Source organism: Ambystoma mexicanum, chromosome 1q (assembly GCF_040938575.1).
Source record: "Ambystoma mexicanum isolate Mex_15411 chromosome 1q, UKY_AmexF1_1, whole genome shotgun sequence".
Classification (NCBI taxonomy): Eukaryota; Metazoa; Chordata; class Amphibia; order Caudata; family Ambystomatidae; genus Ambystoma; species Ambystoma mexicanum.
The window spans coordinates 438,644,529-438,897,827 of record NC_090922.1 but is presented as its reverse complement, the minus strand read 5'-3'; the positions used below and the strand labels follow the sequence as shown (position 1 = coordinate 438,897,827).

Sequence of the window (253,299 nt, the reverse complement as noted above, 5' to 3'; positions counted from 1 at the left end):
ACCCTGAGGAGTAATCTCATGCCCCAAGAAATAGACACGGGTTCTGCACCACTGTGCCTTTTGAAAGGAGAGTTTTGCTCTGGCTGCTCTCACCTGTGTCAGAACATAATGGACATCTGCTATGTGTTCCTCCACAGTTGAGCTTTTGACTAAAACATCATCTACCTAGGCCAGGTAACCACTTTCACCCAGGTCGGGCATGGCCTTATGTAGAAAAATGTTAAATTCATTGCCGGAGTTGATGTATCCGAAGCGAGTAATGGGTCCAAGTGTATTGCTGCCCCCCCCGAAGGTAAAGGCCAGCTTGTATTGGTCCTCCCTACTGACAGGTACAGTCCAGTACCCATTGGTCAGGTCAATGGCAGTGAAGAGGCCATCGGGAAGTATGGACCCATTTGGTAAGCTCCCTAAGGTCAGCACAGAGTCTCCACTGGCCGTTTGGTTTCAAAATCCCCAGCACCGGATTATTGAAAGTGCTGTGGACTGGACGGATTATCCTACGGGATTCAAGGTTCTTAATTATTTCAGTAAGGGACTCCATTGAGGCGAGAGGCAAGCGATATTGCTTCACAAACACGGGAGTCATGCCAGGGTCCGTGGGAATTGTTGTGTGGATGTCGGTGCGACCACAGTCATATGAGTCCACGGCAAAGAGATCTTGAAAATCTAAGAAAACTTGTTTCAATTTTTTCCTTTGCTCCAGAGTCTCACAGGCATCAGCTAGGTTGACTCTCTCTTCAACCATCTGCCTGAAACCTGGAAAGACTTCTGGTTTTGCTATCTCAGCGGCCTCCTCCAGCTGGGTGGAGAAGTCCCTGGTCAAAGTGCTGATTAGGACTCGTGGCTTCAGGTGGGGAAGGCAGTCCTCGTGGACTTGGAAGATCACCTCATCCCTCCTGAAGTCACAGGTCACATCTACCTTGCCATAAGGGCAGGAAGTTTACACCAGGACATTCCCCCCATGCTGGGTGAAGATCCTGTCTGGTGTTGCATCATCGTCGCTATTACTGTCAAAACAGTCCTTGGGGATTGGTCCTAACAGTTCATTACCTAAATCTATGGAAAAATGTCGGTCATCAACCGCCATTTCAATAATGTTGCCTGCGGCCAGAGTGATACTCTTTAAGTCACTGTTATCCACCTCTATTGGAATGGTGTCATGTTCTATTTTGACTAGTGGTGTTGGGTTTAACCCCAACGCCTGCTGTTGGAAATGAGCATTCAGATGGACATAGGCGTCAGGGTTTTTCAGTATCTGTCCTCTTTCAACTTTCACTTCCAGTGGGAATTGTCGGGTCCATTCTGGGATGGTGACTTCCTCTCCAATCTGAATTTCAACTGCATAAGGCAGCAATTGAGCTGACCTAAATGCTTTCTCTGGGTCATCAAAGTCCATGGGATTACCCGCTAATCAGGACCAAGCTTTGAAGCTTCCTCCAAGGCTTTACACCCCCTTCCCCTTGTGCCTCCCCCCTGGAAACCGGTGGGTTGTCGGGGTTCTTCCCCCGTCATTGCTCTGGAGCACCAGATCCTGAATTTGAGGCATTCTGAGCTGTCATGCTCATCTGAGGGTGCTGTTGAGCCCTCAGCATGCGACCCAGACCCTGTGCCATGTTCTGGACCTCGCGCTCTAGTTGTGACACCCACTCTGGCTGGTACGGGGTCCTCACGTCTCCCCTGGGTTGATCCCAGGAAGGGTAGTTATCCCTTCTCACAAAATACCCAGGGTTAGGGAAGTTTGGGTACCCCTCCACCCTTGGCCTCCCCTCTCCCCGATTGGGCTGTCTGGGCTTAGGAAAGTGGGAAAAGAGGGATGGGTTGTTTTGGGGGTTGAGATTTTGCGGGTACCTAGGAAAGAAATTGTGTCCGGTATTTGGGGGATTATTGCCCTCCTGGGGAATGTGAGGAGGGAGGTTCCCTGGGTTTCCTGCTGTGTGGTTGGACCCCGCCTATTGGGTTGGAGGAGTCCACACATAACCCAGGATGGGTCTATTACCCTTATAGCGTGGGCTGATGTAGTCAGGGGAGTTAGGGTTCCCATTTGTGGGGTTGCCCCCCTGGCTCCCTGTTTGTGATTGGCCCGAGGGCCTTCTGGGTTTGGGATTGTTTGGATTCTGTGCGGGAAGGTTTTTAGGCCCCCCATCTCTAAATCTAAAATGGGGGCAACGTTCACCTCCGCCACTTTAGCAGCAGCAGGGGTGTTGGTTGTTTTGGGGCTTTTGTGACTATTTTTGTTTTCCAACAGCTTCTGCACCTCATAGATGCGCATTGCTTGTTCAATGACCCAGTCTAGTGATCTTTTCTCGTGAAAGTTCCTCACTAGCTGGGTCATAATATACTTAGGGAGAGCATGAAAGAAAGTGTTTACAAATTCTTTGCTGTCAGTGCGCACCCTTCTAGTGGTCTGCGCAAAGGCACGTTTTAACTCTTGAACAAATTCTTGTGGGGCCTGGTCTTCCCCACATTGTAAGTAATAGGCTGCCTTGCGAGCCTCCTGAGGATTCCTGTGAATAGAAAAATGTTTCAGGATGGCCGCCCTATAGGTAGACCATCTGGAATGATTATGATCCTCCAGCCCTGCAAAGAACCTGTAATACTCGGGAGCAAATGTCCACTTTACATATTGAACACAGCTTTGGCTGTCCTTCAAATGGAAAGTTTCCATCATTTTTTCAAATAGCTCAAGGTGCTCCCAAATCGAATATTTTGCATTCTTGTGATGGGGCGTGATAACGCTCCTAATGGCTTTTATTTGTTTCAGGGGATCCTTGAGCAAGGCCCTCTTGACCTTGTTGGCTTTCTTAGTTCGGGTCACCCTGGTCCACTCATCCTCTGACTCTGAGGCATTGCTACTAGAGGTGGCTGTCTGGTCTTCTAGGCTCTCCCAGATTCTGCGAGCTTGGGAATAGCTGGCAGATTAGTGGTACATCATTTTAATTCTTCAATGGAAGAGATGTCATTTGACCCCACCCCAAAGTGACATCCCGGGAAGCGATGAAACACGACCTTTCACCCCTTGACAAAACAGGAAGTGTCATCAAATAGCATTGTTCCTAAGTACACTAAACTACTGTGAATCCAAGCAGACGTCCAAGGCCAAATGATAATATGTTATTGCATAGCACTTACACTTGCGCTCTTTTTTATAGAACAAATATGCATACAATATCACCCAACCTGTGTTGGTACGCATTTATCGACCTAAGAAGGCTTTTTGAAAAAAAAGAAAAATATTTTATTTTCAATTTGTTTTTTTTACCAAACTGACCCAGGCATGGCCAGAAACCGGCCCCCACTCCCCAGGGTCGATTTCGGCCTGGCCACGGGCCGAAAGGCCGAGAGGCCAATCCGACCCTGGCTCAAGGATGCAGGCAAACCCAACACCAGGCACGGTTATTTCAACAAATGGAAATGATTTATGATATGGTGCTGATCAAAAGATCTAAATCCAATTGAATTTACCCCATCAAATATTCTTCACTACATGCTCTACTTAGTAGACTCTGGTCTAGTATTTAACTCCATCAAGGTTCACCTAGCAGTTCCTTCCACGTACAGCACTCCACAGAACAAGGTGTCCTGGTGGAAGGTTCCAGTTATTAAGGCTTTCATGGAGGGAGTAAAGAGACTTTACCCTCCAATTACCAACCATCCTCCAGGTTGGGATCTTAATGTGGTTATCTACAAGCTCATGGGTCCCTCTTTTGAGCCTATGCACTAATACAGCCTCAAACACCTAACTTACAAGACAGCTTTCTTAGTAGCCATGGCCTCTATAAAATGGCTCGGTAAGCTACAAGCACTGTCAGTGCAAGACCTGTTCTTTGTCATCCACAAAGACAAAGTGGTACTTAGAGCACACCCTAGGCTTTTACCTAAATTCATATCCAAGTTCCATGTAACCAGTCCATTGAACTACCCACTTTTTTACAAAATCCATCAAAGTCAGCTGAGAGAAGCCTCCATACACTGGATGTAAGGAAGGCAGTTTTGTACCATGTACACAAGTCAAAACTGCTAACGAAAACAGATCAACTATTTGTCTCCATAGCACCTGGCAGAGAGGGTGATCACATTTCAAAGAACGCCATCTCAAAATGGATAGTTAAGTGCATAGAGCTCTGCTATTTCCTATCAAAGAAAACCGTGCCTTTCACACCAAGAGCTCACTCTACCAGAGGTACAGGAGCTACTTTGGCATATATTGCAAATGTCCCTCTAGACGCCACTTGCAAAGCAGCTACTTGGAGTTCCATACATACCTTTACTCAGCATTACTGCATTAACACACATTCTAAAGCGGATTCACAGGTGGGACAAACTATACCTTCTCACAGCCCATCTCCTCCAGATACTGCTCGTTAGTCTATGAATAGCATGTGATCTAAGCAAATCCACAAGCCTCAGAAGGGATACATTACTCACCGTAATCGCATTTCTGATGCTTGTATCTGCTTAGATTCACATTCGCCCAGCCTTCCTCCCCTCTTGGAGTAGAAGGTGCATAGGTGTATTTCTGGCTATATTGCTTCTTATCTGCTTTATTACATCTGTACTCATGCTACACTTCATGCTACATCGTGTCAGAAACATATCAATCTGAGGGACCTAGATGCAAGAAGGATCATGTGTACAGTGGACGTCACAGTAGGGATAGTATTACTGACACGCCCAATCAATTCCCTTTTCTCGGCCTATGCATAGCATGTGAATCTAAGCAGATACAAGCATCAGAAATACGATTACGGTGTGTAATATATCATATATATATATATATATAAAGATGCCTGCCATTGAGGAATCGCATTAGCATTTAACTTCCATGGAGACACGCCATCCGGAGTACAGGGGATAGAGATGTATGAGCCTTTTTAAAGTCACCTTGTCTATGTTTGCACTTTTCTACGTGACCAAGCGGTTTGTGTACCGCGAAACGCATCATTTTCTGTTCGTTTTTCCTTGCCATGCTGTCTTTAAAATAAAGGATTGTTAGTCTGGACGAACTTTGGTGTTTTTGCCTCAGTGTAGAGAGTCACCTTGGCTTTCTCTATTGTTCTTGGGAGTGCATCCCGTCAACTTCTTCCCGTTTCTATCACGGATCGGGCAATTCGTTTTTTGAATATTTTCACGCCGCGGGAAAAATATCGTTGGAGTTTGCACCCGCCTTGTATTGGAAGCGCGGCATGGTGTACATCCTTTTTTTCTTTTTGTGTCACCGTGCACAGCGCCCTGGAGTTTCCTTGACCACATGGTGTGGTGAAGCAACAGACGGGCGTGGGGTGAGACATTGCAGTGTGAGTTTGTCCACTCCTGCCATTATCTGATTTCTATTTTGAAGCTACACGACATTTGGGAACTCCGCCTCAGGCAGCTGCATGTACCTGTGAGATCCAAGGTCTACAGCGACAAGAACGGAAACTGTTTTCCAGGAGAGGCATATACCGTAGCCAGACTACCCTTATAAGAAATCAATATGATGTCACAGATGGACAAGGAAACTGCCAGAAGGGAACAAGCAGCTTCCCTGTTTTGCAAGAAGCAAGCAACCACCAGTGTGGGGAAACCGAAAGGACCACAGGCAGAGGCACTGCCTAACACAGAAGTGAAACTGTTAAGAGAACTGGAAAAATTGCAGCGACGGGAAATTTTGAAGTGGTGGGAGGAGTCTTCATTGCAAAACTATATAGATGTAGGGCGAGTCCCTAGAGGTCTGCGCATCCTCACCACACCAAGTTTTGACGAGCAAGACCCCGAAATGCTGCATGAGTGGGGAGAGGTGTCTGTTCTGTTACTTTCCTGAAGATTCTCATCAGGTATGCAGGAATTGGCAGAAAGAAGATCCTGTCAAAAATACAGGAAGTGGAGGACCAGCTAAAATCTATTGATCCCAGTGGGGAGGGTAAAGCCATAAGAATCAGTATGGAAAAGGTTACAAAATATTTGAGGACTACATCAAGTTGCACAAACAACGTAAATTCATACGCGACAACGATGACTATGAAAAAGGAAGAGTATTTACCTTCGCCAAACGTTTTGATACCCTGAGGCTTAAATTACCCACTGGTCCACAACCAGCAGTGACGGAACTTCCTGCTGCCTGCTCATCCTCTGAAGTAGACACTACAGAAAGTGAAAGTGAGCAACCCACACGTAAACTGAATTTCTTTAGAAGAAATGCAGTTGCTGGGTATGGACGTGCGGAGCAGCAACAAAAAACCAAGAGGCAGAGGCCATGGAAAATCAACGGCACAAAGAGGAGGAAGAAAACAAGGAGGGGCAACAGGCTCGGAATCCGGAGACAAGGATCAGACAGCACGGAAGACCCGCTTTGGAACCAAGAATTTGTAGAGACCAATATGGAACAACAAGACATGTCCATAATTAACCAATCCCCTTATCCTCTTTCCACAGACCATCAAAAAGTATTACAACTTGGCCTTAATTTCTGCCCTACAAGCCATTACAACTATGCTGAAACGTGCATACACTTTGATAAATACATGAGAAAGGTCTGGTTTAAAAAGTTTTTTGCCATGAATCCGTCCATGCAACCTGCTCAAGAAACGCCAGAGGGGTACACCCCAGTTACCATTGAGGATATGGCAACATTTGGTAATCTCATAAGCCTGGGATCAGATTGTGCAGCATCTGATGACAACAGTGATATAGACTGGAATTCCATGAATATATACACAGATTGGCCAGGGACCAGTCAACTCAGGTGCAAATCCAGATTTAATCCAATGTTTAATCCGGGAGGACACATTGAAGCATTCCAGGATTTAGTGATAAACCTTACCCGTCATGAACAAAGTGTTCTGAAAGATCTCAGTACTTTATCTGACTGTATCATCAAACCCTCAGACAAGGGTACAAATATTGTTGTGATGAATCGTGTGGATTACATCAATGAGGCCGTAAAACAACTTAATGATCATTCCTGCTATGCCAAATTGGAAGAAGATCCTACAGCAGGTATGACTATGAAACTTTTTGACTTGCTCAACACATACAAAGACAAGGGGCTACTAGAGGATGACATGTGCAAGTATCTACACCCGAGATTCCCTGTTGTGCCTATCATCTACTTTTTGGCCAAAGTGCACAAGAGCGTGAGGAAACCCCCAGGACGTCCCATTGTGACACTCTGTGGGGCATTGTATGAGAACACCTCTAAATTTGTAGATGATACTTTGGTGTCCTTTGTGACCACACTCCCATCTTATTTGAGAGACACCAAATACTTTCTGAATAAAATTGACGGCATTACTTGGGAACCCACATACTTGCTCACCACCCTAGATGTGGTATCCCTGTATACCTCCATAAGGCATAATGATGTCCTGCGGGTGTGTGAATATTTTCTTCACACAAGGTATATGAACTTTTTATCACACAGTCGAATGATATTGGACATGATTCATCTTTGTCTGACAAACAATTGCTTCTTATTCAACAGAGAATTTTATGTGCAGCTTCAGGGCACAGCCATGGGGACCATATTTGATCCTGCTTACGCCAACTTGTTCATGGGATGGTGGGAAAAGTTTGTTGTTTGGGGTACAGAGAACAATTTCTATACAGCCAAAATAATACTCTGGTTGCGGTATATAGGCGATTTATTCATTATCTGGGAGGGCACAAGCTCAGAGTGGTTAGGATTTGTTAAGAAACTGAATACCAATGAATTAAATCTCCAGTTTACAGAGAGCCACAACAAGACTGCTATCGTGTACCTGGATATTCTTGTTAAGGTGGCTCAGGAAGAACTTGTCACAGAAGTTTATAGAAAACCGACAAGCTCAAATATACCGTTACACGCCAAAAGTAATCATCCCACCACCCTAAAATGGTCCATAACGTATGGCGAATTTATTCGTATTAGAAGGAACTGTTCTAAGCTGGTGACATTTGATGCAGAATGTGCAAATATGGCCCTTAAATTTAAACAGCATGGATACCCAAAAAGAATACTTGAACGAGCCTACCATAAAGCTAGGGATCAGGATCGCTCCTCACTTTTAACAACTAAAGTGTTTTTACCATCAAATGAGTGCAATAGTGAGACTCGACTCATTCTCACTTATGGCACTAATTCCCAGCATATACGACAGATCATGCAGAAACATCGGCATGTTCTACAGCTGGATGAGCATTTGGGGACGATTTTGGGAGACAAGATGAACATTACATTTCGACGCTCTGTCTCCCTCAAGGATAATCTTGTCTCCAGCTTCATGAGTCCATCTACTCCATCTACAGGCTCAACTTGGCTCCACACACCGACTGCAGGCTTCCACAAGTGCAGGAAATGCAAAGCCTGTCAGTATGCCAGAGATGTCTCCAGCTATGAACATCCTATTTTGGCCAAGAGTATTTCCATCGCATCACGAATCACCTGTGACACTGAGCGCGTGGTTTACGTGCTCACGTGTCCCTGTGACAAGTGGTATGTTGGCAGTACCATAGGAAGACTCAAGCTGCGTATGCTCCAGAACATTCGGGCCATTAAGAATGTGGATGCAACCTACCCTATGGCTGTGCATTTTAAAGAAGTACACAATGGAAAACTGGATGGCTTTACATTTTTCGGAATTTACACCATAGCCAAACACCTAAGGGGTGGAAACAGAGAATTGGCATTGAGACAATTGGAAACGAAATGCATCCTAGATCTAGAAACGAAAAAACCAAGAGGTCCCAACTTAGATGAAGAACTCTATACCTTTTTAGTAACTTAATTACGATGAACTTTTTTAGTGATAAGATCATTTTTTAATAATATAGATGTTCTTCCTTCCATGAGATGCAATTTTGTCTATGCCTTTTCTCCTGTGATATTATGAATTTATTTCTTTTCCCCCCTTCTTGCTTTTTTCAGGTGTTTTTTCAGGTGTTTTTCCAGCCTGCTAGATTTAGTATTTAGTTTGATGTTTAGCTGAACATATTAACTCTGGCTGAAGCGTTTGTTCAGAGGTTTTGAGGTCATGTCATTAGTTACATTTACAGCTTGTATTTTTTCACTTACACTTTCTCTTCCACTTACTTTCTCTTCTTCCAATTTGTTTCCTTTTTCTATGGCCGAGTCTCTAATTGCCTTGGGTCATATAGGTTTCTTCTGGTTTGTGGGTTTGCTTACGATCGCACTTTTTATGAATAGGGCTTACCTTTTTGATTCATATTTAGGTTGGTTTATAGTGATCATTTGACACTGACATCTCTGTTATACCCCGTCATATCAGAGGAAAGTATCATGCTTAGCTTTTAGAATTTGGGCATATTGTTTAGTGTCTGATTTTATTTTCTATTTTTGTTCCTTTGGAATTATAAAGGCTCGAAACATACTGGGACATTTACAACAGGTTTCGCCTTTCTCCTTTGATTTTTAACAACTACTCTTTTAGATTCCATAACATTGATTGATTGGCTTTCTTTGCACATATCAGTGATTAACTCTGTGTAATGATGCTGCTCTTTTTAACATGCTGCTCTATGTTAAAAAAAAAATGTAAGGACTGGAATTCATGTGCAATAGGGAGACAGGCATCACCTTTTTGTTGTTTTGCACAAGTCTATTGTTTACTACCAGCTAGATGTTTACATGCACTAAGCACTTTATAGCTCAGATGCACTAAGCACTTTATAGGCTACTATAAACTCGGAGTATTATATACAGGTAAATGCTGCTTTGAATATTTGCACAAGGTAGTTTGTTTACAGTGCATTCCAGCACCGCACTATGCACTTTATCCTTCGATGCCAGTAAAGAGTCAGTTTTTACCTTGATATGTGAATGGTCAGCAACATTGCGGTGAGGATAAATATCATGGCTACTAAAGCCCATACCATTCACATATTGCAGCAGTTTTATGGGCAGCATTGCATTACGTGCTTAACTGCTTAGATGGCATTTTTCCATCTTTCCCTTTAGCAGTAATTCTGGACAGCAGATTAAAGTGTTCCACTGCCCAGATAATTTTAGGGTAACAATTGTAGACACGCAATCACGTTGATATTAAAGGCATGCACAGACTATTAAAGCATGGTAAATGCATAGCAGTTACTAATTTTGTGAAATGTTTTGCATTATGTATTAACTTTTTCTGGTAATCACATTTCTCATACAAGCTTTTTATCTAGCCTGTGAAAATGCAAACTGTAATGCAATTAAGTTGTGTGATCACAATATAATTTACATGCTTTCACTAGCTTGTAGCAACTGTGCTGTCTTTTGCATGTGTAAGGATGTCTGCCATTGAGCTATCGCATTAGCATTTAACTTCCATGGAGACACTCCATCCGGAGTGCAGAGGATAAAGATGTATGAGCCTTTTTAAAGTCATCTTGTTTATGTTTGCACTTTTCTACGTGACCAAGTGGTTTGTGTACCGCGAAACGCGTCGTTTTCTGTTCCTTTTTCCTTGCCATGCTGACTTTAAAATAAAGGATTGTTAGTCTGGACGAACTTTGGTGTTTTTGCCTCAGTGTAGAGCGTCACCTTGGCTTTTTCTATTGTTCTTGGGAGTGTATCCCCTCAACTTCTTCCCGTTTCTATCACGGATCGGGCAATTCGTTTTTTGAATATTTTCACGCAGCGGGAAAAATATCGTTGGAGTTTGCACCCGCCTAGTATTGGAAGCGCGGCATGGTGTACATCCTTTTTTTCTTTTTGTGTCACCGTGCACAGCGCTCCGGAGTTTCCTTGACCACATGGTGTGGTGAAGCAACAGACGGGCGTGGGGTGAGACATTGCAGTGTGAGTTTGTCCACTCCTGCCATTATCTGATTTCTATTTTGAAGCTACACGACATTTGGGAACACCGCTTGGTCACTTAGAAAAGTGCAAGCATAGACAAGGTGACTTTAAAAAGGCTCATATATATATATATATATATATATATATTTCTGAGGCTTGTGGAATCTGCTTAGATCACATGCTGTGCATAGGCCGACATCTAGTGGAAGCTGCGGAGTATTACAGTTTGTTTTTCGAAACTCGAAAATGGGCGTCGACACAGGCGTGCCAGTAATACTATCCCTAGTGTGACGTCCACTGTACCCAAGATCCCTCACGCGTCTAGGATCCTCAGATTGTTTTTTTCCGCCATACTGGTCGGAAGCATCTTGCGGAGTCCCCTGGCCTTAGCCATACTTTTGCTAATAATTGAAAAATATAATTCTTTATTGACATCCTTCCCCACCCCAACGTCGACCCTCGACACTCGACGACGGCTGGAGAAGACATCGACCGTCGGCTGCCGCACGACGGATCTGGGCCTCGGAAGGCCGCTGGCCTCGGCCCTGGTAGGCCGCTGGCCTCGGCCCTGCAAGTAGGGAGAGTGGGGGGTGGTACATACTCTTCACTCTTGGTATATAAGTACACCTTATCTTATATATTTCATAAACTTACCAGCCCGCTGCCTTTAGGTGCGTATGGAGGGTACCCCTTTCCAATTCTGCCCCAAGTGCAACCGCAAATACCCTTGGGTCGACAGGCACGCCACGTGCAATCTCTGCTTGCCGAGGGACCACCCCGAAGCGAACTGCAGAGCGTGTAGTAGGTTTAAACCTAAGACACTTAAGGACCGTTCGACCAAGCGTTGGGCCCACCACGCCAGGCAGGCGGCCATGGCAGCGGAGGGCGCCTTCAGCGATGGCAGCGACGCCGTACTTTCGGACGGCGAGGGCATTACGTCGTCGAAAGACAGCCGAGCGCAGGTCCCCGACCTCGGAAGGTCGTCCGGCAGGGCGGCTATGGGGAAGACCCCCGGCGACGCAAGCGCTACACACCCTACACACACTAAGCACACTAAGTCCAACCGAACCTCGACGACGTCGACTTCTCGGAAAGAGGCACAGATAGAACGGTCCGACTCGGTGTCCTCTGGGCGCTCTCGATCGAGATCGCCTCATGACGCAAGGCAATCATCCACTCTTGCTAAGAGTGCCTCGCTCCCTAGACTAACGGAAGTTCGATCGTCGGAGGACGAAGACGACTTCCACCCCCAGGCCGCGCTCCAAGAGACGGAGCCCGTAGTTAACACCAGCGAGGCCCCACGCTCGAAAAACACAGATACCTCTCCCGATCCTCGACGCCAGGCGTCGAAAGTCTCCGGGGCCTCCAAGGGACAGGGAAAACATTTTTCCACGCACGGGGAGGGGGGGAAACAGCGGAAAGCACATTCTTCCACTCCTGTTCGACCATCCTTCCCCCCTAAGCAAACAGATAGATACAAGTCTACTGAGAGATCAACATCCAGCAAGGGTACCCTTGATAAGTCCCCTAAATTGCCTACTAAAGTCATACCCTGTTCCAAAGAATGGTCCAGTGAAGACATAGACAAGGTCATGTCAAGGATGTCTTCCTTGGCTGATTTCTACGACAAGAATCCAGAGCATTTCCTCTCGTATGACCCTCACGGGGCCACACCCTCAGGTTCCACTGATCCTATCCCCCTAAGTAAAAAGGCCCGGTTCGAAAGACCTGAACCCTTCGAGGTGCAGCCTTACTCTACTCCATTCCCTGAGGGGGACCAGGAGTTTGAAATTATGGAAGAACAAGCCGGGACGGAATACTATGCGGATGATGAGGATCAGGAGGAGGGAGAAGATGAGCAGGAAATTTACAGAGTAGATTCCCCGGTAGAGAACGAAGCCCCAGTTACCGACTCGCCAGTCGATAACCAGCCCCTCCTTAATGAGGTTCTCGCTCGCGCGGCAGAACATTTTCACATCGACACCCACGGTGTACAGGAGGAAAGGGACTTCGCAGAAGAGTTGGTGGGAGAGAGGAGGCCGGTCGCTCAGACCATCCCTATCCTTAAATCCATCCAACGAAGAATAGATCCGTCCCTGGTGAACCCAAACCTCACCAGAGCAGTCAACCCCAGGGTCGAAAAGCTTTTCCGGGCAGCCCAGTCTGACCCTCTCTATATAAGAGGACATCTTAAACCAGACTCCCTAGTTGTTACCAACACTCGGAAGAGGGCTGGAACACCCTTATCTTCATCAGAAGCTCCTCCCGACAAGGAGAGCAAGAAACTTTACGGGTTTGGCAGGAAGGTAGCCTCAACGTCCGCCTACCAAGCAAGGATTGCTAACTCCACCACCCTGTTGGCCAGCTACAACTGCCATCAATGGGAAGAGGTTGCGGCGCTCATAGCCTCTGCTCCTGATCCGTTAAAGGGCCAATTGGCTCGGATCTCGGCAGAAGGGAGAGCCGTGTCTGGTTGCATATTAAAAGCAACTTTCGACGCCGCGGACAACGCAGGAAGATTGATAGCAGAAGGTACTGTTATCAAAAGACATGCGTGGTTACGGCAGTCGGGGTTCAAGACAGAAACTCAGGCTTCATTAATAGACAAGCCGGTGGAACCCGATCTATTGTTTGGGAAAGCGGTCGAAGACGCACTTAAAAACGCCAAGGACGAATACGAGACACTGAAATCCCTTGGCCAACTAACCAACAAACCCCCTAACCAGAGGGGGAATAGTAATTTTCGTCGCCCACGCTGCCAAAATTCACAAAGAGGCAACTATGCCCAGGTACAAGGTACACAGTGGAACAACAGCCAGCAGTCTACCCAAAGTTACGGCAGGGGTAACAAGAGAGGGCGTGGAAGAGGCAGAGGCAGCCCCAACAAGGGAGGTGGCACGCCTCCACCAAAGCAGTGACGCTCAATTCAGGGTCCCTTCTCACGCAACCCCAGTAGGGGGACGCATTTCCAACTTCACCCAGGCTTGGGAAGGGATCACCTCAGACAGATGGGTGCTGTCAACAGTGTGCACAGGATATTGTATAGAATTACTGCAGCGTCCCCGGAACCATCCTCCACGACAAAGAGTACACTCCTTAGAACATCAGAAGATCCTTCTCGAGGAGATTGCCATTCTGCTAGAAAAGGACGCGATAGAACTCGTCCCAGGACACCAGGTAAACAAGGGTATCTATTCAACTTACTTCCTTGTGCCAAAGAAAGATTTGACAATGTGCCCAGTACTGGACTTACGGCCTGCCAACAAGTATGTCAAGCCCCAAAAATTCCGTATGACCACGCTACAAGAGGTAATCCCCCTCCTAAAAAAGGGGGATTACATGGCAACCTTGGATATGAAAGATGCTTATTTTCATATTTCCATGCTCCCGGCGCACAGAAAGTACTTGCGCTTCAAGGTGGACAGTCGCCACTACCAATTCAAGGTACTGCCCTTCGGGATAGCTTCAGCACCCAGGGTATTCACCAAGGTACTGGCGGTGGCAGCTGCACACCTAGGCAGGGAGGCAATCCCAGTGGACCCTTATCTGGACGACTGGCTCATAACGGGGGAAACCCCAGGAATTTGCAGGACAAACATTCAAAGGACTATCGACCTCCTCCACGAATTAGGCTTCTCAATCAACGAGAAGAAGTCAAGCCTAGTGCCAAGCACCTCAAAACAGTTCCTAGGAGCAATCCTAGATACTCAGAAAGGGTTGACCTTCCCTTCGGAAGAGAGAATTCGGAATATATTACTGCAGATTCCACATTATCAGTCCGGTCAACAATTAAACGGTACGCAAAGCAATGCGGTTACTGGGCATGATGGCGTCATGCATTTACCTGGTCCCCCACGCGCGACTGCGCATGCGTCCTATGCAGGAATGGTTGGCGAAACAGTGGTCTCAGGCAAGTGGTCAGTGGGACGATCTAGTGGTCGTTTCGCCAACACTTGTACAGAGCCTACACTGGTGGACAAGAGAGAATCTCGCAAGGGGAAAACCCTTTTACGATCCCGAAGTACAGGCAGTGGTGACTACAGATGCATGCCTGACTGGGTGGGGAGCTCACCATCTCCACCACACAGCTCAGGGTCTCTGGTCTCACTCAGTAGCCAAGAACCACATCAACCTGCTAGAGCTTCTGGCAGTATTCAGAGCGCTTCGGGCGTTCGAGCCCCATCTAATAAACTTGGTGCAGATCCGGACGGACAGCACGACAGCCATGTTCTATCTGAACAAGCAAGGAGGGACTCGTTCGCCAAATCTGTCCAAGCTTGCCCAGAAAATCTGGATATGGGCACTCAGACGGAACATCTTCCTGTCAACGCAACATGTTCCAGGGGAGCTCAATTCCCTAGCGGATGCTCTAAGCAGAGACTCCCTCCCAAAAGAACACGAATGGGTCCTTCACAGAGAGATCGTAGAAGATCTCTTCTCTCAGTGGGGTTTCCCCACTATAGACTTATTCGCCACAAGCGAAAACAAACAATGCCCAGGATTTGCATCCAGGTTCCCCCAGCCAGACTCCCAAGGGAACGCCCTGTGGATGAACTGGTCAGGGATGTTTGCGTACGCTTTTCCACCAACTCCTCTCATCAGGAAGGTAGTGTACAAGATGAACAAGGAATCAATGACGCTCATCCTAGTTGCTCCCATGTGGGCGAGACAACCATGGTTTCCACACCTACGCAGGATGGCGGTGTGCAAGCCCATCAAACTCCCAGCCTGGTACAACCTACTGTCCCAGCAACAAGGTCAGACAGTGCACCAGCAACCCAATTCAATGAACCTGGCAGCATGGCTCCTGAGGTCATAGAGTTTGGACATCTCAATTTACCACAGAGGTGTATGGACATCCTAAAAGAATCCAGGAAACCAAACACAAGGCACTGTTACTTTTACAAGTGGAAGAGATTTGTTATTTGGTGCCAGAATAAACAAATCAACCCGGTTGTTTGCACTCCTTCCAACATTGTGACATACATGCTCCACCTGCTGGATGCAGGATTGGTTTTTAACTCTCTGAAAGTACACCTGGCTGCCCTCTCGGCTTACACCACATCCCAAAACAAGGGGTCGTGGTGGAAAGTACCAGTAGTTAAAGCCTTCATGGAAGGAGTAAAGAGACTTCACCCTCCTATTTCTAACCCACCGCCAGGATGGGACCTTAATGTGGTGCTAGCTAAGCTCATGGGCCCCCCTTTCGAACCCATGCATAAAAGTAGTCTCAAACACCTGACTTATAAAACTGCCTTCTTAGTAGCCATTACCTCTATAAGAAGGGTCAGTGAAATTCAGGCTCTGTCAGTGCAGGATCCTTTCTTTACTATCCACAAAGACAAACTGGTTTTACGCACACACCCTAGGTTCTCACCTAAATTTATATCTAAATTCCATGTAAACCAGTCCATCGAGCTTCCGGCTTTCTTCCAGAACCCGCAAAGCTCGGCTGAGGTAAAACTACACACCCTAGATGTGCGTAGGGCGGTCCTCTACTATGTAAACAAAACCAGACCGCTAAGGAAAACAGATCAACTGTTTGTCTCCGTAGCTACAGGCAGAGAGGGAGATCGCGTCTCTAAAGGCGCGATCTCGAAGTGGATTATCAACTGTATACAGCTGTGTTACTCTCTTTCTGAAAAAACTCTGCCTTTTACGCCAAGAGCCCACTCTACTAGAGGCATTGGGGCCACTCTGGCTTTCATTGCAAATGTTCCCCTCGACACCATTTGCAAAGCAGCTACTTGGAGCTCTATTCACACTTTTACTCAGCATTACTGCATTGACACTCATTCCAAGACAGATACACAAGTGGGACAAGCGGTTCTGAGACACCTGTTTGCTCATGACTCTTCTCACATCCCACCTCCTTCTTCTGGTACTGCTCGCTAATCTATGCACAGCATGTGATCTAAGCAGATTCCACAAGCCTCAGAAGGGATACATTACTCACCGTAATCGTATTTCTGATGCTTGTATCTGCTTAGATTCACATGCGACCCACCCTTCCTCCCCTCTGAGAGAAGGCGCATGATTGCTGGTAGTCTTACCTTTCTGTCTATCTGCTTGGATTATCTGTACTCACGCTACTCCTCATGCTTCCTCATGTCAGAAAAAAAAAAAAAAATACAATCTGAGGATCCTAGACGCGTGAGGGATCTTGGGTACAGTGGACGTCACACTAGGGATAGTATTACTGGCACGCCTGTGTCGACGCCCATTTTCGAGTTTCGAAAAACAAACTGTAATACTCCGCAGCTTCCACTAGATGTCGGCCTATGCACAGCATGTGAATCTAAGCAGATACAAGCATCAGAAATACGATTACGGTGAGTAATGTATCCCATATATATATATGCAAACACAATGATTTGCCATCAACAGATCTGTTCAACTTATAACCATCTTTTTAATATCATTGCTTTTAGTGCCTAGGACAAACGGCTCCTCTATCCACCTGCTTGACTGTTGGTTCCTACTCTTGATGAGGTTCAGACCGCAAAACCATTTATGCATTATCTTTTAGCTCTCTCATCACAGTTGTAGTTTATCCTTATGCCCAAGGAAGGTACATTTCTGAGTGTGGAATGTGAAATTCTGTCCGAAGGCTACTCCTAAGGAAGGGATACTCTTTTCTAGATGAGATCTGGCACTGTAAGAACTGCCATGACATATTTAGAAATTACACTACAGAATTGGAAGAGTAATCCCAATGTTCTTTCTATCTTGATCCTTTAACTACCAATGCACATGTGTGAAGGAGAATGGTTCCACCAATCAAAATGCTCTGTTGTGCCAAAAAGATCTACACATTTCCTGGGTAAGCGTTAAAATGTATCATCAAAACTAGACATATCAAGCATGAGAAAAAGCAATTGGCTGTAGACTTCTTCCATTGCAATGTTCCACACGGAAGCGTGAAGGCTTCTGCGCCCTTCCATTAATCTGTTTGTGTAAATTCTCTCTGTACAGAAATGTGAGTTTGAAATGAAGAAATGGGCAGTACATATAAATTAATGAAAGGAATGTATTAAATGAATCTTTATTTTTTAATAGATTTCGACCAGTCAATGCAATCCTAAAAGTCGGCGTATAGAAAGCACAGGATTTCTTTTAGATCTTGGTACTTCCAGCTCTAACTTGATTATCAGGAGGAAATGCTTTCCCCAGATGCTGCCCTACTGACAGGCCGTACTCCTGGTGAGCGCTGGCTTTTTTTGCCTCCTCTTTGAGTGCAAATCCCCCAGCAAACGACATGTCAAAGTCCGCTGCTGGCGCAAAGCTGATACACTTGTCCTCCCAGATGTTCTCCAGACGGGTCTTCCATGCTTGCAGGATCTGAGTGCGCTCCTGATGGGAGGTGTGCGAAACAGCGTAGGAAAGCTGAGGCTCCAGGACTTGGAAACCACAAAAGTTCAGTATTCCATTCTAGTGAGTAAAACCGGAAACATGTTAGCAATGAGCCCAACACCTCAACTGGAAGCTCTAACGCACAGATCACAATGCTACCCCACAGAAAGTGGGCTATTTGCCCTTCTTCAATGGCTGAGGAACATGGTGCATGTACTTGTCATTTATTTTCAATTGCGTAGAGTGTGAACTATGCTCATCAGGACACTGAGAAACAAAGCATCACCAATACAAAGACTATATAGAACGCAGTTTGAAAATACAAGAATGATGTAATAACGCAATTACAGACGCTCCCTCCTCTTAACTTGAACACAAATCTCACATAGTCAACTGTTATCAGAACATTTTCTTGTTTTTTCAGACATAGGGCCAGATTGTATGTGTTAGTGCAAAGCCAGGTTAGAGCCAAGATGAAGGGCATTCGTAAACTTGTTTGAGGTTCAAAAATGTTTATTACAAATCACTCCTTCACGCTTCCCCAATGACATCCCATTAATTAACAAAGCACTTGCCCAAGTGAAATGGGATTGAGTCAGTCATCACACACAATGGCAAACACTCCTGCTGAAACAAAATAATTGTGGCATCGGTGCGTGCCTGCTCGAACCTCTGTGAGCCTTTTCCTGCAGGATATAGGAGATTGCCTTTCACTAACAAGGGGACACATCCTGCAACTTGGTAGCGTGGGCATATCTGTCCTCCTATGTGCAGAGGGCACAGAACACCTGCCCTTCACTGAGAATATCTTGGATGGAAGAGATTTTCTAAGTTTACTGCTGTCTCAAGGGCCTTGTGACAAACTTGCCAAAACCAAAGGTAATTACCACGGGGCTCCAAAATCATCCAGCGAAATATCAGCGTACATGGGTTTTATGTTTGCCATGGACACCACTATGTTTTTCTTGGAGTACGCTTTGCAGCCAGTGGCACTTGCTTCCCACAAGTTGGAAAAAACTTGTCATCACTTAATCAACTGGCAGGTGCGATACATTGATTTAGTAAGCAATGTGGCCTCCAGTCAATCAAATGTTTGCACATCCTCCCCCCTCCGCCCCCTAGATGCACATAGAGTTAAGGTTCTGGCAGAAGCACTATAAAGAGGGGATCTATCGGAGGACTACTCAAATGTTTGAGGTTTGAGTACTGCAGAGGACCAATTCGACACATTTCCCCTGAGATTGTCTAGCAGTGTGCCCACCATCCCGATTCATGGAGATCTGCAACTCAAGGGCATTGGTCATGTGGCATGTGAGTGAGTATCTGCTGTTTAAGGGTACATGCAGCCACAGTACAAACTGTTGTAACGGAGGGAGATTTCAGCAAATGATGAACTCAGGTCCACAATGATAAACTCCTCTGGTTTAATCACATCCGAATTTGGATCTAAAGATAGATCTCTGCTTCAAACAGCGAATAGCCAGGAAGACACACCCGGCTTAGTACCAACTTTCCCTCCTGTGGAAAATGAAGCCCTTCATATCTGCTGTCTAAGCCTTGGTCCTCTCCCACCTGCATGGTGGCTAAGCCCTCTTGGAAGGCCTTCCAGCGACTACCCTGGCTCCCCGGTGATGTGTCCACTATAGTGCAGTACGAATCATCAATGGACTCCGTAAATTCGACCACTTCATTCTGACCTCATCCAACTGCACTTGCTCCCGGTGCAAGCCTGTATCATCTTCAAATCCTGCTTCCTCATCTACAAGGCTGTCACCCTGAAGTCCCTAAGCTACCTCACTGAGAAACTCTCTGGAGGTCTATGATCTACCAGAAGGTAGGACATGTGCAGACTTGAACTCTGCTGTTGCAGGGAGGAAAGAACCAGAAGACAGGCCTTCTCTGTCTATGTCCCAAGCCCATGGAACCTCCTCCCCATCAACATCTGACTCACCCCCTGGCTTCTTCAGTTCATGAAGGAGCTCAAGACTGTCCTCTTCAAGCAATGGCTCCTTTCTAACACCTAGGCCCATACACCATCCGCTCCCACCATACTTGTGAGTGGGTGGCCCCACTGTTTTCCCCCATGGTTACTTGTAGACCCATTGCTGATAATTGCCCTCCCTTCCCTGTTTCTGTGCTCCCTAACCTTTTTCTTCCTCCTATGATTGTAAAGCGCTCTATTGCTTGTCAAAGCTAGGTCCGTGCTCAATAAATACCCTAATAATAATAATAATAATAATAATAAAGCTTCCATTGGAACTAGACCTTACTGTACGTCCCCACATAGCCAAGGCCTTGAATTTGTTCTGGGGAGTGCAATGCTTCTAAAGGCAGTGGATAACCCAAGGGAATCTTTATACTTCTCCATCAAATACACAAATGCCATTCAGAGCTATCTGGCGGGCAAATACGACATCACCATAAGAGGCCTATACACACATTTCCTTCTCAATCTCTTGCCCATAAACGTGTTTTCCGGACATCAGCAATGGATACTGCCAATATGATAACACCTTGCTGAAAACCATCAACAGCCTTTTATTTCTGCCCCCAATGTACTAATATGTGGAGAACTCATTTGTTTGTGGTTGGCTGGTATACAGTACTTGGTGTGCATTGAGTGCTAATATGGGCAAAGGACACCAGCACTCTAAAAGGTGCCTTTTGGGGTAGCGACCTTTATAGCTAAGGGTTGAAGACTTAGAAGTAAATTCAGCTGAGAAGATATGGTACATGTTTGACCTGTGGGTTAACAAGGCCATCCCAGACAAGAGTACATTAAGATAGTGTTAATAATGTTAACATATCACCTTTGGAGACCAGCCTTAGGTTCACTGCTCTTGTGAATAACTACTGTCTGTGTGGACATTGTTTAAACTTATCAGATGTATTATTAATCAAGCCCTACTTTTAAATGTCTTTAATTTGAGAAATCATGCAATGTTCTTTCTTATGTGCATTATTCAGCACACCTTTCTGCTGAACAAACTAATAATTTGGACCTTTGTGACGAAGCAGCCTTGTTTACAACATTATGAACTGAAGCACCTTCCATGTCTGTGAGCATGTGAGCCTGCTAGTTGAGATGAGGGGAAAAGAAAGGAAGAAGGTCAGATTAGAGGACTAGTTGGGCAGCAGATCAGAAGTATGTGGTGGAGCCACTTGAAGCTGAGACATGGAGCAAGCAGAGCAGAGCCAAGAGGAGGGTAGAAAGGGACACTGTAGACAATGGAAATAGTAATGACAAGGCAGATGGGCTCGCAAACTACCTTTGCAAAAGCTAATTGCAGAAGGAGGATTTCAGAGAGACTGTCCAGTATCCCGGTATTAGCGGCGCCTGTAATACCAGCGTTTTTTGCTGTTGAGGTCCTGTTATGTTATGTTAATAGATCTTATTGAGCACACGTACGCCCAAAGGCATCTTGGCGCTAGTGGCTTGAACAGGTGGTTTGATGGAAAAAAAAAGAATTCTAGAATAATGCAGTTTTGAGTAGCCGACGGAAGACACGATGATCAGCAATCCCCCCGTAGATCAAGGGGAAGGTCATGTCAAGCTTTAGCAGCTGCCACCGAAAAGGCACGCCCTCCTGATCGAGCTAGCCTGAACTGAGGGGCCGCTCCCATAAGAGCCGACTGGGAGCGCAGATGACGGTTGGGTACATAGCGCAGAAATAAAAGAAATCTGATCTGCAACGGGAAGCCAGTGCAGTTGCCTTAACAGTGGAGACATGTGGGCTCCAAAAGGGGGGTGAAGAATGGATCTGGCCCCATCATTCTGGAGAAGTTGTAACCGCGTGTTCAAATAACCAGGCTGAGCCAGATAAAGCTAGTTACAGTAATCCAGTACACTCAGGACCAAGGCTTCGACCACCGGAGCCGGACATGCTGCAGAAATAAAAGGGAGAACCTTTCAGAAAATACAGATTTTGAAGTGGCCGGTCATGCATACAGCTGCAACCTGCTCATCCATGGAGAGGGATGCAGAGATTTTTACCCCCAAGTTTCTAACCGACCGTACTGGCGTGGGAAGTGGGCCAAGAAAGGAGTGCCAAAAGTCTGCAGTTTAGAACAGGTGGGGGGATGTAGTACCCACAACTAAGACCTCAGTCTTACTACCATTGAGCTTTAGCCAATTTGTCCTCATCCATGTCCCCAAATTCTCAAGACACTTGTTAAGGCGGACAGCTGTCTCAGATTGAGTGAGGTCCAGCCGGACCAGATTTTGGGTATCACCACATAAGAATAATACCAGAACCCATGAGACTGAATGAGAAGCGGGAGAGGTCTAATATAGACGTTTAACAGGATCGGAGACAATGGTGATCCCTAAGGGAGCCCGCAAAAAAGGGGGACCTGGCCCGAATGAAAAGGAGGCAAAGAGACCGATTGAGATCGATCCGCCAAAAAGGCTGTGAACCAGTCTAGAATTTGGCCAGACAAGCTGGCCGCATAAAGACTGGAGATCAGGGTAGAATGGTCAACCAGGTCGAAAGCAGCTGAAAGACCTAGCAGAAAAACTGCTCCGAAACCCCCGCGATTAACCAGGCAAGCCAAATCATCTAGCGCAGAATTCAATACAGATTCGGTACCTCTCCCAGGTCTGAACCCGGACTAAAACAAATCAAAGTAGTGGGAAGACTCCAGGAAGTTAGACAAAAGGGGTGAAACAAGTGCTTCCAAAACCTTCATCAAGAACGGTAGAAGGGAAATAGGACGAAAATGTGCTAAAACCTCAGGTTCCAGAGAGGGCTTCTTTAGCAGGGGGATAACCAAAGCATGCTTCAGTGAAGGCGGAATCACTCCACTAGCCAAAGAGGCATTCACTGCGGTAGTAATATGAGTAATCAGATCACCGGATGAGGTGGCGGAATTACCTCCAGCTAAGAGCTCGCGGTAATTCCGCCACCTCATCGGCAAACTCAGAGTTGGCCGGTGGAGCAACATGCCAGTATATGTTAATACTGCACCGGCCAACTCGGAATGAATTCCTTAGTACTTAGTTTAGTCAGTATCCTGACACAATGGGGTCATTTTTGAAGGAGTAGTGCACAAAATGAAAGCGTAAAAGTGCGTTTACACTTTTGTTTTGTGCTCCATCTAATTTTTCTGTGTCTTCCCAAGGCATAGGAGGGCAGCAAAGCCGAGATTGCATCTCTGCTTTCCTTTCCACCTTCATCTTGAGAGAGCACCCAGTTTTACACCTGCTTGAGATTTTCATGCAGGCATAAAACCAAAGGATTTCAATGGGCATTGCAACAAGTTGCCCGATTCACCTGTGGGTGCATGGAGGCTGTCCTGCTGCCTTGCTTCAGTTGGCAAATGGAACCCATTCACTCCTGGAATCCTGGAAATCTGCTTCGTAGTATCATGTCTTCTGGGAGATTTGGAATTATTAAGCATCTGGTGATCAGCAAGTGGACAGGGACCCTCACAGTTGGGTAGGCCGCCCAATCTCCTTGAATACAGAATAACAGCTGCACGCTCCTCTTCCTGGGAATATTTCGGGGGCATATACATTCTGGCAGGATGGCGATAGTAATGCTGCTGGAGTCCAACAGGGCCCAAACGACCTTCCTGTAGACTTGAACTGGTATCTGGAGAGCCACCTCTAATATACCTTCTTGGGCGTGTAGTTGTAGTGCAGCTTTTAACCTTCTTCTGTTGAGTTCTTGATGGATTTTGGGTCACCTTCCACATATCCAGAGACTGGGCAACAATGGTCAACTGGGCCCCTTTACTTCCTCGACCTGACACATCCCTCCTATTTTGGTTTCACTTCCCTATAATAGGTGGTCCAGGTCCTCTAGCTCCAGCCACTGCAGCAATCTGATGCCCCGCAATTGTCTTGTCTTATTTCTTCCAGGAAGTGACCTTCTTCCTCCTCGGAGGAATTTCCAACAGGTACAGTGTTCCTACCTCCTCCTTCCTATCTTCCTGGGTGTGTTCCCAGGTTGAGGTCCCTTCTACCTTTTGATGTTTCATTTGGTAAGGATCTTTTGGCTCACAGTACTCTTTACAATTCAATCATGTCAACCCTCAGATCCTGGGTGTCAGGATTCTGCAGGTATAGCTACTGGTATTTTCTTGCTTGTGGTATGGTTTGAAGGCCCCCTCCCCTTTGTAGGGAGCAGATTAGCTCCCTCACACCAGGTTCTTCTGCTGTCTCAACCAAGATGGTGAGCATGCCCTCCGCTTCTCTCAATTTGTTTCCACTGTGTTTTGGCTGGCATCAAGCTACCTGGGTATACCTTTAGGCTTTCATGTCCTGGACCGGTCATGGCTTTCAAATTGGGATTGGATTCCCTTGATGGTGGCCATCAGTCTCCAAACCCATCTCCTCTCTCCGGGTTTGCTTCAGCATCCCACACTACTTCCCAGCCGAATTGGCTAAACACCTCTCACTTCTGTAGTCCAATAGGCCAGGAGATTAGTTGACCAAGAGTGCCCTGGTATTATTGGGGTGGTTGGTGTGCTTAACCACAGTGAATAGCTTGTATGGTGTACTCATCTGGTTTCTGCGGTCTGAGAGAAAGTACCCAATATAATCCCTGGGAATGTTCACTCTTCCTCCACCATAACTTTCTCCTCTGCTGGTACCCAGTTAGTAGATGCACTCTGAACATCATAACTGATCAGGAATACATACATTTATAAATATCTCCAGTGGAAAGCCATTGGAGATATTTATAAGGGTCAGTCAGGGTGTGGAAGACTGGCCCTGTGACTTTGGTGCTAGGTCCGGGTTGGTGTAACCCCCTAAATCCATCTAGTGCTCTGATGCACTCATGATGTTTTCTAGGCTATGGTCGACCTATGTATCAGGGATGATGATCCCACTACTGACACCATTTGTTGCGAATAGCCCAAAGAACACCTCAAGACACAAAGACGATTAAAGGGTTTTTATTTTAGAATTTTTAGCTGGGCGCTAAGGTCATTGCTCTCTCTCTCTCTCCACCAATACAACCCTAACTGAGGTGTCCCTATGTTCCAGGTTAGTAAATAGTAAATGGTTCCACCCTACAGTCTAAGATCTTCCTAGCCCTAGTGTGAAAGGACCCAAAGGCCAATGCCCTTCCTAACTAGCCCCCCTCTGTGACTTTCTAACTAACCCTAGACTGGCAATGGTTAGTGGTTGGCCCAATGTTGTCTGTTCCCTATCACACCCATGTATACCTCTCCCATGTACTACCACCCATGTTCCCTTCTCCCTCGCTCTTCTCTCCTAATGCCAACTCCTTCCACTGTCACTTCATCTACTCTCTGTGTTTCCCTCTGCTGTCCCTCCAATGTCACTCCCGTTCAATCTTACTTCAGATTTCCTCTTCACTTCTACTCCCTCCTCTAAACTGCCACCCTCTACTTCTTAACTACACTTCCCTGCTCTACTCTCCACTATCAATCCCCTCTGTGCACAACTCCCCTCTCAGCACTACTCCTCCCCTCTCTGCACTACTACCCAACTCTCCTCAATGCTACTCCCTCCTCCACAATACTCCCTCCTCCACACTACTACTCCCTACTCCATTCTACTGATCCCTCCTCTATTCTACTGCTCCCTCCTCCAGTCTATTACAACTCCACGCACCTCCTACTCGGACACACTCCTTTCACTCAGTCTCAAACACTTCACATTCACCCCTTATATTACTTACCCCTGCTGGTCTCTGGTCCTTCCCCAACACCTCCTCTAACCTCACCCAAACAACCCACACTTTCTATTTCCTGGCCCTCTTTGTGCCATTGCCACCTTTGGATTAGGATAGAATGGGGCTCTTCCCAAAAGGGTCACCACCCCTCAGCTGAAAAGGGTCTGTATGCCCCCCTGATAAGGTTTATAAATATATATATTGTATACCAACCATTTCTCAAATGGGTAAATAATCGGCCTGCCATCTGTGCACAGTTCAAGGTGCCACATACGTTCAGCAGACTCCACTTACCTATTTATATCCCACTCAGATTGCATAGTAATGCCACCATTTCCAGATTTCCAGGATTATGTACTACCTTTTGTATAGTGCAGGGATGGATGGAGGAAAGAGCAACACGCCTCAGGTGTGCTGTAGAACACATTTTGGAAAAGAAGAGTGTTACAATTGATGGATTCTTCAGGAAAGACACTAGAGCCACAGATGGGATGAGTAACCTATCTACTAAGGTTTCTAGTTACAAGTCTTCAGGTTCCAAGTTACAGGTAAGAAAATTAGGTTAAGGGACACAGAAACATCCACCGGCACCCACTCAATCAGGCAGCTAACTCTCAACTGACATATATAGAACGCTCACAGGGAAACACACCAAAAGTCAACATCGCACATTCCACATGCATTAAGGCAGCTCACATGCTCACAGCATAAGATAAGGGAAAGTAGCATATTACAACATATCTGCCTCCTTTATAAAACAGCCAAAGAGAGAGATGGATTTCAGAAATATTCAACTAGCACAGATGACATATCTGACAATAACTCCATTCCCAAACAAACCAGGAGAAAACACTCCCACCACACCAACCCTTCACCTTCCTACAGGATGAAAGAACCACAGGACCAAACCACCTGAAACCACACCAGAGTTCACGCGTGCCTGCTGGACAGCAGAGCAACTCACACAAAAGGGACCAGCCCCAAACAATCCAGGCAACTCACAAATGCCAACTACCCAGCAACACAACACAGCCATCTCTGTCACACCACCAACCAACACGACTGTGCACTACACAGCACACCAAGTGACCACCCTCTTAGCTGTCCAAGATACATCTAAAAAGATAAATGGTTTAACAACTGCCCACATAAACCAAAGTGTGGGATGGACTACGCCCTCGCAAGGTACCGACGTTACGCTACCACGTAACTCCCGGCTCCTCCGAGGACCAAGAGCCTGGCGGTTGTATCCCTGCTGATGCCTGTCACGACAGCACACCCGCGATTGTGCCAGTTACCTTGGTCGCTGTGGTCCTGCCCCGTCTGCCCACAGTGGTCTCCTCCTGCTCCTTGCCAGTGCGGCAGGATACCCTGTTCCGGGGGGGAGTGAGGCTGCTGGATGTGGCCATATTTGCCTGGAAATCCCCGACACGTCTTTGCTGGATCAGGCATACGTGTGCGTACGTTCAGCATAGCATTGCCTAGCAACTATCAAACAACCTCATTCCCGTGGGCATAAAAGCAGCTCTGTGCATCTCAACAGCCTTATTTTCTCGCTCTTGTTTCTCTGTGCAACCACCCTGAGTGTTTCCTTGCCTTCTCTCTGCTCTATTGTCCTAGTTTCTCTGCCTTGCCTTTCCGTCCTTGCCTTTATTGTGCCCTGCATGGTCTTCCTTGTTGCTTGCCTCTCTTCAATGACCTGGCTAGCGCTTTTTTTGGAGCTTCCATCTGGATTTCCCTGATCAGTGCCTTGCATTGTTTTTGTGCCACGTTACACTTGGGGAATCCTTTCGGTGGTGCAAGAAGACTTACCCTGCGTCCTGCCACCTAGGTATTGTGTCTGGGTAGGCGGGTACAGGGTGGTGCTTCTACACTGCTCTTGCACAGTTCCAGTACAGAAGAGCATCATGGCAGATCCTGTTTAAAGGACCTTGAGATCAAGTACGTGCCAGTGTTCCATTCAACTTGACAACCGGGTGTCCAACCCCAAAACAAATGGCGTAACACCAAACCGGTGCAAAATGTCCAACAACAACAGTGCAAGGTGTCAAACAACCCACTAAACTAATGTAATATATTCCAACACTAACAACTGCACTCACTGGTGTCCAGCACCACCCAACAAAACACTGCCACAACTCAACTACAACTAGGCATCCACACCTAACTCCCTATGAAGTGTCCAACAGTCCACTAACACAAATGGCACGGTTTCACTGAACCCCCACAAAAATGTTGGGTGTCCTACACCCATGAGGCACCTCGTAGGTAGGCCAGAGTCCCCTCAATGACAGTCACTACTCTACCACACACAATTGCTGGCTGCCTCAAACTTAATTGATGGTTCGCTACGCTACCAATACGTTTACAGAGCAAGACACACAACACATACCCTCACCCACACAGCACGCAGCAAATAAAACATTTCAAGAGACACCGTCAATGAAGAAAATTGGCCTTGACAAGTCTATGCCCTAGTTGTAAGTCCACTAGAGCTGTCGGTTCCTGTTGAGGGTAAGAAATTAACATAATACACACAAAATCACCATTGCTTTTGTAGATTCCTAAACTGCACAAAGGCCAGGACATGCACACACCACCTACTCACATGCCGTCACGCACTCCACAAGCAACCATTTGCACTTGCCCTCACTCCACTAGCAATGGTTTCCCCAACGAATCATGTTAAACATCACAACAGGCCTTGCATTACAACGCTAACCTGCTATGGTTGCTACATAATAAATTAGAGGTTGAAAGATGAATAGGCAGTTAAGAGATCACAGGCCACACCCCACTGCATCCAGTAATTTTAAGCCAACGCTTCCTTAGGCCGTACCACACAAAAACAAACTGGCCCATTATAAGGCAAAACCAAAACACATGACCGTTCAGATGCAAAAGATTCTCGAGGTAGAAACTCCTCCTCCAGAAAAAAACAACTGTGCAGCGTCTCTTCAAACAATGCCAGACGACATAGTAAAGTTCAAACAGAACCTGCCCCAACTGAAACAATGCCTCCTGGTTGGACAGCACTACCAGGAGGATAAAACCTCCCATTCATCACGACAGATCCTGTTAGCGTCAACCCCATGCAGCGTGAATATTCCTCCTTCCCCTACTAGCAACGAATGAAACGGCACCCAAATAAACAGGGAAGGACCTTCTTCCAGCAGCTCTTCCAACGCTCCCATGTCGCTTCTGCATGTATGCCTGTCATCACGCTCCCAAGTTCTCTTTTCTAAACCGGCAACGGGAAAGTTCCAATATGTCACCATTTGAGCTCTGGGGCTCCTTGTGAATGGAGCTTCACAACCAATGCGCAGCCAGGAGCCCAGAGCCCGGCGCCACTCACTTCTCGGGCCCTGCAGCCATGCCCCATACAGCTGCCACCTCAGTCAATACACAAAAGAGACCACAACTGCTCAGAGTACGCACGCTCTGCCGCCAGAGGATATGGACATCGCAGGGCCCAAGTAATTTATCTAGGCGGAGCCTCCAGCAGTCACCCATAGCTCCAAGTATTTTGCCTTCACTGCCTCCTGCAGCCACGGCCCTTCTGCCCCTTGCAGTAATGGTTCTTCAGCCCCTTGCTGAAGCGGGAATAACGTCATCTTCACCTGCCCCTCGCAGACCCAAGCAGGCATCGAAACCCCAACTACCACTGGCTGGCCTGGCAACATCTTCTCTCTTTCTTAACACTCGGCCCTTAACAGCCACTTGCAGCACAGCAGAGGCTGACACCTCAGCTCCTCACAGCAGCCCCTGCCTGACCTCTTAGCTTCAGGTGAACAGGGTCTTCTCTTTTTGGGGTGGGGGTGTGGTGGATGTCTCACTGATGATACTGGTTCTGCTGCTGCACCCTTTCTGTCGCTGTCCCCCTGGAACAGCCATTACAGAGTTGTTCTTGTGAACAGGCCAGTTACTGCTTCCTCTCCTTACCTCACCTCTCTGCGCTTCCTTCCAGGTACCACAGGGTCTTCCAGCCAGCTCGTTGCCAATGGTAAAATGAATGGAATCTTCAGGAAAGACACTGGACCCACAGATGGGGTGAGCAACTTCTTTACTAAAGTTTCCAGTTACAAGTATTCGGGTTATAAGTTACAGGTAAGAACATTAGGTAAAGGGACACAGAGACATCCAACAGCACCCTCTCACTCAGGCAGCTAAGTCTCAACATATAGAACACTCACAGGGAAACACACATCAACATTCCACAACTCACATTCCACAGGCATTGAGGCAGCTCACATGCTCACAGCATAACATAAGGGAACGAAGCACATTACAAAAAAAGGGCATGATGCTTTAATCATGATTGCAAGCATTTCTAAAGAGGTTGCTCGTGTTTAAATCATTAACCTGAAACTCCCTTGCCTGCTGCAGATGCTTTAGGAACACTTCCTCCATTTCCCTCTTCTGGTTAAAATGTGATTCTTATTGTGAGCACCGGTGAAGGGGTGGGGAGTAGCGAAGATACGGGGTCGGACAGGAATTGGAGGTACAGAGGAGAATCGTGAAGGGAGGGGGGAAATAGGCAGAGATGCACATTGAAAATAAACCACTGCACTCAAATAGATAGGGAGACCATAAAGGCATGGGACACAGACATCCCATAACCCACAGTGGACATAAGGTGTGACATGGAGGCAGTGGCAGAGCCAGGTGGCTCCAAAGAAGACAGTAGGGGATTGGCTCTAGAGAAAACAGTAAGGTGAGAGTAAAGAAAAAGGGGCCAGGATGAGGAGAGAGGATGTGTGGGAGATGTGTGTGGAAGTAAATATTGGGAAAGAGATGCTGAAATAGGGGCTGGGCTAGGTATAGAGTGGCAGCCAGATAGATGGGTACAGAGGGATGGCATCCCGTGATATTATCAGAGGTAAAAACATTGGCGGGAGGACGATGGTTTGTTTCTCTCTCTACCCAGAACTTTCCACACATATTATAGGACTGGAGTTGTTTATATTATAAGGCCAGTCATTGATTATGTTGGGGTGGCTGTTTAGTAGAGAGAAAAAGAACAGAGAGCAAGATGGGTAACAGACAGTTGTGTTCAGTGACAGGGTGCGCAGTGGTACATTGTGCAGCGGAAGCAATACATGGGCACAGGGAGATGGGGCCCAGAAACTGATGGCTAGGATTAATAACATATTATTTTGTGTTCTCAGCAATGGGTTCCTCAATTTTCTGGGTACAGTAATGTGCTCCTTGAAGCATCTCATGTGCTTGATGGAATTACCAATAATGATCTCGGACCCAAATAACCGGACAGACTAAAAGAATATGGAAAAGTACTACTTTATTATTAGCATACAAATAAAGTAGGGCAATCTGTCGAACAACATATAGTATTTCAGGTACTCACACCCAAATGTGATTATACAAAGGTTTTATAACTCGATATGCATCATCTATAACATCATCCTATGTGACAGACTGTAAAACCTATTGAGGGAGGGATTTGTTAAGGGAATATGGATACCGATAGTATGTATAAGTGTTAATAACTTCATTGGATGCCCCTTATCTGGTGGGCATGCCTTGAACCACCTCTAAATACATATAATACTGATTATAACAGAAAAATGGCAGCGGGTTGGTGTTTGCAACATTGTATAGCATGTTGCTACATAGACCCCCTGATTGGTTGGCATTCTCTCCCAACCTTGGACTTTCAGCTTGTTAGCAGCATTTAAGCAAAACGAAAGTCATGTGCCGAGAGTAACGTCAGACTACTCCCCCAATTTCCCAATTAGTCCATAATCTCTCATCAGTCAGCGCTCAAGCCAAGGCTTCTCCTTTGTAGTTGACCTCAAAGCCTGTTCTCTGTTCTGGGACATTCAAGGGAGTGTAGGCACACCATTATCTCTGTTTGGGCTTAATGAATAGCCCTTGTTTTCAACTTCCCAATCACGTGTGAGGAGACCACAAATGTGTCCATCTCAACCTTCTATTTGCTGCTATTTGATTTAATTGAGCTGGGTGTCATTATCCTCGTTGGCCTCTGGAGACTTGCTCACTTCATCTTGCATAGCTTTTCCGCATCTTTAATGCAGAAATTAAACCTAAGGCCATCCTGCTGCACCTATACAAATCAAAAGGCGTTATGAATGCCGTTAGATCCATAGAAAAGGGATGCAACTTCACCTGATGGTAAGCTGCATTCAAGTGTAGCATTGAAAACACCTTTCCTCCATCAATTTCCAACAGCAAATTGTCAATCTATGGCAATGGAAACCTATCATGTAACACACTCTTATTTAAACCCCTCAGGTCAATACATAGTCTGACACTCCCATTTGGCTTGCGCACTGCCACTATGGAGCTTATCCACGCCGCCACCTCTGCTTCTTCAATGATCCCTTTGCTCAACATTCGTTCCAGTTCCTTTTCAAAATCCTCACACAGGGCCAATGGTATAGTACGCACCTTGAATCTCACCGCCATGGCACCTGGTCTTAATTTTATTAAGTGTACAAACCGTTTTAAACAACCAGTTTTCTTCTCAAACACTTTGGGGAACCATCTTGTGATGTCATTCTTCTCCTCCACCGACTCCCCCTTTCCTGAATTTTTTCATATGACCGAGTTGGATGGTCCGGATCCGGTCTAAGACCCAAGTCAGCCTGTGGATCCCATGAAAGCAGGTTCCACCCTTTCGCAGTGACCCTCACCATTCCCTGAGCGTAACTTTTGCCATACTTGAATTGCACCCAGAATACACCCACATGTCTATCGGTACACCTCCATAGGCCTGAGCTCTCACCGTGGCTTGCCACAGTGCACATAAATTAAACTTTTCCCTCCATGTATCTAAATTCACAAGTGTATAGTCTGTTCCGCTATCAATTAGTAGGTTTACGGGAACATCATTCACATTGATCTCGCCATGTGGTTTCGCTCTTCTTGGCCTTGCATCAATTGCATTCGCCACGCAAGTTTCATCTTCATCACTGGTACCACCATGTTGCCAGTAGCACGTACCACCCTGCATTGTCTTATTGCCTCCAGGCCTGCTCCAATGCATTCAGCAGTAAGCAATGTGGCCCTTCCAGCCACATTATCTGCAAACTATATGATGCATAAAGCATTGCTTATCACTTGCTATATGGCCTGGTTTGCCGCATCTTTAGCACCTTTTGTTGAAAGTCTTCCCATCGTACTTCTGTTTCACTTCTAACTTCTTCTTTGATGCTTATTTGTTAGCGGTTTTCTTTGTAGCGTTTTTTCTAGTAGATTAGTTGATGTGATCCCTGCTATTCCAGCTTCAGCATCCAAAGCCTTAATGGATCTTTCTGTGTGTTCTACCATTTTCGCTACTTCGATTGTTCTCTCTAGGGTTGTGTTCGTGGCGCATCCTCCTTCCCGCCATAATGCCTCCCTGACCTTCTGGTCACTGCATCTTATCATTAGCTGATCCCTAATGTGTTCATCTCTGCAATGTTCATAGTTGCGTTTTATTGCTAGTCCACAAAGTACTGTTACAAACTCCTCCATGAATTCATCACTCTTTTGTTCCCGCATAGCAAAATGGTACCTCGCTAGAAACATATTTTCTTTTACAGTAAAATGTTTATCCAATTTGGCTAAACTCTGATCATAACTCAGCAAACCCTCTGATTCACTTGCAGAGAGTTCTGGTAATTTCTTAAAAATTGCCTGTACTTCTTGCCCCAAGCAATGATACAACAAGGAGTCCTTCCTGTCGCTGGCGAAGTTGCTGTCATATACTCTGTGTATATACCTAATGAACCCTTCCTTCCAGTCATCCCACTTCATACTCGGTTCTCCTGTGTGGGACAAAAACAACACTGGCCCTGGAATGTTCATTTTTCTCTGTATTAAGCTTTGCCTGACCTTACAATGGCCCCCCATGCTCTCTTTTCACGGATGTCCCAAAGGTCGCCTGATCTTAACATGGATGCTGCGCCTCCTTACGTTGCTGTATGCCTAGCAACGTTGTCCAAGATTTACAAGTAAAATTATCTTGTTTCCTTCATGACCGCTGTGCGCGCACTTCGCTGTCCCTCTTTACTGGGATTCCTATTCTGCACACCGTTACCAGGCCCCACGGCGCACCATACCTTGTGATGCTGTATAAACAGGTGCCTTCCAGCTGGTTGCCGGCCGGGAGGTCGCGCAGTCAATTGGATCTGTTTCACTGGCCCTGCTGTCAATGGCCCGGGTGGTTTTCTCTCTAGGCAGCGGCCGGATCCATCTGTGTGCGTGCAGCGGCTCAATCTGTCTCACCCTGAAGCTTTCGGGTCTCACGGCAGGGCTCGCATGAAACTGCTTCAGGTGGCAGGCTGGGGCTGCTGCTTTTTAGATCTTTGTCGCCAGTATTACAATTCACCCCAGACACCGGAGAGCAAGGTAGCACTTTTACTGCTTAAGTTGCTTAGATGCAATCATGAACAGGCGTTATGGTGTAAGCAGCCCCAACCTGCTTCTCCATCAATCACTGCTTTCTCTATTCATAACATAACCTTCCAATCAGTATCATGTCGTTTCTAGAACATTGATGGACTATGCTGTCCAATCCATGAACCTGACAGCATGTGCAATGTACAATGAATATGCCTCTATTTATATACAAGGAATGAACAATAATCTACACCTATGTGCATATGCCTAATGATATACAATATATGCCTAATGATATACAACATGAGTCCCTAGAGGGAAAGGGTGTTAGCTTGAAGAGGGAAGAAAATGATACCACCTGGGAAGTAGGAGAGAATACAAAACAGACGTGTTTAAAGGAAAGGGTTGTTTGGGTAGAGAGCAGGAGGAATACCAGCTTGGAGATGGAAAAAATGGTTACTACCTGGCAAGTAAGAGAGAGTGAAGGATAAGTATTCATAGAGAGTGGAAGGCATTGTCTGGAAGAGAGTGAGAAAGGTGCTGGCTTGGAAGCATGGGTACCAGCAGGGAAGTAAGAGACAGTGGGCCTCATTACGACCCTGGCGGAGTGGGTTTACGCCAGCGGTATTCGTGGCGGACCCTTCCGCCCTACTACGAGTTCCCGTAGCGCCATGGAGCCTTTTTCCGCCTGGTTTTTCCGGGCGGAGAAATCCATGGCGCTACGGGACCTTGTTGTTAATTACGCCACCGTAATTTACGGTGGCGTAATTAACGCCTTCCCCACTCCCATTATACCCTATGGGGCAAAAATGGGAATGGGGAAGGGTAAAATGGGGATTGGGGATTTACCGCCCCGCCAAGGTCGGAATGGGGCGGAAAATCCGCCAACCCCCATGGCGGTATCGGCAGCTTTCCGCCGTGCTCCATGGTGCATATTGCACCACGATCTCCGCCAGGGTCGTAATGAGGGCCAGTGAAGTAAGTGAGACTACATCAGACAGACAAAGGGGATAGTATGAGGTCGGAGGGAGAATAGAAAGAAGCATTTGAGGAGGAAGTGGGCAGCTAGGAGAAGTGTTGCATCTCCATTAATGCCACTAGAGATAACAAGATAACAAGACCTCCCAGTGAGCAAAACCCTGAGTGAGGACAAAAGACAAATGACCAAGGAGGCAAATGTATGGCAGACCCCAAAACTAAGGCAACTAAAACAGCTGTCTACCAGAAAGCCATGAAACGGGGGCTGAGGAATTCGAGTAGAAGAGGGAGAGAGCCCGATGAGAAAGCCACCATTCTTATGGGTTTCAGAGGAGACAGGAGTCGGCCTGCGAGAGACTTGTTGTCACGACTCGCTCCCTTCGCTCCCGTTCCCGCCACTTGGGGGCATGTTTTGGGGCTTATTCCTTGCTGGACATTTCCTCCGAACCTAATGCCACAGTGCTGTAATGAATTGGGAGCGCTAAACCCCTATTTTCCAAACTACTTCCCTTCCGGATCCATTCCAGGTTTTTGGCAGCCAGCATGCTTCTTTAACCAAATGACTGTGCTTCCCAGAATGCCTGGCCCACTGCTCCACCTCCACCCTTGCAGGACAAGGTTGGGTGGAGGATAGGCAACACCTGTGGCTGCAGGTGCAGCAGTCAGCACACCTGAGGCGTGTGCTCGTTAAACAGCTTTAAAAGCCTCAGTCTCACTTCAGTCCAGCGCTGGTCATCGTTTGCAGTGTTCCTGTTTTTGACTAGTCCCTGGTTCCTGGTTCTTTGCCTTTGTACCTACTTCCCTGTTCCTGTTTTCTTGTTTCCTCCGCCCTGAATTTCGGATTCATGCGCTAATTGATTTCTGCTCCCTTGATTTCCCTTTTTGTCTTCCTCTGTTTGCAGGCAGCAATTCTCAGTGCTTTCCCCTTTTAGATGCAGCCCAGTTTGTCTGTGTTCTATATTTCTTTGACTCTGTCCTTTGCTGCTGTTACCCATTTGCCTTAGCCTTCCTCTTAGTTTAGTTTCCTGTCTTTTCCTTGGAGGGGTAGGGAGAAGTTTGCATAGGTTATTTCGTTTTTTCCCTGCTCCTGATCCTTACTTTCTAGAGGATCCATTCCATGTTTTCCACTGCACTTCTGCATTTATTTTCCCTTTGATTATTAGGTGTGGTGTGCGGTAGTAGCTAGCTCCTGTGTGAATGCTTATGTTTTCCTCACTATTTTGTAAACACTATTCCCACTCAGGTATTTAGTTTTCCTTCCATTGCTGTTCTAGCCTTTCGGGTCCCAGTTTCTTCAACAGGATTCGTGGGCTAGCTGACATTCAAGAGGTTTATCTCGTCCTCGTGAGTACAGTTCTTAAGTTCCCTTATGTAATACCATCAAGAGTGTTAGTACACAGATCCTGTCATTGCTTGCCCTCCACGTGGGTTTAGCGCTGTCAGTACCTGTAACAGCAATTGGGGGTAAGGCGCTTGCCGACTTTCCTCGCGGTCAGGTGCTTACCCCACATCCCTTTTCATATATTGGTTTTGATGTCACACTCTATTTGCACTCCTGGGTTCTAGCATAACTGAGTCGTAGTTCCTGGGTGCACATTTCCCTTGCCATATTCGCTGCCTTTGTACTCGCCTGATTAATCTTGACAGTATGACAGTATGACCAGCCCAAAATTCCCATTGAATATGGCAAGTTTAAGAAAGAAAGGCAGCAAGGCCTCTAACAAGCTTGTACAGAAAGCTTCCCCTACATTTACCTGTGACAATCAAATCACTAGTCTTGGCTTAAATGAACTCCTTGTCACGAATGGGCATTTACGAGCAAAGTATTTTTCCCATAGGATGGCACATCCTACATTGCCTGATCCTAGTTCGATCTTTTGTTCTGATCCCGATTCTATGTCAGCGCAAGCCTTAGCCGCAGAAAACAACACACTGTTAGACTTATTATACAAGAGTACCTCTGTTGTTGAACCCCATGATTCCAGTTGTGCTTCACCTCAGATAGAACAGTTTCATGGTACAAACATAACGAATGGAGGGGTTCCTTGCATAACTTCAGTTTTCTACCCTCAGTCCAAATACTTCTTTGCACAAGTACATACGGTAGTCCCTAATGTCAAGAGGTCTAAGGTCAATAGATTGCTTAAGGGTAACACAGACCAAGTTAGTATGAGAAAGTATAAATCTCAGAACCTGAAAGCAGTTGAGGATAATGCACAATCGGTGCACATCCAGATTGCTAGTGCAGGATCCAGCCCTGATGCCACTATGCCTCCCCCTGTGCCTACTGATAGTGATGTACAGTTAATGCAGGGCATGCTAAGAGCTAAGCTTGAGGAGTTAACACAAGAATTCATTTCTTTACAAGAGGAGAATAAGATCTTGCACGCATTCCTGAATACACCTCAGACTTTATCCATTGATGTTGATGAAGTGAACACAGTTCAGCCCCTGAGTGCAGAGACTTTGGTAAACCATGATAATTGCCAATATGTTAGATCTATTGGAAGTGAAAGTCTTTCTTCTAGCACAGCGCTCAATCTGGGCACAGTTTCTAACAATTGTTCTGCTGATTGTCAGGGATTGCAGTTAGCTGAAGATTTACAAGCCACTCCTTTACCTAAAGTTTCCTGTGTAGCCGTCTGTCATAATTCTGAGCTAGCACACATACAAGCTTCTGATCTCCAAACACAATACACAAAGGTGGCATACACAGATTCAGTCACTACAGTAGGCTTAGGTCCTGCTCTTGATACAGCTGCTGAGACTGAAGTAGATGTTAAAGCTGAGGTGGAAGACGATCTTACCTCTGGGTTCACTCTTCCTTCTGCCAATTCTGATCAATACGAACAGTCAGAGACAGTACAGATTTCATGTTCTGATGAACTCATTCCACAGTATACAGAACCAAAAGACCAGCAGGCGATTCCTGAACTGTTGATTGTTAATCTGCCTCTTTCAGAAGCTAAGACAGAGGAATGGACAATTGACGAAATCCTGATTAACAGAGACTTTACTATGGTGATTCCACTGGTTGATTTTGACTTCCACAAAGAAAGAGACTCTGTGTCACCCACTAAAGAAAAGGACTGCAAGGGTACAGTTCAGTCCTTGGTTACTGGAGCCAAGGAGTCTAATGCCCTAAAGGTGCCCTCCATTCCTGAGCCACTAATGTGTCTATCAACTTCTGAGACTTCTGTGTGTCCTCCTACAACCATTGACTCTTCTATGATCCAATCCACAGCCCTGCAGTCATCTTTGGTACACGTGTCTTCAATCAATGAACCGCTGCCATGTCTGCCATTTAATCAAGAGCCTCCACCATGCACGGGGTTAGTCCCAAAGACCCTGACATGTTTGGATTCAGCTACCGAGATGGCTCCAACTCGCATGCCTTCAGCTTCAAAGTTTCCTCTGGCCTGCCTGTCTTCAGCTACAGTGACTCATCCAGAAGATCATCCTTCAGCCAGAGAGCCTCCGGTAGTCCATCATATGTGCATGTCTTCAGTTCCAGAGTTTATTGCTTGTTTGCCTTCAGTTCATGATACACCGGTATCCTGCTTAGCTTCGCTTCCAACATCAGAGGTATACCTGTCTACACCATCAGATCCTGCTATATTTTCTACTGCTCCAGACAGTCCTCCTGAATCCCAAACATTTACTGTCGATGAACGTTTAGATTGCCTTTCTTTTGCTTCAGGAGGAGCACCAGAATGCCTGCCTTTTCCACAAGACGATTCTCCCAACTGCTTCACTTTAGCATCAGAGCCTCCTAAAAATGCAGCATCAGAGTTTGAGACTTTTGCCAGCTCCCGCTTCAGAGTCATCAAGCTGGACCAAGTGGTGAGTCAGAACCACTCACCTGGGTGTGCACAGGGGGTGGTGCAGACCGGCGTATTACCTACAGAACTTGTGCAACAGAATTCCGCCAAGAAGCACCAGTTGGGTGCTAGTAGCCAAAGGAAGGGAATGACTGCTGCAGTTCAAGATGTGTCTGTTATTGCTCCTTCTGCGAGTGTGCCTGAAATACCAAGTACTGTGTCTATCACTCCTATCAGTATGCCAAACGTCCCTGCTGTTGTATCCAACGTGCAACAAAGTGGCTACACGACTGTCACCAGGAGTACCAGCCTCGTACAACCCATGGGACTTCCAGGCATCCAAGGCGTAGAATATGTGCAGTCAAACCTTAATCATTTTCAACCACAAGCCTTTTCCCAGATGGATGACAGAAAAAGATCTGAACCTCTACCTCAGCCGCCACCTTCTCTAATGGCTGAACATGAACCTTTCCTGAAGCCAGCAACTTCCTCACCTCCCGCATGTCCGCTCTCGGCGGAAAGGCTAACAGAACTTCTACCATCGTCTAAGGCAAGTTGCACCAGCCTGCCTCCCTCCTCAAAGACTTACAAGGGTCCACTCCCAGTGACTGAGCTTCCTGGACCTTCCAACTCTGCTCCAGGTCCTGCAAGTTCTTCATGCCTTTCTTCGAACCATGAGTCTCTTCCTCACCAGAAGTCACCGTTTCCATCAGTATCACCTCCAAAGACAACACACTCCTATCATGGAAGCCCATCTGCCTTTGCCCACAAGCCACCATTTCCATCAGTGCCACCTCCAAAGAAAAAGCACTCCCATCATGGAAAGAAGAAGTCTCGTACGGGTGGCGGGCACCCGAAGAGGGCCGTAGGAGGGGGTATACTGTCACGACTCGCTCCCTTCGCTCCCGTTCCCGCCACTTGGGGGCATGTTTTGGGGCTTATTCCTTGCTGGACATTTCCTCCGAACCTAATGCCACAGTGCTGTAATGAATTGGGAGCGCTAAATCCCTATTTTCCAAACTACTTCCCTTCCGGATCCATTCCAGGTTTTTGGCAGCCAGCATGCTTCTTTAACCAAATGACTGTGCTTCCCAGAATGCCTGGCCCACTGCTCCACCTCCACCCTTGCAGGACAAGGTTGGGTGGAGGATAGGCAACACCTGTGGCTGCAGGTGCAGCAGTCAGCACACCTGAGGCGTGTGCTCGTTAAACAGCTTTAAAAGCCTCAGTCTCACTTCAGTCCAGCGCTGGTCATCGTTTGCAGTGTTCCTGTTTTTGACTAGTCCCTGGTTCCTGGTTCTTTGCCTTTGTACCTACTTCCCTGTTCCTGTTTTCTTGTTTCCTCCGCCCTGAATTTCGGATTCATGCGCTAATTGATTTCTGCTCCCTTGATTTCCCTTTTTGTCTTCCTCTGTTTGCAGGCAGCAATTCTCAGTGCTTTCCCCTTTTAGATGCAGCCCAGTTTGTCTGTGTTCTATATTTCTTTGACTCTGTCCTTTGCTGCTGTTACCCATTTGCCTTAGCCTTCCTCTTAGTTTAGTTTCCTGTCTTTTCCTTGGAGGGGTAGGGAGAAGTTTGCATAGGTTATTTCGTTTTTTCCCTGCTCCTGATCCTTACTTTCTAGAGGATCCATTCCATGTTTTCCACTGCACTTCTGCATTTATTTTCCCTTTGATTATTAGGTGTGGTGTGCGGTAGTAGCTAGCTCCTGTGTGAATGCTTATGTTTTCCTCACTATTTTGTAAACACTATTCCCACTCAGGTATTTAGTTTTCCTTCCATTGCTGTTCTAGCCTTTCGGGGTCCCAGTTTCTTCAACAGGATTCGTGGGCTAGCTGACATTCAAGAGGTTTATCTCGTCCTCGTGAGTACAGTTCTTAAGTTCCCTTATGTAATACCATCAAGAGTGTTAGTACACAGATCCTGTCATTGCTTGCCCTCCACGTGGGTTTAGCGCTGTCAGTACCTGTAACAGCAATTGGGGGTAAGGCGCTTGCCGACTTTCCTCGCGGTCAGGTGCTTACCCCACATCCCTTTTCATATATTGGTTTTGATGTCACACTCTATTTGCACTCCTGGGTTCTAGCATAACTGAGTCGTAGTTCCTGGGTGCACATTTCCCTTGCCATATTCGCTGCCTTTGTACTCGCCTGATTAATCTTGACAGTATGACACTTGTTTAATATACCATTGTTCGTACACCAAAGAAACCCAGTTGAGTTTTGGGGACTTTTTGTTGGACTTTCTGAAACCTGGAAACTGCAGAGGCGCAACCCTCACTCAGGAGGGAAGCCCTTGGATTCTTTGCTACAGAATGCCTTGCCCCAAATCTTAACATTAGGGACAGACTTTTGGAATCATTATTCAACCCGTTTCTTTAAATCACATTATCACACTAACACTCCTAGTACTTAGTTTTGTCAATATCCTCACACAATAGGCCTCATTATGTGTTTGGCAGTAAATTCACCAGAATACCGCCAATCAGATTTACCATTACTGCCACTTGGTCTGGCGGAATGACTTCCGGATCACAAGTGGCGGTAGGGCGGTGTTAGTCCCCATTTATGGAAATCATGGGGAGTTTGGCTTTTTGCTAGAGGTTCTTCCTTCAAACTCGCAGTACGGTGGTGTGGTAATGCGGCGGTAACGGAATTACCGCTGCATTACTGCCGATTTTTACCACACCGCCAAACTCGTAGAAGCCCAATGTTTTGTTGAGCACTATTGTACATACACATTTAAAAACGTATCTTTCTGTCCATCTCCATCCCTAATTCTAGAAGCACAAGTGGTGAGCTGGCAAGACCCTGTGGCCTCCTTACAGTGCACAGAGCCAAGAATCGTGCGCACACAGAGTAAAATAATTAGAGGGAGCATTGCTTTGGAGTTGTGATGCTAACCCTCGCAAAGCCGAGCGCAGGTTGAGAAGCAAAAGAGAAGCAAGAAATATTGCATATTGTGAGTTGTGGTTCTCACACTCCCAAAGACCAGCGCAAGATCACCGAGATGCGCAGGAGGACCAAAAGCACATTACATGTGTTGTTTTAACACTCCAAAAGCTGAGAGCAGGTTGCCCTGAGAAATGGACGAGAACCAAGTTACACTGAATGGTGGGAGTTGTGGTTCTAACACTCCAGAAGATAAAGCCAGATGGTGTTGGAAAGAGAAACAAGAAGCAACACATCCTGGAGGTTTGGTGGCAACACTCCGGTGGTGGAGAGCAGATGGTACAGACAAGCAAAAGAGCACAAAGAGAAACTGCACTGAAGGAGTCCTAGCAACGTGAAAGAACAACCCTGACAGCATTAATTACCAGAACTGACCATTATTTACCAGTAACAAAATATGGTAACGCATACTACAGGAACAGAAAGAAGAAGAGTTGCGCAATGAAGTTGTGCATCTAACTGCTCCTAAGCCCAGCACAGGGTGACTTTACTGGTAAATGAAAGAGTATCATTAAAACGGAACGACCAAATAATTAAGAACTGAAAGTTAGGAATCTTGGTTCCAGAACTCAGTAAAAGGGAACACAAGTGGCACTGACTATCCTTAAAGAAACCAGGAGAACTGAATCAGGCAATTTCGATTACAACCCTTAGAGACACTGGGAACACCAAAAGAGACTTTGCACAATACCACCATCAAGACTTAAAGAGAAACCCGATGCCAATTTCTCAAAATCCTATCGCCTAAAATGAATGCCAAAGCAATCTGAAGAGTCGTGTGCATGTATTTGGTTAGAAATAAAGTATTTGATCATGTTTCAGCGGCCATCATCGCTGTTTAGTAAATCTTTCACGTTTAGCAGAGCGCCATATTTAGCAGAAAGTCATCAAACTCCATGACTAAAAATGTGGAAATCATTCTATTTTTGGGATGTCAAAATGCTTCCAGTTTAAAATGTTAACAAGCGTTCACTGACAAGACTAAACAACATCAACAATGCCAACAGTTTGGGCATGTGTGTAGGAATGGGTAAGGTGCTTGCCTGGCACTGTCGTCGTGGTATTAACTGGCCATTGATGGTGCCAGTGCAAACCGGTGCGAGTTTCTGGGAATCTTATAGCAGTGCCTGGCAACTGCCTAATACTTACATACAACCCAAAACTGTTGGCTTTACCAATGCTTGTTTTTAACAGAACTTCATTGAAGGACGCGCATAGTGTTTATAAATCTAGTGGCTGAGGACAGACCGGTTAAGACGTTTTTCATTTCACCAGTAGCACATTTACAGCACTAATTAAGTCATTAAGTCATTAATTTCCACTGCTTTGGAAAAACACTGGCATACATATCAAGTGAAGGCTTCATTACAGCAAGCTCAAATAATTCCCACGAGGAGGTGTTTTGGGGTGGGGAGGGGCAGGAGCTTGGTCGGAATGGTCCTGGGCAGTCAATAAATCAAACAACCCCTACAAGCTCTGTGTCCCTCCTCATATGCCATTCCATTTCTCACTATCTGTACTCTAATGCAGTAGTTTCGGGTGATAGCCCAAACTAAAAGGGGTGTCAATAGCTAGGTGTGATATTGTATGTAATCCTAGAGCCTTCTGCTTTGCAATGTAAACACGCATTGACAAAGCCAACAGTTTAGGGAAGGGATAGGCGTTTTCAAGCCATGCCATAATGGTACAACCCAATGGTACAACCCCTCAACATGATGCAAACAGCTGGAAAATGGTGCGAGTTCCTGGACACATAATAGCAGTGCCTGGAAATGGCTATCTATGCAATATATCTATACACAAGCCAAAATTGTTGGCTTTGACAATGCTTGTTTTTAACAGGACTTCGGTGCAATAACAAATGCAAGGGCACACATATTGCTTAGATCTCAAGTGGCTGAAGGCACACAGTGTTAAGGCAGTGTTATTACACCAGTAGTTCATCTACAACTGCAGTTAAGCCATTAACTCTCAGAAGATTGATTAAAAAGAAAACTGGCAGGCCTTGTACAGTACGTTTCATATTAGAGTAAAAAAGCTGATTACACTCAGCTGACGGCGGCGCCCCTCCTATAATTCCAGGAATCACTCGAACACAAAGGATCCCAGTCAACTTCCTTTATTAAGCATGCCGTGGACAGAGTACAGCAGAGAAAAAGCAAGAAAGTGCTTCACCCTTACGGGCTTCATCAAATTCATTTTATTGCATGATAAAGTTAGCTCAAAGAGATCCCAGGAGGGTGTGCTTTGGAAGGGGCAGGTAGTGGGTGGAAGTAGGCATAGGGATTATCATGGCCATGGCTGATCAATTGGTCAGTAAGTAACTAAGTTGTAATTATTTATTATCGGGCTGCAGTTCGTGTGTGGTATGAATGTTATCGCTAGAATCCTATGTATGCAGCGGCTTGGTATTGTTTATTCGTACCCCTGATCCATGTGACATCAAGACCCCCTATAACTTGAACCCAGAGGCAAGGCTGGTTGTAGATGTGAGGTGGCCTATTTTAACATGATGGTAGGGGTATTACCCAAATTGGTCATTTACAATTGTTCGAATGGACAATTGACCGAATTTAAAGGGTCACAATTGACCTTTTCACAATTGACCGAATATATATGAGATACATTACTCACCGTAATCGTATTTCTGATGCTTGTATCTGCTTAGATTCACATGCTGTGCATAGGCCGACATCTAGTGGAAGCTGCGGAGTATTACAGTTTGTTTTTTCGAAACTCGAAAATGGGCGTCGACACAGGCGTGCCAGTAATACTATCCTTAGTGTGACGTCCACTGTACCCAAGATCCCTCACGCGTCTAGGATCCTCAGATTGTATTTTTTCTGACATGAGGAAGCATGAGGAGTAGCGTGAGTACTGATAATCCAAGCAGATAGACAGAAGGTAAGACTACAAGCAATCATGCGCCTTCTCTCGGAGGGGAGGAAGGGTGGGTCGCATGTGAATCTAAGCAGATACAAGCATCAGAAATACGATTACGGTGAGTAATGTATCCCTTCTGAGGCTTGTGGAATCTGCTTAGATCACATGCTGTGCATAGATTAGCGAGCAGTACCAGAAGAAGGAGGTGGGATGTGAGAAGAGTCATGAGCAAACAGGTGTCTCAGAACCGCTTGTCCCACTTGTGTATCTGTCTTGGAATGAGTGTCAATGCAGTAATGCTGAGTAAAAGTGTGAATAGAGCTCCAAGTAGCTGCTTTGCAAATGGTGTCGAGGGGAACATTTGCAATGAAAGCCAGAGTGGCCCCAATGCCTCTAGTAGAGTGGGCTCTTGGCGTAAAAGGCAGAGTTTTTTCAGAAAGAGAGTAACACAGCTGTATACAGTTGATAATCCACTTCGAGATAGCGCCTTTAGAGACGCGATCTCCCTCTCTGCCTGTAGCTACGGAGACAAACAGTTGATCTGTTTTCCTTAGCGGTCTGGTTTTGTTTACATAGTAGAGGACCGCCCTATGCACATCTAGGGTGTGTAGTTTCACCTCAGCCGAGCTTTGCGGGTTCTGGAAGAAAGCCGGAAGCTCGATGGACTGGTTTACATGGAATTTAGATATAAATTTAGGTGAGAACCTAGGGTGTGTGCGTAAAACCAGTTTGTCTTTGTGGATAGTAAAGAAAGGATCCTGCACTGACAGAGCCTGAATTTCACTGACCCTGCTTATGGAGGTAATGGCTACTAAGAAGGCCGTTTTATAAGTCAGGTGTTTGAGACTACTTTTATGCATGGGTTCGAAAGGGGGGCCCATGAGCTTAGCTAGCACCACATTGAGGTCCCATCCTGGCGGTGGGTTCGAAATAGGAGGGTGAAGTCTCTTTACTCCTTCCATGAAGGCTTTAACTACTGGTACTTTCCACCACGATATCTTGTTATGGGATGTGGTGTAAGCCGAGAGGGCTGCCAGGTGTACTTTCAGAGAGTTAAAACCCAAACTTGCGTCCAGCAGGTGGAGCATGTATGTTACAACGTTGGAAGGAGTGCAATCAACCGGGTTGATTTGTTTATTCTGGCACCAAATAACGAATCTTTTCCACTTGTCAAAGTAACAGTGCCTTGTGTTTGGTTTCCTGGATTCTTTTAGGATGTCCATACACCTCTGTGGTAAATTGAGATGCCCAAACTCTATGACTTCAGGAGCCATGCTGCCAGGTTCATTGAGTTGGGTTCCTGGTGCACTGTTTGACCTTGTTGCTGGGACAGTAGGTTGTACCAGGCTGGGAGTTTGATGGGCTCGCACACCGCCATCCTGCGTAGATGTGGAAACCATGGTTGTCTCGCTCACATGGGAGCAACTAGGATGAGCGTCATCGATTCCTTGTTCATCTTGTACACCACCTTCCTGATGAGAGGAGTTGGTGGAAAAGCGTACGCAAACATCCCTGACCAGTTCATCCACAGGGCGTTCCCTTGGGAGTCTGGCTGGGGGAACCTGGATGCAAATCCTGGGCATTGTTTGTTTTCGCTTGTGGCGAATAGGTCTATAGTGGGGAAACCCCACTGATAGAAGAGATCCTTTACGATATCTCTGTGAAGGACCCATTCGTGTTCTTCTGGGAGGGAGTCTCTGCTTAGGGCATCCGCTAGGGAATTGAGCTCCCCTGGAACATGTTGAGATGACAGGAAGATGTTCCGTCTGAGTGCCCATGTCCAGATTTTCTGGGCAAGCTTGGACAGATTTGGCGAACGAGTCCCTCCTTGTTTGTTCAGATAGAACATGGCTGTTGTGCTGTCCGTCCGGATCTGCACCGACAAGTTTAGCAGATGGGGCTCGAACGCCCGAAGCGCTCGGAATACTGCCAGAAGCTCCAGCAGGTTGATGTGGTTCTTGGCTACTGAGTGAGACCAGAGACCCTGAGCTGTGTGGTGGAGATGGTGAGCTCCCCACCCAGTCAGGCATGCATCTGTAGTCACCACTGCTTGTACTTCGGGATCGTAGAGGGTTTTCCCCTTGCGAGATTCTCTCTTGTCCACCAGTGTAAGCTCTGTACGAGTGTTGGTGAAACGACCACTAGATCGTCCCACTGACCACTTGCCTGAGACCACTGTTTCGCCAACCATTCCTGCATGGGACGCATGCGTAGACGTGCGTGGGGGACCAGGTAAATGCATGACGCCATCATGCCCAGTAACCGCATAGCTTTGCGTACCGTTATTTGTTGACCTGACTGATAATGTGGAATCTGCAGTAGTATATTCCGAATTCTCTCTTCCGAAGGGAAGGTCAACCCTTTCTGAGTATCTAGGATTGCTCCTAGGAACTGTTTTGAGGTGCTTGGCACCAGACTTGATTTTTTCTCGTTGATAGAGAAGCCTAATTCGTGGAGGAGGTCGATAGTCCTCTGAATGTTTGACTTGCAAATTCCTGGGGTTTCCCCCGTTATGAGCCAGTCGTCCAGATAAGGGTACACTGGGATTGCCTCCCTGCGTAGGTGTGCAGCTGCCACCGCCAGTACCTTGGTGAATACCCTTGGTGCTGAAGTTATCCCGAAGGGCAGTACCTTGAATTGGTAGTGGCGACTGTCTACCTTGAAGCGCAAGTATTTTCTGTGGGCTGGGAGCATGGAAATATGAAAATAAGCATCTTTCATATCCAAGGTTGCCATGTAGTCCCCCTTTTTTAGGAGGGGGATTACCTCTTGTAGCGTGGTCATACGGAATTTTTGGGGCTTGACATACTTGTTGGCAGGCCGTAAGTCCAATACTGGGCGCATTGTCAAATCTTTCTTTGGCACAAGGAAGTAAGTTGAATAGATACCCTTGTTTACCTGGTGTCCTGGGACGAGTTCTATCGCGTCCTTTTCTAGCAGAATGGCGATCTCCTCGAGAAGGATCTTCTGATGTTTTAAGGAGTGTATTCTTAGATGTGGAGGGTGGTTCCGGGGACGCTGCAGTAATTCTATACAATATCCTGTGGACACTGTTGACAGCACCCATCTGTCTGAGGTGATCCCTTCCCAAGCCTGGGTGAAATTGGAAATGCGTCCCCCTACTGGGGTTGCGTGAGAAGGGACCCTGAATTGAGCGTCACTGCTTTGGTGGAGGCGTGCCCCCTCCCTTGTTGGGGCTGCCTCTGCCTCTTCCACGACCTCTCTTGTTACCCCTGCCGTAACTTTGGGTAGACTGCTGGTTGTTGTTCCATTGTGTACCCTGTCCTTGGGCATAGTTGCCTCTTTGTGAATTTTGGCCGCGTGGGCGACGAAAATTACTGTTCCCCCTCTGGTTAGGGGGTTTGTTGGTAAGCTGGCCAAGGGATTTGAGAGTCTCGTACTCGTCCTTGGCATTCTTAAGTGCGTCTTCGACCGCTTTCCCAAACAATAGATCGGGTTCTACCGGCTTGTCTATTAATGAAGCCTGGGTTTCTGACTTGAACCCCGACTGCCGTAACCACGCATGTCTCTTGATAACAGTACCTTCTGCTATCAATCTTCCTGCGTTGTCCGCGGCGTCGAAAGTTGCTTTTAATATGCAACCAGACACGGCTCTCCCCTCTGCCGAGATCCGAGCCAACTGGCCCTTTAACGTTTCAGGAGCAGAGGCTATGAGCGCAGCGACCTCTTCCCATTGATGGCAGTTGTAACTTGCCAACAGTGTGGTGGAGTTTGCGATCCTTGCTTGGTAGGCGGACGTTGAGGCTACCTTCCTGCCGAACCCGTACAGTCTTTTGCTCTCCTTGTCGGGAGGAGCTTCTGACGACAATAAGGGTGTCCCAGCCCTCTTCCGAGTGTTGGTAACCACTAGGGAGTCTGGTTTAAGATGTCCTCTTATATAAAGAGGGTCAGACTGGGCTGCCCGAAAAAGTTTTTCGACTCTGGGGTTGACGGCTCTGGTGAGGTTAGGATTCACCAGGGATGGATCTATTCTACGTTGGATGGATTTAAGGATAGGGATGGTCTGAGCGACCGGCCTCCTCTCTTCCACCAACTCTTCTGCGAAGTCCCTTTCTTCTTGTACACCGTGGGTGTCGATGTGAAAATGTTCTGCTGCGCGAGCGAGAACTTCATTAAGGAGGGGCTGGTTATCAACTGGCGAGTCGGTAACTGGGGCTTCGCTCTCTACCGGGGAATCTACTCTGTAAATTTCCTGCTCATCTTCTACCTCCTCCAGGTCCTCATCATCCGCATAGTATTCGGTCCCGGTTCGTTCCTCCATACTTGTAAACTCCTGGTCCCCTTCAGGGAAAGGCTGCCCTTGGTATCTGGGGTGTGGAGTAGAGTATGGAGTAGAGTAAGGCTGCACCTCGAAGGGTTCAGGTCTTTCGAACCGGGCTTTTCTACTTAGGGGGATAGGATCAGAGGAGCCTGAGGGTGTGGGCCCTTGAGGGTCATACGAAAGGAAATGTTCTGGGTTTTTGTCATAAAAATCAGCTAAGGAAGACATCCTTGACATGACCCTGTCTATGTCTTCACTGGACCATTTTTTGGAACAGGGTATGACTTTAGTAGGCAACTTAGAGGACTTATCAAGGGTACCCTTGCTGGATGTTGATGTCCCAGTAGATTTATGTGTGTCTGTCTGCTTAGGGTGGAAGGATGGTCTTACAGGAGTGGAAGGCTGTGCTTTCCGCTGTTTCCCCCCCTCCCCGTGCGTGGAAAAATGTTTTCCCTGCCCCTTGGAGGCCCCAGAGACTTTCGACTCCTGGCGTCGAGGGTCGGGAGAGGTATCTTGTTTCGAACGTGGGGCCTCGCTGGTGTTAACTGCGGCCTCGGTCTCCTGGAGCGCGGCCTGGGGGCGGAAGTCATCTTCGTCTTCCGACGATCGAACTTCCGTTAATCTAGGGAGCGAGGCACTCTTGGCAAGAGTGGATGATTCCCTTGCGTCATGAGGCGATCTCGATCGAGAGCGCCCAGAGGACACCGAGTCGGACCGTTCTATCTGTGCCTCTTTCCGAAAAATCGACGTCGTCGAGGTTCGGTTGGGTTTAGTGTGTTTAGTGTGTGTAGGGTGTGTAGCGCTTGCGTCGCCGGGGGTCTTCCCCATAGCCGCCCTGCCGGACAACCTTCCGAGGTCGGGGACCTGCGCTCGGCAGTCTTTCGACGCCGTAATGCCCTCGCCGTCCGAAAGTACGGCGTCGCTGCCATCGCTGAAGGCGCCCTCCGCTGCCATGGCCGCCTGCCTGGCGTGGTGGGCCCAACGCTTTGTCGAACGGTCCTTAAGTGTCTTAGGCTTAAACCTACTACACGCTCTGCAGTTCGCTCCGGGGTGGTCCCTCGGCAAGCAGAGATTGCACGTGGCGTGCCTGTCGACCCAAGGGTATTTGCGCTTGCACTTGGGGCAGAATTGGAAAGGGGTACCCTCCATACGCACCTTGAGGCAGCGGGCTGGTAAGTGTAGGAAATATATAAGGTGTACCTATATACCGAGAGTGAAGATTATGTACCACCCCCCACTCTCCCTACTTGCAGGGCCGAGGCCAGCGGCCTACTAGGCCCGGGCCGAGGCCAGCGGCCTTCCGAGGCCCAGATCCGTCGTGCAGCAGCCGACGGTCGATGTCTTCTCCAGCCGTCGTCGAGTGTGGAGGGTCGACGTTGGGGTGGGGAAGGATGTCAATAATAATGTTAATTTTCAATAATGAGCAAAAGTATGGCTAAGGCCAGGGGACTCCGCAAGATGCTTCCGACCAGTATGGCGGAAAAAAACAATCTGAGGATCCTAGACGCGTGAGGGATCTTGGGTACAGTGGACGTCACACTAGGGATAGTATTACTGGCATGCCTGTGTCGACGCCCATTTTCGAGTTTCGAAAAAACAAACTGTAATACTCCGCAGCTTCCACTAGATGTCGGCCTATGCACAGCATGTGATCTAAGCAGATTCCACAAGCCTCAGAAATATATATATATATATATATATATAATGGTTTGGTTATATATATATATATATATGGGTTTTGGGGGGTTTGGCGTTGGGTGGGGGGTTGTGGGGAGTTTCCCCCCACATATATGGTACAATTGACCTTCACAATTCGGTCAACTGTGAAAAGGTCAATTGTCATTCGAGCAATTGTAAAACGATCAATTCTTATATAACCGATGGTAGGGGGCATGCATCATAATGAAGACAAATAAATACACCCGGCTGTTAATAGCCGCCGATTATGTGAGACTGCCAACAGAGAGCGGTAACTCTACATAACCATTGATGATCACCTCGTTGCCTTTTAACACTGGTCCCTCCTCATCAGCCCCTTGCTGACAAAGAAGGTTTTATAGCTTTTCAGTGGGCATTTAGTGTTTTAGTTCCCTGCTGCTGACCGTCTAGTGATAATCGGTGGATATTAACCACAGGTGTACTTCTTTGTTTTAAATGTGCGCTTTTCAAAGCTTGCATTACAAGCTTAATTTCCTGGAGCCCTTCAGGCCGCTACTTCCAAGCGAGCAATGCAAAACGCACATTTAAAGCCCCAGAATGAAAATATTATAGAAAAGTATATATTGCAGCGTTATACAACTAATGCTACCCCTTTAGTCCCCCATGAGCCTCGAGGGCCCTATAGATTAAAAAAGTTGAAAGGCCCTGGCACCGTCCCAGCCCTGGGGAGACCTCAGGAGCGGCAGCTGGAGAGATTGTGGAATACACTGAGCTGCTGTGTAATAAACTCCTGCCCAGTACACTTGATGCCTAACAAGCATCCTTTCATTGGTGATGAGGGGCTCCCAATTACCTTCTGACCCACACCACGGGTGAGGAAACCATCGTTCCTGAACAACAAGAATTAGCATTGGTAGGTGCAAAAAAACACAGGCGCAACCAGTGCTGGAAATGGAAGAAATGTATTGGGGAACTGTCAGCTCTTTGGAGAGGCGGGGCTGTGGGAAGGAGGGGCAGGGCGTGGCCCCCGGCCAGGTTGCGCAATACAGTATCCCTTCATAGAACCCAATCCTAGCGATTTGTATGAGAGCATTATGGGAACATCATAATGACCACAATTTTTAATGTTAAACATGTCTTATAGTGATTCAGTAAGAAGCCCTTCTAAGTGAATAATGGACTCTTCTGTTTTGACTGGTCACAATATTCATCCATTCCTAACAAACAGATGTCTGTCAATTGCAGGACATATATACTAGTTTGCACAGCTGCAACACTGCACGTGAGGATTTGGTAGTTTCTGCCTGGAGTGCTGAGTCTTCTGAAAGCTGAGTTGAAAAACTGGCTACTTGTGCGTATTAGCAGGGGCGTTGGAGACCTTTAAACTCTGGTGGGGACAGGGGACACCTTGGGACTTTTCTTTTTTTTATTTATTTATTGTTTTTTAGTCAAAAAACTCGACTTTTCGCAAAATTAAAATAGCAGTACGTATTAGATCACATATATCATCACTGTATAAAACAAGAGAAAACACACATAAGTCCACCAACCTCGCTCTAGCGAAGCATAAAGCGCATCTCTCGATACAAATACATCAAGTATCCTTAGCACAAAACACATACAAATATACTAGTACCAGGGGGAGTGGCTAGCTTGCCATGTAAGATGCTGGAGATCCCTCAAGCTCCTGCGGATCCGAACTAATCCTAGGTTTTCGGCCCGGCGCACCACAATGAAAATAGAATAAGAAGCAGTAACGGATACATGAATGCAGACGGCATACAGCGAGCGACATCAGGTCCTAAATCGCAAACTGCGTACTGAGATAATGCAATCTGAAAAGTCGCGCGACCTCCAAAGATGCCCTCCCAAAATGGCCGCCCCAGAACAAAGGGCCTAGCCGGAGCTTAGTCAGGAGAAACGAAGCGAAGTGCAATCAACACACAGCACAGAGGAGTGAAACCAGTGACCGCCCGATGCACAGGGCGAACGTGTAAGCAAGGAGCAGATGCCACTAACATAAGCCCGCTGAACACGTCGGTGTACACGCAACCCTGGAAAACACGCATTACTAGTGTGGCTCGGAACGCTGAGGGACCCTGGCTGTCCCTGCACCGCATATCCCTTGGCAAGAAGAAGCATCGCGGAGGGCAGCGCGAGCCATCCACGAGAAGCGCAGGCACACCAGCCCTATTTCCCAAGGCAACAGTGCAGAATGAAGCAGGTGAGCCCACATAGACCACACTGCGTATAGTAACCCGCTGGGGGGAGGAACACCAAAGCGGAGCGCACGCACGGACGGGGGAAGGTGAGAGCCCCACCAGCAACGTGGAGGCTAAGCGCCAAGAACAGCAGTAGATCCAGGGCACGTCTAACCCAGGCCAAAGGTGGAGAAGAAGCCTGGCGGCAGCGCATAGACATAATATAGGCAACACTACTCCAAAGGTGGCAATATCAATACCACACCTGGTTCAAATGGCAGAGGGGACACAAGAGAGCAGCACCGCCACCAGGGCAGCCTGTCCACAGAGGGGAAGCTCCCCAGCTCCAACTGGAGGCACGAAAACAAAACACACTATAATGTGCCTATGGCACGGTGAAGCCTGCCAAGAGAAGTAACGGAAAAGAGAGCACACCAGCAGACCGGTAACTCGACTGGAGGCTGGGGGGCAGAGGCAGGCACTGAAGGGGGAGCGCCACTTTTATAAATGAACACAACCCCACTCTGAGGGAGTAAGCAGCATGGACTAAGGAACCAACACAGAGGCTCCCCTACCCAGGTGTCACCGCATTCAGGGGACAAGCGCTGCTGATGAAGCCACGGATCCCTGGAGGGCGGGTCAACACGAACGCCAACCCTGGGCTTATATACAACAAACAGCAACAAGTACAATCACCAGTAGGCAATAAGGAAGAGCCCGGATTCCACTGAGGAGCGGAGGACTGCTTCACTACAACAAAGCACGAACACTTGGGCAGACACTGCGGCCATCACTAGCGCAACTACTGGCCCCTCGGAACAAAAGTAAAACGGCACTGAGCCAGCACAGCTCGCACAACAAACACCCAAACTCTAGAGAACAAAGGAGACCACCCCAGCAGCCGCTGAAAGGGCATCCAAACTTCTCAAATCGAAAGGGAAGCAGCCCACCATGGATGAATACACCAGAACATCCCAACCAACGAATGGCACTAGCAACAAAGAGAGGAGCCCACAGACAGATACAGGACCGACAAGAAGTGAAAGACAGATCCTAGAGGCAATAGCAGACTTAAAGGTCATGTGGGAAACTAAACTAGAAGCAGCCATGGCAAATCTCAAGACGTCTCTTGAATTCAAGATCGATGCTGTACAAGTGGATGTCAACCTACTGCGACAAGACGTCAAAGCGATAGCAGAACGCACAAGCAAGCTGGAAAAAGAAGTCCAATCAAACACTACCACCTGCACGGCGAAAGCCTCTGAGATTCACACACTGCGCCAACAAGTGAACAACTTGGAAAACAGGGCTGAGGAGGCCGAAGGACATGCCCGAAGGAACAATATACGTATAATAGGGCACCCGGAAGACGAGGAAGGATCAATGGGAGGCCTTTAAGGTGGTAGTAAGGGGGACGGCCATATCCAAATCCAGAGGACTCCAAGGGGGTATGGTGCAAGAGTTACAGGAGACAGAAAAGAAACTAGAAGGAATTATGAAAAGAGGGGGCACCTCACAGGAGGACGCCAAACGTGTGAGCCAATTACAACAGGCATGTGCTGGGCTCTGGGAGAGGTTATGCAACCTGAATTATATAAAATACATTGAAAGACAACACGCAGGGGGAGACAAGCCAGGGAGGCTGCTTGCATGGCTATACAAGAACAAGACACCAAGATCAGCAATTAGAGAGATAAAGGGAGAAGAAGGCCAAGTCTGGAAGACCCAGGAGAGTGTGAACGAGGGATTCCTTAGATTCTACGAACACCTTTATGAAGATACAGGAGAGACGGCAGAGCAGGAGACTCAGGAGATGCTAGAAGATATAGGACAACCTGGATGCCCCAATCACAATAGAGGAATTAGAGGCAGTGGTAATACATCTGCCCACGAGCAAAGCCCCTGGGACAGACGGGCTCCCCAGTGAATTCTATAAAACGTATAGAGAAGAAGTGCTCCCCCACGCTACTGGCAACGAGGCCTTCGAGAAAGGGAGACTGCCGGAATCTCTGAGGGAGGCAGTCATTATTCCACTCCTTAAACCTGATCAGCCAAGCACAGACTGTGGGTCGTACAGACCACTATCCATGCTAAACCAGGACAGGAACATTCTCACATCTGTGCTGGTGAATAGACTTAAGCGGGTAATAAATAAACTCATACACCCCGGTCAAACCGGATATGTCCCAGGTAGATGCATATCCGATAACCACAGGAGGCTTCACCATATTATAGAACAGGCAGAGAGCGACCCAAGCGAAATAGCAGTAGTCTCGCTAGAAGCAGTGAAAGCCTTCAACTCTGTAAGGTGGCCTTGGATGATGGCGGCCTTGAAAGAATACGGGATGGGACCAGGGAACCTGGGGTGAGTGAAAATGGTGTACAGCTCCCCAACAGGCAGGGTCAAAACGGGAGCGATGATTTCAGATAAATGGCAACTTAGCAGAGGCATGAGACAGGGCTGTCCATGGTCCCCGATACTGTACATCCTTGCTCTAGAACCACTAGCGATCTGTCTGAGACAGCAGTGCAAAGAAATAGGGGTTTACACTGGGGGGGACCGCATTTGATATCATTGTATGAAGATGATATGCTGTTATACCTGCGGTACCCCAAGGAAAACTTGCAATACATCTTGGAGGTGATGGAGCACTACGTGACTCTCTCGGGCATAGCGGTGAACCCCAATAAATCTTGCATGTTCCCCTTGGGGGGGTATAGAGAAGTCCCACAGGAAAACTTACCTATCTTGCAGATAGCCTGGCAGACCAGAACATTCAGATACCTGGGGATTAACATATATCACACGATTGTAGACTAGCACAAATATAACACGGAAAGGGCAGTAGAAGGTATCAAGAACAGCATGGGGTTCTGGGCAAAGCTCCCCCTAGCCATGGTGGGAAGGGCGGCCTTGCTAAAGATGGTGGTCCTGCCTAGGCTACTACATTTTTTCGTAAATATCCCACACATGTTGCCCAACGCTTTTTTATTAAACTCCAGAGTTTATGCAGAGGTTTCCTGTGGCACAACTCCAGAAACAGAGTGGCCCTATGGAAATTACAGAATACGTATGACAGAGGGGGTATAAACCTGCCCAACTTTGAGATATCCACTTGTCACGGCAGTTACAATATGTCGCTAGGTGGCTGTCGGAAGATGAGACAGCAGAATCTAGATTGTTGAGGGGTGAATGCGGCCCTTACTTCCTAAAAGAACTGATATGGCTACCCAAAGCAGAGATGCAAGGGCGATCGAGATCGCTGGAACTGGGCTGGAAGACATGGCACAAAGCATGTCGAGCTATGGGAAACCCTATCCCATGCTCCCCGCAGGCGCCACTTGTGGCGCTATGCGGGGCGGATGAGCAACTGAGGAAAGGGTCCGCAAACACTGGGAGCCGGTAGGCCTAGCGACCTTGGGAGACATATGGCAAGAGGGGAAAGCACTGGTATATCACATATACCAGAATAGTTAAACGGGTGAAGGAAACGTGGGCCGAAATAGCACTAGCAGATCAATCTGATACTGCCATAGAAACGATGTATGATATCTCGGAGGGAGGGCTCGAAATATCCCGGATTTACGAACTGGTGATGTCTAGAGTGGGTAAGAAGCTGCTCCAATTGAGACGGGACTGGGAGGAGGAAGCGGGAGAACCTATGCAAGATGGGCAGTGGGAAAGAGCTCAGAGATATCATAAAAATGTGTCCAGGAATGCGAGGCTGCAGCAGATTCAGTTATATGTCACCCATAGGGCGTACATGACCCCTCAAAAGATCGCCAAATTTGGGAGTACAGAAGTACACAAATGCCCCAAGTGCGGGGAGATGGATGCCGGGAAGATCCATATGTTCTGGGCGTACCTGGAGGTGGGAAAATTCTAGGATGAAATCAAGCTAGGACTATCTGAAAAGGGAATCAAGCTAGATGTGGAATCCGTGTGGGCATGCATGATGGGGGGATTTACCAGACCACGCAACCTGAAACACGTATGCAAACTCAAGGACCTGGCCTACATTCTGGCCAAAAGTAGAATAGCCATGAGCTGGAAAGCAGCCTATAGACCCAGATTAGAGGTATGGTGGAACGAGCTTCTGAAATGGGCAGAAGCTGAGACAGTAGTATGGTATGAGGCAGCCAACAGGGGGGAGGATGATGAAGTGGGACCTCTGATAGCATGGAGACAAATGGAAGCCACATTGTCGGGATCCTCCCATGCCAATTCCAGTGACTGTGACGCGCCCGAGAACGGCAAAGGGGATTAACCCCAAGAGAAGGGAAGTCCGCAGAACTGAGGTGGAAGCTCGAGTTAAAGTGGGGGGAAAGGGAAGACAGTAATAAATAATAAATAACACACACATGTATGCTAAGAAGCTTGTAACTGAAAATGTCGGGTGTGATGGTTATGTTTGTTTGTTGTTAAAACCAATAAAATGTATTTAAAAAATAAAAAAAATATATACTAGAGCCTGCATGCATCAATACAGCATCAAAGCAATCTTGCACTGTTTCATGCTGTGAGTACTAACGAAGGTCAACCATGTTCCCTTACATATCCCAGAACATCAACAGACCATGCAAATAGCAGCAGTGCTCCTAATGAATTCAATAACATAGCCTAACTCACACTTCCATATGTGCTCACTCACCTATGCTTGCACTCACAACTCCTCCACACAGACCATGAGGTGAACACAGTTCTGTTAGCAGTGCTGCACTCATGCAGCAGCCACGCACTTCTGCTGGCACGCACCATGCCACACGTGTTCCATGAAATTGTGTGCATGCAGGTGTTTCTGAAAGTCTAGGGGGTGTGCATGCATACTGGGGCCATTCAGTAGTAGAGTGGCAGCGTTTTGTCAGCCCATCCAGGTTGTTTCTTTCGTTGAAAGGCAGGATCAAAATGTATTCAGTTTCAACGAAAGTAAAAATCAGTTCGTGTTGAGAGGTTCAACGAGGAAAACCTAGCTCCGAATCAAACATAAATGCTCAAAATGCTTTGAAAATGTCATCATTCAAGATCCAGCCTCTAAACACAAGGCAGGATCAAAATGTATTGAAAGATTCAGTGGGGGAAAAAAACAGCTCCAGAGCAAGACCTAGTGCTCAAAATGCATTCAAAGAGTCATCAGTGAAAAACTAGCCCTTAGAGGCATAGAAGGAGAGAGAGACAAACTAGCTCTGAAAAACACATACACGTGACGCTCAAAATGCATTGAAAATGTCATCATTCAAAATCCAGCCTGAAAACCACCAGGGAGTATGCACACGTGTTGAATGGATCAAAGGATGGTAAATACGAGCTCCAAAACACTCAGAAAAGCTTAAAATGCATTGAAGATTTCATCAGTGAAAAAGCATGTAAACAGCAGTACATTTTGATCCTGCCTTGTGTGGGAGAAGAGAGTTGTTAAATATATCAGGATTCAAAGTAACAAAGCATGGAAACCCAATAATAAATGGGAATCCACCAGAATTTGCATTTACCAAAATGCGAGGGAAGGTTGTATTTTGAAGCTGTTTTTGTTGGTCTTTGATACGTTTCAATACGTTTTGTTCCTCACTCGTAGTTTACAGGCTGTATGTTGAATAATGGATTTTTCAATGCATTCTGAGCACTTATGCGTCTGTTGGAGCTCGTTTTGTTCGTCTCTTGGCCTATCAAGAGGTGGTAATCCTTCCTTCTAGTTTACAGACTGGATTCTGATATTTGAAGGCATTTTGAGCATTTTGGCGTGTTTTGTACCCGTTTATTTCTTTCCGTTTCAATACATTTTGATCCTGCCTTGTGTTTCTAACAACAGGAAGTGTTAGAAATACATCAGGATTCGAATTTCTAAAAAACACAGAAACTAAATGCATAATGTGGCTGTAGAGTTGTTAGAAACCTTCCAGAATTATTTACCAAAACGCGATGACATGAAGGAAGAAGGCAGCGGGAAGAGAGAAGGCAGGTGAGAGGAAGGGAAAGGAAAGGACACAGGGTCACTGGTGTCTAAATCAGAGAGCAGGGAAGCGAGTGGTTTCAACACGAAGCAGCCACAGTAGAGTTGTTAGAAACCTTCCAGAATTATTTACCAAAACGCGATGACATGAAGGAAGAAGGCAGTGGGAAGGGAGAAGGCAGGTGAGAGGAAGGGAAAGGACACAGGATCACTGGCGTCTAAACCAGAGAGCAGGGAAGTGAGTGGTTACAACGACTAGGTCCTTTTCCTATGAGTCAACTTCAAAATACTCAATGTTAGAAAGAATGTTTTTTTTTATTCTTGATTTTGACTTTCGTTGTTTCACACAGTTGGTTGCCCTGTGAAAGAACTCGATACTATGCGTTTGTATATGTTGCACACTGAGGCTAACCACATATGTTCGCACGGCTCTGAAAATTGCTCAGCACGTGTTTGTATATGTGTGTTTGTTAATATTCTTTTATGCATTTGCTGATTAAGTTAATGTTTTTGTTTTACATGAATATGAAACACTAGAGTTGGAATGTGAATTCAATACGGAATTCTATCTGCATCTCCTAACACTGGCTGAATAAATAAGCTATAGTGATATCTTTAAGGGTTTGTTTGCTCAACTTTCTTGTATGAGAGTTAGCTCAGTAATACAGCTCTCTTTATACTAAGCATGTTTAATAGCTAAGCCTTTATAGCTAATGTATATGTAAAGTGACTAAATATATGTGGTAGGACACCCCCTTTTCATTTCCAGTACCATTAGCTCTTAAGTCCTCCCACATTTCTTTGAGCTGTCCCTCCAGTTACCTAGTCTAAACCAGAGAGCAGGGAAGCGAGTGGTTGCAACGCAAGGGGGTTCAGTGAGCAGGGACAGAAAGGAAGAATACCTGGGAACCGTGGCGATCTCTGTCACCGTCGAGTCAGGCTCACACAGTGCACTGCGCACTCCCAGGCAGGGCTGGGCTGGCAGTTGCACGTGCCATATTCCCGAGGTTGGGGGAGGAGGGGAACGCACGAGCAAGAGTTGTTGTTAACAACTCTTGCTCGTGGTCCTGCGTCGTTCTTCTCCCCCTCACCCACTGTTGTGGTTGCCGCGGATTTGGATAGAATCCACGGCCCGCGCCTGCTGCATGGAAACTTCAGAGTCTGAAGTTTGCATGCAACAGTCAGGGCAGCAGGACACACAAACTGGGGGAGATAAATGACATTGTATCCCCCCCACTTAAGATTGTGGGGGGATTTGTCCCCCGTACCCTCCATGTCCTACGCCCACGTGTATTAGGCAGCGCTCCGTGCGGAGTCTTCTGAAAGCAGCCTCCTCGTTGAGGCAGTGGGACCTGGGTGTGACACATGCTGGCCCTTGGGTCTGGAGGGCGGAGAGGAGCTCCAGCAAGACATTTTTTGCTGGAGCACTGCTCCGTCTTGTTTCCGGCTCATTGCCTGCAGTGGGCGCAGCACATTGTGCCCACTGGTGAGGGAGACTTGTCAGGGTGCTGAGGGTACAGACAGTGAACGCCCTGACACTGGTGTGCTGGACCCGGCAAACCAAATAATGCGCAAGGAAGGAGCCGGCACGCTTCACACCAAGGGGCTGGCAACATATGTACAACGCGTGCAACAGTAAGTGCCACCATTCCATGGTGTTTAGTTCCCACCATTCCACTCTCCAAGCGCACACCGCTTGTCAATACGTGCCTATAGTTACACATGCATATCGGACGATACATGGTGGGTTACGCAGAAGAGAGCTCGTCTGCCCATATTCCAAGAAACAGTGAAACGTCTGCAGTGTTAGCAAAACTTGTGGGTTGATATATGTTGCACCAGACTTGGAATTCAACAGTGTTAGAAGTTACATTGTTGTAGTTACAGACTACCCCAGAAACTGGGATTTGTGGATTGGTACGTTCAAGGTGTATTTTAGGGCTACTGGGAGGAGCCTATTACTTGGATGACCAGAAGGAAACGGCCCTATTGAACTGTTTGGGATCATAAGGTCTATGCATTTTCAGGCATTTGCCAGGAGATGTTGTGATGGTGCTAAGAGAAGGATGGACGAGTGTTGAGCAATAGTGCAAAGGCAGGCTGTGCTCTGCCACCCTGGATGAACTGGCTGAAGGTGTGGGGGGACCGCTTGCACAGGTTGATTAAGGCTATTTTGTTAAGGCTCTGTCTTGGCACATGAAGGGCATTGGGGCAGGACTCTTACCAAAAGGCAGTCACAGTAGGCGTGTTGGTGTCCGGCAATGGAGAGTGGCATGGAGCAAGTTGTCAGAGATTGCATGCAGTGTGCCATCAATGCTAAGATGTAGACGGTGAGGGCACACCGTCAGAGTAACATGTTGATCCGAGATTAAGTCTGGCGCAAGGTGGCATTGGACATAATGGGTCAGTTTGATGTCCCGGAAGAGGAACATGGTATTTACTGGTCATGGTTGATTACACGTCCAAGTGGATGGAGGTATCCCCAGTACAGTCAGTCATCACAAGCAAAGCCATTGAATTCATGAGGAAGGTTTTGGCAGAGAAGTTGGTTCCTTGTAGCCTGGAAGTTGCAGAGAATGGCGTGCAATTTGTTTTTCACCAGGTACCAACATACAGAGCATTATAGGGCCTCTTTGTATAATACTAGTGCCAACAGGCTGGTGGAGACAGCTAAGGGGTGTATCAAGGAGATCATTCAGTTGGCATTGGGCAGCAGGATGGTTTGGCAGAGTGTCCCAGTTGGAACAGTTAAAGCCCACAGACACAGAACGTCTGCCCTTACGCAATGTACGCCATTTGAGATGATCAGGGGCAGGAAAGGCGATTACAAGTGGAGAACAGTTTGGTCAGTTGAGAGATCTCAGTCATGTATCCACTTAAAGACTGTTGAGCAGAGACAGAAACAAGTAGAATGTGCAGGCAAGGCGGACATTAGCCGGGATGGCCAAAGTGTTCATGTGCAGGTGGGGAATGTAGTCCGGGTACCGGATCCCAGGTTTGTAAGTACGCGTTTCCCTGGTTCTTATCGCCACCAGGATTGTCAAGAGTGGTGCGGCATACCTTAGACTAGAAGACGGGGCTGTGTGGAGTAAGAGTCGTATCTCTGTGCAGGACACTCAACGAGCATGCTGGGTCAATGAAAGGTGCAAAGAGGAGTCTGAAGGGGGATGTTGAAGTGAGATTGCCGATGCAGAGGCTGGCACCGGTCTTGTGTGCATTCAAGGCAGTGATCGAAATGAGAGCGAGTGTGCAGTTCAAGCGAGTGGTTCTGGTGAAGAGGGTGATACTGAACACCCTGATCCAGGGTTGTGGGTACGTGAAGGAGCGGAGTTGCACCCTTGAGAATGAGGGATTATGTATATGCTTTGCCAAGTGAATTTATTTTCTATCCGGGGGGGGGGGGTTGTAATGGGATATTATTGTACTGCAGATCTGTGTGCGATAGTAAAGTCATTGCTAGAATCCGATGCATGCAGAAGTTGCCATGTCACATCATGCCCCCCGAGAACTGGAACCCTGATAAGACTCGCGAGGAGCAGTTGGAGGGGTTTTGAGTACCGAGGGGTGCTACATAATCAATTCTTTCCAGGTACACGTGACGCCCAGGAAGAATCATTCCACAAAGGCCCACAGGCTTTGGGCCCCCGCCTCACATCCCAGGTCCTACTCCAGTGCCATAGTTTCAGCTAATAGGTGGCACTAAAGGATACATCGCATTTGTATGAATCCACACCAGAATACGGGGGAGACGAGGGCGGTTTAGGGGAGACGTCCAACAGAAAGAAGTTGCCATCTGGAACTTTAGGACTACTAAGAAGGCTCCGAAGATGAAAGTCGTATTTTAACCGCAGTGCAATCTCTAGAAGTCTTTGAATTTCTGGTTCTTACTTTTTTGCATTTTGGGATTTTTCTTGCCCTAAAGCCCCAGCAGTGGTTATTCCAGCGGCTCTTGCCATCAGTATCTTTCTTTTGGGTCAGTATGAGAATGTTCCATGCTTTTTTCCCTTCCCCTCTCTAAGCTAACCATAACCTCCAGGCCCCATCTCATTCCTCTCCTCCCTTTTTTTGGACCTGCCTGGGGTCGAATGGGCATCATGGAACCTTCCTGTGCTCCCTATGCCCTCGTCTTCCTTGCTCTCTTTTTCGGGCTTTGTTCTTCTGCATTTCGCTTTTACCACATCTGGCCCACTCTCTCCACCTAATGTGACTGCTTCTGTGTCAGGCTCAGACCTTGGTGTGGTCACTGATCCCTGGTCCTATGTTTTACATTCTCCTGACTGCCTCTTTTTTCCGCCACCTCCGCTTTATGTCTGGGAGACACTTGTTCATTGTTTGGTTTACTACCACCCCTTCTGTTACCACCACCTCCTTCTTGTCACTCTCCCCATCTGATGCTACCACCTCCTTCCAGATCTCTGGAGTTCTTCTTCTACCATAACCCGCCTCCGTTGGATCCCCACCCCTGATGTTACCACTTCCTCCTGGGTCTCTCCCAAATAACACCTCCCTCTGCTTATTCTCCTTCTCCACGCCTGATGTTTTCACCCCTTCCCGAATCTCTCTTGTTAACAGCAATGCCTTCTTTTCACTCGCCACCCTTGACATTATCACCTCCTCCTGCTTTCTGCTGCCACCACCACCGAAGCCTATCCTGTCTCTCCAGCCTCCACTTCTTCCACCACTCTCACGTTTACAGCCTGCTAGAAAATGCAGCCTCCTGCTCTTGCAAAGTACACTCGCCAACTGGGGTAGTAAAACCCACCCCGGGGGAGAGGGCACACAATATAAATGCAGTGTTGTTTGAGAAAGGGCTGGGCCTGGCCAACTTCCCTGAGTAACCTGGGGATGGGATGGGCTCAGATGGTTGAACCAAACTTATATCTGAACTCTCTGACATTCTGGATTTTAGAGTTGTTGTCTGTAGGCTTCCTGCACTGGGCAAGGACTGTGATGCTTCTAGCGTTATTGATTACGGATTAGAAACCCACTGGTTAAGCCTTTTGTATGATTCGATACATTGTTAGCGCTGTGTGAGCGAGAGCAGTATCATTTATTTTCAAAAAGTACACTACTTGGTAATACCCAATATGACTGGAAAAAAAAAATTGTTCAAATGGGAGATTTGATTGAAGATTTTATCGAATACGATCATTACGATCAAATCTCCCATTCGAATGGCATTATAAGGAACAAGGGGAGCGGGGGCTGCAGGGGTTTCCCTCGCACCATTGTTCACTATGATGTCAGCAGCGGTTGCAGGGGTGTCCCCCACACCCGACCTCTTAAAGATTTCTTTTTTTTAAATTCCAAAAAAGAAAAAGGGAGCCTGCAGCGTCAGATCCGACCTGCGTCACAGGGTGCAAGAGAAGTGGCAGAGGCAGCAGGAAGAAAAAAGGTAAATAGGGGAAGGTAGTGGAGGGTTTGGAATATGTCATGATTTGATTTGTTTGGCAGAAGTGAAACCAGATTTGCTGCGAAATTGACTACAGTAAATTCCGCTGCAAATATGGTTTCACTTCTGTCAAACAACCCAAATTCCACTATTTCCCATGCAAGTTTCTCAGTGTTTGGGGAGTCACAGACTCCAAGCAATTTTCCATAGGACCCTGCTGTTTGATGCAGGTCCCTGGAGCCTTCAAAGGAATCCCCTTCAGTGTGCCAGGCGAACCCATAACATTATCGCTGCCCTCACCAATTACCTTGATCACACGCAAAGGCCCTCCCTTCAAAGGCAAGCCTTTCATTACAATGTGAAGAGATTTGGGTTTGGCCAAGCTGATATTTAGACTCTCTTCATTGGCGACAGGAGTCTTTTCGCTAATGCAAATACTCTTAAAAGGGTTTAGATAAGGGGTCAGGGCTGGCTTTTCGCTGATGGGTCAATTTTGTGGGTCAGCATTGGACTCTTTTCTGAGCTCTCTGGTGGGACGATCTAACAGCCCCTTGCCATGTGTCTGGGCCCAGTGTCATGTGACCATGGGATACTCGCCATACCCTAGGCCCCAAAATCACTGACTCAGAGTGGCACCGGGCTCTCCAACTCACTGTCCTGGTAATTCCCAGAACAGGACAGTGGACTTCGTCACAGGCCTCACACTTCTTTTGTTCAGCAGAGTGATAAAGGGGTGTTGAGGAAACATGCAGTCTAGTTAAAAAGCTAAGACTGCCTCTGAGTAACCTTAGGAGCATTGAGCAAAAATGAAAATACACCAGTCAGTTGCCTGTTTAGTAAGTGCAAGATTTGCTTCACTTTTAAAAAATTGAAATCTAACGTACCATTGAACTTGCCGTGTAAATATAGCTTTTTACATAGGTCTTGCCCCCCCTAAGCCACCCATATGGAGCCATCGTGGATTAACGTCAAACTATTTCTCCACACAGACTCTTGGATGCACTGGAAATGATTGGTGATTCCGCTTCCATAACTGAACATTCAAGAATCGTGACTTTCATCAGCCAAAAGCTATAGATTTTGCAAGAAAGAGCATGTCCATTGCATCCTTTGATGGAAAACACGCTGAAATGTACAGGATGTAATATGCGCACCCCTCGATGAATCGCATGCAGGAATAACATAGAATAAGCCCCTGTTTCAGTGTGACAAGCACTTACAATGCAAGCACCCTTGGCCGAACGTTGAGCCGCACAAGACCACATCTGTTTGACCATAATGTCTAGAGCTATAGAGAAGAACTTCATTAACTATTTACCTGCAGCGGCCACAGGACCACGTTGATATCGCCATGAACACCTGTTGGGCTGAAAGAGGAATCGTTTCCTCCTGTGGTGAACGACAACAAGGCCTTCTTTTTCTGTGGGATGAAATGAATACATAGGCGCAACATTAACATGCTAATTGTGTATTATGTTAGAGGGCACAGGTTGTGTGGGAGAAATGGGATACTGGTTTCAGGAGAGGGCAGAGCAAACGATGCGGGGGGGGGGGCGGCTACTGAGCAGGTGAAGCACGCACTTTAGTGCACATTTAGTTCACATTTTCAGATATAAATAGGAGACATTTTGCAAACATTCTGACCTTTGCCTCCCAAGGCCCAATTTGTATTCAGTTCACATTCTCAGATGACTACAAATGTAATCATGTCTAAAAAAATATAAACTTTAACACCCACAAAAATATAAGCTTGTTATTGAGCAAGGAATTGAACACTCACCAATGTAAACACAGGTGGCTGATATGTATTTATTTTTATTTTATGTATTTATAGATCTGCCTTTGCCATGCTACCATCGAGGCAGCTCCCTGCTCGCATCATTTATTCAGACGGAGCAGGTGAGTTTGGGCCTACTGCTGACCCCCCTGGGCCTTTGTTTCCACGAATTTGGTCCGTGGTTTGGGCCCCCTGGCCCTGCCTGCAGCCCCGTTCCCCACTGCCTCTCTGCTGGCCTCCAGCCCCCCTCCCGCCTCCCAGCCCGCCCCCCGACCCCGATAGGCTGCAAAGATCTGCCTTTGCCATGGTACCATCGAGGCAGCTCCCTGCTCGCAGCATTTATTCAGATGGAGCAGGTGAGTATGGGCCTACTGCTGATCCCCCTGGGCCTTTGTTTCCATGAATTTGGTCCGTGGTTTGGGCCCCCTGGCCCTGCCTGCAGCCCTGTTCCGCACTGCCTCTCTGCTGGCCTCCCACCCTCCTCCCGCCTCCCAGCCCGCCCCCGCATTCTGATTGGTCTGACCGCTGCTCTTAACTGGACTTCCTAGGGCAGCCCTCTGCGTGGCAGTCCCTGTGGCTAAGGGCCCCAAGGCCAAGGGCGGCTCCAACAGAGGCGGCTCCAGAGAGTGTCTGCAGGTGTCCGCAGGGGAAGCCAATGAAGCCACCAGACACCGACAAAACTGTAAGTGCTGGCATGGGTGGGGTTAGAGCAATTACTGTACTCCAGAAAGCTCCTGCCACTCTAACTTACCTTTGAATGGCCTAGACTGCTACAGACCTACACCATGCATTATTAGAGAGATATGTGACCACCAGCCTAAACCTATTCATGGCTGGACAGCAAACACTGCCTGCAGTATAATGTTAACTAGTACCATACCCCGAGAGAACCACAAAGACTAGCTTGCGCCAATCTAGACAGAAAGGTGATTGCTAGCATAAGCCACACTTAGATGGAATTTCTCAAGTTTAGTCTGCACCAAATCTAGACAGATAGCATATGCTACACCTAGATGGAATTTCAGAAATGTGATTGTTAGCATACGTGACTCTTAGCATGCACCACACATAGAATTCTGAACCTAGCTTACGCAGCATCCAGACAGAAATGTGATTGTTAGCATGCACCACACTTAGAATTATGAACCTAGCTTGCATCGCATCTAGACAGAAATGTGACTATTAGCATGTGCCACACATAGACAAACTCTCAAGTTTAGTCTGCGCCAAATCTAGACAGAAATATGACTGTTAGAATATGCCACACTTAGATGGAATTTCAAAAATGTGATTGTTAACATATGTGATTCTTAGCATGCTCCACACTTAGAATTCTGAACCTAGCTTGCGTCGTGTCTAGATAAAAATGTGATTCTTAGCATGCACCACACTTAGAATTCTGAACCTAGCTTGCATCGCATCTAGATATAAATGTGATTCTTAGCATGTACCACACTTAGAATTCTGAACCTAGCTTGCATTGCATCTAGACAGAAATGTGACTGTTAGCATGTGCCACACCTAGACGAACTCTCAAGTTTAGTCTGCGCCAAATCTAGACAGAAATATGACTGTTAGCATATGCCACACCTAGATGGAATTTCAGAAATGTGATTGTTAACATATGTGATTCTTAGCATGCACCACACTTAGAATTCTGAACCTAGCTTGCGTTGCATCTAGATAGAAATGTGATTCTTAGAATGCACCACACTTAGAATTCTGAACCTAGCTTGCGTCGCATCTAGATAGAAATGTGACTGTCAGCATGCACCACACTCAGGATTCTGAACCCTAGCTTGCGTCGCATCTAGACAGAAATGTGACTGTTAGCATGTGCCACTCTAGTATGGAATTATGAACTTTATCTTATGCGGCATCTAGATAGAAATGTGATTGTTAGCATATGCCACACCTAGACAAACTCTCAAGTCTAGTCTGCGCCAAATCTAGACAGAAATGTGATTGCTAGCATGAGCAACACTTAGATTGAGTTTCTCAAGTTTAGTCTGCGCCAAATCTAGACAGATATATGACTGTTAGCATATGCCACACCTAGATGGAATTTCAGAAATGTGATTGTTAGCATGTGTGATTCTTAGCATGCACCACACTCAGGATTCTGAACCCTAGCTTGCGTCGCATCTAGACAGAAATGTGACTGTTAGCATGTGCCACTCTAGTATAGAATTCTGAACTTTAGCTTACGCGGCATCTAGATAGAAATGTGACTGTTAGCATGTAGCATACCTAGATGGAATCCCACAATTGCAAGGACAGCAAGGCCAACTAACCAACCAACTAACAATTCCATCCCTCTGCATACACCTCTCAAACTATAACCAAACACAACCACAAGCCTAAAACGCAGCAATCCGCACAAACTTCACAACAATGCAACAACAAAACAAACCACACATAGACTTACACAACAGCACACAACGACTACGGACCATAAAACACCCCAAGCCCAGCCAACGGACCCACCGGGCTGAGGCTGCCAACAGCACATCACTGCTTTCTTGCACTTTTCCATCTTATTCCCACTAACCCACCCCCTCTCCTCCACTTTTTTCAGAGCCACTAGAGCGCCAGGGGACCACTACGGTGGTGATAGTGCACGGTACAAATGTCCTTTAACATTAACATTAACATACACGAGGAACAATGCTCCTTTGATCACAAAAGACCGTACAATAGATAAGAAATCAGATTTGACGGGAAGCCATGAGCTTTTTACAATGGGGTGAGTTTTATGGACATTCTGACCTGGTTGTGGAGGGGAGTAGGTCACCAGGGACAATACGTAAGTGGATATACATAGATTAAGGACAATGAACACTGGACATTTTTACGTGCATGTAGGTGGTACGGCCAGCTGTACTCGGGATGCGACATGATGGGTGAAGTGCTACAGTGGAAGCAGGAGAAATGAGGGACAGAGGCAGGTTAGACGCGAGGGAAAAATGTTAGCTACCAGGCAGATGAGAGGTAGGTTAAGAGAGTAACTCGGAGGCAAGGAGGTAGGCTTTTAGTTTGTTTTTGAAAAAATGTGTGTGGGCTCTTTCTCGCATGTCAGGAGGAAGAGAATTCTATGCAAGGGGAGCAAGAAGAGAGAAAGAGCGGAAACAAGAGGAAGTATAGGGAGGGTGAGGAGCCACATGGGTAGTCGTGGAGGCAGAGCAGAGATTACGAGAAGGCTTGTAGAGATGGATAGAGGTGAATACAGTGGTGCCTTACCGTGGATAGATTTGTGAACCAGGAGAAGATATTTAAATCTGGCTCTGTTTTGCATCATCAGCATCCAGCCTGGTGACAGTACAAGGAAATAGGTGTGAAGTGAGGGAGTTCAAAGAGAGTCCTGGTAACAAAGTTAATGATTTTGTCAAGAGGACAAAAAGCATAGTTGGGGAGACTGAAGAGAATAATGGCACAGTAGTCCAGTTTAGAGAAGACAGGAGTGGTTAAGAGATGCTTGGTGGTGTTGAAAGGAAGGAGGTGCCTGATTTTCCTAACATTTAGGAGGTGGAGGTGAGATATTGTTCGAATTTTGGCAATGAATGCAGAGAAGATTTGAGAAGAGTCATAGATGGCGCTAAGGTTTCTAGCTGAAGATGAGTAGGAGAGAGTGTCAGGTGGGAAGTGGATAGGCAGAGGAAGAGATGAGAGAGAGCTTTTGGCAGGGAAGTAGAGAACCTCTGTTTTGGTAGAGTTTAACATTAGAGAGTGTAAAGCCATCCAATATTTAATGGCAGAGAGACAGCTGGAAATTTTGATTGAGAGCTCAGAGGCGAGTTCTGGAAAAGAGAAGAAGATTTGGGTGTCGCCCGCGAAGAGTTTGTACGAGAACCCAAAGGAGGAGATTAATGCCCCAAGAGCAGAGGTGTAGAGTGTAAAAGGGAGCGGACTCAAGACTGAGCCTGTGGAGCACCAAGAGTTAGAGGAGTGAGTTGAGAAGTGTTGTTGCTCCAGTAGACAGAAAATTGGTTAGGTACAAGATAGGATTCAATCCAGGCAAGGGATCGATCGCAAATCCCAAGATGAAAGAGGGTATTAAGGAGATCAGAGTGATCAACTGTGTCAAAGGCAGCAGACAGGTCAAGGGGAATTAGTATGGAGGATAGGCTGGAGTGCTTAGCAGAGGCGATGAAGGTAGACACATTAATGATGAATAAGAAATCCAAAGAGTTACCCCTTGTGTGGGTGTGTAGGTTATGGATAGAGTGAAGAACGTAGTCACTAAGAAAAGACTGAAATTCAGATTTCTGCGAAGCAGTTGGAGAGGGAAGGCTAAAGTCACCTAGGATAATGAGGTGATTTTTAGTGGGAAGAAAATCAAGGAGTTGCCCAAGATCATCCGATAATGGGTCCAGTGGGACTAGGATGGTGATAGATGGAGACAATATGAACCAAGTGAAGGAGAGCAATAGTAAAGATGGTGAATTCAAAAGAGGTAGGAGAGGACGTGGCATTGCAGATTTGTGAGGCATTGAGGCGGGAAGAGAGTAGGTGTCCGTCACCTCCACCTCTGCCAGTCAGTCAAGGAGAGTGAATGAAGGATAGTTTGGAGTCATGTAGGGCCAGCAGAGTGGCAATGTCAGATGGAGAAATTCAGGTTTCAGTGATAGCAAGAAGGTCTAAGGGAGGAGAGCTGGAGTGGAAGTAGGCAGTGATAAAGGAGGTTTTGTGGCACACAGGCTGAGCATTCCAGAGAGCAATGTTCAGTTGATGGGGTAAGGAAAAGTAGAGAAGTTGAATCTCAGAGGAAGAGAGCCGAGGTGGAAAGGTGTTAGAGGAGGATTAGAGGATATGACAGGCCATACTGCCTGTGTTAGCAAGACAAGTTTCCCATTACATTTGGACACATTTTATTTGTATTGTCTGTTCTGTGTTTATCCTTAAAAGAAGAAAATATTAATATGAAAAGAAAAGAATGGTCTGACTCAATATTTGACATTTCCCTGGTTTTGGATTTTGCATAGGTTTTTTTAGTATCAAAGCGGTGCGGATTCATATTTGTCCGGCATCTTTTTTAAAGGTTTGCTCAAATAAAAAGCAGATTTATTCAGCAAGCCAGCATTTCCTTGAACTCGGACATGAAACACAGTAGATAAACCACATAATTTGTCAAAATATTGGTCTGAGAGTGACATACCTAAGTACACTAAGAAGCTTAGTATTAACACATGCCCTTGTCACTACGCTCAGTAGGAGGACATTTAGGAGAGTGATATTTCACGGGGTGTTCTTGCTCGGTGGTCTGGTTGCAGTGTAGCAGCATGGCCCCAGTAGCTAGTTCTGAGGTGTATGCATCCACATTGAAAGGCTAAGTGTTTGTTAGGGAGACTTCTCATAAATGGCTGATTTCCCTTACCTAATGAGTCCCTCAGCAGCTTTGCTGGATTTCTATGATTTATTTTTTTCACATGGTAAGAGTGGGAGCCTTTCTTCCCACTCTTACATGTGTTTTGCTGTGTGTGTTTTCACTTTTGCGTGATCTTGAGCACTGGAGCCTTACCTACTCCATGGCCTCATATTTTTCATGTGTATTACACAGCACCTTCAGTGCAGTGACACAGGGTTGTCTATGAGACTTCCCACTGACTCCACTTTCTGGGGCTGACTACTGTCCCCCAGAAAACGTAGAGTTGCCATTAACTTTATTTTAGTCACTTTAAACCACAGACACAGTACATCCCACCTTACATGGAGTATTGGAAAGGGTTAATTCTTATCCCTTTTTGTCCGTGTCTCTTGGAGCATTGTTTCGCTCCCTTTAAATCAAGACTTGGCTGGTGGCAGTGGTAACTATCCTAATTTTTCTACCACAGTTATCTTATATAACCATGGTATTGTTTCAGGCTATTATATTAGCCTTGAACATAAATCCGCTTGACCAAATACATTTTATTTAGGCTCCGGCTGGGTTTATTCGCCATTTCTTTTTGTTAAAGTCTTTCTCGTGTTTTTCTCTGCGTGCCAAACCGGGGATGATTCCTTTGTTCGCCGTCTTTTCGCAGGCTTCTGCACAGAAGCCCTCCTTAAGGCGCCTGAAAGTCTAGGTAGGCAAGATGTGAGGGAGGGATCTTCGGACCCCTGCCAGGGGTTCCCTTGGTAACCCAAGTCGCAGTCCTGTTTGATTGGCTGAGGGGACTGTCCTTGCCAGGACAGCCACTCTGCTGTGTGATTGACAGCCAGGCTGTATGAATGGGGGAAAACTGCATAAAAAGCAGGTCTCTGGGACTGGAAAGGCAGAGTCGCCACTGGAACGAAAGAACCAACGAGGAGCTGACAGAAGAGGACCCCTACAACGACTGAACCGCCCGGTGAAGCCCTGCTGTAGGTCCGAATCTTCAGAATCTGACAACAGAAAAGATCCTCCAAGAAACATCTTCCCTTGAGCTGGTGGGACCAACCAGTTGGCCCAAACTGCAAGCTAGGACCCCTCCTCTGGTTGAATTCGCTGTACAGAGCTACAGTGGGCCGGATAGCCAGGAAGGTCGGACCTTGCTTGGGTTTTAAGGAACGCACCTTTTATTTGTTGCTTTGCTCTGCTGCTGGTTTCTTCCCTGGGTAGTGCAGGACCCTCCAGTCTTCCTACTTCTTGTCAGTCTGACAGTCTCTTCAGGAACCGTGAGCCTGCAGGAACCAGGAACGTCCGCCTCAGCTACAGCTTCCTTTCCGTTTTAAGATACTGTGCAAATCCGGTTGATCGTTTCGTTCAACCGCAGTGAAAGTGTTTGAATTCTTTCTCCAATCCGAGGGCTTGTCCTTCTCTTCTCTATGAACTAACTTTTCTATCAACCAACCTCGTCCGGAATCCGTGCCACAAACTTTACTGCAAACTACCCTGAACTGAGTGATCCTGAGCAAAAGACTTTTGACCTATTGACTTTGGCCCTAAGCCTTTTATACCTGATTTTATCACTGTATTTCCTCTTTTTCAATTGACCTGAGTTCTTACCTGTTGGTTTGATTTAATTTCTATTAACTTTGTCTTTCCCTCCCTTTTAAATTGCTGGAGTGCCATTTTGCTCCCACTTCATTTTGTGAGCTTAACTTGTCTGGAATTTAAGGGTCGTGGTGTGGTGTATTAAGAGTGTGATTTTTAGACTGCTTATAATAGTGTAATGTTATACAACTGAAGAGTGAAATAAATGTATATTCTTTTACTTGAAAACCTTGAGTCAGTGTTTGCCTGAATCATAGTAATTGCTGTCCTTTGTGTAACTATCTGATACTGCTCACTTACTCTTGAGATAAGTTTGGCTGCTAGCCATCGCTACGACTTTAACTGTGTAGTAGGGGCTTGTACCAAAGGTGTATTTCTACTGTCACTTGTAGTCTTAATTGTGTGTGGTGTTCCCAAAGGGTACTGCATATAATTCTGCCTAACAGTGTTGTCTGGAGATTGTAGCACAGGAGCTTAGATGAAGGCTATCTTGAAGGTTTAGAACGCAGCTTAGTATGAACACATGTCCTTGTCACTACGCTCAGTTGGAGGACTTTTGGGGGAGTGACATGCCACAGGTGTTCTTGCTCGGTGGTATGGTTCCAGTGTAGCAGTGTGGCCCAAGTAGCTAGTTATGAGGTGTCTGCATCTAGATTGAAAGGCTAAGTGTTGTCAGGAGATTGTAGCACAGGAGCTTAGATGAAGGCTATTTTGAAGGTTTGGAACGCTGCTTCGGCTGTGGAATCCCAATGGAACGTCTGACCTTTGCACAGCAAACGAGACACATCAGCTGATGAGGAGCATCATTGTTCATGAAATGAGGAAAATAGAAATTCAAGGAAGAATTGTATGCACCTAAAATCATGTGTGCTAGCCCATTCAAAAATGGATTTCTGCTGTCTTCACTCTTTTGCAGCTATTTCCGAAGTGCCCTGTTTTAGGAAGAGGTGCTCTTGCTGCCTGAGCTCCAGGTCTGCCTCAGCTCTGTCCATGTTTTGCCTTCTCGAGAGCAAAAGGCCTTGGATGCAAGTATTAAATACCCTGCCCTAAGAAACGCTTGCTATACAGGTTCCAAGAGCCTGCTATGTGTTCAGCTCAACTATTGCAAGTGCCCCCTTCCCACCTGGATGAGGTGTAAATGTGTCCGCTGATTGGACATAGTGCCATCCTGGGTTGGCGCCAAATCATTTGTGTTTTGCTCTACGAGAGGGGGCTGCAAAATAAAGTATTCCAAGAATGAGGTGATAACCCCCAAACAACACACTACCTCAACTCAAAAGACACACAATGTTAAAAGATTGGCCATAACCAAAACTCTGTCCATACCACAAAATAGCCTTTTTGATGATTAGCCATCCAAACTTGTTATATCAGCAGGTATGACAGAATACTTTGGCGGCGGATTCACTTAGGGGGCAAAAACATTCTGACCAGGTGCAGTTTTGGGGCAACCAATCCTCTTGCTTAATATGTAGTTTCTCTCGCTAATAGTATTGATAAGGGCAGGGGTACCAATTAAAAGCAGTATAGTATTAACTCACTTTCCTAATGCTTGTGGGCTTCTATAGGAAGGAATCGTTCCTGCTGCTTGTGTCTTTATTTGTGAAACAAAGCCAACTTGCCCAACAGCTGCTGGTTTGTCATTACATTGTCTACAGCAGGCATTTTACAGGTGTGTTGACGTCATAAATGTCAGTGATTCGCTTAAAAACCCCATGTGGCAGAAGGCCTATCTGGGGAGTAAATTCACAATCTTTTAGGCATAGAGCATATTACAAATGTGAGACTGTGTGGCAGATCTGTCCTGCTGAATCCATTTATCAAGAGCTCCTAAACTTTGAGAAAACAGGAGGTTTCAACTGGCAGGTGGCAATCCATCGCAGTCAAATTAGCACCATCTCGGTAATGTATGGATGGGCAACGGTAGAAGTGCATGTATATTGTAAGTGAGAGAAACGAATATTGTGTTTTGGGTAATGTAAGAGTGGGGTAGAATAACAGCGAATCGGCAATGCAATGTAATAGTGGCAGATGGTAGAACAACGTGCGTAGTATACGGTTCAGAAAGTCGATGGAATCTATGGGATGCAATGATGGGAAATAATAGAATCAACTGCTGGATGTAAGGGCTGAGCAAAGCACAGACTCCTTGGGAAATGGTAGGAGAGGACCATAGAGACTAACATTGGGACGGGGATAGGCAGTCTGGGTAGAATAGCAGAGCCTTGAAAATGTGACCCCGTCATATGATGGTGATGAATAGAATAGGATAGAAAACAAGAATACGAACCCCAGGCTACTGTGGTGATGCGATACGAGGAAGGAGCCCAAAGAATGTGGGGCGGGGGTAGAAGTGAATGAATGGCAGGAGGACGGGCATCTGGATGGGGCAGTAATGCCCCGGGGTGGGGCTACAGATAGCTCAGACGGCCCACAATGTGCCCCGAGTGTGTTGGATAGGCTGCTTGTTTTGGTCTTACCTGAAAGGGACCCTTAGCATACATCGTTTGTAAGCTATAGGCATAGCCGTGTGTGAAGACGCGCTCGAACCAGCCTTTCATGATGGCGGGCATTCCAAACCAATAAAGCGGGAACTGCAAAACAGGCAAAAAAAGGGGACATTACTTGCAGGCATGAGCTTCAATAAAGCTTATAGAAGGGAAAGACGTGAACTTATCTAGAGTGTTATAGCCACCCAAAATAAGGGAACCACAAAACCATGTACAGATTACAACAGCACCATAAGCACAATAACACTACCATGAAAAGCCGGGTGAAGAATGCAGAACTTACAACACACAACACACCCGAAACAGGGACAATCTTGGTGTGCGTTTTACAGCAGGGAGCAAACAATTCACACCTGTGGAACTGCACACAGGAAGGTGCCATCAACAAGTGTGAGAAGAAGGCCCACACTTGCCACATCAAGGTCCATCCACTCTGAGAACTTTAGGTTGTGCACCGCCGTTTGCCACGCACACAACAGTAAAGCTAAGGTAACTCTTTCCCCAGCCAAGCTGTAAAGGTCACAAAGGCCAACATATATATGACATGAAAAAGTGATCGAACCCCACAACTCAGGGATGAGCGAGTCCCACAAAAAAGGTGAGGGGGTCCCACAGTGTGGAGTGGCTGGGCTCCACACCTAAGACATGGATGAACCACAAGGCAGGTGGGGAGCAGCGCAGTAAAGAATGAGCGAGTCCCACAAAAAAAGGTGAGGGGGTCCCACAGTGTGGAGTGGCTGGGCTCCATACCTAGACCCTGAATTAACGACAAAACAGTGGGTGTCTGAGCAGCAAAATAAATAATGAGGGAACCCCAGAGCCGAGGGATGAGTGGGTCCAGCAGCAGGGCAGCATGAGCGCTCCCTAGGTTTATGGTAGTTTTGTTTAGCTGTAGGTGAGTTGCTGAAGGAGAAGGGCATGGGCCATTTCTATGGTAATCGTGCATTGGGGGACCTGTTAGGGAGAAGTAATTCATTGCGCAAACAGATTTCCAAATCATCCTTACTAGAACCAAGCCTCAAAAGGTGTTCTCACCACTAGCCAATGGCTTGTGTGCATGTGGAGAACGGAATGGGCAAGTGACTTTTTATTAGGGGTGTACTCAAATGTGGCTTTGAGTAATCATTTGTCCGAATTCCTGCTAAAGTAAGAGATACTCTGCTTCGGACAAATACTTCCTTAGTAACCCGAAACCGAATACGTTACCCTCTCACAGGCATTTAGTGCTGCTTTGACTGTGTTCCTGGAAGCATTGAGACTGTCATTTTAAGATGTCCATTTAAAGGATCAAAGACTTGAGTCACTTTTTTGACTGAATGCAGGCAGTGCAGAAGATGTGAAAGTGTAAGCACATTGTCTGTCCTTCCTATCTGATACAGACAGAGGGCCTCATTAAATGTTTGCCGGTGCGGAAAATACGTGCCAGTAATAACGTTTGCCGGCACGTATCCTGAACCGACAATAAACAAGATTGCCAGTGGGGGGCCAGAGCTGGAGGTAAGTCAGGCACTGGCAAAAAACTGCTGGGATTACCGGCACCGGTATTTCCGGTGCCGGTTATGTTATGTTACTTTGCATTTATATAGCGCGTTATATACCATTGGTATGGTCTGGAGGCGCTGGTAGGTTGAATGCCCTTGGGAACCGAAGTTCAGATCAGTAGAGAGAGTAGGGGGAGTCAAAGGTGCGTGTGAGCACCGGATATGTGTGCAGCTTGTGTGGTATTTGTGTAAAAGCTGCTTATTAGCGGTAGGTGTGGTGGTTGAGAGATCAAGAGTATGTGTTCGTTCTAGCAAGGTTAATCCAGTCCGATTGTGGCTGCGTTAGGCCTGAGGAGAACGCCTGGCTGGGGGGTGTGTAACCAGCAGTGTTTAGTTGGAGTGATGTGCAGTATGAGGCAGATGTTGATATGAGAACAGTTATACCGAATGGTGTCATAGTATCTCTGTGTTCTAGTTGAGTGGTGGTGTAAAGAAGAGAGTAAGCGTGGTGATTTCATGTGGTGGGTTACATGCTCTTCAAACGTTCCATGCATTCCAAACCATTCCATGTACGTCGCGCAATTCCATGCACTCCAGACCGTTCCATGCATTCCAGTTCGCTCCATGCACTCCAGTCCGCTCCACGCACTCCAATCCGCTCCACGCAATCCAATCCGTTCCGTGTTTTTCTAGGTTGTTTTATGCACTCCATACACGTATTTCACCCGTAGAATCCACATACATCTCGGTCCCTTTCACATATTACACTAGTACCTTCCACATACTTAATCCGTTGCATCCTTAATCCATTGCATCCACGTATTTCACCCATTTCATCCACATACATCACCCGTTCCATTCACATTCGTCCCTGTTCCATCCAGATACGTCACCCCTTCCATCAACATATGTCATCCGCTCCATTCATATGCATCACTCGTTCTATCTACATACGTCACCCAGTCCATCCTTAAACTTCACCTGTTCCTTCCGCTCTAGGCATTTAGCGGCTCTACGTAGTCATCCGCTCTAAGCACACATCCGCCCTGGCATTCATCCGGTCTAGGTGCTCATCTGCTCTGCATGCTCTACGCACTCATCTGCTCTACGCACTCATCCGCTCTACATGCTCATCCGTCCTATGCAGTCATCTGCCCTACGCACTCGTCTGCTCTATGTACTCTCGGGCTCTACGCATTCACCCGCACTACGCACTCACCCGACCTGCGCAGTCATCCGCCCTACGCAGTCATCCGCCCTATGCAGTCATCTGTTTTATGCCCTCTCGGGTTCTACATACCCGCTCTACGCACTCACCTGCTCTACATACTCACCCGATCTCGTGCACCCCTCTGCTCTCACGCACCCCTGTGCTCTCACGTACTCGTCTGCTCCATACATTCGTCTGCTTTACCCACTAGTCTGTTCTACGGGTTCATCCACTTTATACACTCCACCATATTTACACATTCCTCTGCTCTGCGCACTCTTCCGCTCTGCGCACCTATCAGGCTCAGCGCCCCTATCAAGCTCAGCGCGCCTATCATGTTCTGCGCACCCATTTGTTCCATGCACTCATCCGTTCCCGGCACTCATTCGCTCTATGTACTCGTTCTTTTCATGCATTTATCCGCTATATGCTCTCATCTGCTTTACAAGGTCGTTCGCTCATATACACTCCTCTGCTCTTATATACTCATCCGCTCTTATACACTCACCCGCTCTATACACTCGCCCGCTCTATACACTCGCCCGCTCTATACACTCACCCGCTCTGCACATTCATCCGCTCTACACATTCATCTGTTGTAAGCACTCCTGTGATCTACACACTCCATGCACTTACGTACCCGTCCGCCCTAGACACACGTGCGCTCTACACACTCATCCGTTCTACATTCGTCCCTTCTGCACATTCATCTGTTCTATGCACTACGGTGTTCTACACATTCCTCCGCACTTACGCACTCATCCGCTCTATACTCTCATCTGCTCTACACATTCATCCGTGCTACACCCCATCTGCTCAGCACACACGTCCACACAGCATACTCATGCGTTCTATACATTCATCCGGTCAATACACTCATCTGTTCAACGCATTCATCTGCTTCGCGTAATCATCTCTTCGACGCGCTTCATTCGATCTAACGATTTCATCCGTTCCATTCATTTCGTTCATTCATCGTTCATTATCGATTTCAGGCCATGTCGCTCGTCATGCGCACTGGATCCGTTCCGTGCTCTCTATCTGTTTCATGCACTACACACGTCTCATGTACTTGAATCATCTATTCTGTATTTTCCATTTATGCCATTCACTCGTATAGTCGGTGTCCGTGTACTCATTAGACTCTTGTATTCATCTTTCCATCATCTTCTCTTTATTTTTTTCGCCCCTTTTGTTAATTGCACTCATTGCAGTTTCTTGTATTCATCTTTCCCTCCTCTTCTCTTTATTCGTTTCGCCCATTTTGTTCATTTTGACCATTGTACTCATTACATCCATTTCATTAGTTTAAACCTCATTACTGTTTTCGTACAATTTATTGTTTTTATCCACTTCACTGCTTTGATCTATTTCACTCGTTCTATCGTGTTTGTCCTTTTAGTTTACATTAGCGGTTGTTAGTTGTCGCTTTCTCGCATGGATCTTAATGTTGTGTTATTTGTCTTATTGTTAATCAAGATCCAGTCGTTGGTTGGGTTGGTGTCGTTGAGATGCAGTTATTCAGTTTGGGTTAGTATGCGTACGGGTTGGTTTTAGGGGAAGAGCCAGGTTTTCAGTAGTTTGCGGAAAGACATTAGGTCTTCAGTTAGGCGGATGTGGGGTGGGAGTCCGTTCCACAGCGTGGGGGCCAAGGCTGAGAATGATGAACCGCCTAACCTGACTGAGTTTGTTTTAGGTATGACTAGGAGGCCGGCAGAGCTTGATCTTAGAGTACGTGGAGGGTGATAGGGTTTTAGCTTGTCTTGAAGATATTGAGGTCCGGTTTTATGCACCGCTCGATGAGAGATGCATAAGGTTTTGAAAGTCATCCTTTGGGCTACTGGAAGCCAATGCAGAGTTTTAAGGGCTGGGGAGATGTGGTCTCTCGGGCCGAGCGCTAGTAGCAGTTTGGCTGCAGCGTTTTGTGCTCTTTGAAGTTTGTTCAGTTGGTATGCGTGGACTCCGAGGTAGAGGGGGTTAGCGTAGTCCAGTCTTGATATAACAATTGATTGGACCGTGGAGAGTGTGTTGGGAAAGGAGAGATATGGAAAGATGCGCCTAAGAGTTTTAAGGTCGTAGTGGCAGGACTTTGAGACGTTGTTGACTTGACGCGAGAGTGTCAGGTCAGAGTCAAGGGTGCATCCAAGGTTTTTTACTGATTTAGAGGGAGTCGGTGAGTTGCCCATGGCAGATGGCCAGGGTAGCGGGTGTGGAGGAAGTTCGGAGTTGCCACATACCATGATTTCCGTTTTGGAGGGGTTTAACAAGAGGTGGCTTTGGGTCATCCAGAGCTCTATGTCAAGGAGGCAGGAGGCGAAGTCAGGCCGACGGTTGGGTTTTGAGTTCAAGAGTTTTAGAATTAGTTGAGTGTCATCAGCGTAGTTGTAACACAGGATGTTGTGTGAACGAATTATTGGTGGGAGGGTGGTCAAGTAGAGATTGAACAGAAGAACAGATAGGCATGCTCCTTGTGGAACTCCTGTGTTGACTGGTCGGGCTTGGGAGGAATAGGTGGAGAGTAACGTTACTTGGTATCCATCTTTGAGGAAAGAGGCTATCCATTTGAGAGCCGTTCCACAAATTCCTAGGGAGTGGAGGCGGTCAAGGAGGATTGAGTGATTAATTGTGTCGAAGGCGGCGGATAGGTCGAGAAGGATTAATGCGGCGCATCCCGTGGAGTCTGCCGTGATTTTAAGGTCATCCCAGATCGAGGTTAGGGTGGTTTCAGTTCTGTGCCGGACTCTGAAACCTGATTGTGCGGGGTCAAGCAGATTGTTGGCTTCGACAAAGGTATTTAGTTGGGTGTAGGCGGTTCAGTCAATGAGTTTGGCAAAGAACCTGGTGTTTGAGATGGGGCGGTAGTTTTTGGGCTCGAGAGGGTCGAGGGAAGGTTTTTTTATTAGAGGTTTGACATGAACCGTTTAGAATGCTTTCGGAAAAATATAATGCTGGCAACCCCCCCATGGAGTCCTATGGGTCTCCATGTAATGGGGAATTTCCACCCTTCCTGCCACTTGTAATCTGCCGGTATTTCCAGCAGACCAAGTGGCGGGATCGGTATTACCATTTGGTGTTATCCCACCAGATTTATTGGCAGGATAACAACAAACTCATAATGAGGCAGAGAGTCTGGTAGTTTGGTGAGCAGAAGAGCGGAGGCAGAACTCTCAATGTTTTAAATTTGTAAAGAGAAGTCTAGGGGCTCCCATGTACTTTGCAATTGAAAACAATTCAGCTGGGGCAAAATGTTTCCAATCACAACAGAACACTGTATTTTCTTTAAGGTCGTATTCACTTGCTGAAGTATTGAGTGAGGGGATTCACTATGTCTGCTGAAAGCAGGCCAGGAGGGGATGTGTCTGCATCAAAGAACTGTAATCAGTCAAAGGTTCTAAACTAAGTAGGACAGCCTACTGGGAAGTGTGCCTGCTGCAGAGTTCTGAATCAAAGCTCCAAGTAAATGTGACACTTCCTCCAGGGCCACCTTCCACCCCTTTGATGTTGCCAAAACATGTCCCCTGTCCGAAAGGACTTGACTATCCCATGGTTTGAGAGCTTTACAAAACAAACATTTTATTTTACCTAAAGTGCCCCAATCTGTAACAGCAGAGAACATCCCACGTAACACTACTGTTGCAGAGGGATATTTGTATTTCTTTTTAATGCATTTGCATTTATAAAGCACACAACAGCCCTTGGGCATTGTGGCGCTGCATAATATATTTATTTAGTTATTTATTCATATACAGCAGGAACAGCTCTCTATTGATCACAAAAGAAAGTACAACAGAAAAGAAATCAGAGTTGATAGGAAGCAGTGAACTTCTTACGAAGGGGTGAGTTTGAGGGACATTCTGACCAGGTTGTGTAGGGGAGTAAATGGAACAGTCACCGTGGGACCATACAGTTGCGTATTCAAGCGCATGTATTTACGCATGTGTGAGCCTCGTTCTGGCTCGCACATGCGCTTGTAATAAAGTGGAACCCGTGGTAGGCAGTAGCCACCGGGACCCTGAAACACACAGACGTGTCTGCGTATTCTTGCACGTTTGTACCAGAGTGTGTGTGAATGGGCGGCCTGGGTCTGTGATTACAACATTGGCGATGAGGGAAGTCACTGGTGAGAGGAAGGTGAATTCTTGGGACAACGATTCTTACTTCAAAAGGATCTATCGAACGCCTGCACAGTGCTGATCCCGACGCGGCTATCGCGGCTGCCATTTTCTTTTATGCTACGATGGTTGTGGCCCTCACGCGTGCTCGTGCACCAGTCGGAAGCATTTCAAAACAATTTTTGGAGATTCTACAGTTAACCCATTGTGGGTACCTGTGGCCACAAACAGGAGAAGGAAAAGGACATGGTACAGGACAATAGCAGGACTATTTCATGTGAGTAGGCCCAACATTGAGCCAATTTTTAATGTGGATTTTCCCAGAAGGTGTTGGTGATTAAGACAAGGCACATCCACGGCCTGAGTGCGCTGCTGCATCCAGGAAGCGACAGACTGGCGGCCTTTTATCACAAGGAGAGGTGCTTGTGCGGTCTGAGAAGATGGGTGACCAAGAAGATGCTGCCGTTGCCCCGGTGACAACACCACGAAGACAACAAGGTACATTAGCGCCCATGCCGGAATTCGACCTATATGGGCCCCCATCCAAGCTGGGCCCCAAGTGGTTGCTGTGGGTGAAGAAATTAGAAATGTTCTTCAGAGCCACGGGCGAAACCGATGATGACGCTAAGGTGGCGACCATGCTGTACTCGACAGGATCGGAGGTGCATCGCATATTTGAGTCACTGAACTCACAAGCGACAACGTATGCAGCAGTCAAGACGGCTCTACAGAATCATTTCTTGCCCTTGGCAAATGTGGACTATGACAGATTTGTCATGTGTGCTGAAAGACAGTCAAGTGATGAGACATCAGACCAGTTCTGTGGCAGGCTGAGGCAGTTGGTCAGCACATGCAGGTAGGAGAATGAGGAAGGCATGATCCGCAACCAACTACTTCAAGGATGCAGCTCTGGGAAGCTAAGAAGACAGGTAGTCTGTGAACCTGGGCTGACACTCACCCAGATTTTGGATATGGAGCGAGCATATGGACTGGCGCAGATTAGAAGTGCCTGTGTGGAAGCTACAATCCGACCTGGGAAAAATTAAGAGGCCTTTGCCATAGGACATTCAGCAACCCAAAAACAAGGGTGGACGCCGAAAAAACTGGAAGGTCGTCAGAAAGGGGATTATCCTCACCCGCAGTCTTGTCAATATTGTGGGTATGATCTCCCACATGTTGGAGTGCCAGCAAAATCGAAAACATGTGGTTGATGTGGGGTTGCAGGTCATTACACAAGGGTATATAGGTTGGCGGCACCAGATGCCGCATCCAGAGGCCCGGCGAGAATTGGCAGTGGCACCCCAAGAAAGGCAAAGAATGTTGCTGCGGTAGAGCAGGACCTACAAGAATTAGACATTGCGGAAGAAGAGGAGGAGGGAGTATTCTTCATCTCAAATATAGCTTCTGGCACAAGAAAGCGATGACAACCCACCTGCGTAGTCAGCATCGGAACAACGCCAACGCCGGTTCTCATGGACACTGGTGCATCGGTATGCATCCTAGCGGCGGGGTACTATGAAGCTCTACCAGGCCCACCAGCGCTTGAAGAAACAAAGGCGAAAATATATACCTTCGGAGGAGAAACACCTCTACCTCTTAAGGGGGCATTCAAAAGACTGTCACTCATGGACAAAACTCAATTAAGGCCAGGTTCTTTGTTACGGATTTAAGCCCCCATTTGTTGCTCAGCTGTGCAGCTTCGGAGGCGTTAGACATTGTACACTTTGCGATGTCCGTGTATATGACGGACATGGACCACTTCATGGAACAATACGCAGAGGTGTTCAGGGGCGTAGGCAAATTGAAAGGGGAACCCATACACCTACATATAGATGAGTCGGTAAGGCCAACGGCTCTTAAACACAGGAGAATTCCATTTCATCTGAGGGCACAAGTGGAGAAAGAACTGCAGGCTCTGGTGGACATGGACATTATCGAAAAAGTTGAAGGCCCGACTCCTGGGTTTCCCCAATTGGGGTGGGAAAACCCAAGCAGCCAGGGGCAGTACGCATATGCGTGGATATGAGGCTGCCCAACATGGTCATCCGCAGAGAACGTCACTTAATGCCCATGCTTGATGACATTGTAGGCGAACTTCAGGGTGCCAGGGTGTTTTTGAAACTGGACCTCCGCTCCGGATACCATCAAATGGGGCTACACCCTGAGTCCAGGTACATCACTACTTTTATGACACACGAGGGCCTATATCAGTTTAAAAGAATGAGCTTCGACATATCATCAGCTGCTGAAGTTTTCCAAAACGTGATTAGGGGCGCCCTCGCGGGGCTGAAGGGCGTGATAAACCTGAGCTACGACATCTTGGTGTTTGCATCATCAGAGGCAGAAAACATGAAATGCCTGGAAAGAACACTGGATAGAATCAAGAGCCTGGGCCTCACGTTACACAAGTGCAAATGTGAGTTCTTTAAGGACCCGATCGAGTTCTTTGGATTTGTCCTCCATAGCAGTGGCATGTCCCCTGACCCAGAGAAGGTGCGAGAAATTCGAGAAACATCTTCTCCAGAGTCGACATCAGAAGTCAGGAGCTTTCTGGCAATGGTGAACTACTGTGGGTGCTTCATCCGCGGTCTGGCATCGTTGTCTGAGCTGTTGAGAGCCTTCCCTCGGAGTGATGCCATCTGGGAATGGTCTAGCAAAGAACAAAGAGCATTTGAGGACATCAAGGCGGCGCTGATGGGCAGTGAGGCTATGGCCTGCTTTGACCCAAAGAAGGAGTCAGAAATAGTAGTGGATACCAGCCCGGTAGGTTTGGGTGAGGTGCTGCTACAGGCGGACACACAGGGACAGATGCTCCAATTGCGTATGCTAGTAAAGCCTTATCTGATACAGAATAACGTTACTCGCAAATCGAAAGAGAGGCGTTGGCCATCCTATGGGGATGTAAACATTTCCGCCTGTATATTCTTCGAAAGCCGGTAGTTGTGGTGACGGACCACAAGCAACTTAACCCCATTATTGCTTGGGGGTTGTCCAAGCCACCGCATCGGATAGAGCGCTGGATGCTGTCCCTAATGGAATACGGGGTGAAGCTGCAGTACCGGCCAGATACCAACAACCCTGCGGACTATCTGTCTCGCCACCCGGGTCAGGCAGAGTACATGAGAAAGTGGAAGTGATTGAATGTGTAGAAATGGTCCGTTATGTAGTGGAGGCAGCATTGCCTGTGGCACTGACGGTACAGGAACTGGTAGATGTGTCCAGAACTAATGAGGTTTTTCAGGTCATTGAAGAGGCCATGAACAGCGGGGATTGGAAAGGAGTGCTTGCCAACAACACCAGAAGAGAAAAGGGCGCTAAGCAAGACTTGCAGGCGTTATGGCGGGTCAGGAATGACCTCTCGAAGTCAGAAGAAGGGCTGATGCTAAGAGGGCGCCAGATTGTCATACCTCGCACGCTGGTGTCAAAAGTGTTAGAACTTGCACACAAGGGACACCAAGGAGCAGCAAAGATGAAGGCGCGCTTACGGGCCAAGGTGTGGTTCCCGGACCTAGATGAGAGAGTAGAAGAATATGTGCATCAGTGCATCCCATGTCAGGCAGCCAGTCCAACAGAAAGAGGACCCCCAATACAGTCTATGGAAAGAAGTGAGCAACCCTGGGGCACCATGCACGCGGACTTTGGGTCCACTGGTCGGGGCACCTACTTTCTGGTGGTAGTGGACCAGTGGTCCCGATACCTTGAAATTGAATTGGCGGAGTCCACGTCGTGTGATCACACCATACTGGGCCTAGAGAATATTTTTGCAACCTACGGGTTTCCGTATGAGCTATGCACGGACAACAGTCCCCCATTCCAGGACCAACAATTTGCGAAGTATTTGGAAGACCGAGGCATTTGACATCGCAAAGTGGCTCCACTTTGGCCAAAAGCCAATGGGGAGGCTGTGAGATTTATGCGAACATTAAACAAAGTGTTCCGGATTTCTTTGAATGGGGGAGGGGAACTGCGCAGGAACCTCTTCGAATTTCTCCGGGAATACAGGGCAACCCCTCATCAGTCCACTGGAGTTGCGCCTGCAGAGCCACTATTGAAACTCTGCTCCAGAGGTCTCATACCCGAGGTGGAAGGAAGAGAACCAGGAGAAATTGACAATGACAGAGTACGTGGGGATCGGCAGATGAGGAATGAGAGGGAGAGCACCTGAAGAAACCTGCAAAGATCTAATATCTCTGTAGGAGATTCGGTATTGGTGCGCAATCGACATCCTGAGGGTAAAATGTCCCTTACATATGAGCCCCAACCTATGGACGTGACCCATGTGATGGACGTGGAACTGTCACGCGCAACGTGTCGTACTTTAAAAAGCTTGAGAACCGTCAACCTGCAGGATGCCATGAGGGCAATGAGATAAGGGAATCAAGTGCCACCCCAACACATGGAGATGGTGATGGGGAAGAGGACCCTCCCTCAGTGGATGTCCCACGTCCGGCCCAGGATGCCATCAGGAGATACCCAAGCAGGGAGTCAAGAAGGTGTCCAGCCCGTTTTCAAGATTACATAATGGAAACCGATCCCTGAATGGAAGAGATGGTGAAAGTTAACTCATGTTGAGTTGTTATGTTATGTGTTATTTATGTTTGGTTTTTGCTTAAAGAAAAGGAGCAATGTTGCGTATTCAAGAGCATGTATTTACGCATGCGCGAGCCTCGTTCCGGATCGCACATGCGTTTGTAATAAAGCGGAACCCGTGGTAGGCAGTAGCCGCCGGGACCCTGAAACACACAGACATGTCTGCGTATTCTTGCGCATATGTACCGGAGTGTGTGTGAATGGGCGGCCTGAGTCTATGATTACAACACATACGTTAGTAGACACACGTAGATTAATGAACATTGGAGATGTTTAAGTGCAGGTAGGTCGTACGGCCAGCACATGCCAGTTGGCGATCTGAAAATCAGCACTCTGCCTCCCCAAGAGGGTCACCCGAGCAACATGGAGGGATCAATATTCCTTACATGTTTTTTCTGGTCTTTTTCCATAACCAAAAACACAACAGTAACAAGTCCCAAAAACACAAAAACATACTGGTGCAAAAAAAAAAAAAAACACGTCTTTCGTGCGCTCAGTATGGCAGGTAGGAAGCTTGGTTTCAGCATGCAGCCCCGAGGTTTGCATTTAGCGGCCGTCAGCAGGAGGCCCATGGACGTAGTCACCCCTCCTGTTATGTTTCAGCGGCCGGGACTGCTGGAGCCAGAAGGCAAAGCCAGGTCAGAAACCAAACATTGGAACGCAAAAGAGGACGCGTCTCAGTCGCTGCCCTCCAAGTTAGTGCCCATATGCATTCTCTGTCTTTGCGCTGTGAATGCAAAAGAAGAAAATTGGCACAGATGCCGGTCCGATAACACAACTGTTGAGTTCTTACGAACTCGTAAGTCAATCAAACGAGCGCAATCAATATCAGGTAAATGAGACGCGGGAGCCGGAGTCAGGGGAAACTGCTTTCTTTAATCATGGCGCAAAAACTAACTGCGGAGGCGGTAACCCCGCCTCCTCATTCCCTGTCCCAACGTCACCACGTTCACCAACACAGAGAACGGACATGAAACAAAGGATAAACAAACAGGTGCATAGAAAGAGGACGCAACAACAACGAGTAGATGGATACCTGAGGGTCGTAGCGCTATATGAATGCTAAATTATTATTATTATTATTATTAACTATTGTTTCTGCTAATGTGCTCATTTCAAGGTTTAAACCACAGGTGCACAACATAAGGCCCACAGGCCAAGTGCAGCCTGGCATGTTATTTTTTGTGGCTGGCAGCAATTAAGGACTTTTCTAATGGAGAGCAGCCCGCAATTAGCAACGGCCGCCCTCCATTAGGAAAGTCTTTGTTTGACTTGCCTTGCCCATTTGAACTCAGCAGGGCTGCAAGAATGCAGGTTCTGCTCCCTGGAGCGTGGCGTTGAAGTTTGCTATAGTTTGCCCATGGCAGTTAGCTGCTGCCTCTTGTAAAGGAGTGGGAAGAGCAATAAACATGTAAATACCCAATAAAGTAGATTGGGGCTCGCATATGTGCCTGGGGTGATGGCTGCTTTCCTGCCTATAAAGTGCTTTGAGACTCAGAGTCAAAGTCACATCCCTTTGTGTGCCGAGAAAGACACATGCAGGACGGGCGTTCCATGCAGCGCCTGCTAAGGTGTCTACATGTGGTGTGCACATCACTCGGCCTCAAGTATACATAGCTAATAGCGGTACGGCTCCAGTATTGAATAAATATTCCCCTGCAATAGATTTGTACCCCCAGCTCTGGGGTATTCCACACGATCGGCACGCACACACCTAAAAGCATTGTGCTTTCATTTAAAACGGAATGCACATATATATATAACTGGGATATCTACCCGATAGCGGACAGCTAGCATTATCCACGCATGTTTTCGGCATAACAGACAAACCTGCTGAACAATAGAGAGTGCATGGCACCCGACAGCGGATATATGTACCAAAAGTAAACAATGTCATTAGTCGAAGTGGGCGGGAACGGTGATCCCCAACTTTTTATTTTTAACTTTCACTTTTCCTATACTTTTATTTTAAAAAGAAACCTTTCTGGAATGGTTTAGTTTTAAAATAAAAGTGCAGGAAGAAGTTGAAGCTTGCACTTCAGTGCACTGCACTGCACATTCCAATAAATAGCAGGTGTGTTTGTTTGGGGGTTTGGATTGTGTGTGGGAGGGGGCGCAGGGATGGGGTTTGTGCGATGCACTACTTCTTTTCATACACTTCGACCACTGAACAATGTAGGTTGCACAGTGCCGAGATATTTTGATGCCAATGCCATTTAGCACACTCCCAAAGGAACAGCCATCTCTGCTTTTCTGATCTGCGTCCTTGAATTGTTTTTGCCCTAATCCCCTCACCTCTCTTGTGTGTGCACAAATGGAAGAGTTCACGATTTGCATGACCTGTTTTATAGCAGACCCCTCATAATCCACACTGTGTGTTGAGGGCTGCCACCATGGCATTCTAAGAATCCTCCTCAGTAAGAACACTAACTACCAAAAGCATGGGGATGATTTTTGTTGTGGGGGTGAGGAGGCATGGGGATGGTGTTTTGTTTGTGGGTGTATAGTGTTTGGTTGGGGTGGGGCCATTGGGCATAGTAATTGGTTTTGCGGGGTGGTGGCCATGGGGCATAGTCTTTAGTTGGGGATGGTGGCCATGGGGCATAGTGTGGAGGTGGGGCCATAGGGCATAGTATTTGGTTGGTGGTGGTGGCCATGGGGCATAGTGTTTGGTTGGGGATGATGGCCATGGGGCATAGTGTGGAGGTGGGGCCACGGAGTATAGTATTTGGTTGGGGATGGTGGCCATGGGGCATAGTGTGGGGTGGGGCCATGGGGCATAGTGTTTGGTTGGGGGTGGTGGCCATCAGGCATAGTGTTTGGTTGGGGATGGTGGCCAAGGGGAATAGTGTTTGGTTCCCCATGTGGCATAGTGTGGGGGTGGGGCCACGGCATAGTATTTGGTTGAGGGGTGGTGGCCACGGGGCATAGTGTTTGGTTCAGGATGTGACCATGTGGCATAGTGTGGGGGCGGGGCCATGGGGCATAGTATTTGGTTGCAGACTGGTGGCCATGGGGCATAGTGTTTGGTTGGGGGTGGTGGGCATGGGGCATAGTGTTTGGTTGGGGCTGAGGAAAATGGAGCATAGTGTTTGGTTGGGGGTTGGGGGACAGGGGGCATAGTGTTGCACTCCCAAAGCTAAAACACGCATAGTTAAGAGATGTACCTCCTTTGCCTTTTTGGGAATCTGACTCAACGAAGGCCATACTCCCAAGAGTATGGCCAACTCAAACAGCAAGGTATAGCAGTAAAAAAGAATGGAATGTCCAGCCAAAGGTCATTAAAATATATATACATGAATTAAATAGACCATATGCAATAGCTAAACAGAAAAAATGACAGAAACCCACTCCTGTTGAAAGAACACCTAATATGCAAATCGGTAAGATGATGCACTCTCGTGTTGAGACAAGGGGTGAAAAGGGCCAAAAATGTGTACTGCTAAATTTAAGTTTGAAATACAAATAAAGACAGGTACACCTCAAAAATGTATTCTTTTTCCATATGTTTAATAAAAATTGGGGGTTGAAAAACCCTGCTGCCACGCCCTCATCCCGCCTACCACCCCCCCCCCACACATTTACTCTTCGGCCCACTATAGGCAGCATGTAAGACACATTCGGCCCTTTGGCAAAATCAGTTGTGCACCCCTAGTATAAACCAACATGTTCTTTAGACAGCAAAGCAAGCAATATAATATAAAGTGTGGCACTACATATTTCAAAGCGTGCTTTTAATATACACATGTGTGGAGCTACATTTATTAAAAAGGCAGCTAGTTGGCTTTGTATTGGGCTCTGGATGACTATTTGATCTCTGGAGGATAGCTCAGGGGCAACATGTGGAGCAACACAGTCCGCGCTTAGAAACCTCTGGGTATTAAGCTCTTTATAAATAACATATCATATCAAATTTGGTATTTGGCCAAATATTAAGTCGAAGGTTCGACACAGCCCTACTTTTTATGGTTGACTTGTTGCTGGCACCTTGAAACACTGCTAGAATCATGAAAAGGAAAGAAACACTTCAGATCTACGTACTGTGAAGAAGCAGCCCATCTGAGGGCAGGTGGCTGTCACCTTGGGGTCTCAGGGACACCCTTTGGGGAAACCAAAGCTGGAAAAGTCACCTAGCCAGACCCAGTTTCCAGCTGGGAATTCAAAATGTTCACGTTACGCGAACAAAGAGAAAAGATTGTCTAACAAGTGGGGCCTGAAGCTAATGTAGTTGAGCCCACTGCAGCGGCAATAACATCTGTAAGTGTCCACGCAGGGCTGCTGGGTGGACATTTACAGATTTTGGGAAGGCCTTGCCCGCTCAGGCCCTACCCTACCATGTAGAGAGCGGAGACGTGCTATTAATTTCACTTTCGGTGTGTTGACGACAAGGAAAAAAGAAAGAAATTAACCAAGAGTTTTGTATCAGGCCAAACGGTGCATTGTCTGCCGCAGCGGTATTTCAAATGTCTATGACAAGTACAGTTGATGTTGAAATGTCAGAGGACAAAAGACACAATTTTCAGTTCACTTCATTAACTTCCTTATTCGTGTCAAGTTGTACTGCGCTCATTAGAATAGTTAAAACATCTAGCAACTTCGCAAGACGTTTTAGCAGATCTCTGCTTTACAACACCTATTCACTGGTATGCCATTTTGTAAAACCGACATAAAATGAAGCAAAATATTTTCACTTGCCGGCCTACCAGAAGGTTTCTATTTTCAGCCACTAGCTCATTCCCTTTATGTTGCCTGCATGACTTGAGCATGGACAGTGCATCCTAATGCAAGCATCAGTGGCTGTGAGTACTTTTGAACAGTGTCCTGCCTAAGTGGGTACAGTAGCTTGCCACCCTAAATAGCTTTCTCTTAGTAACACCAGTCACATACTGGTGATGAGACAATGTGCCTTTCTTCGCTTGGCACACAGAGCAGAATTAAAAGTTACCACAAACAGCTCTTAACAACACAGAGCGCAGCTGCCTAATCAACCTCTCAGGTGCTGATCTCTGAAATGTTCAATGTAGGAGCATCTGCTTATATATGAGTCCACCTGCTCATATGGAGGCCAACAACCTCTTTCACAAACCTCAACATATTGGCACAGAAATCCAGCCTCTCTTCCAAAGGAGACACACTAAAAAAACGCCAAACCAAACATACAAGTTCACTCCTACTTCCGGTTATCTCCACGGCTTCCAACACACTCAGCCATAAAATCCTGTTAATAAGACTCTCAGGGACTGGATCAGAGTGAACCAGTCGACGCGGAATCCCATCTTTTCCCTCTGACAGGATTAGACACTGCCCACACCACTCTCTTCAGATCACGACCACGCATCGTTCATTGTCTGAGGAGGACCCCAGTGGTTCAACGTATCTCGGTTTATTTTTTAAGATCTGCATGGCCCCATTCCTAGAAATCATCAGCAACAAAGGCATCACATGCTTCAACTATGCAGACGATACTCAAATCATCTACAAATTCCCAGGTAATTGAACAACAAATTAACCAGAAACATGGCACTTACGTATTCACTCATGGATGACAATAAATTGACCAAGAGTGAGCCCAACCAAATCAGAACATGTGGTTTGTGGTACCACCACAACCAATGGCACATCAATCCCTTGAACTGAAGAAATGGGAACATGTACACAGTCTATTTTAGCCATCAAATACCTTAGACTCTTCCTAGATACCAACATCATACTTAAAACGATAAGATATCCCTGTAGTAAGAAACTGTTGCTTACAACTCTGAACCATCTACTGCATAATGGCATACCGAACCTTTCAAAACAGAACCATGGCAATCATCACCCTACCACACTCCAGGAATGATTACTCTAGCTGCCTCTAGATGGGCCTCCCGAAATATTGACTAAGCTGCCTACAAAGAGCCCAAAACGCTTCAGCTATACCCCTCCTAAGCCTGCAAAGATGAGGGCACTTCATTTCTATTCACCAGGCAGTCCACTGGCACCCTCTCAAAAGCATCATACAATTTAAAACTCTCTGTACCTTCCCGGGCAGTGCGCAAAGAAATCCACATAGTACGAGTTGGTTAAAGTGCTACACTCCACCAACATAGCCTTAGTAACAGTGCTATGCTTCCACCCAAAATGCCAAATAGGGTCCTCCTTGACAGCCGTGGCAATCAAGGAACCCAATGTCTTTTTTCTGCTCCATGTCCCGCTCCACCAACCCTTTTCCTTCTTTCTTCATTGTGTGTCCTGCCCTCCCCAGTCTCTCCCCTGAGTTCCTATTGGCTGGCGGCCCGTTTATTGCTTAGCCTGGTAGCCCCAGCACCATTTCCACTGCTCCGGTGTTGAGGTGAGGCTGGATGGGGATGGGTGCTCTGCGCTCCGCAAGTACATTGTTTTTAAAAGTGAATCTTTGCTGCGCCGCAGTGCGTGTGTCCCCATTCCCCCTCCCCTTGTCCTTCTTTCTTCATTGTGTGTCCTGCCCTCCCCGTCCCACCCCAGTGTTCCTATTAGCCAACGGCCTGTTTGTTTCCTAGCCTGGTAGCCCCCAGCACCATTTCCACTGCTCCGGTGCTGGGGTGAGGCTGGGTGCTCTGCGCACCATTAAATTGTTTTTCAAAGTGAATCTATGCCGCGCTGCTGCTCGGGTGTCCCTGCACCTCCGCCCCTTGTCCTTTTTTCTTCGTTGTGTCCTGCCCTCCCCCCTCGCTTCCCAGCGTTCCTATTGGCTGCCCTCCCTTTTCTGGAGCCACTCTAGGCAGCCACTCTAGGCAGCCCCCTCAGCGAAGGGCCTGAAGCTAAGGGCAGCTCTAATAATGTCTACAGGTGTCCACTGTGGTAGCGAGTAGCCTGCAGCCGTCAACCTGCTGCAACCGATCAGGTAAGTTGAATCTGGGTGTTTTGCATTGTGCTGTGTTTAAAAACAGATCCTCCCCCCACCGTCTTCTAGGAAAGTTGTATCTAAGTATTTTGCATTGTGCTGTGTATAGAAACTGGGCCTCCCCCCCACCTTCTAGGAAAGTTGAATCTGGTGTTTTGCATTCAGGTAACTGTGACACTGTTACTGGGTCTGTTTAGGCTCCCTCCCACCCTAGATCCCCCCATGAGGCATGCCGTTCACTGTTGTGTGTTACTTGTTCTCCTCCTGTGTCTTCCTTGTTGTGCCCCCACTGCACATCCCGAGTTGTGTGCCACAGGCTGCGCGTCTCTCTCTTCCCTCGGGCCCGTCTCCTTCCTCCTTCGCACCCTCTATGGTGCTCACTGTTTCTCCCATCTTCTCTAACTACTACTCTATATCCTGTCCCTCTCACTAAGTCTGGTAAGAAGAAGTTCAAAAGGGACATCCTGATCTCCCTTTCGATGATACCTACACCAGCGCTTCCTCCAGACAGACCCACACTGACATTCTCGTTGTCGTTCTCTCTCCAGGCCAATGGACCCCCATATGGTCTCTGTTCTCTCGTCTTTTTCCTCCTCTCCAATCAATGGTGTCACTCGGTGGGAGGTCCTCCTGGCCCCCTTCCACTCCTCCAAGACCATCATTAATGTCTATCTGAATGGCACCGTCTTTGTCCAGGGCCCTCAGCCCAATATCCTCAGTTTCAATAGGTGTTTCCTGCATCTTATACACTTCTTTCCTTCTCCTGCTCTTTCTACCTACAGCACTCTGGCTCCTCCACCAGCTCCCTCTTCTGTCACCTCCCTGGCCCCCTCCTCATCTTCTCTGGCTACTCTGACACCTTCTTCCTCTGCCACCTCTCTGGCACCTTCTCTGTCTACTCTGCCATCTCTTTCTTCCTCCTCTGCCCACTCTCGGGCCCCTCTACCACCTCCTCAGGGTGAACCTCTTGCCTGTACTTCTCAACGGAAGTCTTTCAAATGTGGCAATCTGCTCCACGTCGCTACTCTCAACTCTCGCTCTGCTGTCAAACACTCCTCCGACATCTGCTGACTCCTCGAAGAACTTTATCTGGATGGCCTCAGTCTCACAGATGCATAGTTCACGGCCAGCTATGTCAGAAGCTTTCACACCCTCCTCCTGATGGTAATAAGATCTTCCCCGAACCCAGAACCAACTGTCCTGTAGGTGGAGTCGCTCTGATCTTCTCGGAGTGGATGCCTGCTTTTGTCATTGCTGTGCAGGCCTACTCCTCCTTTTAATGCCTGGTCTGCAAGCTCCCTATCTCTCCTGGCCTCTGTCTTACTGTGGCCACCATTTACAGGCCACCTGGCCAGGTTGCCCTCTTCCTCACTGAGTGGGCCGACCTCTCCTCCTCTCTCCTTGCCTCTACCTCTCAACTACTCCTCCTTGGAGACCTCAACATCCATCTGGATGCATCCAACCCCTCCTCTGAGGTCTTTCGCAATCTCTGCGACTCTTTCTGTTCTGCCCTCTGGCCTGACACACTCTGCTGGGCACCCCGGGATGTTCTCTTCTCCTCTGACATCCCCCTCTCAAACCCTCTCACCTCTCTTCTCTCTTGGACCGACCACTTTCTTCTCTCTTCCCACCTGATGCTCTATGTCCCCCAGGTGAAGCCAACCCCAGCACTGCAACCCACCTTCTCAGCATTCCGGCCCATGAAGCGTGTGTCCGTGGAGGATTTTGCTACTACTTTCTTGCCTCCTCCTCTGCCTGCGGATGGATCACACTCTGACACACCCCTCTCTAACCTGCATCTCTCTATCACTAACACTCTTCCTGTCCTTGCCCCTGTCATGAGGATCCGTTTGAAGCCCACCTCCAAGTGCAACTCTTGGTATGACTCCGACCTCGCCACCCTTAAACGCAAGTGCAGGGTGGCCAGAGGAAGCCGAGGGAATCAGGCGCATCCTCTGACAAACTGGCCTGTCACCTGCTCCAAAGGAAATACACACTTTCTGCCCTGTCCGAGAAGAGAGTTTACATCCAAGCCTGTGTCACTGCAGCCTCTAACAGCACGCCCGAACTCTTCAAAATCTGCAAGGAGCTGGCCAATGCTGCTGCAGTCTCCACCTCTCCTGTTCCCTCCCAGGCCCTCTGCACGGCACTAGCTTCTCACTTCACCACTAAATCTGAGGACATCCTGTCTTCTCTCTCCTCTTCCTCTCTCAGCCCCTCTCCGGCTGCCTCTCCCTCTCCTGCGGTCTCCTCTTTCCCTGTGTTCACTCCTGACAATGTTTCTAGACAAGTCCGATTTAAGAAAGTAACATCCAAACAGGTTCTCCCTTGCTCCTACAGAACCATTAAGGACCACATCGACACCCTCGCTCCAGCCGTAGTCTATTTCTGCAATCACTCTTTAGCCACAGGAACCTTCCCCTCCACCCTAAAGCTCCCTCTTGTGCACCACCTCCTGAAGAAGCCTTCTGCCAATCCTTCCTCTCTGGAAAGCTACCGCCCGATCACCATCACTCCTTTCCTGGGCAACAAACTCCTGGAAAAGCTGGCCATCTCCCAGTTTACTCTCCACACCGAATCTGTTGGTTGTCTACATGACCATCAGTCTGGCTTTAGAGCAGCCAAAAGCATGGAAATCTCTCCCCTGAACACCTGTGAAGCCCTGCTCTCAAATCTCAACCCAAGTCTTCCTTCTGTCCTCATCCTCCATGATCTTTCCTCTACTTTTGACAAGGTCCACCATGACATCCGGATCAAGCATCTTCATGATAACCTGGGCATCACGGACAGACCCTAGCCTGGTTGGCCTCCTTCCTCTCTAATCAACCCTCTCAGGTCCAACTCGGGTCCCTTCTCTCCACCACCTCTCTCTCCACATGTGGTGTTCCCCAGGGCTCTAACCTCTCACCCTGGCTATTCAACCTTAACTTGGTACCTCTGGCCCATCTCATCTCTACCTTCTCTCCTAACTTTCAGTGTTATGCCAATGACATTCAGCCTCCTTCATGCTCTCCTCAGCCTCCTCTTCTCGCTCACTCATTCCTGATTGTCTATCTGTGATTCAAGAATGGTGTACATCTAACGATCTCTGCCTGAATACCAGTAAAACTGAGATCCTTCTCATTGGGATGCCTGTTCCCTCTTTCCCTCTGGCCATCCTCCTTGGGACCTCTACCTGTCCCTTCCTGGGAGGCAAGAATACCTTGGTGTCATCTTTGACTCCACCCTCAACTTCTCCTTCTCTCCTCACATCATGGACGTCTCTAAATTGTCCCACAACCAGCTGCACCCCCTCAGAAGTATTCTTCATTTCCTCACTTTCCTCCAGAAGCTCACTGTCTCCAGAGCGTTGGTTCCCCCTAGGGTGGACTACTGCAACAGCCTCTTTCTAAATCTGCCTGCCTCTATTCTCCGTTCTCTGCAACTAATCCAGAACAGGGCTGCGAGACTTGTCCTTGGCCTCAGGCCTAGGGATTGTATCTCTCCAGCCCTGAAATCTCTCCACTGGCTCCTGGTGGCTGCAAGGATCATGTACAAGACCCTCTGCATTATCCACAAGGCTTTCTGGGGCTGGGGACCACAATACATCCAACTCTCTCTTCCTAAGCACTTTCCTTCTCGAGCACGCCGCTCATCCACCTCCAACTCTGAGGGTCAGATGCTTCTCTAGGCTGAGAGTGGGGGGTGGATCTCTTTCCCCGGCTAGAGCCTCCCTCTGGAACAGCCTTCCTGCCTCTCTCAAACTTGAGCAGGACCACCTCAGGTTCCAGGAGAAACTCAAGACCTTCCTTTCCACCTCTGCTTTCTCTCTCTCTCTCTCTCTCCTCTGCTGATGTTCTTGCTGCTGCACTAACTGGTCACCTGGCCTCCCTCTGACCTTTATGGGGACCAGGCTCCTTCATGACCAGAAGCCCCATGCACTGCCTCCGGGCCTACCATGCACTAAGGACTGTATCTGCAACCCTACAGCCCCCTGCCTCCTTGCACTTAAATAGAACCGGCCACCCCGGTGGCACTTACTTGAGCTTTGCTATTGCACTCGCCCTTTCCCTCCCTCTGGCACTTCTCCTCTCCCTTCCCCTTGCACTTGCATGATCTGAATGACACAAGGCCTAGTAAGATCGTTTGTTTTTGTTCCCCTGGTCTTCCCCTTCCTTGTCTTGCCTAGAAACACTTGTGTATAGGCACGTTATAAATGACTTATCATATCATATATCAAAACTATCAACCTAAGGGAAGAGCATCAGTCTAGTTGACCAGAATGAAAAAGGCATGGGACTCTTTGGGTCAGACTGACCAACACATGCAAGACACATGCACACATCACCTAATCAGAGATGCAGTCATCACAGTCATGTGATATGCTAACCGGCAGTTAGGTGGCTATACGTTTTTGTAAAAGTGTGCAATATGGTTCACTCTGGTCCCATCCTTTCTCTGCCTGACTTTCCCTTGCAGCAAAATCGTCCACTTTTTTTTCATGTATGCGTACGTGCCAGGATTATTATGGATTATTTCTGTGATGTTCTACAGAAAAGCTAGGGCACACTATGCTTGCATAGAAAAATACCTTTCCATTGTGCTGCACACTTAAATTTGCCCATTGGCAGAATGACGTAGAGACATTCTTCTCAAGCACAGTTTCCACTATAGTTCTTTCCATCACGTCTGCAGTTTGTTGTTCAGATCTGGGAAAGGAATACTTTCTTTCCTTTGAAGGGCTTACAAAATCTACTAGTCCACTCACATGGTACTCGAACTTGCTGGAGAGAAAGAGGATGTTTGAAACTTTCATTTGCTGTTTACAACAAACAAACGTTTGCAGTAAACGGCAAATAAAAGTGTCATTATGCATGGATGGCCTTTGGGTGGCAGCATTGAATCAAATATGGAGTTTGCTGCTGGAGACATGCAGCATTTTACAGAAAGAACTAGTAAATATGTTGTCACTCTTCGCCATAGGACCAATGCATTTCTCTGTGCAGGTTTAGTGGGATTTTTAAGAATTTGCAAGGCCTGTTTAATATGAGTGTCCACTGTCAGAGACCATCTGACTCTCTGTCCATCTCCTCCACACAACGGGCATGGAGAAGGTGAGCATAGACTTGAAGGGCCGGACAGAGAGGCAGATATCCTGAACAAGCACACAGCTCACTCCCATTTCCCCCCAAAGTCTCTTCCCCTCCTTCCTAGTTCCTAGCAGTAGGTGGCCTGGGAGAGGCAGGGATGCAGTATGTTCTGCAGACCTAAATAGACATGGTGGTGTGCCCCTGGATTGGCATTCTATGAAGTAACGTTGGATGGCAAACCATCCTGGGCAGTTCCAGCATTATTGCCAACATCAGTTTTGCAGAAACAATGCATTCATTTGAATGCTGAGCTAACAAAAGCTGCAATACTTAAATTTTGGAGACTTATCTTGGTAGAACTATGGCGGATGTCATTGTATACCTGAAACACGACAAGATCAGCAGCGTCCAGCTTCTTCTGTTCTTGCACAATATCGCTGCTCAGGCGGCCTTCTTTCCAGGCCCGGCCCGTCTCAACTGCATACTTGAAGTGAAGGGGGTCTTTGGGACTACCTGAGAGAGGACACAGTGGAGGTCACCGTCACAGTACAGAAGCTGGAGCAGAATTTCAAGGGAGGTTCCCAGAACTGTGTCTCTATCACCACCAGCTTTCAGTACCTGTGATATCTGCAGCTGATAATACAGGGTTAAACTTCATGGCATAAAGGTCTGACACAGTCACCTGCCAGCCCTTGTTCTCGAGGGCCTCCACCGCAGCCTCCATCATGGCATAGTTGAATGACGTCCGCACCTCGTGAGCCAGGACGATGAGTGCTCTCATCCCTGCAAAAGGGTAGGAAAATATAACTTTGTGCCACTGAAGCATCAAGTTTGAAACCGCATCACAAATGAGTACGCCGGACACCGTGTTTTCATCGCAGCAATTTTTCCCTGCGGCTATTTTCACTCCAGTGTTTTAACCATGGCCATGATTTGTCTTTGGTTAAATATATGTGTTGTGTGCTTGTCTAGGGGTTTTGTGGGTGGGTTAGTTGTGGGGTTTGGGTGGCCCCCCATAACAAATAAAAAAAAAGATATAAAAATGGCAAAAACACTGCCACAGCGATAACACCACGGTGAAAATAACCACTGTGAAAACTGCCGTGATGAAAACACGTGAAACAGAGTCAGCATAACAGTAGATAACTCTGCAGATACCTGCAGTTTTAGGGGCCTCCATAACACATTTTAAAAATATATAAAATAGAATTTAAAAAAACGGCTAGGGTGATAACACCACGATGAAAATAACCACTGCGAAAATTGCCGCAATGAAAACATGTGAAACAGAGTCTGCATAACAGTAGACAACTTTGCAGATACCTGCACTTGCTTTCCCCATCAGGCTTCCTCCCTCGCCTAGGATCGCAACGGCATTGAGCCTCCAGTTTCTAGGCAATGGAGGTACATTTAGCTTCATCTGATTTTCCAGAACATTGCAATTGCCACTGTAGTCTAGTTCTGTGCTAAGTTTAATGCAATGTAACTACAATCAACCAACTGTGCTTATTCACTACAGATTTGCCAAGATGTTCCGACCTGACAGTTGCGTTCTTCCCACAATCATCATCAGATTCAGTGGCTCTTCAGCCAGGACTTCGACCATCCATCGCCTCCCCACTGAAGAGAACATTTTTACAAGGCGCGCCATTACAGGCTGGCTTTACTTCTCTCCTGCTGGGGATTCAAACCTGGGTCGTGCCAGTAACACTCCAGTGTCACATAATACTGTGCTACCTCACAGGTGCTGGATTGCTTGTGTCACACTTCAAAGAAAAATCATGAAAGGGTCAGAAATGACTGGCAGAATTTGCACCGCCCCCTGCAGCTGTTTCAAAAAATGCAGGGTGAGGATCCTCATTTCAGGGCATTTAAAAAACGCTTCCCGTGTGTGAATCCGAGATACACTTTAAAGTGCCCTGAAACGCCCCCTTATTTGTGCAAATGCGCAAAGGGGGTGGGGGGGAGGGCCCCGTGATATGCTCATTCTGACGCGCTTTGTGAATTGGGCTGCTCCTTTGGTTGGAGCAAGTGAGGAGATAAGAAAGTTTGAGAATGGATGCTGTTGGCATTAGTCCTGGGCATGCCTTTTAAGAGGTGCGAATGATGGCTGATTGGAAGTAGCAGGCTGCTTAACGTTGCATCCTGTGGGGGAATGTGGCTAACAAATGGTGGTCATTTAAATGCATTTCCTTTCATTGTGTCTTTGGCAGTCTTGATAGCACTGCTGTAAAACACAGAGGTGTGGGGTGGAATGGAGGAAAGGAAGGCCACAGGTATGGGGTTTGGAGTAGGGGCAGGGGGTGAGTATGAGGTCGGTGGGTGTTTGGGGCCTGGGGGAAGTGGCGAGAAGAAGAGGGTGGGGCAGAGGGAACATAGTTCCCCTTTTTGTTTTATACTGCAACCATCCAGAGATCTGTAGACACAGGTGGTGGTGTGTGTCTGTGTGTAACCTGTTCATGCCTCTGCAACAAGCCTTACATTACCATTGAGGAGACCTCGGAAAGTAAAGGTGGTTACCCAAAAAGAACTTAAAGTGATGGATGGGGTTGGATGGGGAAGAAGTGTCAAAGAGGGCGAGTGTCATAGAGATCTAGTTTCAGAAGGGGTGCGTGTGAGGCCAGGTGCCAGGTCCCACCAAATGTCTAACTGCAGTTGTAGAAGTGTACCAGAAAAGTAGGGGAACTGTGACTCAGGCGGGGGACAGAGTAGGAAGGAATGGAGCCAAGAGCAACACATTTTTCCAGGGTTGCAACCATGCTGCTTGACAGCCAATTGAGTTGAAAAATATTTCAGTTTAGCTGTAATTGCTATCCGGTGGTAAGGTGGAGAAATGTGCTTAAGCTTCACAAAGAAGAGTTCCATAATGGTGAAAATGGTTGCAAAACGTAGTGGAGCTGTTAACAGTAAATAATAAGAGTAGTGGAACGCTGCTCCTGACCGTTCCCACTCACTTCGACCACTGTCTATTTGTGGCCCATAAAAACATGCAACAGCCTTGTTTGTACTAAGTTTTTAGTCATTCCCACTCCTTCCTCTGCTTTGAATTTTCCTGGGCAGAACAACAAAAGCCACTATGATGCGATTGACTGATTATTTATTTATTTATTTATTATGCGCTTATACACAAGTGTTTCAAAGCTCAAGTCATAGGTTATTTTATGGCATTCATGCTGAAGTGTGGGAGGGTCTCGGAAAATAATCAACGTGCCTTCTGTTCTGGTTTTGATGGTCTGCTGAGTCAGCAGCATTCCCGGCATTTCCTGCAGTGCTGCTGTGCCACCTAGTCAAAGACACCTGGATGTGACTCTGACATGCCCCCTGAAGGACTGGGTGAAGGCACATTATCATAGTGGCAAAGAAGCCAAGGTCGGCCTTCTCAGAAGAAGGTAGCCAGTGACTTCAAAATGGCTGGGCCCAGGCTCCCAGCAAGGGGAAAGCAGGAGGCACACTGTGGGGTGTGGGGGGGGTGGAAAGGGGGGGAATTTAAGTGGCACCATGGACATGGAAAGATGTTTCCTGGGCCTAAGCTGATAACCTTTGTATCGTTAGAAGTCAAAAGTTGACAGATAGAAAGCTTTAAATGAATCATAACCACTGTCATTGCACTGAGCAGCTTCCAATCCGTATTTGTTGTCGCTCTGAGCCATTAAAGAAGCAAACTAGTCAGATGCAAATCAGTGTCAGTCCTGCCATCAATGGGAGACGTGCTGCCTAAACAGTGATACTGAGAGCATCTGAAAATATATGCATCCAGGTGTTTGGGACATCTAAGGTTTGTTCACATCTGAGGCTGGGGAATCTTTAAGAGTGGGAGCATCCAGGGCTACCGAGCATGAAGGACTTGGTGGGGTTGTGAGGCTCTGAGAAATATGAGGATTGGAGAATGCAGGGCCAGGATATTCACTCACGCATGAGGGTAATGCAAAAGGACATCTAAAGATTGTTGCACCCCAGCTTGAGGATTACTTGCATTTGAGGCAAGGGGATCTGACGACTGGGAGAATCCAGATGGAGGGTCATGCCGGTTGGGGCTTTAGAACTGGGGGCACCTAGGGAATGGGGAACGCAAGGTTCTAGGAGGCATGCGGGCCAAGAATATTTAGGATGGAGGGATGTTAGGATTCAAGCATGCCAGCCAGGACGTATATGCATGAGTGTCAGCATCCAGGGCTTCAACGCATCTGAGGAACGTGGACCTGAGTCTGTGGGATCTGGGGATTATGGGCACCCAGCATTGAGAAGCATGCACTGCCTGGTTGGCCATATACTTCTGGGGTAAATCTGTCTGAGTACAGCGGCACGCAAGCCAGAGGGGCATTCAGAGAGAGAGAGAGGCATGCACTGCTAGAGAGCGGCCACCCATTGGATTGGGAGCATGCAAGGATGGCTGGCATTTGAGAATTGAAGGAAGGCCTGGGGCGGCGGGCCAACGCATAGTTACTTTGACTCCACTATCCAGCACGGGAATTTCATTTGACAAACGATTACACTCTGGGAAGTGCAATCTTTCATACCTGCAATGTAATAAATTGAACTTAAGCACCTGATGCCACTGGCAGGAAAACTCAGGAGTTAACATCTGGCACCCATGTGATCTAGTCCCTGCTGGCATGCAGGGCTGGGGAGGAGGTGCATTATGGTGAACACAGGGGTGGGGGGCGTCATCTGATCGTAACTTACATCAATGGTGGTAGGGTTTGTGAATCAGCGGTTTCTAGGTTGGGGAAGCCTGCAGGGCTTGCTAGTGTTCAGGAGGGTGAGGAAGGGTAGGCACTGGGCATGCCAGGAGGGGGGCGATCCAGGTGATTAGGGTAACGCAGATTGAAGGCCATGCAGGACCAGAGGTCCTTTGAGTCTGGGTGCACTGAAGATTGCAAGAGGCATAGAATGCCCGGGGCATTTAAGGGTGGACGCATGTGAGGATTGGGGTATGTTCATACGAGGTACATACAGAGCTGGGGGCATCCAGGGACGTTAGGTAGCTGAAGATAGGTGGCTTTGGTGGCACTTGAAGGTGATGGATCTGAGGATTCTGGGCATATAGAGTTCACCATCAGAGGCTTGGGCAAATCTGAGGGGTTGGGGCATGCAGGACAGGCAGCATGCAAGGGTTGCAGTATTCGGCAATCATGGGTGTATAGCCGGTGAGGGCTATGAAATGAGAGAGGGCCTTTTAGGCTGGGGGGTGATATATATATATATATATATAATGGGCAATGTAGGGCTAGGGGGAGGTGTGCAGTTTCAGTAGCATCTAAGACTAGTAGCCTGCCAGTATTTCAAAACAAGCAGGTCTGAGGAATATGCTGGGGGTTTACCATACCATATAACAATACCATCAACTCAGCGATAGACGCCATTGCGCCGCTGAAGCTCACCAAATCCAAACCGCGTGCACATCTTAATACCTGCTTCACCCCCACCCTAAAAGCCTTACGTAAAGAGAAACGACATGCTGAAGCCTGCTGGAGAAAAAATCCTTCTCCTCACAATAAAAACCTCCTTACTGCCCTTACAAAAAACAAATTATTCAGGCAAAAAAAGAGACCTTCAACGACAGAATTAAAAAAGCGAACTCCAATACCAGGGAAATCTTCTCCATCCTGAGAGAACTAGAATCCCCAATTGCACCCATAGAGTCTTGTACCAAAGACAACGCCTGGTGCACAAACATTCAAAATGCCTTATGCAACAAAATCACAATGTTACAAGACAAAATATCAGCCAAAAAATCCTCCCTCCACAACATTGCCCTCTCCACGCAAGAAGCAATCCTTCAAGAACTTGCTGCCAACCAAACCAAACCTCTTACCCAATTCAATTTCAGAGCCATTTTTGTTGTGGAAACTAAGAATATCATTAAATCTCTTAAAACTTTGCATTGTCTCAGTGACACCTGTCCAGCCCCAATTATTAAAGAAGCTGCACATGAACTAGCCCCTTTCGTCACATCATTCATCAATGCTTCATTTAAATCATGCTCTGTGCCCACCAACCTTAAATATGCTTGGATATTACCTCTCCTAAAAAAAAGCCAACTTGGACCCCAATGTCCCAACAAACTATAGGCCCATAACTGTCCCGTTCCTCCTCAAAATTCTAGATAAAGCTGCTTTTCTACAGATCCAATCTTACCTGGAGATCAACAACCTATTAGGGACAAGACAGGATTCAGACCCAGACATGGTACCGAAACGGCACTCCTTGATCTCAAAAACCAACTAGATGAGCGCAAAGACAGAGGAGACATTTCTATTCTCTTACTCTTAGACCTATCAGCCGCATTTGACCTGGTAGATCATAAGGTACTCTGTAACCACCTCAAGTCGGCTGCCAACTTCTCCTCAAAAGCCACAGCGTGGATAAACTCTTTTTTGGATAAGAGAACTATAAGAGTCTTCTCACCAACATCAGCAGTGGATCCAGTCCCCATCACTTGTGGAGTCCCTCAAGGGTCATGTGTCTCCCCCACTTTGTATAACATTTTTACAAAGCCTCTCTTTGATATTTTGGACAAACTAGGGGTTTCACATACCAACTACGCTGATGACACCCAAATCCTTATCCCAATACAAGGAGACTATAACAATGACACTAGCCTCATAAATAAAATCTACCAAATCATCCAAACATGGATGGCCACACATGGCCTATGTCTTAACGACGACAAGACCGAGCTCTTAATCATCGGGTCCACCAGTAAACTTAACAAATTATCCCATCTATACAAGTCCATCACCATAGATGGCATCAAAATCAAGGTAGCCAAAGAAGTTAAAACCTTAGGTTTTTACGTAGATTCAGCCCTTAACCTCGACAAGCAAGTTAATGCTACTGCCTCAGCAACTAGTTACACCTGCAAACTATTTCACGCCTGTAAACCATACCTGTCTACAGACAGCTGCACCACCATAGCACGAGCCCTCATACTCTCTAAATTAGACTACTGCAACACACTGTACCTGGGCACCAGCAAACACAACACCAGCAAACTCCAAACATTGCAGAACAACGCCCTTAGAACAGCATTAGGCATTTCCAAAGGGAAACACATATCTGATCAAAGAAGAGCCGCTAACTGGCTGGCCATCAATGACCGTATCAAACTTAAAACCCTGAATATTACACACAACTGTCTGAACAATAAAGCACCTGCATACCTCACAGAGAAATTTACAAAGTACTCCTCTGAACGTCCCATCAGAAAGGCACAATCAAATAGTATCACAATTCCCATCTTCAAACTGAAAAGAACTGGAGGATCCAGCTTCCCAGTACTAGCAGCTCATCTTTGGAACTCCATCCCAGATTCACTTAGAGCTACTCCTTCCTTCCATGTGTTCAAAGCTAATGTCAAACTCTGGCTTCACACCAATGACTGCTAAAGGCAGAGCTCCACTAAATACTCTGTATATTTAATGTAAAATATTTGAAACTGTAACAAATCCTAACTGTAATCAAGTGACTTTGTAACATAATTAATGTTTGATATGTGACCATGTAACATAAGAAATGTAAATATTTATGTACCTCTAACCCAAGACTTATTTCTTGTAAGCGCCCAGTTGCTTAATGGCCCGGTGCGCTAAATAAATAAACAATACATTACAATACAATGAAATGAGCGAATTAAAGAAAATCGAAAGTAGAAATTACCAAATTTCTTTCTTTTGAAATGATGGGGGGGTGCACCCCTCCCCCACGATTCGGGGGGGTGCTCCCCTCCCCTCCCCCACAATCCCCTTCCTTTACTATACCCCACAACTACATTTGACTAAAAACGACCCAAAATGTCAAAATAAATTGGTACATAAATTTGGTCATTTCTTCCTGGTATCTTTTGTATTCGATCATTCATACGGATACCATATGCTGGGAAACTGCACCCTGAGGTATTGGGGATCGAACGCTCCATGGCATCTGAGGCTGGGGATCTGGGGATGTCATTCTCCCAGGGTTAGGGAACATGCAGGGCTCGATGGGGCATAAGAGGCTACGGGAAATCTGATGGTCAGGGCAAGCAGGAAGTGCAGCAGGACACGTTAATTCAGTAGTAAATTCGGCGCAGGGCGAGGAGCCTGCAAGGCTGGCGGGCATCCGAAGATTTAGGCATTCACGGTTTGGGATGGCCGTCGCGTCTGGGGAGTATAGGGGTGGGGGGCACACAGGTCTGGGGACAATGAAGCAGTGGGGACATGTAGCACTGGGGAGCATCTGAGAATCGGGACATCCAGGACTGAGCCCTGAAGGCTGTTGGGGGCATTAGAGGATTGGGTTTTGCCGGGCTGCACCGCTCACTAGGCTTCATGTGGCAGGTGGGGGTACCTGAGGACTGAGACATGAAGGGCTGGGGTCATGTAGGACTAGGGGTCATGTAGGCCTGTGATTACGCAGCATAAAGGTGATTTGAGGCTGAGGAATTTCAAATTGGTAAAGCCTCTGAGGCGGGGGAGCAACCAAGGCCAGCAAGTGTGTATTTATTTATGACACTTGACTTGTGAAGAGGGTGCATGCATTGCTTGGGAAGTGTGCATGAAGTGGGATGCATGCAAGGCTGAGGAGTTTAAGTCTAGGTGGATTCAGAGCTGTAATACAAATGAAATCAGGGTTCTCCCTTTATCCACACCTCACTTGTAAATAAATGCAAAGGAGATATAAGCTGTTGGGGTGCCTCTTGCTTAGTGCATAACACCCCGTGGCTACAATAACCTTTACTTATAACATAATGTGCGGCTTTTACTTACATACAGAGTTGATTAGTCCAAAGCCCAACACCATAGTGTAGCGGGCTGGTCAGGGAGATATGACTGAGAGGTCCGAGGGTACTTGTTATTGGTTGCTTCATTACAGATCATTAAGCAGAGCAGAGACATAATGTGGCCCTTTGAAATGAAAGCCAATGACAATGTACTGGGTTGGAAAACAAAGGCCGCAGTCTTTATTATTACCAGCCTGAATCTGCAAGCGCATATTGTAGGTGCTTTTGGGCACCACAAGGTCACACAGAGGATGCCCACCTACCGCCAGGCGTTTATCATTAATTCGCAGGGCTCGGTTTCAGCCCATAACAGTATATTTACTACCGGTTAGAGCTCAGAATTTCTGGCCCCGGTCCCCTTTCCTGTTCAGCAAGCGGGACCTGGTCTTCCATGAGTCCTATCATTTCCATTGTTTGTTGGCTGACCACCCCTTAATCGCAGGTGGGCTTGCTCTGCCCTGGCCCATGCCGCTACACCTGAGCGGGTCAACGGCCACTCAGGTTCCCCCAAAAGCTTCTTTAAGCACAACCTAGCCCTGCTGTGGCCGCAAAGATGTTTTTGCTGAAAATGTCCATGCCTGCCTTGGAGAGGTGGACCCCATCTGGCAGAAACAAGTCAGGGTTACGCAGTGCTATTTTAATATGTCTGATGAAGTTGAAACCAATGGCCTTTCAAAATGTGGCTAATACTTGTTCATTTTTCTTCTGGATAACTCTACCCCCTTACTTTAATTAGCTTTGCTCCAGAGCCATCTTGGTAGTATTTCAGACATAAATAATGCAGTCTCTCTTCAAAAATGCGCTATACTGCTCAAGAGGTGCATATCTCTCCCAATAACTTTCTTCTCCCTATTTGTGCAAAGTCATTCCCACCTAAGTGCATTAGCAGGTACTCTAGGGGGTCTCTGGAGACAATTTAGTCCGACGGCCTGTTATGAATGTCTTCCCAAGGAATGCCTGGTGTTCCCCACCAAGTTGTTATGGTATTGTGGAAATGGGGGCCAGTGCATGTGGCTTCAATCCATTTGCCTCCTCTTGGGACGAATGCATGGTCCACTATCCAGGCAGACCTGCAGGGACGGGGGGGAGGGGTAGCCTGCGAATGAAAGATAGGCTGTGTTAGATCTTATCCTCCCTGATGTACCTACTGTAGCTTCCTGACTTCCAGTCCCCAATCTGCATCACTTTCCGTGCCCCCAGGCCACCCACCCAGGCTGATGTGGCTGCTCTGATGCGGAAGGAGTGGGCCCCAAATTCAGATGGGTGCCAACCGGCTAATCTGACTGCTTTCTTAAAGATGGCTTGAAACTAGAATCTGCTGAGGGAGCTGCTGTCCTCATGGATGAGGAGTGACTTGCCCGTGGGGGTCCAGAGTACAGGAATACCCTGGTGATGCATACTGGGCAATTGGAGGGGGCGCCCTCAAAGCAATAAAGGTTGATCAAGCTACCTTTCCCCAATTGATCCGTTTTTGACTTCCTCAATATCATAGACATGCTGTCGCTGGTTATAGATACACCTGCCCATGCTAAATCATCCTTGTCTGATGTGTTCTTTGAAATGAGTTCGCTGACCCTGAAGGCCCCAAAATATACAAATCCAAAAACTGTCCTGAACAACGCTATATCATAAGAGTCCTTGCAGATTATTCCCAATATGTCCAACAGCCTCGATAATTTCTCGAAGTTCAATGGCCTCCGGGTGTCGGGTTTAGCTCCTTCGAACCTGGCCCACCCTTCCGGTGCATATTTTATCAGCGCACTGTGAGTGGGGTCTGCACCGCCGTCAAGTTTGGCAGAGCCCAGGATTTCTTCTTATTCTGCTGAAATGTCCATTGCAGGAAACTTATGGCATCTTGTCTGTTGATATATTCAATTCTTCCCCCTTTTCTTACACTCATAAATGTTTCGAGGCACTTACTGTAATGCCTGGCCGGCGCATTGTGTGCTAATTCCATTAATATTCCCGCTGAATTGCTTGTGCCTTCTCCGATCTTGTTGACATATGGTGTCCCATTTTACACCAATATCTGTGTTATCCTCATATCCTAGCCGACCTTCATGCTGATGTGTGCTTTATGTTTCATTTCCATGTTTAGTCCTTCGAAACTTCCCATACTGCTATCGTCATGAGTTTCTCGGCTTCTGGGTTTAGTCTTCTGAATGCCCCCCACTGTAACCAAGACAAGGCATCAGCACAGTAATTTCCTTTCCCAGTGATATATCTGGCTTTTAATTCAATGTTATACTTAAATGTGGCCGCTGTTACTGCTCTCTCAATACTTGCTGGCATGCAGCGGCACCTTTGTTGATCACCTGAACCACTGCCAAGTTGTCTGACCATATAGCTAATTGCCGGTTCCTCAGCAGTGTGCCCCATAAGCAGAGAGCTAACCATATGGGGAAAGTCTCCAGGAGGGTGATGTTCCTAATCAGGCACCTGCTATGTCAGGCTGTGGACCAAACACCTGCACTCCAATTCTGGTCCAAAATAGCCCCAAAACCTTTGCTGCCTGCCGCATTTGTGAACAGCACCCGTTTGGCCCTTTCATTCATGGGTGTTCTCCATATTAAGTAACCATTGAAAATCCTTAAGAAATCTTTCTAGGTCCTTTCTAACATTCCTCCTCAAGCGGATGTGGTGATGTTATTGGGTTGCCCCTTTGATCTTGCGTTCAATGCTTATCTGGAAGGTGCGCCCTTGTGGCACTATCCTGGATGCAAAATTCAGCTTGCCGGCTAGTGACTGCAGTTAGTCCACTGTTGCTTTCTGCTTAGTTTTCACTGAAGCAATTGAGACTAATATATCATCTACATTGTCTTTTGGGATCCGGCATTCTCCGTTCATTGTGTCGATCTCCTTGACACAGCAGTCTGGCCCATCTGGTCCGATCAACAGAAAATCATCTAGGCAATGGACTACCAATGCTTCGGCGAGGATTCTTCTGATGGCCCATTGCAGAAATGAGCTGAAGCGCTCAACGTATGCACATGATACTGAGCAACCAATGAGCAAGTGACTGTCAAAATAGAATTTCCTATCAAAGTGGAAACAGCCAGGGATGGGAACTCTTATCCAATGGGAGCAATCTAAAAGAGGTCTGGATGTCTGCTTTTGCTAGTAGTGATGATTCCTTGATTGCCTTTATAACTACTTCTAAGGCCTCCTGGAAGCTAGCGTAAGACACTGATGCTTCAATTTGTGGTATGCCATCATTCACAGACCTACCCGCTGGAAGTGATAGGTGGTGGACGAGTCTGAATTTACATATTTCTTTTTTGTGGAGTAAGCACAGGGGCGAACAGATACATTTATAGAAAGAGATGTTTACACAAGAGCCACTTATTCTCCCAATGGACAGTTCTTTCTGTATTTTCTTTCTTACTACTTCTGGATACGCTAATGCTGATTTCATGTTTTTGGGAATGTCCGGTAAGGTGGGACGTTGGAAGGTGATGATAAAACCCTGTTTGAAACCCTCTCTAGTAAATGTGCTGGTCCTCTTATCTGGTCATTCTAGGAGCCATACGTTCATGGCTCCAGGTTTATCAGAGATTTACTTTATAAAAAGTCCTCCTCATGGATTTTTGACCTGCGCTGGCCTGTGGCTGTGTGTGACTGGGGAAATCTTGGTGCGCTTGAGACAGCTATGCCCGCCCCGCACTTGCTACACTGATATCGAAATCTGCAATTGCTTCCCCAGCTGCAATACACTTTCTCAAATTTCCAACATATTGCTGTGTTGTTGCCTCCACCCTGCCGGGCGGCATTGCCCAGGAGAAGGGTGATAGTGGAGAAAATGTCAGGCTTCCGAACAGTTTCTTCCAAAAGTAGTAGTTCGTTTTGTACTGCTACTGGCTACTTTCGCTGTGCTTGTGTGTATTGTAGAAATTCTGTTTGCCACAATGTGTGACCGGATATAGAGGGGCGGGGCATTCACTAAAACATTAAATACATAGAGGTTCACATCTTCGTCTTCCAATCCCAGGGTAACTATCCATCATCATTCTGAACTCCCTATCATAATTGAGCCATGCGTCCCCCCCATCGGTACCCCACGTGGACGTTCTGTGAACCTTCTGCATCTGGTGCTCATACGCTATGAGGGACGACCTTTCTTCTGGCAATTTTTCCAAGAAGATTGTTGCCAATATGTGAAATGCAGCTAGCCAATTCTGGAAATGCTGTTTGATGGGTACTTTTTTAGGGCTGCTCTTTTCGTCTTCTTTCTCATCATCCTTGTTTATATCAATTCCACTTTTTTTCTAATTCTAACAGGGAGATTTCTATAAATTGCTTTCTCCCTATTTTCCTCTTCACTTTCTTGTCTATGTGCCATGCCAGTCTTGTTTATTCTTCTTTGCATTTCCTTCCCTACTGTCTTCCGTAATTAGTTTTAAATCACCCCTGTTTTTTACTGCTTTCACTTTTCTTAACCATTTTACTTATATTTCCTTTTCTTTTCACCCAGGCTCTTAGATGTTTAAGAGGCTGGCCAGCCACCAGAGGAGGCACTAGAGGGACAGCCTACATAGCGGGCTGCTCCTCTGGCCACCCCTCCCGGGGACATCCAACACCTTGCATCCTCCTCCCACCTGGAGGCAGAAGTGGGCAGTCTGACACTGGTCTCGGGTCCGGTGTGCGCTCATAAGGCGGGGGCTGCGGTTGCATGGTCACTTTTTTCAGCAGCCCCTCACTTGAAGTCCCACCCTTCCTCTCCATTTAGTAGCATCTGCAGTGGGTGTAGGCAGAGGTATTCGTTTTCAGTTGGTGTTTTAAGAATTAGGATTCCTTACAATGTAAAGTGTGCATACTTATGGATAATTTTTCCATTTCACGTCCTGTAGTATAATTTGGGAGTATTATGGTACTTGTGTAATTATGTAAATATTTTGACTTGTATGATTATGTATCTATGTGCTACCATCTTTTTTCTGTTGCAGGTGGAGTGGAGGGGTGGTCCTAACCGGAGAGGAGAATTTTGACACTGTGGTTTTGGACACGAGAGGTTCCGGAATGGCCGCACTTGAGCCAAAGCCGGTCGACGAGCACTGACTCCCCTTAGGGACAGTTGAGACTCTGTCATCTGAAGTCAGTGGTCCCGAGGTATACTGACTGGCAGTTCTGAAAACCAGAAGCGGACGGACACTTTTTGCAAATGGAATACAGGGAATGGCACGGGTCACCCCTTGGATTATAAACGTGTTTACTTATGTGGCTGGCACCACCCCGATTTCTGTGTACCAATAAACTGCGATCTTTGCGTTTCCCAGCTTTGCAACTGTTTATGTCTTGATTATTATGAGGACTGATTGGACCCTGGTCTCATTGCTTTTATCATAATGTGTAGAGGCGGGGGGGGGGGCAGTGGGTGATCACGCCACTATGTTTCTCTTCTTCACTGCTACTGGTTACTGATTCTTGGTCAACATTATATTCCTCAGTACTGGAAGAAACAAAGTGTCCTTTGTGAGCATTCTTTTTCTTATTGTTTGCCGTGTTCTGCTTCCCTTTCGGCATTGCATCTTTTCCCCGCCCCACGTAAAGGAGCGCAGGAACATAAAAAAAATATTTTTAAATTCCTCTGGGGATGTACCTGCCATCTTCTAGTCTGCAGTCCTTTGCTGTGCTGCTCTGCTTGTGACCATTTTCGCTGATTTCTTCTGATCCTTGCCAGCGCTTAGTCCTCATCTGATGCTTCTTTGCCAAGGTCTTTGCTGTCACCAAACAAACTGGGCGAGCCTCCTTGTGTCGCAGCTTGCTGTGCTGGCCCCATTTCTTGCCTTAACCTTTTCCGCGCCCATTCCGGCCCAAATTCCGCCTCTGCTGAATTTGCCAATGATAGTAGCTCGATGTCTGGAGTCCTGATAGTCGATATCCCGTCTTCAATCACATGCCTCTGCACTGGATAACGCTCTGAAGAAGTCGTTGTCCCAGCAAAGAACACTCTTCTACTCCTTTGATTGAAAGACACAGAAGAAATAAAATGGAAACGCAGTAAAGCCTATGGCACGGCCACAAAGGGGCTCAGGGTGCCAAAGCATATCATGGCGGACGGTCCGAGCCCCCCAGCCCACCTTCTTCTGCAGGGAATGGTGACCCTCAGGAAGGGGAAAAAGGTCAGTAAACGGGTGATTGGGCAGGAAGGGGAGCAATGCCCCTTCAGGATGCGCCCCTGACTAGGCAGGCTAAGTGATCTTCGCACATAAGTGAGTATCGTCAGAGGCCCCACTGGAGCATCCCCCTAAAGCAGGAGCAACTTTGTCAGATGTTTCGCTGCAGGTCGGCGCCAGTGGTATACTGCGGGGGAGGCATTCACTGTCAGGGCACAGAGCGTAAGGACTATGTGTGCAGGGTGTTGGATTGAGTGGGCACGATTCCTCAGAAAGCTGCAGGCAAAAGACACCAAAGAACAAAGCAAAACAGAACAAGAGGAAAAGGTTCCAGCCTTATAGAAGGCTTCTTTGTCCTCTTTGCAGGAAAAGAGGCCTGCAAACTACATCCCCCAGCAGCCTTCGGGCCAGGGACTACTTTAACATACCCACGCTCGGTGCGGCGCATGCATGCGTGCATGCAAGAATGAAAGCACAGGGCTTGTACTTACGGATCCGACTGGAGCAGACATATCCTCAAGAGCTCCTGCCACGGGGACCAGCACGAGCGGCCACGTCCCAGAGAATCACCATTCCGGCCCCTCACCGGCGAAAGCTAAATAACGCTAACACTAAGCGGGCAAAGCGAGCAGCGGGCAGTTACGCACAGTAGCAGAAGCACAGCATAACAGCTGTGGTGGGTAAAGCGGAGCACTCAGAAGCTCGAGCCGCAGCAAGGGGTGCACGCAGGAGGCACAGCCCAGGCCAGCCATTTCCCCCCTGCTCCAGAGAAGCTAAGTTACCTCGCCAGTAGCACCTTGTAGCAGCAACCTCACTCCCCGCATAGAGCGCCCTTTGGCACCCATAGAACACTCGCTAGTTCAGCTAGCACCTTTGACATGTCAAGTAGCCACGTGCAGCTACCATAAGAGCCGCATACAACTCCTACTAGCCACGTGCGGCAGACAAACAGTACTGCACGTTTAGCTTCAGTCATTTCGCCACGTGCGGCGAACAACTTTATACACGCCTAGTTGCAGCCACGTGTGGCAAATTGCATCCCGCTGCACGATAGAGCCACGTGCGGCTAGAGCAGCCCAGCTTGTGCAATTATATGTTTTTAAAGCCACCTGCGGGCCGCATGTGAATTAACATGGAGTCTGTAGACAATGCTTAGGCTTGTGTTGCATGAGCCCATATTAACCCAGCCCTGGGAGGTATCACCAGTGTTAGCTGCATGTACATTGTATGCTTTTTGATCCACGTGTAAGCAACATGCAGATCATTAATCCAAGCTCTCTTTGCAGCATTTGAACTGCTCCTGACACTGGACCTGAGAGTGCGCAGGCAGGATGCTAGCACTCACAACCAGAGCTAAGTGCCATTCTGTATTGTGTGTATGTGTGCTGTATTCTGGTGGGTGGTGAGTGTGTACAGTACAGTTGTTAAGTTTACCCGTGTCCCCCTACCTATCCGCCTCCCTTCTCCTAGCCCTCTTTCCGGTTACCCTCTGCACCTGTACCTATCCAACCATCGTGTTCCTAACCCTCTTTTCCCACTGGGGTCTCGGAGCTTGTGTAAGATTAGTCTTGCAAGCGCCAAGTCCGCGCTGGGGGTGGTTGGTTCATGCCACTCCTGCGTCTGGAAGCTGAATCAGTGACATTCACCTCCCTGTGATTTCGGGAGGGATTATAAAGGTAAGCTGCATATTCAGGTGGCTTTGCCTCGTGGACTGGTTTGAGATTAAGCTCAGCCCACATGGGAGACATGCTGGTGGCGTTCAAATACTGCACTGGGATCATGCCCACGGGTGTCGTCCTAGAGTAGAAACCCCTAGCCTTGGTTGGAAGATGTATACATTTCCCACAAGAGCACTGCTCAATAGTTGGCTGTCAGTTAAAGTGCAGACCATTGCTGTCTTGTGGCGTTGCTGTTTTTATGTTTTGGCTGGGATGGGTGTCACTGCCATGCAATACCGGTTACATAAAAAGAGGCCTTGGTTGGTGGAAAAGTATGAGCAGTTGAGCATGGGAGTTGTGAGAAACCTGAAGGTGTCTGCCTAGCTAGTCCCCAGGGATCTGTCATCCAGGTGGCCGGGACATGGCCATCGCTATCGGATCTAGTTACTGGGGGTGGACCAGTGAGGGAGGATTACCTGAATGGGCCTCCTCGGGGAGTGGGACACTGACGGGTGAGACGCATTATCCGCCCTCCTTCAACACCTTTTCCCCCATCCTACCACGTAGGACATTTAAAACCACTGCCCCTCCCCCTTTTCCAACACGAACAGTTTCGCACAACACTAACACCACAGCCGTTTACCTGGCATGTCCCGATACAAAGGTCAGGCAAAGTCAGGCAATTGATCAGAATCACACACACACCTGACGGCCCTTTCCCTTCCACACAGGGATAAAAGGTGGAACAAGAGAGCACAGTACAAGCAAGGCAGACTGTACAATGAGATAGCTATCCAGGTCCGGCAGTTCAAGAGGAGGAGAAAGGCGGCAAATATTGAGAGGCTGACAAGGTGAGACATGACCTTGCCCTTTCCGTCACAGACCCGCGAAACCTCTGCAGAGGAAATCATAAGACCGAGGACAACAGCCAAGTGTGCTGCCACAGTTGTCAACGGTATATGGAGCGTGTCGACACTGATAAACGAAAGTGAGAGAAACTCCTACTACTGTGGTACCGGCCTTAACTCCAGTTACGAAGAAAGCCAAGTGGTTCATCACAGCGGTTGAAACGAGGCGAGAGCCGATAAGAGCTGGACTGTGGTGGATGAAAGATGCAAAGTGGCAAAATGAACTAAGTTCAAAAGAACTGTGAAAGCGTTGAGGGGAGACCAGCTGCAGAGGGAACAGCCACCATGTGGGTGCTAACTCGAGAGACTCTGGTCGATCCCTGTGTGAATGAAACTACAGAAACCAGAAGGCCATAGGAGAGCCGCCAAGTTAGGTCAAAGTGGTCATACAGGAGGTCAAGCAAAATCCCTGTACAGTCGAAAGTCTTTGATGTACAAACTTGAGAAAGCATGGGATGTGAATACCGCAAATGAATATGAATGTGAAGTTGGCAGGAGTGAACCTGACCGAGGGATGCTGATGAGAAGGGGGCAAGTCTAAAGTCCCAGGAAACAGTGTGTTGACAAGAGTGAACCCAGCCGAGGTATGTACACTGGAACTGCTTAAGAAGACATTAATATTTGTGAGCGAAGGAAAAGCCATTATGAGCCCCAAGAAGAGAGGCCGAAAGTAAAGAAGGGTCGGCGCCCGGAACACGGGGGCTACGGGTAAAAATCCTCACCCAAAGTGGAACCAAGAAACAAACTTTCATTTTGTTGAAGAAACGTTTTGTTTTGTTATTTGAACACGTCAGGCCATCGAAGGCAAGAGACTTTATAGAAAAACAAGACTTTGCCATCGAGGTTCCTGATAAACTGGAACAGAACTGTCGACTTGTGCCGAGAAAGCTTGAGTGTGTGCTGTGCTCCAAGATCCCACCTTACCCCTTGCTCATATGTGGGGACGGGAGACCCAGGCTGCTGCATCCTGACATATTATTTGAGAACACTTCTTTCTTTTCTTGAAAACTATCCCACATCCCTTTTTATATTAGCTGTGAGATTTGGTATTAGGTTTCTTAGTATAGGCCTTTTTTTGACGCCACTAGGACTGCCTTATTTTCATTTGATGGTCGATGCTTGCTCCCATCTTTATTTATTTTATTTATTTTTTACATTTGTAAAGCTCACTGCAGCCCACGGGCATTGAGGCGCTGTAAGCGGTGCGTAGGAATGCTTGATTAAGAGTTACAAAAAAGCCGCCCCAGAAGAGTTCTTAGACATAGATACAGTGTTACATATACAGAGGTCCTAGGTAGCGGACAAAAAATAGGCACATTTATATGAAGAGACTGATCTTGATGGCCTTGCGAAAGGCAGTGTGAGAGTCCTTAGATTTAGATTTAGATTTACTTTAGGTGTTTGTCCACCCTGCAAACATTAAAATAAACACCTTTGAACTGTGATCGCTTGTGTCTGTCTTTACTGTTGTCACCCTGAGTTCCTCACCTATGGTGTCAGGGGTGGGATGTGATTCAATTGAAACAAATTGGGGAACTGTACAATTTCCAGAACTTAGTCAGAGAGTCTCTAACCCTTGCATCGCCACTAAGGAATCAATAGGGTTTGATATATGTATCAGTAGGGAAGCTATTATACCCCCTGGGAAAAGAGGAATGATTCCTACAGACTTGGTCTTGATACCTCTTCCGGGGTGCTATAAAAGATTAGCCCGAAAATCATGCTTAGCATGGAGGTTCAGGACAGATGTCATTATTGACCCCGACTTCCAGGGAGATGATGTGAAGGTTCTCTTACAGAATCATGGTGAAGTCCCTTTTCAGGTATGCCGGGGAGACCAAATTGTGCAGGGAATTCTGGAAAGGGCTCTGTTCCCTCAAATCAAAGAAAGTGAACCAGATGAAACAGAAAGAGGTTACTTAGGCTTTGGGGAAACTGACAAATCTCTTAACATCAACGATAAGAAAGGAGAATAACCCACCATGTATCCTGACCTATCCTTTGCCCAGCTAAATGATCCAACTCTCCCTGAGGCTTTCTTACAAGCAATTCCAGAAGATGAAGGCATAGAGAAGGGAAGTCCTTTTTTGTTCTTTGAATTTGGGTTACTTTACCGAAGAGAAACCACCCCAGAAGGTTTTATAAAAACCCAAATGGTAATACCAAAAAGCCAACGAAAGGTCCTGCTAGAGATCGCACATTCCCATCTAACAGGAGGGTATTTGGGACACATTAAAACTCAGGCGCATATTAGTGGAAAGTTTGACTGGCCAGGTATACACGCCGATATTAAAACTTTCATACAAACCTGTGCATATGCCAAAACACCAGCCCCCGCATCCCAGTGCTTGCCCCTCTGAACCCGTTGACAATCATAGAGGTCCTCTTTTCTAGAATTGGTATTTTCATAATAGACCTATAGACACATCTAAATTGGGCAACAAGTATGTCCTGGTGATCGTAGATTATGCAACCCGATATCGTGAGGCATTCCCAATGCCAAATAATACCACTTATCAGATCGGAAAACATTTTCTACTGTATTTCACTAGGGTCGGTTTTCCCAAAGAACTATTAACCAACCAGGGTTTGAAGTTTATGAGTAAGCTTATGGCCGAAGTCAAAGAGCTACTCCACATTACCACCTTGCGAACTCCTGTGTACCATCCTCAAACCGATGGTCTAGTAGAAAGATTGAATGTGACCTTGAAACTAATTCTACAGAAACTAGTAGACAAGGACTGGAAAGACTGGGATAGAATGATCCATGGGCACTATTTGCAGCGGGGAAAAAAAAACAAGCTTTCACAGGTTTCTCTCCCTTTGAGCCTATGGAAGAGAACCGAGAAATGTCCTGGACATTCTCCTGGAAACCTTGGAAGAACGAGAGGAGGCTCCCATTCCAATATCACAAACCGCCACATGAAGCTGGTTCGGGACTTAATTTATACTGATGTGGGAAAAGCCCAGAGCCAACAAAATGCCAACTATGATAAAAAAGTAAATTTAAGATCTTTTTCTATTGGACAGAAAGTCCTTTTACCCACCTCAGAGAACAAACTTGTTTTAAAGTGGCACAGACCTTATGAGGTGATAGAACATACAGGAACCAGCACGTATAAAATAGCCCAACCAGACCGAAAACAGAAAGTCCACTTATATCACACCCACCTCTGAAAAGAGTGGAAGGAGAACCCGTCAGCCACCCATGCCAAAATACTAGCCTGCCTGGTTCCCGAAGATATAGATAATTTTGATTTAATTCCTTCTGAATTATCTATTCAACAACAAGAAGATGTAAAAGATGTAGTGGCCTCGTTCCCTGATATATTCTCAGAAAACCCAGGAAGAGTAAAAGGTTCATACCATTATATTCGAACCCCTAAAGGCAAAGTAGTCCATTTAAAACCCTATCATCTACCCGAGGCACGAAAACAGATAGTGATGTTGCAGGCTGAAATCATTGTGCCCTCCTCAAATCCATGGTCCTCCCCTATCGTGTTAGTCACTAAACCTGACTGTTCCTGGAGATTCTGCATAGACTTCGATCAAAGTAATGCCATATCAAACTTCGATGCCTATCCCATTAGACGCGTCAATTATCTAATTGATGAACTCGGAACAGCTACCTTTCTATCCACCCTAGATTTAACAAAGTAGTACTGGCAAATTTATTTATTTATTTTATATATTTATATAGCGCCGACTGCCCGCAGGTATCGGGGCGCTTTCAATAAGACATATACAAAGCTCAGGAAGGAGCCCAAAGAGGAGACGGGACGAAAGACATAATTATACCAGATAACTGATTCAGAGTGGCCTAGACAGGGGTTTACTTAAATAACTCTGTTTTGAGTTTTTTGCGAAATACCAGAAGATTGGACTCCAATCTAAGGTGCTTTGGCAATTTGTTCCAGTTGGAGGCTGCTCGGTTAGGGAAAGCTCTGCCCAGGCCGAGTTCTTTCTTGAATTTCAAGGGTGTTATGAGTCCATTAGCTTCTGATCTTAGTGCCCTACGTGGATGGTAAAACGTAAGTTTGGACTTTAAGTAGGCAGGTGCCTTGCCATATAAGCACTTATGAGTAATGCACATAGCCTTGAATTGAATACGTTCCTCTATTCTCATCCAGTGAAGGTCTCGTCTGGCTTCACTTATATGTTCACTTCTTGCTTTCTTTTTGACCATTCTGATTGCGTTGTTCTGTACCAGTTGGAATTTTCGGATGTTTTGCTTCTAGCTCCTGCCAGGAGAGCATTACCATAGTCTAGGCGTGACATGACGGTCGCTCTTGCTATTGTGGCCCAGTTTTTCTCACTCAATAGTGGTCTTATGGCTTTGAGTAACCGGATGTAGTAGTTACAATTTTTACTGACATACGTCGCCTGGGCATCAGAATTGAGTGATGCTTCCAGCTTCATGCCTAATGTTTTGACCTTATCTGTCACTGGGATAATGGTTTCTTTGAGTTGGTAGGCCTGATATTCCGCGGAAAGTTTAGCACGCGCCTGAGTGGAACCGAATACCATTAGTTTGGTTTTGTTTCCGTTCAGGCACATCCAATTATTGTCCATCCAGTCTTCGATGTTTCCGTAAAGTATATTTAGAGTCGTACTATCTTTAGCGTAATCCCCACTCAGTTCCAGAATCAGCTGAGTATCATCAGCATAGTTAGTGAAGAAAATCTGCAGTTGTTGTAGAAGCTCACATAGGAACCGGATGTACAGATTGAAGAGTAACAGGGATAGACTCGCTCCCTGTGGCACCCCGCAAAAGATGTTAAATTCAGAGGAGAATTTGTCGCCCCAGTGTACTCTCGAAATTCTGTTTTCTAAAAAGGATGTTAACCACCTTATGGATTCTTTGGAACAGTTAGCGACCTTCTAATCCCTGTATATGGGCCAGGCAAGGAAACAAACTGCATTTTCAACACCTCTGGGATTATTCCAGTTTAAAGTCCTCCCTTTTGGCCTACATGGTGCACCAGCTATGTTCCAACGACTTATGGATAACATTCTACAGCCCTATTCCGATTTCTGTGGAGGTTACATTGACAATATTGTCAATTATAGTAGTATCTGGGAGAAACATCTTCCATCTTAATACCATCATGAAAGTCCTCAGGAATGCCGGCGTAACTGCTAATCCAGCTAAATGAAGATTGGCCCAATCAGCCGTGAAATAACTTGGCTTTTTCTTAGGGAATGGGAATGTACAACTGTAACAGGAAAAGGTAAATACCGTCTTGGACACTCCAACTCCCAAGACCAAATGAGATCTTGGGGCTTTCCTTTGTCTAATGGGATATGGTTTATCCCTAACTATTCGGATAAAACAGATCGGCTGACAGATAAACTTAAAAATGCTGAGCCCCATAAACTCCATTGGAACGATGATGATGAGATATGCTATAACATCTTAAAGCAGACATTATGCCAAAACCCAATCCAAAAGGTAGTCCACTTCTCAAAAGAGTTTGTGTTTCAGACAGATGCCTCTCTTACAGGGTTAGAAGCAGTCCTGTCTCAAATTTGTAACAGACTAGAACACCACATACTGTACACCAGTCACAAGTTATTCCCACGTGAAAAAAACTACTCTGTGGTTGAACTAGCGACTCTAGCCATCAATTGGGACATTGTTCATCTTAGATATTACTTATTGGGACGAAAGTTTAAACTGGTTACCAACCACTCACCATTAGTTTGGATTAGCCAACGTAGAGTCCAACCCTCGGGTCATATGATGGTTTCTAGACCTACAACCCTATTGTTTCACAGTGGAACACCGGAAGGGAAATGATCAGGGAAACGGTAGCTGTCCTTTCACGTTTCCTGCAGATTTGGCTACATCGCATGGAGAAAGGGCATGTGAAAAACCTGAAGGTGTCTACCTAGCTAGCCCCCGGGGATCTGTCATCCAGGTGGCCAGGACACAGCCATCGCTATTGGATCTAGTTCCTGGGGGTGGACCAGTGAGGGAGGATGAGGGGTCCTCAGGCAGTGGGAGTGGGACACCGACAGGTGAGACATGGTATCCCCCACTCCTTCAACACCTTTTCCCCATCCTACCACGTAGGACATTCAAAACCACTGCCGCCCCCCTTTTCCAACATAAACACGTTCGCACAACACACTAGGGTAGGGATGGTGGTGGCCGCGTGCTCCCTGGTTAGGGCTTTGTCCAGCAACATTTTGCTCCCAAGGCGGCCGCCATGCCACATGGGTTGCTGTGGCTAGGTTACTAAAAGGATGCTTCAAGGTGATGTAACTATGAAGAATGCTGTGAATCAATAATGTATGTAAGTAATTTAACATTATAGGAGTTTCCCGCTCGCGTGCTGGGCTTTCGCCGGCATAGGCAGGGCGAGGCAGTGAGCTGCACTGGTTGTGCGCCAACATGTATGAAAATATTGGTAAAGTTGGGCAGTGTGTACAAGATGTGTATGGGCTTTTAGGCCACGCGATTGAAGCCAGGAGATTGACAGTCCAGCTCAGCCTCTTGACACCATGTTTGATTGCACAAAGCATTGAATCCACGTCTCCGTTATCGCATTTAATTGTTAGTTTCAAGAAGCGGTTATGCATGTGCAGTTTGTTCAAAGTGCTTCGACTTCTCCAAAGCATGGCGTGGTTTGGATGGAGGGGTTGGTTGCGATGCCACCTGTGGAGACTGCGTGTCCATGTACTAATTCTGGCTTTCCCACTGGACCACTGTGCGAACATGAGCCACATGGTGCAACAACATGTGTCTCTCACTTCCGTATCTTGGAAATTAGCGAGCGCCTTGAGACCATACACAGCACTATGTAAAAGGTGGGCATAGCTTGGTTGCAAAATGTGCCGGCAAACACGTTTAGTGGAAAAACCATTAAAACAATTACCACGGGAGCCTGGATGGCTGATATCTGGAAAGTACAGGTAGAGGAACGCCGCTCTGCAGCCCTCCCTCTGTGACAAAATAATGTATTTTTAGTGTATTTGAGGAGCGGAAGATCCCTCAGAGTCAGCCTGAGAGGCAATCTGTCTTGATAACAAATGGATCGTCGCTGGAAATCAAATGTTTGCCCGAACTGCCCTCCCCCCAATTTAAAGTGCGTGTCTTCCATGTGGCACGTATCCACCAATGAGCACATCGCTTTCATGATGTATGCCATGTTAATTGCTGAGGGTTTTTAAAATATGGCGCACAAGTCTGAGCCATCAGGGCACTGCAGACCAACATGATGACATCTGGGTGCTTGGCAGGGGGCCCGAGTCTTGGGGACCTTTTTTGTTTTAAAAATACACAGGCTTGGGATTTAAATAGAAATGTGTTGGCCTTTGGAGGGCTAATTTGCAGTTGCAGCTTTTTTCACAAATGTTAATTTTTGAAAGAAGGACATAATTCTTTAAGTGTTTTTTGTACGCAGTGCATCACACATTGCACGCTACACTGGGCAGCAAGGACCTGGTCTTGGCAGTTTTGGTGTATAATTGGCTTGTGGAAAAAAGGCAAGGCCCAGAGTGCTAATTTATTACGTATTTATAATGCACCAATACACAATGAGTTGCGAGGTTAAGAACTAGGAGTACCACCAGGTTGTGGACAGCAAATGCCACTTGTATTCATAATGCGCCTATACACAATTTGGTGCAGGATAGAAATTCAGAGGAGTTCCAGTTGGAGGACTGCAAATGTTATACATCTGATTTTTCTTGTGATAACATGAATGTTTTATATGCTATCACATGTTGAAGGATATATTGGACAAAGGGCCTTCGGCAGGTCGATCACTGTAGTACATGACACAAGGGAAGAGCTTAAAGATCTGGGTAAGGTTTTTCTGTGTACAACTCGTGTAAAAAGAAGTGGCGGAATCACTAATATAGAGGAGGTGCCCCCTGACTAACTACATAATAATATGATACCGTGGATATGGGAACGTTTTTAGGGCTCCTCAGGGAACCTTGCAGGAGATGTGCATGATATACTCACTATAACAGCTCAATTATGTTCCTATCATCATAGGTCCATTTGGAATGTCGGGAGAAGGGTCACCAGACATGTTGGCCAGCCAACAGTGCCAGTGGTCCCAAGTTTGAGGATGAGGCTGAGCTATGGACACTCTTTCAAGAGATAATGTGCAGGAAGGGTAAACGTTGGGCAAAAAAGGTGCTGCAGGAAGAACACGAGGTGCCTACACACGAGCGGGTAGTTCTGGCCCAGATCTGCCCACCCATCTTGATAGACACCCCGCCGCCAACCGAGATGGCTGTCAAAGAGCATTAAAAAAAAGAGGACAAGGCGTCAACCTAGGGGTAAGGCAGACTCAGCAAGGTTACAGGAACAAGTGTTTCTGCAAGTTGCGGCGGATCCCACACAAACCTCTGGTGTGGAGCAGCTGGCGGAGCTGCCAGCAGTTCATGAGGTGAGGCAAGGGGCAATAGGTGGGGCATCAACAGTGGCCCCATTGGCAACTCGTTACCAATAGGTAACGAGTTTGCCAATGGGGCAATAATAGGGGCACTGAAGCTGCCAACAGGTAATGAGTTGGGAAATGGGCAAATAGGTAAGGTATTGTAAGAAATGCTGAGGTTGTTGCGGGGAGTGGTGCAGCCACCTAGGGAAGGGATCACCATTGAGACTGCAAGGAGAGTTTGGGACGGCCCCTCAGTGCCTTCCGCGAGTATGGGGGTCACAGGGCCACCAACCACCCTTGCTTCAGTAGGTCTGTTGGGAACAACGGAGGTCCCAGCTGCACCATTGTAGCAACAGCGGTCCACAGAATTGGGTGATTTAGGTGGACACGGACAAGGGAATAAAAGGGTAACAGCCACGACATTGGTCCCACAGATGCTCACAGCAAGCAGTCAGGTGCAATTGTGGGGGTGCAAGGACCCACAGTAAATCTTGAGGGTGGACCTGACGCGGGTGGGACCCCGAATATGGGCGAGGGAGTACTTGGACATTTTTTCATTGCAGTCGTTAGAGGCGGCTGGGCCAGATATTACTAATAGCAAGGAGAAAGATAAGAAGAGGCAGAAAAGAAATACGGCTGAAGAGAACATAGCTAACTGGAACAAGGCATTCTCTTTGCTAGCAGCAGTAATGATGGAAACATTTCCAGAACAGGGGGCTGCATTATGGAAGTACAGGGACACTATGGTCAATGAGCAAAAGAGGTATGGTTCCACGGGATGGATAGATTATGACCGGGATTTTAGATCCAAGATGGAGCTGGTGCCCGATATGGCATGGGATCAGAAGGACATGGAGGGTTGGGTGTCCTAAATGGGTGGTAAAGACAGGGCCAGTCAGGCAACAGGTGAGGGGCACACAGAAACGGTAGTATGGTAAGTATGAGCCTAACCAGAAAGCAAGCAGGCGGACCTTTCGGCAAGGCCTCTCAGCGCCAAGGGGGAAAGAGCAGTCACACAAGAAAAATGGTCAAGGTCAGGGGCGAGAGCCACAGATGGCGCAAGAGCAATTGACTACACCTGGAGGATGTTTAACGGGTGGTCATGCAGTTGTGGTACAAGGTGCCAATTTACCCATGAATGTTCAAAATGTGGTGGTGGACACCCAGCTGCCAAATGTTACTAATCCGAGGGGAGGGCCAGGGCTAGAGGGCAACACAGAGGTGCTGAATAGACACAAGTAGGAAAAAGGCCCCTCCCTGGTTGACAGACTAGCGCTGCAGGAATTTTTAAACAATTATCCTAAAAACAAAGAGCACAATTTACTTAACAAAGGTCTTATGGATGGTATTCAGATTCCTCATGAAGGTCCGCTGACAGTGCAGGTGGCAGAGATCTTACCATCTGTACTTAAACAGCCGAAAGTGTACTATGCCTCTTTTGCACCCAAACAGTTTCCACCTATTAGGATTCCAGTGGGAGTGCGTTATGCAGTAATAAAATCTCGGCAAGAATAAAAAATTGAGGCAAAAATGCTGTGGTTTGACCCGGTAAAGGTTTACTCCATTGTACCATTTAAAGGGAGTGGGGGTTGCGGGGTGTCCCCCGCATCCTTTACATGTATTACGGCAGCAGAGCCACAGCTTTTTTGCAGTGATTTTTTGTGTAAACTGCCATTTGTGCCACAATTTTAACACATGGAACCTGGGAGTGCATGTTTTACATTGACAAGTGTATGTTCATGGGCTGCTCGGTGTCTTACACGCTATTTGAGGCTTTCAGTACTTTTTTGGAATGGCTGTGTGCAGGGAGTAGCAGTGGGGGAGCATCATCCACTACCTGGATGATTTCCTTTTCATACGAAGGAAAGGGTCGGGGAACTGCGCACACGCGCTATCTTCCTTTCAGAATCTGATGGACAGGATCAGCATCCCGCTGGCACCAGGAAAAACGCAGGGCCCCATTGAGCTGATAACATTTCTGGGTATCGAAATTGACACAACAAAGGGAACTTGCAAATTACCCTCCGATAAAGTGCAGGGACTGATTTCCAGAAATAGAGAACAAGACAGGACCACTTTGGAAAAGGTCCAGCAGCTGCCGGGCAAGTTGAAATTTGCCTACAGGGTTATCCAGGGCAGGGTGTTCGCCCGAAAGTTGGCAAGGGCAACAGCTGGCGTTACGCAGAAACACCATCATGCCCGGCTCATTTCAGCCCTAAAAGAAGACTTGCAAATGTGGTTGTCATTCCTGTTAGGTTTTAACGGGGTACAGTTATGGAGGACCCCGTGGGAAACAAGTGGGGAGCTTCAAATTGATTCGGATGCATCAAGAAATGAAGGTTTCAGGGTCATCCTGGGTAAGGAATGGTGTGCACAAAAATGGCCGACTCAATGGTGCACAAAGGGTAGGACCATAGATATCACGTCACTAGAGCTTTTCCCTATTGGGGTGGCACTCATGTTATGGCCAAAGGAGTTGTGTAACAGAGGGTGCGCTTTTGGTTGGATAATAAGGCAGTGGTACAGGCCATAAACTTACAATCAGCATCTTGCCGTGCTGTGCTGAGCCTCTTGAGGAAGTTGGTAGAGATCTGCTTCTGCTTATATCTGAAGATAGAGTCCAGGGCTCGCCATGTACAGGGTGTTGTTAACATTGCTGCTGACGCTTTTTCTCGTTTTCAGTAGAAAAAGTTCTGGAAGGCCCATCTGGCAGCCAGTGAGAAGTGGGGCAAGTTCAAGAGCAAGTGGTGGCAGCTGGTGCCATGGACAGAATGCTCTGGGACGTAGGGGGCCGATCGTTCACACCAGGAAGTAGGTCCAGGTACCAGAAGGGCTATGGTAAGTTTCTGAGTGTATCACGTGTGTTGGGCGATCCAGAAAGAACGCTTGAAGAACAGGTGTGCTCGTTTTTAGTGTGGGCCCACTGTGAGGGAAGAACCAGGACCTGGGCTGCAGGGTACCTGGCAGCAATAGCCTTCTACAGCAAGTTACTGAGTAAAGGGGACGCTTGTTATGCTCACCTGGTAGCCACAGGGACGCCACCCAGCTGGGTTACTCGCTGGTATGCTTCTCAGCTTTGCCCTGATGTGGTCTGCGGGGAAGGTTCTGCCTGAAAATACAGGAGGACTGTATACAAGACTGACCGACTGGGGTAAGTATCCTCCCTATACCCCCGTATGCTTTCAGTCCCTCTGGCGCCCTCTCCTCACCCTGTGGTAGAATTAGGCCTGCTCTCCGTCCTGCCTTCTTTGCAGGGGTGCGTTGTCTTTCATGGACGAGTGCGGTCCAGTTACTTCACTGACGCCGGCCCGTTTGATATTGTTCAATTAGGCCTTATTGCTGTTCTTTAGTTTTATTGCTATCCTGCATGCCTTTCTTTGTTTAAAATGTCTCTTTTTTCTCCCTTAGGTATGCAGAGCTTCAGCGCGGCAAACTGGCTTTGTTGAGCCCCGCTCGTAAATGATGGCGCATTAAGAGCGCTATGATGCGGTAAGTAAGCGCTGCGCACAGCGCTGCAAAGTCTTGCCTTTGCTAACCTGTGTTTTCCATCCTTGTAGGTCGCGGTGTTCTTCAGCGTGAGTGGAATGTCCGGAGAGGTGCCAGCCGAGAGGCGACCAGCCAGGTAAGCCTTTTGAGCAGTTCGTAATTTGTAAATGTCTCTACAGCTTTCTTTAATGTTGCCTCTATCTTCCTCTTTCAGGTCGTTTAGTCCGGGAGGCGTGCAGATTCGAGGAAGCTGTTCTCAGTAGCTGCAAGTGTTTAAAGATGAAGACTGCAGGTAAGATGCTGCTGCTAATGATGTTCCTTTTGTCTCCTTGCACGTTCTGCTTCTCCGAGGTTCGAGGGAATAGCTGGACACGGTGAGCGTCACGTTGCAAGCTGCAAAGTAACACGAAGCATGTTCTGCAGTCAGGGTGTGGTTTATATAGCCCAGGTAAAGTAGTACCAGGGAAAGTAGTTCCAGGCCTGCCACACCCAAAACACTAGACCGCATAGCTTGGCTCTTAGGAACCAAGCTATGTGGAAGCCTCCATGTTGGCTGACAATACAATAAAGTAGTTCCCAAGCACATTGTTGTTCATGGTGTATGAGCCTGGCGCCATAGGCGCCAGGACTGGCCCCATGAGGGCTTTTGAATAGGATGCCAGACTGTAGAGGCCCAAGTCCTGACTCCAACTGGCCAATGGGTTTGCCAGAGGCGGTTTTGGGTGAGGGTCGTGACAGCACTCCCCCCTAAGGCCCCTCCCATGGTGTTCCTTCTGTCTGGCCCAGGTTTGGTTGGGAAGTCCCGATGGAATTTCCTGATTAGACGTGGTGCATGGATATTCTCACTGGGCTCCCAGGTTCTATCTTGTGGTCCAAATCCTTTCATATCGACGAGATAATATAGCTTGGTCCTAGAGTATTTAGAGTCCAAGATTTCTTTGACTTCGAATTCTGGTTCTCCGTCAACAAGTATGGGTTTAGGTGGTGTCCCAATCCGTGTGCCGGGTTGCATTGGTTTCAGGAGGGACACATGGAATAGCGGGTGGATGTGTAGATTAGGTGGTAAATCCAGTTTCACGGCTGTTGGGTTGATAATTGCCTTAATGGTATACAGTCCTAAGAATCTGGGATGAAAGGTCTGAGTTCCCTTGATGGGTACAAATTTAGCGGCTAACCAAACTTTGTCTCCTACTTGATAATCATGGGCCTTTTTCCAGTGTTGGTCGGCGAATCTCTTTTGTTTTTCTTTGGCATGAACACGGTGTTCCTTTGCCCTTTTGAAAGCCTGAGTAATGGTTTTGTGTAGAGTCTTTAACGCTGGCATTTCCAAGCTGGCTGGAAGGTCTAGTTCAGAGGTATTTGGATGTCTGCCATGAAGGGTATAGAAGGACGTTTGTCTCGTGCTTGAATGCAAAGTATTGTTATATGCATATTCGGCTATCCATAGTAGGTCTTTCCAATTCCTTTGTTCGTGGTACAGCATGCACCGTAAATATTGCTTGAGTGTCTGATTGGTTCTCTCGGTTTGGCCATCCGTTTGGGGATGGCGACTGGTAGATAGCCGAACGTCGCTCTGCGCCATTGCACAGCATTTTTTCCAGAGGTTTGAAACAAACTGTCTGCCTCGATCAGAGACCAGAACTGAAGGGAAGCCATGTAGCTTAACCACGCCCTCCAGGAACACTTTTGATAAAGTGGCTGCGTCTCGGAGGCCTTTGAGAGGAAAAAATGGGCCATCTTCGAGAATAAGTCCACAACTACAAGGATGGTGTTGAACCCTTGGCTTGGAGGTAGATCAGTGATGAAGTCAAGGGAAAGAGTGTGCCATGGAAGTCGAGGAATGTCCAATGGTTGTAGGAGACCAGATGGTTTTAGTTTCTGTGATTTATTTTGTGCGCAGACACCGCAGGACTGAATATACTGAATGTTGTCCTTACGCCAGGTAGGCCACCAAAAGTTCTCTTTCACCTTAGCTAGGGTTTTGGCGATCCCAGGATGCCCTTCGAACAGTGAATCGTGATAGTTTGAAATAATATGCTGTTGTAATTCCTTCTTGGGTACATATAGGCGATCCCTAAAAAAGGGTAGGTGGTCCTTGATGGTATATTGTTCTCCTTGAGTTTGCCATGCGAGGTAGGCATCAGGATTCATTGTCCGTTGGATTTCTTTTCGTAGTTCTGCTTGTGTTAAGGCTGTCGTGATACCCAAGAGTTTGTCTTCAGGTATAATAGGTACTGGGTCTGGAGTTGTATATACTATTTCATCTATGCCCATGCGAGATAAGGCATCCGCCTTTCCGTTTCTGACTCCTGGTCGAAATGTGATTACATAATCATATTCGGCGAAGAAAAGGGCCCACCGTAACTGGCGCAAGGAGTGGGCCTTGGCTGTTTTGAGATATTGCAGGTTTCGGTGGTCTGTGATGACTGTAATGGTGTGACTGGCCCCAGAAGGTAGTGCCTCCAGGCTTTAAAGGCGGATTTGATAGCCAGGAGCTCCTTGTCCAGGATGGCATAATTAATCTCTGGAGGTGAGAACTTTTTCGACCAGAAGGCCACAGGATGTAGCTGGCCGGTTTCCGGGTCTCTCTGTGAAAGGACAGCCCCCATTGCGAGACTGGACACATCAGTTTCAACACATAAGGGAGGTCTGGACGAGGATGTCACAGGATTGGAGCACAAGTAAACCTTTGTTTAAGTTCCTGAAAGGCTTCTTCTGCTTCTTCGGTCCAAGCAAACTTTTTATTGTTTTTTCGTAATAGTACTGTGATTGGGTGCACAACCTGAGAGAAGTCTGGGATGAACCGGCGGTAGAAGTTCGCAAAGCCCACATGCTTTGTACCCCTTTCAGGGACGTCGGTGAAGGACATTTCAGAATGGCATCTACCTTGTGCACGTCCATTCTGATGCCTCCTGGAGTAAGGATAAAACCAAGAAATTCTACTTCGGTGATGTAAAAAAAAGCATTTTTCAAGCTTTGCAAACAAGCGATGTTGACGGAGCTTGGTGAGGACAAAACTAACGTGCCTGACATGATCTTGTTCCGAGGCTGAGTATACTAAGATGTCGTCTATGTACACTAAGACGCACACATCAATTAACTCCCTTAAAACGTCATTCATGAAATATTGGAATGCCGCAGGAGCGTTGCATAACCCGAAGGGCATGACTTGATATTCAAACAAGCCGTACTTAGTACGGAAGGCAGTTTTCCATTCATCTCCTTTTCTGACTCGGACCAGGTGGTACGCTAGTCGAAGGTCCAATTTGGTATAAATCTGGGCATCTTTAACTTGGTCTAGCATCTCAGGGATAAGTGGCAAGGGGTAGCGGTTCTCCACGGTGATCTGGTTCAATGCGCGGTAGTCAATACAGGTTCTCAAGTCTCCTTCCTTTTTCGGTACGAAGAACAAAGGACTGGCTGCGGGGGACTTCAAAGGACGGATAAATCAATTTGCAAGGTACTGGTCCAAATAGGATTTCAAATGAAGGTTTTCTGGTTCTGTAAGAGAGCGTAGATCCTGCCGCAAGGGATTTGTACACCAGGAACAAGGTCGATCTGACTGTCATAGGGCCTGTGCGGCGGCAATGTATTGGCTTGGTCCTTTCGGAAAACATCCTCTAAATCATGGTATTCACTTGGCAAGGTATTAGTTGCTCCCAGGGTTGATACTGTCGCTCCGGGAGTCATGGGGATACAGACGTCGGGTTTCTCCTCTTGGTAATAGCAGGCAGGGAGCAGTCACCAGGGAAGGTTAATTTTCGTGCCCACCAGTCTATCAAAGGGTTGTGAGCAACCAACCATGGCATCCCTAGTATTAGCCTGAACTGAGGTGCCTTGATGAGATCGAATGAAATAGACTCCCGATGTCCGTCCTGACACAGCAAGGTTACCCTGGCTGTGCACTGGATTATTGGTCCGGAACCACATCCACAGTGGTTACCTTGTCCATAGTTGGCTTAGAACACAAAGGAGGCCCCATCTCTGCTGCCAGTTCTTGATCAATATAATTTCCAACTGCTCCGCTATCGATGTATGCTTCAACGGCATGCATTCTTGACGACTGTTGGTGGTTAATTAAGATCACTGGTATTGCAAAGTGCGAGGTCAGCAACTCTTTCTTCTCACTCGACAAACTGACCTCTATGTTTGTTGAGCTTGGTAGTTTCCTGATTCCTTAGCTTCATCCTTCTCTGTGGCCCTGACTGTTCTTCTTGGGGGTTTTACTGGACAGTCCTTCAGGAAATGTCCTGGTTTCCCACAATACAGAGCTGTTGTTGTCTTCTTTGGCCCGCTCTTGTTTTGTTAATGGAGGCCGTATCCCTCCAATCTGCATGGGTTCTACAGAATTTTCAGGTACACGGGGTGTGTTTTCCCTTGGTCGAACATACACGGTCCGAGGGTCCGTGTTAGACCGGTCTGCCTTTCGGTCCTGCAACCGGTGGTCTAGCTGCACAACCAGATTTATGAATTCTGCACAGTCTCTAGGTGGATCAACCACCTGGGCTAAGACGTCCTTTAATTCGCCTCATAAGCCTCGATGGAATAACGTAGTTCTTTTGCTTTCTGGCCACCTAGCTTCGGCAACCAGTCTGTTGAAGGTAGCAATGTACGTTAACAAGTCCTGATTCCCCTGTCGGAGGGACAAGAGTTCATTGTCTACTGCTTGTTCCTGGGTATGGTGAGCAAAAAGTTTTTCCATTTCTCTCTGGAACCCCCCAAAGTCATGTAATAGAGGATTGTCATGGGTTACCAACTGCACCGACCAATCTGCTGCACTACCACTCAGGTATGATAAGACAACAGCTACCCAAGCTTGGTCGTTTGGAAATGCTCCAGGGCTACAAGGAAAATGAAGGCGGCACTGATTGATGAATGCCGCATACTTCTGTGGGTCGCCTGAGAACCTTTCTGGTGGTGCCAGGGGCACTGTTCCAGGTAACGTGATCTGTACCGGAGTGGGTGGTATGGCAGGGTTTTGCATCGTTGGATTGCTACCAGGTAGAGCCGTCTATCCTGCCTGTGATTGCAAGTATTGCCTGCTAATCTCTTCAGTGCGTTCTTTGGTCACTATTAGGTCTCTCCGGAGGGCATTAGTCTCTTGTCAGGCAGAATGAACCTCAGCACGAAGCTCTCCTAGTAATTGGGCCAATTGGTCCATTTCTGATGTCTCCATGGCGCCCAGCTAGATTTGTTATGGTAGGCTTCGTGTTCTGTTACGCTCACCTGGTATCCACAGGGACGCCACCCAGCTGGGTTACTCGCTGGTATGCTTCTCAGCTTTGCCCTGATGTGGTCTGCGGGGAAGGTTCTGCCTGAAAATACAGGAGGACTGTGTTCAAGACTGACCGACTGGGGTAAGTATCCTCCCTCCACCCCCTGTATGCTTTCAGTCCCTCTGGCGCCCTCTCCTCACCTTGTGGTAGAATGTGGCGTGCTCTCTGTCCTGCCTTCTTTGCAGGGGTGCGTTGTCTTTCATGGACGAGTGCGGTCCAGTTACTTCACTGACCCCGGCCCGTTTGATATTGTTCAGGTAGGTCTTATTGCTGTTCTTTAGTTTTGTTGCTATCCTGCATGCCTTTTTTTGTTTAAAATGTCTCTTTTTTCTCCCTTAGGTATGCAGAGCTCCAGCGCGGCAAACTGGCTTGGTTGAGCCCCGCTGGTAAATGTTGGCGCATTAAGAGCGCTATGATACGGTAAGTAAGCGCTATGCTCAGCGCTGCAAAGTCTTGCCTTTGCTAACCTGTGTTTTCCTTCCTTGTAGGTCGAAGTGTTCTTCAGCGTGAGTGGAATGTCCGGAGTGGTGCCAGCCGAGAGGCGACCAGCCAGGTAAGCCTTTTGAGCAGTTCGTAATTTGTAAATGTCTCTACAGCTTTCTTTAATGTTGCCTCTATCTTTCAGGTCATTCTGTCTGGGAGGTGTGCAGATTCGAGGAAGCTGTTCTCAGTAGCTGTGAGTGTTTAAAGATGAAGACTGCATGTCATGAACCGTCGTCTACGTCCTTTCTGGACCTCCTGGTCCCTGGCTCGCAGGGGTTTGCATGCAGTTATCCTTCCAACATGGCCGCACGGAACGGAATGCTCCGGATCAGTCTATGCGTTCCACGCTGATCATCCTACAAAAGAGACACGCCCCCGCGGCTCTGCGCGTCTCAACGCTACCGCTACCTGTAGTCGGACGTGCTTAGCCGGAGTTCGATCGGGGCTCTCGCTTGATTCCTTGTTCCCAGTTCCTTGAATCCCCTCCTGTTCCCTTCCCTCTCCAATCTCCTGGAAAACCTTCCACGCTCCAGTCACGGTCCTCCGTGCCTCCGAATGTACCTTAATTACTTCCTGGAATTACCCTGGACTTTGTGAACGCTCCTGGAAACTGAACCGCTACTCTCACGCTGGACGCCGAAGAGCGGCGTTCGGGTCTATACAAATCCCCGACCGTAAAGAAGAAGAAATCCCAGAAGGTCGCAAGTACACAACAGAAACAGGTGAGAAGGGGAGAGACTTGTGACAGATTGAGACGCCTTAAAAACGATACAGATTCAGAGATGGAAGCCGCCGTTCAAGACCTCATGCGAGGCATGCAGGAATTAACTACGGAGGTACAAAACCTCAAGCCAGAGAACGCAGCATTAAAACAGCTAGTTCTATCACGTGATTCCGCAACCAAAGAAAATGTAATATTGGGAGGAATAGTGGACAAGTATGACGGTTCTTCCAAGACTCTCCGCGCCTTCCTTGATTCGTGTTTAGTTCACTTCACTTTCGAGCCCTACTACTTCTCCACTCCTAGAGCAAAGGTGGGTTTTATGATCCCACACCTCACTGGAAATGCACTGACTTGGGAAACCCTCCTAGTCAATACAAGCGGCGCACTCCTGGATGACTATGATGGTTTTGTGAGAGCCCTTAAGGAAATGTTTGATCGCCCAGAGCAGGTGTATAGTGTGCTCAAGAGAGACTACTCGAGTTTCAACAAGGGTCCCAGGATATGCTCACCTATGTTACTCATTTCAAACAACTTGTGAAAGAAGCAGACTGGTCTCCAGAAGCTAGTTTTACACTCTTCCGAAGGGGGCTGAACGAAGAAATAAAAGATGAGCTCGCTAGGGTGGCCCGCCCAAGCTCCTTCCAGGCTCTTATGGATCTATCCTTACAGATAGATTTCCGAATCCAGGAAAGAAGAGCAGAGAAGAGTAAGTCTAAGGCAAGTTTCCAAAAGACCATCACGGAACATGCCCCTAGAGCAGAGTCTACTGTTCCTTCTACCCCGGACCCAGAACCTATGCAACTAGGAGCCTTTCGTGGAGCCATTACCCCTCAAGAAAGGATGCGACAAATCCATACTGGTCTGTGCATGTATTGCGCCTCCGATAAACATCTTGTGAGAGAATGTCCCATTGCTCCTCCACGGCGTTCAGGAAACGCCAGCGCCCACTCCTAGATGGAGCACAGTGTCGGGAGAGAGATGTTTGCTCCACATCAATTCCATCCTTGAACTCTCCTGGACAAAATAACCTTGTGGTTCTTCAGGCCCTACTATCGCCTTCCAAGACAGAATCCTACCCCATCCTGGCATTGGTTGACTGCAGAGCTATGGGCGTATTTCTAGATCAAGATTGGGTCACTGCTCATAACATTCCACATGAAAGCCGAGTTACAATGCAACCAGTAGAGGCAATTGATGGAAGGCCTCTTTCCTCAGGACCCAATACCCTTCAGACTAAAGAGATTCTACTTTCTATCAATCACCATCAAGAGAGAATCAAATTTGACCTCATTAAATCATCCCCTTATCCGATGGTTCTTGGAATGCCCTGGCTGCATAGGCACAATCCTTACATCAACTGGGCAGCCGGCTCCCTGTTTCTTGGATCTGAATATTGTATGGCTCACTGCCTATCCCTGGATACCTTACCAAAGCCTTCTAGAGACTTTCAAGAGAACCAACAAAGTCCACTCACCGTTTCTAACATCATCCAGATTCCCAGGGCCTACCAAGCCTTTTCTGATGTTTTTTTCGACCGCGATAGTTCAAGCTCTCCCTCCTCACAGGCCAGAGGATTGTGCCATTGATACCGAACCCACAGCTGTGATTCTCTTTGGCAGAATGTTTATATTATCTGAACCTGAAAAGAAGGCTCTCCGAGAATACCTGGATACTAACCTGGAAAATGGCACCATACGCCTGTCCAAATCTCCAGCGGTGCTTCATTGTTCTTCGTTCCAAAGAAAGATACCAAAGAACTCAGACCATGTCTGGACTACCGTGGTCTAAATCAGTGCACTCTCAAGGACCGTTATCCTCTACCTCTCATCTCGGATATCCTGGAAGCAGTCAGAGGTGCAGTAATCTTCACAAAATTAGACCTAAGGGGAGCTTACCATCTCATTCGTATAAAGGAAGGTGACGAATGGAAAACAGCCTTTAGAACTCCCTTCGGCCATTTTGAATATCTGGTCATGCCCTTTGGACTTGCTAATGCCCCAGCAGTTTTTCAACATTTCATGGATAGGGTGTTCTCGGACATGCTGTTCCTCTTCGTTATCGTCTACCTGGATGACTTCTTGATCTACTCCAAGGACCTTCTAAGGCATGAAGAGCATATTAAGGCAGTTTCACAACGATTACATGAACACAAACTCCTAGCTAAACCCGAGAAATGCCTGTTTCACGTCACTTCTGTTCATTAGCTAGGATTTGTCCTTAGTCCAGAAGGAATTGGAATGGATCTTTCAAAGGTAAAGGCCATACTATCTTGGCCGGCTCCCCCATATCCGTGAAACAGATTCAATCTTTCCTGGGACTTGCCAATTTTTACCGAAAGTTCATACCGTCCTTCTCTGAAATTGTTCAACCGATCATTGCTCTCTTGAAGAAAGATGCTCCATTTCTCTGGTCTACAGATCAAGACAAGGCATTCCAACGATTAAAGACAGAGTTTACTCAAGCCCCCATCCTGGCTCAACCCGATATTAACCGGCCATTCCTAGTGGAGACGGATGCATCCAATTACGCACAGGAGCAGTACTAAAACAGGAATTTGAGGACAAATTGGAACACCCCATTGCTTACCTTTCACGAACCTTGACGCCCAGTGAGACTCATTATTCCGTCTTGGAAAAGGAACTGCTAGCCGTCCGCCAAGCCTTCCCAGAATGGCGACATCTACTCCTGGGAGCTAGGCATCCAGTCCAGGTCCGTACGGACCATCGTAATCTTCAAGTTCTACAATCTTTGGAGTGTAGGAACAGTCGTCAGGCCCGTTGGGCCTTCTTCTTTGCCCAGTATCAGTTCCACATCCATCATGCCCCTGGATCACAAAACATAATTGCTGATGCCCTTTCCAGACGTCCTGACTATGAAAACTCTGAGGATCAGACCTTTCCAAAGATGTTTCCTCACACGATCTTTGTTGCCCAAGCACGCGCCCTCCTGGAGAATATCCAAGGCCAAACTCGACTTTCAGACCTCTGGAAGGAGCACAAGCGAAATAACAGATGGAATCTCACAGCTAAGGATGGGTATCTATTCAAAGATAATCGCTTAGTCATTCCCACTCCTGGACTAAGACAAAGGATCACAAGTCTATGTCATGATACCTTACATTCAGGACATCGTAGGATAACCAACACCCTCCATCTAGTAGAAAGACAGTTTTGGTGGCCCAAGATGAAGGATGATATTAGGATCCATGTCCAAACATGCGCAGTTTGCAATCAGAACAAACACGATAATAAGAAGCCAGCCGGACTCCTAGTCCAACCAGCAATACGAACAAGACCCTGGGAATTCATTGCCACTGATTTTATCATGGAATTACCACCCTCTAGAGGCTATACAACAATCATGGTCACTATTGATTTGTTTATTCATATGGCTCATTTTACACCCTTATCCAAACTACCTTCCTCATCAGATCTTGCCGGAATTTTCCTGGAACACATATTCCGACTTCATGGGTTGCCTTCCAAGATCATTTCAGACTGAGGACCTCAGTACATATCTCAGTTTTGGAAACAAGTATGTCGAATTCTGGGAATCCAACGTGCCTTATCCTCTGGCTACCATCCACAAACCAATAGAGCCACGGAGCGTGTGAACCAGACTCTCGAACAATATCTACGATGTTTTGCCACCAAAGTTCAGGACGATTGGTCACTCCTAATACCTATGGCTGAATTTGCCTATAACAATTCAGATCATTCAGCTATCAAGACCAGTCCCTTCTTCTGTAGTCAAGGATTCCATCCATCTGTCCTACCCTCCGTACTCCCACATCCTACTCCAGTACCTGCAGTAGACTCCTGGATTGAAAACCTCATCACAGTACACAAGGAGGTTAAGGAACATCTAGAACGGGCCAGAGAAGGTGTCAAACGTTATGCTGACTCTAAGAGAAGACCTGGACCTTCCTATTCAGTAGGAGATAAAGTCTGGTTATCCTCGAAGCTCCTTCCTCAACACCTGCGCCCCAATAAACTGGCTCCCAGATACTACGGTCCCTTTTCCATACAAGAAATCATCAACCCAGTGGCCTTTTCGACTTCGGTTACCTGAATCTTGGAAAATAATCCATCCAGTCTTTCACACTTCTCTGTTAAAACCATACATTCAGTCTTCCCGAACAGCTCCTAGATCTACCCGTTATTGTAAATGATCAACTGGAATACGAGGTTTCCAGGATTTGTGACTCAAGATATCGACGTGGTCAACTACAATAGCTGGTTGAGTGGAAAGGGTACCCTTCCAGTGAGCGTACCTGGAAACCCGTGTCAAAAATGAATGCTCCCAGATTGGTTCGACGATTTCATCTGATCCATCTGGGCAAACCCAGAGGAGCTGGTTTCCAGAGGAGGCATACTGTCATGAACCATCGTCTACGTCCTTTCTGGACATCCTGGTCCCTGACTCGCAGGGGTTTGCATGCAGTTATCCTTCCAACATGGCCGCCGGGAACGGAATGCTCCGGATCAGTCTATGCGTTCCACGCTGCTCATCCTACAAAAGAGACACGCCCCCGTGGCTCTGCGCGTCTCAACGCTACCGCTACCTGTAGTCGAACGTGCTTAGCCGGAGTTCGATCGGGGCTCTCGCTTGATTCCTTGTTCCCAGTTCCTTGAATCCCCTCCTGTTCCCTTCCCTCTCCAATCTCCTGGAAAACCTTCCGTGCTCGAGTAACGGTCCTCCGTGCCTCCGAGCGTACCTTAATTACTTCCTGGAATTACCCTGGACATTGTGAACGCTCCTGGAAACTGAACCGCTACGCTCACGCTGGACGCCGAAGAGCGGCGTTCGGGTCTATACAGATCCTGGACCGTAAAGAAGAAGAAATCCCAGAAGGTTGCAAGTACACAACAGAAACAGGTGAGAAGGGGAGAGACTTGTGACACTGCAGGTAAGATGCTGCTGCTAATGATGTTCCTTTTGTCTCCTTGCAGGTTCTGCTTCTCCGAGGTTCGAGGGAATAGCTGGACACGGTGAGCGTCACGTTGCAAACTGCAAAGTAACTCGAAGCATGTTCTGCAGTCAGGGTGTGGTTTATATAGCCCAGGTAATGTAGTACCAGGGAAAGTAGTTCCAGGCCTGCCACAACCAAAACACTAGACCGCATAGCTTGGTTCTTAGGAACCAAGCTATGTGGATGCCTCCATGTTGGCTGACAATGGGCCTCATCATGACTTCGGCGGTAACCCTTAAATCCGGCGGTAGCACTATTACCGCTGGATTTAAGGGTCCGCCGAATCAGGGCTTCGGCGGATTTCGCCCCAGCTCTGAGCTGGGGGGAAATCCGCCGGCGGTATTAGCGCAAAGATTCCCCATTGAGCCCAATGGGGAATGGGGCATTCCCAAATGGGCTCAGTGGGGAATGGGGACTTACATTACCGCCGAACTCGTGATCCGGCGCTATTAGCGCCGGGGAGTTCGGCGGTAGGGCTCATACCGCCCACGCTAATAGCGCTACCGTTACCGCCCAAGTCGTGATGAGGCCCAATACAATAAAGTAGTTCCCAAGCACATTGTTGTTCATGGTGTATGAGCCTGGCGCCAGAGGGCTTTTGAAGAGGATGCTAGGCTCTAGAGGCCCGAGTCCTGACTCCACCTGGCCAATGGTATGCGCGCACGCCAATTGATTTTGAGTTATTGCATAAACTATGCAAAGCCCTGTCCGTAGTATGTTTCCATGCCTATGAGGTGTCATTATTCAAGGTTGCATTTTTTGGGGCTGTCTGGGTCAGCGAATTGGTTGCAGCCAACAAAGACGATCAGTCAGGGAAAGCCTTCTTAGTGGGTGATGGTGCCTTTATCACAAATGGCACGGGAGAGGGGTTAAGAATCATGCTGAGAAAATCTAAGACCGATCAGGAGGGGTGGGTCAATCTGTACCGGTCTCCCAGTGAGGACAGCTGCCCTGTCCAGCTAATGAAGATTTTCTGGCAATTAGCCCCCAAGGAGTACATGCCAGTGGAGTCCCCCTGACCATTTACCAGTTTTGAAGACATTTGATAGCAACCCTTGGGGAAGTGGAAATACATGGCAAGGGTGGTCCTCCCACAGCTTTAGGATAGGGGCCGCCACTACGATAGGCAGATGGGATTCTCACTGCTACCGACTATATGTGAGACCACAGGGTAACCCTAACCACCCTTGTAATGAGAAACAGAGGGAGGGTTGGTTGAATTTGTAAATAATTTGGAGGTTGACGACCAGTGGCATTGCCAGGAATCAAATTTAGGAGGGACACAGAGGGGGCCAAAGACAAAAGTATGGGGGCACAGACAAAAGTAGGGGGGGCGCCTATGAAAGGTAATGTGTGACATTGCAAGCACTCCTGCAGAGAGGCTTTTGTGCACACCAACTACCCACACCCCACTGCACTTCCCCTCCCATCAGAATGCAGGCACAAAACAATTCAGTGACTAATGGCCCATCATTAGCAGGTTTGTGGCTACATTCCGATAGGAGGGGCTGCAAGCTGCTGTATCCCTACTAGCTTTGAGACAAAAGGAGTAATGCCGTGTGATATGCAGACATTTGCCTCAGTGTCACAAATAACAGCACAAACAGAGAACATGGTCACTGCTCGCCTTAGGTGGGGGGCACAAGGGGGGGGCACAGGACTTCAGAGGGCAGCACTGGCCCCCCTAGGATCCCCCTAGCAATGCCACTGACAACCTGTGCTTCAGTACAGGAGAAATCGATTTACTATTCATTATCCTTGGTGTTTGATCATTTTTGACACATTTTTCTTGTATTGACAGATGACGCAGTCCCTTCTTGAGGGCGATGGTGTGTATCCATCCGGAAAAAGGGCTGGATGTTTTCCTCACAGCAATACTGGTCTCATTAAGAAAGGCATGGTGCGAGTAGGTTCCTTGGTGAGTATGACTTACTGTTTTGGAGACAATGGGGAATGGGGGGAGGCAAAGTTTTTCGCCCGTGAATAGTACCCAATAGCCCTACTTGTGTCAGGTTCAGGGCCTGACAGGCACTGACACCCTCACGGACAGTTGAGACTTCTCATCAACTGATTGCAGCGGTCCCAGGTCTATTACTGCCTGACAGTTTCTAATCAGAGGTTACTTTGCAAACCAGAAGTGACAAGTGTCACCCGAGGATAATAAAGATTGGTGCAAGACCGGGAAATCAAAAGGGCTACCTTAAATGGTGCTGTAAAACATTGCTTTGCTAAAGGAGGCTGGGACTGCCCCCAATTTGTTTGCTTGACTGGGATTGGGAAAGTAATTATTGCCTCTGTGTCTGAGGTATGGGGTGGCCAAAGTAGGGGATCGGGCCCTAGAGGGACAGCGTGCATAGCGGGCCACTCCTCAGGCCACCCCCCTTCCCTGGGGGTACCGAACACCTTGCCTCTAATGAGGGAGGCAGAAAGGGTGTTGTTACGTTGGGCCAGCCGAAACCGGCACTGGGCCCAGGGGAGCACTTATATGTCCAGAGGCTGTGGGGCCAACTCCACTTTTTTGCAGCCCCCGAGCGAAGTCCCTCTCACCCACTCCCTTGTTCATGCAGCCTGCAATAGGTTGGATTTGGGTAGAACAGGTTGGGCCTGGATGGGTACTATAGAAGGCGGGTGCATGTAGATGGCTAGATAGGGATGCAGATGAGGAAGTAAGGTTCTGTGTTCATAGGTTGTGTAGTTTGTTGCTAACATTTTTTATTTCTGTCACAGGTCGAGTTTTGGGGTGGTCCTAGCCGGGGAGGAGTTTGGCACTGCGGTTTCAGCAGCGAGCAGTACCTGATGACCGCACTCGAGCCAGGTGAGGGGTTAGACGGGCACCGACTCCCTTACGGACAGTTGAGACACCTCGTCAACTGAATGAAGTGGTCCCGGGTCTATTACTGCTTGACAGATGCTAACGAGAGGCAGAAGTCCGCTACTTTGACATTTATTACTGCATTGCAGTTGCTAATCAGAGACGGAAGTCTGCTACTTTGCAAACCGGAAGTGACAAGTGTCACCCGAGGACAATACGTATTGTTGCAAGCCCGGGAAATCAGAAGGGCTAACGTAAAAGGTGCTGGACATTGCTTTGCTAAAGGAAGCTGAGACCACCCCAATGTCTTTGCTTGACTCCAATAAATGTGATCTTTTGTTTCCAAAAAATATACATCGTCTCTGTGGTTATTATGATTGGGAAAGTTATTATTGCCTCTGTGTCTGGGGTGGCCAAAGTTGGGGATGGCCCCGCTATGCTATATATATATATATGTTATAGGAGCAGGGTTATAACGCAGCCTGGGCACTTTGACAATATTCAGGTTCAGGAGTATATTGGAAAGTGGAGCGGGACATGTATGTTTAATGGAATATAGTGCTTGAGAAAGTAGCGTAAGGCGAATTTAATTTACACATGTGCATGTATCTTTCGTTCTGGCCGCTTGCTTATTTGGTGTAAACGAGCCCACACAGTTCTCTTTCCATTGAGCGGCAGTTTATGCCCCAACATGCACTTCCCTTTCAGAGGAAGCCAGCTGCACGAGCAATGCACACACATTCGCTTGTGGTGCGGCTCTGTCCATTAAAGGTCTCTGCCAGGCATGCCCGGCGAACTTTGTGCACAGGGCAATTGCACGATATAAAAAGAAGTACGCAATCGTGGTTTGTGAATTTTCAGTAGGGGGGCCGGCAGAACTTTCAAAGACGAATCGCACGTGTCGTGTAACAGGACTCCATTTGTCAAATCCCATTTTGATGTGGCTCAATATAGGGGAATTATTAGGACAGGGTTCACCTGTCAGACATTGGTTGGAACCTCTTTTTGATGAACAAGCAATTTTTGCACTGATGGTGGAGGCAAAGGGGCAAACACGCCTTTTTTGCTGTGGCAGTAACTCAGGTGGTAGAGCAGTGCAAAACTAACCTCCTGGTGGAGGGTAAAGAGGACCAAGAGTAAATTGCCCAGTTAACCTAGCACAGCGGGCGGCAAGGTCAAAAAGGTCACAGAGGGGGACATCTCATTCAGCTCCCAGGCACCAACCAATGCTCACGGAAAATGTACTCAGGCAACCAATCAGCATTGCACGCAGCTCCACGCAGGCCAGCCCCAGCAGCGCCCCCTCTCAGAGTGCGGCCTCTCCCCGCCGCCATATGTATTTCCCTCTTTGAATCTGGAGAGGTGACCGACATGTCCTGGGGGTCCAGGACTCCCAATGAAGGCACATGCCGTGGTAAGGCATGCCTGTCTCCATCGTCCACCCCCATGAATCGTGCAGGAGGGACCATATGCCATTGTATGGTACTCAACTGCACAGGCACGTCTGTACTTCCTCAGGATTTGACCATTTATACCTCTGAAAGAAACCCCTCACCCACCTACCTATGGTGCATCCAAGACGTGCCAGTGTACCTCAGTGAGCTTCTAAATATTACCGAGTCGCCAAGAGCACCGGCGCAAAGCCTTTCCAGTGCATCCTTCCATGTGCATCGCAGCGAGGCAGAGATAGAAACCCCCCACTTTACCGCCAGTTATAAACATGCTTCTATCTCTGTCAGAACCACACTATTATCATGACGCAGTTTATTAAACGCGTCTCACTTGATGTTGCCATACTTCCGCATTGATGTCACAGCACAATAATGTGTGGGCCTTATTCAAATGAATCTGATATCAAGGTCCCGGGAGAAAAGATAGGCTGGGCAAAGTTTCCTGTGCAGGGAACGTCTTGATGGGTATAATAGTAATGCACATATGTATTGGACAATATAAAATGATGTAAATCCACCTGTTTACTGCCAGTGCGTCCTGCCCAGGGACTTGAGTTAATACTCACCCGACATTCCTCACGCAAATTATATGGAGTTAAAAGTCCCTTCTTTGGTCTCTGCTGAGCGCGGCCTCCGATCCTCGAGCTGGTCTCGTGCGCACTCGCGGTCACACCGCCGAGCCTTTATATATCAACATGGCCCAAGGTGGCTCCAGGAGGGAGGGGTAAAAATAGCCCCCGCCCACCGTCAGACGCACAGTCACAGGGCGCATATTGGAGGGAATTACCCGGGCTGTTGCGCCGCAGCAGTGTGCTATGAGGAGAAATATCATTACATGACTTGACAGATATGTACCGACCTTGGCCCGCAAGAAACTAGGGTTGCAAGATTGAGCAACTTCCCGCCCAATTGGCAGTCACAAAAGCGTTGATGTCTGGGGGATAAAACCAGCGTCTCTTGGGGTTGCCCACTTTTAAGCTGATTTTCGTGGCAGAATAATTCGAAACTGGACGTGAACAATGTTATATGTGGTAAGGTTGGCGATGAGTGACGAGGTCAATGTGGTGGGGGTGGGAAGTGGTTGGAGAGGGGCAGGACTACTACGCACTATAGTTAAGTGGGGAAGCCGGGATTTAAGACCAGATGGCAAGGGATTGACCGGATATCTTCTCAGGTCTGGTTGGTAAACATATGTGTTAATGTTTAATTTCCAACAATTGTATAGCGATGATATGAAAAGTACACAAACCATAAGAAAGTGGCCTGACATTTTGATAAAACCATAAAGAACTGTGTTAAACACAAGGAGATCGATTATTGCATAATATTCCCCATTGGGAAAGTAAGACTTCAAGTACCATAATGCAAAGCAATATGAGCACAAAACATACCCTTTGGTTTTTTTTGCAAATGTGCTTTCAATACTTAAGGGCATACAACAAAAAATATGGTGTGATCGTTGTTATTGTTTGACACACCCGTAACATAAATGTATATTCGAAGCTGGTAAATTCGGTTGTATTTGGGCTTGTTTTATGACTCACTTGGGCTGTGAGTGAGTTTCCGTTTCCAGCAACTGTGAACACAGTCCGTCATGTGCGAAGCATTGGACTTTACTCTGAAAACAGAGCCAGTGACGCTGCATTTTCTACAAGGCAGATAACAAAATAATATCTGTGTAGGCGTGAACAACTGGAGTTCCTTTCATACAAAATGCAGTGTTTGCATTACTAATGAAAAACATATAGGCAATGGCCCCACAGCGCAAACAAGATCCGGCGAGGGTGTGCTTAGCTACAGAAGGGAAGGGCGTGCAAGTGTAAGATACACACACGATTCAGTGATAGAGAATGGATTTTTCAATGGGGACTTACCGTTCCCTCCACGGTCAGAATGGACCGGTAAGTCCCCATTGAACCAGGTCGGACCCAGTATGTGAGGTAGTCATGGCGCAAATAGCGCCATGACCACCTCCATACTCGGAATGAGGCCCAATCACTTTGCGCAAACGTTAACTCTGCCCCCCTTAAAAGGGTTGTGCATGTATGTTACCACGGAGAATCTCAAGCTGGAGCATATGTAGACAAAATATTATAGCAGTTTTATTACAGAAGTTTCGAAAAATACATATATCTCAAAAAAGCATAGTAGGGCCATCCCACATTACCCCCCCCCTGCTTCGGGGGGTATATGACATCATGCAATGGTTATACATACCTAAGAATCACAAGGATGAGCTTCTTCGCTAACTCGCTGTTCTCTGTGCCCACCCACTCCTCACTCTGTATCCCCTCTCCCACCACCTCACTCACCTCTTTCTGTGCCCTCTTAGGGCCTCATTACACGGATGGCGGTAAGGATTTACCGGTACCGGTACAATACCGGTAGCGGTAAATCCTTACCGCCTACTACGAGGTCCCTTTGCAGGTTGGGGGATTTAACGCCTGCTTTTTGCAGGCGTTAAAAACCAACCCGCGAAGGGACCCAGGGAGCTAATTACGGTACCGCAATTTGCGGTACCCTAATTAGCGCCTTCACCATTCCCATTGAGCCCTATGGGGCAAAAATGGGAAGGGCAATGGTGGAAGGGGGAATTACCGCCCCGCCAACCTTGGAATGGGGCGGTAATTCCCCTTTCCGCCAAGGCTGTGCCGGTATTTTACCAGCATGAACCATGGCGCTAATAGCGCCATGGTTCTCCGCCATCCGTGTAATGAAGCCCTTAATCCCCACTGTCTCCCCACACTTCCCACCCTCTCTCTCGCCCTCCCACCTCCCATGAGCTCCAGGAACCAGGATGAATTAAACAAATAATTTACTATAAATAAGAATTGAAGTTCCCAAAAAAACAATTAATAGTAAAAAAATATATATTTTTAAATTAACTCTTTTCTCTTTAGCCATGGTTTCTAATAGCTTTTTGTCATGTTGTTTTTCATGTTTTTTTATAAACTTAAATATTCCACATGGAATATTTAAGCTCCCCCCAAAAAAAACAAATATTTAAAAAATATAGATTTTTACATAAATGTTTTGTGTGTTTGCCCATGGGTTCTAATAGCTTTATAGACCTCACCCTCGGGCCGTACCATCGCAACTCAGTCTTCAGGGCCCATAACGCCTGGTATGGCCCTCGCTGCAGGTCTATAAAGCTATAATACAAGATCACATTTATTGGCGTCATACAACGGATGTGGCTGGGCCCGGGTACACCCCTTCCACCCACAGAGGAGGCAAGATGAGAGTACCCTCAGTGGCGAGGGGGTGTCCAGAAGGGCAGCCCACTATGCAGGCTGTCCCTGTATCACACCCTCTGGGGGCTGCACAGCCTCTTAGCAGGGCTATCCCCCAATAGCCCCCCTTCAGGGTATAAGACATCATGAAATGGTTACACAACCTAAGAATCACAAGGACAAATGGTGTATATTTTGAAACACAAGGCCACATTTATTGGAGTCATACATCACTTTGTGGGGTGCTCCCAGCCCTGAGAAAAGTCACATCTCCTTCGACTTCTAAGGTAGCCTATTGGTTTGCAGAGCTTGTCATTATCTTATAGTTTCCTGGGACACTTGTCACTTCTGGTTTGCAGTGGGGCGGACGCCTCTGCTTCTGATTATAAACTGCCAAGTAATTCTTCGGGACCACTGATTCTCATTGACGAGGAGTCTCACCTGTACCTTAGGACTCAGTGCCCGTCGTCCGAATTTGGCTCTAGTGCGGCCATCGGGAAACCACCCACGGCCGAAAACTGCAGCGTCAAACTCACTCCTCCCCGGCTAGGACCGCCCCGTAACTCCACCTGTGACAGAAAAGAAAAAGTTAGCAACCGTACACAACTCATGAACAAAACATGCTCGCAAACGTACACCCTTCGAAGTCCGCTAGAAAAGAAAAAGCACTCAACAAAATCCTTAATTACATATAAATGAACCAATCCTTATAACAAGCAATCAACCTCTTTAAATACATATAATGAAACAATACCCATACCCTAACCGGTAAATTTCCGCTTCGTGCCCATGCTATCCAGACTAAAGGGAGAGGGAGGGTGGGACTTCAGGTGGGGGGCTGCAAAAAGAGAATAGGATGAGTAGCCCCTGCGCCTTAAAACTGCTCCTCAGAGCCCAGCCGGATGTGGCTGGGCCCGGGGACGCCCCTTCCTCCCACGGAGGAGGCGAGATGAGAGTACCCTGGGTGGCGGGGGTGGCCAGAAGGGCGGCCAGCTATGTAGGCTTTCCCTCTCGCGCCCCCTCTGGGAACTGGACAGGCCCTTAGCAGGGCCATCCTCCATTACCCCCCACCTTCGGGTATAATACATCATGCAATGGTTGCACATACCCAAGAATCACAAGGACAAATGGTATATATTTGGAAACACAAGATCACATTTATTGGAGTCATACACCATTTTGGGCGGCGGTCCCAGCCCTAAGTAAAGTCACATCTCCTTAGACTTCTAAGGTAGCCCATTGGTTTGCCGGGCTTGTCATTATCTTATAGTTCACAGGCACACTTGTCATTTCCTGTTTGCAGAGTAGCGGACGTCTCCACTTCTAATTATAAGTAATTCTTCGGGACCACTGAATCTCGTTGACGAGGACTCAGTGCCCGTCGTCCGAATTTGGCTCTAGTGCAGCCATCAGGAAACCACCCATGTCCGAAACCGCAGCATCAAACTCACTCCTCCCGGACAAGGACCGCCCGTAACTCTGCCATGCTTTCGGGGTGGCCCCCTGCCAACCCCAATGCCCCCACAATGTACCGACCTTATCGACCTGTATCTGCACTCTTCTCTCATTAGCACATCCTGCCCAATTTGGAGCTGAGAACACAACCCAGAGGAAACTTTTGCCTTATGCTGCCCGACTGCCAGGTCGGTCATTCCCATAACCTTTGTATGGATCACTCAGTGGCTGTTCTTGTGCAAAGCCTGAAAACAATAATTTGGTCATAACACGTTTATGCTTTTGGTCTGTGTACCTTCCAGGCCTGTGTTGGGTTATTTTAATATTCTTATGACTGGACACAAAGTACTTCGCCCAGGCTTCGCTTGACCTACTACTGTATTTCATACTTCTTATTCTAAGCCTGTATCTGCCATATTTGGATTACCATCCAATCTTACAGCTGACCCTGTAACCCTTGGGAGTCTCACACACCTTACCAAACTTCTGGGCCTTTCTGCAGTGCCCATGGCCATACTCTAGAGACTAACCTGAGGCGATCCTTGTCGTCCTCAGATATCTCCATCCCTATGACAGCACATAAACATAAACCATTAGTCTGCAAACCACAAGTATGCAGGACAATAAAAAACCTTTAAACAGTAACTCCTACTCTTTTGTCCTTTGGATTCAACTTTTAAAAATTCTTGCTGCACCTTTTTTCCTACTAGGGAGGTTCCTTTTCCCAAAGTGATCTATACAGCCCCTTCGTGTTGCCCTCTGCCCCGCCCTCGGAACTGAACTATCTTGCAACTGGGTGACTGCCCCCACACTTTGAGCAATGGTGTGCAAATCAGCACCTCGCACTCCAACTGCACGACCCCTTGTTAAACGATCTGCAGGCCTGTTTAGAACCAAAGCCCCTTTGTGCCTGATCCTTTTGCCTCTGTACTGAGGGGCCTTTGTGAAAGGGCTGCCAGTCAGCACCATGGTTGGGCTCATCCTTACCATACCACGGCTTCTATGTCTCCTTTGGCACATCGACAGTTGCCTTACTGGCCCTGTCCCCGCCCCCTATAAATGAAACCCAGCCCTCCATGTCCTTCTGGTCCTATGTCATATCTGGCACCATTGACATCTCAAATCTAAAATCCATGTTGTAATCTATCCATCCCGTGGAGCCATACATCCTTTGCTCATTCCCAATGGTGTCCCTGTACTCCCATAAAGCTAGCCCCTGCTCTGGTTGTCTCTCTATCACTACTGCTGCTAACAAAGAGAATACCTTGTTCCAGTTTCCTATGTTCTTCTCAGGCTTAGTTAATGTTTGCCTGTCCTTAACCTCCATTTTGCTAACCGTAATATCTGGCACTGCCGGCTCTACCGCCAATAGTGAGAATATGGCCCTCATTACAAGTCAGGTGTTAAGGGTTTAACGGCGCCGTCGGGGCCGTTAACCCTTAACGCCTGATTCACACTTTAACGCCTGCTTTTTGCAGGCGTTAAAGTCCAAGGCGCTAAGCGACCTTGGTGCTAATTACGGCACCGTAATTTACGGTGCCGTAATTAGCGCCTTCCCCATCCCCATTATGCCCTATGGGGCAAAAATGGGAATGGGGAAGGGCAAATGGTGAATGGGGAATTACCGCCCCACTCACCTTGGAATGGGGCGGTAATTCTGCCATCCGCCATGGCGGAATCCGGCATGGACCATGGTGCTAACAGCACCATGGTCCACCGCCTGACTTGTAATGAGGGCCTATGTCTAAATATTCCCTTTCCTAAATCCGCAACTTTCACATGCCAGGGAATATGCCATGCTAAGGTGTACCTGCCAGATAATAAAGGTGTGATAGTTACTAAGGGGTGCCAACCACCTCAGGTGCACGTCTCTGCTCATGGCAGCACCTCCTATCCCTGAATGTGCATCTGGTTGTTGCGGTGTAGGTACCGCCAAAGCCAACGTTGGAGCTGCTACCCCTTTCCCACCTTGTTCCTGCGCAATCAAGTCCTCTAGATCAGTAACCCCCTGCTGGTATACCGGTGCTGCAAACCCTGATGTGACAACCACTCCTCCTGATCCAAGAGAGGTCTGCACCCTGAAAACTGCCACAATCACAGCAGGCTCTGGAAACCTTCGGCCTTCTCCTCAAACTCGTGGCCACTGAGGCTGTTTAAGCTAACATTGATGTTGGCAAACATGTCTTGTGACCCTGTTCCCGTCATTGCAAAATGACCGTAACACTAATTTGTAGCTCCTTACTTGCACCGTGACCGACCTACAGATGCTCCTTCCTTGACCTGTATTTGGCACATAAATTCATCCCTTATCCGACAAAGTCACTTAATAAAGCATTACCCCCCACTTGGGAATCCTAAACCCTGTTCTAGCAACCCTTTGTTGGGTGCCTTATAACTAACCAATACGAAATAAGTATGTACATTTTATTTATAGCGGTAGAGTGCCTTACACCGGACATATTTGCATGCATTACTATGACTACCCAATCGGAATTGCTACTTATTTATTGACCTGGAAAGTGGATCCTGCTGGGATCTGAAACTGGCACCTGCAACGTTAATAGCCACCAATTTTCATGAGGCAGCAAGCCAGCCAGGAGCTAAAACACTAAATGGCCAACAAAAGCTATAAATAAATAATTTGTCAGCAGGTGACTGTCGTAGAGGAACCTGCTGTTAAAAAGCAAAAAGGTGGATGGCAAAATTAATGTTAAAGGATATTTGTACCGCGCACTATCACCACCGGAGTGTTCCCCTGGCGCTCACATAACACAGCAACCCGCTGAAGCAGGTTTGTACCAAATTAGAATTCAGCCGACAACCGCTGGTACATTTAAACATGAGCCCTTTGCAGGGATTCTTCTATGTTTGTCCTGGGACCTTCTCCCTTGTGTACGTACAGGTAAATTAAATGAGTAGTCACTGCTGTTAAGTACTTGACTGGGTGGCTGAATTAAATGTATGGCTTGCTCAACTTAAAATTAATTAAAAGTGGCCCCCCTTGCACATGGCTATTCATTCCTTCTCAGCATCACCCACTCTGGACTCCTAAACTTTGTCTCGCAACCTTCTCCCTAGGCGCCCCCAGCTATGTGGCTGAAGGTACTGCAGCGCTTGCTCAACATTGTGCATGCCCATTTACCATAACTTAAATATCAAATTGCCGCACTTAAATTTAAATTCAGCCTCTAAATATATGAGTGCCACTCGACATCTCCATATTCGTCACCTTCTGAATACGCAAAAGATTCATGTTGAGCTCATTAAATCCGTAGTGGAAACTCAATTTTCAAATTGTAATTGGTGCGAAAGGCACCATGACACTTAAAAATGAAATGCTCCTACTGCGTGCGACAAGAGATCCGCCCTGCAAATGCGTACAACCGGGTTCCCCAATTTGGAAGCCGTAATTTCAAGACAAATGCTCACCGAGTTATGGATCTCGGACGGGGCCTCATGGTTTAACAAAACACCTCTGTTGCCAGTTTATGGCCACTTAGTACCATTACAGCAGTGCCTGGAAAACGCCTATCCCGTGCCTTCACAAAATCCCAAACTGTTGGCTTTGCCAATGCTTATTTCAATTCCTCCCAATTTTGCCTGACAAGGTAAAGGATAAGGGATAGAGTGACTTGCCCAGGATCATCCATTATTTGTAATTATTTCACATCTGTATTCGCCTGAACATAAGACAATAAACCTGTTGATTGAAGCATCAGCACACTACTTAGCAACTTGGACAAGAAGGGAAGCTTGGACTAGGACTCGTGTCTGCAGGTCCCACAGTGAAAACATAGATAACGAACCACATCAAAAACAGTGCTTTCTGTTTAGTTCCCCTGACGAGAATACAAAGTGATGCAAAACACAGAACATTCCCACGCATTCCGTAAAAACCAACTTGGCCTAATTATAGACCCGTCTGCGGAACAGGCAGGTGCATCACTTGCGTTGAGTGCCCTTGTGCTAGCGACACTGGGTAACACCACCATGTTTGCACTGAGGGGCCCTCACCTAGAATTCTTCATTCGGATGTTATGTTTTTGCCACTTTTTGGTTCAATTGTCTCACTCGATGTTAAGCCAGCCCTCCGCACCTCTCAAGGACAACCAGAGAAAAGCCGCCCCCAAAACAAAATGGTAGATTCAAAGCATGGCGCAACAAAATCAAAGAGCTGGCAAACCCGAAGACAAAGCTGACATGATTTGTATTAATCTTTAGGTGGGACCCGGGGGGAAACGCTTTGGGGTGACTTTTGGTGCTGCACAGGCCAGCAAGCTGGCCTGGGCATAGAGCGCCCTCCGGGGTACTTAAGGGGGCAGGGAAGGTTCTGGTGAAAACAATGGTTGGGACGTGCGTTTTCAGCAGCCCAGGTCACCTGCTCCCGAGCCTTCCCTGATTTGGGCCTGCTTAGGGGTGTTTTGTAGAGGTGAGGAGTTTGGTTAGCTTAGTGAGAGGGTTGGGCAGGTAGTTTGTATTTATATGAAAAAAAGAATAATAATTTGTTTAAAGGCGTTTAGTCGGAGGTACCGTAAATAAGGTACCTCCTCTTGCCTTGGGCGGTTCGGTGCTGTAGGTTTGCCCGCGGTCGAGTATAGTTCTGTGAGGACCGGGGGTTAGTAGGTCCCAGGGGCTGCTTTCTTGGCCTTCCATTCAGGTGCAGCACGTTTCTTTCGTGACGCAGTGGGGATTTTGTGTGGGCGTTGGCGTGGGCTGTGAGCGTAGCTGTTGTCGGGCACTCTTGGGATTGAGGGCGTAAAGTTTTTCGGCAGACCGCCGTAGCTAGTGTCCCTCGGGCCTGACACCACTCTGTGAAGGGTGCCAGGGGATCAGCGGGCCAGGTCCTCGCTCCGGTGAGTGCGGTGCCTGCCTTTCAGCTTAGGGAGCGTTTCCCCGTTTAAAGGGACAGTCTTTTATAATTGTTGCAGCAAACTATTTTAGTTTCCGCTTTAAGTTTATAAGCAGTGCTGCTTATTATCTCTTGGGGCAGTGCATCCTCTTCCTCCCCCCCCTTTTAAAGCACGTGTTGGGTATTAAGTAAGTGCCCATAATAAAAAATATATATATATGTATAATATAGGAGTTTCATATTTAAATTAAGTCAGGTTTTTCCAATTTAGTAAATTTATATTTTTATCTATATTGTGTTCCTTTGAGTGTTTCTGTGGGGGGCATCTGGATCTTGGGTAGGGAACTATTTCCTACTACCGTTTGGATTTTCCCATCGGGTAGGTGTTGTGGCTCGGGGGTTTAGTATTTAGGAGCAGGGCAGCAAAGGGCAATTCTTTGTAACCTTCTTAGTATTGCTGTGGCGACATGGTGGGCCAGGGAGCCAAGAGGAAGGCACTGGTGGATGTCAAGGCCCTGAGGAAAGCCTTGGAAATCATCAGTAGGGCATCTAAAGACCAGCTTGAGGGAGCATTGGGAGAGGTTACGGGTGAAGAGGAGAATGTTGGAGGTAGGCCACAGCGGAGAGCAGCGGCTGATGGGGCGCTCACGGCTGTGGTGGCTTGCACAAGGGAGGTTTGGGAATCTAGGGGTAGGAAGATGAGAAGGGAGATTGACAGGAGGGCATCCAGGGAGGAATGCAGCGGGGAGAGGGGCCAGAGAGGGGGTTGGAGGATAATGAGCAGGTGGAGGAAAGGGACGTTAGGAGTGTTCAGAAAGGTTTTAGTCGGTGGGGCAGGAAGGAGGAGAGGATGGGGTGCAGAGAGGGCTGACAGGGCAGAGGCGCAAGGGTGGAAAATACCTGCAGAAGAGTGCAGGTGGGAGGAGGAGAGAGAGGTCCCCATCAATTAGTGAGGTTAGGGAGGGCTGTGGAACGGCTCCCTCGGCTAGGAGAATCTCAGGCGGAGGGCACAGAACACCCCCTGCTGTTACAGAGGATGAATATGGAGAGGGTTTAGGAACTGCCTCTCCTCGAGCTGCGCCAGGACAAGCTAGAGGGCACAGTACGGACCCTAGCGAGGAGGACCACAGGGTGGAGGAGAGGACACCTACCTCGAGAGAAGCGGTCCAGGAAAGGGTTTCTGTGGCTCTGCCTAGAAGACGCCGAAGGAGTGGCGAGGCGGACGCCTCGGGCTCACAAGAGGAGGATCTATACGGCCCGAGCATGTGCTCACAACAGCAATGGCATTTCATGGGTGATGATGAAGGGATGGAAGAATATGTGGGGCAGCGGGAGGATGAAGGATATATGTCAGCAAGGAGGGGGGAGGGCGAGAAAGGGCCTTAGTAGGGTTTGTGAAAGACAGGAGCAGGGGGTTTGGGGAGCAAGAGGTTGGGGGAGTAATTGGCTAGCTAAGACCGCTGACATGTTTTTCCCCGCAGCAGGAGCCCAGTAAGGAAAGAGATGAGGAGCATCGGAGTGGAGGCCAGGCTGCAGACGGGCGATGGCAGGGCAGAAAGAGGTGAGAGGGAAGGGGACTGTTCAAATGTATGGCGGAGGGGGGACACGAGAACGAAAGGGTAGGGTCAGGATTGCAAGGGGTGAGGAGAGAGATGGTGTACAAGCTATTGGAGCTTTGGTTGGTGAAAGGGTTAATTACTCTGTGGAGGTACAGACATACAAGGTGATGGAGCCATTGGCACTCGAGGTACAGGTTTCAAAAGAAAAGGAAGGGGAGGTGAAGGGCAAGGAGAAAAAGCTACCATACATGGGCATCACGAAAACTTTAATGACAACAACTAAAGATAAGATACAAGCAGGTGAATTTGTGGATGTGTTAATTGGGATGTGAGAGCTAAAGAGGGTTCTAAGAAGCAGAGGGAACGGGCCTGGTGCCCTAGGGTACCAGTGACAATTGAAAATTGGACGTCAGCATTTATTATTTATGCGAGCGTCTATTGCGAGAAATTTCCTGAGAGATGTGTGGCCCTGCTAAAATATATGGATGTAATTAGGAAGGCATTTACAAGTTTTGGGGGTTTTGCATGGGCGCGTTACGATGAAGAGTGTAGGGCAAGGATGGCAGAGGATAGCCAGGCGGTCTGGGGTGAAATAGATATGGATTTATGGCTGCAGTGGATGGCACCGACGAGGACTGCCCCGACACTGCACACAGCAAGTGGTTTGCCTGTGCCTTTCCGGCCCTTAAATGTGGAGGTGGTACGAGAGAAATCGGGGAAGGATATAGCAGTGGGGAGGATAGTAGGGCCATTTGATGATCTGCTGGGAGATTTAGCAGTATCCCCTCTGGGAGTTGTACCCAAGAAGGTCTCGGGGGAATTTAGATTGATACACCACTTATCATGGCCTGAGGGCATATCTGTCAACGGCTTTATAGCTCTGGAATACTCTGGGGTTGTATACGCAAGTGTGGACCAGGTGGTGGATTTGGTGAGGAAAGCGGGGTGCGGGGCATTCATGGCCAAGTGCAACATTAAGGTCGGCATTAAGGTCGGCTTTCAGGATTTTTGGATGCTTGGAATGCAATTTGAGGACGGCATCTACATTGACAAAGCTTTACCAATGGGGTGCGCAATATCTTGCGCCTTGTTTGAGCGTTTCAGTTCGTTTTTGCAGTGGGTTTTCTCATACAGTTCTGGTTGGGAAGGGGTATTGCATTAACTGGGTGATTTTCTGTTCATTAGCAGGGCTGGCAGAGAGAGGGGGTGCGGGGAGATGCTACAGATGTTTCAGGACCTGATAGGTGAGTTGGGGGTGCCTTTGGCAGAAAACAAAACAGAGGGTCCGGCAGTGGTGTTGACCTTTTTAGGGATTGAATTGGACTCAGTGGACATGACCTCACGCTTGCCGCACGACAAGGTGAGCAAACTGATAGGATTGCTGGAGAAAGCGGTGGTGGCTCGGAAGATGACGCTAGTGGAAATGCAGAGACTGGTGGGGCATTTGAATTTTGCATGCAAGGTGGTGGCCCCAGGGCGGACTTTTTGTAGAAACATGACCCGGTCTATGGTGGGAGCAAAGTGCCCACATCATCGAGTATGGGTATCAGGTGCAGTTCGGGAAGACTGTAGGATTTGGCTGCGTTTTCTGGAGAGTTTTAACGTGGTGTCCATGTGGTTGCAAGGGGATCCGGTGTCACGGAAGTGCAGATATTTTCAGATGCAGCAGGTGCGGGTGGGTTTGGAGTGTTTTGGGGAGGAAAATGGTGCACGGAGAAGTGGCCATTGCGGTGGTTGAAGGAAGGGAGGAGCATAGCATTTGTTGAATTTTTTCCTTTGCTGGTGGCAATGAAGGTGTGGGGGGAGGAGTTGCAGAACAGGAAAGTGAATTTCAACATTGACAACGAATGTGTGGTTCAAGTAGTGAACAGGCAGTTGGCAAGGGATCAGAGGGTGGCGAGGCTGATGAGAGAGTTCGTTCTGCGTTGCATGGAATGGAATGTGGTGTTTAAGGCGACACATGTGCCGGGGAAGGATAATGGCAGTACGGATGCATTATCTCGTTTTCAATGGCAGAGATTCCGTGGACTGGCTCCAGGAGCGGAACAGGCGGGGCAGTGGATTCCAGAGGAGCTGTGGAAGATAGAAAGCTGAGAGCGCTTTCACTGGTGGAGGGTTCGCTTTCCCCGGCAACTAGGGAGGCATACAGGAGAGCTTGGGAGGATTTTATAGAAGGGGGAGCTCGTAGTTGGAAGGGTAGGGGGGATGTGGAAGAGCGGAGAAGGGAAGATGTCATTAACTTCCTCTTGAGGTTGGTCTAAGGCAACCATAACAGGGAAGATGGCAGGGATCACTTTCTATGGGAAATGGTTTTGGGGTTTTCAGCCGGTAGGTGGAGAAATGGCAACTGGGATGTTGGAAGGTTGGGTAAGGGAGAGTAGGAGGGAAAAGGACAAGAGGAGACCGGTATCAGCGGACTTACTAGCTAGATTGTGTAGGGCTTTGGGGGGGGGGGCGTTGCTGGTCGGCTTGGGAAGGAGAGTTGTTTGCGACTTGCTTTACATGGCTGTTCTTTGGGGCTTTTAGGGTTTCTGAGTTGGTGGGAGGGAAGGGTGGGGTATGGGAACTGTGTTGGGAAGATGTTTGTTTTACAGAGTTACGGCTGGATATCAGGATTAAGAGGTCTAAGACGGATCAAAAAGGGAAGGGTTCTTGGGTTCTGCTGGGTCGGGGGAGCAAGGATTTGTGCCCGGTGCGGACCGGTTTGGCGTGGAGGGAGTTATTGTTATGCTTGATTTATGCTTGATCCAAAATGGCGCGGGTGCGCAATGCATTCTGGGAGCGCTCTGAGCCATGTTGGATATTTACTTCATACCGCAGTGAAACGCTGCACACATTTTGCTGAGTGTTAGATTCACAGTGCTGAGACAAACATGCTTTTCCAAACCTGGTATGCGGTCAAGGCCATTTCTGCTGGGAAAGCTAACGTTGTTATGGCTTGCTACTGTTCTCCGTGGAGCATGTTTTTAGAGAAGGGAGGCACTGCGCTTCTTGGGGGAAGCTCTCGATTGACCCAGCTGGCAACCGACGGCTGTTCCTAAACTGCGCAAGTGCAATTTCCAGAATGTTCGAGAATTAACTCCCCTTTGTGGAATGTGTATATATGCGGAAACCCAGAGGTGGTCAGGTGAGACTTCAGCCGGAGAAAGGACACTTACGTCCGGCCTTCCTGTGAGCTGTGGTGCTCTCGGCCTGGCTGTTCCCGAGGTCTTCCGGCCGCTTCTGGACGAGATGAGGAATCCTGTTACACTCACGGTGATGTATTTCTTTTTTTGACTTCTTTACTTCTTCTGTGATTTATGTCCATATTATTTTTGTGAGTTATTTCTATGTACTTTTAAGCTTTGAATAAATAGCCGTAAAGAGCTGATTTATCTTCTAAGAGTGTGTGGTTGTGAGTTATTGTATCTGTCTCTTTATGGTTCAAAGTATTTGCTCTATAATTGCATTGGTGATTTATGGTTGTACCGTGCACTTTTCGGGGGAGAGCAATACAGTTATGTGGGGGAAGGACAGGTTTGGTTTTTCAGCATGAGGATGGGGCGGCAGTATCAGCAGCGCAAGTCTTGGGGGTGCTACGAAAGGTGTTGGTAGCGGTAGGGGAAAAGGCTGAGGAGTTTGGAACTCACTCATTTAGGATGGGTGTGGCATCTGAAGGTAGTAGATTGGGTTTATTGGAGGATAAGGTGAAAAGATTGGGACGGTGCAAGTCAGAGAAATACAAATGATACGTCAGAGACTTGGGAAAAGGTGGCGTTTGAAAAAAGGTTTTGGGGGGAGTACAGGAGTGTTGAATATGGTAGGTTGGTTGTGATTTGAAAATGATATTGTAATTTCTTTTTCAGATGCTGCTCGGAGGCCAGGGGAGATGCCACAGATTTGGATTGTGGGCCACTCTATTGTTAAGTGGGCAGGGAAGGAGGCAGATAAAAAGGTTTTTGGCAGGCAATTGGGTTGCAGCCAGGGTCGGACTGGAACAAGAATTATCCCCAGTCACCCAAAAAAAAGTGGCCCATCCCTCGCCTCAAAAAAATGACCCACCCCTCGCCTTATGACCCTTGACCACTGATGACATCACCAGAAGATATGTCATTTGACCCCACCCCAAAGTGACATCCCGGGAAGCGATGAAACACGACCTTTCACCCCTTGACAAAACAGGAAGTGGCATAAAATGATATTGTTCCTAAGTACACTAAATTACTGCGAATCCAAGCAGACGTCCAAGGCCAAATGATAATATGTTATTGTATAGCACTTACGCTTAAGCTCTTTTTTATAGAACAAATATGCATAGAATATCACCCAACCTGTGTTGGTACTCATTTATCGACCTAAGAAGGATGAAAGGCTTTTTGAAAAAAAGAAAAAAAAATGTGAAAAAAAAATATTTTTTTCTTTTTTTTTTCTTTTTTCTTCTTCCAAACCGGCCCAGGCATGGCCAGAAACCGGCCCCCACTCCCCAGGGACGATTTCGGCCCAGCCACGGGGCCAATACAACCCTGGTTGCAGCTACAAAGTGGCATTGGTAAGATGGTCTGGTTTAGGGGGGCTTCGCTGGGATCAGCTGCTGCCTATGTTGGCAGGGTTGAGGGAACGTTATGGGTCTCCAGAGGGGGTGATCATTCATACAGGGGAAAATGACCTTGTAAGAGATACAGGTGTGCCTCTTCTTAGAAAAATGAAAAGAGATTTGGTATGGGTGTGGGAAATGTGGCCCCAATCATGTGTAGTTTGGACTAAGGTGTTACCGCAGAGAGTTTGGAGGGGAGCGAGAAGTGAGGGAGCAATAGAGCGGGCAAGGAAGGGAATAAATAGAGAGATGGTAAAGTTTTGTGCCTCGGTGGCGGTAAAGGTTTTGGAACACAAAGAAATAGTTTATAAAGGGTTCAAGATCTTCAGATAGGATGGTGTCCACTTGTCAGTTTATGTTAATAGTTATTATCTGGCGGATCTGACCTTGCAGGTGGAAGAGATAGTAAGGAATTGGAAGTAGAAAGGAGTGGGAGGGGTGGGGCAGGGTTTATCTGTTGCCGGGGGCATGGCCCCTTTAGATGTGGGGGGAGGGAAGCACAATGGGGGAATATCGCAGGAAAGGATGGGGGTGGTGCTGTTTGCACAAAAGGGCTACCCCGGGGGAACAAGTATTGAACCTGGAGGGGCATGGCCCCGGGGGAGAAAGCGGGACGCTTTGAGAAGATGGTAAGGAGACGGTAGGGACTAAGGGATAGTTAGGGAGGAAGTGAAATATTTAATTATTTGTTTGTTGGGGGAAAATGAAAGTGTTTAATTATTAAATTGGTTGTTTAAAACATTTTGTTAGTCTGTAAGGCCATGGCAGCCAGGTCAGCGGTTATGTGTGAGCTTTGGCCTGTCACATTAAAGCGACCTTTTACACTACAGGCGAGTCTGGGTGTTTTGTGCAGTAAGCCAAAATGGCGGCTATGCTCAAAGTCGGGCTGCCTTTTGGAAAAGTGACATAATAACTGACAGGATGGTGTCGCTATTGTTTAGGGTTGTTGGCTCAATCCATTAATCACACAATCCATTCCAGTTAATGTCGCACGTCGCTTGCAATTATCCTGTGACCCTGGAAACCAACGTTTCTTATACAGTCCGATGTTGCACAGCGACCTCAATGGGTGCACGCAATCCAACATCATTTTATTTATTTATTTGTATTTTTAAAGCGCTCACACAGCCCGGGGGCATCGAGGCGCTACATTATAGTCAATTGCGGTACCCAATCCGATGCGCCCCAGCGGCCGCAATCGGTGGCTGCAATGCAACCATATGAATATTTAAAAATCATTGTTGTCCACGTTAAACTCACACCTCTCAGATTAAATCACTGGCGACACGGTGGCCTCAAGAGATGCATAAAATAAACAACCCTCTAAACTGAAAGAGCCCGTTACGCTGCGCATGCAGACCTTTATGAAGCGCTCCTACTCACTTCCGGTAACAATGAATTGCCAGATCTTTCCTGTGTACACACCAGTGTGTCCCCGGGCAGCGCACCCTGGCAGGCCAGGCCTTGCTTGCACATATGCTCCCCCGCAGTGTGTTTACAATACTGGCACGGCCCCAGTCCAATGTAATCTTGAGAACTGCTTTCCCCAGTCCTTTGCCACAAGGCCTGTGATTCAATAAACTCTGAACGTTGCTTCATTTGCTGAAACAATTCAAAACAGAAGCTTCCCAGTTCCCTTGGCTTGGGAGAATTCGTACACGGATGTTCTTGTTATTTAAGCAGCTCATGCATATGAGAGAGACCCCACATCCTCAGGAACTTGTGGAAAATACCATTATTATGTAAACGGCCCCAGTCCCACTGAACCGAAATGCGTATCTACTCAAGGCCTCTGTGAAGCCCTACAGCACACCCAGGCATTCACACTTCATGACAAAAACTAGCCGCATTGTGTTGCCACGCACAAAAACAAACATATCAAATGCATGATGCATACTGGTACCAAATGATAATGACATTTGCCATTGACACATAGCAAACCTGAGACCACATTTTCTTGGTGTGAACAAAGTAGTTTTGTTTGGAGATAAATGAAAATAATTGGAAGACCCACTTTCCACTCCTCTCTCAACTCACACCAAATGCTCATTGAGCGAACTGGCTGTGTGGGCCAGCAAGAGCCCTGAGCAGAAAGGATTTTTAACAATAACAAAAAACACTATATTCATCTCTTTCAAGATAAAACAAAAATGCACCTCAATTCCTCTCAACCTTCATTCCCGCTTTCTCCCATCTTCTCCCAGAGGCCGCGCCCCTCCTTCTTCAATACCTCTGCCCCCTCTTTGTACCCCTGCAGTAGCCTGTTCGTGCAAACGGCACCACCCCCCTCCTTTATCACGCTAGTACCCCATTGTGCTGCCCCCAACCCACCTCCGAAGGGCCATGTCCCTGGCACCAGAATAACCCTCCCCTGAGGTGTTCTTTCTGCCCCACTCCTCCCACCACACTTTTCCTTTACCTCAAACTCTTTATAATATCCTCCACTGCCATCCTGACATCACACAAGTAGTACATGTTTCCCATGAGTGACAAGTGCACACCATCCTCCAGAAACAATTCAAAGTCCTCATAAATGAACTCCTGGTTGATCTTTTTTCCTTGTTCGTTCCACCGCCCCTTCCTTGACTGCCCACTTCCATAACCTTCTCAACACCAACTTGGTCTTAACCAACCCCACCCAGGGCCATATCTCCCACAACCAACTCAGATCCCTCTTCATCTCTTTAAACAGTGCCACACCCATATCCCCAACCAAATAATTCTCCCCCGCATGTAAAATTAGAGCCGCCGGAACCCCATGAAGCTCCCTCATACCAGCCAGCATAGGTAACAGTGGGCCCCACCTGAGCCCCCCTACCCCAGACAATCTCAGCAGTGTCACGTTATAACTACATCCCAACTGGGTCCCAAAAACCCTTTTCGCTGCATCTTTCCCCGCCCACTTCACTATGGAGTGTCCACATATCCAGATCTCAGGCAACTCACCACTCCTCCGTGCCACATCTTCAAAAGAAACATTTTTGTGAGCCTTCTCTCCAACAACCCTCATTCCCCCCAAATGCCTTTGTTACCCAACAGCTCCCATTTCCCAAATCTCTAATGTATCCATTGGACTTGGCCGATTTCCAGCGCCCCAAACTCTTAACATTTTCTTCAGACAGACTCATCCTGCTGCCTTCCGATGCCGCTCCCATCCTAAAAGAATGAATCCCAAAATCCTCAGCTTTCTCACTCAAAGCCAAAAGTGCTCTCTGCATCGCAACCAAGACCTGAGATGCTGTCACCTTTGACCCACTTGCATGCTGGAAAACCAAACCCTCTCTTCCTTCACATATTTCCCGCCACAATGCTCCCACCCTCACTGGACACAACTCCTTACTACCTCTGTCCAGATGCACCCAAAGACCCTTGCCCTTCTTATCTGTTATTGATCTAAACATTTTTATATCCAAACTGTTTTCAGACAGCTGAACATCCTTCCACAGCAGACCCCTTAACCTCCCCTTCCTACGACCAGCTCCGACACCCGGAATGCCCCAAAAAACAACCAAACAAACCACATCCAAAACATGTCACTTTCCCATGATGACCAGCACACACCCTCAATAACCCTGGGCAACTTCAATAACAGGGCTAACGAAACTGGCCTCCTGCTGTCCTTGCCCCTCCTCTTCTCCCTTGTCCATCCTTCCAACATCTTGCTTGCCATTTTGCCGCCACTGGGCTTAAAACCCCAAAATAATTTCCCATAAAAGGCGATGCCAGCCAATTTCCCCGCTATCGTCGCCCTAGACCAACCCTTGTCCACACACCTCAATATAAATTCAATCACATCCTCCCTCCTTTTCTCCTCCGCATCCTCTATGCCCTTCCAACTGCATGCCCCCCCCTTTTAAAAAGTCCAACTATGCTCTCCTGTATGCAGCCCACAATGCTGGGTCTCGTGAACCCTCTACTAAACGTAGTGCTCTCAATCTCCTAGCTGCCACAGCTCCTCCGGAATCCGCTGCCCTTTCACCTCTGCTTCCGGAGCCATCCCACAGAATCTCTGCCACTGAAAACAAGATAATGCTTCAGCGATGCCATTATCCTTCCCAGGCACGTGAGTTGCTCTAAACACCACATTCCACTTCAGACATTGCAGCACAAATTCTCCTGACTGCCTGTTCACAATGTTGACCACTGCCTCATTGTCAACGTTAACATTCACTTTTTTATCCTGCAACTCTCCACCCCACAACTCCAGTGCCACTAGCAACAGGAAAAACTCCAAAAAGGCTATTTTCCTTCTCCCTCGCTGCCACTGTTCAGGCCCCTTTCCCACACACCACCTACCTCCCAGTACACTCTCAATCCTCCAGAACCTGCCGCATCTGAAAAAACGTGCACTTCCCATTCCACTGGATCCCTTTTCAGCCACATTGACACTCCTTTAAATTCTTCCAAAAATCTTAGCCAAACCCTACAATCCTCCCTGACAGCTCCTGAAATCTTCACCCGGTGATGTGGGTTCTTCGTCACCGCCACAGAACGTGCCATGTTACTGCAGAAAATGCGACCCAGGCCACCACCCAACATGAGAAATTGAGATGGCCTACTAACCTTTGCATGTCCACCAGCTTCATTTCCTGGACCGCTATCGCCTTCTCCAGCATCTCTACTAGTCTGCTCACCTTGTCGCCCGGCAAGCATGAGGTAATGGCCACTGAATCCAACTCTATTCCAAGGAAAGTCAAAACCACAGCTGGCCCTTCGGGCTTATTCTCAGCCAATGGCACTCCCAACACGAGCATCAATGATTGAAAAACATCTAGCATCTGCTGACATTCATGCTCTTTACCCGCCCCACTGATGAAAAGGACATCATCCAAGTAATGCAAAACTCCCTCAAAACTAGAACTGTAAGAAAAAACCCATTGCAGAAAAGAGCTAAAATGCGCAAACAATGCACATGAAACTAAGCAGGCCATTGGGAATGATTCTGACCCACAAACTGCATTCTCAACGACCAAAAATTCTCTGGATGCACCAGTAGCAAACGAAAAGCTGCTTTGATATCACACTTGGCCATGAAAGCACCACACCCTTCCCTCCTCACTAAACCCACTGCCTGATCCAAACTGGCATAGGACACCCCGCAATCCTGCGGTGCAATGACGTCATTCACTGACATGCCCTCTGGCCATGAAAAATAATGAATCAATCTGAATTCCCCGGCTGCTTTCTTAGGCACTACCCCTAAAGGAGAAACCACCAAATCACCTGGCAGCTCCAGAAACGGTCCAACCACAGTTCTTACGACCACCTCCTTTTGCAGCTTCAACCTTACCACCTCCGAATTGTCCCGGGCAGACTTCAAGTTTCCTGCCCACCGATGAATCCTCGGGCCCTGGTATCCCAACTTAAAACCTTCACGAAAACCTTCCTCCAAGACCTTGGCCCCTTCCCTATCCGGGTAAAAACTGAGCCATTTCTCCAATGTTTCCACCTTAACTGGAGTATAGGGTATAGGCCTTTCCCCACAACTCCTTACCCCATCCGATCCCTCCCTCTACCTCCCTCTACCTCCACCTTAACTGGAGTATAGGCCTTTCCCCACACTCCTCACCCCGCCCCTGATCCCTCCCTCTGTCACCAACAAAATATTGTGCCGTCCCGTGCATCTGCTACACTCGTGCCTAAATTTGCACAATGGTCTAGATCATCCTTCCTTATTGAATGCGCAGCATGCTGCTGATGGCTGACACCTGCCCCCGCCCCCATCGAAGGTGGGGCGACCAAGAAGGGGCTGGTAAGGCACGGGTAAACCGCTTGCCGTATGCAGCGTGGGGGCTGGATGTGTGGGCGCCATCCACTGTAACCATAAGTCCATATAGATCTCTCCCCATACCACTTGCGTGTCCTCACCCAACCTTGCCCTGAATTCCTCATCATATCTCACCCATGCAAACCCCCCAAAACTCGTAAAAGCTTTCCTAATTACGTCCATTTATTGTAGCAAGGCCACACACCTTTCTGGGAACTTTTCACAACAAACGCTAGCATATATTATAAATGCTGACGTCCAGTTTTCAATCGTAACCGGTACCCTTGGTCTTGACCCTAGCTCCTCTTCCTTGGATCCTTCTTTTTCTCTCACCTCCCAGAGTAAGAGTTTAAACCCATCTACAGACTCTCCTGCCCATATTTTCTCTTTTGTAGCCACCATCAGATGTGCGCCGAGCAGCTTTGTAATGCCCACATAAGGCATCTTCTTGGTCTGCTCTGTACTCTCACCTGTCTTTACCGTAGGAACCTCCACAGCCCCTTGTGCCACTGGCTGTGCGACCTTGTCTGTCTCTACTTCAACTGAGGAGACACTTCTCCCGCTCGCCCTCACCAATGCCCTGCAGACACCCTCTTCTTCTCACCCCCTGTCCCAGGTGCCCCGACCCCCCTATTCTGTGTCCCCACCTAGTAACCAGTCTGACCCATGCTGTCGACCATTCCCTTTCTTGCTCACCTCTTACTGCCCCACCGTCACCTAGCCGCATCATCCAGGGCTCCACACCGACACTGCTCCTTTCTTTCCTCAACAGGCTCCTACTGCGGGGACAAAAAACATCAGCACTCTCAGAGCCATCTTTCCCGCAGTCTTCCTGCGCTCCTGCTACCCCCAGCCCCATCTTCCCCTTCAAACCTTGAACCCTCTGCACCTTTTCTCTCCCCAACCTCTCTCCTTGATCCCTCTCTCCCCACCGCAAACCATCCTCTTCCAAATTCATCCTACCCAGTCATATACCATTCATGTTGCGAGCGCACGCTCGGGCCAGCCAGATCCTTGTTGGGCCAGCATGGGGTGTCCACCTCGATGCTCCTGTGTCGTCTTCTCGGCGGGGTCGCCCAACCCCATCCGGCTCTTCTCTTCTCGGGCGAGGCTTCCCCTCCTCCACCCTGCGCTCTGACCTTCTAGATGCTCTACTGCACTCTCTAGTCTGTCCGCTTCTGCCTGCAGGAGGGGCCGCTCTCAAACACTCTCTCCGTCCACCTCCTCCGCGACTACGGGGGCTGTATTATTCCACTGCTTTGCGGGGAGGTTGCTCCATACCTTCCACTTTCTCTGCTATCTAACTGGGATAGTGCCCTCTTCCTCCTCCCCCCTGCACTCTTCTTCAGGCATAACCCACCTTAGCCCCTCTGTACTGCCGCAATCCTTTGCTCCGTCCCAACCCTCACATGCTCACCAACTTGCCCAGCTCCTTCTTGCGCCCCTACTCCTTCGCCACTAGCACCCTCTGCTCCTGATCCACAGCCTGACCCATCACCACCTGCTCCCCTAATCCTGGCTGCCCTTCTGGGTATGTCGCTCGTGCTCCTTCCTGGCCCCTTTATCCCATAACTCTCTCCTCCCCGCTTACAGGCTGCAAGCCACTACCGTTGCGAGGGCCCTGTCTGATGCCGCTCTGCGCTGTGGCCTCCCACTGCCCGGGCCCCCTTTCCCTTGTGGCTTCATGCACTGCCCCCTCCAGCCGAGCTTTTGATGCCTTGCTGATAATGCTCAAGGACTCCCATAGTGCCTGTGTGTCCACCACCGACCCTGACATGCTCCCTGACCACAGCACCCTACTCAGAAATCTCCCCCACTTGGAAAAAACCTACCAAGGGCACCCAACCTGCCCCCTGTGAGGGAAATGAATACCAATCTATTTATCCCTCCTATGCTTCTTGCTTGCCAGCCACCTACCTTATCAAACTATTCCCCTGTGTAGCGCAAAGCTACTTCAAAGCCATACTGGCTGTTTCTTATTAATAACTTGAAGTTGTATTTCCTTTTTTAATAGACTCTTTCTACCCCAGCCCTACTGACCTAGCGCAGCTGGCAGTCCACACCAGCGACAGGAGGCACTGACGAGCAGTGCACTGCACAGCCACATGGGCAATGTGCACCGAACTCGTCACAAAAACACCTTGCCCAAAATTCCTTCTATAACTCTACTCACCTGCCCCACTGGCCTGCTGACTAATAGCTGTGTGCCCCACAGCAGGTGACCCGGATGAGCTATGGACCACACTGCCCTCTTGTGGCCTACAGAAGATACTGCACTCCCCGATGCAGACCAGGAGCTATAGCTCCCAGCACTAACTTCTGCCTCACTCCCAATGCACATAAATCTCCTGGAGCCCTGCCCAATGAAGGGCCATCACCCTAGCGACCCAGGGAAGTGGGTTGACAAATCAATCAAAACTCCCACCCCGCCGGCGCGGCCACTGTCTGAACACCCGTTCTTCCCTCACCCGAGGAAGACTGTCGCAGGTGGAGAGCCCGCATCCAGTGTGAAAAAACAGCACAGGTAGGAAAGTACTTTATTTACATTACCACATTGCCTCTGAGCAATACTACTCAGAATATGCTTTTGGGGGTCATTACGAGTTTGGAGGTAGCCATGGCGCTATTAGCACCATGGCTGCCTCCAAACCCGGGACGGGTCCGGTGTCACTGAATGGAGACTTACCAGGTCATTCCAACCTTGGAGGACCCGGTAAGTCCCCATTCAGTAAACCATTCCCCATTCCCGTTTGAGCCCCTACAGGGCTCAATGGGAATGGGGAAGGAGCTAATAACGGGCCGTTATTAGCTCCAAGGTCCCTTAACGGGTCCCGCTAAGAACGGCTGACCCGCTAAGGGACCTCGGAATATGGCGGTAGGGGGTTAACGGCACTGGCATCCTTACCGGTGCCGTTAACCCCCTACTGCCATACTCGTAATGACCCCTATATATATTATTATTTTTTTTTAAACAAACACTCGCACCCACTACACACGGACCCCCCACACCCGACCAGCGCTCACTGCAGGGTCCCTGCACCGACAGAACAGCACAGGCCCCAAACCGCATGGAAGGATAGGGAGCAGCGACTTGACAAATGCTACGTCCCAATCGTGGCTTGCTCCCAAACCTTCCCTGGCCCTATTTATATCCCAGAATGTTTCTCTATGCGCAAGCCAGCTTGCTGGTCCAAACCACCCCAGGGGAAAGGCTTGGCCATGCCCCTCAGCCCCCCATTTCACAGGCTCTTAATGCCTCTGCACTGTTTCGGGCCAGTGGGGTGGAGGGGTGTCCGCACATCTCCATATTCAGACGTCACTGCCGAAGACACGCAGCCGGCACACATAGCATACCTCCATAAACCTGCTCATGCATACTTACTTGATATCCTCCCAGACCTCAGGACCATAATTCTCTGTAGGAGACGCTGCAGGGTGCACGCACGGTACCTAAAATGAGCCCACCCTGATGTGCGCTCAATGCGTATACACTAACTGATGGTACCATTCACAGGAGACGAAATACGTATTCTGTGTGAACACTTAAGGGTTTACCGGTACCGGTAAGGGCACCGGTAAACCCTTGCCGCCTTACTACAAGGTCCCTTTGCGGGTTGGTACTTTAACGCCTGCTTTTTAGCAGGCGTTAAAAACCAACCCGCAAAGGGACCAGGGTGCTAATTACGGTACCGCAATTTGTGGTACCGTAATTAGCGCCTTCCCCATTCCCAAAGAGCCCTATGGGGCAAAAATGGGCATGGGGAAGGGCAATGGAGGAAGGCGGAATTACCGCTTTCCCAACCTTGGAATAGGGCAGTAATTCCCCTTTCCTCCAAGGCGGTACCGGTAAATTAACGGCATGAACCATGGTGCTAATAGCACCATGGTTTACCGCACTACGTGTAATGAGGCCCTTAATCATGTATCTGCGTCTGTCATACTGGATACATAAGTATGGATGTTCATCTCGTGCCCTATGAATAGACTACGCCCCTCCTGGCCCCCAACGGGCAAGCATGCAAATAGACATGAAACTTCAGTATATAATTTAACAGGTTTTCTTTCTCCCAAGAACACATTGTACAATGCTAGTGTCCATTACACAACAATGGACAGAAATTACACTGTCCTGCTGCTTGCCATTCTGTAAATGCTGTGTTCTCCCAGCTCATTAAAACCAGTAGAAACTAGTTCTGAAGTGTCACACTAAAGTGACTGATAGTCTTACTAAAGGCAGCACATTTCCTCCATTCTGCGCTGGGCGTGGCTTCATACGACCTTCCCCCCTTGTCAGTGTCCAGAGGACCCTGCTGGGTAGACCCCTCCCTCCCTAGCCATTTCCTCTCTACCATGGTAATTCTTTTTCATTCTTTCCTCCTATTCATTAGTTTTCTTTCTTCACATTCTATCCTTCTTTTCATTTGTTTTCTTTCTTCTCATTCTATCCTTCTTTTTATTAGTTACTTTCTCATTCTTTCTTTCTTTCCATTAGTTTCCCATTTCCCCATTTCTTTAATTCCCCCCACTCTGGGCCCCTTCCCCCCTCTAACCAGTCCCCAGTTCTGCCATTCCCCGAGTATCTTCACTCCCCTTCTGCTTTCTTCCCCCTTTTGTTCTGTCCTTTTCCCCCTACTATTCCCTTTCTCAATTCTTCAAATTCCCCAAATACCTAGCGATCCCTCCCCAATTCTTTCTATGCCCCCATCTTAGGCCCACTGCTTTGCCTGGCCCCACTACTTCCATTGCTTATCCATTTCATCCCCATTACCCTCATTCCCCAGAACCTCCAATGCCTCAAACCCCAAGTTTATTCATCCACCCAGTTCGTTCCAGTCCCAAACTCCTTGCTCCCCCATTGCCTTTCCATCCCCCAACTCATCCCATTCCCCAACTCTTTCGCATACCCCAACTCTTTCAAATCCCCAACTCATTGCATTCCCCAACTCTTTTCATTGCCCAGTTCTTTCCTTACCCAATTCTTTCCTTTCCCCAATTCTTATCCATTCCCCAATCCCTTTCATTTTCCAATCCTTTCCTTTCCCTAATTCTTCCCGTTCCCCACTACTTACCGTTCCCCACTACTTCCCCCTCCCTTCCCTATTAGTTTTCATTCCTCATTAGTTTACTTCCCCATTTGCTTTCATTCCCCTCCTCACGAGCTTCCCACCCACCCCCCCGCATTGTTGGAGTTGGAAGGACTTTGATACCCTCCAAGCCTCCCCCTTTTCCTGGGCCTCCCCTCAGTCTAGTACTCCTGGGCGCCATTTCTTTCTAAGGTAGTGGCTGGCCAGTCCCCTTGTGGTATCTGCCAGTGCTTTCTACAGGGATCGACCTATGACTCCGCCATGACTCTCTACTGGTTATCGGCGGCAGAGAGTTCCATCGTCACCTGGCCGCGGTTCGCCCTAGGAAGGACAAGGGATTTATAACTACCTTTCAACAAGCACACACATCAACAATCACCACAAGTATTGATGACTGTGTCCGGGGGCGTGACGAACAATGTAGGGGGCTCCGTCCCCGCCCTCACCCTTGCGTGAAGGCATCTCTCTTACAGTCTGTAATGCAACTGGGCTCCCTGTCCGGAGGGCCCTCCGCCTGCCGGCGTTGGCGTCACAAGTATATTCAAACCTACAGCAATTCAACTCCATGCATGCAGGAAGACCCCCCACCCCCTGCCTGAGGACGGCAGTGTGTTAAAATTAGGGAAATTAAAACCCAGTCCCTACCCCTCTGTTACAGTTAACACCCTGCTGCCACATTTGATGCCCCCTACCCCGTGACCCATTCATTCACACCCCATGCCACCCAAGGCGTCTCTGAGCTCCATTATCATTAAGGTCATCCCTACATCTGACAGGCGTATCCTATCCCCCCAAAGTAGCCCAGCGCTTTCAAAGTGATTAGGGGATGCCTGATCCAACTTTTTAAACATTTTCTCATTTTGGTGTTCAACTTTCTCCTAGACGTCTCGATACCTTTGTGACAGAGAGCCCCACACCATGTTTGTCTGGGGATTATCTCAGACCATAGTAGCTCTGCCCCCCCAAAACCCATTGCCCACCTGTGTCAGAGTTCCCTGCATGGTGCTCAATAGCTCCTTTCTCCACAATGACACCAAATCGTTCCCCCCCAGATAGATGACTACATCTGGGGGCGCGTGGTGTTGTGTACACGTGTCTAGTACCCCACAAAATTGACGCCATAACAACCCTCCTTTTGCGATCCACCGAATTTGTGTCTGCATGAAACCCAGATTGCCATCCCATCTCTCCTTCCTTTCTCCCTCTGCTGCTCTGGCAACAAATGAGTGGCCAACGACCCAAACCGAAGTACAATCTGTGCAGAAATTAACACAAGTTATCCTCGATACGGGGCATCGGCTGCTATCTAGTTGACATTACCCTTTGCCCCCTACCCAACCTTTCCACCCCCTTCAAGGCCCATCCCGCTCCCAGGCCGTTCTTCCCTTGTTACTGCCCATCCCACGCGACCCCCACTCAGGTCTAATATACAATTTGAGTCTGTTGGAGTCACATCTCCCTATGTTTTTTATCAACTCATCCCCCCAGCCTTCCCCATGCGCTGTCGTGGCTCCCCCTATCCGAAATTAGTGCACCATTGAACTGGAGGCTTCCAGCCATTTAAGATGAGTAGCAATACCCTGGAGGTGGGAGGGGATGCAGATTCTACTCATACATCAATAATCAAGACGACACAAATGGTTTGGCAAATTTCTTCTGTTTAAATGTAAGTCTTAAAACCGGGAGTACAACTGTAAAGACTGGAGGGGGGTGTCTGTACTCCTGCTCTCTGTATGGCAGAGGAGAGGCACAGAGGACCCCAGCCAAGATTATCTATAGGGTGGCGCTGGTCGAGCAATCAAGGCCTAGCTTCTTAGGAGGTGATGCAGGCTGGTTCTTAAGTAGAGTGTAGTCCCCAAGCCCCCACAAAGGAATGTCCACACACTGTATTAGTTAAAACACAGTCTTTATATAATTAAGTTAACGGTTATATACAATCACAATAACTCACTTTGTGCTTAGTTAAACTATAATGACAAATATATACAGTTTTAAAGTGGTACCACAATTATTATCAGATCTCATTAAAGTGCATGAACTATACTCTGGTTAAATGTCACACAGATCACTTAATAAAGGCAACCAACAATAGACATAGGAGGAAAGCAGTTGGTTAGAACGGTTGTATACGAATTGTTCGTTTTACAATTGTTCGAATTACAATTGACCTTTTCACAATTGACCCAATTGTGAAGGTCAATTGTAACATATATGCGGGGGGAAACCCCCCGCAATCCCCCACCCAATGCAAAAAAAACCAAAACCATATATATATATATATATATGTATATATATATATATATATATATATGGTCAAGGGGTCAATTGTGAAAAGGTCAATTGTGACCCTTTGAAATCGGTCAATTGTTCATTCGCTCAATTGAAAACGAACGATTTGGGTAATACCGGTTAGAACAATTGGCAGAATACTGGCCTCTACCGTTAAACACAGTTCTGTATAGAGATTCCCCCACCTGGGCAACCTGTAAAGTAAAGATATATCGCAAGCCCAGTCCATATATTGTTCTAGAAGTCTTATTTCCTTCTAAAATAGTTCTACTACCTGTCACGCTCACCTGAAAACTCAGCAGGAGCGATGGATTCTCTTGGCCTCTGCTCTCCTATCTGAATTCTGTTCTCTTTCTCTCTCGCCTGGGGTTCTTTCTGTAAGGGTAGGTAAAGAGCGGGTTAAATACAATACCAGGACCCGATAACAACCCCCTCCCAGCTCCCTGAGTGAGTGCAGTTTTTTCGGGGCTCACCTCCTAATGTGGTAAGGCGGGCTCTCCGTCCTGGCTCAGCAGGGGCGCTATGGTGCGGGGCCGGATGGCTGTTGTGCTGTATGGGATGCTGTCCCCGATTGTGAGTGTTGCGGCAGAAGAGCGCCTCTTCGAGTCTTGGTTGTTCCGGAGATCCAGGAATTAGTCCAAGGGCAGTTTATTCACTGACCTTTAAATGGCTGTCCAAGTGTCCGCCGAGGCCTAGTTAATTCACTAGGCACAGGTAAAGATGAGACCCAGTTACTTCACTAAGCGCAGGTAAGGATGAGGCCCAGTTACTTCACTAGGCGCAGGTAAGGAGAAAAGAAGTATGTCCTTTGGGGTTCTTGTACCAGAATTGTCTATAGTGACTAATCTGCTTTTCTTTTGTCTTTTCCCCAACAGGTTTGTCAAGAAGTACCTCTGCAGAAAGGAAATCCGGATGGTCTGCAGAAGCCAGATGGTCCGCGTGATGAAGATCGAACTGGAAGGACGATCGGACCGCCGAGGAACAGGCGAGTAGAAAAATGAAGCTTACTAATGCTTTCTGTTGTTTTCCTTCTTGCAGGTGCGAAGCTCGGGGACGCGAGGATGACGTCCAGACAAGGATCGGGACTGCAGGAAGCCGTAGAATGGCTCCGGAGACTGGACCAGGTAAGCGCGTGCTCACTGCTACAAAGAAAACACACAAAGCAAGTTCTGCTCTTTGGGCGTGGCCTTTTATAGGAAGCCTCGCCCAAAGACTAGAGCATTGCATCCAGTCCAGGTTGGCACAAAGGAAGTCATGTAAAATGAACAGGAAGTCCCTCACTATTCTATGGGGGTAAGCGGTTTCTAAATGGAATCATGGATATTAACCTGACCTTGCCCTCCAAGCTCTTACCCATACTGCTCCTGCCTGATTTCTCCTCGTGTTACCATGAGCTAGGTATGAAATCGACTGGCCTGTTTGACCTAACCTAGTACCCATGACACCACCCCAATGTACCTGGAATAGCAGAGTTCGTCGTCGGGTCATAGACGGATCCTTCTTGAGCGGCTACCTTTAAGGCAGGAGCCATGGATCGTCAAGATCCCATGAGATAAAATGGATGAAACACAACAGTGAGATGGCAGCTTCGTTCCTAGCGGTGCTCGTCGACGATGGAGCATTGGTGTCCTGCAAGAAAGAGACATGCGGGGCACCCTGGTGATGATAGCTCAGGACCGCAAAGAGATTGTGAAGAACTGTGGCACAGCAAGGGCGTTGAGTCGTCCGACGTCTCTATGGTCGTCAGGTAGCGGAAAACCCACCGTCGGATGCTCCTTGGTGCGTCAGCGACCCCGACTTTCTCCAGCGGGACAAAGCGGTCGACGGTGCAGGCGAGAGCGTCCTTGGATCAAATGTTACTTAGGCAAAGGGAGCACGGCGGCTCCGGTCGGCGACGGCAGTCGGCGTCGGTGATGGACAGCAGTGTCCGGGTGCTTCTCCTTGTGATTCCCTGGCGGTCCCCGTCTCCGGTCGGCAGCCTGTCGTAGGTCTGTCTACCAGGGAGCTTTGGCAAAGACCAGCTGGTGCACGATGGTCCCTCATAACTCTGGAAGAGGGCGCCTAACCAGGTCCTCTCTTGGTCAGTTCTTGGAGACACTGTAGCTTTCAGATCGACGATGCAGAGCAGCAGCAAGACTTCTCTTCCAGCACGGCTTCAAGGTTAAGCTTCAGTTCCAACTCCAGTTTCTCTTCAGCTTCTGAACACAAAGTGTAGCAGTGAGAGGCCCCCAGATATACTAGGTGATCTCCCATTCATTCTGCTGGGTCACACTCAGGCAACCAATCGGTCAGAAGGGCATTCATGCAGGCAGGCAGCCAATCAGGTGCATAGTGCATACAGGCCATTCGCTTCTCTCTAGACACTCACAACAAGTTATGTGTATTGGGACAAGTACCCAGCCATTCAACACTCCACACTGCATTCATACCAGTTTCGGGCAGGGCTGTCTCAGTCATTGTGTCAAACACCAGAAACTAGACATCCACAACAAGAAGTGCATATTCGTCACACACTCCATTCACCCAGGTCCCACCCACAGGGTGTACCCACAACATAAAGTCACTGAGAAGGCTCCAGCCAATCTGCCCTGGACTTCACAACAACACCATATTTGGAACTTCCACCCAACAGCCAGTCAGGGGGGAAGAGACAGAGTCAGGGCTTCCCAGACTTTGGGAAAACAAGGTAACAGGCAATAGAAAGCAAGTGTCGTAAATATCCCCCCGTCTCACCTGAGATCGCTTCTGGCTCTGTTCCGCAGGAGGATTCCTCTTTTGGACGGATCGGGCCTTGTATAGGCTCGCTCGAGTCTCGTCCGGCTGCAGAGCGCGTTCAGAGTTCCGGGAAGACCGCTGTTCCAGGATGTCCAGGAAAAAGGTAGCTGTTGCTAGGGATGAGGATTCCGGGAGCAGATTAGAGGGAAAGGGTGAAAGGAAGGAAAAAGGAACCAGGAACTAGGAATAGTGGATTCGCCGAACAGCACACACACGTCAAGTCACTACCTAATGATAGCGCTGAGACGCGCGGGGCCGCGGGGGCATGGCCAATTTATAGAACGTGCCATGTGCGACGTGAAGGCTGGTGCGAGGGAAGTCGCTTGGCACGGCCATGTTGGGAGTAACAAAGAATACAAGCACCGTCGCGATAAGGACCAGGAAGTCCAGAGGGGCAAGTTCTATGGGTCATGACAGCATGCCTCCTCCGAAGACCTGTTCCACCAGGTTTGCCCGGGTGTATGAGATGGAATCTTCTAAGCAATCGAGGGGTATTTAAGTTAGAAATTGGTTCCCAGGCTCTCTCGCTAGGAGGATATCCCTTCTATTCAACCAGGTATTGAAGTCGACCCCATTTATACCTGGAATCGCATATTCTGGACACTTCATATTCCAGCTGATCGTCCACAACAACAGGACTGGGTCTGCAGGATTTTTGGGTGGATTGGATGTAAGGTTTCAATAGGGAAGTGTGAAAGACTGGGTGTATTTTCTTCCAGGAATCAGGTAGCTTGAGTCGGAATGAGACAGGATTGATGATTTCCTTTATGGAAAAATGGTCCATAGTACCGAGGGGCCAATTTGTTTGGCCGTAGATGTCGCGGTAATAGTTTCGAGGATAACCAGACTTGATCACCAACAGAATAAGAAGGAGCTGGCCTCCTGTTGGAGTCCGCATAAAGCTTAGTGCGTGTTTGGGCCTCTGTCAATTGTTCTTTGGCTTCCTTGTGTATGTTGATGAGAGTCTGAATCCATGAGTCGAGAGTAGGTACTGGAGTGGGATGTGGAAGAACAGAAGGTAAAACGGACGGGTGAAAACCTTGACTGCAATAGAAAGGGCTGACCTTGAGTGCTGAGTGATCGGAATTGTTGTAGGCAAACTCGGCCAGGGGTATGAGGAGAGACCAGTCATCCTGAACCTTGGTGGCAAAACAACTAAGATATTGCTCCAGAGTTTGATTTACACATTCCGTGGCTCCGTTGGTTTGTGGGTGATAACCTGATGAGAGATCGCGCTGGATCCCTAGAATACGACACAGATGTTTCCAGAATTGTGAGACGTATTGAGGCCCTCGGTCCGATATGATCTTGGAAGGAAGTCCATGAAGACGGAAAATATGTTCCAGGAAGATTCCAGCAAGTTCTGAGGAGGATGGTAGTTTGTACAAAGGTGTACAATGAGCCATATGACTGAACAAGTCTATGGTTACCATGATGGTCGTGTATTCTCGGGAAGGTGGTAATTCCACAATGAAGTCTGTAGCAATAAACTCCCATGGTCTTGTTGGCAGTGATGGTTGCAGTAGAAGACCCGCCGGTCTCTTGTTATCATGTTTGTTTTGACTGCAGATAGAACAAGCCTTGATGTACTGTTGTACGTCGGTCTTCATTCGAGGCCACCAAAACTGTCTTTGCATAAGACGGAGGGTGCTAGTTATACCACGATGACCGGAGTGAAGGGTATCATGGCAGAGGTTTATTATCCTTTGTTGTAATTTCTGCGTAGGAATGAGCAGTGCATTGTCCTTGAATAGATATCCTTCCTTAACTCTTAGATTCCATGGATTCTTCCTTGAAATATCCTTCCAGAGGTCAGAGGACTGGGTTTGCACTCGGATTTCTTCCAGGAGGTTGATTGCTTGAGCTACAAAGATAGTGTGGGGAAACATCTTAGGAAAGGCCTTGTCCTCAGTGGCTACGTAGTCAGGACGTCGAGATAAGGCGTCAGCGATCATGTTTTGTGATCCGGGAACATGAGTGATTTGGTATTGGTACTGGGCAAAGAAGTAGGCCCAACGCGCCTGACGACTGTTCCTGCACTCCAACGACTGTAAAATTTGGAGATTCCGATGGTCTGTGCGGACCTGAACTGGATATCTAGCACCCAGAAGTAGGTGTCGCCATTCAGTGAAGGCTTGGCGGTTGGCCAACAGTTCCTTCTCCCGGACGGAATAGTGTGTCTCGCTGGGAGTCAGGGTTTGTGAAAGGTAAGCAATAGGGTGTTCCAGTTTATCCTCAAGTTCCTGTTTCAAGACCGCTTCTATGGCGTAGTTAGAGGCATCCGTTTCCACTAGGAATGGACGATTTATGTCGGGCTGGGTCAGGATGGGGGCTTGCGTGAACTCTGTCTTCAATCGTTGGAATGCTTTGTCTTGTGGCGTAGACCAGATAAAGGGGGTGTCTTTCTTCAATAGAGCAACGATCGGCTGAACGATCTCGGAAAAGGTAGAAATAAACTTCCGGTAGAATTTGGCGAGCCCCAGGACGGATTGAACTTGTTTCACAGATGTGGGAGCGGGCCAAGCCAGTATGGCCTTTACCTTTGAAGGATCAATACCAATTCCTTCTGGGCTAAGGATGAATCCTAGGTAGTGAACAAAAGTAACGTGAAACAAGCATTTTTCAGGTTTGGCTAATAGTTTGTGTTCACGAAGTCGTTGTAGTACTGCCTTTACATGTTCTTCATGTTTTAGAGGATCCTTGGAAAAAAATCAATATATCATCCAGATAGACAATGACGAAAAGGAACAACATATCAGAGAACACCCTATCCATAAATCGCTGAAAAACTGCGGGAGCATTGGCTAGTCCAAAGGGCATGACTAGGTATTCATAGTGACCAAAGGGTATTCTAAAGGCTGTTTTCCATTCGTCTCCTTCCCGGATACGGATTAAGTGGTAGGCACCCCGGAGATCCAACTTCGTGAATATTACGGCGCCTCTCACAGCTTCCAGGATATCCGAGATCAGGGGCAGTGGGTACCGATCTTTGAGGGTGCATTGATTTAAGCCTCGATAGTCGAGGCAAGGTCTGAGTTCCTTGGTATCCTTCTTGGGAACGAAGAACAACGAAGCACCCGCTGGAGATTTCGAGGGTCTTATGGTGCCGTTTTCAAGATTGGTGTCTAGGTATTCCCGAAGGGCCTTTTTCTCAGGTTCGGAAAGAATGAACATTCTGCCGAAGGGAATTACTGCTGAGGGATCTGTATCAATGGCACAGTCTTCGGGCCTGTGAGGGGGTAAGGCTTGGACTATGGCAGTAGAAAATACATCAGCATATCCCTGACAGGCCTCTGGAACTTGTATGATATTGGAAACCATGAGTGGTGTTTCTTGGTCTCTTGGTGGTTCTTTAGGAGTTATCGAGGAGGGATCCAGGGATAGACAGTGGGATATACAGAACTCTGAGCCCAGGAATAATGATCCTGCTGTCCAATTGATATACGGATTGTGCTTTTGTAACCAGGGCATACCCAAAACCATGGGGTAATGGGCTGACTTAATGATGTTGAATGTAATCCGCTCTTGATGATGGTTTATGGAAAGTTGGATCTCTTTAGTCTGCAGGCTTATGGGTCCTGAAGAGAGAGGTCTTCCGTCAATTGCTTCCACCGGCTGCATGGTGTTTCGTGTCTCGTACGGAATGTGATGACTAACAACCCAGTCTTGATCAATGAAAATTTCCATAGCTCCGCAGTCCACCAAGGCCAGAATGGGATAGGTCTTGTCTTTGGAGGGCGACAGGAAGGCCTGTAGTAACACCAAATTGTTTTGTCCAGGAGAGTTCAAGGATGGAATTGATGTGGAGCAAACATCTCTCTCCCGACACCTCGCTCCATCTAGGATCGGGAGCTGGCGTTTCCCGAACGCCGTGAAGGGGCTAGAGGGCATTCTGTAACAAGGTGTTTATCCGAGGCACAATACATGCACAGGCCTGTGTGGATCCTTCTCATCCTTTCTTGAGGGGAAATAGGCCCACGCAAGGCTCCTATTTGCATGGGTTCCGGATCTATGTCAGGGGTTGGGGCAGAATCGGTTTTAACAGAGGTCTCAAGGGAATTCTTTTGAAAGGGTATCTTGGTCTTTCTTCTTTCCTTTCTTTCCTGGATTCAGAAGTCTATTTGCATGGCTAGATCCACAAGAGCCTGGAATGAACTAGGACGAGCCACCGTGGCTAATTCATCCTTAATGTCCTTGTTTAGACCCCTACGAAATAGAGTGAAACTTTCTTCTGAGGACCAATCCGCCTCCTTGGCCAGTTGTTTGAATCTAGTAACGTACGTTAGCATATCCTGAGTACCCTGTCGGAAATCAAGTAACCGTTCCTGAGCACTAAAAACCTGTTCTGGGCGGTCGAACATAGTCTTGAGTGCCTGAATGAATCCATCATAATCATCCAGGAGGGCATCTCCTGAGTTGACTAAGGGAGTGGCCCAGGTCAATGCGTTCCCTGTGAGGTGCGAGATTATGAAGCCCACCTTCGCCCTAGAAGTTGAAAAATAATAGGGCTTAAAAGTAAAATGCACCAAGCAGGAATCCAGGAATCCACGTAAGGATCATCATATTTGTCTACCACTCCACCCAGTAACACACTGTCCTTGTTAGCGGGGTCGCGAGACAAAGCAAGCTGCCTTAACGCAGCATTCTCAGCTTTTAAGTTCTGTACTTCAGTTGTGAGCTCTTGCATGCCACGCATAAGGTCCTGGACTGCTTTCTCCATAGCACTATCAGTGTCGGTCGTTTGGCGTCTCCCCCCGTCTCACATGAGATCGCTTCTGGCTCTGTTCCGCGGGAGGATTCCTCTTGTGGACAGATCGGGTCTTGTATAGGCTCACTCGAGTCTCGTCCGGCTGCAGAGCGCATTCAGAGTTCCGGGAAGACCGCTGTTCCAGGATGTCCAGGAAAAAGGTAGCTGTTGCTAGGGATGAGGATTCCGGGAGCAGATTAGAGGGAAGGGGTGAAAGGAAGGAAGAAGGAACCAGGAACTAGGAATAGTGGATTCGCCGAACAGCACACACACATGAAGTCACTACCTAATGATAGCGTTGAGATGCGCGGGGCCGCGGGGGCGGGGCCAATTTATAGAACGTGCCGTGTGCGACGTGAAGGCTGGTGCGAGGCAAGTCGCTTGGCACGGCCATGTTGGAAGTAACAAAGAATACAAGCCCCGTCACGATAAGGACCAGGAAGTCCAGAAGGGGCAAGTTCTATGGGTCATGACAGCAAGAGGCCACAGGGGCCATCTTGTTTCCTATCAGGAATCAAATGATTCCAATGCCAGGGCCTGAGTATCCCAAAATGGAGGCTACTCAGAGCAGCTGTCAAATTCAGCATGGAGCTGCCACCAGCCCATACCCTGCTCTGTGGGCCACACAAAGGTGCCCAAAAACATACACTAGGGGCACAGGGTTGCACCCCCACCCATGGGTGCCATAAGGGTATCACATGGGTCTGTACACCAAACCAAAAGTAGGAAGAGCTGCTCTGCCAGGAGTCCCACATGGACTCCTGGGCAGAAAACAAGGACTAGAGGACAAGGACAGGGAGGCCCTGTCCCTCCAATGCATTTCCAGCATCACAACAACGAACCTCAGCAATCGCTCGATAGTCTGACTCTCAACTACTTTATAAAAAGATTGGGTTCTTATACCCATAATTGGTCATAGCTGATGTGTTGACCTGTGTCATTACCAACATCATTCCACGTGGCAAACTACAGAAACTTTTCGGGAAGCGGGATTGGGTCTAAGTGTATAACTAAGCATAGGTACTATATCTGTATGGAGTAACGGAGAAAGGTAATAAGATAGCTTACATCAGGTGGGGCAACTAAGCCCTCCCTCCAAAATGGCCACTATGAAAGTCACTAAATGTACGACGTCCCATTGGCTACACAAACTATAGGACCCCTAACTGCGTGGTCCCCTACAATTGGTTGGCTTCTAACCCCCGTCAGTAATTTCCACCTACGTGAGCAGCACGCAGACTGAGCAACCAGGTGCGGATAAGCTTGTCTTGATACCAGCTTCCCTCCAATTAAAATGGGATCCATCATCACCTCAATAGTCTAGTGTCAATTAGTACTTTTGAAGTTGGCCTTGAGTCTGTACTGTTCTTTGAGAATTTTTAAGGAGTATAGGTACTATCCGCCTTCCGTGCGTAGTGTGACCATCTCGTCTGTCCAACTTTCTTCCATCACGTGACTGGACACCATGAATTGAGCCTTTTCGTGTATTTGATTTTATTCTTCAATAGTCCTCTGACGTCTTTTGTTTTCACTTGACCTTCTTGAACAGGAGCTTCTGTTCTTTCACATTAATTGTATCCAATGTCAGCCAAATCCTAGTTTGATAAGACCTTGGCTTTCTTGGCTCAGTGAATTCCTTAGCTGAAATGGATTCTGTTTAATTCAATTGCTTTTTGTAACTGTGACACTGGAATGAGGACTTATTGCGTTGTTCAGTACTGCTTTATACGTAGTGGAAACATTAATTCTTCACTTAATCCATATGTATCTATGAGGTATATAGGTATATGTTTGTGCTTTCCGCTGTCTAATCTATTTAAGCATGTGGCTAGCTTCATGATTGCTTTGCTGCTTGTGTTTCATTGCATCTGTACACGGTTAAACTAACTAAATATCTTCATCACGTTTGTGGCATAAGTTTCTTCATCTTGATCCCAAGATGTCACTTATCCTTGGTACTTCTTTGGTCTTTTTAATCGTCTACCTCTCTGATCTGGTTATCTTTCTATCTGGGTGTCGATTCACTTTGTATGATGTCACCAATCATCCTGGTCATTCAGTTTCTTTTGTTTCATCGGGAATCTCGTTCAAATGGCCATCATATTGTCTTGGATGCAAGTATGGTTTCCTTAATGGGTACTTTACTTCCCATATTCTCTTAGGTATAGGTATTCTTATGGGTACTGCACAGTGCTCTCTCTCTTCTCTTTGTTCTTTTAACTGCTCAGTATACATCACATATTTTGGTTCATACGTTTCAGTTAATGTAGGCGGGACAGTTGGAGTGGGGGTACTTGACTCCTCCGATTCACTGCCCCCTCTGAGCGATTTATCGACCACTCTCACATCTTCCTCCACATCCAGACATCCTTGTCTGAAGAAATGCTTTTTAGGGATCCATATCTTTGTGACCTCCTTCAAGCATCCAGCTGATTTCACATGCTCATCCTTGTTCCATGTCATGAGCATGCACTGTCCACTTGGACTGCAGTAGATCCATCTCCCCACATACTTCTTATGGTCCTTTGGATACAGGAACTTTGTTCCCTCAGGTGCATGGATACTGGTCTTCACAGAGTCTCTGATTTCTTCATCAGTCAGATCTTTAGGCTTCAATCCTGGTTCAACATCAATCATAATCTTCATCCCCATGGCTTTCTTTGCTGTCGTCTTGCATTGTGAGATTATTATTTTGATCACACAGAATCCAAGCATTACTAATAATAATAAAGCTCAGAAAAACCTGAACATATCTGCCATCCATTGTGGAACCCATGAGAAGAGTGATCCAAACCAGCTGTCATCAGCAATGTCTTTGACCTCTTCTATCATCTGGCCATGGAGCTTCTTCCGCATGTCTATTGCCTCTGTCAATGTTCCATTCTCGTCATCATGAGAAGATATAAATGTGCAACATGATTCTCCAATTTTGGCACAAACACCTCCATCCATAGCTATGATCATATCCAGGACATATCTGTTCTGGAGGGTCCTCAATCTTACTGCTCTCAGCTCTTCTCTGATTGCATTGAATCCCTTTATGGTAGTATTAATCATCTGTAGTAGTTGCCATCTGTTGATTTGAAGCCACTTGGTATTTGCTCCAACATGGATCCTTGGCATGAAGATCAACGTGAACACTGAAGAAGTCTGGCTGAACAGTCTATGTTCATATGGAAAGCATCAAAGGCTTCTATTGATTCAGCTGAAAAGTAGTTCTCCGTCTTCATTCGATTTATCAGTTCCACAGATCTCTTCCTTCTTAGATGAGCATCTGCTTTCGGAAAACTATCAATGTTCAGGTCACCGTTAGGAATCACTAATGCAGGAACATGGACATTCACCAATGCGCAGATTCCTCCCCAGTCTTTAGGCAGTCTGATGTAGGCCTTAGATCCACAAGCCCAATAATGATCCTTGATTACTGCTGTCCCGATAGTCATTCCTGGTGCATCGAAAATTCAACCACTGTTCTGATTTTCTCCCATTTTTCTTGTACCTTTGTTCCTGAAGCATAATTTAGAACTGTCCAATTGTACTATCTGCAACGGTCCTCCTCTGTCTTCGACCAATGTCTGGAGTTTCGCACGTTTTGACCATAGTGGCTTGCATTACATTTGTGCATTCTCGATTGTTGGTTGGTAGTGACCCATTATTAGCCAGTCTCTGCAGATTACTACTCCATCTTCCCAGCCATCTGGTGATAGGACAGTTCCCCAAATCTGCATCTGTCCTCTGTTTTTCCATCTGCGGATGTCTTCTTTAGAGTGTCCTGGAACTTTTAGTTTTTTATTTAGTACCTTTCTCATTCCAGTTCCTTTTACTCCTGGTTTCTCATATCTGATCACAATATTCTTTGTTTTGGCATTGTTTCTTGCCTTTATGTCTTGAACATAGTCATCTTCATTTGGATCTGTTACTTTAGTTGCCCAATTGAGAGAGGCTGTTTGACCTATGAATTGGCCTCTGGTACTACAGAAAGCTAGGTGCAATATGCAGTGTGCAGTTAGGACATGTATTTCAATAGCTATGAAGATCTTTGACTTCCCCATGCTGTATGGCAGAAGTGTACATACAAAGCATTCTTCATCTGACGTCCTTCTTCCAACTTCTTTATGTGTTGGTACCATATGTTATTTCCCAAGTGTGCTGTGCTGTCCAGATAATCATTCAGTACATAATGATCTTCTTGAGTGCTTCTTTTGGTCCTCAAAGTCTTCATGTAGTTACTTATAACTACATCTTTGAATGCATCAGTATAGCTTCTTCTGATTGGTCGATTTGCAGGATCATACATCCGGGTTCCCTGCATAGAAGAAAGTTCAGCAAGTCTTTCTTTATCCATCTGTCTTTTTCTGGCAATAGCTAAAAGGCCATATAGATTCTGCTATAATATCTGCTCGTGATCCTTCTGTGGGACTTGGGCCTTTCGTTGCTGGACCAGGTGTGTCTGTATGCATCATTTGTGTAGGCCCAACCTTTGTCAACCCCTTATTTTGCCTAATCCGCCGACCCGGGCTCTGGCTTTCAACAGCAGTGTTTCAAACAAGTGCTGTGTGTGATTTATTACTGATAACATCCATTTCAAGCTCAGATATCTTCCCTTTTTTTCTCGGGACAGGAATAACTATGTAGGGTCTAGGCTAGGCTGCTTTGTAGTTGCCACACTTACGGTTTCCTTCTGCTCAGAAACATATACAGGAATGTTTGCATCATGTGCTCCTATATAGAAAGCAGTTCTCACTGTTAGTGAAATCACTATGAGTATTAATATAATGCATGTGTAAATAATACAGTGATAGGTAATGCGACAACATCGGCTTCTGGGACAATTTGTAAGTTTGTCCTCATGGTGCAACACAACGTTTCTGTTGACATTCCCCATATCGATCATTTGATGCTAAGGAAGGAAAACAATGTTTTAATGGCTCTGCGTCTTTAGATTGTTTCTGGAAGCTTTTGTCATTCAGCATTCGTCTTCCTTCATCAATTGTCTGCTTTCTGGATCCCTTTAAGAAATGACTTTATCTTTCTCTCGTGAACCAATTTTTTCCCAATCTGGATACCAATGTCCCTTTATCGTGAAGAAAAATGTCCTCAGTGAGCCTCTATGAAATCTGCTTCATTTATTAGTTCCCAATCAATGCCTCAAATCCGCTTCAGTCCAGATTACATGTTGCTTTCCTCTCAGCATGAAGAAAGAGTTTTGTCCTTCATTCAATTCCTCAATCTGTCCCTCTGAGGAAAGTTTCTACACAGCTCTGTGATTCCTTTCAGAATAGATTGCCACCTGGATGATAATTCCTTCCAGGATCATATTCAAGTTTGCAGTATTTTTTGGGTCTCTTAAGAACGTTTCTACGTCAGTGTGTCTTCCAACGAGATGCAGGTATTCTTCAATTAGACAAAAGAACACCCCACTGACCAGTCTATGTGCTACGTCGGTTCATAAGGGCATTTGTGCTTTCCTCACTGAACTCAGGCAACTTCAAGAATTCTTCAGTGATGATTATTAGCAATCTTCTTATGAGTTTCTCATTGTCAGGATCTTGAATGAAAGCTGGAATGCGGCAAGTTCTCCCCACCAATGACGGATAAGAACGTAACACCAACTTAAAATACTTAACTACGAACCTAGAAAGGTCATCACTGGGTAACACCATGAGTAACACCGAACAAGAGCTCTGTATAAAAGGAATCAGGGTACTGTACCCTCTTCTAATTGCTGTGTCCATGATCAAAATTTGGCATATCCCTATTCTTATCAAGGCTGAAGTCTGCCTTAGTCCAAAGTCAATAAACTACTGTGGTTTTTTTAAGCATATAGAACTTTTTTTACTCTGCAACTATGATGCACAGAGTGTTTGAATGTGTCCTTTTCCCCTTTAATTATAGCTCAAAAGGGGGAGTGTCGAAATTAAACCACAGTCCAATCAAAGAGTTCTTCACGCTTTCCACTTGTCAGGTTATGCAGCCTTCTTCCTCATCATGGATCTCGTCTGCACGTGCAGTGGTTCTTCCCCAATGTTTGTAGCTTCTTCGCGGTGGGGCGCAAGCAGAGGGGTCTCTCCAGAGTAGATCTTTGTGTGTCCCAGGAAAATCCAAGCTCGCCTACCCTGCAATTTGACAGCAGATGGAGTCACGTCCTCAACGACAAAAGGTCAGTTGAAACGGGGCTCGTTCCACTTTTTCCTTGTGTGGTTACGAATTAGGATTTTATCTCCTGGGTAGATTCTTGGATGTAGAAATTCGGTAGTTTGGGTTGTTGAGCATCTCCTTCTGTGTTCTGTACTGCCTTGCACCCTCATCTCTGCAACTGTCCTGAAATCACAGAAAAACTAGATGTTAAACAGTTCAGATAGTTTTGCATTTCAAGTCCTAATATTTCTGACGTTGGCTGAGCATCACTACTAACTCGGGATGGAGGCATTAAAGGCGTTCTCATTCGCCTTCCCGTCACAATTTTGTGCAGCGTAAAATGGTGGTCAGAACCTGGTTGGTTTCTCAATGCATACAATGCCAGTGATAGGCAGTGCAACCACCCTTTTTTCAAAGTAATCTTCAATTTAGCTATTCTTTCTTTTAACAGGGCGTTGAGCTTTTCAAAGATACCACTTCCTTGCGGATGATAAGCCAAAGAAAACTTGTGTTTTATACAAAATAGCGAGGTGATCTGCTCGAAAACTGTACTAACAAAGTGAGGTCCAATATCTGAGCTCATTACTTTGCACACTCCCCACCTGAAAAACACTTCGCGCACTAAGAACTTGGCTGCACAGGTAGAGTCTGGGTGCGTACATGGACCTACCTCTATCCATCTAGAGAAAGGACATATTACAACGAATAGGTATCTATATCCATTACAAACTTGTATCATGTCGACATAGTTGATATGCATGTGCTGAAAAGGGCCATTAGGTCTTGGGATGACTCCCCTCACTATGGGCAGTGTATGGCCAGCCGTGAATTGTTGGCAAACAATACAATTTACCATAAAAAATGCAACATGCTCCATTAGGTTCGGTACAAACCAATCCTCAGCAATGGTAACAGCAAGATTCTCCCTAGTTGTATGCGCTGGGTAGTGTAGTTGTTCTAGCGCTACCCTTAATAAGGCTATAGGCATCACTGGTTTACCAGTACTGTCTTGTCGCCACAATGCTTCAGACGGGTTTAAAGAACACCCTCTTCACTTCCACAAGTTCTTTTCCTCTTGCGGTGCCTCTCCTTGAAGCTCCACTATCTGTGTTTTAGACATATGATTATATCCCTCGTCCACACTCATCATCAGAGTCATCCTTTGATTCACGTTAATGGTTTCAATATACATCATCCCTGTATCTGTATTTGCTATGCGCTTGGCTTCAGTGTCAGCTGCTTGATTTCCGTGCAAGATAAAAATATGTCCCTTTCGTGTGAGCTGCACATTTAACGACTGCTATGCCCACCGGGAGTTGTAGTGCCTTAATGAGCCTCTCCAATAAGGCTGCATGCTGCGCCACTCGGAGGTAGCCCCTTCTTTTCCAGCGCGCTAATCCTGCCTGTACCATCAACGTCACATAGGCGGAGTCGCTGTACACTGTTATTTCCTGGTCTGCGTGATTCTCAATTGTGAGTATCAATGCCAATAACTCTGCAGCTTGTGCTGAATAATGAGATGGCAATCGAGTACTCACAAGCACTCGAAATTCTCCATTTGCCAAATGTTTCACTACCGCAGTGCCTGAATATCTTTGCCCATCATTTTGATTGATTCTCAAAGACCCGTCCATGAAAACAATCTCTCCCTCTGCGAGTGCATTCTCTTTTACTCTAGGGAGCTCATCAAAGAATTCTTCATAGTTTGCACAATCGTGTATAGGCTCTCCTTCGGTAATTGGCTCAGCTGTAAACATGGCTGGATTCACTATTTTACATCGAACTATTTTAATCGCTGGAGTTGATATGATACCCTAATAGGCAGAAGCCCTTTGAGTAGTCAACATGTTTTTTCTAAAATGGCAAATGCGTGTTCAACAAATAACGTCATGGAGCATCCCATCACTATGCTTGTAGCCTTTTCTATGGCAAACGCGTATATGCAAGGAATGCACTGTAATATGCAAGGGGCTTGTAACGCAACGTGTTTCTGTGTGTGAGTACTGCTGTCATAAAAGTACCATTGGTATGCAAGAATAAAAATAAATCCTCTGCATAATTGGAGATCCCTAGAACTGGAGCTGTGCAGATTGCTTTTTTCAATTCGTCAAACCCTTCCTCCATTGCTTCAGTCCACACAGTTTTTTCTTTCATTGCCTGTGCTTTTTTCAAGGCCTATAAAAGGGGCCTCGTATATGAGCTGTAGTCAAAGACCCATGCTCTGACGTAATTACATAGTCCTAGAAAACTCTGCATTTGTTTTATCGTGTGTGGCTTGGCTGTTTTTAAAATGGCCTCAGCTCTTTCAGGGGTGACCTTCTTTCCCTCAATTGAAATCAATTGGCCATTGTACAACACTTGTTGACAATATTGTAACTTTTCCTTGTCAACCTTATATCCTTTGTCAGCAAGTATAATTATCAGCTGAACAGAATCGCATCTGCACTCTTCCTCTGTGGTGCTGCAAACTAGAATGTCATCTATGTATTGCAGCACAACACTCTCTAAAGCAATATTGCTCAAATCCAGGTGTTTTAGTCCACTGATTGTGGAGCTGAGACCTAAAGATGGGGTCTATAAAGGCCTGAGGTTTCGGCTTGATTAGGTGTAGGCCTTCTTCTGGGGCCAAGTGTTAGTAGGTCTCCCTTAAAGTGAGCTCAAATGAGCTAGGTCTCACAGAAAATTTCCAGGCCTTGATAGACCCCATCTTTAGGTCTCAGCTCCACAATCAGTGGACCGATACACCTGGACTCCTGGTACCTGATACCCAGCCACAAGACTAAAACCAATCTGTATCCACCTCTCTTGGTTGCAGTGTCTTGTGTGCATTTCTCCACACAGAATGTTTTACTGATTTTGTATAAAAGGTTGCATTCAAAACTTTAGTTGGAATGGATATACTATGTTAATTATATCCAATGAATTTGCATTTATTTTTGATTTGACCAATATGAAGTAACATGAGTCAGGTCGTGCTTGTGTGGGTACCAGACTATGCATAAAACCAAGAAATGATTATGCTCTTGTTGTCGATTTTATGCATTATTCACAGATGTGTTCTCACAGACCGCCTGAGTACCCCACCAAAATAACTTTTTTGCTTTACCTAAAACACATGAATTCTACACTCTCAGCCAAATAATAAAGGCAGATGTGGTTAACTTTCAGTGGTTGGATGGTTCTTTTCCCAGTGACACAAACTTGATAATTGTTTTGTTGGGCATCTTTTGAAGGTTTGAATAATTACTGCAAGAATTTATTGCATTTAAAATGTTTTGAGGACAGGACATAACCCGCCTTGGGGTTGTTTGGTTTTCACCCCACTCTGGCCGCCCACCACCTGGTTTTCCTGATTGTGCGTGTACCTCTTTCTCCTTGGCTGTGCTCCTCCAGTTCGGCGTTTTGGGATGGTGGCTCGATATTGGTCCTTCAGCCACCTTAGTGTGATGGGTTCTTCATGGTGGCTCTGCTTGCTGCCGCTGATCGGTTTGTCCAGCTCCTCCCGTTGGCTCTGAGATCTCTTAGTCTTATGTTTCTCGGTTGTGGCTGCTTCACTGAGCTCCTTGTGACCTCTGCCGCGGATCAAGACACCATACTAAGTGCGCGTTCGTCTCTGCATGCCACAGCTCTCAGGAGGCATCCTCTCTGTTGTGGCTCTTTTGGCCTCCCTCTCCGACTCTGCCAATGTGGATGCAATCTCCCTCAACCACCCCGTCAGTTTTGACGAATCCTTGGATGTCGTCCCGTCTCTCATCCTTCTACTGTAGCCAGGGCTGTGTGTCCACAGTCCAATAATCCCTCTGAGGTTGGTGCACCGTGGGAGGATCACAGGGTGAGTGAAAATCCTCATGGGATGAGGGATGACACCCTAGGAGAGACGTAGTACATTTCTACCACTCTCCCAGCTCCGTCACCCTCTTACCCTCTTCAGAGTCCTGTAATCCCCCTTTTCTACAGTACTGAGATGAAAAAGAACAGTCATGACATCCTAGAAATATGTACTACGATGAAGAAGATGCAGAGTGAGGAAGAGCACCCTGCAGAACCGCAGTGACCAGACCAGCCTAGTCAATCTAGCTGAGCCCGGCCATAGAATAAAAAGGAAAGAAGGACGAGGAGTAGCCCTCCCTGGAAGAGCCACGAGGAACGGCACTGTGTATGCTATGCATGGGGAGAAAGTCAGGATAGCCGGGAAGAAACTGAGAGCTCCAGAGCTGGTCCTGCATTGCAGGAAGGGAGAGGAGGCTGGTGGACGCAGGCGGCAGGCAGTCCTGAGGCTTTGGAAGTGCCACAGCTTCCCGAACAACGGTTGGTGCTGCAAAGCCGCTGCAAACCAAACGAAGCCTTCCCGAGCACCTTGAGTCCCGCGGCTTACGAAAGAAGCCGGGAGAAGGCAGACAGGCAGACACCCTCGCGGACCGAAAAAGCAGGTATATGAAGAGCAGGGAGACGCTGGGAAGACGAGAAAGTGGTGGAGAGTGGAAAAGGGGAAGAATTACCCCCAAGTTGATGGTCCGGGACCCTAAAAGTAACGCTGAAGAAACATTCACATCTATCGTAATGTACAGTAGTGCTTGGCAGGAGAGTAAAGCAAGCCTACCAAGGAAGAGAATTTGCTGAAAATAGGCAGGTCTAGGACTCACACCCATAAGAGAGATATATCAGTTGCTCATCTTCATATTCACAGTACCGGGGAGGAAGGTGAACCAGGTTGGCTGTGCAATAGCTAATACTTATGATCACAAAAAGAGATGTTCCCATCAGGAATTATTAACAATTGATTCTATGTCAAGATGGAGGTGAGCATTATGCTTTACTTCTTTAATTACTGCTCCCACAGCAATTCAACTCAAACTATTCTTTCTTTTTCTTTTTTCAAACTTGATAACACTTTCTTTTTTGTTCCTTCCAGCTCCCTTGGAAGCTTACAATAAACATAGGGGTAGCATAGTTTTGAAATAACAGAAAAAATGTCTTCGGACTACAAATGCCCAAAATCCCTTGAGTCCTGGTAGTCCTGTACCGCCCCTCTTGTCCAATCAGTGCTGACCCCTGTCCATAAGAGGGACCCTAGCTGATTCCCAACTCCTCTTTCTTTGTTGCTGCTCCTGAGCTAAGTACCTCCTATTGTGCATTGAAATGATGTTTGGTTATTTGGTACGTTGGTAGTTAATTGGTAGAGTAGGTGCACATCGCGCCCACATACTGTGTGTGTTTATACATATGTATTCATGGGATGAGCGCATGCATTATGGCGTTAGGCGTTCAAATTATTATATTTGTTTAATCCATTTACCTCGCGTTCCGCAACATATTCTTTCGAGGAGCGTTCTCGCTTCCTCTGTTACCGCTGCGGTGTCCCGGGGTCCCTTTCTGCAAGCAGTTTTCTATCAGAGGAGCCGGGCCGGAGCCACGAGCGAACACGCTCTCACTAGGCCCCACCTCCTCAGGCCGTAATACGCGGTCACTCGCTGACCGTCCCTGCCGCCAGGTCTTTATGACCCGGCAGGAGCCCAACTGCAAGCAAGTTCGTCCCAGCAGCCACCGCGCACCGCGCTGAGCCGTTACTTCTTGATTCTCAGTGCGGCACGAATGGAGCTCTGTGGGAGTACTTAATTATATTTTGAAAACATTGCGAACATTTCGTTTTTGGAAGTCGTGTAGGCATTTGTTCATTAAGAATACCTGGGCAAAAAAAAAGAAAAAAAAAAGCTTGACATTAAGAATAAGCAACGCTGAGGTTCCACTGTATATATTGAGTTACAGCAAGCCCAGAGGGTCCAGATCCACGTCTCCGGAGTGGAGCTCTGAGGAATGGGTAGAAGAACCCTTGCAAGAGGACCAGGATCTCTCCTTAAGTTTTAAAAAGGTCCTAGGGGACTCATTGTCCCAGGCAGTCTCAGAGGGGGTTCTCCCTCTTACCCAGAGGTTTGACCATTTAGAAGCTATGCTTGATAAGCAAAAAGCCAAACAAGACCAGTCCAAGAAGAAAAAGGCCCTCAGCACTGGCGAGGGGACCTCAGCGAGACACCCCGATTCTGGGGTTGATCATGAGGGCAGTAAAAAAGCTCGGCAGAGTAGAGACTCTGTGATGCCCCCGAGCCAGCCAGAAGGGGTAGGCTTGATGCCCCAATAGCCAGTTGGCCTGGTAAATAGGCTAAAGGATGCCTTTCTGAGAAGGGCAACGGTGCCAGGCTCTCGACCCCCTGCCCCATGGGTATACAATTCAGGTGATAAAGAGGATGCTGGGTACATGCCAGATGACGAGAGCAGAGAGGAGGATATAAACCCTCAGGGACCCGAGACGCAGGATCAGCCCGCAGATGACGAAACCCTGGGAGATATGTTCGATCCAGAAGCGATAAGGCATCCTAGGTCTACAGACTGGGTGCCATCACCCAGAGTTGCCCAGTTCATGACTCTCCACATCAGAAAACCTCTGGACCGAGAGATAAGATCTAAGATGAAGGCGGAATGCCCCAGACCTGAGCTACCAGACAAAGTGACAAACACCCCAGATATCGACCCTAAGATGGTCACCTTTGTAACAAAATCCTCTAAGGATGTGAGGAAAGGGGTGGACAGAGCGTGGCGGAGCTGTCAGGATAAGCTTTAAGATCTTTCCGGGCCCCTCGCTAAAATCATGGATTAGACACAGGCACTCCAGTGGACCCCTCAGTGCTAGCCAATTGGGCACAATGCGCAGTCTGCCTATTGGGGAATGCGAACTGTGCGCTCTCTTCAGAGAGTAGGCACGGGGTCCTGCTAAAAATAGACAGTAAGGTAAGCGACCTATCGTCCTATGAAGCTGGCAAAGGGGCGAAAGGTATGCTATTTGGAGACGCCTTCGCCAAGGAGATGAACCAGTTTGTGGGAACGTATTCTGCCCTGGAAAAGGCTCAGAACTCCATCAAGAGAATCTTTCCCGGGCGTGTTTTTTCCGGGACCGAACGCCAGATGGGTCCTGGAAAAGAGGCCCTTCACCTCTAACAGAAGGCCCCAGGGACAGAGAACTCAGTACTGGGAAACACGTCAACGGGACAACTTCTTCCCAGCAAGGAGCCGTTTCCCAAGGAATAGAAGAGGGAGAGGAGCCTACAGACAGCAGGGTGCACCAAGCGGTGAGTAGCATAGCTGCTCCCTGCAGGATAGGGGGCAGAACAGTCTGGTTTTTACAAGCATGGCGCAAGTTATCCAGCGATGCATGGGTGCTGCCGGCAGTGTCAGGTATGCGCCTAGAGTTCGTAGGCATCCCCTCGCAGGCACGAGAGCCAACTCCTGATTTTCAAGCCTCAGAGCGAAAGAGCGCAGCTCTTCAGTGAGTTACACGACCTAGGAGTCAAAGGGGCAATAAAACGAGAAGTACAGGAGGGACCAGGCTTTATCAGCAACATGTTCCTAGTCCACAGGGGGGAGAAGGTCAGACCCGTAATAAATCTGAAGAGTCGGAACAAATGGGTAGTGTACAGACACTTCAAGATGGAAGGAATTCACCTCCTTCGGGATCTTCTCAGGACAGGGGACTGGCTCGTCCATCTGGATCTCAAGGATGCCTACCTAACAATACCAATCGCAGAACGGCATCGGAAATATCTCCGATTTCAGTGGGGTACCGAACTGTGGAGGTTCACTTGCCTCCCATTTGGGCTAGCATCCGCTCCGTGGGCCTTCACCAAGCTCATGTGCCCTGTTGAGAGGAATACGGGTCATAATATATCTAGACGATATACTGATTCTGCGTCAGAGCGCAGCACTGCTATGAGACCAAGCAGAATGGGTATGCAACCTGGTAACTTCCCTCGGTATCCTCATCAATTCCAAGAAGTCAGATCTCCGCCCCGCCCAAAGAATAGAATTCCTGGGCTTTGTGATAGACACCAAAAGAGCGGTGCTGGGTGCTGGAGTTACCAACGTAGAAATTGCGAGCGATTCGGAAAGAACTGAGGTCAGTGATAGCGAAGAAGGTTATTTCGCTTTGCAATCTAGCTCGCATAGTGGGCCTCCTAGCAGCTTCAATTCAGGCGACCTTTCCGGCCCCTTGCACTACAGAGCCCTTCAGAGGCTGAAGATCAGACACCTCCGAGGAGGGTTAGGCTATCATCAGCTAGTGTCCCTAGACCGAGAAGCAGTGACAGAACTCCATTGGTGGTTACAGAACATGGAGGCCTGGAACGGCAGAGCAATTTTCTGAGCTACTCCAGATTTGGTAGTAGAGTCAGATGCCAGCAGAGCAGTCTGGGGAGCTCGGTGCGGAAACCTCCAAACGGGGGGGAAATGGTCTCAGGAAGAACTCAAACTCCATATGAACTGTCTGGAACTTTTAGCAGCTTCCTTCGCAGTAAAAGCATTTACCAGAGACCGTGCAAACTCCTGCGTCCTTCTCAAGATAGACAACATTTCAGCGGTCTGGAATATAAACAAGCTGGGGGGAACTTCCTCCAGGATGCTGGCGGAAATAGCAAAGGATTTTTTGCATCATTGCTTGCACCAGCAGATATCAGTATCAGCAGAATATTTACCAAGGGCTCAGAACATTGTAGTGGACTGGAATTTGTGATATCTGGTAGACTCCAGCGACTGGAGGCTACTCCCGACCATCTTCAACCGCCTTCAACATCTATGGGGACCATTGGGTCTAGACTTGTTCGCCACCAGACTCGATGCCCAGTTGCCCAGGTTCTACAGCTGGAGGATAGACCCGGAAGCAGCCGGGACGGACGCGTTCCTCCAACAGTGGTCGGGAGCCGTCCAATATGCGTTCCCTCCATTTACCATGTTAACGAGAGTGTTAGCGAGAGTGAGGAGAGAGCAGGCGGAGCTAGTGCTCGTAATGCCGATGTGGAAGTGCCAGCCATGGTTTTCACTAGTGATGGAACTTTCTACGGATTTCCCGAGAGTGATTCCTCACAGAGCGGACATTCTACAGAGTCCCGATGGTCAGTTTCACCCGCTTATAGCGGAGTGCACACTAACGTTACTGGCGTGCAGGGTTTCAGGCAACGTTGGGAGCTGCCAGGCATTTTGCAGCTTGTATAGAAGCTCGTGGGCGCCTTCCACCATTAGGAGCTATGGTGCCGTTTGGACTCGATAGTCGTCGTACTGTACAATGCAAAAAAACAAAAGGGGTATCTGCAATAGATCCCTAGTCCTACAGCAGTTTGAAACACCATCCGGATCTGTGCCAGCATCTGGAAGGATGGCACAGATGTATTGATGATATCTTTATTATCTGGAAAGGATCCATCGAAGCACTTACAACCTTTCATCAATGGCTAAACAATCAAGATGATAACATCAAGTTTACAATGGAATGGAGCAAAAAAGAGGTACGTTTCTTAGACCTATTGATTAGCAAGGTGGGTACAAAGTTGGAGACCACATTATACAGAAAACCAACTGACCGTAATACATTGTTACACTATTCCAGTTTCCACCCGGAAGGCCTGCGATATAACTTATCATATGGAAAATTCCTGCGGATACGCCGCAATTGCAGCACTAATCAGGAATTTTCAAAGCATTTGGCTCAATTGAAAGATAGACTACTGGACAGGGGGTATCCCAAACGACTAGTAAGAAATAACCTCAAGAGGGCAAAAAAATACCAGCAGAGACTTGTGTCTAACCCACCATACTAAAAACAAAGAAGAGTGACTAGTATGTGTCACTACATTCAACCCCGTAAGCAACAAGATAAAAAAGATAGTGAACCGCAATTGGGACCTAGTAAAACAACAAGGCACTTTGTATAAGAGACCAATGTTTGCCTTCAAGAGGAATCAAAACCTAGGACAAAAATTGGTTCACACATATGTGGAGACAAAGAAAGAACAAACAATACTGAATCAATGGGGATTACCCCCCGTTGTTGGTCATCACAAGTGTGGGAAATGTGTAGCCTGTCCACTTGCAGAAACCAGGACTGAGTTCAACTACAGACAAGTGAGATGGCAATTAAAAACACCAACTGTAAAACAAAAAACGTCATCTACATCATCAGATGCCTGTGTGACCTATTATATGTCAGGAAGACAACCAGGGAAGTAAGGCAAAGAATATCAGAGCATAAATCATGCATACGGAATAAGGTGGCAGACAAGCCCCTAGTAGAACATTTCACGCGGCTTGGACACAAAGACACAGAACTAAGATGGTTTGTGCTGCAGGCAATAAAACCCTCAAACAGAGGTGGAGACATGTCCACATTACTACATCAAAAAGAACAACGTTGGATTTATGTTCTAGACACGGTCCAACGCAGGTTAAACATTTCTGTCGAATGGAATCACCTCATTTCTAAAATGTGAAACATAGGCAACAATGTAACACATGGGCAGTTTCAGCAGCCGCAGTAGTCTCAGCATATATATTGGTCTATATGATAATCTTATATAGTTTGACTAATTTATATAAAAACATTTGCTTATAAATTGAAAGGAGTACTCTTATATACAAGCATCAGCTATATGTAACAACTGAGTGACATGTTGACACTATTGGTCTTATGTATCAGAAGTTTAAACAACGATCATTCTATGATAATGAAATGTGGAATATAAATATACATCATATGGGGAGATCGGGTTGACTGATGGTGATTTTTCTACCTCATCCAAGTTAAGTGACATATAGCTTAAGAGATATAAAAGAATATTCATATGGCCATGTAACAACATAGCTTTCAAAAATATCATCTGATTTGTACGGCTGAATCAGCATATAGGATACCAATGCTATGTTAATTACATTACATCACAACTATGATTAAATATCAGCTGAAGGACCATGAATCAAATATACCCACATATTTTTAGATACACACAAGTCCTGCAACACACAGTGGATTATATATAGCAGAACTAGAGTCTTGGGCGGAATCCGGATATTAACATACATTGCCGTTTTACAAGCAGGGTAGAAGAGAACCAGTCCTCTTTCTATGCCGATGAATATGGCAGGAAGCGTCTCTAAATGTACGACGCAACGAGTACGCAACTTGTGAATTGACCAGACACTGTACGGATGCCCGGAGACTGGTCGCGCACAGGGAGTACACAGGTAAGATTGCAAATGCCCCTGTATTAACGCTAAATAGTACGTAGTTTTTAAAAACTGTATTAAGAAGCTATAGCCCGCGGGCGTAATGTGCCATAGAGTCTACCACTGCTTGGGGACTTGAAATACCGGTCGGAAAGCCTCATATACAATAAAGATGAGACAAAATAAACACGCAATACGAATGGTATGAATGCAAGTAGTGACCAAGACGTGTGTCATGACATGGCATGAACTGTATTTTGATAATGTGTTGAGTAAAGACCCACCCTTATGATCACGTCTCCATTCCTTCCAGAGGAAGATCAGAAGGCAACCTGAGGGCAGGATTGTAACAACCGATCGAGAGGATCAAGTGTGAAGATTCCACGTCATCATCTTTAGGCCATGAGTTCGGCAAGGATGAGTGGTTGCAGTTTGTCTTTGTTGGTTCAAGTTGACTGTTGGACTTGGTTCAGTTTTGGTTACCAGCCATAGAAAGAGGAGTTGGTAGTCAGCCCTGATTGAACAAGAGGGGTGGTACAGGACTACGAGGACTCAAGGGATTTTGGGCATTTGTAGTCCAAAGACATTTTCTCTGTTATTTCAAAACTATGCTACCCCTATTTTTGTTGTAAGCTTCCAGGGGACCTGGAAGGAACAAAAAAGAAAGTGTTATCAAGTTTGAAAAAAAAAAAAAGAAATGTTTAAGTTGAATTGCTGTGGGAGCAGTAATAAAAGAAGTAAAGCATAATGCTCGCCTCCTTGTCTTTAATAGAATCAAGACTGCCTGAGCTGTAAGCCCCGACAATCTTCATTCTTAATATAATGTATGGTACCATGAGTTGGGCCGTAGCCTCATCTCTCACAAGGGTACCTCAGCTATTGTAAGAAATCACAAATAGATTGTAACATAAGGATAACCTAAGTGAAGCACAAATGTATCAAATGTTCAAAACAACAAATGCAGGGAACATAGAAAAAACGAAGAAAAAACAACATGCCAAGATAAATAATTCATGTTCCACTGCCACAATTCCTCAGTGGTACTTCTGCTTTAGCCTTGTACATAGCATTTTTGGTTTGACTGGGGGCAAGCCACTGCACGTAGACCTGTGATGTGTTAGAGACATCAGTTGTCTGCTTTCAACACCTTACCTCTATTTCAGACTAGATTTAGACTGTCCTCTACAGGGATACCCCCAGGGAACCTGGGGGCTTGGTCAGTTAGTTGTTACTGCTAATTTTATCATTTATGTTGGTATGGTGTTTTTGTTCCTTTTTTTCTATGTTCCCTGCATTTGTTGTTTTTAACATTTGAAACATCTGTGTTATGTGATTATTTCTAATTTTTCTGATTTTCTCTGTTGTACTAAACTAAAAAACAATGATGAAATCATTGTTTTTCATTAATCACTTTTTGCAATTACTGCTTCACTTAGTCTAAGGTTATCCTTATATAAGATCTATTTGTGATTTCTTACAATAGATGTGGTACCATTGTTTGAGATGAGGCTACGGCCCAACATTCAACAAATTATATTACGAATCAATTGTTAATAATTCATGATGGGAACATCTCTTTTTGCAATCATAATTGTTTTTACTCAAGTTCCTATTGGAGATGGCGTTAACCCTTCAGTATATGCAATAGGTAATACTTGGTAGGAGAGTACACCAAGTCTACCTAGACGGAGAACTGTTCAAACCAGGCGAGTCCAGGACTTGTACCCACCTAAGAATGACAGTTGTTACAATAGGTAGTGCTTGGCAGGAGAGTACGCCAAGTCTACCTAGAAGGAGAATTGTTGAAGCTATGCAAGTCTGGGATTCGCCCACACATAAGAAGAACAGTTGTTACTCCTCTTCTTATTTTATTTCTTGTTTATTTATATAGCGCTTAAACACAGGTGAAGTGCTTCAAAGCACCTCAAGGCGGGAAGGTAACAAGGGAATACAGTAATCATTCTTAGGCCTTCACAATTCCAAATGATCTAAACATAAAAGCTAGCAAACTAGCAGAACTAGTATTAGGCCTGACGACATTTCTCCTAGTGCAAGTGCATGAAGTGGTACACTTGAGACCAAGATCGGGAGATGGGGATGGAAAACAGTGGAGGAGGGGAAAGGACAGACAAACTAACTGGTCATAGTACATTTAGGTCATGCACATGTACAGACAGCAGTGCACAGATAGGGGGGTCGCTGGGGGGGACAAAGAGTCCAGTCCAGCCGGGCCCTGTGTTAAGTGCCGAGAGGTTGCCCCGCTCAAGGAGCATAAGATGAAAGTGCAGTAATGTTGAGCAAAGTGCAGTGGCCCAGAGGCAAGTGCAAAAGACTGGCAGGAAAGCCTGGGGCATGTAGGCTCTAGAGGTGAACTAGGCAACCAGTCGGCAGAAACTGAACCGAGTTAGGGAGGAGAAGGAGGGTGGAGAGAAAAGAAAGGAGGTTAGCAGGGGAGAGGGAGAGAGAAGGAGGAAGAGGAAAGGAAGGTCTTGAGGAGTTTCCAGAAATTAAGGTGCTCCAACTCAAGACGGAGAGAGGAAGGTAGGCTGTTCCAGAGGGAAGCACCTGCAGAGGATAAAGATCTACCCACAAATCTCTGTTTGTGAAAGCGGCTCACCCGCAGCAAGTTGGAGGAGGAAGAGCAAAGGACTCTAGAAGGAGAGTATTTAGGGAGAGAGCATTGTAGATCGCGTGGGCCCCAGCCCCAGAAAGCCTTCTTAGTCACTGTACCGGGGAGAAGAGTAAACCCGGTTGGCTGTGCAAAAGGAAAGATAAACCTGGGGAAAGGAGACAGCCCCAGGGATTGTAAACACTGTGGCAAAGCTAAGATGAGGGGACATTCTCTTAGCTCTTCAAGGAAGTGGAAAAGGAACCAAGAGAAAGAAATGATCCTCCCTGGAACTTGTAATCCTAGTGAGAATTCAAGAGAAGGGAGACATTCTCTTGACCCCGGTGGAATTTTGTTTGTTTTTGCACCTGTGATGCTGGAAATGCCTCCTAGTACTTGTCCTACCACTTCTCTGTGTGTGTTTTCTGCATGGTTTCTGGCACTGAGGTTTGGCCTGGACCTCTGGCAGTGCAGCTCTTCATTTTGCCTTTTGGTGAACAATACCCATGGGATACCCTTATGGCAGCCATGGTTGGGGTACAGCCTTGTACCACTTGTGTATGTTTTTGGGGCACATGTGTGTTGCCCACAGAGCAGTGTATGGGCTGTTGGCAACTACATGCTGACTTAACGGTGGCTCTGAATGTCCTCCAGTTTTGGACACCAAGGCCCTGCCTTAGGAATCAATGGATTCCTGAACAAAGGCAAGATGGCCACTGTAGCCTCTTGGTTTCTATTACCTTTACCCCTTGATTCCCAAAATCCTGGGAAGCTCTGACTCTGTCCCCTTCTCCTTGACTGGCTGATGGGTGGAAGGACCAGATATGGCTCTGGGGCTGCCTCCTGCCAGACCGGCTGGATCCTTCCCAGGGACTGTGTGTTGTGGGTACACCTCCTTTGCGGTGGGACCTCTGTGAATGGAGTATGAAGTCAACTCACATTCTGTGTTGTGGGTATCTGGTTTTGGTTGTGTGACACAATGACCGGGCCAGCCCTGACTGAAACTGGAGTGAATGCAGTATAGTGCTCTGAAAGGCTGGGTGCTTACTGCAATCAACATTCTGTGTTAGGGGTGTCTTGTTTTTGAGTGAATGGCCTGAATGCCTGTGAGCCTGATTGGCTGCCTGCCTGCCTGCATGAATGCACTTGTGTATGATTGGCTGACTGGGCCTGGCTCAGCCTGAGTAAATGGGGAACAAATGTGTATAACCTGGGACCCCTCATTCACCCCTCATTCACCAATTTGTTCAGAAGCTGAAGTCAAAGCTGAAGCAAGAAGAAGCTGTTCCCTGGAGCCCAGCTGGAAGAAGAGGTCTGCTGTTGCTACTCTTCATGGAAATCCAAAACTTGCTGTGTTCTTCCAAGGACTTATCCAAGAGAGGACTTGGATAGGCAACCTCTTCCCGAGCTATGAGGGATCATCGTGCACCTGCTGCTCTTCTTCCAAAGTACTCAGGAAGCCAGACCTGTGTGCCTGCCATCCATAGAAAGGATTCTCTTGAGTCCAGAAGAGGAGTGCCTAGACATCTTGATCTGAAGAAGTCTAGTTGTGTCAGCTAGGGTTCAAAGGAGTGTTTGTGACCGCTGGAAGTCAAGTTGCTGCATCCCTGGCATGGCATCTGATGATGTTTTCCCACCTGCAAGGATCCAGGGTTGCTGTGTGCAGAGGATGGGACACCAGTGGGCCTCCCACCACCAAAATCTAATGAAGACGTCCTGAGGGTCCAGACTTGGTTAGAATCCACAGTCCAGTCCAGTGGTCGAGTCCAGGTTGCCAGAAGCCATCCAAAGATCCGGACTGTGACTGCAGTACTGAAGAACCGAAAGTCAGTAAACTGTGAAATCCTGAAACCCAACACCTACTTCTGCCACTGCACTCATCGCCAGCGAAAAGTTATTCGAGGTCCCCCAGGGCCTTATCTTCTTCTTCAGCCAGGCCTTGTTGAGGTCCAAAGCAAGTCTTACCTACGTGGGACATCCAAAGCCAGAGTAACAACCCACCAACAGAGACCACCAGGAAGACCAAAAGTGCTGCCTTTCCGAGATTGCTTGGTTCCTTCTTTTCTCTTCACCTCGACATCCCAGCAGCTCCTTCTTCCAAAGGGGGTCCATCCTCGAGGAGCACCATTGAGTAAAGCCAAGAAACTCCACCACTTTGCCTGCCAAGACACCAAAGGTACTGTGACGAGAAAGAGCATCTTCCAACCTTAGGAATCATCCAGTGGTCCCGGATTCATCTTGGATCCTGTTCTCCTGTGGCATCTCAGGTACTTTGAGGTGGTGGGAACTGTAGAAGAAAAGCGGAGCATTATTGAACTTATTTGCACTGTGCATCCTATACAAGATAAAGTACAATCTAACATTTCCCTTTCAGGTTACCCAGGTGGGGGAATCCTTACTATTTGAGTCTATACTGCCTATTTTCTGAAACAAATCTGCCTTTCTTCCTTGATCTATGAAGTTACACCTTGCTTAGCAATTCTCATGCTTTTTAAAAACTGTTAGCAGTTGGGGCATTGTTAATGAATCTAAGTGTAGTGTGGTACCACATGGTGTATATATATGTTTACTATAAAACACAAAACAGACTAAGGAACAAAAAAACTTCACCAGAGCTATTTATTATATTGTGCGATTAATGCAACCCTAACTTTTTCCCTGCAGGGAGTACACAATGCTACCCCTGCTTGATGTTTCTAACCCTCAAAAAAACACTAATATGCCGACTGCCGGCAAGACATGCATGGGGACTATTCATACCCTATGTTACAAAATGAGAAAACATATTCACAATAAACTACCACAATACATTTCATACATCTAAATTTCATTAGTCCAAACAATTAAAACCAAGACAGTTACGGGAAAAACCATTTCCCGGCTGCACCCTTGGATGAAACAGACAGGTCACGTGGGACTCGGCGTCACACTCTTCGACAATTTAATTGCCCTCCGTGAGGTGTGTCTGGTTGATCCAGGAGTAATTTATTAAAACATTTTATCGAAATATATATGTGTCGCACAAATTCTCAGCACAAAAAATGCACTTTATATTCGACTCATTTCTTTACAAGTGCATGAACCCTTCTCTTGTGCGAGAGTATATAACACCTTTATAATAGGAAACTTGAGTTCTCTGAGATTAGTTCAAACAATTTATGTTTAAAAGTGCATAAGTCCACTTGTGTCACTCTAAATCGGGTGACATCTGTATATCTGGACGACCGGTTTCAATGATGTCTTGCGTGTATCATATTCTTCAGGACCCATTATTGCTTCTTTCGACCCAATCAGCAAACCCCGAAGAGGCGAGATTGCGACCTATCCTATGGAAAATGGGAGAATGTCAAAAATTACTTCTCTCGTATGTGGGAAAAAGGATACGGCATTTCTTATTGACTCTTATTGGTGGAATAAAGTAATTTTACTTTCAAAAATGCTCAACTAGCCAATTTGTGACATTAAAAAGAGACTCTCTTCACCCTACCCCATCACCAATGAGTGCACAATGTTGTTTCTAAACAGATAAGCTCATACCTGTCCAATTATTTTTGTGTGCAAAGAAACAGCACATTCGGTTTCTGTAGTGTTGCCACTTTCAGATAGTGGAGTTAGAAAGCCTGAAATGGTGCTTTATCTGCAACATAAGAACAGTCATGTTGCATTGACTGTGTCTATACTCCCCCATTATCACATCACCATGTCCCCAGAAGATATATATTCTTCTTGTCCCCACAGTTATAGAACTAACGTTTGTTTACCTTTCTGCTCATAGGTGTCCCTTCGATGAGGAGAGCTTGTTATGGTCTCACAACTTTGTTCATTACACTTTCGAGGGGGGCCCTGCAAAAAGGCGGGAGGATTGTGAACCATTAATCAAAAAACAAAACGAAAAAACGATCTGATCTGCCCCCCTCATTGCGAATATTTATCTATGCTAGATAGCAAAGACCCAGTAATTGGTGCAGTCACCAAAAAAATGGCCCGCTTATTTTCTTCTCCTAGTGATTGAGCCCCCATAGAGCCCCATCATAGGTACTTATTGAGCCCAACTACTCATGTCAGGTGCAATAGTGCAATGTAGCAATGGCCCCAAGAGCCCATGTAAATTTCATCAGTATGGGAGCATGCGTACAATCTGCGTAGCCAGTCCTGCAGGTTCTTACTTGATGGATTCTCATTTCCTTGGCACGCTTTTTTCGTCGCGTTATTTCATTATTTCGTGATCGTCGCGGATAGCGTTCCTCGCGGTGAACGCTAATAGACTGATCCGCGTCTGCCATCAGCGCGAGCACGGGAGGATGGTCTTACTAGCAGCCAAAGGGGGACCGCGACGTAGTCACGTGTTCCGTCGGCCATTTTAGGTCAGGAAACCAGAAACGTGTACCGCGGCCATATTAGAATGGTAAAAAACACATATGGGAAAACCAATTCTCGCTGCACTCAAAAGCCCTTATGTGTTCCCTACACACAATATTCGAAATGTGTGAGAGCCCATTTTTGACATGATTAAACTTCATGGGGGAAAAAAAGGAGGGGGGGGGGAATGCATAAATTAATAAAAATTATAAAAATATATATTTTTTGGAGAGGGGACAAATGGGGCGGAGAGCGAAAGGAAGAGGTGGAAATCGCTCATTTTGTAGGACAAAAACGGGGGGAAAAGGGGAAACGGGGTGGATGAAACTGTGATATTACGTCTACTTCATCAGGGCCAGTGTATTCCACTGAATTTCTTCATTGAGCCCATGTCTGACTGTATCCAGACGAAAAATCCACTGTTGTTCTTTCTTTAAGAGTATATCATGAAAATTGCCCCCTCTACGAGGTGGCCATATTTTCTCCAGAATTGTCCATTTGAAATCATTCTCTGTGTGGTGTTTTGCATTGAAATGGACCACAAGTGGTGCAGTGATTTTTTTGGTCCTTAGACAGGACTTATGTTCAATGAGACGTGTTTTGATTGGGCGAGTTGTCATCCCAATATATTTTAAATTGCACGGACAAGTAATTAGGTAGATGACACCTCGGCTATTGCAATTGGTTAGATGCCTCTGCATCCATGGTGTCTTCCACCCTATATCTACGGATACACTTCTTGTTGTTTGATTGCACATACTGCACATCCCACATGGGGTGTGTCCCACCGCGGTGGGTGCATTCCAAAGAGTGTTAGTATTTTCACCACGCTTGGGGTCTAACAAAGTATGGACTAGACTATCCCGAATGTTCCTTCTTCGTTTAATCGCGAACGTGGGTACTGGCAATTCCAATTTGCCGGTGTTTAGAATAGGCCACAGTCTCTTGATTTCTCTTTTCAGAGTATTGAAGATTGGAGAATAACTTAGGACTGCTACAATAGACGTCCCTTGGGCAGGTTTCCCGTGTTGTTGCAAAGTAGTAGTCCGTGGTATGTTTCTTGCCCGTTTCCGGGTATCTCTGACAATTTTCTTGGGATATCCTCTTTGAAGCAGTTGTGATTTTAATTCTCCTGATTGTTGTTGATAATCGGCAACTTTCGTACATGTTCTCCTATACCGTAAGAATTGCCCAAAAGGCAGATTATCCCGTAAGGCTCGCGGATGATAGCTTCCGTAGTTTAATAATGCATTACGGTCCGTAGATTTTTTATAGACCTTTGAAACTAACCCACCGTCTTCTGCTGATATTTGGAGATCCAAGAAGTGTGTTTCCGTTTTGCTGCTGTCCAAGGTAAATTTCAAGAAGGGGTTTTGTTCATTAATCCATTGATGGAACTCCTGTAGTCTCATCTCATCTCCCTCAAAGATGATAAAGATATTGTCAATGTACCTCCGACACACCTTGATGTTATTCAGAAATGGATTGGTGGCGGGGTAGATAATTTCTTTCTCGAAATGGTCTACATAAAGATTCGCCAAACTAGGGGCGAATGTACCTCCCATTGCTGTTCCGGAGATTTGTTGATAGAATTGTTCGTTACACAGAAAGAAATTTTTGGTCAATGCTATTTCTGTAAGGGCTGTAATGAATTCGACGTGACCCCTCCTGAGATTATCTTTGTGTAGAAGATGTCGTCTAACCATATCGGTCATCTCCAATTGAGGTATACTCGTATACAAGGATTCTACATCCATGGTTACCAGCCACTGATTAGTGCTGTCAAAGGTCAAGTTGTCAATAAGGACAAGCATTGCTGTAGAGTCCTTTACATATGAGGTCATCTTCGGTATATCATCCCGTAGGAACCAGTCCACATATTGGGACAAGGGTTCTAGGATTGATAATATTCCTGATACAATAGGTCTCCCGGGAATCGGTAATACACCCTTGTGTACCTTAGGTAGGGCATAAAATGCGGGGATTCTTGGGTGTGGCTGTGTGAGAAAAGCGGCTTCTTTGCTGGTCACTAATTCTTCTACTAAAGCTTCTTCTATCAGGGGAGCAATCAGGTTGCAAATGGCCTGCGTAGGGTCTCCTGGCAGTTTGCGGTAACTTCTGCTGTCTTTCAGGAGATTATCGACCATGATCTCATAGTCTTCCTGGTTCATAATCACCGTTCCTCCACCCTTGTCAGCTGGTTTTATTACGATAGCGTCATTCTTAGCCAAGTCGTTTAATGCTAGCAATTGTTCCTTAGTGCAATTGTTATTAATGAAGGGCAGACTTTGTTCTAATGCTTCTAATCTTTTCATTAGAGCTTGCTCAAAAGTTATTGACTCGGGTGTGTTATTATGTGACGGTGGAATAAACTTAGACGGAGGCCGAAGTCCGGTATCTTCCGTCAATTGTAGATCTTCATGATCTGAAAAAAACTGTTTCAGCCGAATTTTCCGCATAAGCTGTGTAAGTTCTATGCGGGTCTGAAACGGGTCATACCTAGCCGTTGGAATAAAGGATAGACCTTTCTGTAATATTTGTTCTTCAGCAGCAGTTAATTGATGTCGTGAGAAGTTCATAATTAAAGAAGTGCTGGCTGTGGGAAGTTCTGCCCCCTGTTGCTCCGCGTCACTCTCGGTGAAAACATCTGCCATCTGGGCCTGCCTCTGTTGCCCCCGCGTGTGCCTAAAAAATGGGGTACTTGTTGTTGTGGTTGCATAAAACCCCCTCCTTGATTTCCCTGAAATCCCTGTGGGTTGAAATGTACCTGTTGTCTTTGGCGACCTTGTCCTCTGTTATCCTGTCCCTGGGAACCGTTGTTACTAGACCCATTGCTGGAATTGTTGGAGGAGGCGGAACTATTATACCTCTGGTTCCTATGCCCACCTAGTGAGTTAACTAGATAGGCATTCCGTCTTGCTAGTTTGGCCTCCGGTGTGTAATATTCCTCAGTTGTGTAGGGATATATTTTTGCATGTTCAAATGCTGAAAGGTCTTTTTTCAGTTTAAGGATTTTCCTTGTCGTATTAATTTCTTTGAATTCTTTAAGAGAGGCATCTAATGCAGCCAGCTTAGACTTAAAGGACTCAATGTCGACTTGATCTTTGATTGCGGGAAGTTTAGTTTCCAGATCTTTTACTAAATTATCTGCGATAGATTTTGCAGTGTTAATTATCAAGAGAAGCCAATTGAGGGTACATTTATTTGCAATAAAAGACCAGTCCTTGCGGAACTGGAGATGTTCCAAAAAGATCCGTGGTTCAATCCTGATAATAAGGCCATTTGGGGCTGCATGAGCCCGAAGGTACTCGGTCATCAGTGCCCCATGTAATTCGGCCCTTATTATCTTTTTCCTCAGGATCTCGACCTCATTCCATTCATCTGAGTCTGTATTTCTCAGTCCTGGTACATTCAACCCCAGGAGAGATGGATTGGCTAATATCCCTTCAACCAGGTCTTCTGCATAGGCGAGATAGTTCATATCAGCCATCTTTGAATGTTCAGATGGTGTTGAAAAATATTGACAAATTGTCACTCTCACGGGACAGGTGTGGGTGAAGAAAGGGCTCTAGGTTCTTTAAGAACAAATATTTAACAGGACTGAGAACCAGCTCGTCCTGTATTTACTTGTATGATTCTAATCCCAGCAATGGAACCATTGCACAAAGAACAGTTAACACACAGGGATTTTCCTCAATTCCACATTACCTCAAAAGGCGGGTATGTGTCCTTTCTGTTACCAGAGGGATACTATAAAACACAAAACAGACTAAGGAACAAAAAAACTTCACCAGAGCTATTTATTATATTGTGCGATTAATGCAACCCTAACTTTTTCCCTGCAGGGAGTACACAATGCTACCCCTGCTTGATGTTTCTAACCCTCAAAAAAACACTAATATGCCGACTGCCGGCAAGACATGCATGGGGACTATTCATACCCTATGTTACAAAATGAGAAAACATATTCACAATAAACTACCACAATACATTTCATACATCTAAATTTCATTAGTCCAAACAATTAAAACCAAGACAGTTACGGGAAAAACCATTTCCCGGCTGCACCCTTGGACGAAACAGACAGGTCACGTGGGACTCGGCGTCACACTCTTCGACAATTTAATTGCCCTCCGTGAGGTGTGTCTGGTTGATCCAGGAGTAATTTATTAAAACATTTTATCGAAATATATATGTGTCGCACAAATTCTCAGCACAAAAAATGCACTTTATATTCGACTCATTTCTTTACAAGTGCATGAACCCTTCTCTTGTGCGAGAGTATATAACACCTTTATAATAGGAAACTTGAGTTCTCTGAGATTAGTTCAAACAATTTATGTTTAAAAGTGCATAAGTCCACTTGTGTCACTCTAAATCGGGTGACATCTGTATATCTGGTCGACCGGTTTCAATGATGTCTTGCGTGTATCATATTCTTCAGGACCCATTATTGCTTCTTTCGACCCAATCAGCAAACCCCGAAGAGGCGAGATTGCGACATATCCTATGGAAAATGGGAGAATGTCAAAAATGACTTCTCTCGTATGTGGGAAAAAGGATACGGCATTTCTTAATGACTCTTATTGGTGGAATAAAGTAATTTTACTTTCCAAAATGCTCAACTAGTCAATTTGTGACATTAAAAAGAGACTCTCTTCACCCTACCCCATCACCAATGAGTGCACAATATTGTTTCTAAACAGATAAGCTCATACCTGTCCAATTATTTTTGTGTGCAAAGAAACAGCACATTCGGTTTCTGTAGTGTTGCCACTTTCAGATAGTGGAGTTAGAAAGCCTGAAATGGTGCTTTATCTGCAACATAAGAACAGTCATGTTGCATTGACTGTGTCTATACTCCCCCATTATCACATCACCATGTCCCCAGAAGATATATATTCTTCTTGTCCCCACAGTTATAGAACTAACGTTTGTTTACCTTTCTGCTCATAGGTGTCCCTTCGATGAGGAGAGCTTGTTATGGTCTCACAACTTTGTTCATTACGCTTTCGAAGGGGGCCCTGCAAAAAGGCGGGAGGATTGTGAACCATTAATCAAAAAACAAAACGAAAAAACGATCTGATCTGCCCCCCTCATTGCGAATATTTATCTATGCTAGATAGCAAAGACCCAGTAATTGGTGCAGTCACCAAAAAAATGGCCCGCTTATTTTCTGCTCCTAGTGATTGAGCCCCCATAGAGCCCCATCATAGGTACTTATTGAGCCCAACTACTCATGTCAGGTGCAATAGTGCAATGTAGCAATGGCCCCAAGAGCCCATGTAAATTTCATCAGTATGGGAGCATGCGTACAATCTGCGTAGCCAGTCCCTGAGGTTCTTACTTGATGGATTCTCATTTCCTTGGCACGCTTTTTTCGTCGCGTTATTTCATTATTTCGTGATCGTCGCGGATAGCGTTCCTCGCGGTGAACGCTAATAGACTGATCCGCGTCTGCCATCAGCGCGAGCACGGGAGGATGGTCTTACTAGCAGCCAAAGGGGGACCGCGACGTAGTCACGTGTTCCGTCGGCCATTTTAGGTCAGGAAACCAGAAACGTGTACCGCGGCCATATTAGAATGGTAAAAAACACATATGGGAAAACCAATTCTCGCTGCACTCAAAAGCCCTTATGTGTTCCCTACACACAATATTCGAAATGTGTGAGAGCCCATTTTTGACATGATTAAACTTCATGGGGGAAATAAGGGGGGGGGGGATGCATAAATTAATAAAGATAATAAAGAAATATATTTTTTGGAGAGGGGACAAATGGGGCAGAGAGCGAAAGGAAGAGGTGGAAATCGCTCATTTTGTAGGACAAAAACGGGGGAAAAGGGGAAACGGGGTGGATGAAGCTGTGATATTACGTCTACTTCATCAGGGCCAGTGTATTCCACTGAATTTCTTCATTGAGCCCATGTCTGACTGTATCCAGACGAAAAATCCACTGTTGTTCTTTCTTTAAGAGTATATCATGAAAATTGCCCCCTCTACGAGGTGGCCATATTTCCTCCAGAATTGTCCATTTGAAATCATTCTCTGTGTGGTGTTTTGCATTGAAATGGACCACAAGTGGTGCAGTGATTTTTTTGGTCCTTAGACAGGACTTATGTTCAATGAGACGTGTTTTGATTGGGCGAGTTGTCATCCCAATATATTTTAAATTGCACGGACAAGTAATTAGGTAGATGACACCTCGGCTATTGCAATTGGTTAGATGCCTCTGCATCCATGGTGTCTTCCACCCTATATCTACGGATACACTTCTTGTTGTTTGATTGCACATACTGCACATCCCACATGGGGTGTGTCCCACCGCGGTGGGTGCATTCCAAAGAGTGTTAGTATTTTCACCACGCTTGGGGTCTAACAAAGTATGGACTAGACTATCCCGAATGTTCCTTCTTCGTTTAATCGCGAACGTGGGTACTGGCAATTCCAATTTGCCGGTGTTTAGAATAGGCCACAGTCTCTTGATTTCTCTTTTCAGAGTATTGAAGATTGGAGAATAACTTAGGACTGCTACAATAGACGTCCCTTGGGCAGGTTTCCCGTGTTGTTGCAAGGTAGTAGTCCGTGGTATGTTTCTTGCCCGTTTCCGGGTATCTCTGACAATTTTCTTGGGATATCCTCTTATTTATTCCACCAATAAGAGTCATTAAGAAATGCCGTATCCTTTTTCCCACATACGAGAGAAGTCATTTTTGACATTCTCCCATTTTCCATAGGATATGTCGCAATCTCGCCTCTTCGGGGTTTGCTGATTGGGTCGAAAGAAGCAATAATGGGTCCTGAAGAATATGATACACGCAAGACATCATTGAAACCGGTCGACCAGATATACAGATGTCACCCGATTTAGAGTGACACAAGTGGACTTATGCACTTTTAAACATAAATTGTTTGAACTAATCTCAGAGAACTCAAGTTTCCTATTATAAAGGTGTTATATACTCTCGCACAAGAGAAGGGTTCATGCACTTGTAAAGAAATGAGTCGAATATAAAGTGCATTTTTTGTGCTGAGAATTTGTGCGACACATATATATTTCGATAAAATGTTTTAATAAATTACTCCTGGATCAACCAGACACACCTCACGGAGGGCAATTAAATTGTCGAAGAGTGTGACGCCGAGTCCCACGTGACCTGTCTGTTTCATCCAAGGGTGCAGCCGGGAAATGGTTTTTCCCGTAACTGTCTTGGTTTTAATTGTTTGGACTAATGAAATTTAGATGTATGAAATGTATTGTGGTAGTTTATTGTGAATATGTTTTCTCATTTTGTAACATAGGGTATGAATAGTCCCCATGCATGTCTTGCCGGCAGTCGGCATATTAGTGTTTTTTTGAGGGTTAGAAACATCAAGCAGGGGTAGCATTGTGTACTCCCTGCAGGGAAAAAGTTAGGGTTGCATTAATCGCACAATATAATAAATAGCTCTGATGAAGTTTTTTTGTTCCTTAGTCTGTTTTGTGTTTTATAGTATCCCTCTGGTAACAGAAAGGACACATACCCACCTTTTGAGGTAATGTGGAATTGAGGAAAATCCCTGTGTGTTAACTGTTCTTTGTGCAATGGTTCCATTGCTGGGATTAGAATCATACAAGTAAATACAGGACGAGCTGGTTCTCAGTCCTGTTAAATATTTGTTCTTAAAGAACCTAGAGCCCTTTCTTCACCCACACCTGTCCCGTGAGAGTGACAATTTGTCAATATTTTTCAACACCATCTGAACATTCAAAGATGGCTGATATGAACTATCTCGCCTATGCAGAAGACCTGGTTGAAGGGATATTAGCCAATCCATCTCTCCTGGGGTTGAATGTACCAGGACTGAGAAATACAGACTCAGATGAATGGAATGAGGTCGAGATCCTGAGGAAAAAGATAATAAGGGCCGAATTACATGGGGCACTGATGACCGAGTACCTTCGGGCTCATGCAGCCCCAAATGGCCTTATTATCAGGATTGAACCACGGATCTTTTTGGAACATCTCCAGTTCCGCAAGGACTGGTCTTTTATTGCAAATAAATGTACACGCGATTGGCTTATCTTGATAATTGACACTGCAAAATCCATCGCAGATAATTTAGTAAAAGATCTGGAAACTAAACTTTCCGCAATCAAAGATCAAGTCGACATTGAGTCCTTTAAGTCTAAGCTGGCTGCATTAGATGCCTCTCTTAAAGAATTCAAAGAAATTAATACGACAAGGAAAATCCTTAAACTGAAAAAAGACCTTTCAGCATTTGAACATGCAAAAATATATCCCTACACAACTGAGGAATATTACACACCGGAGACCAAACTAGCAAGACGGAATGCCTATCTAGTTAACTCACTAGGTGGGCATAGGAACCAGAGGTATAATAGTTCTGCCTCCTCCAACAATTCCAGCAATGGGTCTAGTAACAACGGTTCCCAGGGACAGGATAACAGAGGACAAGGTCGCCAAAGACAACAGGTACATTTCAACCCACAGGGATTTCAGGGAAATCAAGGAGGGGGTTTTATGCAACCACAACAACAAGTACCCCATTTTTTAGGCCCACGCGGGGGCAACAGAGGCAGGCCCAGGTGGCAGATGTTTTCACCGAGAGTGACGCGGAGCAACAGGGGGCAGAACTTCCCACAGCCAGCACTTCTTTAATTATGAACTTCTCACGACATCAATTAACTGCTGCTGAAGAACAAATATTACAGAAAGGTCTATCCTTTATTCCAACGGCTAGGTATGACCCGTTTCAGACCCGCATAGAACTTACACAGCTTATGCGGAAAATTCGGCTGAAACAGTTTTTTTCAGATCATGAAGATCTACAATTGACGGAAGATACCGGACTTCGGCCTCCGTCTAAGTTTATTCCACCGTCACATAATAACACACCCGAGTCAATAACTTTTGAGCAAGCTCTAATGAAAAGATTAGAAGCATTAGAACAAAGTCTGCCCTTCATTAATAACAATTGCACTAAGGAACAATTGCTAGCATTAAACGACTTGGCTAAGAATGACGCTATCGTAATAAAACCAGCTGACAAGGGTGGAGGAACGGTGATTATGAACCAGGAAGACTATGAGATCATGGTCGATAATCTCCTGAAAGACAGCAGAAGTTACCGCAAACTGCCAGGAGACCCTACGCAGGCCATTTGCAACCTGATTGCTCCCCTGATAGAAGAAGCTTTAGTAGAAGAATTAGTGACCAGCAAAGAAGCCGCTTTTCTCACACAGCCACACCCAAGAATCCCCGCATTTTATGCCCTACCTAAGGTACACAAGGGTGTATTACCGATTCCCGGGAGACCTATTGTATCAGGAATATTATCAATCCTAGAACCCTTGTCCCAATATGTGGACTGGTTCCTACGGGATGATATACCGAAGATGACCTCATATGTAAAGGACTCTACAGCAATGATTGTCCTTATTGACAACTTGACCTTTGACAGCACTAATCAGTGGCTGGTAACCATGGATGTAGAATCCTTGTATACGAGTATACCTCAATTGGAGACGACCGATATGGTTAGACGACATCTTCTACACAAAGATAATCTCAGGAGGGGTCACGTCGAATTCATTACAGCCCTTACAGAAATAGCATTGACCAAAAATTTCTTTCTGTGTAACGAACAATTCTATCAACAAATCTCCGGAACAGCAATGGGAGCTACATTCGCCTCTAGTTTGGCGAATCTTTATGTAGACCATTTCGAGAAAGAAATTATCTACCCCGCCACCAATCCATTTCTGAATAACATCAAGGTGTGGCGGAGGTACATTGACGATATCTTTATCATCTTTGAGGGAGATGAGATGAGACTACAGGAATTCCATCAATGGATTAATGAACAAAACCCCTTCTTGAAATTTACCTTGGACAGCAGCAAAACGGAAACACACTTCTTGGATCTCCAAATATCAGCAGAAGACGGTGGTTTAGTTTCAAAGGTCTATAAAAAATCTACGGACCGTAATGCATTATTAAACTACGGAAGCTATCATCCGCGAGCCTTACGGGATAATCTGCCTTTTGGGCAATTCTTACGGTATAGGAGAACATGTACGAAAGTTGCCGATTATCAACAACAATCAGGAGAATTAAAATCACAACTGCTTCAAAGAGGATATCCCAAGAAAATTGTCGGAGATACCCGGAAACGGGCAAGAAACATACCACGGACTACTACCTTGCAACAACACGGGAAACCTGCCCAAGGGACGTCTATTGTAGCAGTCCTAAGTTATTCTCCAATCTTCAATACTCTGAAAAGAGAAATCAAGAGACTGTGGCCTATTCTAAACACCGGCAAATTGGAATTGCCAGTACCCACGTTCGTGATTAAACGAAGAAGGAACATTCGGGATAGTCTAGTCCATACTTTGTTAGACCCCAAGCGTGGTGAAAATACTGACACTCTTTGGAATGCACCCACCGCGGTGGGACACACCCCATGTGGGATGTGCAGTATGTGCAATCAAACAACAAGAAGTGTATCCGTAGATATAGGGTGGAAGACACCATGGATGCAGAGGCATCTAACCAATTGCAATAGCCGAGGTGTCATCTACCTAATTACTTGTCCGTGCAATTTAAAATATATTGGGATGACAACTCGCCCAATCAAAACACGTCTCATTGAACATAAGTCCTGTCTAAGGACCAAAAAAATCACTGCACCACTTGTGGTCCATTTCAATGCAAAACACCACACAGAGAATGATTTCAAATGGACAATTCTGGAGAAAATATGGCCACCTCGTAGAGGGGGCAATTTTCATGATATACTCTTAAAGAAAGAACAACAGTGGATTTTTCGTCTGGATACAGTCAGACATGGGCTCAATGAAGAAATTCAGTGGAATACACTGGCCCTGATGAAGTAGACGTAATATCACAGCTTCATCCACCCCGTTTCCCCTTTTCCCCCCGTTTTTGTCCTACAAAATGAGCGATTTCCATCTCTTCCTTTCGCTCTCCGCCCCATTTGTCCCCTCTCCAAAAAATATATTTTTTTATTATCTTTATTAATTTATGCATTTCCCCCCCCCCTTTTTTTCCCCCATGAAGTTTAATCATGTCAAAAATGGGCTCTCACACATTTCGAATATTGTGTGTAGGGAACACATAAGGGCTTTTGAGTGCAGCGAGAATTGGTTTTCCCATATGTGTTTTTTACCATTCTAATATGGCAGCGGTACACGTTTCTGGTTTCCTGACCTAAAATGGCCGACGGAACACGTGACTACGTCGCGGTCCCCCTTTGGCTGCTAGTAAGACCATCCTCCCGTGCTCGCGCTGATGGCATACGCGGATCAGTCTATTAGCGTTCACCGCGAGGAACGCTATCCGCGACGATCACGAAATAATGAAATAACGCGACGAAAAAAGCGTGCCAAGGAAATGAGAATCCATCAAGTAAGAACCTGCGGGACTGGCTACGCAGATTGTACGCATGCTCCCATACTGATGAAATTTACATGGGCTCTTGGGGCCATTGCTACATTGCACTATTGCACCTGACATGAGTAGTTGGGCTCAATAAGTACCTATGATGGGGCTCTATGGGGGCTCAATCACTAGGAGCAGAAAATAAGCGGGCCATTTTTTTGGTGACTGCACCAATTACTGGGTCTTTGCTATCTAGCATAGATAAATATTCGCAATGAGGGGGGCAGATCAGATCGTTTTTTCGTTTTGTTTTTTGATTAATGGTTCACAATCCTCCTGCCTTTTTGCAGGGCCCCCTTCGAAAGCGTAATGAACAAAGTTGTGAGACCATAACAAGCTCTCCTCATCGAAGGGACACCTATGAGCAGAAAGGTAAACAAACATTAGTTCTATAACTGTGGGGACAAGAAGAATATATATCTTCTGGGGACATGGTGATGTGATAATGGGGGAGTATAGACACAGTCAATGCAACATGACTGTTCTTATGTTGCAGATAAAGCACCATTTCAGGCTTTCTAACTCCACTATCTGAAAGTGGCAACACTACAGAAACTGAATGTGCTGTTTCTTTGCACACAAAAATAATTGGACAGGTATGAGCTTATCTGTTTAGAAACAACATTGTGCACTCATTGGTGATGGGGTAGGGTGAAGAGAGTCTCTTTTTAATGTCACAAATTGACTAGTTGAGCATTTTGGAAAGTAAAATTACTTTATTCCACCAATAAGAGTCATTAAGAAATGCCGTATCCTTTTTCCCACATACGAGAGAAGTCATTTTTGACATTCTCCCATTTTCCATAGGATATGTCGCAATCTCGCCTCTTCGGGGTTTGCTGATTGGGTCGAAAGAAGCAATAATGGGTCCTGAAGAATATGATACACGCTAGACATCATTGAAACCGGTCGACCAGATATACAGATGTCACCCGATTTAGAGTGACACAAGTGGACTTATGCACTTTTAAACATAAATTGTTTGAACTAATCTCAGAGAACTCAAGTTTCCTATTATAAAGGTGTTATATACTCTCGCACAAGAGAAGGGTTCATGCACTTGTAAAGAAATGAGTCGAATATAAAGTGCATTTTTTGTGCTGAGAATTTGTGCGACACATATATATTTCGATAAAATGTTTTAATAAATTACTCCTGGATCAACCAGACACACCTCACGGAGGGCAATTAAATTGTCGAAGAGTGTGACGCCGAGTCCCACGTGACCTGTCTGTTTCATCCAAGGGTGCAGCCGGGAAATGGTTTTTCCCGTAACTGTCTTGGTTTTAATTGTTTGGACTAATGAAATTTAGATGTATGAAATGTATTGTGGTAGTTTATTGTGAATATGTTTTCTCATTTTGTAACATAGGGTATGAATAGTCCCCATGCATGTCTTGCCGGCAGTCGGCATATTAGTGTTTTTTTGAGGGTTAGAAACATCAAGCAGGGGTAGCATTGTGTACTCCCTGCAGGGAAAAAGTTAGGGTTGCATTAATCGCACAATATAATAAATAGCTCTGGTGAAGTTTTTTTGTTCCTTAGTCTGTTTTGTGTTTTATAGTATCCCTCTGGTAACAGAAAGGACACATACCCGCCTTTTGAGGTAATGTGGAATTGAGGAAAATCCCTGTGTGTTAACCGTATATATATGTTTGCCATTATTAATATAGTGTTGCCAAAGTACAAAGTATGTTATTTATTGATGTGTATATTTATCTGAACCTTATTTTATATAAAGAAGCTGTGTTATCACCTATCATCATGTGTGGACATTCCTTTGTGGGGGCTTGGGGATTCACTGTACTTAAGAACCAGCCGGCATCACCTCCTGATAGTTTAAGCCTTGGTTGCTTGTCCATACCTACAATACAGAGAACCCTGGCCCAGGTGCTCTGTGCCTCTATACCAACCATTTAGATGGCAGATTTACAGGTACCCCCTCCATTCTTTACAGCACTATTTGGAACTTTGTGTTTGGAACTTTGAAAATAACTATAAAGAAGCTGCTGAGAAGACTACCCCATTGCACGTTATGTTGAGTTGTTAGTGTGAGGGCTAGAGTTAGGGTTTTGACACAACGGTGGACATATCTTTATTTTGACATTCTGACAGACCAATTTGAGATTCATGTTGAGGCAATGAATCCCTTCCTAGCGTTAGGGATAGTGAGGCCTTTCTTCAACCCCACTTTTCATTTGAATAAAAGTATGTATTAACAAAGATTCCACCTGTATGTCGGTCTCTCACTACTGCAACCTCACAAGTGGTGTCATAACTGGGATCCAGCCTAGTTGACACAAACTGGGGTACCCATGAATTGATCCAATTAAGTGCGAGAGCCACAAACCCTTCAGTGGCCATGGCCGAGCCAATGTGTTTTGACCTTTCCAGTGGCCGAGACATGCTCATATAGCCAGGAAAAATTGAATTAATGCCTACGGACTTAGGCCCTCATTATAGCTTTCCCGGTATCCCACCAATAATTCTGGCGGGATACCGGGAAACTGACCTGGGCACTCTGAGCACACACCCTCTGTGCATCGGCACGGCATGGCCGACCTCCTCCAATGGCCTGACTTCTCGACTTCCACCAACACGATCTGGCCCAGATTCGCCCCTCGACTGCCTGGGGGTCTACGATAGCCCCCTGTGTACTGGGCTGGCCCTACAGCATGAACAGATGCCCATATCATGGCACAGCCTTCTCGCCAAGTCGGGAGCTGCACAGGAAGGTGGCCATCTCTGTTGGGCTCTCGAGTGCCCTCCCATACACACATGCCTTTGTACCTTCGGGAGTAAACTCGAAACAAATGAGCTCGCTATAGCATCCTGGGCTGTTTCCTCTGGCTTACTAATGTCAGAATGCTGGATGAATACCACCTCTATCCTGTCCAAATAATCAGCGGGAGATTCGCCCTTATTCTGCTTGCAGTTTGTTATTTCTGCCCAATCAGTGTTTCTGGAGCACACCTCTTCAAACAGCGTGACTATTCTTTCCCTCACTTGCACCAGGGCACAAACCAATGGGGTTCGTCCCTTATATTGGGAAACTCCTTCGCCAATGTCCGAAGAGCCCCTGATGTCCATGGTACATGTCCTGTGACCAAACCCTGTTGTTGCTCCCTGTCCTCATGGCCATATGATAGTAGCTGTCTGAGGGGTGCCTGAAAGGAGTGTGAATTCCTTCCATATATTGTACCTCCCCTCGTCACTGAGGGATCATACGAAGGTGGCACCCCCTTGGGTGCATGTGTCTGTGTGGATCCCAACCCAATTGGCCCTTGTGCCCCCGAGGCTATTGACTCAGATGGAGGTAGCTCTACCATGAGCCCCCCCTTCCTGAGCCCCCCCATCCTGTCCCTATGAATGCTCTTACATTGATGAAAGATTTGAATATGTCCTCTGGTGTTTCACTGTAATGATCCTCCTTGTCATCCTCTGTCTTATGTGGCTCAGTCGATGGTTCCTTCTCCATTGTCTTAGGGCCCAATCAGGCCCCATCTGTTCCTCTCCTACCCCTCAAGAATTTTATTTGTCCCCTCAGTTGGTCATTCATTTCCCTCAGTCCTCTGATCCTCCTGTCCCATTTTCTAGCTGTTGCCTCTTCCAACCACGTGGCGAATACTCCCTACTGTACTACTGTTGATATTGTGGTCTCTTCTGCTTCTAGATCCCTCCTGAGAGCTCCCAGTTTGTCCAAATTAAACGCCCCTCAATGGAAAACCGAGCCTGTCTGTTACGTCGAGTCTAATAATGCTGTGAGTCCAAATGGTCACAAGACGAACTGCTAAACTGCTTTAACATATAATGGGCGGGCAAACGCTTTGGGGGTTCCTCCGCCTGTTTCAATTGCCATTTGCCCATTTTTTCTTTCCCTAATAAATTTTGCCTTCACCCATCACTTGCCCCATTACACAGGCGCCCCTCCTCCTTTGAACTTTGATTCTACTCTTTTGCAGTCATGAGAGGGAAGGGTTTGTGTTTAACAACCAGAGACACCACAGAGTGTTCCTGACAAGGATGAGGACTCTCACCCTTCTCTCATTAAACTTTTGATATTTAATTCTGGTCTTCACCCTTTTCGCCAACCTATTACCCCAACCTATACCCACATGCTACAGCAAAGTCAGCCCCTATCCACGATATTTTGCCAAATTAATTTCTGTATAGAAGAAAGACAAAACTACCAAAATCAAGGTCATAAAACAAGCAAAAACAACTAAGAACACTATATACCCTGGCCAATATTTCCATTCCATTTCTGCATAACCCTTAAAAACGCCTCATCCTGCATTTATCACATTAGTCTGTCCTCGGTTTCCATCTGGATTCCCCTTCTCATGTGGCCTTCTTCTTCCGGGTCGGTCGCTCTGGGTTGACAATATCCTGCATCCATCAGATGATGGGCTTTGGGCCACCGTCCCCAACGTAATTCCAGAAATAAATAAGAGCCCATTGTTTTCTCTAGTCCAAACTGGCTGGATCCAAGATGGAGCCCAAGTGGCCTTCACCAAGTACCCCCTATCGCTCCTGAAAGAACTGTCTCTGCAGTCCTCCAGCGCCTGCTTGGACAGAGGAGCCCCCAGGGCTGAGACAAGTACTACAAAAGCTGATAGGTGGGTTTTCCCTATCCAATGTATGCTAGGATTTAAAGAAAAATAATAAACGCTCAGACCTTATTTACATGACAAATGACACTTCAGGCATTCAAATATTTCCCCAACGCTTCCCATATTCTCATTTACCTTCCTAAATGTACATTGCCACTGTGCGCCATTATGGCGAATGTCACAACACAAATCATATCCCCACATCCACTGAGGGTCCTCAATGTTCACAAAAGGCAGACTCAATTTTCCCTTGGGCTGTGGTTTTTGAAAAGCACCATGACCCCTTCCTGGATATTATTTGACACCATTGTCCTGTGGATGCTTTCCCTGTCATCCTTCACATGTCTCACACCACATATTTCTCCAGAGTAGGAGACCTTCTGTCCAAATAGAAAGGGATTTGCCTCGCAGACACCTCACCATGAGTGCCTCTGGAAAGGGATACTGGGGCTCATTACGAGTTTGGAGGTAGCCATGCCCTTAACAAGGGCATGGCTACCCCCAAACCCGGGTCCGGGTCCCGCAAAGGGGGACTTACCGGGCCATTCCGACGTTGGATGGCCCGGTAAATCCCTCTCGCGGGACCCGGACCCGGTACGTCCCCATTCCATTTGAGCCCCCATAGGGCTCAAAGGGAATGGGGAGGATGGTAACAACGGCCCCGTTAATAACTGGGATGTTGCTGCCATCCGGTACTGCTCGCGGGTGCCGCTATGCACGCCTGGTCTAACCAGGCGTTCCAGAGCGGCACCCGTGAGCATTCTTGGAATGTTGCGGCGAGGTAACATCGGTGCCGATAGCACTACCGGCGCTGTTGTTGCCGTACCGCAGCACTCCTAATGAGGCCCACTGTGTAGGAGGCATGTGGTGTGGATCAGTACTCCTTAAGAAACTGATCCAGGGATCTTTGAATGTCATAGCCTTGAACTTTAGCAATCCTAAAGATCTTGTTTAAGGTGCACAGAAAGTGCTTGCCAACAATGTTTGCTCTCTTCCATACCGGCCTTATGCACCTGTGCCACATTTGATCTTGTCTGACAGGCCATTGGAGTCAAAACATTTCTCCAGACTCTGGTTCACTTCACTTGCTGCATTAGACCTGATGAACTCCACCTCAGGCTACCTTGACCACTGATCGGCTACTACAACAACATTCTGATCCCAATTAATAGTGCCAAAATCCATGTAACCAGGTATATGAGTTTTCTTAAAGGTTCCGATAGAGTAGCCATATATTTGATGAACCTCCCACAATAGGTGATCCTCCCGAGGATCTCGTCACTGTCGGTAGGATTCTTGGGTACAAGTGCTGCTTGAATGTCATGTGTCTTCTATCATATTGGACTACCGCCTTTAATACATACCCCAAACAATTCCAGTTTGGTGCAAAGAAACGTACATTTGTCTCTATGGGGAGATAACCCCTTTTCTTGAAGCCTGTCCAAGACATTCTCAAGGTGATCCAGATATTCATCTCTGTGGAGGCATACACCAGAATATTGTTACTCTTGTTCAGCACCCAGGGGAGGCCAGCCAACACACTCCTCGGCCAACGATACTACAACGCTTAGTCACTTGTATTGTGTGTGGTGAATGTGGTGTGATGGGGAGGCCAGCCACTAAGAACTACACTGACTCCTACAGTCAAGTTTCAAGGGTGTTTATTAAGATTTGTGCTAGTCAGAATGGCTGGTTCTCTTTGGGGACCTAATGGGCTGGGGATATTTTGATGCCAGGGCCACCCCTTTCATCTCTTTCTTTCCTGGTACTGGGTCCTGCCTCGCAACCCTCAGACGTCCTTGTAGGGCTGTTAGTGTTTCCACGATCGGTAACTGCTAACTGTCTTTCTTTTCTCTACTCTTTCGGGGTTTGCCCTAAATTGATGGCTACCTGACTCCCTAGGGAACTTCTAACTTTCCCTCTCCTGTCGTGGTTATTACTCCAGGAATAGGGAGCCGTGCCTTTCTTTCGCCCAGCGTCACACTCACACCTTTCACAGCCTTTCGTACCTGTCCCTTCACTATACTGATCTCTTAATATGTTCTCCTCCCACTATGTTACTGTCCCTCCAATCTCCCACTCTGCATTTCCATCTCCACCCTTCAATCTTACTTCCTTTCCAACTCCTATTCTTTACTCCTGCGTGTACTTCCAACAATCCCTCTACCCCGATTGTTTCCTTTCCCTCCTTCCTCTTACTCTACTCTCCCGCCACTGGTTATTCCTCTAGTTATAATTTCTATCTCCCTAAATGCGAATATCTACTCCTGTTCTCCCACTCACTGTCACTCTTCCCCCTCTCCCGCCGCTACTGTTCCTATTTGCTACTACCACTACCTCTCTACTACTACTGTTTTCCTCTCGCCAGACCTCCCGGGATATCGGGCTGTGCTTACCTCTTTCGCTAGCCCCTGGTCATACCCCCAGGGACACCCAAGGAAAGGATACCCTGCACACCCCTCTACTATCCACTACCACCTATCTCTTTCACTTACTACTCCCACAGCCTACTTTACTTACTTCCAGTTACTACCACCAGCTCTACTACTATTACTACTACTTCTACTTCAGTCCGCCACTACACTTACTCTACCTCTAATACTCACTCTCCCTCACACAAACACTACACAGATGCCTGCCTTAAAAAAAGCCTCCGTACTCCATTTGCTCTCACCTCCACTGGTCTCTCGGTTGTCCTCCACTGCCTCCTGTCCTCACGCAACTAACCCACACTTGCACACTCACAGACAGCTCCTTAAATACCCCAACCACTCCCAGGAGGATTGGCTACTCCCCCTGTCCAATCACTTACCTGGCTCAAGGGGGAGTCCAAGAGGGAGTGTTTAGTGAGGCTTCAAAAAGGGCTTGTAAGCCCTGCCCCTTTTTCTGGAAGCATCTCTGGCAAGGAAGGTTAAAGAGTTTCTGAGGAACTGGAGTCCCTGTTCCGTAAGGCCTTCTAATGGGCCTTTAAATCTTAATGTCTCTGGTGAACTGTTGGGAGCCTCATTAATAAGGCCTCTTTTCCCGTATGGCTTGTAGATCTCTGGAGAATTTTGCTACACTGCCTTCTTGTGTGGGCAGTGTTAGGCTGCCGGCTGTGTGCTGCTAAGAATTGCGAACTGCTGCTGTGTGGTGGCTTCCCTATGCTGCCTCCCGCTGTGATTTTCCCCGTCAGTGTTCGCTGCCATAATCATCATAGGTAAGGTGAGGAGGGGAGAGGGTCTGTACACACGTGCGTAAGCACTAGGGAATGTTTGGGGTGGACTCCCTCCCTTCCCTGACACGGCCTGAAAGCAGGCCTTGTGACAGTGGTTATACAGCAGGACTCAGGGTGCAGGGCCTCCTGATGGTATCGTGCATTTAGGTCCAATTTTGAAAAGAACGCTGCACCCTAATGATCTGCCGCCACATCATAGATAGTGGGCATTAAGTGTTTATCTTGCTTTATTGCTTTATTCGATAAGTGCATATCTACGCTAATGTGCCCAGACACTGGTTGCTTTGGTTTGGTCGCTATTATGTTAAAAGTCACCACCGGCTGGGATGAGTGACCTTCTCTATAATATCTTCTTTTACCAGCTTTGTGAGCTCCTATTCAACCTTTTCTCTGAGGTGAAATGGAAATCGCAAGTGCTTCAGAGCACCAGGTTGTACTAATGTGAAGCCATATGGGTGCCCATTTTAGGCTTCCAACTCCTTGGAACAGCTGATTAGATCATTTGAGTAGTCTGGCAATATCTTCGACATGTACTCCAGAAGTAAAGTTCACTACTTTAAGAGATTCTGCCGATTCACACCCTAACAGGCTATACTCACTTATTTTGGAACATAAAATCTCGCATTGATCTTCTGCTTTGCATGTGTGACTTCTGCTATGAATGTCTTTATGAGAAGAATCGGTGGGGTGACTCCAAATGTGTATATTCCTACACTTGCCGATGCCAATGCCTTTGTTTTGCATAGTAGATGAACATGAGAGAGAGCCATAACAGTTATGAAAGCCCTGGTATCAATTAACACTGTGTTTCCCTGACCTGAATATTTATGGTGCACAACTTGGTTGTCTTCTGCGCTTTCACCCTTCCCCAAGGACACTGGATATGAATAAAACCACTGCTTCTTCCTCTCGACCCGCTTTGTAAGGCTTTTCCTGAGAGGATTCTACCTGTGTGATTTTGGCTTTCCGTTTTACCGGGCTTGGTCTTGTTCTCACTGTTGTGGGAAAAGGGAGCAAGATACTCTTGCAACCTGATTTAGTTTCCCTCACTGCCCACAGGTTTGACCTTTAGAACGCCAGCCACTTGCATGGGGTAATGCAGGGTGCACCATTTGCACTCACCACTAGCCATTGGCTAGTGATATCTGTCTCTTGACGAGTAGAAAATTGGGTGTTGTGCGTATGTATAGAATTGAGGTGACAAGTGTCTTTTTTATGGCTGGTGTGGTAGGTCAGATGGAGCAAACAGACCGTTTTTTGTCACTTACATTTTTTTTTTATTTATTTGAATTTATAAAGCGCGCACACAGCCCAGGGGCATCGAGACGCTGTTACAAGATAACGGCTTAGTTACAATACATAGAAAGGCAGCTGGGTTACATTGGCTTAGAAATAACATGGCTTGTTTGAATTACTTAGGTGAGAGACTAGGTTACATTTGCCCATACCTAGGTTTATATCTAAGGATTGGTTACACTAGTGATAGTGCAGCAGGGGTTACATGTTGAGCTGCATGTTATGCTTCATTGTACATAGGCTACAGTTGTTTGGCGCATGACCAACATGGTTCAGTGTCAGTGATAAACATTAGTTTGACATACATATAGCAGCCATTTAGGCGAACAGTCTGGTTTTGATTGCTTTGCGGAATGCGAGATGAGAAGGTTCAGTTCTGAGAGCACGTGGCAGGGGGTTCCAGTGCCTGGAGGCAATGAAGGGGAAGCTTGCACCACCGCCTCAGGCCCATTTAACTCTCGGAACAGGCAATAGGTTGGCGTATGGTGTTCTTGTGGGTCTGGTGGTGTGAGGAATGATGACTCTGTGAGATAGGTAGGGAGGTGTTTTGTGGTGGATCCATTTGTGCGTGAGGGCATGCTTTTTGAAAAGGATGCACTGGCAGACCAGCAGCCAGTGTGCTTGCTGTCTGGCTGCTGAGATGTGTTCTCTTTTGGGGATCCCCGGAGCAGCACGAAGGGCATTATTTTGAATAGTTCTGAGTTTGTCCAGGTTTTTGGTTGAGGTTCCTGTGAAGAGGACATTGCAATAGCCCAGCCTTGAGCCAAATAGGGCACTAGCAATTGACAGGCAATTTGAAGTGGAGAGGAATGGTCTGGTCACATTGATGAGTTTGGAGAAGTAGGCTGCCAGGCAGAGATTGCGCTGACTTGTCTAGACATAGTTAGGTTGGCATCTAACTAGATTCCCAGTGTTTTGACTGATTGGGAGACGGGGATAGTAGTGTTGTCGGTGGTGAAGGATAAATACTGGTCATCAAGTTTGATCCGTGAGTCAGTTGGAGCTAACAATAGAAGTTCAGTTTTATCCCCGTTCAAGCAGAGACAATTTCCAGTCAACCACGTGTGGATGGTGGCGTAGATGGAATCCTGGTATTGGAGTCAGCCTCATAGTTGGCGGACAAAGAGATGAGGACTTGAGTATCATCGGCATAATTGGTGTATACGATGCCGAGCGAGTATGTTGAATAGAAAGATGGTGAAAATATTATGTAGCGTGGGGGATAGGCATGAGCCCTGTCGGACTCCAAATAGGATGGTGTCTGGGGATGCTGCTGCTTAGTCTGAGAAGACACGCATAGCCCTTCCATGAAGGAAGGAGGTGATCCATGTAATTGCATTAGGTGAGCAAAAGGCTGAGGCATAGAGCTGTTGACAGAGTAGTTTATGATCCAACAAGTAAAATGCTGCTGAGAGGTCTAGGAGGAGGATTCTTTATTCAAATAATAAATAGATCACTGTCCCTGATCTATGGGTTTTCCCTACCTAACCAAAATAACTTAAGGTGCTTGTCTTCTGTTGTGAAGTCTAAAAGTAAACAGTCTGTCCTCCATCCAAATCTAAGCTGTTCCTTGCCTACCACTAATAGAAAACAACAAAAGGCCAGGAGAATTTCTCCCTTAACCTGGGTAGGCTGCTTTATCTTTAGTATACAATGCTGAGATACTCCTTAGCAATCTCATGAAGTAACTGGTTCAGTTCTTGTAGGGGAATTTTACCAGTCCTGGTTTCCCCTATTCTCTGTTCTGGTTGGAGTTTCCTGGAAAATGTCTCTCTTTAGTGCCTCTATAGGTCTTTCTTTTCCTGATTCAACTAGGGAGGCTGGTATGCTTCTTGTTCTCTGTATGTTTATACAGTGTATCTTCTTTATATATAAAATACAGTTAATACCATTTTCCCCCTCCTTGCTTTTATTATTGTAGACCCAGTAGTTTATTGTAGAGCTAGTAGTGATTCTTTTGTTGAGTTCTTTTTTCACTGAGAGAAGTGGAATGGGTTTAACAATATTTATTAACTTCTGACCACTGCCTGGGATGGGTAGGTTGAGCCCCACAGGAGGTATCACTCTTCTTAACTTTTTGCCACTTACTGGGATGAGTACGCTGAGTCTCAGAGGCTTGGTCACTCTTCTCAACTTCGTGCCACTCACTGGGATCAGTAAGCTGAATCCCAACATCTTTATGACTCTTCTTTACATTGGGCCACTCACTGGGATGAGTAGGCTAAGCCTCAGTCTCTTTATCCCTCTTCTTAACTTGGTGCCACTCACTGGGACCAGTAGGCTGAGTCCCATAGTCTTTATGATTCTTCTTAACTTTGGGCCACTCACACCCTGGAGAGGTAGCAGCCACTATTAGAACAATACCCTCAGGTAAGACCCCAGGCACGGATGGGCTGCCAGGTGAGTTGTATAAAGCTTATGTAGATACACAGGCGCCGCTGTCAGAATCGGAAACTACCACCCCTGACGGCTCCTCACCTGACTCCTTAGAGGAATCCTCCTGGATAGAAGTCTTAGGTCTTCTTCTCCCCTCCTTCTTGATCTCCTCCGGATCTTCGTCCGTCTTGGAACTCTTCCTTCCCTTCTTGTCCTTCTTACGCTCGTAGAGATAGGGACGGGGTCCGCTTGAGGCCTCCCTGACAGTGGTGAGAACAAGCTGTCAGGTGAACCCAGGGGAGCCAGTCCCTTGACGCCAGGGAAAAAGCCAGTGACGGCAGAAAAAACCCTGTTAGATGGCGAGTCCTTGCTGGCAGGGAGAGTGTCGGAAGTGGAAGAGGCCGATGAATAGTAATTCAGCAAACAGTACTTGAGTCCAAGTATAACAGGACGAGGTATGCTGATGAAAGGATTGGAAGAGTGTCCACTGCGTTCAAGGAAAGCTGAAGCAGAGGCTGCACACGAGCAGTCAGGAGGGAAGGTATCAGCTATTATGCAGGTAAGAGAGAGAGAGAGTGTGAGCCGGTACAGGTGAGCGAGAGAGAGTGGAAAATGAGAGAACGAACAGAAGCGAAAGTGAGCAAGAAAGGGAGAGAGAGTGAAAGAGTGAGAGAGAGTGAGCGGGAGCGAAAGCGGGTGAAAGAGAAAGAGAGAGAGCAAGCGGGAGAGAAGTAGCAAAGGGACGCGTAGGAAAGTAACAGAACGGAACCCAGCACAAAAGGGAAGAGGGAGCAGATACGAGGGAGCGGACAGAAGGCCGCAAGACGGAATGAACCGAGACATAGGGAAGGCAGAAGCGTGCAAAGTACTAAAGAGTAAAGAATCAAAGGACCAAGCTCGAGGAGCGGCACTGCAGGCAAAGTTAGCGAAAGGCTGACAATGCGAGTTGAAACGCACAGCGTTGTGGGCGTGGCTACCTTTTAAAGGGAAAAGACCAGAAAAGACTAGAACCGTAAAAGGACTGCAGGGTGCCTAAGTAAGCCTCCATCTTTCCCACAGTGTCCAGGGTCGCATTGTGACAGTATGCCCCCTTCTCATCTGGGATTCCCCGGGCTTACCCGGATGAAGGCGGTGAAAAAGACGTAGCAAGCGAGGGGCATGGATGTGGCTTCTAGGTTCCCAGGTACGCTCTGCAGCGGAGTACCCCTTCCAATGTACCAGGTACTGAACAGTACCATGTCTGTAACGAGAATCCACCAGCCTCTCCACCTCGTATTCCTCCAGTTCTGGATTATCGGGAAATGATGAGCGTGGCATTGTCCGACCATGCGGATCTGATAGGTAGGCCTTGAGAAGGGACGTGTGGAACACAGGATGGATGCGCTTCATACTGTCAGGAAGTTTCAAGCGAAAGGCCACCGGATTGATTTGAGCGGAAATGGGGAAAGGCCCAATGAATCTGGCAGAAAATTTTCCTGGGTGTAACCAGCGTGGCAAGAATTTAGTGGACAACCAAACCTTAGTGCCAACAGTCCATTTGGGGTTTTGAGATCTCTTCCTGTCAGCGTACCTCTTTTGGAGCTCCCTGCGAGTCTCCAAATTCTTCTTAGCCTCCCCTTGTATATGTTTTAGCTCACAAAGTCTTTGGTCAACAGCAGTCGAGGGTATACCGACCAAGGGAATATGCATGGGATGAAAGCCATAGGAAAAAAAGAATGGACTGGTTCCTAGGGAGGAGTGCACTGTATTATTGTAGGCGAATTCCGCCGTGGAGAGAAAGGTCTTCCACTTCTCCTGTTCTTGACCACAGAAACAACGAAGGTATTGTTCTAAGGTGGAGTTTAGACGCTCAGTTTGTCCGTTGCTTTGGGGGTGATACCCAGAAGAGAGAGCTCTACTGATTCCCAGAGTCTTGCACAGTGTAGACCAGAATCGAGAAGTGAATTGAGACCCTCTGTCGGAAACAATAGTTTGGGGTAGACCGTGAAGCCTAACCACATCTCTCAGAAAAACCTCAGCGAATTCCGGAGCCGATGGTAGGACAGGTAGAGGAGAAAAGTGTGCCATCTTACTCAAGGAATCTACGGTAACCATGATGGCGGTAGAACCCATAGAGAGAGGAAGATCCACAATAAAATCAGTAGAAATGTGTTCCCAAGGACGTGCTGGCAAAGGTCCTTGTTGAAGGAGACCCAGGGGGCGATGAGTAGAGGATTTACTGGAGGCGCAAATAGGACATGCGGCTACATAAGCCTTTACATCCTTGGCTAAAGTGGGCCACCAGAAATACCTTGATACCAAATTGGCTGTGGCTCCTTGCCCCTTGTGGCCAGCAGAAGGTAGATCGTGACACCAAGACATGGCTTGAATTTGAAGCTCTTTAGACGGAAGGAACAGCGTGTCTTTGTAGAAATACACTGTCCCTCTTTTCTCCAATTAAGACAGACAGTCGTTGGGTATCTGGGTCAAACTGGTTGTTCATTCAACCTCTTGTAGAAATGAATTGACCGCCCCTAATATTCTTTTCCCAGAAAGAATCTCTTCGGGTTTGTGTCCATCTTCTGGGCATTCTTCTCCTAGGCTCCGGGATAAGGCATCAGCCAACACGTTCTCCTTCCCTGGAAGATACGTGATATCAAAGTCAAATTGGGAGAAAAAATAGGCCCATCGGGCATGTCTGGAATTACGACACTCCATTTGTTGGAGTATCTTAAGGTTCCTATGATCAGTTCTCACCAAAAATGGATGAGCAGCCCCCTGTAACAGATGTCACCACTCGACACAAGCCTGGCGGATGGCCAACAATTCCCGTTCCAATACCGAGTAGTTTCTTTCACTCGGGGTAAGTGTCCGGGAGTAGTACGCCACCGGGTGTTCGATACCATCCTTACCAGATTGTAGTAAGGCTGCTCCTATGGCACCTCCAGAGGCGTCCGTTTCAACCACAAAAGGAAGGGACTGATTCGGTTGAATGAGGATGGGCGCAGTAGTGAAGGCCTTTTTGAGTACCTGGAAAGCTTGTTCTGCCTTCGAGTCCCATACAAATTCTTGACCCTTCTTTAGTAGATTGGTAATGGGTAGCAAAATCTCTGAAAAATTTGGGATAAAGCATCTGTAAAAATTTGAGAGACCCAAGAACCTCTGTATATCCTTAGGGCTGCTGGGAGTGGGCCATAGAAGTACCGCCTTCACCTTTTCGGGATCCATCTGAACTCCTTCTTTGGAGAGAATAAAGCGTAGGTAGGGAACTGACGAGGACTCGAAAATGCACTTTTCTGGCTTTAACAATAGGTGGTTCTCTTCTAGTCTTCTTAACACCTGCTCAACGTGTCTGTGGTGTTCGGCCGGAGAAGAAGAGAAGATAAGAATGTCGTCAAGATAGACTACCACAAAAGAGTATAGTGGGTCAGAGAATATCTTGTCCACAAACCATTGAAACACCGCCGGGGCGTTTACCAGTCCGAAGGGCATCACTCGATATTCAAAGTGTCCCAGAGGAGTTCTGAAGGCGGTTTTCCACTCATCCCCTTCCTTGATTCTCAACAAATGATAAACACCTCGAAGGTCGAGTTTGGTAAAAATGTTAGCCCCTTCAACTGCTTCCAGTACTTCCTTTATAAGAGGCATGGGATATCTGTCTCTTATAGTCATACAGTTCAAACCTTGATAATCAATACACGGTCTCAATTCGGAGGTTCATTTTTTGGGTACAAAGAACATTGATGCTCCAGCAGAGGAGCGTGACTCTCCGATGAGACCGTTCTGAAGGTTTGCGTCCAGATATTCCTTAAGGGCCCTTCTTTCTGGAAGAGACATGGGGTACATTCGGCCGAAAGGAACGGAAGCACCTGGCTTTAACTCAATGGAGCAGTCTTCAGGCCAATGAGGAGGTAAGGAGCGTGGTAATTCGTCTTCAAAAAGTCTGGCGTATTGTTGGTAGCAGAGTGGCACCATCTGCACCACTGAGGCGGACTTAGGAGTAGGGATTCCCTTACCAGGAACCGGATTGGTCTGAAGAAGGCAGGAAGAAGTACAGAAAGAAGATGAAAAACATATAGTGTTGGCTGACCAGTCTATAGTAGGATTATGCTTACGAAGCCATGGTATACCCAGTATTATTGGGAAGTGTGCGGCTCTTATCACATCGAAAACGATCTGTTCTTGGTGTTGAAAAAGAAGCATAGTAGCGGGTATGGTTTCTTGTACAATGGGCCTGGAAGAGAGTGGAGTTCCATCCACTCCTTCTACGGGTAAGGAACAGCTCTTTTGTAGAAAAGGCACCCCCTGATCTTGAGCCCACTGGACATCAATGAAATTACCCGCCGCACCACAGTCCAACATAGCCAAGACCTCAACGGTGGGATTAGGCTCGAAAGTGAGATGAATGGTGAACACCAAAAGTCTGTTATCATCTTCTGTAGCTTTCTGACAAGTAAGGTTGCAGGGATTGATCGTCTCTGCCCGGCTCTTATCCCTGCTTAAGACCGAGGAGAAGCGTTTCCCGAATGTCTTGGAGGTACTTCGGGGCAGTTCCGGAGCAAATGCTTAGAAGTTCCAAAGTACATGCAGAGACCCAGATCTCTACGTCTCTTTCTCTTCTCTGGAATCAGGGGGCCTCTAGTAGTTCCGATCTGCATCGGTTCTTCAGTCTGGCTCTGAGTAGGAAGAGGAACTGGAGTCGTACTGGCAGAAGGAAGGTTTCGGAACCTCCTCCTTTCTTGTCTTTGCTCTAGAAGTCGGTATTCCAGCTGAAGAGTCAGGGTCACTAGTTCTTGGAAGGAGGCCGGAAGGGCCACTCTGGCTAGCTCGTCTTTGAGATCGTCATGGAGCCCCCAGCGAAAGAGGGTTTGTTGAGCAGAGTCGGGCCATCCTGCATCCTTTGCCAGTCTTATGAAAGCAGAAGCATAAGTTTGAACATCTTGATTCCCTTGACGAATGTCCAAGAGGGCTTCGTAAGAGGAAAACTGAACCTCAGGTCTGTCGAATCTGGCTCTCATCTGCTGGGTAAACAGCGAATAATCGTTGACTGCTGGGTCGGATTGGGATATCAACGGGGTGGCCCAAGCCAAGGCGTTTACGACGAGATTGGAAACAAGGAAACCAACCTTGGACCTGTCTAGTTCGTAAGCCTTAGGTCTAAAAGTGAAATAGACCATGCAAGCATCCAAGAATTCCTTCAAATGCTTTGGATTGCCATCATATTTTCCAAAAGAGAACGACTGTGGAGGCAAGTCTCCCCGAGTATCATCTCGTACTGCAATCTGTTGTCGTAGACTGACATTTTCGGTTCGGAGGTTCTGTACTTTAGTCTGAAGGCCTTGGATAGCAGCTACCATCTCCTGGATCTGTTCCAGGGAGGCCATGTTGACTTGTTGGCGTTGCAAACTGTCAGAATCGGAAACTACCACCCCCGACGGCTCCTCACCTGACTCCTTAGAGGAATCCTCCTGGATAGAAGTCTTAGGTCTTCTTCTCCCCTCCTTCTTGATCTCCTCCGGATCTTCGTCCATCTTGGAACTATTCCTTCCCTTCTTGTCCTTCTTACGCTCGTAGAGATAGGGACGGGCCCCGCTTGAGGCCACCCTGACAGTGGTGAGAACAAGCTGTCAGGTGAACCCAGGGGAGCCAGTCCCTTGACGCCAGGGAAAAAGCCAGTGACGGCAGAAAAAACCCTGTTAGATGGCGAGTCCTTGCTGGCAGGGAGAGTGTCGGAAGTGGAGGAGGCCGATGAATAGTAATTCAGCAAACAGTACTTAAGTCCAAGTATAACAGGACGAGGTATGCTGATGAAAGGATTGGAAGAGTGTCCACTGCGTTCAAGGAAAGCTAAAGCCGAGGCTGTACACGAGCAGTCAGGAGGGAAGGTATCAGCTATTATGCAGGTAAGAGAGAGAGAGAGTGTGAGCCGGTATAGGTGAGCGAGAGAGAGTGGAAAATGAGAGAACGAACAGAAGCGAAAGTGAGCAAGAAAGGGAGAGAGAGTGAAAGAGTGAGAGAGAGAGTGAGCGGTAGCAAAAGCGGGTGAACGAGAGTAAGTAATCGAGCGAAAGAGAAAGAGAGAGAGCAAGCGGGAGAGAAATAGCGAAGGGACGCGGAGGAAAGTAACAGAACGGAACCCAGCACAAAAGGGAAGAGGGAGCAGATACGAGGTAGCGGACAGAAGGCCGCGAGACGGAATGAACCGAGACACAGGGAAGGCAGAAGCGGGCAAAGTACTAAGGAGTAAAGAATCAAAGGACCAAGCTCGAGGAGCTGCACTGCAGGCGAAGTTAGCGAAAGGCTGACAATGCGAGTCGAAACGCACAGCGTTGTGGGCGTGGCTACCTTTTAAAGGGAAAAGACCAGAAAAGACTAGAATGGTAAAAGGACTGCAAGGTGCCTAAGTAAGCCTCCATCTTTCCCACAGTGTCCAGGGTCGCATCGTGACAACCACTCCTAGCCAAGGTGTATAACGGATCATATGAGCTAGGAATCCTCCCAGATAGCATGAGAGAGGCTATGATAATCCTGCTACTTAAACCTAATAAGATAAGTACCGACTGTGCTTCCTATAGACCTCTATCTCTACTTATTCAGGACAGCTAAATCCTCACTGCAACTCCCAAATTGTAATACCCAAATTGATAAACCAGGATCAGAAGGGATATGTGCCGGGTAGGAGTATTGCCGAGAATCTAATGCGACTACACCCCATCATTTATTGCATGGAAGACAGTGGGGCGTAATGCGCAGTAGCTTCATTAGACGCCAGCAAGGCGTTTGATTCGGACCAGTGTGACTGGCTATATGCCACTATGGTTAGGATGGGAATAGGACCGCACTATATGAAATGGGTGAGGCTAATATACATGCAACAGATGGCTAGGGTTAGAATTGTAACCACCTTCTCAGACAAATGGCAGCTATGAAAGGGAACAAGACAAGGGTGTCCGCTATCCCCAATGCTGTACATCATTGCAGCAGAGCCCATTGCAGCCTTCCCAAGACAGGAATATGGAGATACTGGAATAGAAATAGACGGGGTCATGCATGTAGTGTCAAAGTATGTGGACGATATGTTGTTATACTTGAGCAACCCTGAGATGAACTTGCCATATGTGTTAGAGGTACTTGACAACTTTGGTAAACTGACCGGAATCCAAATAAATAAGGGAAAGTCTTGTCTCTTCCCATTGGGAGAGATGGCGACTCTTAGAGAAGCAGACCTACCGACCCTATCAATACCGTGGAGTTTGTTTGTTTGTTTGTTTATTTTACTTGTATAGCGCACCTGACACAGGGGTATCTGGGCACTAGTGAGTAAGAAGACGGTTACATGTTACAGTTCAGACGTATAGTACATATGACACATAGTACAAAGCAAGAATTCAGATAATACATCGTACAGGCATGAATTCAGTCATGAACACAGAGTGGCTGCAAGCATACATGGAAGTGAGGATACATTCCCATAGTAGACAGGGGCGCAAAAATAAGAGTGAGATTTGGATTAATTCTTATTCAGTAGCCATGAGATGACACTACTCCTGAATTTTGCAAATACTTGAATGGATTTGATGTCCGGTGGGAGTGTGTTCCATAGTTGAGAGGCCATGACCGGGAAGCTAGAACCACCTGCTCGTTTTAGGCTGTATCTGGGTACCACTAGGCAGGAGGTGTTGGTAGATCTTGTGGTACGGTATATGGGGGGGCTGAGTGGTTTAGTGCTTTGTAAGTAAGGCAAAGAGTCTTTAAGTTGATCTTTTCTTGTATGGAGAGCCATTTGCAGAGTTTTCTTGTTGCTCAGATGTGCTCTCTTATAGGTATGTTTAGGGCAGCTCTAAGAGCGTTGTTCTGCAATATATGCAGTTTGTTGAGTATGGCCTTATTAGGGCCTAGGTAGAGAACATTACAATAGTCCAATTTGGACTGTATGAGATCTCTGGCTAGTATAAGGCAGCAGTTGATTGACAACAGAGATCTACATGCTCTGATCAGCTTGCCTGTGTAGGCAGTGGCTGAGGCAGTCATGTTCACTTGTTTGGATAGATTGGAGTTAGCGTCGAAGTAAAAACCTAAGGTTTTTACATCTTTGGCAATGGGTATGATGTTCCCGTCTATACTAATACTGGTTTAGCTTGGGCTGAGTTTGTTTAGGTTGGTAGGTGAGCCAACCAGGAGCATTTCAGTCTTATCATCATTCAGGCAGAGGCCATGGATGGCCATCCATTCCTGAATGATGGTGTAGATTTTGTTTATCCGAGATACATCTGTGTGATAGTTGCCTGATAGAGGTAGGAGTATCTGGGTGTCATCTGCGTAGTTGGTGACACCCAGATGGTGCAGTTTATCAAACAGTGGCTTTGTAAAGTTATTATACAAAGTAGGTGAGATACATGAGCCTTGGGGCACGCCGCAGGTGATGGGTATTGGGTCAGTCGCTGCGGAGGGTGAGAAGACCCGCATAGTCCTGTTATTGAGGAATGACTGAATCCAGGTAATGCCGGTGCTCGAGAAGTGAGCTGCTGTGGCGAGGTGATCGCAGAGTACCTTGTGGTCGACCAGGTCGAAGGGCGCCGACAGGTCTAAAAGGAGCAGGATGGCCACTTTACCTTTATCTTTTAGTTCGTCTATCTGGCTTTTGAGATCAACAAGGGCCGTTTCAGTTCCATGTTGAGGTCTGAAGACAGATTGTCATGTTCCTAATAGTTTGTTTGTCTCTAGATGGTTTTGTATTTGCAGATATGCAACCCTGTCTAGGATTTTTAATACGAAGGGGACCGTTGTGATCGATCTGGAATTTATGGGTATTGAGGGGTCTAGCGTTTGTTTTTTGAGTAAGGGGAATACCCACAATTCCTTCAGGTTGCAAGGTACGGAGTTACTGAAGAATGACGAGTTAATTAATTTGGTAATGAATGGAGCCAAGTCTCTGGCAACATCTTTTATTAACTGCGCTGGACATCTGTCACCCTGGCAGTTTGATAGTTTCAGTGAGGCTATAATTATCTGTACCTCTGGTACAGAGACAATGGTGAATTTAAAGCCTGAGAGTTGTTTTGGGGAGGTGGTAGGTATCAGAGTAGTTGGACCATGGGCGGTTAGTTGATGCCGTTTGTCGGCTAATTTAGTCTGAAGGCCTACGATTTAGTTGGAAATAGCGTTTTGGATGCTGGTGCACCAGGGTTTATCTTTTAGGCAGGTGTCCTTGGGTGGGTTGGGGTTTTCCAGTTCTCTCAAAATGTTGAACAATTCTTTGGTGCTAGAGCCTGTAGTAAGAACTCATTCAGATACCTGGGGATAAACATACACCGGGATCCCAAGTTAGAACTTGAAGCCAACACTATAAAGGCTAGAGATGGCTTAGCAAAATCAATAGGGCTTTGGAGCAAGCTACCCTTGTCAATGGCAGGGAGAGTGGCATTATTAAAGATGGTGCCATTACCTAGACTTATGCATTGCTTTGGGAACGTCACATACAACATCCCGAGGAAATTCTTTCGGGAATGACATAAGATGTGCAGAGGATTCCTTTGGCAGGGAGGAAGGCAAAGAGTTGCACTTCTGGTACTGCAAAGGCCCTATACACAAGGGGGATTGAAGATCCCCAATTTCGAACTGTACTTCCTGGCGTGCTAGTTGCAATATGTAGTGCAATGGATTGCGGATGGTCCCACAGGAGAAACAGCCCTCCTACAACCAGCTATAAAAAACCTATTCCTAAGAGACTTGATCTGCACCCTACAATGGGAACAGTATAATCATCCACACCTAGTGCAATTGGGAATACAACTATGGCGTAGGACTTGCAAGACCGTCAGACTTTGAGACCCATAATCGCTACAGGCTCCATTAGCAGCAGTAATATCAAATATGCATTGATGTAGACTGAGGATTAGGGCATTTTGGGAAGGGTGCAGCGTTGCAACTAGAGGGGATCTGAGTAAAGACAAGGCTGCTAGACTTTCAGGAATTACACAAAGCCACTGGTATACAGAGGGGTCAATTCCTACTGCACAGGACCATTATCAGCACTATACGGGGTAGGTGGCCAGCCGTAACAGCGGATAATATTGAGTGTGAAGACAGTGAACCATTAATAAACACCTCAGAGGGAGGGCATGATGTTTCTAGAATTAATTAGGTCCTGATAGATTGCACATCAAGAACTGAATTAAAATGCAGGGAAAGATGGGAACTAGAATTGGGGAAATCATAGGAAGATAGAGAGTGGCAGAATATAGTACTATATCATAAAAAGGTTTCAAGAAATGCCAAACTGCAGCCCATTCAACTATACATCACTCAAAGGACATACTTAACCCCAGCGATAATAGCTAAATTGAAAGGGGCGGGCAGGCAGACGTGTCCTAAATGCAAGGAAGAGAATGCAGGGTTTGTGCATATGTTCTGGGAATGTGAGCTGGTGCAGGTATTTTGGAGGAAAGTGACAGACAATGTGGTTCAAGGAGCCATCAATCTGGATACCCAGTCTCCAGAAGCATGTTTACTGGGTCTTTACAGGAAAAATACAAAGCAGAAATCCATGGTCAAGATCAAAGACCTTATCTATATCTATTTACTAGCTAAACGCAGCATTGCCATGCAACGGCAAGCCACTAAGGGACCAAACATTGATAGATGGTGGGAACCACTGAGGAAATGGTAAACAGCGGAAATGGGAGTATGGGAAAAGGCATTGGGAGAGCAAAAACAAGAATTTGGGACGGACATTCTCCAATGGATTGCCTTAACAGTGACATTGTTTAACCAAAAGGATGAAGATAATATCCTGGACACATAGAACTGGACTTGGGAAAGTGTTTAGTACGGAACGGAAATAGAAGGTAGAACAACACACAGGCAGTTAAGGTGGAGGGAGGGGGGAGAAAACGAGAAAATGTAAAGGAAAACGCACAATGTACATGATTGTTATATTACTGTTTATAATTGTTACACTGTGTAAAACCAATAAAAGATTTATTTTTATTTTTATTTAAAATAAATGTTGGCCCACTCACTGGGACGGGTAGGCTCACAGTATTATGTATTCCTGTGTCCCCTCCTGGTTCTCCCATTGTCCCCTTATCCTTGTTCTCTGATGTTTGGCCTCACCGGGCCTGTTTGCAGGTTAGCGACTTCCCGTTCTGTCAGGATTGCTCGGTTTCTCGTTCCTTCTACTTTGCACTCTTCTCTGTGGCTTCACGGCACCCGGGCTCCAGCGGTCTATGCGTTGTTGTCGGACCCAATGGCCACCCCTCCAGGGTCACACCACCACTCTTGCCAGTTCTTTTTAGGGGCTTTCTTCCTCTCTGCTCGTTGGCCTCTGGTTTCATTCTTGCGTCTTGGTTGATCACCTCTCATGGCCTCCTCTCGGCAGAGGATCTCACGGCCACGGTTCCCAGTCAGGACTTGACTGGTTTCAAGCTCCAAGGCGTTCCTGCTTCATCTCTTCAAGAGAACTCCATCTTACCTTTTTTTCTCCATGGCTGGGTCCTCCCTAGCGTAGGACTGTACTTGTTCTTCTCTGTTTGACGTGGACTCGTTATTCTGAATTCAAGCTTCTTCGTCCAGGTATTTTCGGTTCCGGACCATGGAGTAATCACTATTACTCCTTCACCACTGTTCTTCATAGTATTTGAGATGTACTGTTCTTTAAGTGGAATCTGAAGTTTTGTCTCACAGTTACAAACAATGGGAGTCCTTCTCCCTCGGGGGGCTAGAGGGGTTGTCTCCCTGTGAGGTGCCGCTTACTTCCACCCCTAGGGGTATAATTGCATAGCGGGCTCACCTCCCTAGCCTCACAGGGAAAGGCTCCCCCTGGGGAGAAGGGACGGAATCCCACAATTCGTCACACTGTCTAGTTGCTTGCAACTTGGAATTTTGCCTCCTGGGATAATGTACCTCCACTATAGTTACAGGCACCTGAGGGTTGAGTCAGATTCTCAGGTTTAGGGGGTCCTTGGTTGGGCTTGCACCAGCTCTTGCTAACAACATGGACCCCTTCTAAATTTAGTGATTTCAAGGTCCTTTTCATGTATGTTGCTCTTCCTTCTGCCAGTTCACGAACCCTTCCAAGCTGAAGAATTCTTGCTAGCAATATTCCTGGCTCTCACAGAATGTGCTTGCGTAGCCTAATGGAATATAGTTTAATGGAATAACACCCTTGAATGACTTGTCCCCGCACCTTGTCCTCTTCACTGATGAGAATGCAAGTGAAATCCACTTGGCACAGCCACACATGGAACGCATCCAAAGTTTCCTCTTCTTTCTGTTTTGTTTCTCTTAAGAGGAAGCGCTCATAGTGAAAGGGGCCCCTAGGGGTCCCTTAAGTCTATGGAAACAAGGCGAGTCACCACACACGATAGATACGCCAGACACGAGGTTGTATTCCCAAAGCTACGGTTTATTGCAAAGCAAAAGTCTCAGTTGGCCAACTCGGTCTCACGCCCCGCGGCGTGTATCTCTAGACCTCGAGGGACGCAAGAGAGTGAATTACGTACATCAGTTACATATGTACAAAATGCATATCAAACAATCAGCTATGATATGTTTAACACCCCCCTTTATTGGGTTTCTTTGAACTTGGTGTCATGATGGATACTTTCGACAACTATGGGCCTCATTACACGGAAGGCGGTAATCCAGGGTGCTATTAGCACCCTGGACCATGCCGGTAAATTACCGGCACCGCCTTGGCGGAAAGGGGATTTACCGCCCCATTCCAAGGTTGGAGGGGCGGTAAATCCCCCTTCCGCCATTGCCCTTCCCCATTCCCATTTCTGCCCCATAGGGCTCTATGGGAATGGGGAAGGCGCTAATTACGGCACCGCAATTTTGCGGTGCCGTAATTAGCTCCGAGGTCCCTTAGCGGGTTGGTACTTAACGCCTGCAAGAAGCAGGCGTTATTTCCTCCAACCCGCAAAGGGACCTCGTAGTACGGCGGTAAGGGTTAACGGTCACCGTTGCCATTAACGGTGACCGTTAACCCTTACCGCCGTCCGTGTAATGAGGCCCTATGACACCTTCAAACATCTATTCTAGTAACAATTTGCAATTTGTGAGTGCGGAGGCATCTTTCAGTTGTTGAACAGAACACAGTGCTTCTGTTCTTGGAAGCGAGCTACATACGGGGGGGAGAGTTGCATTCTAGACCTTGCTATCTATGAGGTGCTATTCGTGTCCTGGGAGCCGACACGCTCTAACGGGGCTCAGCAAAGGGGGGCCGTAAGAAGAGCATAATTCAAGCTTTTAGCTGCTTTATTCTAACATATTCTACCACATAACGAGACTGGCTGGCAGCTGCGAAATGATTAAATGCCCTGCAGCTCTGCTTGAAGGCTACATTCGGGAGGGAGCCGGGCATTCTTCCTGGCGCTGCCTACGTTGTGTTTCAACGAACTCTTGTTATCCTCGCGGCCCTGCGGCCTTGTCCTTTTACGTGCAGACAACAATATTTTACAGTCGAGCAGTGTAAGCAGAAAATGTACTGCGAAGCAATAAGAACAGAAAGCAATGAGCAATGGTTAGAAAACAAAATGGCGATTCTTGTTACATCAAAATGGCCGTTCATTGGCAAACTCGGAAACCTATATTCTGTCATATCGTGCATGAGACAGTTGGCCCACGGCCATCAAAATACGTTTGCGGTCACACAGTAGAGGTATCCATTTTTCAAGACTGACAAACCCTCCTTTGGCTGTATGCCAAACGTCTCATCTACTTATTGAAACCTCCTCTAATGATGATGAGTCTGAAGTACTTATGTCTGAATTTTGCATACTATCGTAAACATCATCATCTTCATCAATATCTATAGCCATCAACTCTTTTACTGTTTTCATCTCATTTGTGTCTTGCTCAGCTCGACCATGAGTTTGTTTTTTTCTTGTCATCATATGCATACATCCCTTCGTACATCCCTCAGTTATCTCAGCGCAAACTATTGGTAAGCAGTGTATGCAACAACAGCACGTTATGAATATTCCAAACACCACTACTAATATCGAAATCAACTTCCATCCCCAAGAACGCAGTATTCCCCAAAACCAAGACCCTATTCCCCAGCTTCCTTCTCCAGTAGGGAGTTCGGAACTTAGGACATGCATTTTCTTTATTGCTTCAAAGATCGTAGGGGAATAGTAATCTACATATACACAACACGCTGATCCCACTATTTTGCAAATTCCCCCACGATCAACCAGGATCACATTGAGAGCCGTTCTATTTTGCAGCGTCATTAACCTGATTCCTCTTTCTTCCAACGTCATGTTAAATAGTATATCTGTCATTGTGTTTATGGTATTTTTTAGTATTCTGGACAGCTGCCTTATATTGAAGGAGTTCACTATCTGCCCTAAGAATGGAATTAATGATTTTGCTACGTCAGTCGCTATCAAAACACCCTCGCTAGTCCTTTTGACTCTAGCTCTGGATAGTCTGGCCATGTCTGCTGTTTCTAAGAGGAATACTCCTGGGAACAGTAGACCTAGGTAACATGAACCTCCCCAGTTTCTGGGCAACCAAGGATATGCTTTCTCTCCACATATAAAATAAACTGGATCTCCCACATATACTGGTTCTATTTCCCATTTCAATACCACTGTATTCATGCATCCAGTATATGTTCCGACTGAAAAGGAGCCTTTCTTTTTTAGACAAAAAGGGACAGTTCTTGGGCTATAATTCACCGTGTAAGATGGGGGGATTGCATCTTTGCCCCCATCTGTTCTTACACGAAACGTCATTACAGATGTTTTTTCTGGTGGGGACAATCTATCTCGTCTATTTTGTCGTGTTATCTTTCGCGTACTTTTCCTCGTGGGCTCTAGGGCCATTACTTGTGCTTTATGGAATATGGAACAACCCACAGGCTTCATTATTATTTCCTCAAACTCATTCATGTTGGTTCTGTCTAATTGACCCGTACTACTCTCATTCCATTTCCCATAGAACATTGCACCTAAAGATGCACTACATGCAGAACTTAATGGTAATGGCTGTACATAACAACCTATTCCCTTCCCAGCATCCTGTGGTAAATGGACACATATCCAGCAATTTGTTTTCTTCAGAATGGCATGTGTCATGTTCATAATTAATAACAACGTGTTATTCCCAAAACCTTCCCTGTGTCTTTCTTCCATTGGGGGCAGGGTATAAGTAATCACCTGAACCGGGCTTTCAGTAGTGGATATATTAAGTATTGGTAAAAACATTTCTAATGGGTGTATCGATTCCACATACCATAATATTAGGGCTGTCGTTATTGGTGCTACCACGCTCATAAAGCACATAATTATTGTCAGTGCCAGCATACAATTCTTTTTACCATGCGTTTTTCTTAAGCTTACAGTCTTTATAATTGACTCATTCTCAGCAGTGGTGCAGGAGGAGGCTGGAACCGGTCCCGACATGTTTCTCATCGTCCTTCTTCTTCCTTATTACAGTTCGTCGTGGATATCTCTCTTCGTTGCACTTGCTCTGATGTCAATAAATTCAATGGAATTGTCACTGTTCAGTTCTGCCATTCCTTTATAGCCTGGATTTGCTTATTTATTTTTAGGCAAGATCACTTGTCCTTTCTCATACTGCTCAGAGGACCTTTGATCAGTTATCTATCGCCTTAGTACCATGTGCGCCCAGCTTGTCCACACTGGTTCAGGACACATGCACTTTTTATGATCGCACCGAGGAGCCGCGAGTCTTGAATTGTCCGACTTGCACAATTCTCACGCTTCTCTCCTCTACACCTCTAGTTCCTTCTCCGTCCATGAGCAGAACCAGAGGTTGACATAAACACCAAAGAACTGTGGATCACTTTGTCTTTCGAGGCCGCAAATTGTATCGCCTCACTCCTGGTATCGTGTGATCCGTGAACAGTGCCGGTACACTTCCAGATTCAGGCTCAAAGTCAGTCTGTGGCGCTACTGCAGGTGCTAGTGTGCGCCGCGCCAGTGATGCAGATTCAGTCTTTGGCATGCTGGCAAGTGCTGGTGGGCGCCAAAGGGGTACACGTTTCGTTTCTGCTGGTATTTGCAAGGCAGATTTCGTGTCGACCAACAGTGATGTCGATTCTGCTGGGCAACGTTGGGGCACTCTTTGCCCTTCCCCCTTTTTGGCAATCGCCTCAGGCTTTGTTTCGAGTTTCACTTCTCGTTTGGGCAGATTTGGTGGCTGCTTACTGGCAACAGTTTCTTCCGTTTCTGGGACGGCTGTCTCTTTCCGGTCGTCTGGGTCAGGCAAGTCTTTCAGTGAAGTTGGAATCTTTTTGGCATGGGTGGCATGGATCCACAACTTCCGTCCATCCACCCGTATCGCCGTCTGCGTTGCCAAGAGTACTTGATAGGGGCTGCGCCACCTGGGTGCTAACGATGACTTTCTTTCAAAAATGTTAAGTAGTACCCAGTCTCCTGGCTCTAGCGCGTGCCCCGGACCGGTGTATCTCACTGGTAATGCCTCCTGCACCTGCTGATGAATCAAATGCAATTTCTGCATTAAAAGGCCACAATAAGTACTAAGCATAGGATGTTCTACCTCTCTAAGTCGTTTTGGCTGAGGTGCGCACCAAACATTTGCCGGCCTCCCCATTACGATTTCGTATGGGGAGAGCCCAGTTCTAGCCTGTACAGACGTACGCATGCATAATAGCGCTATTGGTAATGCATCCACCCAACTCAACTTGCTACCCGCACATATTTTACTGATCTTTGACTTGAGAATCCCGTTGTTCCTCTCCACAAGACCGGCCGAACTCGGATGCCTTGAACTATGGAATCTCTTATCGATCTGAAGACCCGCACATATCTGTAACACCACTGCACCCACGAAATGCGGGCCATTATCGGACCATAAGACACGGGGCAAGCCAAAACGGGAAAAATATTCTTTCAGCATTACTATTGCAACGCTCATTACTGTGCAGTCCTTCAAGGGATATGCCTCCACCCACTTACTGAATGCACAGATCACCACTAAGACATATTTTAAGTTTTGGCATCTCTCCATCTCTATGAAATCAAAATGGATCACCTCAAACGGCATAGAGGGCGGGCCAAAGCTGCCTATTGGAGTCACTGTTCCCTTTCCTACATTGTGTTGTAAACACGTGATACAGTTCTGCACCAACCTCTCTGCATTCTTCTTTATGTTTACATTCTGCCATACTGTAGCTAGGTGCTGTATTATCTTTTTCGCACAGATGTGGGTAGGGCTGTTGGCCATTGTGACCATTGCAGTCACATAGGAATTTGGCAACATCCAGTTTCTAGTTCCCTTGTCCACCCAACAACCTTCCAGATCTAACTCAGCAGAGCCCTCTGCCCACCCTTGTATTTCATCGGCCGTAGCTTCGGCCTGCATTTCTTTGACAGTGGCAACTCCATTTTCTATCATACAGGGTACTTCCTCAGTCTGAACCGTCATCATTTTGGTATTTAAATCAGTGGCAGTTTGTTTCGCAATTCTGTCTGCAAACGCGTTTCCCTCTCCTACTTTGCATGTTACCTTTTTGTGTGCCTCGCATTTCACTATTGCCAGGCGTTTTGGAAGCGTGAGTGCAGACAGCAATCGTACAATCAAAGGGCCATGTTGAATTCTGGCACCATGTGATGTCAAAAACCCTCTCTCAGCCCAGAGTCGACCAAAGTTATGAACCACCCCAAAAGCATACTGACTATCAGTATATATATTCACATTCAAATTTTCAGAAATCTCGCAGGCTCTGGTTAATCCTATTATCTCTGCGGCTTGTGCCGAATTGTAGGGGATTCTTTTGCTTTCTACAACGCTCTCTAGGGTAGTGATAGCATATGCGGCAGTTGTCGTGCCGTCAGGTAATTTAAAACATGAGCCGTCACAAAATAACTCTCCATCTGGCTCTTCCTGTGGGGTATCACTTAAATCAACTCTCCCCTTGGTTTCTTCCTCAGTGACCATTAAGCAATCGTGGGGGGGTGATTCATTCTCCCCAAATTATTTTATGGGTAGTGGCATTAATTCTGCAGGATTCAAAGCGCTACACCTCATAATTTGGATATGGAGCGCGAACAAGATAATCTCATATCTTGTCAATCTAGCAGAGGCGAGGTGTTGCGTCTGTGTCCTATTTAATAGAACGTCTATGGCATGTGGCACCATCAGAATTAAAGTATGCCCCAATACCATCCCTTCCATTTGTTTCACTGACGCAGCAACCGCCGCGACAGATTGCAAACATCGTGGTAGTGCGCGCGTTACAGGGTCCAGCGCAGAAGAAAAATAGCCGCATGGCCTATTTCTTCCACCTTGTTCCTGTGTCAAAACCGCCAATGAATATCCTTCACTCTCACACACAAACAGTCTAAAAACCTTCTCATAATTCGGCGTGCCCAAAACTGGAGCCGAACATAATGCAGTTTTCAATTGATCAAATGCTTTCTGACATTCCTCATCCCACTGTAAAGGCATAACCGCATCCTTCCTAGTCAAATTCACCATTGGTTTCACAATTAACGCAAAATTACCAATCCATTGTCGGCAATATGAAGCCATGCCTATTATGGCTCTGACTCCTTTCTGTGTCTTTGGAATAGGCATACAAGAAATACTTTCTATGCGTTCTGGCGTTAGCCTTCTCCCTTCTTTCGAAAGTAGGTAGCCCAAATGGGCCACCTCCTTTTGATTATATTGACATTTCTTCAAACTAGCTTTATGGCCATGTGCCGCTAGGTGTGACAGTAGTAATACAGTGCTTTCTTTACAAATCTCCTCTGTGTCAGCAGCCAACAATAGATCGTCTATGTATTTCAAGAGTACACAACCCACTGGTAATTCTAGCATGTCTAGCTGCTCTTTTAATGCTCTACTGTAAATACTCGGACTTTCCGTGTAACCTTGCGGAATCTGCGTGAATGTAAATGATCGTCCTCCTAATGTGAACGTGAACAAATATCTGCTGTCCTTGTCCACTGGAATGCTGAAGAACACATTTTTCAGATCAACTACACTAAAATATTCTGCTGAAACAGGTATCATTGTCAATATTGTAGTGACATCTGGCACTAAAGGAAATTGTGGATCTACTACCTTGTTTAATGCGCGCAAATCAATTATAAAATGGTATGGTACTTCATTGCCTCCTTTTTTATAAACTGGAAGAATCAGGCTGTTGCATGTACTGCCTGTAATTTCTTCAATTACCCCTAATTTCACCAAAACTGTAACAATACTCTTCAATCCTTTCTCACCTTCAGCCGAAATTCTGTATTGGGGAATTCGCAGTAGGGTAACACCTTCTTTCAAAATGATCTTTACTGGCTCTATTTTCAAGCATCCTACATCGTTGTCATGCATTGCCCATATACAGGTTGGCACTTTACTTAGTTCTCCTGGTAAAGTTTCAGACATGAATTCTGACACAGGGGCATCATGTGGCCAAATCGTTAGGAACACCCCGTCTGCCGTGCAATGTATAACGGAACCTAATTTTTTCAACAAATTTAATCCCAACAGGTTCTCCCCACAATTTTATGTTAAAAGGAAAGGACAGTGTTCAGTGAATGGTCCTATAGTAACCTGGACTGGTTGGGACACTGGGTTTATGACTGGTATACCTGCGAACCCTACGGAAACATTCTTTTGCCCTGACAGTGGTATATCCGGAACCAAGTGGTGGTCTATTGAACACTTTTGCGCTCCTGTATCTACAAGAAAGCGGTGCTCCTCATTCCCGACTCTCATTTCTACGTAGGGTCCTCTCTGATTCACGGGAATAGACACTGGTTCCGACCCCTGTCCTGGGCTGTCCTATTGGGGAAATAACACATCGTCCGATGTGTAATCATTGCTGTTACTGTAATACGTGTTTGGCTGTGTTTCGAAAACGTTCCCACTCTTTCCTCTATTTCCCCCACTCTGGTTTCCATACTGTTGGTTTTACTGTCTCTGACTCTGGTTAGGGGCATTTTGGTTTTGGGCTTGGTTTTGATTACCTCCATTATTGTGGTGCTGCTGCATACTATTCCTATTTGGTCCATTTGCTCCTTGGTGTCCTCTATGCTGTCTCCTCTGACCAGACCCATTTCTATTCTGCAGATGCAGACATTGCGCTCGCCAGTGTCCTTCCTCCTTACAATACGCATACTGATTTGGTCCCACTGTTCCCCCATGCATACTCGAATTACTCCTTCCTTGTGCGTTCCCTCTCCCTCTATTGTGTCCTACTACTTGCTGTAGTAGTACCTGCGTTTTCAATAGGCATGCTTTCAAGTCTGCCCCCATCTGTTTTAACAACGATAATTCGGCCACCATTTCCTTCTGCCTCGGTGATGGTAACTGCTGCCGTTCATTATGTGACCCCTGCATTTCCTTCCGAGATCTCCCGATATTCTTACTCCTGTACCCCGGTGTAGTAAACATTTCGGCATAATCATTATCTAATTCATCTTTAAGTTCAAAAAGTCGATATACATGTTCTCTCACTTCTTCATCCCTCTCCCTACAGCGTGCTAATGCATTCAAATCTAACAATCGCTGCGGTGGTAATTTCCCAATTAACTGTTTCCATTTCTCCACCAAATATTCACCCATGCATTCCAACACTACCTGTCTTTCGTTGCTTCTTCGGAAGTCATACATCGAGGCCAATGCTGCCGTCCCATCATTCCCGTTTATATACATCTCTGCCAGTTGCTGCAATTCCACCTTCCTTTCTTTGCTGATCGCACTGCGAGTTACCCTCGTGCATCCTCGTTGTTCAGTCCCGCCTCTCACCCCCGTGGTTTCAACTTCAACCCCGGGAGGAACGGACGGTACCAAGTCTGTGTCTGAGGCGGGAGGTGCAGATGGGATAATGGGAACAGGGAGTGTCTGTTGTGGGCCTGGTTGGCTAATGGGAAGTGTTACGTGCGCGGTCTGTGGCTGTGGGAGGGCTTTAGCTACCGGAGGGAGAGCTTGGGCTACGGGCGGGGTTTGGGCATTAGTTACTGACGTGTCTGGCCTCACTTCTGATCTTGGGCCTTGTTTTGTATGGGTCCATATGTTTTCTATCAATTCATCTGCTATGTGTAATTCTCGTTGTGGGTATATTTTTTCTATATTCAACTGGTCACGCCTACCTGCCCTTCTTAGACTCTCAGTCCACTCCTCCTCTTCTTTCTCTTCCGCTACTTCACCTTTCGATTTATGCATGCGCGCATGCTTCGCTCTACTTCTAAATCGGAGCATTGCGTCCCTTCTCCAGTCTTTAATGGTATCAAATGCTGCAGGACGCGCTTTCTTTCTTATCAACACCTTTTCCAAGTTATCTATTCTCGCTATCTCAAAACTACCATTAATCGGCCACTGATGGTTTAGTTTAGTTTAGTTTAGTTTATTCATTTGTATTGCGCACCAGACCCGAGGGTATGAGGGCGCATGAGCAGCAAGGTGATTCAAAGCTTGGTTACAGGATGCTTATACTTTACATTACATAATTATACATTACATTACATAATTACAGTGTGACGATGAAGGAACATGTGTACAGTTTGGCAGGAGAGAATGCAGTAGATGTATTTAAAGAATTACAAATATATACAAGTTTAGTATTACAAATTTACAGATTCTCTTAAAGCATGCAACGCGGAGAGCAGCCGTGTGGTGTTAGAGGTGTTAGTGGTTCGTGATCTTTAACCAATGGATGTAGTTGCGTCTAAAAAGTGAGTAAGGTTGGGGAGTTCTGAGCGATGGTGGTAGGGAGTTCCAGTGTTGGGGTGCTTTCACCTGGAAGCTGTTGCCACCCATTTTAGTGCGTTTAAACCTGGGGACGGTGAGCAGATTAGCATTGGAGGTTCTGGTGGGTCTGATGGGGCTGTGTTTGCATATTCTGTCTGCCAGATAGCGTGGGGCAGCATTATTCAGGCATTTGTGGGTGAGCGATGCTACTTTAAGCAGGATTTTGTCTGTTGTGCTGAGCCAGTTATGGGATTTCCTGATATTGGAAATGTGTTCCCTCCTGGGAATATTGAGTGCTGCCCTAAGGGCGTTGTTTTGTAGCGTCTGAATTTTGTTGGTGATTTGTTTGGTGGCTCCTATGTAGAGGGCGTTACAATAGTCCAGTTTGGATAATACCAATGCTCTGGCAAGTGTAGTGCAGCTGTGGGTGGAGAGGAAGGGTTTGGCTGCTCTTATGAGCTTACATGTGTAGGCCGTAGAGGATGCCATCGAGCTAACCTGTTTGTGGAAGGTTAGGGAGGAGTCGAGGTATATTCCTAGGGTTTTTACTTCTTTCGAAACCTTGATTGGTTTGCCTATGCCAAGTCTCACAGAATATTATCGCACCCACTCCATACTTCACATACATCTCATACGCCAGCGTTCCCCCAGGTGGTACAATGTGGCCATCTTCCAAAGATTGTCTACCACAGCGGAAAAACCCCGCTAGGGTGGACAATACCCCAGGCATGTTTCAACCTTCCCCCTGGTTAATCAACCTTACCTAGGGCGTTTGATTTTGCAAAGTCAACTCTCAACCAATATCAGGATTACTTTGAATCGGGGAATGACTCACCTGATAAATCAAGTCGTCTGTATACTGACGCACCAAATGACGTTGAGTCTGCGTTTCTTGGCTTCCGCCTCGTTTTGGGACCCTCGCCTCCTTGTTCTCTAGCCAGGCACGTCGATCATGGATCAGATGTGTGCAGATCTGCAAAGGAGTCTCTCATCACTTCTACAGGGCGCCCCGAACACCTCTTGATCCCGGCTCGATCGTCCCGTCCTCGCCGTTCTCCGCCTTACTCAATTACAACGTATATGATGGAACAAGTGGGGGAGGGTCCCTATTCAGGCGCCATCTTGAAAGGGGCCCCTAGGGGTCCCTTACGTCTATGGAAACAAGGCGAGTCACCACACACGATAGATACGCCAGACACAAGGTTGTATTCCCAAAGCTAGGGTTTATTGCAAAGCAAAAGTCTCAGTTGGCCAACTCAGTCTCACGCCCCGCGACGTGTATCTCTAGACCTCGAGGGACTCAAGAGAGTGAATTACGTACATCAGTTACATATAAACAAAATGCATATCAAACAATCAGCTATGACATGTTTAACACCCCCCTTTATTGGGTTTCTTTGAACTTGATGTGATGATGGACACTTTCGACAACTATGACACCTTCAAACATCTATTCTAGTAACAATTTGCAATTTGTGAGTGCGGAGGCATCTTTCAGTTGTTGAACAGAACACAGCGCTTCTGTTCTTGGAAGCGAGCTACATACGGGGGGAGAGTTGGATTCCAGACCTTGCTATCTATGAGGTGCTATTCGTGTCCTGGGAGCTGACACGCTCTAACGGGGCTCAGCAAAGGGGAGCCATAAGAAGAGCATAATTCAAGCCTTTAGCTGCTTTTTTCTAACATATTCTACCATATAACGAGACTGGCTGGCAGCTGCGAAATTATTAAATGCTCTGCAGCTCTGCTTCAAGGCTATATTCGGGAGGGAGCTTGTCCTTTTACGTGCAGACAACAATGTTTTACAGTCGAGCAGTGTAAGCAGAAAATGTACTGCGAAGCAATAAGAACAGAAAGCAATGAGCAATGGTTAGAAAACAAAATGGTGATTCTTGTTACATCAAAATGGCCGTTCATTGGCAAACTCTGAAACCTACATTCTGTCATATCGTGCATGAGACGGTTGGCCCACGGCCATCAAAATACGTTTGCGGTCACACAGTAGAGGTATCCATTTTTCTAGAGTGACAATAGTACACATTGACGGAGGGGCTGAAATAACTCTCCAAAGCCACCTTTGCCACTTTATAGGATTCATCTGTGGGGTCTAAAGTCATGAAAAGGTTTTGTAATGTAGGGCCACCCATGTATAATAAAGTGGAGCAGTTTACAGCATCATCTTTCTCTCTGATGGCAGTCAATTACATGTCTAGCCTTCCCACCCATAGCTTCCATCTTGGGCCTGACTCCAGGGAGCCCCAATTCCACCAAACTCTATAATTGGCACAATGCTCGCTTGCTGTCTGGGTTGGATAGCCTCTCTTATCTGCCACTTCTATGTCATTTGCCATGATGGCTCTGCTGAATGTTGGTCTACACACGATTCACAAGATACTTGAGGTATTTTTATATTTTTCATTTAATTTCACAGGAGGTATACTGTTCATATTCCCAGTGGTACTTCACGGAATAACTCTTCTGTCAATTTTGATCCTGAAGGGGCGCACGAGCACTCCTTGCGGAGAAACTACTCCAGAAACACTCACTGTTTTACTTGGATTCACACAGGACTCAATTTCCGGGAACAAACATCTGTGTCTAGTACGCCGCTTCCCGGCATGAAACATGGGCTTCTTTCTGCTTTCCGTGTTTATATTCTACGCATTCTGCATATTCAATATACTTTGGGTGTGGGCCGCACCAATGTGGGTGGCATCACATTGGGGGACTGTGAGTCCGGTCTCGACATTTGCCGCCACCTGTTTTGCACGGTATAGCCCCAGAGGGCACGGAGAAGTTATCAACAATAAAAACACTCAGATTCAATGTGCATGGTATCTGGAACTGCAGCACCCTACCTCGCTCTTTATCTTGCTGATAGTTTGCATCTGTCAGTGGAGTTTTTGGATACCGGGGCTAAGCCTCATTACTTCAATTCATCTGCATGAAAGTGTATTCACAGTTTGGGTTGCTTCTGGATCTGTGCTATCTTGGCACAGTAGATTTGATTTGCACCCCTTGTATTGCTTCCTTACATCTCGCCGTATGTGGCCGGATGTTAGCATTAGCTTTCCAGAAGCCCTCATGTAATGTATTTTATGCTAATATGTAACCACTAATGTATGGATTCTATTTAACCATTTGTAATTTTAACTAAGCAACTACTGATGGGCTGCCTTCAATGTAACCTTTAACAAGCCTACTTACAATCTCTTGCAATAGCGCCTCAATGCCTTTGGGCCGTAGTGCGCTCTACAAATCCAAAAAATAAAAATAAATAAATAAATAAACAGGGTCACTGCTATGATAGTCTACAGGTAGTAGTCAAAAGGATTTCCCGTAATCATAGCAAGTTTCTTGATCATAGGGTTTGCGTTCTCACCCTGTGATGGTCAGAAATTCCTGTTTAGCTTCGTTAGATATTCATCCAACATCTCGATGACCCTTTGCAGGTCTGCAGTTCTTGGGAAGAGGTAGGCTCCAGACACTATCCGTAGAGCTTTGATTTTCACTTTTTGAGCCATCCAGTGCGTTTCTGCACAGGTGTTCCATGCCAAGTAGGCATATGTCAGGGTGGGTCTGATAATTGCCATGTAGATGTTGGCTTTACTCTGGATAGGCATGCCATTGTCTTCAAGAGTGGGTACAGTGCTGCCAGCTTGCAAGATGCGTTCAGTTGAGTATTTTCAAAGTGGCTCATCCATATGAGGCTGCTCTCCGGGGTCAATCCTAGTTAGTGGCTGCTGCTTTCCCACTTGATGGTCTCTCCGTTGATGTTCTTTTTAGTGAACAGTGTAGCAGTAGTCTTTTCTTGTGTTCAGTGCAATCTGCCAGACATGGTCACTGTACCTTGTCAATAGCTTGCCCTAACAAGCCTCAAGGTCCTTCGCCTATTTGGCACAGGTGCCCTCTTTTATTTCACCTGCATGGTGACGATAATTCTCGCCATCACGGACACATGTTCACATTGTTATGGGGGCCTTAGAACAACATATGTCGCGGTACTAGCCCCCCAAACCCGTATAATGAAGGAGATCAGGAAACAGTGGGTAGGTGTGTGGCGTGCCCTGTACCCGTCTTAACCCGGAAGTCCAGGGCTGCTGCCTTTTATTCCCTGCGTCACTATACGTGCACAGTCACGTGTTGGAAGGGCGCTGGGGGTTGAGGGATACAGCGCCAGGATATAACACACATCACAACATATTACATGACATGTTATCACTACACACATCAATCACCACATTAGCACATAAGAAAAGGATGGAAACTGAAAAGTAAACTGAAAGTTAAAATAATTAGTTGAGGAAATGCAGAGAGGGAAGAAAGGGCAGAGAAAA

General features: G+C 46.9%; 1 protein-coding gene across 1 annotated transcript; it reads right to left on the bottom strand.

The window, feature by feature from the left end:
• Positions 1 to 17,772: 17,772 nt before the first annotated feature.
• LOC138528480 (NAD(P)H dehydrogenase [quinone] 1-like) lies at positions 17,773 to 144,517 on the bottom strand. Its single transcript, XM_069640143.1, has 6 exons — positions 144,413 to 144,517; positions 99,422 to 99,586; positions 99,186 to 99,316; positions 75,447 to 75,560; positions 65,556 to 65,657; positions 17,773 to 18,187 (listed from the first exon to the last, which is right to left on the bottom strand). Exons 1-6 carry the CDS (start codon positions 144,417 to 144,419, stop codon positions 17,873 to 17,875), a joined length of 834 nt encoding a protein of 277 aa, XP_069496244.1. The 5' UTR covers positions 144,420 to 144,517; the 3' UTR covers positions 17,773 to 17,872.
• Positions 144,518 to 253,299: the final 108,782 nt, after the last annotated feature.

Excerpts from the sequence above, each read along its gene's own strand:
- LOC138528480 (XM_069640143.1), bottom strand. Across the intron at positions 99,317-99,421 it reads ATCAGCTGCAGATATCACAG|GTAGTCCCAAAGACCCCCTT; the intron begins GTACTGAAAGCT and ends GTCCTCTCTCAG. Across the intron at positions 65,658-75,446 it reads ATGCTAAGGGTCCCTTTCAG|AAAAAGAAGGCCTTGTTGTC; the intron begins GTAAGACCAAAA and ends TTCATCCCACAG.